This window comes from Periplaneta americana, chromosome 12 (assembly GCF_040183065.1).
Source record: "Periplaneta americana isolate PAMFEO1 chromosome 12, P.americana_PAMFEO1_priV1, whole genome shotgun sequence".
Taxonomy (NCBI): Eukaryota; Metazoa; Arthropoda; class Insecta; order Blattodea; family Blattidae; genus Periplaneta; species Periplaneta americana.
Window position 1 is genome coordinate 137345366 of NC_091128.1, and position 288358 is coordinate 137633723.

At 35.2% G+C, this 288358-nt stretch overlaps 1 protein-coding gene and 2 non-coding genes across 3 annotated transcripts; 1 reads left to right on the forward strand and 2 right to left on the reverse strand.

Annotated features, from left to right (window-relative positions):
• Positions 1 to 46922: 46922 nt before the first annotated feature.
• LOC138710928 (progestin and adipoQ receptor family member 3) lies at positions 46923 to 238706 on the reverse strand. The gene is made up of 8 exons (XM_069842129.1): positions 238356 to 238706; positions 204452 to 204565; positions 87660 to 87844; positions 83238 to 83394; positions 78356 to 78508; positions 70949 to 71137; positions 68115 to 68205; positions 46923 to 62375 (listed from the first exon to the last, which is right to left on the reverse strand). Exons 2-8 carry the CDS (start codon positions 204554 to 204556, stop codon positions 62236 to 62238), a joined length of 1020 nt encoding a protein of 339 aa, XP_069698230.1. The 5' UTR covers positions 204557 to 204565; positions 238356 to 238706; the 3' UTR covers positions 46923 to 62235.
• Positions 238707 to 264382: 25676 nt separating this feature from the next.
• Positions 264383 to 264454, forward strand: TRNAT-CGU (transfer RNA threonine (anticodon CGU)). The gene has a single exon. It is a non-coding gene; the product is annotated as a tRNA-Thr (tRNA).
• Positions 264455 to 285729: 21275 nt separating this feature from the next.
• Positions 285730 to 285801, reverse strand: TRNAT-CGU (transfer RNA threonine (anticodon CGU)). The gene has a single exon. It is a non-coding gene; the product is annotated as a tRNA-Thr (tRNA).
• Between the last annotated feature and the right edge of the window lie 2557 nt (positions 285802 to 288358).

Here is a 288358-nt window from a genome sequence, read left to right on the forward strand (position 1 = left end):
ATTTTTTTCTAATTGCAATATTTAACTAATTATTAAAGTTTACAATATTACACGTTTTACAACGTTGCTGGATGGGGAGGAGGAGATTTACAAGTACACAGTACAGCTCAAGCGGGTACAGACATACCGGTACAAAACAGATGCTCCGTTCTAATGTATGGACGGACTAGGACAATACAGTTATTTACATAAAACGAGCAGTAAATACAAACTTTAATCTCATTAATAGAACATTATGGTAAATTTCCATTTTATTTTAAAATGTTGCTCCATTTTTTATTATACGTCTAAAAAAAAGAAACAATAATGGTTTACTGCACAAAATCACACGAATTTTTTTCTAATGAAAAATTTTAATTTCTCCCTCTTTCGTAAAGCAGTACCATTTTTGAAGAAATTTCTGGTTGTGTGATTTTCGGAACGAGGTAAAAGACTCCCAATTTCTAATAATCGTTGACAAACTGCTACAAAAGTTCGCCGATTAGGTAACCTTCTTTGCGGAAAACGATGACGGTACCTACATCTTCTTGCCGCACTTGAATTACGACGACTTTCTCCATAAATTAATAACATATGATATTCCTGAACTGTGATTGGCATTGTAAGTTGTTTATCGAATACCCTGTATTGGAAGACCTATGGACAGGGGGCTTGAACTCAATTGAGCTGTACGTCAGCTGCATGAATCCTACTGAACATGTTGCCACGTCTCTCACGCCAGAATGTTAACAAATTTAAGCATGCATTATTATTTAATTTCACGAAAACATAATAGAACACGAAAATATTTATTTAAACTAATATTAACTCTTTGCTAGATATACCTACTGATGTAACTGTTTTCGTAATTTTACTAACGATTTCAGCAGTATAACGCAAATGAAATAAGGAAAGAAATTTTTTTCTGGAAAAACTATTAAATTTTTACCCTATGTTGTATGATCATTTATTGATTCTGTAGACCGTCCTCGATGACTGTGAAAAGGACGGCATTTATACCTCTTACACTCTGTATACAAAGCAAAGCTTCCTGTTCCACTCGTCGGATTGGATCTTATTCTGCAATTGAGGACCGTTTTTGCAAAACTTGCTAACTGAAAAAAACTAAATTTTATAGGAGAAACAAAAAACTGAATGGAGACAAGTAGATTATAGGTGCAACCATCACACTTTGACATACTATAATGAAGAGAAATAATTCAATTTTATTAAGAAAAATTTAACATCGTGTAGAGGCCTGTTTTATGTTAACGAATCGACCAAAATCTCAATTTTGCAAATTTTGCAGTTAGCAAGTTTTGCAAAAACGGTCCTCAATTGGTCTTGCTGTTCGATGTGATTATTTTCCATAGGCATTCGTAACGTTTTATCCATTTGACAAGCTAGCACAAACGAATCGGTCGGAAGTAAAACGTATTATATCAAACAATTGCATTGTTATATTTTTATATAATTGGAGGTTTAAAATTAAGCTGCATCAAACGGTTGAGAAAAGAATTTTGTCAGAATTCTTTTTGTACAGGGAATTACTATTCATACAAGAGCATAAGGAGGAGGAAAGCATTATGTCACCGACAACATACCATTCAGCGCATGATTATATTGCTGGTATTAACTTATGACATCGACCATTTGCTTTCGTTGTGTTTAACTTATTTTAACCCCTTCAGGCCTGGTGTACATTATAGTGTACATTGTTTCTTTTTTTTTCTTTTTTGGAATGTCTTCGATACTTTTAAATATTTTGAAAAATTCAGTGCGATAGAAATGGAGAATATTATTTTTGAAACATTTCTATATCTGAATTAAAAATAAAATTTAAAATTTTGGGGCCCAGGGGTCAAAATTGTCCCCAAATTTTGATTTTCTGTGAAGACTTGATTTGGGAATTTTGGATCCCCAGAATGATTATGTGACCAGTTTTTTTTTTCAATTTTTTTAAATATAAATTCAGGTCTGAAGGGATTAAGGGAATATTACAAATACTCGTACTTTTAAGATTTTCCTTAAGTTCCGTGTGAAATGCAGTGTTTTAAAATTATTGTAACACATTCATATGAATATTATTAAGTATTATTGGACACTTAACATGTTACACGTCATTTGATAGTCAAACTCTCAAAGTTTAAAGTTGTAAGTTACAGGAAACAATTTCATTTTTCTGTTGCCATAGGAAACAAACATTATTGAAAATTGAAACTCCACAACATAAAACATTTTGCGTTCTGCAGTTTGCGAAAATAAATTCAGTAACAATGGACCGTTGGATTGGACATGCTACCGCTGATCTGACCTATCACCAGACTTGACACCATGACTTCTTTCTTTGGGGATATGTGAAGGATGTAGTTTATGTGTCATCTCTACCCCAAGACCGTGAACAAGTGACACATCGTATCATTGCTGCGATTGCATCCATAAACAGAGATATGTTGGAGAAATTTTGGCAAGAATTTGAATATCATGTTGATATATACTGTGTAACAATGGGTTCTCATATTGAGTGTTTATAACGTCGCAAATAAAACTTCGAGAGTTTCTCAAACAAGTTACATGTGCGAAGTTATTCAGTTCACTCATTATATCACTAACATCGACAATATATGAAAGTGTTAGCATAATCTGTGAAGACGGTGTATAGGCATGGCGCGATGGAAAATTGCAAAAATTTCGTACTAATCAACATGCCGAACATCGACTAATGGATAATGAAAATCCACAGCAAGCTAAATTCGGATGTTTCTTACCCATTTATCAACAGTAATATCACTAGAGGTTTTGATTTATCTAGAGAAAATCAAAACTCGAGTGGGATTTAACTGACTGTTACACAATTAGGAGAAAGTATATAAAGATTAGAAGTAACAAAGTACTCCAATACAATAAAATATTAATTGACTTACGAAAATACAACTGTCTTCATATGTATTATTGTACCATCTCAACATTACGCTAGACGGCAGTAGTGTTTTATGATTATGTTTTCTTGTTATCAGTTGTGCCAACTATGGAATCATCATTGAACTCTGTGGACGGTTACTAGTCAAGAAGGTTTTGTTGATTCAGTTTCATTTTTATTAAAACATTTGCATTCCACTTCAATCATCCGGATCCCAGTAATCAACGTCACTTGACAGATGATTTTCAATAAATCTTAGTATTAAACAATCTCTGATACGTGACTATCCATAATATCATATAGCAGAAGCTATAACAGACATAACCTAAATAATATAAACAAGTGTTAGAAAAGTTTTAATTAGGGATGATGAAATAAACAAGAAACGTTTTAATTAACGATGATGAAATAAAAAATAAACATGAATAATTTTAAAAGAAACAATTATTGAAAGGACAATTTTCAGATTTGAATGTTTTAGTGGTTGGTGGTTTAGTTGATATTATATTGGACGTGTGCGTAAAAGAAGTGAACTCGTTGATGTACATGATGTATCCCTCAACTTATTCAGGATTTCCGAATGGTGCTCTTCATATATGACCAGTGATCTTTATTAGTTCTTCTTCTTGAATGCCAATGCAAGTCATATTTGAAAGTACTGTGCATCGACTGGAGTGGTTTGTAATTTTCTGTTTTTGACGTCCAGACCAGTGCAGTTTGAAATGTTGGCAAAAGAAAGAAACAAATGCTAGGGTAGTGATAAAAATAAACAAATGCTAGGGACGCGATAAAATTAAACAAATGCTAGGGACGCGATAAAATTGTGAGATAAGCAGCCATGATTGGTTGAAAGACGACCTTTCGTACTGTTTTATTGGTCAAAAGTAGTGTGACGTAGTAAAAGTGTAATAGTCATGATAATGAAGACAGAATGAAGTGATCTGAACCAGGGTTTAAGTTGGAAACATACGTTCTAGCTTTTAACTAACGTTTTACATTAGTAACCAGGTGTAACAATCTCTATATCGGCCTTTTCAACCGAAAACTGACATTCTGCATTAAATCTTCTGTAGGCCCTAATATAAATTATGCCAATGATAGGCTAGTACTTCCTCGATTCAGCCGCTTTCATAAGCGAAACGTACAGCAGATAAACAGAAAAGGCTACAGTTTGGTGGGAGTTCAGTGTAGTATATGTGGTATTGCTGTTCGATGTGGCTATATTCCATACGCGTCGAGTATCATTTATAGGTCTGTTACAATGAAAAGGTAAACGGAATTTTTTATTACCCGGTATTATGTTCTGGTTTTTTACGGAGGGAAATATTATCTGTCACTTGACTAACATTTATGGACACGGCATTCAAATCTACAACAATTTTTTTCAATAATCGACACTTCTCTGAACGGTGAATAAAAACGGTTATTCTCTCGCTCTAGCTTCCTGACCAATGTAGGGGTATAAAACTCTAAATCATTCATTATTGTGGTCTACGTTCATTTCCATTAAAACCTTGCAGCTTTTGAAGACACATTGTGTTCCATTTTTCTGCTTTTTTCCCTTCGGTGGTTTTTTTTTCCTTTAGAAGTCTTTGTAGTGTCTCGGGTCGCAGTTGAACAGAAATGTCTGTTTTTCAATTAATCGAGAAGTTAGCCAGTAAAGATGTGTGTCTGCAAAGAAAGGGAACATTCATTCATCCATAGTGTTCTGCCCCAGGGCAGGTCCATCACTGCAAGCCCAGCATTCTCCAAATCTTTCCTATTTTCTGCCTTCCTCTTACTCTCCGCATATGATCCATATATCTTAATGTCGCCTATCATCTGTTATCTTCTTCTGCCCGAACCCTTCTCTCGTTCACCATTCCTTCCGGTGTATCCTTCAGTAGGCAATTTCTTCTCATCCAATGACCCAACCATTTCCTTTTCCTCTTTCTGATCAGTTTCAGCATCATTCTTTCTTCATATGATTGGTAACTCTTATTTAAGTTCTCTCTTATGCTGCATCTACGATATGGCCCGTCTTCTTTACTAGCAGTGTTCTTTAATATCTAGAGATCCTGATCACATAGTATATATCAGATTGGCCATTCCCATGTTATAAAATGGTAAGATACAAATAAGAACAACCACTACGATCTCCACTGTCGAAAATGAATGTTTTGGTAACGACCTGGTCCTGGTTGCGTTGTAGATTGCGGAGCTGTGTCATATTTGTTTTTAGTATTTAAAGTTACCTGACCCAGAGTATTGCATTCCTTTTCCTAATCTTGTCTTCAACAAGTCTCAAGATGTCATCAAAGATAGTTACACCTGATCTAAAGTAGTTTTAAAACCTATCGGTGTCATTTCAAAGTTCTGTGACGAAACTAGCAATGTATCTCTCTCTCTCTTTATTGGCTGAGTAAACGCAATAACCTCTTAATGATCTCTCATTCAATAATTGAGTAAAATTTCCTCAAAAGAACAGCTACATCTACTTCTTTACTGTCCATAATCTCCACAAATTCATTAACTGCACCAAAATACAACTTCGCACAATAACCAATAAAATTGTAGGCCTACTCAACTCTTTGAAATCTCAATAGAAGGAAATCTAAGAACCAAATTGGCCTTGCGAGTGAAATTGTCTCGCAAAATGTTGTCTCTCTACACCAAAATGCATTGAAACTCAATGTTCTGTCTGGCAAGAAATCGTTGCGAGACAAAATGCTGCATTTAGTATGCGACCGGCCAGAAGTCTCTGAGAGCCAATGTCTCGATTGAAATTCAAAATTCACTTGAGGAAGAATAATAGAGGACTAACTACAAATTTTTAAGTAGGCCTACGTCATCAAAGTCTGTCATTGTTTAGAAATTAATATGAAGGCAAAAATTAATTAGATCTGTAGTACCTGGTTATTTCTAAAAAGATACTCCAAGAGTCCCTCGTCGTATTCTAAAGACAGGCATTTCCAATTGCTGTCTCTGTGACGTCACACGTCTCTGCTCTCGAGCTCCTTGAGAGGGGAAGCATAAGCAATTTAGGGGGAGTGGCAGTGGAAGGGATGGAGATGTTTAAATAGTGGAGACACAACACTACCCTCCCTCACGTGCTCTTCCAGCTTTGCTCCGAGAGGAGAAACGCGATTCCACGTCACAGGTTGGCCAGTAGGAAATAACTACTCTAAGGCATCATGCCTGAACTCGCGTTACGGAATGCGCGCTGGTTCGAGTCCTCACGGAGAAGGAATTTTCTGATGAAACTTCAGTCAGTTATGGGACTGATGCCCAACCAGCATCGTGATGAACTTGGGGAGCTACAATAGATAGCGAAATCCGGTTTCAAAAACCAGCTACAACGGCTGGGGGGATCGTCGTGCTGGTCGTACGTTATCACCCTTGTGGTTGTAAATAGTTCACCTCTGCTGGGGCATGTGGACATGAGGCCAGTAGTTGGCTGATCGGTCTTGGCCCTTCATGTGTTGTCCGGCTACGGATTAAGGATTTACTCCTAGAACTCTCAGAAATATGTAATTTTGGTTAGTTCGTTGTTCCGTCAAAAGCTAGAGCAAATCCCAGTTTAGTTTTGTTGTCATGGAATAACTCCCATTAGGTCTACCCTAGTGCTAAATGAAGCGAGTGCGCCCTCCTTGGAAATTAGACTGACAATAAATCATTCAATAAAACAAACCCAAAGGAAAATGAATGTCGGACATCACCGCAGATTTTCAATAGTCTAATATACATTAGGATCCTCTTAGACATTACGCCAGATAATAGCGATTCTAATGTATAGGAATGTTTGTTGAGAGAGCATAGAATAATTATTTCATCTCGCAATATAGGGAATTATGCGAATTCGCTTCAAAGCAGCTGAAGATGTCTCCTCGCCACCCTCCTTCGCCTCCATCGTTTCCCGGTTTTCTCACTCCCTCTCTTTTGTAGCTTCACCAGCACTGATCCTCTTTTCCCTATCCTTTAATTGTTCCCTTTTTAGCCGAAGCCTCTTCACATAATTAACTTGTTTTATGCTTCTAACAAAAGACTTATATAAAGGCCGGGCTGGCAGCGTTCTCTATCTAGTGCGCGGAGATTCCGTAGCGGCGCCACCACCGCCGCCACCACCATGAATCCACGCGGACTACATTAAGGGAATCAAGTTTAAAGTATGGTGTGTATATATACCAGGGAGGGAGAAGGCACACACGTACAGCCTTGCCAGGGGTGACCAGTTCATGTTTTATTTTCTATCATGACAGAATATGAACCTATCATAGCGTGCGAAACGGTAAGGCACAGCTTAGGCTGGTATCACACTATCAAAGTTTTCTGACAAAGATTTTTATAAAATACATGACAGTGTAATGGGTTTCCTTTTATAAAAGTTTCTTTGGTAAAAGATCTTTTATAAAATGTAAGTGCATCTTGTTGTAAAGCGATAGGTTTGGAAGTAAATCTCGAAAAAACAAAGTATATGATTATGTCTCGTGACCAGAATATTGTACAGTATTGCCTACAGTGTAAGTCCTCGGGTTCTTCCTCCGATCAAAAAAAAAAAAAAAAAAGGATTCTGTAGGCTGCAGTGAAGTTGGGTAGGGGAATCTGTAATGGTCTCTGTAAAGCAGATTTGAATTTCAAGGGAAAAATTGTTACTAGGTTTGCGTAATATATACGTTACTGTAGTACTGTAGGCACGTTAACAGAAAACCACAATTCTAAGTCACACAGAGTTTGTGTGCACTCGATGTGGGTCTCTGGCGTCTCGTCAGCCCACGCGAGTTGTGTGGATATAAAGGGAAAAATTGAGACGGTGTCGGGTGGAGTTCCTGGGTAGCTCAGTTGGTAGAGAGCTGGCACGTTCAACCAGAGGTCCCGGGGTCGATAGCCGGCCCCAAAACAATTTTTCCCTTGAAATTATTCAAATTTTCTTTACAGGGAGCATTACCTGAAAAACTAGATTTGTATAAAAAGGCTGTTTATAGTTTTAATCCTCGAAGACAGAGTTTCACCAGAATGTCTCTTTAAAAAAAACTCCTTGTACCGTCCATTAGAACTTAGTACTGTATTGTAATCGTTATTAATGGGCAGGGATTTACCTAACTTCCTACCTGTGGCATTTACACTACCATTTCTACTCTTATGACTTATGTTACATAGTTAATTTCAATTTATTCGCTCAACAAGCAGTGTTTGTGCTGTGCTAATTGTGGAGTGTGTATCTACACTGCTTACATCACGCAAGACATCATGGAGAAATAAAGAAATGATTCCTTTTTTAAATTCTGTATGTTGAATAAATGAATTGTTTTTTTTTTTGTTGTTGTTAAAACTGAATAAATCAGCTTTCTGGCGATATTCGTTTTTTTTTTTTTACCGATTCGTGTACTTGAAGTCAAGGCCTGTCGATTGGCATTAACACCGAAAATGTCATGGTATCTGTTATGCTGTACCTGATCTCTTCTTATATCCTGATTTGTGTTAAAAGAGAATAAGTCAATTGCCTTTTTCGTTTTTAACACAAAACGGGCCGGCGCACAGTGGGACGGATTGCGATTCTAGCCGGAATAAAATCAATTTTCACATGTTCTCATTTTTATGCGTGTCCTATCTCAAGCTGTTGCTAATGAATCACAGAATGCTTATCTATGAGAAAGAAGCTTTGACACTAAACATACGGACGTCACACAATGATGTTGACGAGGATTCCCCTCCGTAACCAGTTTTATTGCTCAGCCACGCTGAAATAGTGTAAGAAGCAAGCTTGTTTTCTGTGATCTGGGAGTGAAACATTTTGTGATTCTGAAATGGAAAATGAAGAACAAGGTTGGTAGATAATTATTATATAAATTTTATGTTCATAATAACTTTCAATTTTTAGAAACGGCATGCTAACTTAACGGCGGGAAATGCGATTTTTTAAAACTATTTCTCAAAGTAAACGTTGACTTATAATAGGAGAGTCACGCAGAGTCACATTTATTTTTATGTCATAATGTAGGTTTAAGTGTGCACTTTAAGACTAACCTAGTTTCATTTGCTCCTACTGACCGCTCTGCATGTGGTTAATTTTTTCAGACTCGGAACCGCTACCGGTGATTTCGTGACGTGATCTATTTCCGATACTTGCCAATAAAAGTGGCGACTTGGATTAACTATATAGATATGTTTTGAACAAATTATGTATTGAAACATGTGATTCTTATAGTGAGAAGTGCATTCATAATATTTTGAAAAATATTCTAAGTAATTTTAACAGACGTTGGATGCAGTGTCACCGTAAAAAAGATTATTTTCTAAAAACATTGTTCTTGGCAGGTCAGAGGCAACAACAAAGATATTTTTGAATCTATAAAACAGGGGCTTATTTCTAGATTTCGCTCACAATTAGGTCTTCTTATTGACAAATCGAAATCTGGTGGCCCTGGGACATCAAATGATAGCAATATAGCACGTTGGTTTTTTTGAAAACCCACAAATTATAGCCAATATTACGGGCATTAGTAAGACCTCATTCACAGATTTTCTGTAATTTTATGCACCATTTCATGTGGATATTCAATATACAGTATATTGAGGCGTTTGAGAAGTACACCAATGATACAGCCCATTTATATGTACAATAGATATATCCATGCCATCCAGCGTGCATAAAATACTTATACATGTAGGAAAAATTACAGAAACTGCGATACTTCCTATAGGGATGTTATCTGAAGATGTTCAAGAGGCAAGACACAAACATTTACAAAAGTACAGGTTAGATCACGCTAGGAAGTGTCCTCGTGAGAGAAACTTAGATGTCCTACACATGTTGTTAGTATCTTCTAGTCTCATCATATCCCAGATCAATCGACATCCAAATACAAGAAAATCAAAAATGTAATTTGAGGCAATTAAACTACTACAAGTACCAGCTGTGAGTGCCAACAACAGCACTGCTCAACAGCAACCTCAAGATGAGGACGACAGTAGCGCTAGCGGATCCGACACTTCTGGAGATACAACAGACGCTTCAGATTTCTAAACATGAGTCAAAATTGACTACATATATTACTTTTCTCTTCATAGTAATCTGTAAAATAATTTCTGTTTACTTTAATTTTTTATTTGCATTAGTTATATGCAATTTCTATTATTGTACGATTCTTTTTTAATAAGTAGGCATTCTATACTAAAATAATAATTCTCATACAAATATTTCATCAAATGTCATAATAATTTACCTTCATTTTGCTATTTCCAACGATTCGAAAGGAATTTATCGATATTAGATTTTGTTCCGGCTAGAATCGCAATCCGTCCCACTGTGCGGCGAATGCGTTCTGTCTTTCAATGTTGGTAAATTTGTAATGTCATTCCACAAGCGCAATTATGAATATTAGATTTCTCTTCATCATTGTGCTGAAATTGGTTGCGCTTCCCTTCATTGGTTATGTTATAGAACATTCATTTCACGTGAGAAAAACATCAAGGAGCGAAAACATAGATATATTTAGTACATTAGAACCAGCATATCCAACAGGTAAAGTAGCTATTGGAAATAAAAAGGTGGTAGATGTGAAAAAGTAGTGAAATGTGACGTCCTCAGAATCCAAAGACATCTTACTTACTTACTTAATTACTTACTTACTTACTTACTTACTTACTTACTTACTTACTTACTTACTTACTTACTTACTTACTTACTTACTTACTTACTTACTTACTTACTTACTGGCTTTTAAGGAACCCGGAGGTTCATTGCCGCCCTCACATAAACCCGCCATTGGTCCCTATCCTGAGCAAGATTAATCCATTCTCTATCATCATATCCCACCTCCCTCAAATCCATTTTAATATTATCTTCCCATCTACGTCTCGGCCTCCCTAAAGGTCTCTTTCCCTCCGGCCTCCAAACTAACACTCTATATGCATTTCTGGATTCGCCCATACGTGCTACATGTCCTGCATATTTCAAACGTCTGGATTTAATGTTTCTAATTATGTCAGGTGAAGAATACAATGCGTGCAGTTCTGTGTTGTGTAACTTTCTCCATTCTCCTGTAACTTCATCCCTTTTAGCCCCAAATATTTTCCTAAGCACCTTATTCTCAAACACCCTTAACCTATGTTCCTCTCTCAAAGTGAGAGTTCAAGTTTCACAACCATAAAGAACAACCGGTAATATAAATGTTTTATAAATTATAACTTTCAGATTTTTTGACAGCAGACAGGATGATAAAAGCTTCTCAACCGAATAATAACCGGCATTTCCCATATTTATTCTGCGTTTAATTTCCTCCCGAGTATCATTTATATTTGTTACTGTTGCTCCAAGATATTTTAACTTCTCCACCTCTTCAAAAGATAAATTTCCAATTTTTATACTTCCATTTCGTACAATATTCTCGTCATGAGACATAATCATATACTTTGTCTTTTCGGGATTTACTTCCAAACCTATCTCTTTACTTGCTTCCAGTAAAATTCCCGTGTTTTCCCTAATCGTTTGTGAATTTTCTCCTAACATATTCACGTCATCCGCATAGACAAGCAGCTGATGTAACCCGTTCAATACCAAACCCTCTCTGTCATCCTGGACTTCCCTAATGGCATACTCTAGAGCAAAGTTAAAAAGTAAAGGTGATAGTGCATCTCCTTGCTTTAGCCCACAGTGAATTGGAAACGCATCTGACAGAAACTGACCTATACGAACTCTGCTATACCTTTCACTGAGACACATTTTAATTAATCTAACTAGTTTCTTGGGAATACCAAATTCAATAAGAATATCATACAAAACTTCTCTCTTAACCGAGTCATATGCCTTTTTGAAATCTATGAATAACTGATGCACTGTACCCTTATACTCCCATTCCAAAGACATCTATGATGAAATAATCTCATGGCCCGTCACTGAAGGCAGAGGTTAGTAAATTTTTATTATAGGCCTACTTGTTACACAGGAATGTTTATATGACTTCTGTAAACTTGTCTATAATATTGTTGTATGTAATTATTTTAAGAGAAGTGTGTTACATTTAAGCTGTTTTATCATACATAAAATGTATACTGAATTTAATAATATTACGAGTGCTATTCTGTTATTTTAATCTAATACATATTCACTTTTCCTTGTAATAATTCAATGTATTGGTTTTGTTTAAGTGACAATATAAATGTTCTAGTTTCTGCAGATTACCAGAAATCTACGTAATTAGTATAATTTTGAAAGAAAGTGTTAAAACCTTCAGTAAAATAAATAAGTTACTTTAAACGAATGTACGAGTATTTTTTTATTAAAACAGAATAAGTCAATGTCCGAAAATATTTTTAAAATCAAAATCTAGAGTTAAAAACCAATTTATATGCTGTGGTTATTGAAATAGGAATGCTTTAATGTATGTGTAAGCATAATCATTTTCATGCAGTTAATATCTACTGAAATAAACAGTTTTTTCTTTCTACTACAAACCTTGAAATTTTGACTTATTTGGTTTTCACAAAAACCGATTCAAATATCTATTTACAAAGTATTAAATTAAAGCTTAGCTACTAAATTAAATTCATTCCAGATTACACAATTTAACACTTGTATATCGCCAATTACATGGTTAAACTTGTTCAATCAGCAACTTTACAGTTTTACTGTGTTAAAATGGAACTATTATGGTACTTTAACTAATGATTAGTTTCGACGGGAAGGAAATACAGGTCCATCCCTAAATTATATATAATATTAAGATTATTAATTATGACCCAAATTGCGTTATTAATTCTAGAGTCAGCAGTGGCCATTATTCAATCATATGTATTTGCAAACTTTAAGGGTCGTATTCATAGACATTTTTAACGCGGGTTTCCGGTGGATAATCAGCGTTTTTCGTATTCATAAACCAGTGTTAGCGATAGGATATGATTTGAATTCTGTACTAGTAACCAGTGGATAGCCGGGGCTAGCTTAGTACGCTCGTAGCGCGTGCTGCGAAATGTCTATGAATAGCACCCTAAGTCACTATCAAACTTAGAGTGAGATCTTGCTCTTTCTTATAATTGAGGGGATCAGCGCAACAGTGGTCTAACTCTCCTCAATGCGAAAAATTAAATATTAAGCCTTCTGTTGATTTTGACGACAATTATCTTCCTACGAAGTGGAATAGACTAATCCACCATTATATAGCTTGTTAGGAAGCATGTAATTTTTCCCCTAACAAAATATATATATATATATATATATATATATATATATATATATATATATATATATATATATATACAGTAGACCCAATATCCAACCATAAGTACAGAGGTGTACTCATTACGAGTGACACTAAGTGGCCGAGATCCAAACCAGTAGGTAGAACTTAAAAATAAGAGAGATTCAATCCGGCATCGAGACTTGAACCCGATGTGGCTTAGTGGATAAAGCGCCAGAATGTAAAGCTGACACCCGGATTCGAGTCCCGGTGCCAGAGAGAATTTTTCTCTGTTCTACCGATTCTTCGCCATATTTAAGAAGCTGTCAATTTTTTTTTTTTTCCTCAAATAATTATTTTTTACAAATTTCTGATTCCAAATCTACTCGTAATAACTTTTTGTTCTAAAGTTGTCTCCCTGAAGTTACGAGATAAATAGCGGAGAAGAATTTTAATATTCACTTTACTTTCAAATCCATTTTTCCATAAGTTTATTTTTCTTGATTCAACACCAACTTTTTTACGCCAAATATTAATCAATCTGGATGAAATTTTTACTGCAAGTATTTATGATGTAGGTGCATGTTTCTAAACATTTATTTTATGAGAAATGCTGCTAGTTTATTTTGTTAATTCTTTATGAATTATAGAAAAAATAACATTTTCAAAATTTCGAAAAAAAAAAATATTTGAAAGTGAATAAATGAGATACTTCATAAAATGAATGCATAGAAATGTTTCTCTGTGTCTTGTAGATGTAACCAAAAAAGAGGAAACTTAAAAATTGAGATCTTCTAATAATAATAATAATAATAATAATAATAATAATAATAATAATAATAATAATTCTTTATTTATACTGGCAGAGTTAAGGCCATAGGGCCTTCTCTTACACTCTACCAGGTCACAAAGTATACAAGCAGTTAAAATTTAACAAAAAGTTAAAGAACAGAATACTAACATATTACAAAAGAAAAAAATAATAATAGCATAATAAAATCGACACTAAACAACTTGAAAATAATACCATAATAGAACAAAAAAGAAAGTAAAACACAATTGGAATATTGTGAAAGCAACTCATTTAGTACAAATGGTTAATAAAACTAAAACTTGGGTTTGAAAATATTTCTAAAAAATAGAAAAGAAAAATAAAAAATCAAAAGCCAAAAACACTTGGGAGTTCAAAATTTGTTAGTCCCTTACATAGTAAATGTGCTCTCAAAATTTGGTTGTCATTTTTAGTGGAGTGTCCCCTGAAAAATCTCCAGGTACAAAATAGATGGGCGTGGGGAGACGGAGAGCAGCACGGAGTCCATCTACCAAGATAGCTTGCGCGAACAACAGCTGTACAAATCCTACACATTACATTAAATAAGTGTCCCATTCTCGTTTCGAGGCTGCTGTTCAATTTGGATGAACAGTATAGATACTGCAATATTTATTTTATGAGTATTCCTATTTCAATACAATATCATCATTGTCGAGGTGAAAGCCTTAGTGACCCAAATGTAGTGCGAGAGAAAAACTTCACATGATCATTTCCTACATTTTAAATTACGCTGAACGTGTATTGCCACATATGAGCAAAATTTCAACTACGAAGTGTACCATGAAATGTTAGCAAACGGTCATAGGTAATACAATTCAAACACTCCATTCTGATGAAACGATGAAAGTGCACGATGTGGTGCATATCTTCAGTAGGCCTATAACATTTTCGTACTCATAATCGAACTTACTTAATTCCTTATTCGCGTTTTAACTTGAGATTTGCATGATATTTTGGATATAAGCATAAGGAGAAAGAAGTTTATTCTGGAATCTTAGAAGAAAATTTTCAGAGGCCAGTGTTAATGACATAATTTTTTACTAACTAAAGTAACTTAACTACCACTTCGTAATTTCATTTAAGATTCAATCTCTTTACAATATTTCTGAAGATTCTCTTGCGAATACTGAATTCGTAATTTCATTTAAGATTCAATCTCTTTACAATATTTCTGAAGATTCTCTTGCGAATACTGAATCGACGTTTATATTCTAAGACGGAAGGACAGTTGGAAGAAGTGCAGTTTGGCTTCATGAAGAGAAAAGGTACGACATATGCAATTGGATTACTACGAACAATCTGTGAAAGGTACTCGAGAAGAATAAAGAAGTGTACGCCTATATAGGCCCTAGTATTTTTGGACTTAGAAAAAGCGTTTGACAAAATGAATTGGAACAAACTAATGGGCATTCTAAAGAAAAGGTGTTGATTGGAAAGAGAGGAAGCTATTCAGTAATCTTTATATGAAACAAAGAGTCAAAGTCAGGATAGGAGAAGAAATGTCAGAAGGAAATGAAATAGGGAGCGGAGTACGACAAACATGCCCTTTTATCACCTAACCTGTCAACATCTACTTTTTTTTTTTTTTTTTTATGAATCCCCTTTTTATTCAGTATGCTCCATTGCAGTAATGCAATACTACACACATTTGTTGCTACACTGTTTTTACATTCTGTCTGAACTTAAACAAAAACTAATAGTAAACTATTTACAATATTTACAAGGATGTAAAGTCAGCTGACTGAATACAGTTTATGAATTATTTAAAATTATTAATACTAATACTATTTTAACTGGAGTAGTGCTTTCACTATTTACAATATAATACACTGCCGTGAAGTCTATTGACTTAATAAAGGTGGTGAATTGCTTATCATTATTTTAACATGATATCTAACTACTACTACTACTGAATACTAATACTAATACTAATTTTAAGTAGAGTAGTTTTTTTTCACTATTTACAATATTTACAGTGATGTGAAATCTATTGATTGAACAAAGTTTCTGAATTCCTTATAGTGTTTTAACAATAGTTTCTCATGTGACACTGGCCATCTATCTTGATTTCTATATATTCCCTGCTTCAGAATATCCCTTTGTTTATTCAACTTGACACACGAGTATATTAGGTGATCTACTGTTTGTGCATCTTGAAGGCATGAACACGTTGAGTCGTCTTTGATCCCGAAACGGTGCAGGTATGCCTTGGTTTTTCCATGGCCTGAGATCATGGCGGTTACTTCTGCTGTCAGCGTAATATTTTGTTTCATCCTCTGACGTACAGACGGGAAAAACTTCTTACATATAGCTCCTTTAAGTGAGTTTTTCCAGTCGTTCTGCCATTCGTTGAACCCTTCTTCTTCTATTTCCGTTACAATTGTGGTCTTAGGTTTCCTGTTGTATGCCACTTCAAGACCATCTTCTGTTGCTGCCTCTTTTGCTGTTTTATCCGCGAGTTCATTGCCCTCTATTCCTACATGAGCCTTGACCCATCCGAAGTGGATAATGAAGTTCTGTTCTTTTAGGCTTTTGATGTTTTCACGTATTATCTCGATTATATTATTATGGTTTGAGGAGTTTTTTAGAAGAGCCAGTGTAACTTGGCTGTCCGTGAATATAGCTATCTTCCTCTGCTCAAGTTCAATCTGCTCACTATTTATGAGCTGTAATGCACTTAATATCGCTAACTGCTCAGCTTGATTGTTGGAGCATGCTTCATGTAATCTTCTCTTTACTTTATGTATTACTGAGCCCTGTTTGTATATCACTGCTTGGAGAATTTGATGAAGAACTGTTTTCAGAACATGGAAGAGGTGATAATAGGAGGAAGAGAAATAAAGTGCATAAGATTTGCTGAAATGGCGTTGTTATCAAAACAGGAGACGATACTAAAGGATATGTTACAGGAGCTAAATGACAGCTGTGAGTAATATGGGATGAAGAATACTATGTTTGTCGGAAGAAAAATAAAGAAGGTAAACTTGCGGATACTAAATGAGGCAGTACAGTAATAGAACAGCTTCAGATACTTGGAGTGTACTATAAGCAGCAACATGAGCTGCTGCCAGCCAGAAAGTAAAAATGAGGATAGCAATGGTCAAGGATGCTTTTAATACAAAAAGGAGCATCTTCTGCTGACCTCTGGAAAAAGAACTAAGGAACAGACTAGTAAAGTTCTTTGTGTGGGGTGTTGCATTGTATATGGCAGAAACATGGACATTACGATGAAGTGAAGAGAAGCGAATAGAAACATTTCAAATGTGAATATGGAGAAGAATGGAGCGTGTGAAATGGACAGACAGAATAAGAAATGAAGCTGTATTAGAAAGAGTGGGTAAAGAAAAAATGATGCTGAAATTGATCAGAAAGAGAAAATGAAATTGGTTGGGTCATTGGCTGAGAAGAAACTGCCTACTAAAGGACGCACTGGAAGGAATGGTGAACGGGAGGAGAGTTCGAGGCAGAAGAAGATATCAGATGATAGACGACATTAAGATATATGGATCATATGCGGAGACTAAGAGGAAGGCAGAAAATAGAAAATATTGAAGAATGCTGGGTTTGTAGTGAAAGACCTGCCCTGGGGAAGAACACTTAGGTTATATATGTATTGTAAAGTCCAAATTTCTTTACAGAAAGATTGTAAACCAGACAGAATACTAGTCACTTGAAACCAAAGTAGGTGGTGGTACAAGTCATTCTGTTAATTAAACTTATCTGAACTTATTTAAGTAAAATAATTCTTACGAGAGCCAAGGAAAAAAAAAAAGACAAATTTAGTGTGAAATATCATTGTAAAATTTTATACACTCGCATCAAAAGGTTGAATTCATATACAAAACATAAATAAAAATACACATTTGTTAACATATATAAATTGGTTTAATATCGCAATTGTGATTTGGTCAACGATTAAACATGTGTTCGATAATTGATATATATTATTTCGATGTATCATAATCAATATTTTCTACCTAAAAACAATGTCGCTATTCTCAGCAGCAAATCTCCTGCATATGACAAGAACCAATAAAAGATCGCTACGGCGTTGTAACGTCTCTGGCTTGCGCGACAGTGACCCCATAGTCATGAAGCTTGAGTTGTGAGGATGCTAGGAACAATAGACTGTACCGGTACTATTTGGCATTGTCTGTAATGAGGCGATATTAGCGATCCTAGTGGTTAGCAACTATCTATGGATGCAGATTTACTACGTATTGAGCTTCGTGACTGTATATACTAGACTGTGGTGACATCTCGTGCCAGAGAAAGACGGCGATACCGGACCGAGAGGGAAGAGATAACCATTTTCCGACTTCTCTAACATTTATCATGTCGTAGCTCCTATGATAATCAACCGCGCTGTAATTTTTATGATAGATCAATGTCTAAGGAAAGCTTAGAAAAAAATTCGAAATCGAAATCTTTTTTGAAAAAAGAGAGACAAAATATACGGTAATAACTTCGAAGTGATCTATACAAAATAGACATTTACATCTTCAAAAGTTGGTAAACGTGTAATTTTTTATTTTTCACATTAGATAATGGTCAAAGCGAGAGAAATGTTGAGAAAGAATGGAAATTGCTTTTAAAAGTTGACGCTATTCAAAACCTTCACAGGTTTCCGAGTTAAGGCGAGATAAAGGAGCGTTTTCGCTTAGTGAAAGACTCGAGACTCAATAATAATAATAATAATAATAATAATAATAATAATAATAATAATAATAATAATAATAATTTATTTAATCTGACAGGATTAAGGCCATAAGACCTTCTCTTCCATCCTACCAGATAGCACATATAAATATAATAAAGAAATACAAACACTGTTGAAACTGATACAAATTAAGTTAAACCCCTTTAGAGGGTCAGCAGAGTAAAAAGAACACTATAGAGCTCTCATCGAGCTAATACAACAAAAAGAAAGAAAACAGAGATAGAAATGATGATATTGATAACTGACAATAATAATAATAATAATAATAATAATAATAATAATAATAATAATAATAATAATAATAATAGTAATAATAATAATAAATACATATTAATTTTCATCTTTACAACAGCATAGTTACAATATTTACTATATGTCATGGGTTAAGATGAAGTTGCGCAACCTGACATGTGTTTAACAAGCAATTCCACGAACTAGAATGTGATTTTTTAATTTAAATTTGAATTTTGATATTGTCCGACAGTCTCTGACGTGGTCAGGGAGAGAATTCCAGAGGCGTGGAATAGATATGCTGAAAGATGATGAATAGAAGGATGTTCTGTGCAGAGGAATAGAGAGAAGGTACATGTTCCGGGTTCGAGGTAGTGAAAGGTAAACACAACGAGATGCTAGGTAAGAGGGTGTGGAGGCGTGGATGATTTTAAATAGTAATAAGAGAGAGTTGAAGAATCTTCTTTCTTTAAGTGGACTCCAAGACAACAATTCTAGTGACGGTGTTACATGATCGAATTTTCTAATGTTACAAACGAAACGAACGCAGATATTGTGAACACGCTGTAGTCTATGGGCAAGATCAGTATTTAGATTCGTGAATAGAGAATCGCAATAATCGAAGTGGGGCATCACTAAAGTTTGGATCGGGTTCTTTTTAAGGCTGAGAGTTAAAACATTGGTTAAGTGTTTGAGGGAATGAATTATGGAAAAAGTTTTCTTACATATGTAGGTCACTTGACTTTGAAAATTTAAATTTGAATCTAAATATACCCCTAAATTTTTTACTGTCTTACTATATGTAATTGTAGTATTATTTATTTTGTCTCTTAAAGAAAAAGAATGCTAGAACATTAATAAAAACTCGTAAACTATAAATATCAACATAGTCATGGGTGGCTGTTTGTTACCGTAAAACAAAACTTTTTGTCTCTCTTTTGCCACTACTACTTGATTTACTCAACGGCATGGTGCAACAGAAATATTCCTTCGTAAGAACGATGGATATTGGACAACAAAATTTAACTTTTTTTTCTGTTACGGAAATGAAACACTGGAATTCAATGTATTTTTCATGCTGAATATGAATATGGGGTCCACACCTGTGAAGTAACGGTTAACGCGTCTGGCTGCGAAACAAGGTGGCCCGGGTTCGATTCCCGGTCGGGGCAAGTTACCTAGTTGAGGTTTTTCCGGGGTTTTCCCTCAACTCTTTACGAGCAAATGCTGGGTAACTATCGCTGCTGGACCCCGGACTCATTTCACCGGCATTATCACCTTCATCTCAATCCGACGCTAAATAATCTAAGATGTTGATAAAGCGTCGTAAAATAACCTACTAAAATAAAAAAAAATATGAATATGGCAACAAAATTGTAAGATGTGGTCTAGTTTTCTTGTAATTTGAGAAAGAAATCAATAGAAAAAAATTGTATTTCCCTAAACATATTCGGCTGGGTTTACCTCAATTACTATTACAGACGTCTCCTTTTAGCTTGTCTGCTATACTGGACCTCGGGAGCATCCCTCACCACCGACCAGCAATAATCAGCTAACATGGATGTACTCCATTTATCCTGCTATCGTCTTTCGGATGTTGAAATTGTCTCGTGAAAGCGGTCTCCATGTTCATCAGAAACTGCACCACAATTTTCAGGGAAAAGTCCAAATCAGAGTGGAGAAAGTGTATCTTCAATGACATATTGCACCCCATTTGATGATAAGCCAGCAACATACAGTATTATCCACTATTACCCTATAGTTTGGCTCACGACGGTTCCTAGGAAATTTGAGGCGACCGTTCTGAAATATTCTCAAGCAGCATGTACTTTTCTTGTCAGAATTCAATCGAAATGTTGATCTGAAAAGAGTTCTCTGACTTGGGGTCCTATGAAAATTCCTTCTTTAATTTTAGCTGTAGGCCTACTTATCCTTGGAAATTTTAGGTGTAAATATCTGAACGCTGACCTATCACGATCCAATGCATTTACGACATTTTTAATCAGTCTCAGTTTGATGCGTAACGGAGGGAGAAAAATCTTTCTAGATACAATCAACGGCTGCTGCTTTAGGTTCTTCTTTCCTGGTTCCAAAGTCTGTCGAAGAGGCCAGCATTTCCTTTTGTAATACAAAGTCTTATATAAGGGTACAGTACATCAGTTATTCATAGATTTCAAAAGGCATATGACTCGGTTAAGAGAGAAGTTTTATATGATATTCTTATTGAATTTGGTATTCCCAAGAAACTAGTTCCATTAATTAAAATGTGTCTCAGTGAAACGTACAGCGTATAGGTCAGTTTCTGTCAGATGCTTTTACAATTCACTGTGGGCTAAAGCAAGGAGATGCACTATCACCTTTACTTTTTAACTTTGCTCTAGAGTATGCCATTAGGAAAGTTCAGGATAACAGAGAAGGTTTGGAATTGAATGGGTTCAATCAGCTGCTTGTCTATGTAGATGACGTGAATATGTTAGGAGAAAATCCACAAACTATTAGGGAAAACACGGGAATTTTACTGGAAGCAAGTAAAGAGATAGGTTTGGAAGTAAATCCCGAAAAGACAAAGTATATGATTATGTCTCGTGACCAGAATATTGTACGAAATGGAAATATAAGACTTGGAAATTTATCTTATGAAGAGGTGGAAAAATTCTAGTATCTTGGAGCAACAGTAACAAATATAAATGATACAAGGGAGGAAATTAAACACAGAATAAATATGGGAAATGCCTGTTATTATTCGGTTGAAAAGCTTTTATCATCCAGTCTGCTGTCAAAAAATCTTAAAGTTAGAATTTATAAAACAGTTATATTACCGGTTGTTCTTTATGGTTGTGAAACTTGGACTCACACTTTGAGAGAGGAACAGAGGTTAAGGGTGTTTGAGAATAAGGTGCTTAGGAAAATATTTGGGGCTAAGAGGGATGACGTTACAGGAGAATGGAGAAAGTTACACAACGCAGAACTGCACGCATTGTATTCTTCACCTGACGTAATTAGGAACATTAAATCCAGACGTTTGAGATGGGCAGGGTATGTAGCACGTATGGGCGAATCCAGGAATGCATATAGAGTGTTAGTTGGGAGGCCGGAGGGAAAAAGATCTTTAGGGAGGCCGAGACGTAGATGGGAAGATAATATTAAAATGGATTTGAGGGAGGTGGGATATGATGATAGAGAATGGATTAATCTTGCTCAGGATAGGAACCAATGGCGGGCTTATGTGAGGGCGGCAATGAACCTCAGGGTTCCTTAAAAGCCAGTAAGTAAGTGCAAAGTCATAACCAGGCTGTCCCATTCACATAGTAAACAGCAATATTTTGTAAACCCTTTTTGTAAGCCAAGAAGAATCGCAACCAATCGTCACCACATATTTGCCACTTAAATCTGTCATAATTTACGAGTATGTAACTTAAAATATCTCTCATATTTTGATATGTCTCAATATGGACTGCGTAGCCAATTGGAACTGAAAAGAAAGTGTTTCCATTGTGCAACAATACAGCTTTAAGGCTCAGCGTAGAAGCATCTAAAAATAGGCTCTATTGTTCTGGTGTGTGTTGGATATTTGTGGCTTATCACTATGCACTACGAACAGAATCAAAGCAACGGAAATGACATTTTTGAGGAGGACAGCAGGATATACTCTTTTAGACCGAAAAAGGAATGAAGAAATTTTAGAACAATTAGAAGTAGAGTCAGTAGAAGAAAAAATCAACAGATACAAATTAAATTGGCTAGATCATGTAAGAAGAATGGAAAATTCAAGAATCCCAAAAATTATGATGCAGTATAAACCTAGAGGACATCGTCGACCAGGAAGACCTTTTAGAAGACTGTTAGATGGGGCCGAAACAGGTCTACAGAGGCCTAATTCGTGAAGGATGATGATGTTGATGATGATAATTAAAAATGAGTCTGCTGGCAAAAGAGACGTATAGAGTACTACAAAAATTTTATGCATTTATTTCAAAAGAAAGACGAAAACCGGTCTCCACTCAGCAACGTCTTGTACCTAATTAAACCAACATTCTTTTACAAGCAAACACAACCCCTCAGGATCATAAATCTATCTCCACATCTCCTGTGTAACATATTTGTTGTAACCTTGACCGAGAAACCGCTGACACTATTTCTGAAATGAATAATCCGAGACATACGGTATAAGGCAAACTCGGCTAATTTCGCAGTACGTCCAATTTCGCAGTATTTCATATATTAATTAATTGTGGAGTTGTCCGTGTTCGTTTGAGGTTACAAAAAATAAGGATAAATGCCAGAACCTGTCGGGGATGTTTCATGCAGGAAGATACTATTGCAACGCATTCTGGCAAAAGTTACACAACTATCTGCTTTAGTAGGTGTGTGTTTGCTGAGATAGAGTGAGTAAATTCTGGACAGTTTATCGTAGAGATATTCAGAACTGTAATTATCACACTATGATTAATGAATTCTCCACATTCTTGTGATTAATTTTGAACCTTTGCTTGTTGTTTTATCTAATATAGTTTGTTCGTAATACGCTTTTGCCGGTACTCAATTTCTTAACTAATTTCCGCTAGTTGCCGGCAGATCAGTTCGAGTGGCACGCAGATTCGAACTTCCTTTAAGAAGTGCTATGGGCTAAGTATGCGCCAGCCAGAAAATCTGTCCTACCATAGAGCAGCAGCCTCAATCGCTCGAATTTGAACGATTTTTATGATGTGCTAGGAAGTGTATGAGAAAGCAGAACTGAGTACCAAGCCTAATTTTATTTGGAATTTAGATGAAACAGGGTTTTCATTGGTTACCAAACCTAACAAAATTGTGTCCCTGAAAGGAGAAAAGTCTGCCCATTTTCAAACAATGGCAGAGAAAGGAGATACAAGAATTGTCTTGCCAGCGGAAGCGGATTCGGATTACGCCTAAATAGTTGTCATAATGTTTTTCTTTTCTGTCTTTAGCATAATTTTAATGCAGATATGTGTTAGATAAATTTATTAATTTACAATTAATATGCAAGCCTTTTCCTGTTATTAATATTAATAATTGAAGCCCAGTTCGTCTATAGGCTATATATATATATATATATATATATATATATATATATATCGCCTACTTCGTTAATGTGTGTTCAGTTCATGTGTGTAAACATGTACTGATGTTTATATTACATTAAAACATGTTTTGAGGTAAAAAGAGTATTCTCGAAAATTGCACAAGTATTACTGCGAAATTGCCCGAGCAGTACTGCGAAGTTACACGAGTTCCTGAAATGCACACACATGATCTCATGTCTTTTTTTTTAGTAGGTTATTTTACGACGCTTTATCAACATCTTTGGTTATTTAGCGTCTGAATAAGATGAAGGTGATAATGCCGGTGAAATGAGTCCGGGGTCCAGCACCGAAAGTTACCCAGCATTTGATTTGCTCATATTGAGTTGAGGGAAAACCCCGGAAAAAACCTCAACCAGGTAACTTGCCCCGACCGGGAATCGAACCCGGGCCACCTGGTTTCGCTGCCAGACGCGCTGACCGTTACTCCACAGGTGTGGACTATCTCATGTTTTAGATGGAGCTATTTTCCCAGTTGAGATACACTTAAAAATAAAAATTTTATACCAACTAATATAATTTTGTCTAGTGATTAACTGCTCCATGAAGGAAATTTTTTTCAAGCATTTTTGGGTGTAATTATAGACAGAAAACCTTAATACTGCGAAATTAGCCGAGTTTGCCTTACATTGAAAACCAGACCACTGCGTCCATTTTTACTGTCATATTCGTCATTAGCGGTACAAAATTAGTCAGAAATCGCTTATTTTGTTCCCGTAACTCTTTGGCTGTTGTCCAGTGTTATTATAGTAAAAGGTAAAGGTAAAGGTATCCCCGTAACATGCCATGAAGGCACTTGGGGGACATGGAGGTAGAGCACCATGCTTTCCATGACCTTGGCACTAGAATGAGGTGATGTGGTCGGCACCACGCTCTGACCGCCTTTTACCCCCGGGAAGGACCCGGTACTCAATTTTATAGGAGGCTGAGTGGACCTCGGGGCCGTTCTGAAAGTTTGGCAACGAGAAAAAATCCTGTTACTACTTGGGATCGAACCCCGGACCTTCCAGTCCGTAGCCAGCTGCTCGTAGCCAGCTGCTCTACCAACTGAGCTACCCGTCTATATAATTAAAAAAATATGCTAACTTTGCCCACAGAATCTCCCATTCCTTCAAGAATGGGAGAGAAGTGAGAGCGTCTTGCCGGGTCAGTGGCGCAATCTACACACCCCTGAGTGCATAAGAGAGGAGGGCGATTGCGGAATTTCCTGAAGTGCTCGTGTTGCCGCTGGGACCGTATAAAAGATGGGATGGAACGGTTTAACTAGTTCGGTTTGATTGCCGTGAATATAGTCACGTACAAAATAGTTAGAGACGTCCCGAGCTACTTCCAATGCATGCCAATGTTTTGCTTCCACCACTTGCTTAGAGATAAGATGTTCGCAGATTTCTTGATAACTTTCCTTACAAAGCTGCGTGGTTCAACGAAGACAAATATTTTGAGGTGCATCAGAGTAACGAGGATAATATAAGATGGAGAGGTAACAACTTCATACTGTAGACGGAAATTGGCCTACAGAAAATCTCATTTTAGTCATCTAGACTGCTAAAAAAATATATCATAAAAATCTAAACCTATATTTCACATAACAAAAATACTCTGTGCTTTTTTATGTTGAAAGAGTAAAATATACTTCTTCATAATTCATTTTGGAATGTTGAAAAATTTTTATTTTCTTATTCTTTTTATTCTTATTTTCTAATGCAGTGGTATTCAATCTGATTTGCTTGCATACCCCAAAATACATTTTATTTCCCTTCCTACTCCCAAACTGCATTGCAATAGAAGGGCTCAGAGCCAAAGGCGACCAACCCACAATTTTGTATTGTTCATTATTAAGCCTTTTTTCAAAACTATACATTGTTGTTATATATTCATGCTAAATTTTTGTACTTATTCAATGTAGATCAATTAAAATAAATTGTGAAACCAATCATTTTTTGTCAGGATCCTCTTAATTTCAACTCTTATTTACTCATTTTGTAATTGTGGGTTAGTCGCCTTTGGCTCTGAGCCCTTCAATTATAGCCTATAAGAACAACAAAAGACCATGATTGATGTGTAGAAAATAAATTATTATTATTTTTATTATTAACAGAGAGTTATTTCAAATTTTTCACTTTGCCCTCCCTTTCACTTTGCCCCTCTGTCCCCTAAAAAAATGTAAATCCATGGCGCTACAGCCCAGGAAGAGCCAAGACCGACCAGCAGCTTGCTGTCCTCACGCCCACATGCCGAAGCAGAGGTGGACGATCATCCAACCAGAATGGAGGTATCGTGTGGTTAGCACGATGATCCCCCCAGCCGTTATAGCTCGCTTGCGAAACCGGATTTTCACTACCTATCGTAGCTCCCCAAGTGCATCACGATGCTGGGTGGGCACCGGTCCCATATACTGGCCGAAATTTCATGAGAAAATTTATTCCGCCATGAGGACTCGAGCCAGCGCGCGTTCCGTAACGCGAGTTCTAGGCAGGATGCCTTAGACCACGATGCCACGGCACGGGACGCCCCTCTGTCCCCTACATAAATTCTGTGGCCCGGAGGAAAAAGGTCTTAAGTCAGTTTTTTGTGAAAATGAGATTTTTATATATTCTGAAAGCGGAAACAATTCTCTACATTCTGGTAAAACGGTTAAAGTCAAATAAGACTATTGACTGGATTTATAGAGCGTTACCAAATGTCCTAAGTACTTTTTGAATCGAGCACACTCAGAATAAAGGACTTAAGAATATTTAATACTTTATTCCTTACAAACCATCATATGTTTACTTTCCATGTTTCCCTATTAAAAAGGTCTAACTTGTATTTTAGCCATTTTATCACATATTGATGCCATTTCCTTTTAAAACTTTAAGTACCAGGGTAAACAGCCCTATATTTGTTTAAGACCTATTTTGCATTCCTAATAATTTACATTTCTCATTGATTTTGACATGAAAAAGGACTTATGTTGAAATAGTCCCTTCTACTCAGTTTGAATTCTAGTCTTAAAAGGGCTTAAGTGCGGCTATTTTTGGAAATAATCAAGAAAATTGTCAAATAAACAACATTACCTATTTTAGAAGAAATATAAACAAATAGTATCCAAGAAAAACCTCTTAATTAAAAAACTCCATAATTGACACCAATTTCAATCTTTCTACTGGTCTCCTAAAAAGTATAAAATTTTATTTAAGACCTTTTTCCTCCCGGCCACAGAATTAAACCATTTACTAAGTATGCAAGAAAACAGACTTTCGTTTTGTGGATTACACACAAAAACCACTTTTATAATCCTTACTTACTTACTTACTTACAAATGGCTTTTAAGGAACCCGAAGGTTCATTGCCGCCCTCACATAAGCCCGCCAGCGGTCCCTATCCTGTGCAAGATTAATCCAGTCTCTATCATCATAGCCCACTTTACTCAAATCCATTTTAATATTATCCTCCCATCTACGTCTCGGCCTCCCTAAAGGTCTTTTTCCCTCCGGTCTCCCAACTAACACTCTATATGCATTTCTGGATTCGCCCATACGTACTACATGCCCTGCCCATCTCAAACGTCTGGATTTTAAGTTCCTAATTATGTCAGGTGAAGAATACAATGCGTGCAGTTCTGTGTTGCGTAACTTTCTCCATTCTCTTGTAACTTTATCCCGCTTAGCCCCAAATATTTTCCTAAGCACCTTATTCTCAAACACCCTTAACCTATGTTCCTCTCTCAGAGTGAGAGTCCAAGTTTCACAACCATATAGAAGAACCGGTAATATAACTGTTTTATAAAGTCTAACTTTCAGATTTTTGGACAGCAGACTGGATGATAAGAGCTTCTCAAACGAATAATAACAGGCATTTCCCATATTTATTCTGCGTTTAATTTCCTCCCGAGTGTCATTTATATTTGTTACTGTTGCTCCAAGATATACTTTTATAATCCTAAATGATAAATTATTAACACGTTTGCTGTGTGTGATATCTTACTAAATTTATGTATAGAACAGCACCTGTTTGAATACAAATCTCAACCAGGAGGTAAGCCATTTTTGTTTTCTTTTATAAATTCTGTCGTTTAAATATAGGTATTCGATTACACTTTGAGTAATTAATATAAAATAGAAATTAAAGAATAACGTGAAGACAAAACAGATATTTTGCTTAATACTTGAAATGAATAAGAATACGTCATAATGAAGGCAATGTCTCTGATAGTAAATTGAATGCAAAGCTGCCATGATAAATCAGGAACTACTCGATACGTGGCTGGATCTAGTTACCAGATTGCAGGCGCAGAATACACAAGAAGGCACAACCTTTGTTGACAGAAGGGAAAGAAATCAGAATTTTGTAGGAAGGAAAATTAGGTTTTGGTTTCATTTCTCTGTTGTTTCATTTACGACAACATCAGCAGAGGGAGGTTGTTCTTGGTGTGGCGTTATGTTTTCTATGATTCAATAAAATCCGAGAGCAGAATGGAGTACAACACGCAGAATTCCTTCCTTCCCTTGAAAATGTACTGATAGGCCTCATACAATTTCAGTCCAGAATGAAGGGAAGAAAACACAGATGTAAAATTTTCCAAGGGGACGTGGACATTCCATCTCCCCTGTGAGCACGACTCCCTAAAAAAATATAGACTGACGTTCCTCCCCATAAGAACAAAATGGCGCATTAGAGGGTGGAAAAGAAGAAATAACACAAGAAGGTGAGAGCGCAAGCTAGGGGAAAGTTGCTATGGCAACAGGATAGGGATGTGGTGAAGCAGTGGTGGTTACCATACCAAGATGATACAATTTTACGTGGATGCAGCCAAGTCCGAAGCCGGGAAATTGCCCGAGACATCCATGCATAATTAGAAGCAACGGTCCGAATCTTTGCGGAACAATGGAGTTCTCAGGGGAGGGCGCTCAGTAGCAGCTCCCCAACTGAGTGTTCGGCCCAATACTTAACGGCAGTTCTTTTCACTTGTAGTTTCGCAAAACACACGAATTAATGTTTTTAAATTAAGCTTACAGCTGATATGTGGTCGTAGCATGTCTTTCAAAAGCCATACTGTTTTACATTATTACTAGTGGCTTGTGCAGCAAATGCTGCAAACTAAGTCGATAAGAAGTTAAAATAAAAATTGTTCAGATTTATTTTCAATGAAGAATACCAGACATTTTGAAAGTTGTTTGCTTCCATAATAGTGAAACACACTCCGTCTGAATATTTTTATATTGTTACTTTATGCAAGTTTTATAGTTTTGAGTAACATATAGCCATTACTCAATAAATTATAGAAATGAAGATCTAATTTAAATAAAATATTCTTTCTCTGCGTCTACTTATATAAAACTCCAAGGGTGCTAATCATAGACATTTCGCAGCACGCGCTACGAGCGTACTAAGCTAGCCCCGGCTATCCACTGGTTACTAGTATAGAATTCAAATCATATCATATCGCTAACACTGGTTTATGAATACGAAAAACGCTGATCATCCACCGGAAGCCAGCGCTAAAAAGTCTATGAATACGGCCCCAAAAGGTTTCACTTTCATATCATCAATATAGCATTAATTTGCATAATCAGTGACACTCACATAATTGCATTAACTATAACAATATTTCATTTTTTATGGTAATGTCATCAAACATTCTTAAGATTTGTAGTCCTTAATATCCAATACACAGCTGTACTCGGGAAACTACAGACCAGAGAATCAGAACTGTAAATTATTTTTTATACGTTATGTATCAAAAAATTACACAAATGAAGCTCGACATATTGGCATTATAATGTCAGAGACTCTGAGTCATCTGAACTCTAAAATAAATATGTCCAGCAATCCTGCAGGTCACGGCCTTTGTGTAATAGCCTACTGTTTATTGTAGTGTGTGTTTTGTTTTATTCTCCAATGCAACTAGTTCTCAAAACTGACGAAAGATGGATTTTGGAAAATAGGAAAATTATGTAGGAAAAGTAACGCTTCACTGAAAGTTACTATTTTTCTGAAAATCCTTGGACGCCAAGCTTCAAAATGAGGGTCATTCATTACAATTCGTTCAGCCATTTTCCCGTAATTTCCATTACCAATTCAAATTATATGTATAGAATTCTATTACTTTCAGATAAGTGTTTAACGATGCTGATCATCTACGAGGTTATCAAGCGTTTGTAAGTTTGTTGATAGGGATCTAATATTTGGTGGGATAAGGCCAAGGACTCGTAGTACGATTGCCTGACAGTCAGCAGACACAGTTTAGCCTATACTTCTGAAAAACATCGGATCAAAAAAGCAAATCTGGTAATCGTCCCAAGTGGGACTTTATTATTATTATTATTATTATTATTATTATTATTATTATTATTATTATTATTATTATTATTATTATTATTATTATATTTAGCCCACACTGAATTGGAAACGTTTCTGTCAGATGCGTTTCCAATTCACTGTGGGCTAAAGCAAGGAGATGCACTATCACCTTTACTTTTTAACTTCGCACTAGAATATGCCATTAGGAAAGTCCAGGATAACAGAGAGGGTTTGGAATTGAACGGGTTACATCACTTCTTGTCTATGCGGATGACGTGAATATGTTAGGAGAAAATCCACAAACGATTGGGGAAAACACGGGAATTTTACTTGAAGCAAGTAAAGAGGTAGGTTTGGAAGTAAATCCCGAAAAGACTAAGTATATGATTATGTCTCGTGACGAGAATATTGCAAATATAAAAATTGGAAATTTATCAAGCTTCGTCACTGTATATACTAGACTGTGGTGTAACGAGAAAAAGGGACTACAAGGAGAAGAGGGGGTACACAAAGAGGACAAGGGGAATATAAGGAGAATACAAATAAACAAGATGAATGCAAGGATAACAAGAGTGATAGAAGAACGAGAATAGAAGCAGAAGACAGGGTATACAGATAGAAAAGGAGAAGACAAGGAAATACAAGAAGAACAAGGGGAATACAGTGAAAACAAGGGAGACAAGGAGAACACGGCTAGTACAACGATAACAATGTGTAAACAAATAGAACAAGGGTAATACAATTCCAACAAACGTATCCTATACAGAGTCATTATGTGACTTTGTTGAACTTTCAGGAGGTAAATCATTTTGTTTTCTATAATGCAAGCTTCTATGCTGTTATGGTAATATTTGTAACATTACAAAGTTTATGCGAAAACTGCACAAAACTTTATTTACAGCGTACATAAATACAGCCAACTGGCATCGAACTCATGGTCAATGCACTGGAACCTCACCTTCTATTAAATGTAATTGTTCTCCATATAGCCTATGATATTAGGATTATCTGAGTTAAGCATTACATAGAGGCAGTGACAGTAACTTTGGTTTTTTTAGTTCAAGGTTACCTAAGCGCCTGCACTGAGTTCGATTCCCGGTCGGGGCAAGTTACCTGGTTGAGGTTTTTTCCGGGGTTTTCCCTCAACCCAATATATGAGCAAATGCTGGGTAACTTTCGGTGCTGGACGCCGGACTCATTTCACCGGCAATATCACCTTCATCTCATTCAGACGCTAAATAACCTGAGATATTGATAAAGCGTCGTAAAATAACCTACCAAAATAAAAAAAATTAGTATCACGGAATTAGGATATCACTCACGGAATTAGGAAACCACTATCACGGAATATGGATCCCTATCACGGATTTAGGAGTCACTGTATAACAATGAAGAATCATATATTATATACCAAACTTGTGAAACTGTTGACACAATATTGTAAAAACTGTAGTTAAAGGTTCAAATAACGTCATTTACTGTAGGTGTTATTTGAAAATGTTTATTACAATTTTGGCATAAATATAGACTTTATTAAACATGTCACGGAATTAGGCAACGTTACCCTACGTCTGATCGCCAAACGAGCAGGCCGGGATTCAAATCCTGGTTGAGACGAGTTACCTGGTTGGGGTTTTCTCCGGGGTAACTTTCGGCGTTGGACCTCGGACTCATTTCACCATCATTAATTCAAATATATCGTCATGCGTAACATAAAGTTCACGGCCCGGCCTTTCGGCAACAAGTATCATTCACAGACCAGGAATGGTAAGCACAATAAGCCTCAGGCTGCAGTGTAATCCTTCGGTTTCCTCCTCAGTAACACGCGAAAAAACGTCCCCACTAAAAGCCCTTGTTTAAAACCAGTGTGAAACCATGAAACTTTAAAGTGTGATATTGGCTGACGCCTTTCGTTTTAGTAATAAAAATGATAAATATTCACTTTTAATTTAAATAAGAGAATACACCAGATAGGACGAGGTAACATTTTAAAAAGTAAGCAATTGTCGCATTTGCATTTCATGAAAACGAGCTCCCGGCACGGCGATTTACATATCGGGATGAAGGTTCGCCTACTATTAGGAAGAACTGCTAGACATTAGAACTCTTGATAAATGATGAGCAACTTTTCAGGCCATTATTTTTATGTTTTTGTCACCGTCTGTCTTTAAGGAGGGAAAGAAATAAGAAAGAGCATGCGAAGGAGCAGGGGGATTGTCGGGATTAGACGGAACAGGCGATCATTCCGAAGCTGCGCCGGAAAAATAATTATGGCCATGACAGTGCTAAATATCGCGCGATGCAACTACCGGCCCGCGAGCCACGTCGCAGAACCTATTACGTGCTCTGAATACACCTTAATGCAGCGGTGGCGAAAATGTAATCGTGCACCGAGCCACTGTCTAACCTACAACGTGCATAGCACCTATGGAGGGAGGCTGACACCCGAAGGGGAAGCGAAGCAACTGCCTAACTTATTAACGGATTTTCATTTTCCTTACGTCAAGCACTTAAATATAATTTTTTATGCTCGACCATGCCGAAATGTAGTAATTATACACCTGGTAGCAGTCCTTTAATGCATGTCATTAAAGTACACCTACTCATTAAAGTACAGGTGTTCAGCCAATGACAAGTCAGCTTTGTACCGTTATAAAACCTCAGCCAATGACAAGTCAGCTTTGTACCGTTATAAAACCGTAAGTATCGATTATTCTCGGGTATGCAATCGAAAGAGAATTAGCGAAAAGTCACGGAGGCTGGAAATCCAATACTGTCGCAGAAGGTTATGTTCTGTTACTATAATAATTAGAGTTAATTGTAAATAATATTCAAATAAATTCAATTTGTCATCTCGTTTTTCAATTCTAAATCAATTTTCAGGTTATACCAGAGTAATGTTCATCTTATTCTGTGCCAAGGTCAATGAAATTCGGCCTCGGAAAAAATCAATACTTTCGCGTCTGCGCACATCTCACAATTCAGAAAAGTTCGCACATAACCATAATTTTGAATACTTTCAAGTTAGAAATATGGTCGAGCATAAAAAGTCATATGAAACTTGCCTGTAATGGTAATTAAGACGCTCGTATGAAAATTATGAAACTCGCTTGCGCTCGTTTTATAAACAATCATACTTGCGTCTTAATTACTACCATTATAGGCTCGTTGCATAATGTACTAATATAGTACAAGGCTACAAACTAATTTTTAGTACGTGTAACGAAGAAAGAAATGAACAACATCACAACCTAAAATTAACTGTCTTCAGAATGTCTCTGCGACAAAGTTTCAAAATCAGGAATTATGTCACTTACTGCCAGTCGTAGTTGATCACGAAGGTATCTGTCTGTCAGTCGTGATCTAAATTTGGTTTTTACTATTTTAATTGTTGAAAATAATTTTTCACAAACGTAAGTTGTAGCGAACATGGCTTCAACAGAGCAAGCGAAAGAACGAAGCTTCGGATATTTATTTTTTGGAAAAGATTTGAAAGTTCAACATTTGTCAAGTCCTTACATCTAGCTTTCATTTGACATCACATAGTAAATCGGTGAGTTCAAATTGAAGAGCTAACCGCATTATTCGTACATCTGCTGAAAAAGGGTTGACGTACAGAGATGATGATGATGATGATGATGATGATGATGATGATGATGATGATGATGATGATAATGATAACAATAACACTTAACCTTTTAATGTTTCATCAGGAACAAGTAGTATAATGCCGTTTTATGTTATACAACCGTTTTCCTCGTAATACTTGTGAACAAATCATACATTTAATATTCTCATCATATTGACAGCAAACAAAACAGTGGCGGCTCCTGCATATTTCTTAAGAGGAGGAAAGAAGTTAACAGCGCAAAATGACACCTTCTTGAGAGAAACATGCTACAAATTAGCCTACATGCATACAAGTAAGACCAGGTAGTGCTAGGGTTGGCGTTCCCTTTTGTATAGCAGTAATCTGTTTTTGTAAACTGAGTTTCCTAAATTGTCCAAAATATAATATGTTTTCACTTCCATGCATTGTTGAATAATTGCACAAATTAACAATTACAAGGAAATTCACAACCTCACAGCATTTTTCACGCACACTACAGCATCACAAGTGTTGGAAGAGACCAGCTGCTAACACGTAACAGGAACCGTTTTACGGAAATGAGAATGAGAAATAATCTGTTAGGAAAGCGAGAACACTGCACTCATCCACGTGGTCTGTGTTGTCACATGTACATTTTACAAGTTCAGTATCACATGCTTTTGAAGAATGTCAGTTCTTGTAAAGTCATACTACCATTATTGTTCAAAGCTGCCGGTGGCTGATTAATTTTTTATGTTAGAAATAATGTAGTTTGCAGTACTTTCAATTTCAAAGATATATGTGCAAAACTGACAACTTGGCTGTTGTCCTGTCTAGTAGACAATGAATGGAAGTGAATTTCAGGGGCCAAAAAGATCTGCGATACTAATGTAGAACTACTTTCTCTTTGTTTTATATAAATACAACTTCAACTTTCAGATATCCTCGAAAGTTTCAAACTATGAATAGTAGGTTTTATAAAGTGCAATGAATAATATATTTTGATATATAATTAAACAAAAAAATATATGGTGTCTTTCATAGCTTTGCGTTAAAACTGTTTTTATTGTGCCTCCTCCTAGATTTGTTATAGTCTGGTTGAATGCAGCATCGTTAGATGGCAGCGGTAGCGAGCTTGCTGCACGACCAGTCTGTTTCTATTTCCCGCCCATGCGCTGATTCAGAGGAGGATCTCCTCCCTCTCCGTTCATTTACTTGCTTTAAAACTCTGCTTCTTTCTTTGGCCGCTAGCCCGCTGTTGTCTATGTGTATTAACTGCAGTAAAGGAGGAATGGATTGTCTTTCCTCCACACAAACAATCTCGCATCCTTCTCACAGTTTTCTAGTAGCACATGAGTGCGCGTCGTTAAAAACTCGATCAACCAAGGTTTTCTTATAGCTGTGAACTTAAAAATTATCGGATCTTCCTCGAATTTCAAAGCATATATTTCATTTAGTATTTACATTCAAAAGAAGAAAAATGTGAGGAGGACGTTCCTCCCTTCCCTCCCCCGAGGAACCGCCACTGAAACAAATGCGTCCTCCCATCCTACTTGAAACTTTCGTACATGGTTTCGAGAGAGACATATGCCACTCGCAGCTCAGAGACAAATACAAATGGAACGGAGTGAGTGAGAGGGTGGGGGTTGGCGGGGTTAGAAGCAAGCGAAATGCCCAGCTATCACTGCGAGCCACAATGTCTCGCGAGTCACGTTCTCGCCACGGCTGCCTTAATGCATTCCAATTCAGATATAGTCGTCGCTTGTCCTACGATGTGGCTCAATTTGTACCGATGTATAGTTAACAACCCACGTTCGATTTCTGGCAGAGAAGCGGAGATATGGTTCCCGTGCTTGAACTTGGATCAGAGATTTGCTGTTTAAAACCCGCTAAAACCGATGGATTTTTTAAGGACGACAAAAATTCCCACCATGGCTTCCTTCGGAAGAAAAATAAGGCTAAGATGGCCGCCTTGGTAACTCGCTTGTCTTTACAGCGTTCGTGGACAAGAGTTCAAATCTATGCAACGGTGGACTTTTATTCATGATGGAAAATACTAAGCTTGTGTGAAATTTTCTCGAGAGTTCTCCCATTTTTATTCGTGGTGGGAAATGCTAAGGTTGTTTGGAATTTTCTCAGAGTTCTCCTATTTTTATTTAAGGGGAGAGGATGGTATTTTTTAAAACTTTTTTCCTATTTAATGTAAAATATTAATTTTTTGTTTGTAGAGAGCTCATAGCTGTGGCAACTCAACCAAATAAAAATATTTTGAAAAAAAAAAATTATTTGGGAGTCCAAATTTGAAAAAAAAAAATATATACCCAATGCAGGATTGTACTAAAACCGATATATCTAAACCGTTTTTAAAGATAGATTCAAAAAGTTTTTTGCAATGTATTTGCAAAAGCATGTTCTACAAACTGTCTGTAACAGAATTTTCATATTAGTCCCTACGTTTGTAAAATAAACAATTAAAATTTAATAACAATTTTCTGATTTCCTTTCTTGCAAACAAACGGACGTATTTTTAAAATGAAATCAATTAACAAAATTCTGTTACAGAGAAAAGTTTCCTAATAATCTAAAGAATGTGTGTTCTAAATTTCATGCATGTATCTTTAATAGTTCAGAAATTATATCCATTTTTGTCTGGCAATGTAGCAAAAAAAATATGAAGTTACTGGAAACCGATAAAAGCGGGCGTGTGATTTAAAAATCCATAGCGCAGGAAGTTTAAAATTACGTCTCAACATCTGATAAGGGCACAAATACCCACCAAATGTTATGCAATGCATTCCACACATATCAAAGGGTATTTTAAAGAAAAAAATTTTGTTTTTTAATTTAATTTACCGGAAACAACAATAAAAGTGGGCGAATGATTTAAAAATCCATAACGCAGGAAGTTTAAAAATGGCGACTCAACATTCGATAAGGGCACAAATACCCATAAAATGTTATGCTATGCATTCCACACATATCACAGAGTATTTTAAAGAATTTATTTTTGAAAATTTACTCATTTTTCAACAAGAAAAAAAATACCATCCTCTCCCCTTAAGATGGAAAATGTTAAGGTTGTGTGAAATTTTCTCAGAGTTCTCCCATTTTTATTCAAGATGGAAACTGCTAAGGTTGTGTAAAATTTTCTCAGAGTTTTCTCATTTTTATTCATGATAGAAAATGCTAAGGTTGTGTGCAATTTTCTCAGAGTTTTCCTAGTTCCTTCAATCTTCTTCTGTTTACTGTTCTATATCATTTACTATGCCAGTATGCTATTTAGTACTGGCTCATCAATAAATATTTTCCTAGTTCTCTCATTTTCCAGGCAAGATAGTAGGCCTACAATGTGTACCGTGTCTTCTTTTTGATTACTTAAAGGGCATATATCTTTTCCGATGTTTCCTCTTATATTTTTTAACCTCCAAATTCTCATTCTCCACCACACTAGGCTCATCCGTTACTCTCTGGTATTAACTTTTGTGTATTCCTCCTGTCCTCACATGATTTTCATTTCTTTATAATCTTTCAATGATTTTAGACTGTTTAAACTGCTAAACATTTCTTGCTCACTATCTCTCTACTCCTCTCCATTATAATATTACCTATTACATTTATATTAATTGCACCAATTTCCTGCCATATCCAATTTAGTCCTAATCTCCTTATGATATTTTCTAATTCTTTCTAATTAGACTTAGTTTTCCTCCATACCTCTGCATCAAACAATATTGGTTAATCACCGGACAACAGGAGAAAACATGACAACAAGCTCAACAAAGTAAGTGCTATATACAATATATAATAATAACAGCCTCCCATTGGAGGTAGCCCAGAAGGACTCAGTATGCTCTCCTACATGAATTTTACAATATTAAAGTTTACATAAATTTTGTAGAAAGAAAATTAAAATAAACATATATGAATTATAAAGGAAGAAAAAAAAATTAAACAGAGTGCATATGATGACTCAGAATTTGGCAAAACTGAAGTTATGATGTCAGCAGTAAGTGTCTGTGGTAGTTCAAAAATCTTCCTGAAGCTTTCAAAGATCTTGGGAATCACAACACGAGCTCCAATAAGAAGGCCAATCACCTCAATGTCTTCAAGCTTCTATTTTGCTTTGAAGTAATCAACTGTTGGCAGATAAATGTTGATCTTTTCTTTATTGACATCCTCCAGCTGGCTACTCAACGTTTCAATCCTTATGGTAGGATCAATTATATATCCTTTCTTGGTAGTCTGGGAATACGCTATGATGTCAATACGTCTAGAGGAGCCATTAGTAGCAAGGCAAAAAACTTCCTCTTCTACTATCCAAGACTTTTTTCTTAAAGCAGTTGCAATTAAGGATCGAACATGATGATGTCTGGCATTTCGGAGGAGTAAACCTTGGACGTGGGCAAGAGTTTCAATCTCCGGGCATCCATGTCTGCACCAGGATCCGTCCAAAGAGCGACCAGGTACTCCTCTAACTGCTGCTAAATTGCCATTCATTTTGAGGCAGGTTACCCATTCAGATGTAGATAGTCCAGACTTATTAAAAATCCAGGCGTTGCCTTTAGGTACCTGGCTGTACAATTCTACACCTCTGCCTCTTCCAGGCATTACTTTCCAAGATTCGAATTCTGCATTTCTTAATTCCTCTCTTAATTTCCTAGTCACAGATTTACGAAGTTCAACTGGACAAGGGAGACTTAGATGTTGACAGGAAGAATTAAGTTCAGACATCAAAGGTCGCATACTATTTACATAAGGATTTTCATTTAATATTAAAGTGATGCAGATGTTGCAGTGTTGCAAGAACGCTTCCCATGATGCTCTGACTAGTCCCAAACCTCTGTATTTTTTGCTTGCATATAACATACTGAAAATATGACACATTAAAAACAACAGTTACTTCCACAGTAGGCAAAACACCATCAAAAAAGTTTGTCTGTCATCTTAACTGAATGTGAAAAAAATGTTCGAGTTATAGCCTACTTAGAACAATGTGACCCTGAGATATCTTGGGATTTTAAAGCAGGCGAAAAATTAAAACACTGAAGTCATTGCATATGACTACTAATGTTTTAATAGTAATTTTAACATTTCGTTTTGAAGTAAAAAAGTGACACTTATGAAAAATGTGACTCCTTGAAGAAAAGAAACAGAAATGAAAGTATGTACGCTTGTATAAAAGTGAAGTATTCTATGAATGGCTGAGAAGAAGCTACAAGGGCAAAGATAAATACAAATGAAGAGTTCGCGGGAAAAACGATGAATGTCACAGTTTTCTTAAGGTTGATGTCATTATCTAATTCAATGGATCACTGCGAAATTTAATGTTGTTCTTATGAAAAATGGTAAAAAGGAGAATTATCACCACGAATACAGTAATCCTTTCCTTTATTTTCTATAGAAACAGCACTACATCTTGCAGTTAAAGACGCAATTAGATCATTATCTAATCCTTAACAGAAATGTCCCGCGAACTCTTCAAATGTTATAAGATTAGTAATCGATTTTCAGAAAAATATGCCACTTCAGACTTTCAATATTTCCTTCAACAGATGTGCTCTATTTTAGGCAAATGTGAATGTATAAGTATTTATATTTATGAAAGGAACTTTAATTTTATCAAAAATAATTTGTATAGCTTTCCTACAAATTCAGGCACAATATAAGAAATAAAAATAATATTTTTATTGAAAGTTTTAACACAACTATACATGTTGTTGTTGTTGTTTTCTAATGCCAGGTGTTTGACAATAAAGTCATTTGACTCTTGCACTCCAATATTTTTCAAAGAGATATCATGGCCAGCCACTGAACCACAGATTTTGAGGTGTTCCGAACCCATTTCTTGGTTTGAGTTGCACAATGGGCAGTTAGGGGACTGATATATTCCAATTCTATGCAGGTGTTTGGCCAAAGAATCATGGCCTGTTGCCAATCTAAAAACACAACTATACATAAAAATAGTTTCATTCATGCTGTCTTCATATGTATAACAGCCTACCAAATTATCTTAAAGAAATATCTGCATGTCAAAAGTTTAAGCAAGTTCTTTACAAAATTTTAGTTAAACTGATTTTACAGTGTGAACGAATTTATTGAAAATTGTCATAACTGAATACAAAAGAACGTCTTACTTCCTCTTTTCCAGATCCTGACTTCGAAAAGGAATGTCTTCTCATGAAGGATGCATTGGTGAAAATTGACCCCAAACTGTTAAATGAAGTGTGATTTGTCTTGTCAAGTGTTACATCTGTAAGTTACTAGTAAGTTACTAGGTTTAGGACAATGAGAGACACCACCTCGCAACTAGTCAGCCAGGTATTTTTGAAATATAGTATTAACATAGTGAAGAAGTTATTGTTACATAATTTCAGTGGTATTTATATATTTATGTTGAAATTTTGAAAGTTGTATTATAGTTAATGTACTATGTTGTATTTTAGTTTCTGTCTTGAATCTCAGTAATTATGTGATATTTTTGACATGTCCCATATCATGTAATGAATATGAATATACCTAGGTAGTATACAACAGTGGTAAGGCATACATGTTCATATAGACAGAATGTGATGGCAAAAAAGGTTCTGCTTGAATTGGCATCTAAAAAATTTATTTTCTCCTGATACTACTGAACCCTGTACTTTTTTCAGACAACTATGTTTCACAAAACAAAAATAAAATACTGGTATAATGTCTGTTCAGTCCTACATGTTCAAATCGATTTTAGAGAATTACACATAATTTTCCTGAACGAAGACATTCATTTTTGCCCTGTCACAGGGAATTTAGCAATAATGAAAAGATAAAAAGGCTTGCTTATAACCAGGCTTCGAGACTTTGGACCCGATACAATAAGTTTACTGTGCTTGTACTATAGGTTGTTGACTCGCTGCAGGTAGTGAAAGGTAGAGATGTGTTGCTATTTAGAGTAGAGTACGATAGTATGGGGAAACGCACACATATGGACATTCTGAAAGTAAATATATTGTGACAGCCGCATGAGATTCGATCTCACGACCGACGGAGGAAGTGCAAGGTCGGCCGGAGATTGCGCGCGCATCTGCTTCCTGTGGCATGTGCTACTACAAGATACATTCTCAGTGTCTCAAACGTAAATCTTTTTCAGTTGTCTACCAAACACAGTTTGTACTGTGAAAAGATGCGCTCTACGTCGCATGACTTTATAGGAGCAAAACGAAAAAACCTAACATCATTGCAGTCTCTAAGAGACAGTCCTTCATTCTCGGGTGACTCTATGTCCACTAACTTGCTGTTTATAGTACACAATACTCCATATACGTTATTCTTACATAAAATTAATTTCTACTTCTGTTTTACACGTTCAGTAACCGGCGTACTTAGTGCCTCATTAATTCTGTGTGTCATTTCCTCAACTAATTTGAGGGCTTCCGGCATCTCTTGCTCTGACTTTTCTAACCGTGTAATAGTTTCAGACACAGTTCGAAAACAGGTTTGTATGAAAACCAAATAATTCATCAGAACCTTCAAATCCAGAGCGTTTTCCTTTGCATATTTGTTGGCATTCATTCTACAGTACCCCCACCCACTGTACGCTTTACCACTATACTCAGTACGCCGTTATGCAGATTTCCCACTGAACTGCTCTATTGGGTCCGAAGTTTGGAAACCTACTTATAACTAGATTGCATAGTCCTGAAGAAATAGCTTTCACTTGTCAGAAAATCATCAAAATTATTCACAGTTGTTCCTGTCACTCAAACCACTTTCAAAAACTACAAAGATCACTTCAAACTTTGTTTAAAACAAATATGAAAACAAGACAGAATGAGTCTTTCAAAATCTATCAGTATAAAGTATTTCAATAAGTTCCAAGTAGAAATACATAAATAATAATAATCAAAGACAAGCAACATCAACAGGCAATTGTTATTTCTGAGTTTAGTCCTCTGAAGAAAATAATGGAGAAATCATTGTACAATGGACCCCTGTCTATTAAAAAGGCTAAACATAATGATGTGATGAAACTGGCAACGAAATATCATATTTTCTCGAATATCACGCGCCCTCGAATAAGCCGCGCACCCCACTTTTGAAAGGGGAAAAGAAAAAAAATACAAAAATAAAACGTTCAATAAATATATTCACTATAAGTTAAAACAATTCAATACAAATACCCTTCAGGGTAGAATACAAAGAACAGTCGCTTTTTCCCCATATATAAGCTGGATGACGTAATAGGCCTATATGACGTCACATATGTCCGCACATTAAACTGCAAGTACGAAAAACTGTTTTAGTAAAAATATGGCAATTTAACTTACCTCAATAATATTAATAGAATATTAATAGAAGGGACTAGTGTAGTGAATCGACTTAATATAGGTACGTATAGTAAGGCAATTGATAGTGGCTAAATGTAGTAACGCCATCATTTGGATATTTATCATGGTAGTTCCTTGTACAACATAAGTTAATTAATTCGTGATATATTTACTATTCACTGTAATATAATCTATTATATAATAATAAAGTCACATGTTTAAATACCTTTGGAAGTATTTCGTGTTAATTGTGCGTAAGTATAATTTTTAAGGACTTGTTCATCAATGAATTCGTAGTGTAATGGCTATGATAGTGGTTCACTAAACGAAAGGTCGTAGGAACAAATCCCGGTGTATTGAAAGGTAAGTCATGTAGCCTATTCCAATTTAATATAACGTACTTGGTAAAATAAAGCAGGTAAAAATAAAAAGGGAGAAGTAGAGGAAAATATGTGGGGAAGGGAGTGCAATGGAGTGATGTAGGGTGGAAGAAAGAAAAATGGGGGTATTTTGAAGTATTGTCATCGTACGTGATGTCATATATTGCGTCATCCATCTCCTATTGGTCTAAAAAATAGCGACTGATTCTTGGATTTTACCCAGTTCAGTTAACAATAAATTTAAAAAATATATTCTGGAACAGGGCGTATTTCAAACCCATCCTACTTACGCAGTGCACACGCCTGACCCACTCAAGAGTGAATTTATGTCAATTGACTTGCTTAATCGGCCGTTTATAGGCCTACAATATCCTGCAATACCGGAATTAATAGCACGCGTCACTAAATTAACTACCTTAATTTTTTTATGATAATAGGTGGTTTGTTATGATAAATACCTTCTATCACTATTAATTTCTTCATTCTGCACTGTTTTCGTGACCACCATCATCGAGGTCGCCCGAGCATTCGTCTACAATCGTCCTCCATTCCGTCCAGCTGATTGGAGATGCTACAGGCCTAGATCATATATACCACAGTCTAGTATATACAGTCACGAAGCTTGAGTTGTAAGGGTGATAGAAAAAATACACTGTGCCGGTACTATTTCGCATTGTCTGTAATGAGGCGATATTAGCGATTCTAGTGGTTAGCAACAATGTATGGATGCATATTTACTACGTATTGACCTTCGTGACTGTATATACTAGACTGTGATAGGTTATATACTATGATCTAGGCTACAGGTTACACTCCTTGAAGCTCTTTTCAACAAGAGGGAACGATATGCGTGCACATGCATCACGGATCCATTGAAAATATGACACACAAACTATACCGGGACACTTATCACACTTCAACTTGTTCTTGACACCACCGCCGTCCTTGACACGCACCTACTACCGTACTAATCCAAACGCGCGTTAAGAATTGAAATACCCTCGCGGGAAGATGATGACATGTGCTACCACCTTAGGAATTGCGCGGGAGGAAAATCGGGCAAAGTTGCCAACTTCTTTTCGAATCAACAGCGCATCCGTATATTTTACTTTTATATTTCGGAAAAAAGTGAGCTGGGTATTCAATAAAATACGGTAGATTGCTTCAACGGCGGCTGGGTAGCTCAGCTGGCTACGGACTGGAAGGTCCGGTGTTCGACCCCAGGTGGCAACATGATTTTTTCTCGTTGCCAAACTTTCAGAATGGCCCCGAGGTTCACTCAGCCTCCTATAAAATTGAGTACCGGGTTTTTCCCGTGGGTAAAAGGCGGTCAGAGCGTGGTGCCGACCACACCACCTCATTCCAGTGCCAAGGTCGTGGAAAGCATGGGGCTCCACCTCCATGCCCCGCAAGTGCCTTCATGGCGTGTTACGGGGATACCTTTACCTTTTATTTTTTTACATTGCTTCAACAGACATGGGGTTCTATGACTTTACGAGAAACTGCTTCATTCTTAAGGAAGTGCCAATGAAGCTAGTGAACAAAGCTCAAATCAATCTGAATGAGAACGCTAATCACTTAAAGCAGTAGTTCTCAACCTATGGTACGTATACCACTGATGGTACGCGAGCCATTGCTGGGTGGTACTTACAGTTTGAAATAAAAATATGGTCTGATTAGTGCAATATGTAGATAGTGGGCGATGTATGCAATAGAGAGGGAAAGGAACTGGGCCACCCTACCCCATTATCTCCTAGCCCAGTTGCCTCATAAGTGGTACCTTCTTGGTATCATTTGTGAGGTCCAGACCTGTCTTCGGACAGTTCACTAAACAACAACAAGATACATAACTTATAGCTGTTTTCTATATATTTTATGGAACACGCCAATGAATACATTCAAAGAGTAACGGTTTCTTAATTAAACACTTCTAAATGAAGCATTAATTATATTCGTACTGGAGCACAAAAACGTTTATTATGATCCTGGGAGCGACACATGACGTTTTCCCATAATAAATTTGGTTAGTGGTACAGCAATATTCCTAAGTTAAAAATAATGGTGCACCATAAAGAAAGGTTGAGAACTAATGATTTAAAGTGATACTTTATTTCAGTTAATTTTTTTTTCCTGTTTCCTCTATTTTATTGTCAAGTTAACATACAAATGTTTTATCTTGACTTCTTAGTAATATTGAATATAGTTTATTAAACACAATAATGAGTTATTTTCCATTTTAAAATATATTATTATTTTTCTATCTTCCCACTAAATTATTAAGCTACTCTTTCCTTTCATGTTGGAATATATCCATGTACAATATTAAAAAAAAATTGTATATTCTAATATTCTGATTATAAATTATTATTATTATTATTATTATTATTATTATTTAAATGTGTCATGAAACCATATATCAAAATATAAATGAAGATTGTGATTCCAAAGTTCGCTCAGTCCATTTTTAATATTTATACATAACCTATATATGATTATGTTTGAGACCTCTATCATTGGATTTTAAGCTTGTTTTCTTCCAAAACAACGTCAGCCCTTGCTTAAAAGTTTGTGCCATTGTGCATGTCATTTGAGAACTCGCTCAGTCCATAGATCAGTGGATAAAAAACTAGCCCAGTCATTTCATAAAAATGGACTCAATGCGTTTTGGGATCACACTCTTCAAATTACAGAAATCGTTCAGTACAATTACTTTTTTACAATTTCTGAAAATAACCTACACCCCTTTATGGATGTAAAACTTTGTTTTCCCAACTACACTGATGTTACTGTAATGATGCCGTAGGTATTAAAAAAAATATGCCACAGTGATACATCAACTGATTTGAAACCTAGACACGATGAAACATTTAATTTAAGTGGAGTCCATTCCGTGGCGTCACAGTCTAAGGCATCCTGCCTATAACTCGTGTTATGGAATGCATACGGTGTCTAGGTTTCAAATCAGTTGATGTATCACTGTGGCATATTTTTTTTTTAGTACAGAATCACCTTAAAGTTCGCAGAACTGTGGTATATGTCATTATCAATCTGCCATTTTGGATTTTCAACAAGCTGAAAACCAGACTCGTGTTCTAATGCATGAAAAAAGTCATAAAGAAAGTCATACAATGCTCGCTCTTTAAGTATTGGTTTGGCAGACTGGTGCAAAGTTTCCTCAACATGTAAGTAACTTCGCTCCACTTTTCAAAATTGTAATAGGAGACACGTACTTAAGTATTTTTTGTTAAACCTTCTATTTAACCCATATTAGTTAATAAGATTATCAAAAAAAATAATAATAATGTCATTTTCTAATCCATTATTAAAATATCAGAAAAACAGAGCAAGTTATGGTATCCATTTCATTTCCCTCTCCCCACCCCCATTACGAGCATGTCTAACTGTAAGGATAAACATAAAATGGAACAACTGGATGATACGCACAGTAGACCAACGTCAGTAGTCGACATTGCTTGCTGGCCACTAGTCACCGGACCGTATCGAACCGTGTCAAACAAAAGACAATCGAAATGGTGGTAGTAAAATTCGCGACTATATTCTTAAATAATTCACTCCATTAGTCAAGAGCAAGGTTTATTCAGTACAATGGCGGTGTTTTGAATGTACCAAAAGAAAATGCAGATGTAGTAAGATCTTAAAGTAGGTTACCACAAGAGAAATAAAGGAGAGGGGGAAGTGTGTTTCAGGGAATATCATTCAAATGTAGGAAAATAAATTTCTAGTTAATGTTCGCCAAAGCATGAAGTATTATAACCGCGTTGCTGTTTTATTTGTGGTCTAGAGAAAATACCTCGTCTTTTACAAAGAAAACTTTTAGTGGCCATGAAATTATTCTCCACTTTCATCATATTATTGTTTATCAATATTACGAAACAAAAACTGTCATAAGGGCATGACCGACAGGATCATCTTGGCTGTCTGTACATGCGCGAACTATGTTAAAAACCTAAACTAACCAAACCTAACCTTCGTATATGCAAGATATGTAACCAGAGCAAGAAGGAATCTTCTTAATTTGATCTGGAATGTACACACAAAAATAAATTCAAGTAAGGATCACGCTCTCACTGCATGAGAGGTCCGCACATGTACCACAGCAAAACTGTTCCTGTCGCGAGCTCATCTAAGACGCATAATCTACTTGCAATATTTACGCAAATACATCTTGTCGTTAACAGTGGTGCTATCTCTCAGTAATGTTCAGAACGAAAGAGGTAGAGAGAGAAAAAAAAAACTTTTTTTTTCTTCTAATGATGCCACAGACCAACATCATGTCCTTATGTTGCCGACATATTATGTTAGTTCAATTTGGTAGTAACCGTAATGGCATGGTTCAAAGCTACCATAGCAAATTCTCCAGTTTAGCACATAAAATAATTTAAGGAAGTATAGGAGTTTAAATAAAACAGAGATAAAACAATATACTTTATTGTGATTGAGCTTCCACTCAGTAAAGACTATCACAGCACCCATTTACAGTGGTTTCCTTGAAGGAAAATATACACAAATTAGGTTATGTCAAAATGTAGTGGGTATCACACCATCTTGGCAGAAAAAAAAATGTACTTCTTTATACAGAGTGTTCCAATTCAAGTCCCCAATAAGAATGTGAATAATATCAATAAAGTTGAAGGTACATCACAGATAATCGTAGTTATAGTCTCAATGCATATTACAGAAAAAACAAAATTACATTACATATACAGAAACCACTCTTAGTTCGCATCTTCACACCATTTTCCTTGCTATGATTTAAAGCAATTGAGACTTTGTTTCAAGTCACTATAAAAGATGTGAAATCAGGGCTACTTTTCAGCTATAATAAACTACAATATTATTCCAAATCCCTTTATATTCAATTTTCTTCTCAGAAGAAACGGTTATTCTGTACATAACCTCGTAAATGATATACCTACATATCACATAACATCACCAAACTGAAATGTACAAACAATAAATTGATACGGTACCTAAGAAAGAAGTTAGTACCGGTACCGATACATTGGAAAAATAGCTCTGAATATAATATTCCACGTAGATTGCTAAAGTACACTGTATGATGATAATTTACAGGTATAACACTTCAATGCACTGTGAATTCAAATTTTAGATCCCCTTAAGATATAATATAGAATTTTAAATCTTGGCACTAACAATTAAATCCCATGACGTGGGAAAAAAAATATACTGTCATATGCTATATTAACAACAATCTTCAATACAACTGAGTCTCAATTCAGCGGCAGTTTACAGTATGTCAGTTAAAGCTTCTCAGTGTTCAGAATTTTCGAACCATTTACTATAAAAAAATGAATGCATTAAATTAAAAATTAATTAGTTCAATTGCAGATTTATTATTTGATACAACACTGGTGACAAATGGCATCACTATTGAGTCAGTTATAATCACAGTGACATCCAATTGATACAATACCAGTAGTATTCTGACACTACAGTCTCTGTGATTTTATAATATCAAATATCTATTTACATATTACAGTAAAAATCTTTATTTGAACTTTGCTTTACGTTTATTTATGTTCTTCCTATTTTCATGTTCATTTGACATAAAATGATTTCTATTCAATAAAATGAAAAATCTAACATAACATAGGACCAATCATTTTTTTTTTTTTGCAATGCCAAGTCCCTGCTTCTACTAGCATGGCTCATAGATGTCCCTAGTGCCGAGATGTACAGACAACTTAATTTGTCAAAGACTATCTAGAGTGCACCACAGGTGATGGATATATATTGCACTCGTAATGGGTGATGGTGATAATTAGGGCTAGGATTTTGATGAAATAGCATCTTTTTTCTAGTAACCCAGAAACATAGCCGCTTTAGTATTTATATGTTATGTGATAAACTCAGTGTTTTAAGACATATTTGTTAGTGCATTTTTTTTTGTATTTTTTGCCTGTTTCAACTCATAAGAGCATCTTTTATGTTATTCGGATATTTTTTAGGCATTTTCATTTAATTTTGGTCACAAATCCCCATTATTAATATCAAATAATGTTTATATTTCCTCTGATATTTTGTCTACATATTTTGTCCATTACTACCATTTATTTTTTTACTTGGTTATTTAACGATGCTGTACCAACTACGATGTTATTTAGCATCGAAGGAGTTGATGACAATGATATGATACTTGGCGAGATGAGGCCGAGAATTCGCCATAGATTACCTGACATTTGCCTTATGGTTGAAAAACCTCGGAAAAAACCCAACCAGATAATCGGCCCAAGTGGGAATCGAACCCATGCCCGAGCAAAACTCCGGATCGGAAGACAAGCGCCTTAACTGACTGAGCTACGCTGGTGACTAATACCCACTATTTTGTATCATATTTTAATCGTTTTTCTACACAAATATTGCCCTTTTAACGTAGTACACCCCTTGTAATGGATCAATCCAACCACCCCTTCAATATAGACTCCTCTATACCTGCTAATTCCTTATAAGAGTGGCCTTGTGATGGGCTACATGGAACTACATCACGTAAAATAATTAATTAAAGTGTACCACTTAGAAAAAATTATGTAAAATTAAGTAAACTTAAATGTTGGTACCGGTACTATAATTTAATTTAATTACTAGTCTAAATATTAAGTAGCACAAAACTCCTTTTCCTACTAAGCCAATTTTAGGATGTAAGATCAATTTTTAGGGCATTTTTGAAAGATTTTTAGGTCATAAATGCATTGTTTTAGGACATTTTTTTATGATTTATAGGTCATCAAAATCCTAGCCCTAGTGATAATGATGATGATGATGATGATAATGATGAATTATTGGAATGTCGCAGAGAAGCCGGAGAACCTGGAGAAAACCCATGTATTGCCTGGACCATAGGCTTGTCCAACACAAGTTATAAATTCAGGGTGGATTGACTGGGATTTGAACACTTGCCCCCTGACTTATAAGCCCGTTAGCTAGCATTGAGCCACTGTAGCAGTTCCATTCTAAATGGTGACATAAATATATTAAACACCTGTCACCCAATTCAATTCAAGATTCTGCTGACGTCTAAAAACTTAACATGTATAGAGAAAAATATTTTTAACAAATTACATTAATGCCGATTAATTGATTTTTTTTTTTTTTTTTTCAAGTTTTAGCTGCACAACTGTAAAATAAATTAATTTCAACAATTTGTTTGTAAGGAAATAATTAAACATTTTAAAATATTCAACATGATAAACATATCAATTAAGAAAATAATCAATATCATGAAAATCTGAACAATAGTATTCAACCAAAGACAAAAATATTAATACATTTTATTCTGACAGAATATTTGAAGTAGTTCAGTGATTCAACATAAAATCACTTCAAAGTGAACTTCTCCTATTCGAACTTATACTGCATGTATTTCAAGACATCATCATAGCAAATGAATATGTTGTCTTGTATGTTCTTATTGTATGTCCTGGTAACATAAAGCTCTTCTCACAGAACGGAATTAAGTGAAAAAATACAACTTCTGTTACAATCAGCAGTAATTCTGTACACATTATTGCTTCAAAAATTACCTCTCAGAATATAACTTTTAAAATATGCCCTTAGAAGGCACACTCCTTCATTAGGCCTACATTTTCCTAATGAACCAGGCAGATCATGAAGTACTATAAAAGCTATTTTTTTCTACTTTATACATAAAACTATTATATTTTTTTTCTTTATATATTTGTAGAATAGCTATTGAATAGCAGTGTAAGATAAGTATCTGTTTAGAAATTGATTTTAACATTTAAAAGTTAATCAAATAGAACAAAAAACATTAAAGGTATAAAAACAAAAACCACGTCATATGAAGAGAACTGTATCAATATTTAAAGAGGGTACCAGTATGTTATTCAAAATACCCTACGTACACTATATTAAGCTTAAATATAATATTTAAGCTAAGATTTACCCTGTATGTTACTGGAAACACTGTGCAGATCCATGAAGTAGCTACTGAAAAATTTAGGACATTAACAGAATGAACCATAAGTAAGTCATTAATTTCAGCGGGTTATTCTTTGAGATATTTCAAATAAAAAGGTATAATACAATTTTGCTCGTTTTTGCTTCCTTTTCGAGATAAAAACCGTTTTATATGAAACATTTGAGGGGCTTAGAACAAAAAGCAGGTAAGAGACAGAAACATAGTTTTGAGGAAATTGCAGTTAAAGTTCTACATGCAATGGAATATTATACACTAGCTTGGTGAAATGATGCCCATATAGCAGCACTGCACAGTGTGATCACTTCCCTATTTTATCCCAAAGAAACATCCTTTTAGGCTATCACAACACGCACTTACCTCATTTTTTTTAATAATGTCACTTACCTGCTTTTTGTTCTAAGCCCCTCATTTCATAGCGTGTTTTGGGAAAGCCATTGATATAATTCCAATGTGGATATGGAGAAGGATGGAGCGTGTGAAATGAACAGACAGAATAAGAAACGAAGCTGTGTTGGAAAGAATGGGTGAAGAAAGAATGATGCTGAAACTGATCAGGAAGAGAAAAAGGAATTGGCTGGGTCACTAGTTGAGAAGAAACTGCCTTCTGAAGGATGCACTGGAAGGAATGGTAATTAGGAGAAGAGTTCGGGGCAGAAGAAGATATCAGATGATAGACGACATTAAGATATATGGATCATATGCAGAGACTAAGAGGAAGACAGAAAATATGAGACTAGAGAATGCTGGGTTTGCAGTGGAAGACCTGCCCTTGGGTAGAACATTATGAATGGATGCTCAGTCAATTTAAGAGAGCAGTGTATTATAATAATAAATGATTGAAAGAATTTTAGTTTTGTGCTTTAAATGTGCAGAAATTTGATCCTAACAAATGTAACTTTTCGTACTGCAAAGGAATTTTACAATGTCACATTTGTTAGGATCAAATTTCTGCACTTTTAAAGAACAAAACTAAAATTCTTTCAATCATCTATTATCATAAAACACTACTGTCTTAAATTGACTAAGCATATTGGAAATTAAATCTGTAGCTTTCCCAAAATGCGCTATGAAATGTTTCATATAAAACAATTTTTATTTCGAAATGAAAGCAAAAACGAGAAAAATTGTATTGAACTTTTTTGTTTGAAATATCTCAAAGAATACCCCCTGAAATTAATACCATTACTTACGGTTCACTCTGTTACTGTATTATGTATTTATAATATAACATAAAATTGAGTGATAATTTACAGAATATAACATAGTTTTATATGACTTACAAGAAAATTATTATACAAATGTCTACATACAGTATAGTTTGTTGAAACTAAATTTACAGACGAAGTGTACTGTTTAAAATTAGACACAACATTTTTCATTTATTGTAATAATAATAATAATAATAATATTAATAATAATAATAATAATAATAATAATAATAATAATAATAATAATAATAAAATTATTAGTTTCATTCCCTCTCACGAAAGATACTTTTAAATGTTTGTACTAACTCCCACTCTGTATCCAGTTAGACACTAATAAAACATAAAAATAAAAACAAAAGCATTATTATTTATTACAAATAAAAACTACATTCTTTACACCATTAATATATTTTATAAAGAATTTTACGTATACAGTATGTTCATGTGTGTTTATTTAAAGTACAGCAGATTCTTTTATTCACGTTCACTTTCAATCTGCAATTCTCATTATTAATTGATGGACCTCCCACAAAATCCAAGAGCCTAATGATAAAAATTCTTACTCCCTTATATCAATAATATTATACAACTTTCTATATAAACTCTATTGCAGGCTTGCCAATCTGAATTCCTGCAAATGCCTAAGATTTATTATTATTATTATTATTATTATTATTATTATTATTATTATTATTATTATTATTATTATTATTATTATTATTATTATTATTATTATTATTATTTATTTTTACCATAATTTGGTTTATAAACTTTTTATGTAATTCATTTCGATATTATTTCAAACATTTAATACAAATTTTACCACATTACAGTATTAATCTGTACAGTAACTTAATCTTAACAAATTACATTTATTCGAGAGTTATAAGTACTAAGAGATTAAAGAAATTTCACAAAAAAATACAAAGAATGTGTAATTTCACTCTTTCCTTAACCTGTCATTAGGTAAAAATCTTGTAAGCAGCATTGATTGTTTTTAAGAACAGAATTTACTTGGCAGCATGTATCAGTAAAAAATCAATTTCTTCTGTTCTTATGGTGAGTTCTATAAATCTGTAAAGTACGGTATTGACTCATATGCAACTGCTATAATGGTTAAGCAAGGAAGTAGTTTTATAACTACATAAAGCATAAATTTACTGCCGAGAAAAATAAAGATTTGAGAATCTCTTGTATGTAGTGTTGCTTTCCATGCTTTTGGAGCTATGACTGCATGTATTTTGAGAAGATCCATACTTCGATGCAAGACTATTTAACTCCAGATTCTGCCAAGATATTGTAATCGTAATATGCAAAGAATGTTACCAGTAAGTGTTAAGTGAAACTCTAAGAGCAATATTGAAAGAGTATAGAATTAAATGTCTACCTCACTTGTTCTATAATCATCTTTCTTTTTATGAAGAATAGAAAAGTGGACATTAGCAGTTCCTGCGTTCCCTTTTCTTTACCAATATTTTCTGCATTTTCTCAAATGTATCCAGCAAATTGATCGGCTTTTCCCTATGGAAAAAGAGGATGTAAATGGAGTGTTATTTCCAAATTGGTAGGCCTACTAATATTTACTCAGTTTGATATTTTGAGTATGCACAAATACAAACACAAAACGAAAAGAGTGTCATTTATAAGGGCCTAGCACAAAACAATATATTAAAAAGTTATTGAATAATTGAGCAGCTTCAAATACTTCTTATGTAAAATAGCTAATCAGAAAAATATGTGTATGGAAGAAAAATTGCATAAACGTCAATGGAGGTAAGAAATCATAGACAGAACTGTATGTAACGATTATTAATTTTCCGGTCCTACAGAATTATCTGTTATGGTTATTTGTTATTATTGGTTAAAAACGGAGAAAAATTCGCTCCGGTGCCAGGGATCGAACCCAGGATCCCCAGTTCTATGCACTGGGTGCTCTACCACAGCACCAGATCGAATGTTTCTCCTGTAGAACCAGAAAATAATATTTACATAGATTATTTATTATTTATTCTGTAGCCCAGAAGTATTGGAGATCACAAATGCTAATGGCTTCATTGCTAGATGCATGGCATTGAAACAACAACAGCATAGATTATTCGCCAAACAGTGCATATAAACTGTAGAGTCCCAACTGTACAAATCACTCATATGAGTATGCTCCTTGTATGATGGCATAATATAATGTCGAACATGGAGTAAGACCACAAAATAAAAAAAAAACCAAAGGAAAAAGATTCGATTCGGTGTTATGGATTGAGCCTCGGCGTAGCTCAGTGGTAGAGCACCTAGTGCTTAGAATTGGGGGTCCTAGGTTCGATTCTCGGTGCTGGAGCGAAATTTTCTCCGTTTTTAACCAATAACAATCACAGACAGAAGTTAAAACAAACTCAATTAAAGTTTTAAAAATCAATTAGGAATATAAATTTATTAACCACTTACGTGTTTTAAAAATTTAAAAAAGTTTTAAATTACCTAGGTGACTAGTTTTAGCTTTCTATCAGCTTCGTATTCTAATTATGGCCGACACAAAACTGAAACTAGTCAACTAGATAATTTACAACTTACTTTTTATTTTAACACATGAAAGTGGTTATTATAACTACATTCCTAAGTGATAAAAAGTATTAAAAGTGTGTAATAAATCTGTATATATTTTAGAAATAAGTGATGCTATCAGTACTGCTTTATGAAGCAGACACATCGACGTTGCCAGAAAGAGGCAAAAGGTATACATAAGCTTCGGAGATGATGTTTCTCAATTGGTAGCAGGAATATCATTAACTGAACACAAAAGAAGTGATATTATAAAAGAATTTCATATGTAAGGGATAAAACATTGTATCGTAACTATCGTAACAGATTGATGGTACACTTGGACAGAATGAAGGAAAGCTGAATTTCAAAAAAAAAAAAAAAGAAAGAAAAAAAAATACATATCATAATGTTTCACGAGGAAGAAGAAATAATGACGACGACTAGTCTCACAAGAATGAAAGATGCGAAGATGACCTGAAGTAAAATTTAGCAGATTTCTTATTTTAATGCAATGTTCATTCCTTTTTATGTTATTTAAAATAAATGTTTCAAACTTTTGGAAGGATAAGGCTATCAACTTATTGGATACATTTCATTACTACTACACAAAGCTCTTTATTTTATCTAGGCTTATGTCAGGTAAACCTTTCATATCTCTCAATCAAGGAATCCATAAAATTACACTGGACAACAGCCAAAAAGTTACGGAAACAAAATAAGTGATTTCTGACTAATTTTTGTACCGTTAATGACAAATATGACAGTAAAAATGGACGCAGTGGTCTGATTTTCAATGTATAGCATTTCAGAAATAGCATCAGCGATTTCTCAGTCAAGGTTACAGCAAACCCCTTACAAAGGAGACAGATTTATGATCCTGAGAGGTTGTGTTTGCTTGTAAAAGTTCGTTGGTTTAGTTAGATACAAGAAGTTGCCCAGTATAGACCGGTTTTCGTGAAAATATTGCTGTTTCTTATGTGAATGGGACAGATGGGCTAAGACTTTCCACTACAAAAGGAAAGATTGGCCTCTTCGACAAAATTTGGAACCAGGAACGAAGAACATAAAGCAGCAGCCATTGAGTGTATCTAGAACAATTTTTCTCCCTCCATTACACATCAAATTGGGACTGATTAAAAATTTCGTAAAAGCACTGGATCATGATGGACCAGCAGTGAGATATTTACACTCAAAATTTCCAAGGATAAGTAGGCCTACAGCTAAAATTAAAGAAGGGATTTTCATAGGACTTCAAATCAGAGAACTCTTTTCAGATCAACATTTCGATGGACTTCTGACAAGAAAAGAACATGCTGCTTGGGAATCTTTTAGAACACCTCAAATTTCCTAGGGAAGTGTCGTGCACCAAACTATAGGGAAATAGTGGATAACATGTTACTGGCTTATCATCAAATGGGGTACAATATTTCATTGAAGATACACTTTCTCCACACACATTTGGAGGTTTTCCCTGAAAATTGTGGTGCCGTTTCTGATGAAAATGGAGAGTGCTTTCACCAGACAATTTCAACAGTCGAAAGATTTAATAATAATTGAGGTAAGCCCAGCCGAACATGTTTAGGAAAATACAATTTTTTTTTTCTATTGATTTCTCTCTCAAACTACAAGATAACTAGACCACATCTGACAATTTTATTGCCATATTCATATTCAGCATGAAAAAATACACTGAATTCCAGTGCCTTTGTTTCCGTAACAGAAAAAAAGTTAAATTTTGTTGTCCAGTGTTATCAAAGACACTTTATTACAATATATCATTTTACCGTAATTTATTTTATCCATTAGGTAAACACTATAGCTGAAATTCTTAATTTGTGCCCTAAAACAGGAACACGATGTAAAAAGAGTGTAATATTCTGCACAGCCTTACTGGTATAGATGGCAGAAAAACTACCTGTTTTACAAATCTCCTAGCTAAGACTGAAGTAACTGTCAATATCAGTAGTGAAAGACTATGTCGTTTTACATGACTGGAAGACGTGTAGGCAGCTAGCGTACTTTAGTGCTTGTAACTGATACTCGCCTACGCTATCATAAGCTTAGAGAATAATTTCTGTATTTATACATTAAGTTGTTTATCTTTGGTTGTTAAATCTTCATTTATAGTTAATCAATGCTTATGATCCTGCAACAAATGTATAGAGTTTTGTTTATCCATTAACCAAACAGACAATGGGACACTTCTGTAGTTTAAAATGATTATAATTAGTGGCATAACTATAAATTAAAAGAAAAGAAATCTGTAACACATACTTACAACAACAAATAAAACACTGTGAATATACAGAGTTGTCATTATGTGGCACATTCATGTCCAGTTTGATCAATTATTTTATTAAGCCTTGCAAGAAGTGGTGGGTGGACAGAGGGGAAATACCGTATTTTCTCGAATAAGGCATGGACTCTACTTTTGGAAGGGAGAAAATAAAGAAATACAAAAATAAAACTTTCAATAAATGTATTCACAATAATTGAAGTGTCGGCTGGAACAATGTTGTAAGTTACAAAATTTTCATTCGGCATGTTTCCGTGTAATATTGTTGTATGCCATGTTATCTTGCTATACTCTTTGGCTTGCAACTGTCCATCAATGCAGTACGTGAAATTTGTCCACTCAAAAGTTTGCTACCCCATAAGAACAACGTTGTACGTGTATTCATTTTTGCAGCTCCTGTAAATTTTACCAAATGTAACTTATAACGTTGTTCCAGCTGATGCTTCAATTAATCAAAAACGATTGAACGCAAATAGAGTTCAGTTAACAATAAATTTTTTCTAATGTATTTCTTTATTTACAGACCCTAGAATATACAATGCACATTAAATTCTTATTTTTATGTTATTAGCACATGGCTCTAACACTGAAAAAATCATTACTGTGGTTATGCATCTGTGTACATACTGGGTGTTCATTTCAAAGTGTGTCATGACATCACTGTTGTTGGGTCACTGATTTGAAGCGAGTTTCAGCTTATATGTTAGAGAAGTTGCCTATTATTTAAGGCGTTCTTCAATCTGAACTTGAGAACGTGTACGGTATAACTTGAACGTCGTAGCAACAGATGGCGGTCTGTAGGTCTGTGTGCTACCATAACCTCTTTCGAACTGCGTTTTGCGCCAGCAAGTCGTACGCAGGGTATTTGTTATCATGGGTTGCGTACAGTAACATTCCACAACACAAATCAAATGCTCCGTGTCCATGTTGACCGTCGAAGTTAATGTCAACAAATACGTAAGTAATCGTCTTAACCCTCTCCCCATATCCCGACAGTACGTATTTCCAAACAGTTCACATTCCTGCCACTACAGGCGTTACCTACGTATCGGTACGTACTCTTCAGAATGAACACCGAACTTCTACCTCATAGGTTATACACCTCTGCGGAAGTGTAGGAAGATTGAATTCTCTAGGCTCATCGGCTAGCCGCATGACGGCATACAGCGAGCCATGACACATTTTGAACTGAACACCCAGTATTTCAACACTTGTTTTTTTAGTTAATTGATAAACTAGTGGACTTACTCGTGTTAATTATGTAAGATTTGTCCAGCTTACAGCTGTTTCAGTGCTTCACGCACCATCCTCAGAGCACTGAAACAGCTGTAAGCCGGACAAATCTTACATAATTAACACGAGTAAGTCCACTAGTTTATCAATTAATTATATTCAAGTGTTAAAAGTAGTGTACGCAAGTTTCGAAATGTTTTTTTAGGTTTCATAGGATATTATATTTTTACTTTTTAGAGCTAATTATATTCTCAGTAAAGCACTTACAATGGCAGGTAACAGCCTATTTGTGATACAGTTGGGAAAACAGTGTTTTTTTTTTTTACTAATGGCAGGTACTCGAGTACTCGTCATTCACTCATATGAAGCCAGTTGTGTGGACCAATTTACCGACAGAGTCATTGCCCAGGATGTGACATAGGAGGCTGGTCTACGCTACACTCGATGATGGAAATTTGTTGGGATGCCACAGGGGAACCGGAGCTCCCAGAGAAAACCTCTGTATTACCTGGACCATAGGCTTACACGGAACGAAAATCGGGCAATGCTGCCAAATTTATTTGAATTAAGGGCAGTGGGTAGTCATTGCTGTGCGATTAAAAAATTTCAGTGCAAAAGTTTAATTCAATATTTCTAGGCTCTTAGTGCTCAGAATGGGATAAAATTGTCCATGCTTATACAATCAATCATTCTGAATTCAGTGGTATAAACGACAACTAATTTAGTTTCTTATCCAAGTGCAAAAGGACGACCGTAACTGGTAACCTGTTTTCCCACTTTGCTAAATGTACCTCATTCTTCAGGTGTACATTACTTGCTACAGTCTCCACTCATATAGTTTGTATTTTTTTAAGTTATCTAATAATATATATATATTGTAAATTCCAAAGCAAATTTCAGTTAAATATTTTTACCCCTAGTGAAACAGAAAAAATATTGAGCTTTAACATTTTTACAATTTTTTCAATGCATATATATATTTTTTTTCTTGCTCATGTTATGAGTGTGATATTCTTAAACCCGTAGGTATATTATGTAGAACACAGGCTGCAGAAAACACTGCAAAAATTTCAAGTAAATTGATTCAGTAGTTTCAGGTAAAAGTGCACTTAAGTTTGAAAAATGTCAACTTATGGGAAACTGCATAAAAAAAATGTATGAATTACATGCACTGCCAAATTTAAAGAAGCTATTTAAAGGACTTATCTGCAGAAATACCCCCCCACAATATTTGTAGTGTTTTAAAGAGCAAGTTGTGTACTTTTTTAAAAACACAAAATAAAAAATCGGATTTTTAACCCATAATCACTACCTGGTTCCCTTAAGCTGCGCACTCTTATCTTTTACTTGTATATTTCGGGAAAAAAGTGCGCGGGGTATTCGAGAAAATACGATAGTTCTCTTTCCATGTTTATGCATTTGCTCTCTCTTTCTTTGCTAGTCGCTAAAAAAAAGATATTTCTCCTGCAACTATTTACTTCTCTGTGCGCTGTTGTCTTTATGTTATTTCTCGCACAAAAGTGCCATCAGAAGGATAGTTTACAAAAACCTGATACAGGAACATGCTACACAGTGCAGTCTAGCATAGTAATACCTGAGGAGAAGGCGCCTGGAATGTGAGTCACAAGGGAACCATCCTAGGACATGGTGCTTGAATTTAATGAAAATGTATGTTTAATCTACCGTAATTATTTTCGTTCGTTCAGAAACGTTGTGATAGTCGTTTGTTTCGGTTTTCCTCGTTTACGAAATATACTGAATTGAAAATCGATGCTACTTATGCCGCTTCTTCTGTGCACTCAGATCCTCATAGCTCCGCGACAACGTATCACAGCTCTCGCATTAATGCTCTAGTCAAATTTTTTTCTCTTAACTCACATTAATACAGTAGTAGTGCAATCCATGTTATCTGTCACTTAGTTGTATACTGTCCAAATCCATAGATATGCAACTGGAAGCCTAGGAACACGACTGAACAAATGCTTTCAAGAACCAAAAGGGGAATTTGGACCTAAAGTAAAACAAAGTGTAGACGAAGATAAGCCATTTAATGTCGTCGTCGATGCAAGTAGCTCTGGTAAACTGGTAAACTCACGTGAGAAGATGGTAAAAAGATGTATTTCTCCCGGATGTTAAGAAAGACACACTACTACTTCTGGATTCCTGGAATGGTCAGATAGATGACACTATATTTACTGATGAAGAAGTAAACAATAGGCTACTTTACATGGTAAGACAATTAAGACACAACTTATCCCTCCAAAAACTAGAAGATTTGTCCAACCCTTGGATGTGTATTTTTTAGGCAATATAAAATTGTAATTTCAAGGCTAGAAGAGTACGATATTTCAGACATAAAATTATATGTGAAAACATTCCAGATACATTCCACGACAGGGGCTTTATAATGACATTACATTTCGATGTGTATCACCAGTTTCATTCACTCGTTCTCAAAGACATGCTAATATACACATGGCAGAGGTATGGATATATGTGACGGAGAAACGTAAGAGAAAATTTGATAACGTTCTTGCAACAATGTTGCATGTTGGAAACAGTGCGTATTACAAAAGAATGTGAAAAACCAGCCTATAAAAAATGTCACAAAGTTAATATATATTTTAAATTCAAATTGAATCTGTATTTCAGCAAAGAACGGTATTAATGTGAGTTAAAAAAAAACGAAAATAGAATAGAGCATTGCTGCTAGACCTGTGATACAGTGTCACGGAGCTATGAGGATCCGAGTGCGCGCAAGAAGTGGCATAAGTAACAACGATTTTTAAAGCTTTATATTTCATAAACGAGGAAAAAAGAGAAACGAACGACTACCACTACGTTTCTTAACAAACGAAAATTAGCTTAAATATCCATCACATATTCATTTTGTATGAGGTCTCGCCCACCTCATTGCGCTCCTGCATACATGACTTGTATCGTCTCAAATGCAGGTAGTAAGGCCGTAAAAAAGCATTACGAGGGGGGTTCGGCCGGCGCCGTGGATCGTGTCCCAGCATAGCTCAGTTGGAAAGAGCGCTCAGCGCGCAGAGCTGAGAGGTCCTGGGTTCGATTCCCGGTGCCGGTACGGATTTTTCTCATATTAAATAGTAATCTTAAATATCCATTTTCATTAAATTAAAGCACCATTACCTAGGACGGTTCTCTTGTCTACTTGTGCAGAAACATAGGAACAACAACAGTAGCTTGTGTGCAGAGCTGATGAAAGAAGGCGAAACAAAGACGAAAGATAGGGCGAGGGGAAAAGTAATCCTCTGTCCACATACCACTTCTGACTAACTATATTGTAATAAGTGGGCCTATTGCTTCTTTCAACAGCCTTTCATATACAAGCAAACTTAGATCATAATATTATATTATAAACTAAGTTTGATTACCTTTTAATACTGGAAAATTGAATCTTTGGCAAGACATACCTACTTTAATTTTGTGTCAGATTTCCTTAACGACATCTTTACAAAACAGAAGAAACATACCACTGAATTTTTTACAAACTACCTTTTATACAGTAAGACAAGTGATAAATTATATTGTATTATATTCACCACTAACATTTTAGCATGTGCCTTGTAACGAAGACGGAATGAGGAGGAAAACAACACGAATTAAGTTAAAATAAAGTAAATCAGGACATCCATTTAATGAACTCTTAGGACTTTGTACCGATACCTTAAAACTGAAGGCAAACTTGGATTTTTACGTTGTAAAATTTCGTAATTCATATTGTCATCTTAGAAAACCTGTCACCTAGAATCACAATCAGAAAATAGGATGTTATTTATTTTGACATATAATCTAAAAGCTTGTTTAACTACCTATCTTAAAAAATGTAAATTTCTTTCAATCTATTTGTTTAGACTACTGGTAGGTACTATGTAAATTCAAGTGAACTGCAACATAGAAGCAAAAAGAACAACCTGTGATTAATCAGATTCTTTGATAAAAGTTCTTCATATAAACATTGAAAACTTCTGTTACAGATATCCATCCATTTAAAACATGAGGCTCTAACAAAACCAATTCCAACTCTTTCATCACACCTTTCCCTCAAAATCTGATGTTACTATAGTGGTACCTAGTAAAAAAAAAACCCGATTTGTGCATAGCCACTGAATGTAACAGTAATACTAAAATTATTATAGGTAGAATTAAAAAATACTTTTTCTTGTGACATAACAGAGCATCTGTTTGTATAAATAATGCGTTTGTGTTCGTTAAAGTTTCAATCTTTCATGAGATTCTTCAATCGATCACAATAATGATGAGGCAAAAATAAATAATGAAATTCTTATCAGCACTGATAAGAAATTCATCAAATTTTTACCAATTACAACTGTTACACGTTACAACAGACGTAACACAGCTTATAACTGCCAGCTCTGCTCTCTGGTCCTTTCCTTTCCATAAAAAATGGAAAAAAAAACATATTTTCAAGAGATGCATTTACATAAACGCCTATGTAGTCTGTACTGTCATAGCCTCATATCATTGGCACATCCATGGTTCATTCTGAATTCCACGTATTTAATACCTGTGTTGTGCCAGTAGTATAGTGCCAGTACTACAAACAGATGCCACCACTGATGGGATGATCCAATGTAGTCAACTTTACCTGTAAATCAGAAGCAATTGTTATGCTACAAAGTTTAAATTGAGAAAGAACTTCTATATTATCTTGGGAAGGAATACATGAGTTCAAGTAAAACTTAGTCTAAAAATAATTAAAGTAGTACAATTTAACTTGCAGTGCTTATATTTAGCTATCTTTAAGAAGGGAGAAAAGACTAACTGTAGTAACTTTCGAGAAATATCACTTTTATTGACGTCATATAACATTTTGTCCAATATTCTTTTGAGAAAAGTAACTCCATATGCAGTTGAAATTGTTGAGAAGCATCAGTGTGGTTTTAGGCGTAATACAGCGACTATTGATAAGATTTTTTGTATATTAGACAGATACTGGAGAAAAAATGGGAGTATATGGGCACAATAGATCAGTTATTCATAGATTTCAAAAAAGCATACGGCTCGGTTAAGAGAGAAGTTTTATATAATATTTTTATTGAATTTGGAATTATCAAGAAACTATTTCGATTAATTAAAATGTGATTCAGGAAAACATATGAAGAATGCAAGAATGATGGATGTCACTTTCTTGTCGAAAATGAACCAAGACTGTCAATGCATAGCTTAAGACATATAGAATGTACATAGAGAGTTATATGGCATTAACACTGATAGGTCCACACCTGTAGAGTAACGGTCAGCGCGTCTGGCTGCGAAACTAGGTGGCCCGGGTTCGAATCCCGGTCGGGGCAAGTTACCTGGTTGAGGTTTTTTCGGGGGTTTTCCCTCAGCCCAATATGAGCAAATGCTGGGTTACTTTCGGTGCTGGACCCCGGACTCATTTCGCCGGCATTATCACCTTAATTTCATTCAGAAGCTAAATAACCTAGATGTTGATACAGCGTCGTAAAATAACCCAATAAAATAAAAATAAAATAAACACTGATAGTTATTGTCCAGTAATGATCGGAAAATCACAGTTAAGCTTTGAGCGCTAAGCATTTCAAACTTTCAATTGCTTCTCCTGAAAAATGTATTCCAAATGACATCCATCATTCTTGCAGTGGACTCTTCATATAACAGAGTCCATATAGGCCAGTTGCTGTCTGACGCTTTTCCAATTCATTGTGGGCTAAAGCGAGATGCATTATCAGCTTCACTTTTTAACTCTGCTCTAGAATATGCCATTAGGAAAGTCCAGGAAAACAGAGAGGGTTTGGAATTGAATGGGTTACATCAGCTCCTTATTTATGCAGATGACGTGAATATGTTAGAAGAAAATTCACAAACTATTATGGAAAACACGGGAATTTTGCTTGAAGGAAGTAATGAGACAGATCTGGAAGTAAATCCCGAAAATATGATTATATCTCGTGACTAAAACGTAGTACGAAATTAAATTATAAAAATTGGATATTTAACCTTTGAAAAGGTGAAAAATTCAAATATCTTGGACCATCAGCATCATATTGGTGAATCCAGAAATGAATATAGAGTGTTAGTTGGAAGACATGAAGGAAAAGACCTTTGGGAAGGCCGAGATGTAAATGGGAGATTAATATTGAAATGGATTTGAGGGAGATGGGAGATGATGCTAGGGATTGGATTAATCTTGCTCAGCATACATACACTTGTGAGGAAACTTGCTACTCAAAAAAAATGCTGTGGTCTAAATTCTAAAAACTTGGATTTACCCACAAGTGTGTCTGAATTTGCTTGTTTGAAGAGTTTGTGAGTCTATTGAACAGAATAAATCATATGTCGAACTTGTTCTTTCTTCTTTTCACATCTTCGGTTCTATATGTACCGGCACATCTTTTTGTAAAGAAGGTTGCCTGCTCATGTCGTTCCTAGTAATAGGCTTTCACTCTTTCCAATATGGCTTTATTTATTTGCTTACTCTGTGATGTCCCTTTAGCACCTATAATAGGAGAAACTGTTGAAGAAACTATATTTCTAACTACTACAGCCCTCTTACGATGTGGAAGAATTTGGTAGAGCATGTTTGACTTTCGCAACTACTTTTGCCAGAGCCCTTGATTTTTCATAAACTACATCAGGACCTGATTTAGGCAGGAGCCTATGGCGTCTCTGCTCACGACCTCATAATTCTGGAGCCTCAAAATCCATGGACAAGCCTTTTTTTATGCAAATCAAATAGACAACAAATCTGCCACTGAAATTCAGAATTGAGTAAATAAGTAATTACCAGTACGTAATAAATTATTATGTTAGAAAACACATAAAAATCACTCCACTGTTTTACGTTTAGAGTAATAAGTTGATTGCAGAGTTGAATGTGTTCAACTTGTAAAAGTTGGCTATCATGTACAACTGTACAATTTATTCAAATTATAACAGTACCGGTATGTATATTTAAATAATTTCTACATAAATAATTGATTAAATGGCGATCTTACTCGTGTTAATTGTGTAAGCACGTGCGGCTTACAGCTGTTTCGGTGCTTCTTCACACCATCCTCAGAGCCTACTAGATCTCGGGGTCATCTCGAACTTCGCTGCCTGTTGTTGAAATGTGGTGTCAAATAGTGTGTGTGTTCTGCAATTGATCTGTGTGCTGAGAATTTGATCAGGGTGTGTTTTAGTGTGTCTGTATATCTCATATTGTTCTAGTGTGTTGAGTTTTTGGTTTTTGGGTTGTATGTGTAGGATTTCCATGTCTGTATTTATGTTATTGTATGTGTGGTTAGCATTAGTTATGTGTTCGGCATATGTAGATGTATTGTGTCCTCTGGTTATTGCTTCAATGTGTTCTTTGTATCGAGTTTGGAATGATCTGCCTGTCTGTCCTATGTAGAAACTGTCGCAACTATTGCATGTGAGTTTGTATACGCCTGTGTGGTTGTATTTATTTGTTTGTGTTGTTTGTGTGTTAAGATGTCTTTGTAGTGTGTTTTCTGTTCTGTATGCTATGTTGTATTTCTGTTTTCTGAATGAGGATGCGATCTTGTGTGTGTTTTTGTTTTCGTATGTTAGTGTGATGTATTTCTTGTGTTCTTCTGTTTGTGTTGTGTTTTGTGTGTTTTTGTGTTTGTTGAGTTTTTGTTTTGTCTTCCTTATGATGTTGTCTATTATGTTTGGGTTGTAACCATTTTCTTGTGCTATGTATTTGATTGTGTTCACTTCTTCATTGTTGTATTGTTGGCTCATGGATTTGTTGAGTAATCTGTGTACCATTGTCCTGAATGCAGCATGTTTGTGTTGTGTGGGGTGATTAGATGTGTTGTGTATGTGTGTGGTGATGGTGGTTGGTTTTCTGTATATTTTGAAGGTGTGTTTGTTGTCAACTTTTGTTATGGTGATGTCTAGGAGATCTAGTATCTAGTAGGCTCTGAGTAGGCTCTGAGGATGGTGTGAAGAAGCACCGAAACAGCTGTAAGCTGCACATGCTTACACAATTAACACGAGTAAGATCGTCATTTAATAAATTATTTATATTCAAGTGTTAAAAGTAGTGTACGAAAGATTCAACATGAATTTCTACATACTTAGACTTCAACAAACAAAATTTGATAACACAATCTCAAGGGAAAAAAATGGAACTCTCTGCGACATAATCCACAGTTAATTCCCGATTTACCACGATAATCGTCTGTAGCTGCATTTAGATTGGCAACAGGCCATGGCTGTTTGCCCAAACACCTGCATAGAATTGGAATATATCAGTCCCCTAACTGCCCATTGTGCAACTCAAACCAAGAAATGGATTCGGAACACCTCAAAATCTGTGCTTCAGTGGCTGACCATGATAATATCTTTGAAAAATATTGGAGTGCAAGAGGTCAAATGACTTTATTGTCAAACGTCTCGCATTAGAAAACAACAACAACAATATATTTAAATAATTAATAATGAATTCAGCAGCCAAACTCAACAACATTATCAGTTCTCATTGCATTGAGTGTTAAACCAAGTCCCTATGCTTGTGTTCCTCGAAGTTTATCTAGTTTTTTTTGGTATAGGACCATTATCGGTGAGTAGTGGTAGTGTTAAAGTGTTTTTTTATAGGAATGTCCACAATTAAAAATGGAATTCCAAGCAAGCTTGAGTTAATAGCCAATAAAAGAAAACGGAAAGCTATTGAAACTCAACAACAGGAAGAACAACGCTGATCATTGAGCAAGTACGTATGTTCGTTCATATGTTACTAGCAGTACTGGTAACTCCTTTACCAACAGAAATCTCCAGTTTTAAAAAGTTAAGAACGTTTTAACACAGACTGATAAAGATTTTGACATACAGAGAGAACAATCCGCCATAGCTATTAAATTGTGGAGAGCCAAGAGTTTTTTTTGTGTAAGCCTAAGCCAGAATTGAGGAAAAATCAACATTGCTTTCGAACTCCTGAATAACTGCACTAGAGGAAACGAGGGATAGTCCCAGTACTACAACCAATGCAATCAGCTCTGATCTGTCTTGTGGCCACACATAATCATTGATGACTTACGAATCCACTCTATTTTTAATCCTTCTTCTCAAAGTAGAGAATTAATTAAAACCTCTGTGAAATAAATACATGGTAAAAGGAGATAGGTGACAGAATTAAAATAAAATAAGATATGCCTAGTTATCATGGTCCTATATGAAAAGAAGGGGGTTCATAAACAAAATTAAGCTCCGGCCCTCTGAAATTGTAAATCAGGCCCTGAACTTCATGAAGAAGCAGTATTCTTTATTGCTTCAACAAGACACTTCTTCTTCAGAGCCCTACATTTTGCCACATGATTTCTGGTATTTTTCTTTTTTTCACACTATTTTTCTTTGTACTTATTTTGGTAGATTTTTTTTTAACCTTTCCGCTGTCCTATTCCTACTAGCTTTTGCATGCATTCTGTGATTTCTCTAGAATTCTTCATAGTGTCCTTCTCTCTTAACTTTTTCTCTTCTCTTCTTTCGCCTTTCTACAGCAGTAAGTTCCGTTATAGTTTAGAAATAACTATGGATAATCGCAATTTCAATGTGACACACGTCACCTATGACTCAAGTTACAAATACAACTTTTGAAATAACTTCTAATATCCAAGATATAACATAAAATATTTGTAATATACCGGTACATAAGAATTTAAAGATATTATGTTAAAACAAAATTTAAATAGACTTATCCTCAATCCATAAACACCATCAGGAAGTTTAATATTTAGTTGTCAACATGGCATGATTTTATTTGTAACTCAGTGACAATTTAATTAACCTGAAACAAGCATATTATTTACCTGATTGAGTACTAAGTACAACAGAGACAAAATTTAGCTCACTCAGTGTAATGCTAGGATTTTGTCTCCAAATCTATCACCACAGTCTAGTATATACAGTCACGAAGCTTGAGTTGTGAGGGTGCTAGGAACAATAGATTGTGCAGGTAGTACTATTTCGCATTGTCTGTAATGAAGCGATATTTGCGATCCTAGTGGTTAGCAACTATCTATGGATGCATATTACTACGTATTGAGCTTCGTGACTGTATATACTAGACTGTGCTATCACTTATCACTGTAACCAATATGAACCAGGATCTCTTAAAAATATAATTATCGCAACATACTACCTACCATTGAAAAAACTTTAAAATAAAAATTTCTTACACTGTAGAGTTACATGAATTGACCCAAATAAGTTTCCAACCATTGCCTGCAGATGAACAGATTATGAACCCACCAGAGAAACTAGCAGAGCTGAGAAAAGATCATTGCCACCTCCACTAGCAGCAGCAGCAGCAGCAGTAATAAACCTATTATGGTATTACAGTTAAAATTTTACTTACCTGCAAATAGTCTCTCTGGAAATTTAGAGATATAAATTAGGAATGCCAAGCCACTGATAGCATACATTCCCAGTACTCGAGGTAAGAGAAGCTGAAAAAGAAATTAAATCTCTATAAGTTAACAGAAATTGACAAATTCCATAAAGTGTCATGCTGAGCTTGAACTTGGCATGAAAAAAAGTAGCCGCCAATCCCCAGCACTGGAGCGAATTTTTCTCCTCTAATAATAAATAAAATGACATTCTAATAAGCTTAAATTATCACTTATTTTCAAAATAATAAAATAAAAACCATCTGCCCTTCAGTATGGGTGACCACAAGGTCCAAAAAACAAATACATACAGAAGTTTACAATGAAACAATGAAAATACAGACAGAAAATTAAAGTGAAGGTGAAACTAAACACAGAATCCATTATCACAATAATTCCTCTATTGTTTCTACACTGCCAAGCTTCACTCTCTTGCAATTTTTCTATTTAATATTATATTATTGTTACCGGTATTATGGTAGGCCTACTTTAAAAATATTAATATGATGAAACACAAAAGTGTTCATTAGTAAATCAAAATGTAGTATCTTCCTTTCATCTTCCATGAAGAAATTGCCTCTGGTATCAGGGTAGGACCTATTGGTTGTTACTCTGAAAAATGTACCCACTACTTACAAAAAAAAAAGCCAAGCACTAACGTAATTTATAACCGAACCTAATCTAATCCAGTGTAAATTAAATTAATATGATGTAATCGAGCCCAGTTCATTACGATTCATTCTATAGGCAACAAACCAGAAATATCTGCTACCCGGATTCTTGGTTCTAATTTTATTACTGTTTTCTAGATTATAATATGCTATTTTTAACTAATGATAAGTTCTTGGCAATAAAACCATTAACATTCTTGTTTTACAATATTTCTCGCTTACAGTGGTTTAGAGGAAAGTGCTGGATATTGCTGAAGGTAATTATTATCCATTTCTTCCTGAAGATTGCACAATGGACAAAGTCATGAAAAAGTAATTCCAATTTTGTTCAAGTGTTTTGACAAACAGTCATGCCCTGTGAGTAATAGATAGGATACAATTGCACTTTTCTCTGAATATTCAGGAATTACATTTTGTTGCACACTGGACACTCCCATTTTTTATTACTTAAAATTTCGTGGAAATGGTAATATATTTTTAGTTGATTAATATTTTAACATTGTTGATTGAACCTTACTTGTTTGGTGAGATCATAATTGTGAAAAAAATGTTCTGAATTCCAAAGAAGACAGTATATTAAAGGAAATTCTTAAATATAAACATTTGCACGAAGTCTGGGTAGATATGTTCAGTAGTGTTGATGGAAATCTCTCAAATTAAAAGACAGTGATAAAAATTCACTGTGTATCCCTGATACAAATGCAAATGTTGAAAGATTGTTCCTTGTTCCCCCGCATGATCTCACTGCAGTCTGATGAGATAAACAAGTTGTATATAAAGACAGTAAAATCAATGCTTATTGTGAAATCCTTTTATTCTCCAGGAAAATATTGTAATAGGTAACTCTGATTTATAATGGTGTATTTTCAGTTAAACCTGTTTTGTAAGGAGTACATTTTCAATTCATCTTGTTCAATTCATTCTTTAAGTACTTCATTTTCAGTAATGGTATTTTATATAATTTAATTATAGTGTTTTAATATGTTCAAAGATGAAAAATGTACATCAAAGCTTGATTTTTAAAATCAGTGCTGAGCATGCAGTTTTTTTTCTCCTAGTCTATTTGCTGTAGAGGTCTAACAATATGCGCAATTTGAGGAAAGGTTTCGACATGAGTTTATTAACAGTTCGCGACTAAATATGCTTCCCCCCCCCCCAAATCTGACATGTCTAATATACGAAAATATACTTCAGATGCCAAAAACTTAGTACAACTCTGCAATGAACAAAATATTTTCTGTGGTGAAATATTAAAAATTATTCATCTTGATTACACAATTATTATTTTTTCTATAGATTTTTATAAATTTTCACCAAAGAAAAAAAAATAAAAGAAGAAAACAGCTTCCTGTCAGTCAGCATAGTTTTTCAAAACTGCTATCTGAACAATATAATTAAAAACCTGCTATCTGGCAAAAAATTTTATCATGCACACAGCAGCTTTTGAAAAGAGGCAATTCATTTGGCAACCTGTTAGCAAAAAACCAGGAAATGAATAATTCATTGGTTCAGACTCTAAAGCAGCTATTCTATCAATAGTCTCTAGACACACACCTTCATCTCAAATAGCAGAAATAAATAAAATGCTCTCTCAACTAATAACACTCAATAAAAGAATTGTATTCCAATGGATACCATCCCATTGTGGAATCCTGGGAAACGAGAATGCGGATGCTTTAGCAAAGAAGGGCAGCACTGCTACTTACAGACTTGTTACTAAATCTACGTATTATTCTGTCAAAAGATTTATTAAATCTACATACTTAGACTTCAACAAACAAAATTTGATAACACAATCTCAAGGGAAAAAATGGAAATCTCTGCATCATAAACCACAGTTGATTCCCGATTTACCACGCAAATCGTCTGTAGCTGCATTTAGATTGGCAACAGGCCATGACTGTTTGGTCAAACACCTGCATTGAATTGGAATGTATCAGTCTCCTAACTGTCCATTGTGCAACTCAAATCAAGAAATGGATTCAGAACATTTCAAAATCTGTGCGTCAGTGGCTAACCATGACAATATCCTTGAAAAATATTGGAGTGCAAGAGGTTAAATGACTTTATTGTCAAATACCTGGCATTAGAAAACAACAACAACATAATTCATTGGTAAATCTATTTCTTACCTGTACTACAGGATTCTCCAAGCCACCCATGATTACCGTCCAGTGGAAGGTAGGAACAACACCATAAGCAGCCCATGCAATGAATACGATAAGTTTCGTATTCGAATCAACATCAAATTTTGGAATTTGCAATGCCATTGCAAACAAAAAGATGAGGCAAACTGTAATCAGGTAAAACATCTGCCAATCCTGCAAAAAAAAAGGTTATTTCTATTAGATTGTACATATTATTTAAATGAATTACAGTGTACTTAATACTTTATAGCAGGTAGTGATTATTCGCAGTTTTGTATGTTACTGTCAGGTCATTTTGATACACAGTTAATTATTTACTATTTTACCTCTGGAGAATTTTACACTGAGGGACTCCATGAATATAAACACTTAAAAATATAGTGGGACTGCGTTGGTGGTAATGCAGCTTATGTGGGTACCTCTTTGTTACTTGTTAACTTAAACAACCATGTTCATCTTCCTCCTGTCTTGACACTGAATTGCTAGCTATTGATGCTGCTCTTCAGTGTGTTACTCAAATTTCTGAAAAATCTATTTGCATACTTACCGACTCCAAGGGGGCTATATTTAATATAATTAAATATGTACCATACCTATATGTACATAGAATTATTCCAATTCAGAAACAACTAAGTAAACTAAATAACACCAAAAGGAAATAACATTTCAATGGATACCTAGTCATTGTGGTATACCTGGAAACGAGAAGGTCGATAATATTGCAAAACAGGCAACATATTTGCAACCAAGACCTCTTCAAGTGATATCTCTATCCAATGCTTTTGCTTCAGTAAAGTCTCATTTTACAAACCTATGGATCAACAATTGGCTCTCTTCTGACAAAGAAAAAATTTTACAGTCTGTACAAAAGAAACCAAATGACCTGGAAATGTACAAAAACTTGCCCAGACATGTTCAAACATTTTTAACAAGAGCCAGAACAGGTCACATTGTCACTCAATTGTACCTACACCGATTTCACATTTCTGATAATCCTAATTGTCTGTGGTGTAAAATCATGATGAAGATCTGGAACACGTTCTTGTATACTGTCCCTCCATAAACCACAAAAGAAGTAAATTAAAATCATCAGTACTAGTTGCAGAAGACACAGCCCTGCAGTATATATTGACTACACCCCAACTCTGGCTACTAGCAACAGGCATCTATAATGAACACCGATCAAAATACCCCTCATTTCTCGTGAAAAACAACAACTGAATAGACTACAGTGGACTATAGTGGACTTTATGTTGTCAGCAAACAGCTGGATACATTAAGAAGATTGATGAATTATTTACTAGCTTACCTCTTATAACATATCCTGATTTTGCAATATTTTATTATTTTTAAAGGAAAGTTATTGCACCTAAGGACTTATTTTTCATTTTGACTTCATTTTTTTACTGGTGTCTCAAAATTTTTGGAATTTCCCATTAATTATAGAACTCTTCACTATTTGTATAAAAAATGATCACCATTCTTGGTTTATTCTTCACTCATTTTTTATTTTTTATATCTGCAAAATGTCCCCAGGAAAAGAAAGTTAAACATAAATTTCAACACAAAGTATGCTATATTCTGAAAAATAAAGCGAAGTATTATATCTGAAGTTATAAACTGAAGCAGGCAGGTAAGGTGGAATATTCATAGAAAATAAAAATCAATTAAATATCCTGCTTTAGCAAGTAGGCCAGCAAAAGAAATGGAGAATGCGTTTTTTGGCGTTAATGTATTTTTTTTTAAGTTCGGTCCAGTACTGCTGCCATCCCAGAAAGTTGAACAAAACAAAATCACGTAAGATTTGTCGCAGCTATAATTCACAGACTACATCATCATCCTACGGTGCTTCGGCCCATTTTCGGACCATGACCTCTCGTATCATACCATTCTTTTCCATTTCTCCCGGTTGTGTTCCAGTTTCTTATATGGATCAAGTCGGCTGCATCTTTCTGTATCATTTCTTCCTATCAGTTATGAGGTCTTCCAATTGGTCTTTTCCCATCAATGTGTCCATGAAGTACTTTCTTTGGGAATTCGTTGATTTTCCATTCTTATAATGTGACCAGCCCACTGGAGTCTCTTAATAATTCACAGACTATAGAAGCTAGCAAAGCGTAACCAGTAGCAATCAGTAGACAAAGGACCAATTAGAATTATTAAAAATCTAAAGTGAAAAACTCTTCAGGATATGATGAAATAACAAGTAAAATATTAAAAGTGAGTTCACATATTATAGCTGGGCCATTAAGTTATTTATATAACTATTCAATGTTCAATGTTATATTTACCGAGAGATTAAAATATTCAGTGGTTATTCCTATCTTCAAAAAGGAAGAAACAACGTCTCCAGAAAATTACAGACCCATATCACTTCTACCAGTCTTCTCCAAAATCTTTCAAAAAGTAATGTATAAAAGATTATATCATCATCTAGAAAGATACAACATTTTAGTCCCACAACAATTTGGATTTAGGAAAAATAAAGGCACAGAAAATGCAACATTTAGTTTAACAAATTCTGGAGGTAGTTAATAAAAAATTACAAGTTGGAGAGATTTTCTGTGATTTATCCAAAGCATTCGACTGTATAAATCATACAATGCTGCTAGATAAATTAGATTATTATGGAATTAAAGGTATTACACACTAATGGTTTCACTTAAGGTTATTTAGGGCCAAATTAAAGAAGTACCTAATTTCTCACGCCTTCTATTCTGTAGGTGAATTCATGACATTCAATAACACTTCATGAAATTGATACTAAAAGTTTGTGTTGTATAGTAGACTATATTGTAAATCTCGTCTGTATATATCACGCCTTCTATTCTGTAGGTGAATTCATGACATTCAATAACACTTCATGAAATTGATACTAAAAGTTTGTGTTGTATAGTAGACTATATTGTAAATCTCGTCTGTATATATCACGCCTTCTATTCTGTAGGTGAATTCATGACATTCAATAACACTTCACGAAATTGATACTAAAAGTTTGTGTTGTATAGTAGACTATATTGTAAATCTCGTCTGTACATATATTTAATCTGGACTGTGACTATGAATTAAGACATTATAATAGTATTAAGTGTTTTGACTTGTTCCATATTCTAGCTGTAAAGCAATGTATGAATACCTTGGAATGTTAATAAATACAGTACAATACAATACAACGTTCATTTATGGTGACCTTCAGGAAGACATGTGGTGGCATGAGGAGCGAGGAAGTGAGGGCACGAATTGAGGTGTTGAACGCCATTGAAGGCAGTATAATTCGTGACAGCACTGAGCTAGAATGACGGTTCTGATGTCAAATCGTTCGTAAAGGATCAGACTACAAGGATCATTAACAATTAGTGATCAGAAGTCACCACAAGTTAATGAATATCGGCAGTGAAATTGTGTGATGGAGAAAAAATCAGTGATATCAGCAAATATGTTAAAATTTTTAGGAAACCTGTCTCAGGTGATATATCTTGTCGAGACGAATCCAATGAGCCCCTTCTCACCAATGCTGAACTATGCAACAGGTACACAGAGCAAAAAGAAGAAGAGGCTGTGTAGCACACTGAAGCTAGCTTGACCACAGCCAGTGCGTCATCCCAGTACTAACAGGGGATGTAAGAAGTGATTATTAAGATCGAAGTTTTGATGGCCATGATTAGATAGGGTAAGATAAAAGATCACTGAACTAAGGTAATTTACTTACTGTTGTTGTCAACTATTGATTCCAGACCAAAGTTATTCTTAAGTAGTAAGTATAGTATAGCATATTAATTTATTATGCTGTCATTATAGCAAAAACTGTTGACATTGTTAAAATACAAGTGTAAAATTATCGTACTAAAATATTATATCGCCTGCTTAGAACCAAGTTGTTCTAACTCCATTTTTATAAATTTTTCAGGGGAACACAATGAAGTTTTGGAGACTACCCGAATCATAATAATACCACTATTGTGAGGAAAGGGGTTTGCAAAGAAATAAACAGAGCATGGGAAAGCTTATTTTATTCTTCATCTTGCGATGTTTGGATGACGTATATACGTCCGTTGATGTGACATATTAATGAATTAAATATTATTATAGTCACAATCATGCCATGGTATGAAAGAAAAATTTCACAACCTCGAGCGGGAATCGAACCTGCGACTTCCTGTGACTATAATAGTATTTAATTCATTCACTTATTTTATTCTTCAGTTGCCTTATTTATAAATTTATTTTACAAAAAACAGAAAAAACGTTTGGAGTTAGAACAAACATGTTAACAGATTTTGACAATTCAATGTTCTAACTCCTTTCAGGTTAAATTTTGAAGAGATCAGTGCATACATTGTTATCTTTTTAACACTGAATCCCAAAAAACTTTGTCCACGCCTGGAAAATATTTGTATAGGGACTTTATATCTTGAACTTTACTTGCTTCTATAACTGGTTTGACTGTTATTTGCTTTGGTGCAGGCAATATGTTGTCAACTCGACACTTTTCTTGCCTTGCTCTTGTTGTAATAGGTTTCAGAAACTCTGTAGTCTTAAACATCTTATCAGAGAATGAAAATTTGTACACAATATCTTCAAAAAATTTGTACACAATATCTACAAAGCCTTTTGTGTATACAATATGCTTCAATTTACTATATGGAATGCTATTCAAGTTACTTAGTTTAGCTACAGTCTTGAAGTCATAAAAACTATTAAATCTCATTTGATGTACTTTGTATTGCTTGTTAGTTCTGCAAGAAATCAGGCCCTTATTATTGCTGAAGGAGAATGAAGTTCAAGTCGTTTGATATGACGATCAATTACACTGTGCATTGTGTCTACTTCCTGCACTGCACTATGCTCTGGTTCTTGATATGATACTTGTGTTATATTGTTTGTACTTCATGGTCATCCTCTTCCAAAAAATTTATCAATGCAAGAGGCATTAAGCCGTTTATTAATAAACGCACGCAGTATCACATTAACTTTCTCATGCAAGTTCAGGAAAAGCCTTCTGCCCTAGCTTGCTTCTCATTGGCTGTCTTAGCTCATACCATTCCATCATTGGTTGGTAATTGAATGGTGGAGTTATAATCATGTGGAACTAAACAGAGCTTGGAAAATGGAGTTGGAACAATATGGAACAGTTATTTTGAACACTTTCTGACAACAAAATGTACAATTTTATGTGTGCAACTGATACAGAAGAGGAGTTAGAACATAACGGATACAAAAAACGAGTTTCTTTTTTAAGTGGAGTTAGAACAACATGGTTCTAAGCAGGCGATATTACATACACCACTAAAGATAAAACAAACTGATTCCAAATACTTCATAGAGTTTACAATCGAGAGTCAAGATAATCAAAAGTAGGCCTATATCATTTAAATGAAAATTAGAACACATTGATCCCAAATAATGATTGATCTATTTACACACAGTAAAAAATAATTAACTTAGTAACAATTTATGAGAAACTCCTCATATATTACAAAAATAATAATAAAAATGAGAGAAAGAAACCTAAAAAATCTATAGAGTTTGATTTTCTAATTCAAAATATTCTTGCGCAGAATAGAACGAGTTTTTAAGAAGCCACGTCTTCACTTTTACTTTGAATCTGTCTAGTGACACTGGCTGTGCTTCTTGTGGTAACATGTTAAACATCTTGCAGCCCTAGATACAAGGAGCATTTTTAACTTTAGATAGGCTGCAATATGATGTCTGATTTTTCTTTATTACGAGTATTATACTCATGTTTATCCATCCTACTGGTGAAGTCATAAAGATTTTTCTTTATGTATAGAAGAAGTTCAAGAATATATTCATTAACAACTGTTACGATGGACTCCTATATAAACAGTACCGATAGTTTACAATGTAATGTGCCTGGTACTTCTGTGATAATTCTTACTGCTTTTTTCTGAATCAGTAGGACTTCATTCAGTTTATTACTGTTTCCCACACCAGGATTCCATACTTTAATATGCTATGAAAAAAAGAAAAAAAAAAACACTTCTCAGGTACTGCCCGTGTATTTTGTCTCCAATTACTCTTAAGAGGTACAGAACTCTGGATAGTCTTTGAGAGATATATTCGATGTGGAAGTCTCATGTTAGCTTTGCATCAAGATGGATACCAAGTAATTTTACTGTCTTTTCTTCAGACTCTTCTTCTCTTCTCAATGTCAATATTAATTTTTTAGTCTTCTCCTCGTTTAAAATTAACTTATTTGCTTTGAACCATTCTGCTGCTTCCACAACTGCTTTGAGGTGAGAGGACGCAGTTCTACTGCACTACTGGAATATGTTATGAAAGAAGTATCATCTGCATATAATGTTCATTTAGCCATAAGTATTTCCAGGTGTTAAAGTTGCTAATCGTCCAACAATGCATAATTTAGTTGGAATACTTAGAAAGATTGAAACTATATAAAATAAAAGGTATGGAAGGCGACGCCTCATTTTTATCTAGGAAACTCTACACGATATAACACTTCGTTTGTAATGTTCACCCAACAAATCTAACTGTAAACTGAGAGATGACAGATTAATAAGCAAGACATTTGTTACAAATAATTGATTAAATGGCAAAATTACTCGTGTTAATTATGTAAGCATGTGCGGCTTACAGCTGTTTCGGTGCTACTTGATACCATCCTCAGAGCCTTCTGTGTCTCAGCGTCATCTCAACTTCGCTGCCTGTTGTGTGGGTGCGTTCGTGTGATGAAGAGTTGTGTCAAATAGTGTGTGTGTTCTGAAATTGATCTGTGTGTTGAGTATTTGGTTAGGGTGTGCTTTAGTGTGTCTGCATATTTCATATTGTTCTAGTGTGTTGAGTTTTTGGTTTTTGGGTTGTATGTGTAGGATTTCCATGTCCATATTTATGTTATTGTATGTGTGGTTGGCATTAGTTATGTGTTCGGCATATGTAGATGTATTGTGTCCTCTGATTATTGCTTTAATGTGTTCTTTGTATCGAGTTTGGAATGATCTGTCTGTCTGTCCAATGTAGAAACTGTCGCAACTATTGCATGTGAGCTTGTATACGCCTGTGTGGTTGTATTTATTTGTATACATTTGTTACCACTGCGATTCTCGAGCCTATTTCTTTGTGATTGTTACCGTTGGAAAAGTACATATTAAAAACGAAGAATACGGTACCGGTACAGGACAAATCCATATACTTTGAAACAATTGCAGAAAACACGCAATAGGAATTGCACCTAATAATAGGAATTGTCTTTGCAGATGTAAAATATGTGTGGATGTATGGATTAACATTTTCAATACAGTACATATATATTTTTTTTAATACCATAGTATTAAATGAACATTCTATTTTAGAAAATGTGTGTAGCTATAACACTTGCATCCTTCAGTTTCTTCAAGAATCTGACGTACTTACTCTGTGGCACCAGAAGGCATAGTAGACTCCTGACATGTAAATTGCTAGTAGACTCAGTGCAATTCCAAACAGGTCGAATGACAGGAAACATGTAAACGCTCTCTCAGAGCGACATGAGAACGTGTGATACATGGAGGACAAAATCATGCATATCTGCAACATAAGTAAATATATTCTGTAACATCAAATCAGTTTACAGAATTCACAAATCTAATAAGTACAGTCACTGTTATGAAAATATTAACCTCTTATATATGCTAACAGAAGAATGTATTATGTGCCAGTCATAAATACTAATGTAACATCATTAATTCAGAAAAATATAATACAAACTAACAAGCTATTCATACCGGTACATGAAAACATAAAAATAATTGCATACGGTGGTTAAGTGAGATATGGTCCACTTTGCAATAGGTCCTATCTACAAAAATTTCCAACGTTTACAAATATCCACATAGAAAATTCGTCCATGCCATAAAAATGTCCTTACCTGAAAAGTCCACTGTCAGCAAGTCCTCTTCTTAAAAATGTCCTATGTTTAAAAATGTCCACAAATAAATTCGTCCATTTCCCCAAAATGCCCGACAAGGAAAAGTGTAAGGGAAGTGCCGAGAAATTTATTGTCATTTCAATTATGGTATACATATTACATATGTAATACAAAAGATACAGCTATTGTTCATCTTAATTTCATGTGGTATGATATCGCTCTAAGGTAAGATACAGAAAAATTTCCATCACTGAAAATCGTGTCACTGGCAGCCAAAAGTTCTAAATTTCTATCGGTGGCAAACATTAACACTCGTCCTTCATCATTAACACCTGATTCAAAGAACATAACATTTTCTCCCCTCAATGTTTTGTCGTAGGGTTCAACAATGTCAATTTCTCTTATTGATTGAGGAAGTGGAGGACGATTTAGCTTCTACCGATAAGAAACCATTCCGATTATTGCATTTCTTTGTGGAAGACTTGCGATAATTTCTTCGTTATGAACTCCTGCAAGTTCCTATCTGACAACAGAGCCGGGAGGTTAGTTAGTAACTCATCTCTGTTGAACAACTTTGTATGGACCTTTCGTATGATGGGCTTTATAATACGGTGAGCCACATAGATGTTAGGCTTTTTCACTCCATGGACAAATTGTATGTAGGACTTGAAATGTTGGACTATTTAGTTTGTGGACATATTTTTGTGGACCTTTTGTACTTGTGAACATTTTGTTATGGACCTTATAACCTGGAAGCCATACGGTAAGTGTAAAATAGCTAGTTACACTGGCTCACTCCTCATTAATGTTTATAATATAGACTACCTAGTGTTAAAGCTAATAAATGATTGGTTTAATGTATATAAACAAGCACTTAATGTTGATAAAATCACTGTAGTTAAATTTAGTGCACAGTCATAATAGTGTTCTGTCTTTCTACAATATTAGATTAAGTTAAATGGAATTGATATCAAAGTATTTATAGTATAAGCATAAGATTCTTGGTTTACAATTGGATACTCACTATACACATATAGATTATATTAGTCCCAAGTTATGATATCCTCATTTGACGATATAAACACCATTAAAAATTTAATGAAATTTTATTCATTTCTTTTATATCTCAGTTAACAAAACTTTTCATGCTTGATATACATACATTACACTTTATAAAACACTACCGGTACCCGGTATTCAGAATATTAAATAGCTAATAATTACCTGTAAAAAAATATCAAATTTGCATAATTCTTTTTACAGCCGTAAAGAATTTACATAATAAAATATACAATTAACTAAATATCTGCATGATTCCTTTACTGGAATGTTTTAAAGACCTACATCAACAACACAGTCTAGGATCTTTTACCTATTTCTTCACAGACATAATTTTTTTCTTAATCATTACCTTCAATATTAAATTTTCTAAACTTTTGATTAAGAAAAAAATATTTCCTGAAGAAATAGGTAAATGATCCTAGACTATGCTGTTGATGTAGATCTTTAAAATATTTCTGTAAAAGAATCATGTAAATATTTAATTAATTGTAAATTTTATTATTTAAATGCTTTATAGTTGTAAAACAAAATTACGCAAATTTTGTACTATTTTTACAGGTAATTATTAGCTATTTCAATATCCTGAACAGTGTTTTATAAAGTGTAATGTATATATATTAAGCATAAAAAGTTTTGTTCATTTAGCTTTTATAGTAGCTGAGATATAAAAAAAAATGAATTTCACTAAATTTTTGCAGGCCAATGGTGTACCTTCCCCTCTTATATGGCATACTTTGCATCTTTCCATTCCATAATGAAAGAATTAATATTCATTCCTACAAGAACTCAGAATGGAATCAGTACTGCACACCAATACCAAGATAACTGGCACTGTCATGTCAAGTGTATATCTAGAACAAGGATCCTTCGAGCAGTCTTAAATTACGAACCAGCAGAAGAAAGATCACTAGCTGTGAAGAGATAGCAGGAAAATTTTGTAGACTGTAACAGTTCTTTTTAGGACTATTACCTGTTAGGATGATGATGATGATGATGATGAATATTCATCTCAAGCTAAGTATATCTTTGTTTTACAAAAGAAATCCCTAAGAATAATGGCAGGTGTGCATAAAAGCACATCCTATAAAAAGATTTTCCAAAATTTAGAAATCTTTACCTTAATTTACCAGTACATTCTTTCCTTGATGACATTTAATGTTGAAAATTGAGATACTTGTAGCACTAATCAGAATATTTATAATTTTAATACAAGACACAAATCAGATCGCCAACATTGAAGAGGCAAGAAAAAAAGTTTAGAACAGAATTAATAAAATGTCTCCATATCCATACATTCTTCTTAATTTATGACCAATTTATGTTTGTAAATTAAATTAATCTACTTAAGGGGTTAGGCACAGCTTACAGCAGTAAAATTTTGGAAATATTCAACATTTTTTTCCTCCAGTATTGTATCTTGTACAATAATGAAAATTGGTATGTGTAAAATACTGTCCTTCTGCTATATGATAAAAATGTTTTTACGATTTAAAAAAAATTATATATATATATATATATATATATATATATATATATATATATATATATTTATTTTCAAAATTCAGTTGACTGTACAGTGATGAAGCATGTCTCACATAACTAAAAAACTACCCAATGTTCTGTGATGAAATTTTTTGTGTGTATTTATGCATATCCCATCTAAAATATGATGCAAGATCACTTCTCTACCTTTGATAGATTGTCTGATAAAAATAAATTCATTTAAAAAAATGATCAAACATCAGTATTTTTTTCTAACACAAAATAAAAAAAAATATTATTTATTAAGGAATGTAGTTGAAAGAGCATGATATTATAAAAATGAGTTTCAGCAATAAAATAAATGAGAGAGAACATGAAAAAGTTAACAAGTTTATGAGTTATGAGAGAAATGCTTCATCACTGCACAGTAAACTCTCACCATTTTGAATTTTGAAAAAAAAAAAATCATTTTTTTAAATCGTAAAAATATTTTTTTCATATAGCAGAAGGACAGTGTTTTACACATACCAATTTTCATTATTGTACAAGATACAGTACTGGAGGAAAAAATGTTGAATATTTCCAAAAATTTTACTGCTGTAAGCTGTACCTAACCCCTTAATACGTATTATTAATTATGTAGTATATATTTTGCATATTTTTTACTTGTTCCACTTGTGGAACAGATAATTAAATCAGCTGTGGTTTTGAACTTAACCCTTGAAAACTAAATCGAAGTGTTTTTCCTCACAATCATGTCCCCTGCACATCTATTATTCAAGGTGAAAAGTTTTGAAATGAACACACGCTATGTAAATTAAAGAGTAAATTAAAGCTATCTATTGGTAATTTATTTTATTCCATATTGAATATTTTATACATTTTTACATAATAATTAAGTAGGCCTACTGAAAACATGCAACAATATTCGCTCACTTTAATCGCTTGTCATGCTCAAAGAACAAGAGTTGGGCCGATACATATTGTGAGTGAAATACATAATAAATAAACATGACCTTTTCAAATATGTATCCAAGACTGTAGCTAGCTTCTATAGTTTGAGAGTTCTGGTTGTTGTACTGAAGATTATGTAGACCACTGTGAAATTATCTATAGTGATATCATATAGGCACGAAGCAAGCTTGCCGAGTACACATGAGAAAACACTGTAATATTTAATAAAATGCAAAACATATTATGTAAGTTATACAAATACATTACATACCGCTGCATCAACTACTGAGTTATCTAGCGTCGATGGAGTTGGTGATAGAAAAATGGTATTTGGCGAGATGAGACCGAGGATTCACCATATATTACCTGACATTCGCCTTATAGTTGGGTAAATCCATTTTAAAAAACTCAACCAGATAATCAGCTCAAGCGGGAATCAAAATCACACCCAAGCACAACTCTGGATCAGCAAGCAAGTGCCTCAATCAACTGAGCTACTCCAATGACAACTGGTAGTGTTAATAAACGTTAACTTGGGAACTGAAATTTCTCCTATTATTATTATTATTATTATTATTATTATTATTATTATTATTATTATTATTATTACTACTACTACTACTACTACTACTACCGGTACTACTACTACTACTACTACTACTACTACTACTACTACTACTACTACTACTACTACTACTACTACTACTATTATTATTATTATTATTATTATTATTATTATTATTATTATTATTATTATTTAATATTGGGAAGAAATAAGAATCACGACTTCATTGATAGTTTCTGAAAATGAAATACCGTACATAAAATATATATCAGAAGGTTCACGTATGAAGTACTGACCACAATTCTTGATTGAAAGATAGTACTTACCTGGAAGCACACCAATAGGAGAGCAACAATGAATTTATCTGCAAATGATGCATGGATATTGAGCAGGACAAGGTCGTAGAGTGTCAGCCCCAAGAAAAGCATCCAGCCAAAGATGTGACTCCATATGTTGACTGTTTCATTAGTCCACCAAAATATGCTGTACAGAACAAATGACATTTCAGAGTAAAGATTATATCACTATAAACAGTGTATAAAAACTTTTCTGAATAAGAAAGGCTTACTTCTAAAGAGGTGAGTTCCTGCAAAATCCTGAAAATTTACTGGAGTGGGTACAACATAACTATTATGACTAATTTTCTTTATGACATGTCAGAACAGGCACGAATTTTAATGGAATATAAAAAATATAATAATTCTTAATTGAAGTTTGTTTTATACTACCGTCGACAGGGGTTACTTTACACAAGGGGGTAACTTTACACATTTCAAGAATTTCTGCTTACAGGATCCCCTTAATAAGGACACACAATTCAGACTACTACATACATGTGCTGTTGTCACACAGAATTAGTTCCATGGAGTTGCTACACATTGTCTGTAATGTGCTCCCATCTAAACATTTTTTCTAGAAATGTGTAAAGTTACTCCCTTATGTAAAGTAACCCCGGTCGATGGTACTGTAGTGTGGAAAAATATGTCTTTGAAGTAGAAAACCGATCAGCGATAAACTTTTTTTCTTAAAGAGATACGTGAGTAGTTGCAGTGTATGAAATCGTCCAAATAGATTCTACTTTATGCTGAAAAAAAATCCATTGTAGAATGAGTCAACAAGATATCACTTATTAAGTTTAATGTCTGACTGCTCGCGGTCTGTCAAGTAGCGCATACATAAACATTATTTATCTTCAAAACCCGACCATGCTTTAAAAATAAACATTTATTGTTTTGATTGGTTTCATTTACTTAAAGGACCAGACTAAAATATTTAGTCAGTTGTCTCCAGTCTTTTCAATTGGATTTTTGTAACAGAAATTGGGTCCCCGCTTAACGTAAAGGAACAAATGTGTCACCGCCTTTTCGCAGAATATGGAAAAGACAAGTGGAAGAAATGTGTTGGGCAAGTTAAAAATAACAAAGAATAATATTTTTCTAATGCTGATTAATAGAGAGTGAAACTGACAGAATAATTTCGTTAGGAGAATGTTTAACTGATAGCAGTGATGCATCGTATGACTTGTCAATCAGTAGCAACAACGGAACAATGGTTCAGATTAATGGAGGGAAACTCTTACTCCGCCTCCAGCGTAGTGGTAAGGTTTAGTAACCTCTCATAACGGAGTTTCGCCAGTTGTTAACCTATATATAGCTTCGAGTTCAGTTATTAAGTGACTGCTAAAGTGTGAGGTGTTGGTCCAGAGCTCCTGTAATGTAAGTAAGATCAGAGAAAAAGCCCTTTGGAGTCATTCTGACCACACTAAGTTGTTTCGGTAAGGTTTTTTCTGCTCACACTTTTTTCTATTTTCGGTTTCTTTTAGTGGTTGTCGTGTAGGTCTACAATATGGACAAACTAGGTCCATCAGGCTCAGTAAGGATGATACTAATTCTGTTTCAAAGCTAAGGCGGATTGTGACTGTTCAAGATGAGGATTGTGAAATAGCTGTAACGGACTGGTTAGTTGAATCAGATTTCAGCGATTGTGAATATGGTCCTGAAAATGACACATCTTCGGAACAGGCTTTATCAGAAAATGAGAATGACCTTGAACATTCAACTGGCGTACGTTTCGACAACAATGAAGAAGCAAATGACGATCTGCCTGGAAGTAATAATTATTATGGCAGAAAATCTACAACTTTGAAGACTTTCATTTTTCAAGTGCTTTTGTTTTTGGTTAGAATGTTGTTGTTGTTTCCCCCCCTCCCCCAGTTTTTGGGTTCATTGGAAACAGATACGTATGTTCACTTTTTCTTGTTTCATTATTTCATGGTGCTATATATCTATATATGTTTGTATAAGAATTTAACATCAAAGTTTTTGTAGGCTGATTTTTAAATACTGTATTGTTAGTCATTGAAGAATAAATGTTACATCCTGCCGATTTACATTTTCAACACTCCATATAGACTCCTCTAATGAATCCAATACTAAACCTTCTTTAAAAATGAAAAATATTAATATTATTACAACTTAATCATCAGCGGAGAGGACGGCCGAGAAACACATGGGAGGATAGAATAGAAAAAGTTGGAATGAAGCATGGAAAAACTAAGATGGAGATAAAGAGAATGAGTCAAGATCGAGAGAAGTGGATGAAATGGACAAAACGAGGTGTCCCAATGCTTAGTGGCGTAAGGGGCTAATGAACAAGAAGAATCATCAGCGGTCTTTTGGAACTCATCACGTTACTGATGTCTCAATTATGGGACCACGTTAGTTAAAGGTTAACAATATAGATATGGTCTGTGATTCAAAGAAAGCTATTTGAAATTATCATTCAAGGCGGATAACATCCCTTCCTCGCACTTCATGTTTCTTAAGATAGAGAGAAAATATAATTGCTGCTGTCTTTTATGACTGTTTTAGTAGGCCTAATTAACATCAGGTTCATGAATGCATTATGCCATGATTTTATCATTATTTATTATGACATTATGGCTGCAAATGGAAAGAAAGAAAGAAAAATTTTATACTCAACAAAGCAAGCATACTGGCGTCTGCCTTAGAAAATTAAAACAATTAAAAGTTAAAAAACCAAACCAAAAGCTACGATTCAATATTCAGTCCATCTTCCTCCAATCTCGATCACATTTTGCAGTCGAGTGGACATGTCCTGGATGAGCTTCCACAAATCATCAGGAGGGGGATTAGACCAATTTTTCCACATATTATTATGCTTCTTTACTTGTGTCCCCGTGGCTCTGTTGGAAGAATGTCTGAATTGAGATGTCAACGTCTCAGGCTCAAATCCTCGTTGTTCCTTTTCATTTTATTATGTTGCAGGATAGTGTAATGTAATAACATAAGAAGAAAAAACTAACACTAGTATTATGCAACTGTACTTTTCCAAATCTAACATTAAATTTATATTATTTATATCGCTAAAGAACATAACAGAATATAAATGACAGCTTGAATGTTATTCATATTGCTAAAGAACGATAACAGAATATAAAATAATGGTAACCTGAATATTAAAAATTTAAATTATGGTTTATTTAACGACGCTCGCAACAGCAGAGGTTATATCAGCGTCGCCAGTGTGCCAGAATTTTGCCCTGCAGGAGTTCTTTTACATGCCAGTAAATCTACTGACATAAGCCTCTCGCATTTTAAACACACTTAAATGCATCGACCTGGGCCGGGATCAAACCCGCAACCTCGAGCACAGGAGGCCAGCGCTATACGAACTACGCTACCGAGGCCGCCACTTGAATATTATTTATAACACTAAAAAACTACCGGTCCCGCGCCGTGGCGTCGTGGTCTAAGGCATCCTGATTCGAGTCCTCATGGGGGAAGAAATTTTCTCATGAAATTTCGGCCAGTGTATGGGACCGGTGACCACCCAGCATCGTGATACACTTGGGGAGCTACGATAAGTAGCGAAATCCGGTTGCGAATGCCAGCTATAATGGCTGGGGGGATCATCGTGCTAACCACACGATACCTCCATTCTGGTTGGATGATCGTTCACCTCTGCTTCGGAAGAGGCCAGCAGCCGGCTGGTCGGTCTAGGTCCTTCACGGGCTGTAGCGCCACGGATTATTATTATTATTATTATTATTATTATTATTATTATTATTATTATTATTATTATTCTTTAAAGAACTACCTATAACAGAATATAAATGATAACTTGAATATTATTTATAACGCTAAAGAACTGTAAGAAAATATAAATGATAACTTGAATATTATTTATATCGCTAAAGAACGATAGTAGAATACAAATGGTAACTTGAATATTATTTATAACTCTGAAGAACTGTAACAATATAAATAACTTGAATATTATTTATATCGCTAAAGAACGATAAGAGAATACAAATGATAACTTGAAAATTATTTATATCGCTAAAGAATGATAACAAAATAAAATGATAACTTAAACAAGACTCGAACTCACAACCTTCGAGTCATTAAGCGGTCACTCTACCGCTACAATACGAGACGCAGATATCGAATGACTCCATAGTTCCGAAACTACTTCTACAAGCGCGAGAATCGTGTAACATCACCGTGATCCGAAGTGAACTTAGAAAATATTCGCTTTTCACGAGTGCGGCCACTTTTTTTTTTTTTTTTTTTTTGACAGCTATACCTGTGAGTGAAAAATTATGGACAAAATGTTTTTGGACACAAAAAGTGAGTGAAATGTCCAATTGTCTTTTGAAAATGATTAGAACTGGCTTACTACTGCTAATTTGTTTTGAACAAGGATATAAAGACATGTTTATTTACCTCTCCAGACACATCTTGGTGGTGAGGAAGCCCCTGTATCCAGTTCGGATATAAGGATTAAACTTAAGGTAGCTGGGAGCATCATTGTAGGTGAGTAATGGAGGAGAGATGTCATCCTTGCCCTTATGAGTGCAGTCATCATCTGGCTCCTCATCTCCTTTATCACCTTTTGCGTCATTTTCATCCTGTAAGAGAAATTAATAAATTAATTTAAATGATAATTCAGATAACAAACATGTTATTAACAGTTGTACAGCAAGTGGCTACATTTTTTGACTCAAGATATAATACAATTTAAAAGAGCCCTGTACTTTCTGTCGAGGTTCAAAGAGCCAGGGAGGTAGAACTCCAATGGTTTGACTTAGATACTAAAAGATGACGTAATTTGCATCACGCTTCGATCGTCCCTCTGGCTTGAGGGGAAAAAAATGAATTGTATAATTATTATACTATAATACAGCGTTGTCAGACAGAGACTAAACGGAGTGGAGCGCTCCACTAGACTCTAGACTCGTTGCGTGCTCCGGTGTTTCCACGGACATAAGCAAGTTCACGCTCCGACTCTAGCTCCACAACCGGTTTTGGAGCTTACAACTTTGACACTACTGCTATAATAGGACAGCATGAAATTGTAGCTCATGGCCTTGAAGTCGGTAAATTAGATATGATGATGATGATGATGATTATTATTACTATTATTATTTTTTTTTGTTTTTATTTTTATTATTATTTTTCCAATCGCAGAGCCCTTAAGTAGCTATTACTCGCCCCAACTCTATGAGTGTCCTCATAAATAGGGATCGTATTTTGTCCCAGGGCGTACGGAGATTTAGCTGTTAGCTGCCATCAATTTATAACATTTAATTTCAAGTCTTTTTCCAGGTCTTTCCCTCTAGTGTATGTTTTATTGTTCCGCATATTCTGTAACCCTTGGTTACTTTATAGTTTATAACTTATACAGACTGATCCGTTTGGGTATGGATAAAATTAATTTATTATTATAAAGCTATTATGATAGTAGGAAAAATTTCTTGCTAGTTATAGTATGAATATAAGATGGGAGTTTCCATATATGACAATCAACAATGCATAATCTGAAAGAACAAATGAAAATCGTAGATTAAAATGGCTACTATAAATCAACAGTGGGCACAAAGTGTTCTTTGGCATGCTGAATTTGAGTGTGTTAAAAGAATTCAAAGGGAATTTCGACGTGAGTATGGTGTGCGTAATATACCTAAATACGATTCCATAATGTGTGGTATCGAACATTTGTAGAAATGGGTTCTGTGTTTAAAAAAACATGCAGGAGGTCGCAGGCGAAACCAGAACGAGAAGCAGCTATCTCTTGGCTTGGTCTCCAAACTCCCCAGATCTAACCCCTCCTGACTTATTCGTGCAGGGTTTTGTTAAAGACATTGTCTATTCACAGAAACCCAGGAACATTGATGATCTGAGAGTAAAAATTACTCAAGCTTTTCAACAAATCACCCCTCTTATGTTACAACGGACATGGGCTGAATTGCATCACCGTTATGAGTTGTGCAGGGTGCGCAATAGGGGTTATGTTGAGCTCTGAGGAATCTCCCATCTTTCAGTGTTGTATGCACAAAGTTTCAATAAATAAAGTTCAGTAGTAAATGTGTTACGGTATTTTTATTTTATCCATACCCAAACGGATCACCTCGTATTCCTTTCGTTAGCAGGCCTACGATACGTTTGTCCTAAGTAACTGAAATTGTTTACCCGTTCTATTATCTGGCTATTTATCATTATTTTGAATTTTATATTTATCTAATTATTTAAAAGATGTCTCGTCTTATACTACAGACGTTTCTGAAAAATAACGTCTCGTAATCCGCTGGACGAAATAAGGAACAAAGTAGGAAAATAAAACAAAACAAAGTAAAACAACAGAACAAAGCAGACAAAGTAGGAAAACAGAAAAAAAAAAGACATTCAAAAGCTGCATCATTTAAAGAGCCTGAAGAGGAGACCACTTTAGATTTGGACAATGGCTGTTCTAGGACATGTGTTTTCATATGGAAATAACTTACAACACTTATTTTTATTTCCGTCTATTTGCTTAAATTAAATCAAGTAAAGTAAGCTCATATCCTCATTACGTTTTCTTTTTACCATTCTAAAATAGCAAAGATTTTATTTGGCATTTTCTTTTCATAACTAAGCTCGTCCACTACTAAACTTCAGAACCTGGGATAGGAGTTAGAAAATGTTCCTATGATATAATCTATTGTCTGGGATTCTTATCGTGAATTATCCATGGAGAAAGTAACCTGTAAAAATATCGGGAGTTGGTACTAATGCTTGTGTCTTTTATGTATGACTATTACACTTTTACTACGTCATACTACTTTTGACCAACAAAATGGTACGAAAGGACGTCTTTCAATCAATCATGGCTGCTTATCGCACAATTTTATTGCTTCCCTAGTATTTGTTTAATTTTATCGCTTCCCTAGCATTTGTTTGTTTTTATCACTACCCTAGCATTTGTTTCTTTGTTTGCCAATATTTCAAACTGCAAATTCTTTACGGTAGGTACTATAAAACATTCTTTCCGATCGTAATTTGTTTCCCGCAAAGATAGTCGACTGAAAATGGCGGTTCTGTTCAAACATTTTGGTGAAGGTAGCATTAGTGAAATAGAATTTTAGTAAGTAAATTAATATCTATTTTATTGTATCAGAATACTTTATTACTCCTAATGTTTATATACTTTCTCCTGTTTTTATCACCTTCCTACCATTTGTTTCTTTGTTTGCCAACATTTCAAACTGTAAATTCTTTACGGTACTATAAAACATGCTTTGCGATCGTCATTTGTTTACAGAATAGACAACTGAAAATGGCGGCTCCGTTCAAACCTAACATTAGTGAAATAGAATTCGGTAAATCAATTAATATTTTATTGTATTAGAGTACTTTATTTCTTCTAATCTTTATATACTTTCTTCTAATTGTGTAATAGTCAATTAAATCCCACTCGAGTTTTGATTTTCTCTAGATAGATCAAAACCTCTAGTGAGATTACTGTTGATAAAATGGTAATGTCTTTCAATCGTAAGAAAATCCTGGACCACCGGCGTAGGTCAGACGGCTGAGGGGTTTTGCTTAGAATTACTGTGTTGGGTTTGGTTTGATGAGTGGTTGGATCGAAGTGTCACAGACAGCGTGTCAGTTTTAAGGTCAAGGCGAGTGAAATATTCATGAAGCAATTTATAAGCCGCACCGAGCAGCTCACACTCTCTTTCATGACGGAAGATGCACTCAAATTTTATAGCGGCAAGCTGTTTGCTCTTGTAGAGGGAGGCTTGTGCATAAAAAGTCTGAATTATAAATGGGTTTAGAATTGTACAGGGTGTTTCAGAACCTTGGCGACAAACTCTGGTGATCAATAGATCTCGCAACGAGGATCATTTTCCGTGAAACAACCCATGTTTCTCGATCCCTCGTTAGGAGCTACGCGACATCGAAAAAAAGACAGATTTTATACTGTTTTTTTTTTAAAGGTGGGACATGACAGTTTAGCGGCCGAGCTTGGAACTACAGTGCCATGTTGCCAATATGGATTACCACGCTGCCAGCTGATGGAAGCTAGCAATTGTCGTTAAGATGGCTGACGTTAAAATATTCATTGACAATTGACGTGAAGGTAAGAAAACAATACAAAAATCGACAGAGAATCAAAGACGAAACGTACCAATGCTAACAATATGTGCACAATAAATGTCGCCAAAAGAGCTATTAAGCACTCGCCATGTGGGAACGGTAAGTTTGGCAACTCAACCGTTGTTACCATAGCAACAGGCCTACCACGCTATGTGACATTCAGTTGTTTTTCCGATCGCAACGCTTCTGTCATGTCCCATCTTTAAAAAAAAACAAGTATAGTGACATTAACAATTATGACATGAATTATTTTTCAAGTATGCTTGCTGACAAGTTACAGGTGTTCAAAGTGTCTACTCTGAACCTGATTACAGTACGATTATTTAGTCCTGGCAGTCGCCGACAATGTGCGCTTGAGTCAGGCGAGTTCATTAAGTTACGCCGAGGGGTGTTCGGATTAGTTAGTCGCTTGCATTCAGAGCGATCGCATGTCAAGCGTGCGGTAGAGCGGTGTGTTTCCAGTACAGTTACGCTGTACTGCATTTGTTTACTGACCGCTCGCCCTTATCTCTATTCCGGAGCCGAGCTGTCAGGACTAAATAATCGGTCTGTGCTAGGGACCGTATTTTGTCCCAGGGCGAACGGATACAAAGTTAGATGTTCAAAGACTATATTGACGTCATATTTGACGCGTGCCACATCAACTTCTTTGTGTTGAAGTTCATGATTCATAACGAGACCTTATAGACTGTTTATAATGCATTATAGTGATAAAGACTGATATTACGATGATGTTTCCTACAATTTAAATTATTTCTTCACTTATTTAATTCATTTATTTTCACTGGCAGAATTAAGACCATAATAAGGCCTTCTCTTTCACTGAACCAGTATAGAAATGCACAGCAAAAATAAATAACAGCGACACAAAAAACAATGGCATAATAATAATAATAATAATAATAATAATAATAATAATAATAATAATAATAATAATAATGATGATGATGATGATGATGATGATGATGATGTATGTACATATTCACACTGCAAATGGGTATATACACGGTGGCAGTGTTAACTAATTACATTCAATAATGACAATAATGAACACAATTAATAAAAAATACAATTAATAATAAATTAATAATACTAATAATAATTAATACTACTAATAATTAATAATAATAATAATAATAATAATAATAATAATAATAATAATAACAGGGAGCATCCTAAATTAAATGAACCACGATCACTTAAAATAACATTTAAAGTAAATCTAATTAGTATCAATAATAATAATAATAATAATAATAATAATAATAATAATAATAATAATTGAAATTGTAGATGTGTTTAGTTACATTAATTCGAAGAGTTAAACAAATACAATTTAGTGAAAAGACTCTTCAGACAATTGCATCAACCATTTTAAAATCTTCATTGAACATCATCAATCACCATCTCTATTCATCTTTATAATATTCAGTGTACATTATTTACTTTCAATAATTTTTTATCGTTTTGATAGCTACCACATCTTGTCGCAGAATATACATTTTTTTAATTTCATTATGTATTTTTCTAACATTAATTTACATTTTCTTTTTTGTTCATTTGAATTGATTAGAATGTCGATATTTTAAATCCAAGATTTGGACGGCTATCATTTCGATATACTACTACAAGGCAATTTATATCAAAGAAATTATATTTCTTAATGAAGGAGAATTTATATATAAAAAATAAGAATCATATTATGCAATTATTCAAATTATTAAAAATCACATTCCACAAAAGTTATATTTGAAGAAAGATCATATTCTACAGACGAAAAGCAGTCTTTTTGACAATCGGCTTTTGAAAATAGTCAATGTCTTAAGCCCTTTTATACACTATTTACAAAATAAGTAGGCTATAGTATTATGGAATAAAAATATTTCATTACAATACACAACACAGTACATAATAGTGTACATAATGTTTTATCAATGTAGACCTACATTCTTTATCACAGTGTAAATAGTAAAATTAGCATAATCTGGTGTACATAACGTAAATAATACGAATTATAAAATATATCAGTGTAATTGTTAAAGTAGTCTATGTTTTGTTCTGCCCAACTTGGCAAAACAGGATTCGCTTGCTACATGTACGCACTCATCCGTTACAGTAAAAACTCCAGTAATACTTAACCTTGTAGCTTCCTGGGACAAAGTACGTTCCCTACTGATTACATTCATTACACCGTCGTAGCAGTGGTTATCGGACTCTGTCGAACATTACTGGTCTCTGACGAATTTTATCAAAAGCAGCGAATATTCGCAGAGTCAGTTACTCTCTGGTGTCAATTCGAGTGGTGTACACTTCACACGTCCCCAAAGAAAATAAATTAGGTACGTGAAGTCGGGCGATCACGCTGGCCACACAACAGATCCTGTTCTCCATATCCATTGATCCCCGTAGACGTTGTGCAGATGTGCTCATACAACCAGGCTGAAGTGCGTTGGGACGTTATGTTGAATCACATGTCCCCGCACATCGTGAAGGGTACATCCTCCACGAGTAACAGAAGCATGTTCCGAAGAGTGCTCCATTCAAAAGGGACAGCAAAATGAAGGACACTTGTAACCTGTCCGCAAGGATACTTGAAGAAATGAATGAATAATCCATTTCACAATTAACTGTGAATGTCGCTAAAAACCTGTCTTTTTTTTTCAATGTCGCGTAGCCCCTAAACGAAGCATCGCAGAACATAGATTGTTTCACGAAAAATGATCCTCATTGCGAGATCTATCGATCGCCAGAGTTTGTCACAGAGGTCCTGAAACACTCTGTATATGAACAATGTATATTTTCTCATCAAGTTAGATGAGATTTCAAATATTACTTTTGTGTTAAAATTAATCTATCTTTTAACTTAAGAGATTATTTAGTGTCAGTAGATAGTAGGAAGACTAGTAAGCTTAACTGACAGTTATTAAAAATTTTGTAGGAAAAATTTAAGTTCTATTTGGAAATATTATTTCAAAATTTGTCCGGCCATGCAGGGGAAAACCACAAAAACCTTACTCTGGACAGCAAACGTTACAGATCTGTCTGCCTTCCAATCATCTAGAGCAGCATCTAGGGGAAGTGTGGGCAAGCAGGGCATGTGCTCCTGCAGCTGCGCTGGGGGTGAGATTGCCAATATGACAAAATAGTATTTGTGTAGGCCTACCGAATGTTTCCTGGCACTTACAATAATTCCTGTAACTGGTAATAAATAATTTAACATGAATATAATGTATTTTTATAACGTGGAATCTAATATATTTAGCGTAATGTGACGAATCTGCCAGTTTCTGCCATCTAGTGGCAGTGTTGAATAGAATGGGTCGGGTTGACAGCACTTTTATTACCGATGATAAATTATAAAAAAAAAAATGTCGTTTAATGTATTTAATGTAATTACTACTAGTGTTGCAAAATATTGTGTTTTATTTTGTCAATCGTTTTCCAAAGCTAAAAGTCTGTCGTATACAAAATTAAATTTTAATTAATTTTAATTTTAGATTGCAAATTTTAAAGACAATCACGTCTGTAATATATTTCTGTACCTTAAGTTCTTAAATTTTAGAAAATCACAAACTGATTTAAAATCAGTTTTATTAATTTAGTGTATAATAGAAAAATGAAACTTGTTAACACCTCCGTTCCGAGAAGCGTCGTGGTGTAAGGCATCCTTCCAAAGACTCGCGTTACGGAATGCGCGCTGGTTCGAGTCCTTATGGGGGGAGAAATTTTCTCATGAAGTTTCGGCCAATGTATGGGACCGGTGTCCACCCAGTATCGTGGTGAATTTTGGCAGCTACGATAGGTAGCGAAAACTGGTTAAGAAAGTCAGCTATAACGGCTGGGAGGATCATCGTGAAAACCACATGAAAACTCCGTTCTGGTTAGATGATCGTTCACCTCTGCTGAGGCATGTGGAAGTGTGGCCAGCAGCCGGTTGGTGGGTCCTGGCTCTTAATGGGCTGTCGCGCTGTAGATTAATTTTTTAACACTTTCACCAATCCATGCGGGGAGGCGGAATCTATATTTGCCCCCGAATGACACAATATATTTTCTTTCAATTATTCTTCTGCCAGTATGTTCACCCATCCATCCATCCATCCATCCATCCATCCATCCATCCATCCATATATTTTACATATCGCAATATACCTTGAGTTCCACACCTGTGGAGTAACGATTAGCGCGTTTGGCAGCGAAACCAGGTTCGATTCCCGATCGGGGCAAGTTACCCGGTTGAGGTTTATTCCGGAGTTTTCCCTCAATCCAATATGAGAAAATGCTGGGTAACTTTCGGTGCTGGACCCCGGACTCATTTCACCGGCATTATCACGTTCATCTCATTAAGGGGACACTCAACTTAAAAATTGGAGAAAAAGTGTCCTAGAAATGAAAAATTAAATTTCTACACCAATTTACGTGACAGGACTAAATAAATATGCAGAATTCTTCCCCTATTCATTGAGAAGTCACAGTCAAATGCACAAAGCCAAAAAGTAAAAAATGATAATTAAAAGTGATATTTCAATTAATGATTGATTAAAAATTAAAATATTTTTTTATTTTGAAAAGTATTGGATCTAATGAGCTGAGATTTTGCATGTTACTTTCCATGTGTATATTAAACTTTTTCTCCAAATTTGAAAAAGATTGGTCAAATAGGAAAAAAGTTCCAAAATATAGTTGAGTGTCCCCTAAGACGCTAAATAACCTAAGATGTTGATAAAGCGTCGTAAAAAACCTACTAGGCTATAAGTTGAGCGCTGAGTGACGTCAGTGAATTTTGGAATAAAAGTGAGAACAGGCGCTCGTACAGGGCAAATTGCAAAGATTGATCACATACCTCATCTGATACAATTCATGTGTTGTAGCTGGAGTGTATAAATAAGTGTAAAGCATACATAGTAGGTATCACTCACTTTCAGTCTGTCTAAGAGTCGCTATCTTTCAAGATATCCCGTGTTCAGGGTAGATTCTTTAATATAGAAGCATTCATTTTGATTAATAAAGTTTGATATTTACATTTCTTTAAAATAGTTTAAGATAATGTTAAAACGCTATCAGTACTCCGCTATGGTTTAAGTTGTAGCTTTCCGGCTACATAGGCCTATTCAACCTGCGCGGATTCAAAATTCTGATTTTTGAAGATGAAACAGACAAAAGAGATCCAATTAATAAAGTAAATGTTATTAAAGTATCAAATTGAAACATCACTAACTGAACTAGAATTTAAACAACTTATCAGAAAGCGTGTAAACACAGTGGAGCGAGCTTTTTGGTTATGTGAACTGCGTCATCTATCTTAAAGAATTGGATCCTTAGGCCCTTTCCGTCATTGTTTTCGTAAGGGTTGTGAAATAACATTGTCATTTACAAGTACGTGGGCGGTTCAATGAGTAATGCGGTTGTCTTTCATTGGAAAATAACAAAATTTTATACACATCATCTTCAAAGCTTCCTTCGTTTACTTCTATTTCGAAAGAAACCAGCTCAGGATTTTTATCTCATTGTAACCACTAAGGACAACTTATCTCTGTAATTGTTATATATTATTTTAATGTACCGAAGTACATATGATATTTCCATGCAGATATTCTGCGTCATCATACGATGAAAGAGTAATGGAACGGAGAAAAATTCTCTCCGTCACTCATATCGAGTGCACCTCAGCACATGTGTGGACTTCGGTCCTGCGTTCATAGACATCTATGACGTAGTGCAGAGGGCGGTCACTAGAGGGAACCCAAGAGTTGGAGCTTAATCTGAGACGATTCTAACCGGCGTCGGAGTTGTATCCGGTGTGGCTTAGTGGATAAAGCATCAGCACGTAGAGCTGAAAACCCGGGTTCAAATTCCGGCGCCGGAGAGAGTTTTTCTCCGTTCCATTACTCTTTCATCGTCTGTAATTGTTACCAGAACTGTTTTGTGTAAGAGAAATAAAACTGACAAGGGAACCAACCATTCTTGAAAAGTTGTAAACATACAGGTTCTAAAAAGAGAGACTAAATAAAAAAAACGCTGTCAATGCCAACTGTAAGACTAAAGAAACAGTTTTAACGTACATTAGAATATGAGACTAAAGCGTAATTGAGTGAACTAGGTAGCCCTATTAGAGCTGTGCAATGAGCGAGTACGGGGCACTGATTTAACTCATTCTCTGCTTTGGACACGGATGGGTTAGGATTTTAAAAGGACTGCGCTCGATCAAATAAAACATTGGTATTCAACCCGAACGCAGCTCATACAGCGGCGTTAAAATGGGCTGGACAGTTCCGAATCAAACTCACCCGCTCGCGCAAACACCCAGTGAGACTTTGAGTGGGCTCTGTGTCCAGAAAGCAGAGACCACCATCCAGCGCATCAACTTTTGTGTAGCTTTTTATGTTATTTCGTAAAATGTTATGAATGAAAGTTGTGAGAGTGTATAAAATAAAATCAGAGCACAAATTTCTTTTTAATACTCGTATTTCCGTCTTTACTTATCATTAGGTGAATACACTGATGTTACACCTTATTATACCTATAATTTCTAATCGATAACACCTAGGGTGATCAGACGTTCTCTTTTGTCCGGACATGTCCTCCTTTGTCCGGGGTTCGGGCGGATTTTTTTTAAATTAAGAAATGTCCTCCTTTTCGTAAATTGTCTGTCTGACAGTGGCGGTTCCTCCATGGAACAGAGGGAACATGCTGTTCCCTTCCTCCCTGCCCCCTTAACTGAGATTGTGAGATATACTTCATTCTAAATGATAGGCTACTTGCAGTTTTCGAAAAGCGAAAACAGCTATCGTCAGCAGGTTTATTGCAGTGAAGCGAAAACGACTCGAGCCCTTCTCGTCTGCTGTGCGTGATGATGTGAGTGGGAGTCTCAAGCAATGTTTTCTTCGAAGCAGGCTCGAGCGGACACGAACTTACCCGAGTATCGCTGGAAGCTGTAGAGTTACCTCTTCCCTCGCAGAGTATTGAGAAGTGTAGAATATACTATTTCATCGAGATAGTTTATTTATATAGTGATAATTCGGAAAACAATTAAGTTCGAAGAGTTTTTCGTGTGACATAATATTGTGTGTGAAATTATACAATAGTTCTTAAAAAATCCGTACGATTTACGCATACACGCCTGAGTTAAATCTGACGAAATAATGGCAATGGAACAGGTGACTGCTGCCTGTTCCAACTTCAACGAGGCCGAGCGCCAGCGCCCTGATGCGAACCAAGACAGCGAGTGCAGGACCACCTATATTATATAGGTAATATAGAAGGTCCTGGCGAGTGTTGTGTTATCGATCAGCTGAAGTCGAGACCGTTTAGTTCGATCAATGTTGCTGAGAAAAGCGCGGTTATTTTGAATGGCAAACCTACTCCTCTCCTTACATAACTTAAAACTAAAACAAAATCTTATACAAGACATTTTCAAAGTAGTTACTATAATTCTGTGAAATGGTTAACTGGGTGCTCGTCAAGCGGTAAATTGTAGCTTTAATTGAGGTTTATTTATTTTTAGTTAACTGTATTATATATTTAGGCCTAATAATAATAATAATAATAATAATAATAATAATATTATTATTATTATTATTATTATTATTATTATTATTATTATTATTATACTTACAAGTGGCTTTTAAGGAACCCGCAGGTTCATTGCCGCCCTCACATAAGCCCGCCATCGGTCCCCATTCTGTGCAAGATTAATCCAGTCTCTATCATCATATCCCACCTCCCTCAAATCCATTTTAATAGTATCCTTCCTATACGTCTCGGCCTCCCCAAAGGCCTTTTTCCCTCCGGTCTCCCAACTAACACTCTATATGCATTATCAGATTATTATTATTATTATTATTATTATTATTATTATTATTATTATTATTATTATTATTATTAGTGTTGTTTCTGACCTGTTCCCCATCGAGAAGTAGCACCGCACGCCACTGCTGTCTGATAGTTTGAAATTAACTGATTTCACGTCTTTTTCAAGTAATTTGCATGCAGGTGGCAGCAGCAACTTTTTGCCTACAATCGTAACTCTCGTTGCTCCTACTTGTTATGATCATATGTAACTAACTGTAAAATAATTTTATATTATGAAGTTTCATCACAAGTATGCTGTAATAAAATAGATATTGACATCATTTTAAGTATAATATAGGCCTAAGCCTAAATCTAAATAGATATTTTCTGTCCTCTTTAATATTATAGTGTCCACACCTGTGGAGTAACGGTCAACGCGTCTGGCCGCGAAACCAGGTGGCCCGGGTTCGATTCTCGGTCGGGCCAAGTTACCTGGTTGAGGTTTTTCCGGGGTTTTCCCTCAACCCAATATGAGCAAATGCTGGGTAGCTTTCGGTGCTGGACCCCTTCATCTCATTCAGACGCTAAATAACCGAAGATGTTGATAAAGCGTCGTAAAATAACCTACTTAAAAAAAAATATATATATATATAATAGTTCCCTTGACTTTTATATGTAACTAACTGTGAAATTATTATTATTATTATTATTATTATTATTATTATTATTATTATTATTATTATTATTATTATTATTATTATTATTAAGTTTTATCATAATTATTTTGTAATAAAATATATATTAACATAATTTTAAGTATGATATAAGCCTAAATCTGTACTGTAAATATTTTGTAATGAAATAGATATTGACGTAATTTAAAGTATAATATTGGGCCTAAGTCTAAATCTAAGTATAATATTTTCTGTCCTCTTTTTTCGAACAACAACGTCCTCCTTTTTAAGCTTTGTGTCCTCTTCTTTATCGATGTGAATCTGGTCGGTCACCCTACTAACACCTGACCCTGAATAGCACAAATGAAGCCTTCTATTTCAGGAAACAGTCCACTGTTGGTTAATCATGCTTTCCGTTAATTTTTTTTACAATAAGCGACTGTTAAATCGTGAATGTGTTTGTCATGGAAGATTATTGTTGTTATTATTATTATTATTATTATTATTATTATTATTATTATTATTATTATTATTATTATTATAGCAGCACTATCAATCACTAAATCATTACCACTACTACCACTACTTGTTAAAATTCTCAGTCAACACTAGAAAATCACTAGCAGTCGGACATAAACCCAGTCGCTTTGAAAGTTACAGCGGTCAACCTGGAGATATTAACAAAAAAAGAAAAGTATATACTAGACCACCATTCCATATTATTTAGAAAAATATAAACTTAGAGAAATCAAAGTAATAGGCCTTATGATAGAAGTCAGAGGAACTATTCCTCATTTTGTAAAATTATTTTGGCAAAAATATAATCTAAAAGTTCATGAATTAAAATTTATTGTGTTATTAGCTCTTAAAGTATCCATAGCTTTTTAAAGAAATCATTTTTATAACTTACGGCTGTAAATTTCAATCTTTCTGTATTTGTATACATCTTTGTCACGCTATTTATTTATTTATTTATTTACTCATTTATTCATTTACTCATTCACTCATTTATTCATTTACTCATTCACTCATTCATTCATTTATTTATTTACTTATTTACGTAATTACTTATTTATTTATTTATTTATTTATTTATTTATTTATTTATTTATTTATTTATTTATTTATTCATTCATTCTGCTAAAATTATAACATAAAATACAATATCAACAGAAAAACTTTAGCTCGCCCCTGAAAGAGTAGGGGAGAATTCCTGAATTGAAATTAAGAAGTATCTAATACAGTAATTGTCTTAAGTCTACTACGCAATAAGAATAAATTTAAATTTACAATTTTTCAATTTTTATAAAATCCATACAAAACTTTTTTAAATTTAATACTAGACCTATTAGCATTGACAAGATTAGGATATTTAAATATAAATTTGTTATATATTCTTGGGCCTAAATTACTAGACTACTATGATTAAATACTGTATCAGTGTTGCATTTGGTTCAAGCAACGGTTCAAATAATCTTAAAGAATTCATACCTTTTGTTTCATAACTATGAGAATACAATTCAAAATTATTTCGATTTTTATGTATGAATTTTATTAATATAATATAATAAATTTGTCTGATTTTAAGAACATTAAAGTCTAAAAACAATTTTTGAGATGGAAAATCAATAGACATATTTTAATTATTTTCTTCTGTAATAAATAAAGTGGATTAAAATTGGATTTAAATAAGCTACCCTATCCTATAATCCCATACATAATTACCGATTGAAATAAAGTTATTATATTATGCGTAATAAACTTATTGACAAGTAATTCCTCAATAAAATAAAACAATATATTATTTTACGTAATTTATTACAAAGGTAATTAATGTGTTGGTTCTATTTTAAATGATTGTCGAAAATTATGTCTAAATAATTAACTTCAGAGGACTCCTTAATAATCGGACATTTACACTGTATAAGGCAACAATTTAAGTTATGTAATTTAATGTGTAACATTAATTTTCTTTTATACAATCACATAGACTGTTAGAATATACTTTGTCATAATGGTAATCCTCTAATGTGGAAAGTTTCTAATAAAAGAAAATGAAGGGGAGATATATTTTTATTTCTTTACAGAAATCGAACTCGGGTCCACAGAATTCGTGGCCTAACCTGTAACATTTGAGCTACAGCGTATGATTATTTTGTTCTGTGAGCGTATGACTTCTTTCGTTCATGCAATACCAAGTATTGTATTGCCTGTTGTAATATTGTTTCATAACCCTCACTTCGACTTCAACTCTTTGTCTATTAATAAAACACACAAATAATTCTGACACGCTAAAAGGTGCAACAACAGACATGACTACTGCAAACAAAGTACAATCACAACAATTAGGCATGCAATTACACTGAAGCAATACAAACACATTTATTCCCACTCCAGCCTTTAATGATATTTTGTATAATTAAGATTAATGAACGACTTTGTTTTTGTGAACATTAAATTCAGCCAGACCCTGCCAAACCTGATGCGAAGGGCTGATGAACTTTTGTCCATTGTTGGTATATGTTCATTACACTCACAATTTTGTGTCACATGTTTGCATTCACAAAAGTAAACAGTCAAGATTTCCTTGTACACCGAGAGCAGTATAGGTTAGTTGCGCACCCATTGCTGCAGTCCACAGCGTCTGACGGCCATGTGACTGGCCCTGACCGACGCGTGGCGATGCGCAGAACGACTAACTCATATTGACAATAATCAATGATTCCGAATTGTTGTCTCACTGCGTCACAGGGCTACCAACTCTACATGCAAAAGTATAAACTAAAACATTTTAAGATATTGATTTTGAACTATTATTTTACGCACGAAGGTGTGAAATTATTCGTATTTCACGATTAACTTTTTTTTCTTGGTTATTTAACCCTTTAAAGCATATGGTTACTCTGAAGAACCACCGTTTTCTTTCTTTCTAAATTTTATGGCACAGATATTCCACCAAGGAACCACCTCTTTGAGTATACATAGAGGTGCCATCTGTGTTTTGAAATTGTGTGCAGAGTTAAAATGTTGAAAAAAATTGATTCAAACTTTGGTATGATCCATGATACGAAAAACATAAAAAATTAATTTGTCCATCAAAGGGCTAACTACGCTGTACCAACTACTAGGTTATTTAGCGTCGATGGAATTGGTGATAGCGGAATGGTATTTGACGAGATGAGGCCGAGGATTCGCCATAGGTTACCTGACATTCGCCTACGGTTGGGAAATCCTCAGAAAAAATCTAAACACATAATCATCCCAAGCAGGATCGAACTCACACCCGAACGCAACTCCGGGTCGGCAGGCAAGCGCCTCAGCCGACTGTGCTATGTCGGTGGCAAAGATTAACTTATAACCAGGCTTCGAGACTTTGGACCCGATACAATAAGTTTACTGTGCATGCACTATACGTTGTTGACTCGCTGCAGGTAGATAGAGATGTGTAGAGGTAACAACGTTGCTATGTAGAGTATAGTACGGTAGTATGGGGAAACACAGGTATGTACATTTTGAAAGTAAAAATACATTATACAATGATAATGTCAAAAGAATATGAAAATCATTTATTCTCCTGTCTTTTATAAGCATTTGTGTTTAATTACACACAGTGTTAATGGTGGAAATAAGCATGTAGCAATTTTAATTTTTTCATTTATCCTGTTGATCGTCTATAAGAAGTGCAGTTACAGTACCGAATTGCAATGTACCTACTGCAAGATACATTATCAGTGTCTTAAACGTAAATTTTTTTCGGTTATCTGACAAAGTTTGTACTGTAGAAAGCTGCGCTCTACGTCGCATGACGTGATAGGTGCAAAACGAAAAAACCTAACATCATTGCAGTCTCTAAGAGACAGTCCTTTATTCTCGGCTGACTCTATGTCCACTAATTTGCTGTTTACATTACACAATGTTCCATATCCGTTATTTTTACATAAAATTGATTTCCACTTCTGTAGGTATTACACGTTCAGTAACCGGTGTACTTGATGTCTCATTAATTCTCTGCATCATTGAGGGCTTCCGGCATCTCTTGCTCTGACTTTTCTAACAGTGTAATAGTTTCAGACACAGTTTTAAAATAGGTTGGTATGAAAACCAAATTATTCGTCAGAACCTTCAAATCCAGAGCGTTTCCCTTTGCGTATTTGTTGGCATTCATTCTACAGTACCGCCACCCATTCTGCGCGTTACCACTATACTCAATACGCCGTTATGCGGATTTCTCACTGAACGGCTCTATTGGGTCCGAAGTCTCGAAGCCTGCTTATAACATAGATTGATAAATTAAAATAATATTAACACAAAAGTCCGAGTAAAAATGCAACTTACTTAGCATTAGAATCAGATGGCAATGTGGTGTAACTTGGTGTTTTACATAAACAACACTGACGATGGAGCGCCTGCATTGTACTCTGACTCATAATCTATGCATACCTGCTTTTAATTCTACCTTGATTTTGCATTCACGTGACATAATAGATGTACGAGAAGAAACTACTCGACCCGCTGTACGTTTGGAAACAAAAATGCGTTGCCTGGTGATCACCAAGAATCACGCTGTCATGGTAGGGATTAAAGGAGTTCAGGAAGTTTTCACAAAGATCCATATATATATATATATATATATATATATACATACATATAATATATTACGTCGTTGTCAACTTTGTAAAGACGTCGGTGGCTGTCACTTTGAACAGTTAATGTAGAAAATGTAATACCAAATGTAAAATGAAATGTAAAAAAACAACTGTCGTGAAAGATGTGTAAAATAAATGAAGGTTTAATACCAGAAAAATCATAACAAATCTACACCAAAATTAAAAAAAAAAAAAACAAACAAACAAACATAAAACATGAGAACATCAAGCGACATGCAAATCATCTTCCACGTGTTGCATGTACGATGCATGGCCAATCTATCAGTAGTAATCTTTCGCGTGATCTAACGGCGAAAGGAGGAATTTTCGACCACCAGTTTATTAGCAAAATATGTTCCTTATAACATCTAATTCCTACCCTGAAATGTTGTAACATCAGTTCGTTAACACTCTGTATAACATGAAGCACCTACTTTGATACGAGAAAATGGAAAATATATTTGAATGTTACATATTTCTTTTTGTATTATTCCAGACATTTCGCTGTAAGTAACTGTAAAACAATACTGTTTGCTTTATCCGCAGTTTATTTAACAACTTTAATCATTTTCCACAAAATTAAAGATAAAACCAGTTCTTGATAAACAAACTGGTTACCATACAACGTCATGGCATAGTAACGGTAACTGGCAGTAAAAAAGAACTTTATTTTATAGCCTAGTTTTATTCTTTACTGTTTGCAACAGTTCTTAAATTATTGTTGTAATTTGGACAGCTTTCACAAAGTGATATTAGTAGTGGTAGTGGTCGTATTGGTGGTGATAGTACGTAGCAGTAGTAGCAACAGTAATAGCAGCAGTAGTAGCAGTAGCAGCAGCAGTAACAGGAGCAGTAACACAGCAGTAGCAGTAGTAGAATAACCTTGCTTCCGAGGTTTCCGTTGAATAACATTACAATATATCGATGGTGTTCAGATAAAAGGGCTTATCCGACAAAAGAATTTTTTTTTTCAGAAACATCTATAATTAAATTTTAACACATTATTATTAGTTACTTTATTTAAACGAATGTAAACATAATAGGCCTAGTCAAAAAACATGTCTTCATGTTTTGTAATTAAATTCGAACTAATTACACAAATCGACCCTCCCAAGTACTAATATTGTAACTCAGTTTTTTATGGTTTTGAGTTATGCTAGTTAATATGGTCTTAAATTGTTTCTTTTTCTTCCAGTACTATCATTGTAGCTCTAAACCTTCCCAATCGTACGTAAAATCTTATTGTTACTATATGTATACACTGATTTACACGCACATTTTAAAACTTCATTTACTTCTCCTGAAAAATGGAAGAAAGTGAGTTACATTGTTAATACTTGTGAGGGTCGAAATTACAGCAAGAAAAAGTCACATTTAAAAAGCGAGAGTTAAACCTTTTTACCTAAACACTATCGATGTGGAAACTGATGTATTTATTTGTAAATCTATAAGTTCTTATATGTTTTGAATTTTATTAAATATTGCAGTTCTGGACTGTAACACAAGCTACAGCGTGTTCAGAATATTTTCATTTATTTTTATTTTGTATTTTTCATTTATATCTATATCTGTGTCTTTTATTTAGGTAGTACTATCTATCTGTCTACTTTTTTTATATTTTTCATTTTTAATTTCTATTTACACTTGTATCTTGCATATGTATCTGTTTTATCTCTTTTTTCATATTTATCTCCAATTTTATGTTCTAAGCAAATATTTGTACTGTCTATTGTAACTGGGGCTTTGCCCTGTTAAATAAATAAATGAATGAATGAATGAATGAATGAATGAATGGATGAATGAATATATAAATACATAAGTAAATAAGTAAATAAATAAATAAATAAATAAATAAATAAATAAATAAATAAATAAATAAATAAGTAAATAAATAAGTAAATAAATAAATCAATCAATGAATAAAGAAATAAATAAGTAAATAAGTAAGTAAATAAATAAATAAATAAAATATAAAATATATATCACAGTTCTTCTGGAGTCTTTCGTGATGACTCCGACTCTAGGAACGTAGAACTTTACACTCTTTTCTTCACTGTTTTTAATTCTGTACACCTCGTCGTCACTAAGTTACATTTCATCTCGTTTTTCTTATCTCTACTCTAACCACGATTTCAATACCAGATCACTTGTCTGTGGCACGCTAAGTATACCTCTTCATAGAACTCCGTTACTCCTCATCTTTTACGGTTTCCAACGTCAATGGAATTCCTTGCCACAAAGTATTGAGGCTGCAAGACAATAAACACTATTAAGAATAGATTAAAGGATGGCCCTATTAGCAATGCAATCTAATTATCTCATGCTTAATGGTCGTTGATTATATACAGGGTGGGAATTGAATATTTTTCGAGGGAGGGGAACATTACAATTACTTTAATTGTCAATTAAAGATACTCTCTATCATAATTAGCAGTGTTGACGACTCATACTGTTGTCGCTCTCAATAATTTATATTAAAGGAGAAAGAATCGTGGTTATGTACTGCATTAGGAAAGAAATAAAATACGGAAACTATAAATTAGGCACGTGAAGGGATTAAAAGTTGTTCCTGGTAGGGGAAAATTAATACCTTTCCAGCAGGGGACAGTTACTTCTTCAAGGGAGACGACCCTCTGCAACCCCCGTCAGTTCGCACTCTGAGTACAAGGCAATTTTTTTCTTATATATCAATTTTGTTATTTATCCTCATAATTTCTTCTATAGTGATTTCTTTCTATTATCTAGTAATATGTCATTTTTGTGTTTTTGAGCTATTTTATTCATGTACTAGCCGTACCCGTGAGCTCCGCTGCACCTGTTAGAAATAAATATAAAGTAATTACGTAATTAAAATAGGACGTTTGATCCAGGGAACATTCGTGTTTGTTAGAAGGATAAATCGTTTAATATGTTACTTAATTGAAATTGTATTTAAATAATTAAATTGCGATCATTTTGGTCCAGAGACCACTCATTTGGTGCAATGACAATTCCTTTAACATGTTTCTTATTTGTTATTACACGCAACTATAGTTTAATGAAGATTGACATATCATTTAGTTTTATTGTGTATACCTTATATTACTTGCTATATGGTTCCATTGAATTATGATAATAACTTAATTTTGACCCTTGTTTTCTACATCTTCAGTAAATGGCGCTTGGCCCACTATGGTTCTGAAACCTTCAAATAACTTAAATAGTGATACAGCATAAACAGTGATATGTAATTATATTTCTTTCTTTCGAAAATGTAAGAATTCACGATCTCCTATGTACCATTGCCATGGAATGAATAAATGTGTTTTTTCTTCCTACTCAAAAATTTTATATTTTGCACATGGGAATTACTGCAGGAACAACAACGCTACAATCTGAGGCGGCGGTGAAAACGTATTGTATTATTATTTTAAAAGTCTATCAGACCTACCAAATTTTGCATAGAATAAAACTTATCGGAAATCATTTTTAAAGAAACTTTTGTTATGTAACATTTTTCACAAAAAACAATAATAAGCGAGATATTTCGATTTAATTCAGGCCCCGTTAAATGAAGTATTTTGAATGCCATATAGCCTAAAATCTAAATTACAACGAACTTAACTTATATTTCAATTTTCATCGAAATCCGTTCAGCCATTATCACGTGAAAAGGTAACAAACAGACAGACAGCCAGACAGACAGACAAACAAAATTTTCAAAAAAGCGATTTTCGGTCTCAGGATGAATAATTATACATGTTAACACCAATTATTTTTGGAAAAGGGAAAATTACCAGAAAATTTTCGGCTACATATTATATTATATTATATTATATTATATTATATTATATTATATTATATTATATTATATTATGTTATATAAAAAGTGCGTTGATAACGGATGTACTCTGATAAGAAAGTTTTTAATTTGTTGTGGGGGCTCTTGAATCTCAGAAGCAACAACCTTTACAACAACGCAACACTCTCGTTGTTCATTAATTCTCTGAGATTAAAATGAGTGTGTACATAAATATTATTTTAAGAAATACAGAAAACGAATGTACAAAAAAGCCTATCAAATTTTCTGTGCATAGGAATAGTTTAATAGCTTTCGATTGTTGCTGTCCAAGGCCCCTTTTTCGATTGTTGTTGCCCAAGGCCCCTTATAGACGAAATCATTTGTTATTTCATTGCACCGTTTTAGGAAAAATTACCAGAAAAATTTCGGCTACAAATTTATTATTAGTATAGATTGCAATGTGTTCTTTTTACCGCGACTTTGTTTTTTCATTAGGTGATGTCACGGTATGTTTGGATCTTTAATATTGTAATCCGACAGAATGAAAATTCGGCTATCTTTCCTGTGTACGTATCTTTATAAAAGTCCACACCTGTGGAGTAACGGTCAGCGCGTCTGGCCGCGAAACCAGGTGGCCCGGGTTCGAATCCCGGTCGGGGCAAGTTACCTAGTTGAGGTTTTTTCCGAGGTTTTCCCTCAACCCAATACGAGCAAATGTTGGGTAACTTTCGGTGCTGGACCCCGGACTCATTTCACGGGCATTATCACCTTCATTTCATTCAGACGCTAAATAACCTAGATATTTATACAGCGTCGTAAAATAACCCAATAAAATAAAAATAAAAAATCTTTATAAAACGGTTTCCGGTGTATACTTATCACATAGCAAAGGTCAAGTTTCGGTTGGTTGATCTGTCCAACTGAGTTGATTCTACCTTCTTAATGACCGGTATCAGGCCAAGTCTCAACTGACATCGCGTTCCTGAATAGAATAAACAGCAAACTTTCAGAAAAATAAATAATGTAGGGAGATATTCTTGTTACTTATTGTTGGAAGTTTCTCGTTAATTCTATTTAAGAGAAAGATTATAATTAAAGGGAATATTCTTGTTATTAATTGTTTGAAAGTTTGCTGCTAATTCTATTTAAGAGATAATTATAATAAAGAGAGGTATTGTAAATTTTGGATTTTTCCTTTTTCTGAATTTATTTTTGGTTTTCAAAGTTTCCTTACTTAAACACTGGTGTAGTGAGGCAACGTTATAGTATTTATATTTCTCACGTAAATTTATATAAAAAATTCACAATTCATTTACTGTCACATTTTGCAAGGTATCCCGATTTGGGAATTGAAAATCTAGTCACCTTAAATTTCCACTATGATGTACCGAGCTCAATACCGAAGCTCTCACTATAGAACAGAGTGGAATGTAGCGCCTACATGTGGTTTTCATTCATAAGGCTATCTTTGGTATTTAACACGATAAAGACGACGCGGTACTATGAGTTTGTAATGACGTCAATGGAATTTTAAGCACGGCCGGGTTGCAGACTCGTGGTCACAATACACGCGAGACACGTGACAGACGCTAGTATGAAACTTCGAAGGGTCACTTTCTTACCGCTTCCTGCCAGCACAAAGCTCTTGTTAACACAATCATTCCCTCAGTGACCTAGAGGAGGACTAATATTATGCACAAGTATCTGCTGTCGACGACAGGGATGACCATCACACGCTCAACAGAACTCGATTCGTTTTACATTTCAATTTTCAGCAAAATGACATTTCTGTTATTACATAAGGCCTTACACATACCAACTGTTGCGTTTTTAATACACAATTATGAGTTTGGTACTTACTATGGTATTCAAGAAGTATTAAGCACTTGAAAAAAATAAATTGCTAACGGTCTTACTAATAAAAACTCTATATACAGACGTTTAACTGTCTTATACTTATACAATGAGTAGCTCGTTTATAAGTCGTGTGTAAATTCCTTACTAATAATCACTACATACGTCGTGTATAACAGTATAACTGTTACACAGCTACGTCATAGTTTCATCATTACTTCGTTACGAAAGGTAATAGAATATCTGAGGTTATCTACTGCATCCGGTAGAGCGTTCTAGTGTGGTGTGTTAAATATCGATAGTACAACTGGCTCTAATCGATTGCCACACTACATTTTGGTCAAAGAGTACAAGCTACAGCAATATTATTCTAATAATTCTATGATCTTTGGTTTGTTCTTCTGTAGTTACAAGGTAACCATCATCATAAAATGACAGTCGATACGAACAGCTGTTAGAGGGGCGGCCATTTTTTCCCTATATACAACGCTTAAACAAGGGGTTTCGTGTATATAACTACTGCAAAGCAATTCCCATTGCATAGTTACAGCCTGTTTATACGTCCATAGCTTATTCACGGTTTAGTAGTAACGTTTTCTGTCTCGACTCTGCATAAGTCTCGTATAAAAACTATTCACGGCTTATTAGTAAGACTGTAATACTACTACTACTACTACTACTACTACTACTACTACTACTACTAATAATAATAATAATAATAATAATTTATTGATAGAAAAAAGATACATACATATTGATATCAGTGGGTATTCCACAAAAGTTGAAAATATGCATTTGATTAATCAGCAGAATAAAAAGTCAAAGAAAATAGATATGATAACAATTGAAATTTATATTTTCTCCCTAATCAATAATTTTTTATTACTTTAAGATAAATATCGTTAGCAAATAATTGAATGTTTGGTAATTTAGCTGTTATCTTGTTATAAATCATTGGATCGAACTTGCTCTGTGATTATAAGCTACAGTTGTGGTAGGCCTACATTTAGATTCTGTCAAGCATATGTTTCTTCTGATCTTTTAGTTTTATAATTATGTGAATACAAATTAAATATATTTCGGTTTTTGTGTACGAAAAATCAATAAACAAATACTTCAAATATATAATACACCAATCAAGAGACTTATTAAGACATATCTTCATTATACTTTTCTGTAGCAGTGTTATTGGTGTGAGGGAAGTATTATGATACAAGGAAAAGGTCAAAACACCTAAAAACGGTATTATAACTTCTGCAAAATAAGAAGAAGAACGGTCAGCGCGTCTGGCCGCGAAACCAGGTGCCCGGGTTCGAATCCCGGTCGGAACAAGTTATCTGGTTCAGGTTTTTTTCCGGGGTTTTCCCTTAACCTAATAAGAGCAAATGCTGGGTAACTTTCGGTGTTGGACCCCGGACTCATTTCACCGACATTATCACCTTCATATCATTCAGACGCTAAATAACCTAGATGTTGATACAGCGTCGTAAAATAACCCAATAAAAAAGAAGAAGAAGAAGAAGAAGAAGAAGAAGGAAATATAATTTACTGTGATTTTCTCATTAGTTCACATTCTCACAAACATTAACACAATTATTAATTTTACTAAATTATTTTCTTAAATCTTGTACGTTTTTCGTAGTAATTTTAATTATGGTTTAGCATTGTGTCTTTTTATAAAATGTCACATGTTGAGAATATACATAGATTTGGACTTTCGGGAAAAATTGAACTTACGGGGTTTTAAATTAAACTTATAATATGCATGAACACTTTCAGTATCTTTTGTGAGAAAGGTGAGTACCGATTTATTTATTTATTTATTTATTTATTTATTTATTTATTTATTTATTTATTTATTTAATATGTAATATGCCTCGACTTTGCAGAGAGGACTGTAGGGGAATGCCGATGATTGTTGTGATGTCGGCGGGGAGTTCTCGGAAAGAGATGTCTGCAGATGCGAGGGGGTCGCGCCGGTAAGCGGTTGACATACGAACCGACAGTTTTAAAACCTCACACTGTAGTAATAGTGGCAAAGGCAGTGATAGTAGTAGTAGTAGTTAGTAGTAGTAGTAGTAGTAGTAGTAGTAGTAGTAGTAGTAGTAGTAGTAGTAGTAGTAGTAGTAGTGATGGTAATAGTAGCATAGCAATGGTAGTATTAATAATAGTATCAGAAGTAGTAATAATGGTAACAGAAAAAGCAATAATGGTAATATTAGTAATGGTTGATAGCAGTACTAGATAAATCTTGTGGTACGTGTGCAAATTTTAATGAATACTCTCGCCACTTGCGTTACTACTTGAACTTGTCTGTTAGTTATTTATGACTAGATTTACATCCATTTATACCTTAAAGTGTTTGTTCGACTTCACGCCGCTAGTCCATCAGCTGTAGAGTTGGCTTTCTACAACAGAAATCTGGTTTTACATCCTAGGAAGTCAAAGTAGTCAGTGAAACGTACAACAGAGTCCGTATAGGCCAGTCTCTGTTTGACGATTTTCCAATTCACTGCGTGCTAAAGCAAGGAGATGCACTATCACCTCTACTTTTTAACTTTACTCTAGAATATGCCATTAGGAAAGTCCAGGAAAACAGAGAGGGTTTGGAATTGAGCTGCTTGTTTATGCGGACGTGTGAATATGTTAGGAGGAAATCCACAAACTATTAGGGAAAACACGGGGACTTCACTTGAAGCAAGTAAGGAGATGGGTTTGGAAGTAAATCTCGAGAAAACAAAGTATATGATTATGTTTCGTGACCAGAACATAGTACGAAATAAAATATAAAAATTGTAAATTTATTCTTCGAAAAGAGGAGAAAATCCAAGTACCTACCTTGGAACAACAGTAACAAATATAAATGATACTCGAGAAGAAATTAAACGCGGAATACATTTGGAAAATGCATGTTATTATTCGGTTGAGAAGTTTTTCTCAACCAGTCCGCTCTAAAAAAAAACTGAAAGTTAGAATTTATAAAACAATTGAAGGGTTTTTCTTACAAAACAACCATAGTCCAAAAACATAAATTTTCAGGATACAAAAAAATTTGACAGGGTGTTGTTGACACTTCAAGTATGAAATTCATCATGCCATTTCTTAAGATGTTGTAGAAACTTAGGAAAACTGAAGTACATTTATAACTTATGTAAATTTCCTCATAGAAATACATGTCTAAATATAGGCAACTGTGGACAATGGTTGTTTTAAGAAAAAATAGGCCTACTCTGTTGGGACTGAAGTGTGCCTGTCCTTTAATCTTCTTTTTCTTTATTATATCCTTTTTCTTCTTCTTTCGTTGCTTACGTTTCTTCCATGGGGTTACTCCTGCACCTAAAGATGACTCCATAACTAGTATAACAATTCACGTGTCAAAATATTTTTCTCTGAGGTGGCTTTTAACGCGTACGTAAGAAGCAATACTGCCAATCTACTACAGTTTAAAATTGTATGGCTAAATATTTCAAGATTATTTGAATGAGATATTTGTAAATGCTACCATCATCCTGGCTGGACAATGACTGTTTTCACAAAAAAAAAGTCTTTGGATTATGGTTGTTTTATGAAAACCACTGAAAATTTCCATTCCTATAATATAGACATAGGCGTTTTTCCCCAAAAAACTAATTCAGGTCGGCCTCGGTAGCGTAGTTGGTATAGTGCTGGCCTTCTACGCCCGAGGTTGCGAGTTCGATTCCAGCCCAGGTCGATGGCATTTAAGTGTGTGTAAATGCGACAGGCTCATGTCAGTAGATTTACTGGCATGTAAAAGAACTCCTGCGGGACAAAATTTCGGCATACCGGCGACGCTGATATAACCTCTGCAGTTGCGAGCGTCGTTAAATAAACCATAATTTAAACATTAGAATTTTAAACTAATTCAATATATGGCCGCTACAATACGCTCACCATATGCTCAATATGTCAAATTTGCATTTTTTTTACTATGATTCCTTTTTCAAAAAACTCTTCAATTTTATATTACCGGTTTTCTTTATAGTTGTGAAACTTGGACTCTCACTTTGAGAGAGGAGCAGAGGTTAAGGGTGTTTGAGAATAGGATGCTTAGGAAAGTATTTGGGACTAAGAGGGATGAAGTTACAGAAAATGGAGAAAGTTACACAACACAGAACTGTACTCATTGTATTCTTCACCTTACATAATTAGGAACAGTAAATCCAGACGTTTGAGATAGGCAGGGCATGTAGCACATACGGGTGAATCCAGAAATGCATTGTAGAGTGTTAGTTTAGTTGAAAGACCTGAGGAAAAAAAGACCTTTGGGAAGGCCGAGACGTAGAAGGGAGGATAATACTAAAATGGATTTGAGGGAGGTGGAATATGATAGTCGGAACTGGACTAATTTTGCTCAGGATAGGGACCGATAACGGGCTTATGTGAGGGCGGCAATGAAATTCCGAATTCTTTAAAAGCCATTTGTAAGTAAGGAAAGAAGTCAAACTAGAATTTGCGTTGGACGACAATGGTGAAGAAATTAGTTCTCTGGAGGTATCCCCGTTTCCTCTGCCATTTTTCGATCAATTCGGTCCACACCTGTGGAGTAACGGTCAGCGCCTCTGGCCGGGAAACCAGGTGGCCCGGGTTCGAATCCCGGTCGGGACAAGTTACCTGGTTGAGGTTTTTTCCGGGGTTTTCCCTCAACCCAATACGAGCAAATGCTGGGTAACTTGCGGTGCTGGACCCTGGACTCATTTCACCGGCATCATCACCTTCATTTCATTCAGGCGTTAAATAACCTCAGATGTTGATACAGAGTCGTAAAATAACCAAAGAAAATAAATAAAAATCGATCAATTCTCAGCCTTCACGTTATTAACAGTTTTCCAGTTAGCATTACAATACATATAATATGGTCTTCATATCTGGCAAGTCACTTAAGCTGGGAACAGATTAACTTCAAAAACTCTCTTAATCTCTATACGTGCCGCAATACATTTGTGTTTCAGGCCCTGCACATTCACCGGACGTCCCTGTTCGCCAGTGTGCAGATGTTCTACTCTGAATGACTATAACTGTGCTGGAGTGCCAAGTACCAATTTGCACACATACAGTAACAGTTCACAATAACATAAAGGGTAATCTGTGATGGATGACCAGTCCAAGTCTGGAGTACGCGGATGGCATTAACTTGGTTACGAACAAGTGTCGGGATTTACTGGATATAAAATAAAAGCGCAGTGTAAATGCATGCTGGAGCAGATTTGTAAGTGAAAATGAAGATGAGAATGGATTATTTTCTCATTAAGACGCTCTGTAGGGATACTTACTTACTTATTGGCTTTTAAGGAACCCGGAGGTTTATTGCCGCCCTCACATAAACCCGCCATAGGTCCCTATCCTGAGCAAAATCAATCCAGTCTCTATCATCATATCCCACCTCCCTCAAATCCATTTTAATATTTTCTTCCCATCTACGTCTCGGCCTCCCTAAAGGTCTTTTTCCCTCCGACCTCCCAACTAACACTCTATATGCATTTCTGGATTCGCCCATATGTGCTACATGCCCTGCCCATCTCAAACGCTTCGATTTAATGTTCCTAATTATGTCAGGTGAAGAATAAAATGCGTGCAGTTCTGTGTTGTGTAACTTTCTCCATTCTCCTGTAACTTCATCCCTCTTAGCCCCAAATATTTTTCTAAGCACCTTATTCTCAAACACCCTTAACCTATGTTCCTCTCTCAAAGTGAGGGTCCAAGTTTCACAACCATAAAGAACAAACGGTAATATAACCGTTTTATAAATTCTAACTTTCAGATTTTTTGACAGCAGACTGGATGATAAAAGCTTCTCAACGGAATAATAACACACATTTCCAATATTTATTCTGTGTTTAATTTCCTCCCGAGTATCATTTATATTTGTTACTGTTGCTCCAAATAATAATAATAATAATAATAATAATAATAATAATAATAATAATAATAATAATAATAATAATAATAATAATAATTCTGTTATAAGGTTTTTTCAACTGAGGAAGACTCGAAATCTTACACCGCAGCCTGAGGGTTATTGTGCCGATCTCATTATGGAGATGATTGTAGAATTCCTCGGGACCGCATTTCTATAAGGATTGTGATTCACTGTTTGGCGCCATCTATCGATTCAGCTGCAACACTAGCTTCGAAGAGTTCCTTAAATTTTATTTTAGGTGCCTAAAAGAGTATTTTTAGTGCCTAACTGACAATTTTAGAGCCTATTTTAGGTGCCTAAAAGTACATTTTTAACGGCCTAAAAATCCGAGGTCTAGTGATGACACGGTGATACTTTGGTAACGATGATAGGAGAAAGAAAGGCATAATTGAAGTATTTCGAGATAGCCTGTCTGGAACGAATTTGTCCACCAAAAACTCTACAGTTATGATGAGGATCTTCTTCCTTTGGCGTAATGGCTGAACTGACAAAGGTACGATTCAACAAACTACAGTCCACACCTGTGAAGTAACGGTCAGCGCGTCTGGCCGCGAAACCAGATGGCCCGGGTTCGAATCTCGGTCGGGGCAAGTTACCTGGTTGAGATTTTTTCCGGGGTTTTCTCTCAACCTAATATGAGCAAATGCTGGGTAACTTTCGGTGCTGGATCCCGGACTCATTTCACCGTCATTATCACCTTCATTTCATTCAGACGCTAAATAACCTAGATGTTGATACAGCGTCGTAAAATAACCCAACAATAATAAAAAAAACTACATGAATCCACAACGTAAGAGCAAAATGAAACTCTCACCTAGCACCTGTTTTTCAGATGCACAGAAACATTGCTTATTATACTAAGTTCTAAGTGTTCACTAACGATTTGTTGAAGGACAACAAAAGTGAACTAGTCGACAACAGAACTTCCCGACTAAAGGCTGGTTCACAATAAACCGGGAACGAGAACCAGAATGAAAACGGGAAGCATAGGACGTGAATATGAAAATGTTTGATTCACAATAAACCGAGAACGTAGACGACTATGAATGTCAATAACGATATGTAAAGTCGATATTACGCATTCTGATGTTATTTGTGTATAATTGACCAATGGCGTTGTCTCATGAGTACAAGGCAGCCAACATAAACACAGGTTAACCAACTTCGAAATTTCAACTGAAACATTTCATTAGGTACGGTACTATAAATATGTCCATGTATCTTTATTATCATAACCTATTTTAAGTCTACTATAACGTAAAATAATTAGAGAAGAAACATTTGTAATAGAACAAAAATGAACACAACAGTAGTTATTGAATTGAAGCATGAATATGTAGTGTGTAATACAACCAATACAGTAATAAAATATGATTCGCTTCCGATCGGTGTTCAAAGATGCAGCTATTGAAAGCCACGTATTCTCTTTCATTTTCTCATATTTATACGAGGCGCGCCGCTTATCGTAAACGCGATGATTTTCCTCAACACTCAATATTAGAATTTCATCAAATAAAACTTGCTCCATGATGCACAGCACAGAACAAAATAATGCATAGGTTATGTCACGGTCTTCTTGCTACAAAATATACGACGACAAAATAGCTTTTAGAGGGCAATAGAATGAATCTAGTGGGCTGTGATCGGAAACGTGAACGCCAAAGTTGAAACTTTGGCCAACTCTCTGTTCCCGATCCCGGGCTCCGGCAAGCTTTTCGTCAATTGTGAATGCTCACATTTAAATGTACACATTTTAACAATTTTACCGTTTTCGTTTTCGTTCCGATTCTCGTTTCCGGTTTATTGTGAACCAGCATTAACTCTGTAACTATTTCTAGTCAAACACAAACACAGAAGTTGAGGAGCAGAGAAGACAATTTATTATCGGAATAGTACGAAGCGTTAATAAAAGAGAAAACGAAGAAGTATCAGCAAGCCTAAACCCGTCTACCAAGGATGATAAAAAAAGAATGCATCAAAGAAGGCCATGCTGTAGTGGAGACGGCACCATTGTATCGGTTATGTAGGTCTTCTTCAATACTGTTGCAGCCTCCAAGTTCAGCGCGCCACTAACCTCTATTTCCACGTATCAATTATCCCCGGTCGCCTTCAATCTCCGCTTCTAGATCAACTCTCAGTTATGAAAGTGACGACGAATCTACTTGCACCGTCTTGTATTATTTTTCTATCCACATTCTATTGTTTTGTCGTCTTCCATAGTCGAGTGGCTGTTGTGCTTGTTATTAGATGCGAGGTTCGCGGATTCAACTCGACCGATGACGATAGAGGTAATGGCATGTTAAGACTCATCTAAACATGTGGGAAAATAAATGTAAGGAAGAGAGACAAACACAAATTAACTTTTCTACAAAATAATTGCAATCTCTCGAATAATAGTACATTATGCAACGAGCCTATAATGGTAGTAATTAAGACGCGAGTATGTTTATAAAACGAGCGCAAGCGAGTTTCATAATTTTCATACGAGCGTCTTAATTACCATTATAGGCAAGTTTCATACGAATTTTTATGTTCGACCATATTTCTAACTTGAAATTATTCATAAGTATTCATGTTATTCTTATCTGACTGGGGAGCGGAACTGACCTTGTGCAATATCTCGTAAATTGTGAGATGTGCGCAGAAGCGAAAGTATTGATTTTTTTCCGAGAAACAAAAGTCATTGACCTTGATATAATCTAGAGAGGAAAATAAACATTAATCTTGATATAACCTTGAAATTTATTTAGACATTGAAAAACGAGATGACAAATTGAATTTATTTGAATATTATTTACAATTAACGCTAATTATTGTAGTAACGGAACATAACCTTCTGCGATAGTATTGGATTTCCAGCCTCCGTGACGTTTCGTTAGTTGTCGTTCGATTGCATATCCGAGAATAATCGATACTTGCCCTTTCATATTGCTACAATGATGTTTTCTGGTTGGTGGAACACCTGAACTTTAATGAATAGGTGTACTTTAATGAGGTCCATTAAAGGGCTGCTACCAGGTGTATAATTACTACATTTCGGCATGGTCGAGCATAATAATTTAAGTACTTGAAACATGGCTCTCTAAAGAGGAGAAGAGTCGAAAAACACTTGCTTCCGGTCTGGGTGAGATAAAACAAGAAACAGAACGACAAAAAGCAAATTAAGAGTTAAAATTTAAAATAAAAAAATATTTAAGAAATTCTCAAGAAGTGACAACATTTAGACAGGATTCCAGATTTTACAATACAAATTTAGAGGGAAGTTCCCGCTGAAAAACGTTATGTTATAACCAGGCCTCGGTCTAGGGTCACCGAGTCACCAGACTGAAGTTTGGAACGTACAGGGTATAAGTGATGTCATGACCCTGGGGTGGGGTGACACTGAGACAGTACAGTTGGTTTCGTAACTGAGAGCATTACCGTCTTTCTTATCGCTGCTTGGAGTGGGTCAGTGCGATCACCATACGTACTTGAGATCTCGTGATTAAACATTTATATATTTTTTCTTATTTCATTTATTTAATTATTTATATATCCAGAGTTGTGTTAGTGTTAATTTCGCTTTAATTTAAGGGGTTAGGTACAGCTTATAGCAGTATAATTCTGGAAATATTCAACATTTTTTTCCTCAATTACTGTATCTTGTACAATAATGAAAATTAGTATGTGTAAAACACTGTCCTTCTGCTATATAATAAAAATATTTATACGATTTAAAAAAATTATTCATATTTTTTTTTTTCCAAAATTCAATGTGGTGGCAGTTCACTGTGCAGTGATGAAGCGTTTCCCTCATAACTCAAAAACTATCCAACATTCTGTGATGAAATGTTTTATGTGTATTTATGCATGTCATATCTACAATATGATGCAAAATCACTTCTCTACCTTTGATAGATTGTCTGATAAAAATAAATTCATTTTAAAAATTGTCAAGTATCACTATTTTCTTCTAACGCAAAATAAAAACAATAGAGTTGGTCATGGAATTACTTTACGTCTCCTTTGCATTCGTGTCTCGGATTTTGGCTCCTTGAGCAATATATTATTTTTAATACTCCTCTCTGACATCATCAAGACCTTTATTAGTTGCTTAATTATTCGTGTGAGTGTTAGTGCGTCAACATCTTCTGTATTTACAGTATGTCTTAAAACTTCTTCCGAGAATCCACATATTTCGTGAAGACATTGTTGCTATGGAAAGTAAACACTCTCATAAGCGATCTCTCTTGGCTATCAATTTAGCGGCTATTCTACGCAGAGTTGCTTTAAATGCAAATTTATCTTTCGTTTTGTGTATTTACTATCTCTATGTCTATTTAAATTGTAAATTTTTCGATTCTTGCTATATTTTTATTATGTCCGACATTGATGTCTCCACATCAGCGCCGATTTACATTTTATTAAGTGACTAGCCGTACCCATGCGCTCCACTGCACCCGTTAGAAATACAGTGAAACCTCTCCTTACGGACACCCCCAAGATACGGACACTCCTCGTATATGGACAGATTTTTATGTCCCAACTGAAATAATACAGAAATAATGATAAATTTAACTCTCATTTACGGACACTCTCAGATACGGACACGGACAGCTGTTTCACAGTCCTGAAGCTTGCTTTACATCCTGATTACGGACAGCACTTGGATTTCAAGAGCTTATGTGTTACAAAAATGGAAAATTTAGTTTTGAGAACTGCACAGAAATTCCTTAACATGAAAGAAGACAATAAGGGTGTCATAGGCCACCACTAGCCCAGCCGGCTACCCCTTGTTATAGCTGGAAGCGGGAGGATAAACAAAGTCATATAATTTAACCTGTCTGATGGGTCCTAGGTTTCCACGATCGTGAAATTGTATTCGACACATGATAGGGTTAGTAGGATTATTCTCTTCACTTCAATCAAATGTACTGTTTCGAGAGACATGGCACCTGAACGTAAAGGTTAAGTTGAAAACTGTAAATTACAGTACTGCATAACTGCAGACCTAGAATAAAATTGCATGGCACAGTACTGTATTTTCCTTTTTCGGTCTTATCTACTGTAGTTCAAAGTTGCAAAGAATTTACTGTAGTGCAGTAGACTGTATTTAGAATTAAACTACAGTAATACATTTCATTTATAGCGTGAAGGAATACATAATGCATATTATAAATTTACTGTTAGATTGGGGAGTCTCCCTCCCAATAACGGACACCTCCCAGATGCGGACAGATTGTTACGTCCCTTCGATGTCCGTAAATGAGAGGTTTCACTGTAAATATAAAGTAATTACATAATTAAAATAGGACATTTGATCCAGGGAACATTCGTGTTTGATAGAAGGATAAATCGTTTAATATATTACTTAATTTAAATTGCATCCAAGTAATTAAAATGCGATCATTTTGGTCCAGAGACCACTCATTGGTGCAATGACAATTCCTTTAATATGTTTCTAATTTTTATCACATGCAACCATAGTTTAATGAACATTGACATCATTTAGATTTAATGTGTATGCTTTATTTTACTTGTTATAGGTTTCCATTGAATTATGGTAATAACTTAATTTTAACCCTTGTTTTCTAAGTATTCAGTAAATGGCGTTTGGCCCACTATGGTTCTGAACCCTTCATATAACTTAAATTATATTACATAATATTACATTACATATATTATATTATATTATATTATATTATATCATATTATATCATATTATATCATATTATATTATATTATATTATATTATATTATATTACATTATATTATATTATATTATATTATAACAGAAGTTATTGTAATAACATTATAGCATTATGTCCATCTAGAGAAACTACACTTTCCAATGGTGAAATAATAATTAATTATACAAATCGTTTAATTTAGCTTCCGATATTACTTCGTACAAACACAAAAACATTCTCTGTAGGCTATCTTTCATAGCTTTCGATTGTTGCTGTCCAAGGCCCCTTATAGACGAAGTCATTTGTTTTTTATTTCATTATACGGCCTTAGATGGCAGTTATTTTAATTTTTAAACTCATTTATCTCATTAAATATCAGTCCTATCAAAATTTTTCAAGGAATAAGACTTATCGAAAATTATTTTTAAAGAAACTTTTGTTATGTAACATTTTTCACAAAAATCAATAATCGAGATATTTCGATTTATTTAATTCAGGCCCCCTTATAACCCCCCTTTTAAATAATATATTTTGAATGCCATATAGCCTAAAATCTAAGTTACAACGAACATAATTTATATTCCAATTTTCATCGAAATCCGTTCATCCATTATCGCGTGAAAAGGTAACAAACATACATACATACAGACAGACAGACAGACAGACATACAAACAAAAATTTCAAAAAAGCGATTTTCGGTTTCAGGGTGGTTAATTATATATGTCAGGACCAATTATTTTTGGAAAATCAAAAATTACCAGAACATTTTCGGCTACAGATTTATTATTAGTATAGATATAGTTGAAAGAGCATGATATTCTAAACATGAGTTTCAGCAGTAAAATAAAAGCGAGAGAACATGAAAAAGTTAACATGTTTATATATATATATATATATATATATATATATATATATATATATATATATATATACTCACTTGGTTTCTAAATTTCTACGAGTGAAAATATTAAACAGTGCCGTTAAGGACAAACTTCCCTGCTCAGGACGAGAATCAAAATCGGAATCTCATGATTTATAAACACGAATGTTAACCGCTAGACCATGAAGCTGTGTGTTATAGAATCTGGTTACATCGCCATTTTAACAGCATTGATAGATAACGTTGCCTGTTGTTTATGCAACTAGCAGAGCCTTGGTGTGTCTAAGGTTGCACTAGTGTACCTATTCTACGAATGCTACTAATAGGAAAACACTGTATTCTACGCTGACATTTCGTAAATGATAGGCTTCGTATTCCAGCTACCCACAGACTGAAGTGAACCACTTCCCTGATTAACCCGCGTTAACTCGGGTTGCTAACATGTGTAAAAATTTATTAACCCGAGTTAACTCGTTTGAGTCCCATTGTCTATTTCATAGTGATTTTTTAAGTATGTAAGAAAATTAGTGATGTACAGTGATTCTGCGATATTAAATGACCTCTTTACGAAAATAAAAACAATATGACATTTTTTTCACAAAACTGGTAAAATATATAGTAAGGGAAGAGGTTAAAGACACATTGGGTATACAGTACGCCTAACACAGGCAATGCAACGTAGGCCTATAAAGATATAAACAAACAGGTCGTCGCTCCGTGGGCGTGGAGTACAGCCAACTCCCAATATAGTGGAGCACTGTTATGACCAACTACTGAAAAGAAGTGTGACCAATATGGAGTTATATAATAAGTATATACTACATATAAACGCATGCTACAGCAGTGATCTCCATTTCCGTTGTGATCGTTGCAATGAATAATAATGTGCATTCATAAGTTACGGAACTTGAACTTTCTGCAGATATCACTGAAAATTATTTTATATCGCGAGAAACTTTTTTTAGTATAACATCACGTTACTGGTGCATGGGACTAATCCAAGATATTTCTGCTGTCTAACATTTGTTCGTGTTTCATCATCATGCTATAGTGTGTATCACTCGCCACTGAAACCCCATTATTTTTCTGTGTAGGCCTACCCTTCTAGAAAATCCCTAAATTGTCTATTATTATTTAGTAATTGGGATCATGACACTGACCATCATGGTATACAAATCCTTGCTAAACGTTGAGATAATACGTGTATCTTGGTAATTTTCAGATTTGATGGCACTGGTTCTTTTTGATCACGTTCAACACTTTTTTGTGTCTTTTGGTATCGCAATGCCTTTCACGAGTCACTTTTATCTTTATTTTGCACAATTTATATGTAATGTTGTCTATATTAACAGTGAAAATATCAGTTCAATACTCAACTATGTCTTTCAACATTACATGCTTCAGTGACTTGCCTAAGGCAGTTTAGCAATGAACCTACAATCAGCCACAAAGATCTAGGGTGCTATTCATAGACATTTCGCAGCACGCGCTACGAGCGTGCTAAGCTAGCCCCGGCTATCCACTGGTTACTAGTACAGAATTCAAATCATATCCTATCGCTAACACTGGTTTATGAATCCACCGGAAGCCCGCGCTAAAAATGTCTATGAATACGGCTCCTAGTTATTTAAATACAAGTAATAAGTCTAGTAACAGAAAAGAGCTGATTGATAACACTATTGACTATGACCACAGTCTAGTATATACAGTCACGAAGCTCAATACATAGTAAATATGCATCCACAGTTAGTTGCTAACCACTAGGATCGCTACTATCGCCTCGTTACAAACAATGCGAAATAACACCTGCACAGTCTATTGTTTCTAGTACCCTCATAAACTCAAGCTTCGTGACTGTATATGCTAGACTGTGCTATGACTATGTCCCAGCTGCGACTTGCTAGAGCAGGGCTGGGCACTGAGAGCGGATTCTACTCTCTCACGGGGAGTCATATGACTTCTCTTCAACCACTTTCTTTCCCGCTGAACACGGCGCAGCTATGATGTGGTGACGGATGAATATTATGTGTCCCTGTTTAGAGTTTGGATTCGCTCCCGGTGCCCAGCTCTGTGCTAGAGCGAGAAGGTAGGGGATGCGTAACAATTTTGTATACCCTGTGCTATGACGACACATATTATACTTCTAATCAGGTAAGTCCATTCCAGCTTTTAGGTAGCTAAATTACGAACCCTAACGATAGTCTAACGCAGCTTTACAACTAATTATACCTTCCAAGCAAAGCTACACGTGTCACATCGCGGCCGATGTGTCAATCGTTTGGTTTTAATTTTAGCTATTGGATGCGAATTTATACTTCGTACTTCTTTATCTAACCTTGGTTACATAACTGACTTTTAAACCCATCGATATATGAAGCAATTTTACTTGACATGACGTCACTTCGAATGCACTTGACTTGCGTGACGTTGTACGACTATTAACTATAGAACATTTTATCAACTGTCCTTGAAAAATGACTTCTAAATGTATAGTTCAATAAACCATGAGATAAATACAATTTTTCTGAAGCTAATACTTTCTGGGGGAAGTTTTATAGAGTATTTTTTTTTTATAGAAGTTGATATTCCGAAGAAACAAGTTCGATTAATTAAAATGTGTCTCAGTGAAACGTACAGCAAAGTCCGTATAGGCCAGTTTCTGTCCGATGCTTTTCCAATTCACTGCGGGCTAAAGCAATGAGATGCACTATCACCTTTACTTTTAACTTCGCTCTAGAATATGACATTAGGAAAGTCCAGGATAACAGAAAGGTTTTAGAATTGAACGGGTCACATCACCTTCTTATCTATGCGGATGACGTGAATATGTTAGGAGAAAATCCACAAACGATTAGGGAAAACATGGAAATTTTACTTGAAGTAAGTAAAGCGATAGGTTTGGAAGTAAATCCCGAAAAGACAAAGTATATGATTATGTCTCATGACTAGAATATTGTACGAAATGGAAATATAAAAATTGGAGATTTATCCTTAGAAGAGGTAGAAAAATTGAAATAGCTTGGAGCAACAGTAACAAATATAAATGATACTCGGGAGGAAATTAAACGCAGAATAAATATGGGAAATGCGTGTTATTTTTCGTTTGGGAAGTTTTTGCCATCTAGTTTGCTGTCAAAAAATGTGAAAGTCAGAATTTATAAAACAGTTATATTGCCGGTTGTTCTGTATGGTCATGAAACTTGGACTCTCACTTTGAGAAAGGTACAGAGGTTCTGAATGTTTGAGAATAAGATTCTTAGGAAAATATTTGGGGCTAAGAGGGATGAAGTTACAGGAGAATGGAGAAAGTTACACAACGCAGAACTGCACGCATTGTATTCTTCACCTGACATAATTTGGAACATTAAATCCAGACGTTTGAGATGGGCAGGGCATGTAGCACGTAAGGGCGAGTGCAGTAATGCATATAGAGTGTTAGTTGGGAGACCGGAGGGAAAAAGACCTTTGGGGAGGCCGAGACGTAGATGGGAGGATAATATTAAAATGAATTTGAGGAGGTGGGATATGATGATAGAGACTGGGTTAATCTTGCTCAGGATAGGGACCGATGACGGGCTTATGTAAGGACGGCAATGAACCTCCGGGTTCCTTAAAAGCCATAAGTAAGTTTGTACAATATGGGCTAGTACGCTCTTTTATAGAAGAGAAGCCTACACGAAATGACGAGTCGTAACAACATTTTATTGGTAAAGTTTTCGAAGTCTGTATCTTTTACCTTGAATATAGTATTTTCTATATGAAATAAAAACAAGAAATCCGTTGCCATTAAGATAAGTTCTGGCTTATGTAACAGTTTAAAGCATTATGCGAATGTACTTAGTATATTCCACATATTGGTAGAAAGATACAAGCATGTTCTGAGTTCGGAAGCATGGATAGGTGTTTTGTTTGTGTAATAGATAACGTTTACAACTTCACAATCATTCGCCATGATGCACATGTGAACAATGTCTCAAAACAAAAAGCAGAAACATTAAACAAAAAGAAAAATAGGTTAAACTATTGAGTAAAGCAGCTCTGGGCATAAGAGAGGAAGTGAAAGGGATGGAGAAACTCCCGCCCATATCCTTTTTGCTTACACCGCCTTATAAACAAACGCAGACTAAGGCTTTGTGCATCAGTGATGGATTTTAGGTGGCCAGCGAGAGCTGTAAGTTCGTAAAAGCTATGATGCCCGCATGACACAATTCGTCACTGCCTGTTCTGTCTGCTCATACCGCACCAAAATATGACTGTCTCTGTCAGGGAAGGTGGAGTGGGAGTTAGGAAGTAGCCTGCATGACTCAATCGAGTTAATAATGTCCAGGTCTGGAATAAAGACTCACTAGGACAAAGTGATGCTCATTGGTTAAGATTGTCTATTGTTGTGTTCCAGATAGTTTGGCCGGTCATAATATTCTGCGCAGTAAACAGCCAAGTCCATTTCATATTTATACGGAAAAAAGGGATGTATGGAGTTTCTGTGGAGTTCACTTCTTTTCCTTTTGCAATTGCGTAGTTCTGCCTCCGTGGTCTGTTGGTCAGCATGCTGGCTTCCAGATCAAGAGGTCCCGGGTTCGATTCCGGGGCTCGGCTCTCGGTGAATTTTTCTTGAAGAAGAATAATTCCCTGGGTGTCTAGAATCTGGAAATTTGTATGAATGTGAGTGTGATTGTGATTGTGATTGTGAGTGTGCCGAGTTAATATTAATTAACCAATCATCACAAATATAAAAATACATCAGGACTGTCGCTGGGCAGTAACCTGAACACACGTTTCAGCGTCACATTGTTGACTAGTAACTCCATCTGTTAGCACAACCATAAAGCATCTAATAGATGCTATAGAGTTACCAACAACGGAAAAAAAAAGTGCGTAGTACACTAACTATTGCAAAAATAGTAGTACCGGTACCGTAATGGAACTACTAAAGACATTGTAGTTTATTGTCAGTGGAAGAGTGAAAAGAGAAGATGCATTGTATTAAGTACAAGTGTTTAGATAGCAGTGAGTGGAAAAACTGTGATCGCTCATCGAGTGCAGGTACATCACCAACGTTTTTCAACGCAGCTATAACTTACGTCAGCATGCAGCTCTTCTCCTTCCCTCTCCTGCCCCACTGAATATGCTGAGAAACTGACTCCTACTCCACATCACATCTACTCAAATGTTCACGCGTAACACCGCACAAGCTATCTAAACACAACAGTACTGCACTTCTTTTTTGCTACGGCGCATCTACTAAATCTCAAGAGTCTCTTTTACTGTGAGTGTACAAAGACTAATTCCCAGATCCTCCTACGTATCTCTAGGAATGTATAAAATATGCTTTTGTGGCAATTCTGTAAAATCATCTGCGCCATATGGTTGTCGGAAGAAGTAGGTGAGCGAGGTCAGCAGAGCATGTTGAGATGGCAGAAACATTAAACTTTTTAGATGACTCGTCAGTACAACACACACGGAAGTTAAATGCGGACAGGGTAAAAGGGATAGACCTGCAATAACACGAAGGCAAATGCTAAGAAATCTGAACAAATTGACCGACTCACAACTGAACCTGAAAAAGTGGCTCATTCCGGTCAGTGTGATGCTGTAACACAGGTTTGCGAAAAGATACTTGAAGAAAAAGAGGTTTGGATGTTAATTTCTTGTAACTCTTGTAATGACGACGCTATAAACACATGCCAAAATGTTCTTCAAACAAATTCATATGAAACTGGTAACTTATTCTTCTTACCTTCATAACCGAGTAGCAAAAACACATTATAAAGATAAATTAAAAGTAACGTAACTGCACACACCAAGGTAATTAATTACTGGACATCAAATCACCCAATCTAAAACGAAAGTATTGAAATTTTAATCAAACATCGGGATCGAAGAAAAATTATTTTATATAACACGCCAATTACATTGACGGCTTCTCATCAAAAGAAACGACATCCGAATTCTGATGCGCACAGAGTGCTATCGGAGAGGGATTATTTTAGTCTCTCGTTTTTTCCATTCCATCACGGTTCTATTACCGTCAAATCATTAGCCCTTATCATTGTACTAGAATATTTTATTGATCGAAAATTTCATTCTACGAAGTAATTACAGTACTTCTTTCCAACCTTCCAATTTTCTTCACTTTTCCTTCTTCCTCATGCTATCTTCCATTCCTGCCTTTCTTCTTCCTTTCATCTTCACTAATTTCATTTTTTTCATTTCATTCCTTCATCCTTCCTCACTCTTTCATATTTCTTCTTTCCTTCATTTAATCTTTTTCCTAGTCCTCACCTTCCTCCCCTTCAACCTTCCTTCCTCTCTAACTTGCCTCCCACACTTTCACCTTCCCTCCCTCTCTTTAACCTTTCGTCCACACTTCTATCTTCCCTCCTTCTTTTTAACTTTTCGCCCACACTTTCACCTTCCTTCCTCTTTTCCACTTTCCTCTCGAACATTTTCTTCTAAACTTCTCTTTCTTGTAACTTCCTCCATCTTTTCGAAATTTCTCTCATTTTTCTTTATCTCTAATATCTTCCGATTTCATTACCCCCCTCTCTTCCAACCTCTTTCTGCCTTTTCCACAGCCCTGTCTTTTTTCTTATTTATTTTTCTCCTTCAATTCCCTTTGTCTTTTACCCCTTCTTCATTCTTTCTTTTCCTTTCGTCAATGTCTCTTTTATTCCCTATGATAGCGTTTCTTTTTTATATATACTGTGAGAGTCTAATGGCGTGAGTTCAACAAGATGCAGGCTTCCATCCAAAACAATACAGGACATCACAATGACAAGAATCCACGAACTCGAACTTACTTATGGTCGACACGCAGTACAAAATAAAATTACGCTGTCAACCTGAAACGAAAATTCACATGACACAACACGAATTTTAAAGTAGCTGTTGATGATATTGAGTAGCAAGGAAAAACAAACCAGAATTCTAAATTACTTAACAATCTTCGATGTTACTCGTAGTGTACAATGTGATGAGAATCTATATTACATCTGAATGATAATAATTGAAGACTGGACAAAAAAACGCTTAAATGTCAATATAGTTGAAAATTAGTTTTTTTTTTTCAATAAAAAAGAGTCTATATCCCTGGCTCAATCCACTAAGAAAAAATGAAAAGTCCCACTGTAACTTTATTATTTTAAGCCCTAGCTTCTCCCATCAATGTGCAAAACATATGTTATTACTTTGCTAGTCACACAATAAAGCTCTGTTTTCTACGGTTTCTCTCTCTTTGACACCTACAGCCTTTTAATGTCCAGTCTTCAATCATCGATAGAGAAATGGTGAAATGTCGATAATAAGCAGGAGTATTTCAAGAAAATCTATCCTTAACACTGTATTTTTTTTACCCCACATATTTCCATTTGGACTCTTCGAGACTTAAGCCAGGGTCTCCGGCGTGGAAAGCAGAAGCTCTAGTCCACTTATCAGAAAGTATATGTAATCAGTAATCACTTTTGCGCAAAGAATGACGTAAGTAGAGCGTGTCTGTAAATGCTCAGACTTATCAGTCAACAACGAAATACATCACCGGCGAATCGACACGATAGTTCGAAACTGTTGAAGGTTTCATAAAAACGTGCCATCTAAAACGAATGAGAAGAACATATTTTTAGCATTTATTATGCATTAGAACACTTAATCATATGAATCGCCTTCAAGTACACAAATAGCAAACTGCATATGATATATCTTTCCGCTCTAAAGTTATGTTTGAGAGACTATTACACCTTTACTGCGTCACATTATTTTTGACCAATAAAACGGTACGAAAGGACGTCTTTCAACCAATCATGGCTGCTTATCGCACAATTTTATCGCGTCCCTAGCATTTGTTTAATTTTATCGCGTCCCTAGCATTTGTTTATTTTTATCACTACCATAGCATTTGTTTCTTTGTTTGCCAACATTTCAAACTGCACTGGTCTGGACGTCAAAAAACATAAAATTACAAACCACTCCAGTCGATGCATAGCACTTTCAAATATGACTCGCATTGGCATTCAAGAAGAAGAATTAATAAAGATCACTGGTCATAGGCCTATATGAACAGCACCATTCGGAAATCCTGAATAAGTTGAGGGATACACCATGTACATCAACGAGTTCACTTCTTTTACGCACACGTACAATATAACATCAACTGAACCACCAACCACTAAAACATTCAAATTTGAAAGTTGTACCTACTTGCAATAATTGTTTCTTTTAAAATTATTCATGTTTATTTTTTATTTCATCATCGTTAATTAAAACGTTTCTTGTTTATTTCATCATCCCTAATTGAAACTTTATTAACACTTGTTTATATTATTTAGGTTATGTTTGTTATAGCTTCTGCTATATGATATTATGGATAGTCACGTATCAGAGATTGTTTAATACTAAGATTTATTGAAAATCCTCTGTCAAGTGACGTTGATTACTGGGATCCGGATTATTGAAGTGGAATGCAAATGTTTTAATAAAAATGAAACTGAATCAACAAAGCCTTCTTGACTAGTAACCGTCCACAGGGTTCAATGATGATTACATAGTTGGCACAACTGATAACAGGAAAAAATAATCATAAAACACTACTGCTATCAAGCTTAATGTTGAGATGATACAATAATACATTTGAAGACAGTTGTATTTTCGTAAGTCAATTAATATTTTATTGTATTGTAGTACTTCGTTACTTCTAATCTTTATACATTTTCTTCTAATCGTGTAATAGTCAGTTAAATCCCATTCGAGTTTTGATTTTCTCTAGATAAATCAAAACCTCTAGTGAGATTACTGTTGATAAAATGTTATAGAGAGAGTTTCATAATTTTCTTTGTAAGCAGTAACTTGGTCATATTTGTTGTATAATTTGAAAATTTGTTTTATATATTGCAATAGTCGAATTTAGAATTAAAAACGACAATTTAATGATTTAAAAAGAAACAAAAAATCCACCCGACTGTACAATGTGAAGATTACGAGAAAAATTAGATTTCCTCAAGCGAAGCTGCCAGCACTATGTAGGTTTAATGAGTGGAGGGGTTGCTTCCTAAAACCTCCAGAAATATTCGCCTGCAGGGTTGCCTCTTCCGTTTTATCGAAGTCGTAGTTTATCGATGATCTTATAAAAATTGGAAGATAAGAGCTGAATCCAAAAATAAAAGTAAGTAACGACAATTTTAATCATATCTATTTGTTGATGTAGCAATAATAGAGAACAATGAAGAAAACCTGTAATAACGCGTCCACGAACTAGCTACATCCATTAGCAAAGAACATAAAAAATATCAATAAAAAAAGACTACAGAAATGATATAAAGTAGCAAATGTTCTATTCGTATAAAAATAATAGTTCAAGATAAACCCATACAACAAGTAGGCCTAGTCCACACCTGTAGGGTAACAGTTAGCGTGTCTGACCGCGAAACCAGATGATCCGGATTCGAATCCCGGTCGGAGCAAGTTACCTGGTGGAGGGTTTTCCGGAGTTTTCCCTCAACCCAATAAGAGCAAACGCTGGGTAACCATTGGTGCTGGATCCCGAACTCATTTCACCGGCATTATCACCTTCATTTCATTCAGACCTGAGATGTTGATACAGCGTCGTAAAATAACCCAAAAAATAGGCCTACCACGTTTTCATTATTTAGGCTGTAATACGATTTTAGAAATATCTAGATAAAATAAATTCAAAGTTGAAGTAAACAAATGTCAATTAATTTGTGAAACGATGAACAGAACACTACAAAACGAAATAACAAAGCACACAAAAATAAAGTTCTAAAAACCTGTGACACTTCAATGGCTAACATACGGAAGTTAGTCTTGAATAATAATTATTAAAAGCAAACTAGAAGTATTTTAGAAGTAGCGGTGGAGAGACGTTTTTGTAGAGTAAAAAGGAAGTACAGCTGTCAAAAAAAAAAAAAAAAAAAGTGGCCGCACTCGTGAACAGCGAATATTTTCTAAGTCCACTTCGGATCACGGTGATGTTACACGACGCAATGCACTTGTAGAAGCAGTTTCGGAACTATGGAGTCATGCGATACCTGCGTCTATTAGAGTAGCAGTAGAATGCTAGCTTAATCATTTGAAGACTGTGACTTCGAGTCTTGTTCAAGTTATCATTTTATTTTGTTATCGTTCTTTAGCGATATAAGAAACATTCAAGTTATTATTTATATTCTGTTATAGTTTTTTAGCGTTATAAATAATATTCAAGTTACCATTTATATTCTGTTATCGTTCTTTAGCGATATAAATAATATTCAAGTCATTATTTATTTGTCTGTCTATCTGTCCATTTGTCTGTTTATCTATTTATCTATTTATTTATTTATTTGATATTGAACATAACAGGCAAAACCCAATTACAATGTTCAAGACTGACAAAGTAATTTATAAAACATAAACAAGGAAAAGAAAACATAGGTTCTCTTATTAAAAATTGAAACAAAATAGAAAAAAGAGAAAGGAAGAAAAAGAGAAATTGAAAATAACTAGCAACAATATTCTGTAAAATATGATAACAAATAATTCTGTATTTAAAGAAATTCATATTGAAAATATCAACTTTCGAATGAGGATGTAATTTATTGTATAATTGTAATATTTGGAAAACTGGGGAATTTTCGTGCGATTCAGTTTTTGCCTCGGTATGTATGAAATGAATGAAAATTTTATGAACATTAATAATAATAATAATAATAATAATAATAATAATGTAACTTCTTAATTGATTATTTAACGACATTGTACCAACTACTGAGTTATTCAGCGACGATGGAATTGGTAATAATGAGATACCATTCTTCACTATTCATGGTCTCTTACATCATAACCTACCTAGTATGCGTATCGATTCTAAAATCCATTACATGATATTTTTGTTTAAACTTACTTGGTAACTGTCCAAAGAAAATCGATCTGCTTATAATTTCGATAATAACTTGTAGAAGGAATTGCTTAGTTTATAACTGTATAAAAATGTTCATTTCATACTCCTACATCTGTGTTAGTTTATTTTAAGATAATTGTTTGTTTATTGCTTTACTATGACAGATTTATCAAAAGATAAATGTTTGTTACAATTTTATTATGTTAAAACTGAAGTAAATGTGTATATTTTGTTAAATTTTTGTAATAATTTGTCAGAGTAAATGTTATTATGTCACTTTGCTGCCAAATACTTAGATCTAACAGATTACATGACCTTGAATGAGAATTCTACACGGGGTAACGTCAGGTGAGGAATGTAATTTTAATGAGGTTCCTGTAATATCATTCCAGTGAACATAATGATTCAAACTTTGAGAGCTCGTTAAGTCCACGTGTTTCTTAAATATATTAGTTATGTACAGTACACCCAACCGTTCTTGAGCTCTGTTACTTTAACGGACCTTCAATGCTACTCGAATTTCTTTCGCTCTACCACTTTCACAACACTCGCTTGGCCCTTTCAAATCACCGAAAATATTCAACGGGTATCTTCATTTGCTAGGCCAACAATAATGGATCATACTGCCTATAAGTTCTCCTGGTATAAAGAAGTGAAAGAAATTGAACGAAGTGCCTTGAATGAGGGAGAGAACGATGAAAGGGGAGAGGAAACTTGTGGTTCTACCTCTCAGCGGGTAACTCTATTTCTTGGACGAACTGTACTGTGTCACAGCCTTCTCCATTCCACTTATTATTTATGTTTTATTTAAATTATTCACTCATATTGTAAACTTACATAAGAAACAAAGGACTTGCAAAGTTATCAATACAGCCAGCTTTTCACTTCATAGAAGTTCCCACGGTAATCACTAGAGACAGAATAACTATTCATAAAATTGCACGTTTTTACAGAATAATACTGCTTTACTCAAAAGTACACACCTAATTATTTTCCTATCATTTCAAGACTTCCTAATTCCAAATATGTATATACAGAGTGAACTGTATTATTATTATTATTATTATTATTATTATTATTATTATTATTATTATTGACTCGGCTAAATTGGAGAATATTCAAAGAAAATTTATTTCCTTGTGTTCTTATAGATTTTTACCAAATTCCGATTATAAATATGAGATTAATTGCAAATATTTCAATTGCGGTAGTTTGTTTACCAGACGTCAGGATCTTGATTATTTATTTTTTTGTAAAGTCATTAAGGGTGATATTGATTGTGACTCATTCATAAGCAATATTAGTCTTCGTATTCCTGCTAAGGGTTTAAGATTTCATAAAATGTTTTATAATAGGAATTCTAAATCTCTCTCTCTCCTGTCTGCAGATGTGTTAAATACGCTAATTTTCGTGGATTGAACTTGGATCCATTTAATGTGTAGTATATACTTTTTGAGTTTTTATGTCAGTTTTATTAATTTATGCCATTTGTTGAGATATGTATCATACTATTCTCGTCATTTGCATATCTTTACAACAATACTTACATGATTCCAGTCTTCATTTATATGATTTCATTAATTCATTTGTAATTCATTTTATTTAATTGTCATCATTTTAATTATCTCAAAGTACTAATTTTAATAATTATTTGTATGTATTATTTGTATTTTTGTATCTATTCATTTTGTCATTACTGTTTATTTGTATCTGTAATCTTAATAATTATTTCTATGCACTGTTTTGTTATTCCTTGTACACTGTAAATCTTGTGCTAACTTTTATCTTGTGCTGAACTGTTATTGGCCCTAGGCTGTTGTACAGCACAATAAGTATTAGTAAATAAATAAATAAAATAAATAGATTATTATTATTATTATTATTATTATTATTATTATTATTATTATTATTATTATTATTATTAAACATTCGCTCAAAAGAACCCTAATTTACAAAGCGGTATGCTAGGGTTTTAGTTTGGTTATACGGTATACTACGCATATATACTTTATCTTCAGAAGACTGTAGAGCTATCTTCCACCATTATCTGTCTACATATTACATATAGTGAAAGATAGCTCTACAGTCTTCTAAAGATAAAGTTTAACAAATCTATGAATTCTCCATAGCAATACGGTTTTTTTAATCACTTCACATAGTGGAGTCCTGTACTCGGTGTTACAGTCCAGGAGATGTGTCTTTAGTTCAAATCTCTTTACCTCAATAATGGGGCAGTCAAACAGAAGGTGTTTCACACTGTGAAGGTCGTCGCGGCAGGAACATGAGTGAACTGTAACTAATGTCATTAATTTCAGGGGGTTATTCTTTGACATATTTCAAACAAGAAAGTATAATATAATTTTGCTTCCTTTTCGAAAATTGTTTTATATTGTGTTTTGGGAAAGCCATTGATTTAATTCCCAATATGCCAGTCAATTTAAGAGATAAATGTATTAACATAATAAATTTACTTACTTACTTACTTACTGGCTTTTAAGAAACTCGGAGGTTCATTGCCGCCCTCACATAAGCCCGCCATCGGTCCCTATCCTGAGCAAGATTAATCCATTCTCTATCATCATATCCCACCTTCCTCAAATTCATTTTAATATTATCTTCCCATCTACGTCTCGGCCTCCCTAAAGGTTTTTTTTCCCTCCGGCCTCCCAACTAACATTCTATATGCATTTCTGGATTCGCCCATACGTGCTACATGCCCTGTCCATCTCAAACATCTGGATTTAATGTTCCTAATTATGTCAGGTGAAGAATACAATGCGTGCAGTTCTGTGTTGTGTAACTTTCTCTATTCTCCTGTAACTTCATCCCTCTTAGCCCCAAATATTTTCCTAAGCACCTTATTCTCAAACACCCTTAACCTGTGTTCCTCTCTCAAAGCGAGAGTGAAAGTTTCACAACCATAAAGAACAACCGGCAATGTAACTGTTTTATAAATTCTAAATTTCAGATTTTTTGACAGCAGACTGGATGATGAAAGCTTCTCAACCGAATAATAACAGGCATTTCCCATATTTATTCTGTGTTTAATTTCCTCCTGGGTATCATTTATATTTGTTACTGTGCCCCAAGATATTTGAACTTCTCCACCTCTTCAAAAGATAAATTTCCAATTTTGATATTTCCATTTCGTAAAATATTCTCGTCACGAATTATCATAATAAATTATTGAAAGAAATTTAGTGTTGTCCTATAAATGTGCAGAAATTTGATCCGAACAAGTGTAACTTTTCGTTCTGCAAAGAAATGTTAAACTGTTAAATTGCGGAGCGAGCCAATTAGAAGATATAATCATTGTGGAATAGCAATGAAATGAAAATATAATAAGAATTCTAAGTATTCAAAGAAAATCTGCTACAAAGACAATTTTATATGATCTGCTAAGAATTTAAATCAGGCTGATAGAGCTACTGGTGGATCCTTATGTGGACTCCCTCACGGACTACAAAAAAGGAGGGGCTATAGAGGTTGACAATGAAAAAGATTGATGTTAAAAATACAATTTTTATCTCTGACAGCACAAATAAAGGTACCTACACAAAATTACAGACACATTTGTGTAAAGTGTCAAGCAGTTCCTGCTGAGTGCTGCAGGCAGAACGCCGGATCTCCACAAGCAGTGATTTTGTAACTGGACAATTTGAGTTCAATTTTTTTGTAGGCATGTACAGTATAAATGTCGAACGAAAGGATATCCTGTAACAATTCATTAACCGAACAGCTGCAACGTCATCTTTCCGCGTCGGAGAACAGGATGTGGACCTAATTCTCCAAAGCCAAAGTGAATTTGTAACGAAGACGGTGTCGGGAAAAATTTTCTAGGGTTACTCCACTTTTCTTCTTGAGCAAATAACACCATTATCCACATTTCATATTCATATGTAATCGTAAAACAAGTACTGTATCATGTAATTTTCTCACAAAAGAAATCCCATAAAATAGGACAGTTGAGCTGTTCTTCATGTCCTTTACCTCCTTCCTGTTCTTCGTTGGCGTCCAACAACGAAATCCTGCCGATTTGAAATGAAATATTGAGTGTGTTTAATTATTTTCTTTCATATGCGTTGATAATGTTTTATTTCCGAGTGTGTTTTCGGAAACATATATGAGGAGTTGCATTTCTGCGATTATCACCATTCTTTTATTTATTTTAATCAATGTTCAATTCTCAGATCAGTACATTATGATAGGAATAGCAATTTATTTTATATAATTCAGCAGTTTTATCTTTCCTTACCTTATTTCTTAAGACTTTTGACCAATTAATCAATAAGTATATCAGTGTCAATCCTATTTTAATTAAGTTACTGGGTCAACCAGTCAGTCGATCGCTCAATCGGCCAATAAAATAATAAATAAAACATTGGTTTTTACGTCCTTCCGGAGTTACATCAATTTTCGAGTGTCTTCAACCTGATACCAGATGGATGTATTGTCATCGAGACTAAGACCTCGACGTACGGTAGATATTGATACATTATATTGGATTCAAAACCATGACCGTGGAGGGATAAATCTTTGTTTGGTATTCTGTGTGCTATATTTAAATTGGAGTGGAACAGATCAATGGTGTCAATATTCGACTTATGGAGTCCACACCTGTGGAGTAACGGTCAGCACGTCTGCCCGCGAAACCAGGTGGCCCGGGTTCGAATCCCGGTTGGGGCAAGTTACCTAGTTGAGGTTTTTCCCGGGGTTTTCCCTCAACCCAATACGAGTAAATGCTGGGTAACTTTCGGTGCTGGAACCCGGACTCATTTCACCGGCATTATCACCTTCATTTCATTCAGACGCTAAATAAGCTGAGATGTTGATACAGCGTCGTAAAATAACCCAATAATATATTGACTTATGGATGAAACTGAAACCAAAGTGAGTCAAAGTAGAATTTATAGTAAGAGACTAGTCTTCTTTACGTATTATTATTATTATTATTATTATTATTATTATTATTATTATTATTATTATTATTATTATTATTATTATTATTTACTTACTTATGGCTTTTAAGGAACGCAGAGATTCATTGTCGCCCTCACATAAGCCCGCCATCGGTCCCTATCCTGTGCAAGATTCATCCAGTCTCCATCATCATATCCCACCTCCCTCAAATCCATTGTAATATTATCCTCCCATCTATGTCTCGATCTCCCCAAAGATCTTTTTTCCTCCGGCCTCCCAACTATATGCATTTCTGGATTTGCCCATACGTACTACATGCCCTGTCCATCTCACGTCTCCTAATTATATCAGGTGAAGAATAAAATGCGTGCAGTTCTGCGTTGTGTAACGTCCTCCATTCTCCTGTAACTTCTTCTCTCTTAGCCTCAAATATTTTCCTAAGAACCTTAGTCTCAGACATCCTTAATCTCTGCTCCTCTCTCAAAGTCAGAGTCCAAGTTTCACAACCTTACAGAATAGCCGGTAATCTGAAAGTTAGAATTTATAAAACAGTTATATTACCGGTTGTTCTTTATGGTTGTGAAACTTGGACTCTCACTTTGAGAGAGGAACATAGGTTAAGAGTGTTTGAGAATAAGGTGCTTAGGAAAATATATGGGGCTAAATGAGATGAAGTTACAGGAGAATGGAGAAAGTTACACAACACAGAACTGCACCCATTGTATTCTTCACCTGACTAATTAGGAGCATTAAATCCAGACGTTTGAGATGGGCAGTGCATGTAGCACGTATGGGCGAATCCAGAAATGCATATAGAGTGTTAGCTGGAAGGCCGGAGGGAAAAAGACCTTTAGGGAGGCCGACACGTAGATGGGAAGATAATATTAAAATGGATTCGAGGGAGGTGGGATAAGATGATAGAGAATGGATTAATCTTGCTCAGGATAGGGACCAAAGGCGGGCTTATGTGAGGGCGGCAATGAACCTCCGGGTTCCTTAAAAGCCAGTAAGTAAGTAAGTATTATTATTAATCATAAACACCGAAGATACGTGAAAAATAATCTGTGATCTACGTTTACGTTAAGGTGGTGAGATTACGATGTCCTCCCCAGAAAAATGGCCAGACTCTCCTTTCAAATAGGCCACTTTTTTCAGTCTTCCCCATAACACTACCGGGGGTGCAATGATTGCTACTTCTACACTTCGTTGTGCATTCCGGAAACTCACAAGTCAGTGGATCCGTCGAGAAGCGCTTGCTTTGTGAACTCCGTGGTGCTGCGTCATTAAAGAATGCAGCCATCCTCGACGAAATCCCAAAAACTTTCTCTGTTTTCTTGTCGAGTAGACACTTTTCTGATACGTTCCTTTGCGTCTTCAGACTTTCTTATATGTACTCCCAGATGATTGCTGTCATGCACAGACTTAGTGAGGACTTTCAAATATTCATCTATTGTTCATTACTGTCATTTGCGTACTTTCTCTTTCCACTATGTACTTGTAATTTGTTATTTGTTTTCTTCTTGGCGAATAGATCAATATTAGGTACATATTTCGATACGCTTGAATTTTCTTCTATAACACATTAGACTATTTGTTTACATCATTCACCAGATTCTGTATCCCTAGGTGTAGGAAATGAGTGAAATGGCTCTTATGAAATAACTCATGGACGTAATTGTAATTATTTATTTTTTAATATCTTCTTTAAATTATAAAATATTCAGAGTCATGTAAAGAAAATATAGTCTAATTGGGCACTTCACATAGTAATTGCTACTTTAAACAAAGTTCTGTGAAATGAATTGAGGGAGTCAGAAGCAAAGGGGATACTGAAAATAAATTACTTATCACCAGGGAACGGATTTATATGGACTAAAAATATATGAAATATGTAAATATATATGTAGTTATTTTTACCAAAATATGGAATTAAATATGGATTTTTACCAAAATATGGAATTAAATATGGACTTAAAATGATAAAAAAATGACTATGTACGTTAAATATTGGTACATTTTAATCAAACTAAACAAAAAATATAATGGACGTACCTTATCTTCCAATGTAGTTTCAACAAAACACAATTTTTATTGTCTGTTACCATAACAATAGGTTACAAACATTTCTTTCAAGTGCTGAAAAGTGAATCTTCTTCTATTGTCTCTGAGGATAGATTTATACTGACTAAAAGAGCGTTCGACGTCACAAGAAGTAACTGGTACATAATTCAATTTCACAATGTCTGCTGGGGATAAGTCCAAGTTAATCTTCACTGTTGATTCACCACTCATCACAGCAACAACCTTTTGTAGTTCTTCATATCCAGGGTTTTTTGAAAGTACAGTGTCCACCTTAGCTCTTACTGCATCTGCAACTTTACCTCTACCACGATTCAGTTGTTCCACAGTACTATTTATAATTTCAAAACTTTCAGATAGTGAAAGGTGCCTATTTTGGAGACTTTTGAGCGTTTTTATGATGCATGAAAATGTATGCTGAATGTGAGCTAAGTCATTCTTCACACTTATGTCACAGGTAACTGTTTTCGCAGTATCAATTGAGACTGCATCTTCAGAGTCCAATGCAAGGAGAACATTGTTAATAGAGTCTATATGTTCGGCATAATATTCAACTGCTTCTAGCCATGTACCCCATCTAGTTAAAATTGGCTTTGGTGGCAATGGAATTTCAGGGTACATTTCTTTCAACACGTTAACTCTACTGGGAGCTTTGAGAAATACTTTTTTCACTGATGAAATCAACAAATCTACTTTAGGGAAATTGTCTCTGACCACTTCTGCCACACGATGAAATGCATGCGCCACACAAGTAAAATGAGTCAATTTAGGATATACAACAGATAATGCTTGTCCAGCTTTGACCATATAAGGGGCAGCATCGCTAATAAAGAATAACACATTATCGTACATAATACCCTTTGGCCACAGGATACCCATAGCTTCGTTGAACAGTTTAACTATAGTTTTGTTATTGCACTTTTCTAGAACATCACAATGTAAAAGAATTCGTTCAGAATATTGTTCACTTAACAAACCGATAACTACATTACCAACAAGTCTACCTTCTTTGTCGGGAGTCTCATCAATGGAAACCCAAATTGAACTATCTTTAATTTCATCTCTTATCTTCTGTATTGTCTCATCGTAGATGGATGGAGCATACGTCTTCCTAAGTGTTGACTCATCCGGGATTGTATGTTGAGTATATTTTTCAAGGAATTCCCTGAAGACCTTATTCTTTAGTTTGTAGAGAGGAATATCAGCAGAGATGAGAGAACGGCACAGGTCGATGTTAAACTCAGATCTTACATTCGATGTTGTTGGTTGTGTTAAAAACAATTGTCTCTGCTTGGAATTTAGTTGTTTGTTGGCCTGATGTTTACTAGTTGTAATGTGTTGTTGCACCAGGAACTTTTGTGTAGATGATACTGCACACTGACACAAATTACAAAATATTATTTTATTGTCAGTTGATAAACCATCTTCTTTAAATTCTGAAATGTAACTTGTTAGTTTTGATTTTAAATTGACTGAATGACGTACTTTTGGCATATTTACCGTCTTTATAGTATGATTTACAAAACTGAACCTATGTGTACTCTGACTGGCATTTAACTGTTGAGCTGCACAACTGAAGTCTGTTAAAAATTTTAAATTAAATTAATACAGTTTTGTAACTTACTTTCCCATTGTTGATAGGACTGCTAATTTTCAAATAACTCTGATGTTAAAGGGATTACTGAACATGTGTTTAAATCTCTATTGTTGAAATGTATTTTTAAAAGTTAATGGAATTTTGTTTTGTTTTATTGTTAAACCTAATATAATATGGACTGTTTTATATGAAATATGGAAAATATATGGAAATTAACGAAAATATGTACTAAACTCTAAAATATGGAAAAATATGGAAAATAAAAGTAGGATTTTTCAACCCTACACATTGTGAAACATAAAGATAATGCAAAATATAAATTATATTAGCTTTATAAGTAAATATGTATTTACATATAAATCCTTTCCCTGCTTATGACTTTCAATTTATAATTTTTATACTAATTATTTTTTTCTGTTAATAAATTAGTTGGAATATATGAAAAATAATTTACAGAATTAAATAATATAAATATAAAATTCAGTTAATTCCATTTGTTGAAATACTTTCAATTACGATAGGTATGAATCTATGATTTTGCATGAGTGCATTTTAGTTACTTTTGAGAAAATGTGATTGAAAATGTTTAAACTTTCGTAAATTCCGTGAAATGTTCATTTTAAATCTTAATGTATGATGTCATTAGAAGATATATCTCTTTGCCACTCTCTGGTCATGCTTTAGCTTATCCTGGATGCACTTAACTCATTTTTTTAGAAATGTCACTTGTATCCTTTTGCTTCTGACACTCTCAATTGCCAACGCCCATTTTTATACCCAATTTGTTTTAGCCAAGAATGTAGCTCTTTGCATGCTGGAATTTGTGTAATTCGTTTTATTTCAACTTCCCTGCTGATGAAGCCCATCCTGGAGAGCAGCTATTAGTAATAAATCCAACTGATAGATTCTCCTTATCATATCTTCTCTGATGATGAACCCAATCCTGAAGAACAGCTCTTGGTAACTGATCCAGCAGCTAGGTTCCCGTTTTCTTATCTTCTCCGATGATGATGGTGATGGTGATGATGATGATGATGAACAGTTCTTGTTAACGAATCTAACAGTTAAATTCCCGTTTTATTATCTTCTCTGATGATGAAGCCAATCCTGGAGAATAGCTCTCGGAAACATCCAACAATTAGGTTCCCGTGTTCATCTCTTCTCTTATGATGGAACTAATCCTGGAGAACAGTTCTTGCTTATCGATCCAACAACCGTTTTTTTTTTTACTTTCTTTGATGATGAATCCAATCCTGAAGAACAGCTCTTGGTAACGGATGCAACAGCTAGGTTCCCGTTTTCTTATCTTCTCCGATGATGATGATGATGATGATGATAATGATGATGAAGCCAAACATGAAGAACAGTTCTTGTTAACGAATCTAACAGTTAAATTCCCGTTTTATTATCTTCTCTGATGATGAACCCAATCCTGAAGAACAGCTCTTGGTAATGGATCCAACAGCTAGGTTCCCGTTTTCTTATCTTCTCCGATGATGATGATGACGACGATGATGATGATGGTGATGGTGATGTTGATGATTATGATGATGATGATGATGATGAATCCAAACTTGAAGAACAGTTCTTGTTAACGAATATCATAGTTAAATTCCCGTTTTATTATCTTCTCTGATGATGAGGCCAATCCCGGAGAATAGCTCTCTGAAACATCCAACAATTAGGTTCCCGTGTTCATCTCTTATGATGGAACTAATCCTGGAGAACAGTTCTTGATTATCGATCCAACAACCGTTTTTTACCTTCTTTGATGGTGGAGTCAATCCTGAAGAACAGCTCTTGGTAACGAATCCAATAGTTAGGTTCCCCTTTTCTTATCTTCTCTGATGATGACGCCAATCCTGGAGAATAGCTCTCGGAAACATCCAACAATTAGGTTCCCGTGTTCATCTCTTCGCCTACGATGGAACTAATCCTGGAGAACAGTTCTTGCTTATCGATTCAACAACCGTTTTTTATCTTCTTTGATGATTGAGCCAATCCTGAAGAACAGCTCTTAGTAACGAATCCAATAGTTAGGTTCCCCTTTTCTTATCTTCTCTGATGATGAAGCCAATTATGGAGAATAGCTCTCGGCAAAGGATCCAAATGATAGACTCCCGTTTTATTCCATTCTCTGTCGTTGAAGCCCATCATGGAGATTAACTCTTAGTCCTGAAGCTAACAGATTTCACTTTCCTTGTCTTTCCTGGCACGTAGCTTCGAAACGATTGAGAGGTCCACATCTATAATGCAGCGCAAACAAAAAAGTCTCTCATCATTACATCATAACACTTAAGCCTCAGTATTAAGTACTGTACGACGATTTAAATGAATAGGCTACATTTGAAACATCTTCCCCTGGGCATGAGATCTCATTCAGGAGAGTGCTAATATTTTGTATAGTCACAATTTAATTTACAGTAGGCCTATTATATTTTTCTGACAATATAACATTATTATTATTATTATTATTATTATTATTATTATTATTATTATTATTATTATTATTATTTTCTATATTGAATGCAGGCTCCATCCTAACGCAATTTTGTTAAACATTTTACAACTAAATTACGGTAATTCAACTGGTAGAGTCTGGTAGGTCCCGGGGTCAATTTCGTGTGGTGGCGGCATTTTTCTTAATATTAGAGGAGAAAAATTCGCTCCGGCGCCGGGGATCGAACCCGGGTCCTTGGTTCTACGTATCAAGCGCTCTGACCACTGAGCTACGCCGACCCGGGTTCGATCCCCGGCGCCGGAGCGAATTTTTCTCCTCTAATATTAATTGTCAATATTACAGATATTATTCTGTAGGACAAATTAATAAATCCATAATATTCTCATAGCTAGCAGTGCATATAACAGCGGAATCCCGGCCAAACAAGTCACTCAGCTGAGTGCGCCCCTCGTATAATGGCAGTTGACATTGGACATTAACGTCAACATATATGCCTAACTTGGAGTCAAGCCACAAAGGGAAACATTGAAGGAGAAGAATTCGATCCGGTGCTGTGGATTGAATTCGGCGTAGCTCAGTGGTCAGAGCGCTTGGTACGTAGAACCAAGGACCCGGGTTCGATCCCCGCGCCGGAGCGAATTTTTCTCCTCTAATATTAATTGTCAATATTACAGATATTATTCTGTAGGACAAATTAATAAATCCATAATATAGGCATTTTTCTTGTTTCCAAAGTCCAGAATTGTCCCAGAACTCAGCCTTCTGTTAAATTGAATACCGGATCTTTCTCGGGGTAAAAGGTGTTCGGAGCGTGGTGTCGACTACACCGTCTCAGTCAAATATAGGCCTATTGGTCACGGAAGCAGAGGTTTATTTACATTCGATCCCTATGCGCTTTCATGGCGTTTAAGGGGATGCCTTTACATTTACATTTACAACTAAAATAAGCGATGGCAATTGACATAGAAGACAAAATAAAATAAACTCCGTTTCTCGCATGCTACTCGCAACGCAGAATAGTTTAGTGCCAATGCCAGTTCTTGCTACGTTAAAACAAATGAAACATGACATGGAAAATTACGAATTCAAAATAAATCCAGGATAGTCCTTGTAACATTCTGAACTACTGTTTATGACATTAATGGATATACTCTAATGAATTTTGTAATCTCTATGGCGTTAGAATCAGGGAGAAAACAACTTTGACGTCATCTTCACCGTTGTAATCTGCAACTGCAAAATAAGCTAAATGATTCCAGATAACTTGTATTCCTTAATTTCTATCGAGGTATTAAACTGTAAAAGAACATATATTTATACGAAACTTCTCAATTGTAAACATAGCCCTTGAGACGTGTCAGAATTCACATCTTTCAAAGTCCTAAACTAATACAGATAGAATTGAGACTGCAATTATTTAATAGTACATTATGCAACGAGCCTATAATGGTAGTAATTAAGACGCAAGTATGATTTTCATACGAGCGTCTTAATTACCATTATAGGCAAGTTTCATACGACTTTTTATGCTCAACCATATTTCTAACTTGAAATTATTTAAAATTATGTCTTCTTACGGTTATGTACGAACTGACCTGAATTGTGAGATGTGCGCAGACGCGAAAGTATTGATTTTTTCCGAGGCCGAATGTCATTGACCTTGGCAGAGAATAAGATGAAGATTACTCTGATATAACCTGGAAACTGATTTAGAATTGAAAAACGAGATGACAAATTGAATTTATTTGAATATTATTTACAATTAACGCTAATTATTATGGTAACAGAACATAACCTTCTGCGTCAGTATTGGATTTCCAGTCTCCGTGACTTTCCGCTAATTGTCTTTCGATTGCATATCCGAGAATAATCGATATAACGGTATAAAGCTGACTTGTCATTGGCTGAACACCTGAACTTAAATGAGTAGGTGTACTTTAATGACATGCATTAAAGGACTGCTACCAAGTGTATAATTACTACATTTCGGCATGGTCGAGCATAAAAAATTATAAAGTTTCCATTTTAAAGCTCTTATAGTATTATTCAAAGCTAGTTTTTGTTGTTGTTTAGTCAACTGTCCGAAGTGAACCTCACAAGTGATATGTTATGTTCTACGATTACAAATTAAATATCACTTTTTCTCAGTACAAAAAAATCTGTATTTTGCTACATCACACTCAAATAAAAATCAACATAGACAATGACAACAGAAGAGATCTCTCAACAAGCATAGGCCTATAAATAGCGGAAACAGAGCAGCTTCTGTCGTAGATTCGTAGTTGGCTTAAGTCAATTATCTAATGATCAATGTCGTTTTATTGTTACAAATATTAATCCTTTTCAGTCGTTCGATATCTTTTTCATTTTGATTATGTTCTCGTATGTGTAAGGCTGTGTATATATATATGTATATATATATATATATATATATATATATATATATATACATATATATATACATATATATACATACATACATATATATATATACATACTCACAGGGTGTTAGGGATTTTTGTGCAAAAATTTTAACAGGAGGTTTTTTGTATGAAATAGAACCAATACTTCTAATGAAATATTTTTCTACAACGCATAGTTGAACCAATAAAAAATAAATTGCGTGGAAAGTTTCGTTGCCGGTGTTTTCATATCCCTTTAAAATTTTAAGGTTTACTATGAATGTCGCGAAAGATATTAAAGAGATGAACAATTTATGTCTTTGTATTTTTTTGCATAAAGTACAAATTAGTGTCACTAATGGTTTAGCTACATGGAACGTACAGATAATAAAATCTGAGCATCCGAAAATGAATGTATTACTATATTAACAACAAGAACGACAACATCAAATAATAGTAGACTACTAATACTAATAGTGATGATGATGATTATGATGATGATGATGATATTTTTAATTGGTTATTTTCCAACGCTCTATCAACTGCTAAGGCTATCTAGCGTCTGAATGAGATTAAGGTGACTGTTACACTTTTACTAAGTCACACTACTTTTGGCCAATAAAACGGTACGAACCTATCATGGCTGCTTATCGCACAATTTTATCGCGTCCCTAGCATTTGTTTAATTTTACCGTGTCCCTAACATTTGTTTATTTTTATCACTACCCTAGCATTTGTTTCTTTGTTTGCCAACATTTCAAACAGCACTGGTCTGGACGTCAAAAAACAGTCGATGCACAGCACTTTCAAATATGACTCGCATTGGCATTCGAGAACAAGAATTAATAAATATCACTGGTCATATATGAATAGCACCATTCGAAAATTCTGAATAAGTTGAGGGATACACCATTTACATCAACGAGTTCACTTCTTTTACGCACACGTCCAATGTAACATCAACTGAATCACCAACCACTAAAACATTCAAATTTGAAAATTGTGCTTTGAATAAATTGTTTCTTTTAAAATTATTCATGTTTATTTTTTATTTCATCATCGTTAATTAAAACGTTTCTTGTTTATTTCATCATCCCCAATTAAAACTTTTCTAACACTTCTTTATATTATTTAGGTTATGTTTGTTATAACTTCTGCTATATGATATTATGAATAGTCACGTATCAGAGATTGTTTAATACTAAGATTTATTGAAAATCATCTGTCATTTATTGATTACTGGGATCCGGATGATTGAAGTGGAATGCAAATGTTTTAATAAAAATGAAACTGAATCAACAAAACCTTCTTGACTAGTAACCGTCCACAGAGTTCAATGATGATTCCATTGTTGGCACAACTGATAACAAGAAAACATAATCATAAAACACTACTGCCATCTAGCGTAATGTTGAGATGGCACAATAATACATTTGAAGACAGTTGTATTTTCGTAAGCCAATTAATATTTTATTGTATTGGAGTACTTTGTTACTTCTAATCTTTATATACTTTCTTCTAATCGTGTAATAGTCAATTAAATCCCACTCCAGTTTTGATTTTCTCTAGATAAATCAAAACCTCTAGTGAGATTACTGTTGATAATACCAGCAAAATGAGTCCAGAGTCCAGTGCCGAAAATTACCCAGCATTTGCTCTTAATGGGTTGAGGGAAAATCTTGAACGAAGTAACTTGTCCCAACAAGGATTTCAACCATTCTTTTCACGGTTAGGTACGCTAAACGTTACTCCACAGCGGTGGAATAATAATAATAATAATAATAATAATAATAATAATAATAATAATAATAATAATCATAACTGTAACGAAATGGGAGAAATAGTAGTTGACTCTACTTGCATTATCCAAATGCTGTCAAGACATGAAACATAATTTTACTGTGGGTGTTGATAAAATAAACTGACGGAAAGATACTCGTAAAAGTAAATAACATTTTTAAGTCAGGTATTCAACATAAGACAATGACGCCAGAACTTTCCTAATTGATGATGTAGCTACTCCGGCGTACAGACATACGGAGTGTTCGGAAAGTAATTGTGCACTTCCACTTTAAACTTGTAATATACGTTGAAAGTGATGTCCACCGACATCATACAGGCCTGGATCTGTTTATTTTTTTTTTCTCAAACACATTAGCCACTTGTTATGAAGTGTTGCCTGTATACGCGGTTTTTACAGCTTGTAGATCATCAAGTGATCAAGTGTGCGTGAGAGATCATGACATACTGCACATTTTACTGCTTCCCATAGATAAAATCTGGTGGTATCAGGTCTGGGGAGCGTGGGGGCCATATAATTTTAGGGTGATGTGTTCTTCAAATATTTCAGTCAAAGGTTGTAGAGATCTGTCAGCTCTGTAATACAGTGGCGTTGTCTTGTTGGGACCATGGGTACTTGATTTCATTTTCAAGTTAGTCAATAAAAATTACCGTTTCATTAAAGAAATATGACCAACAATGTGCAACAAAGTCAAAGTTTCTGTTCACAAATGGTGTGGCATGTAAATTATGAGGCCCGACGACCATAATCGTGTGCTCTGTGAATTAATTTAGCCCGAAAAGTGAAGCCAGGACTCGTCCGTGTAAAAAGTAACATCAACGCTTCTCTACCGGATAAAATTTTCAAATCATTTGTAATAGTTTAATTGTCTTTCGTGGTCAGCCACTTTCAGTTTTTGTACTGCCATTAGTTTATATGGGAAGAGTTTTCATTCTTTTCGAAAGACGTATGAGCTATTGTAAGATGGATATTACGTCCTTTGTGCTAACTTACTAATGATTTAACGGGCTCCGCATCAATAGAGTCAGAAATATCCAGTAAGGTACACGTACCAAATAACGCCACCTTAACACTTCAGTCACTTTTGCTCTAGAAATAAGTTATGTACAAACACGAAAATTATGAAATAGAAACTGTAATCTTATCTTTACAAAATAGCACAATGAAAATGGATATATTATATACCGAACAAGAATTAGAACTCAAATAGGAAAACTTTGTAAACTGGCGTTATTAGGAACAGGTTGTCCAATTAACGCCACCTATTTTCTAGTAACCTATACACTTATAATTATTAATGAATTATTTTTCCTAAGCAATACAAATTGAACTAAGCAACTAAATTTGAGTTTCTGTTAATAAAAGATACAAAATCACTCAATACTAATGAAAGATTCTTGATCTGAAACTGAAACACCAGATGGATTAGGAAAATATGTGTTCCAGTGACTCCTTACTTTAAAAAAAAGAGACAATGTGACACAGTAGAAAGTTATTAAACACAAAAGCATTTACCTTAGTTCAATATGAATGTTTTCCAATAAGTAAAACAAAAAAATTAAGTTATGTAAAAAAAAAAATAATAGTTCGATAAGCAATTGAACCAATATCATCACTGCACATTCTGAACATTTGTAAGTTGAAAGCTTAATGCTTTTCCTGATGTTTTCACACTTATCATGTAAATATCACGCACAATATGAACATAATGACATGTTCTCAACGCGATCTTCTTCACATATAAAACACATCCAACTAGTGCTTGCCCTTTATCCATGGGTTGCAGCTCATGTGTTGCATTACTGGAAAGGCAATACAGTGTCATTCCGTAATTATCAGTGGCACTTGTAATGTTTGCGTCCAGATGAGATGATGCTCCATCAAATATCAACACCATCTCTCCTGCCACCTTATATCGGGCGAATTGATCAAGCCAATGGGCGAATACAGCAGTTGTCATAGAGCCCTTGACACTCATGACAGTCTCTGTTCCTAGAGGCATATCTGTCTCCCACTCCGGCTACAAATGGTGGCTTTTGAAGATAACCATACTTGTACAAAGAGCATTAGCGCATGTAACAATAAATTTATTGTGATATTTTCTGCTTGCTCAGATGCAACCAGATGCTCTTTCTTGGACCTCTCCTAGCCAGAACTGTCTGCTGATGCTGTACTGTCAGCCTTAGTACTAACATATCCTAAAATTTTGTCTGTAGACCTTTAACGCCACATGGCGTTAAAGCGCTACTGAGTACTTGATAACATGACATGCCTGTTTCTCTAACGTTTTCAAATTTGATAGACAGCAAATACTTTCTATACATAGAAGAATGTTTAAGGATCACGAAAATATATAGTTTAATATAGTTATTATCTGCTCAACACACAAAATAAAATATTGCCTCTTACCTTGATATAAGAACAGCTATTCACTATCAACTTCGCGCTAGAATATGCCATTAGGAAAGTTCAGGATAACAGGCAGGGTTTGGAATTGAACGGGTTACATCAGCTTCTTGTATATGCAGATGACGTGAATATGTTAGGAGAAAATACACAAACGATTAGGGAAAACACGGAAATTTTACTTGAAGCAAGTAGAGCGATCGGTTTGGAAGTAAATCCCGAAAAGACTAAGTATATGATTATGTCTCGTGACCAGAATATTGTACGAAATGGAAATATAAAAATTGGAGATTTATCCTTCGAAGAGGTGGAAAAATTCAAATATCTTGGAGCAACAGTAACAAATATAAATGATACTCGGAAGGAAATTAAACGCAGAATAAATATGGGAAATGCGTGTTGAGAAGCTGTTGAGAAGTTGTTCGGTTGAGAAGCTCTTATCATCCAGTCTGCTGTCCAAAAATCTGAAAGTTAGAATTTATAAAACAGTTATATTACCGGTTCTTCTGTATGGTTGTGAAACTTGGACTCTCACCCTGAGAGAGGAACATAGGTTCAGGGTGTTCGAGAATAAGGTGCTTAGGAAAATATTTGGGGCTAAGCGGAATGAAGTTACAGGAGAATGGAGAAAGTTACACAACACAGAACTGCACGCATTGTATTCTTCACCTGACATAATTAGGAACATTAAATCCAGACGTTTGAGATGGGCAGGGCATGTAGCACGTATGGGCGAATCAAGAAATGCATATAGAGTGTTAGTTGGGAGACCGGAGGGAAAAAGACCTTTAGGGAGGCCGAGGCGTAGATGGGAGGATAATATTAAAATGGATTTGAGGGAGGTGGGGTATGATGATAGAGACTGGATTAATCTTGCACAGGATAGGGACCGCTGGCGGGCTTATGTGAGGGCGGCAATGAACCTTCGGGTTCCTTAAAAGCTATTTGTAAGTAAGTAAGTATTCACTATCAACACACAACAGGAAAATGATGGAATATCATGTCACTCGTAAATGTCAGCGGACAGCTAGTAACTCATTTCATCACTAGATTGCAAGCGAATGCAGGCTACAGTAGTGCACTACCGAAAACTTGTGCCGTTAACAAAAATTAATAGGGTGGCGTTAAAGATATACATGGCGTTATTTGGCTCAGGGACCTTCTATTGTCTTAGGTCAGTTTAAGTGGTCTCCCATTTCGTTCGGCATCTTCCACTGAGTCATTTTCATGAAATTTATAGCTAACTGCAGGGGAACTGCTTTATGATATGGAACTGGTGTTTCTGAACATTTTCAGAAAATTTCTGTAAAGCGACTCCAAACAAAAGTAGTTTCTCTGGTCGAGTCATACAAGTCCACTGTGACTCTCCGAACGTTCTGTATAATACAGCAAGACTGCTGAAGAAATATTAAAGTATTACTTGTGAAACATGCACATAGGAAACAAGCAGTATAGATTACTTGTGAAACATGCACATAGGAAACAAGCAGTATAGATTACTTGTGAAACATGCACATAGGAAACAAGCAGTATAGATTACTTGTGAAACATGCACATAGGAAACAAGCAGTATAGATTACTTGTGAAACATGCACATAGGAAACAAGCAGTATAGATTACTTATGAAACATGCACATAGGAAACAAGCAGTATAGATTACTTGTGAAACATGCACATAGGAAACAAGCAGTATAGATTACTTGTGAAACATGCACATAGGAAACAAGCAGTATAGATTACTTGTGAAACATGCACATAGGAAACAAGCAGTATAGATTACTTATGAAACATGCACATAGGAAACAAGCAGTATAGATTACTTATGAAACATGCACATAGGAAACAAGCAGTATAGATTACTTGTGAAACATGCACATAGGAAACAAGCAGTATAGATTACTTGTGAAACATGCACATAGGAAACAAGCAGTATAGATTACTTGTGAAACATGCACATAGGAAACAAGCAGTATAGATTACTTATGAAACATGCACATAGGAAACAAGCAGTATAGATTACTTGTGAAACATGCACATAGGAAACAAGCAGTATAGATTACTTGTGAAACATGCACATAGGAAACAAGCAGTATAGACTACTTGTGAAACATGCACATAGGAAACAAGCAGTATAGATTACTTATGAAACATGCACATAGGAAACAAGCAGTATAGATTACTTGTGAAACATGCACATAGGAAACAAGCAGTATAGATTACTTGTGAAACATGCACATAGGAAACAAGCAGTATAGATTACTTGTGAAACATGCACATAGGAAACAAGCAGTATAGATTACTTGTGAAACATGCACATAGGAAACAAGCAGTATAGATTACTTGTGAAACATGCACATAGGAAACAAGCAGTATAGATTACTTGTGAAACATGCACATAGGAAACAAGCAGTATAGATTACTTGTGAAACATGCACATAGGAAACAAGCAGTATAGATTACTTGTGAAACATGCACATAGGAAACAAGCAGTATAGATTACTTATGAAACATGCACATAGGAAACAAGCAGTATAGATTACTTGTGAAACATGCACATAGGAAACAAGCAGTATAGATTACTTGTGAAACATGCACATAGGAAACAAGCAGTATAGATTACTTGTGAAACATGCACATAGGAAACAAGCAGTATAGATTACTTGTGAAACATGCACATAGGAAACAAGCAGTATAGATTACTTATGAAACATGCACATAGGAAACAAGCAGTATAGATTACTTGTGAAACATGCACATAGGAAACAAGCAGTATAGATTACTTGTGAAACATGCACATAGGAAACAAGCAGTATAGATTACTTGTGAAACATGCACATAGGAAACAAGCAGTATAGATTACTTGTGAAACATGCACATAGGAAACAAGCAGTATAGATTACTTATGAAACATGCACATAGGAAACAAGCAGTATAGATTACTTGTGAAACATGCACATAGGAAACAAGCAGTATAGATTACTTGTGAAACATGCACATAGGAAACAAGCAGTATAGATTACTTGTGAAACATGCACATAGGAAACAAGCAGTATAGATTACTTGTGAAACATGCACATAGGAAACAAGCAGTATAGATTACTTGTGAAACATGCACATAGGAAACAAGCAGTATAGATTACTTGTGAAACATGCACATAGGAAACAAGCAGTATAGATTACTTGTGAAACATGCACATAGGAAACAAGCAGTATAGATTACTTGTGAAACATGCACATAGGAAACAAGCAGTATAGATTACTTATGAAACATGCACATAGGAAACAAGCAGTATAGATTAATTGTGAAACATGCACATAGGAAACAAGCAGTATAGATTACTTGTGAAACATGCACATAGGAAACAAGCAGTATAGATTACTTGTGAAACATGCACATAGGAAACAAGCAGTATAGATTACTTATGAAACATGCACATAGGAAACAAGCAGTATAGATTACTTATGAAACATGCACATAGGAAACAAGCAGTATAGATTACTTGTGAAACATGCACATAGGAAACAAGCAGTATAGATTACTTGTGAAACATGCACATAGGAAACAAGCAGTATAGATTACTTGTGAAACATGCACATAGGAAACAAGCAGTATAGATTACTTATGAAACATGCACATAGGAAACAAGCAGTATAGATTACTTGTGAAACATGCACATAGGAAACAAGCAGTATAGATTACTTGTGAAACATGCACATAGGAAACAAGCAGTATAGATTACTTGTGAAACATGCACATAGGAAACAAGCAGTATAGATTACTTATGAAACATGCACATAGGAAACAAGCAGTATAGATTACTTGTGAAACATGCACATAGGAAACAAGCAGTATAGATTACTTGTGAAACATGCACATAGGAAACAAGCAGTATAGATTACTTGTGAAACATGCACATAGGAAACAAGCAGTATAGATTACTTGTGAAACATGCACATAGGAAACAAGCGCAAGTTACTGAACTCAAACTGAAAACTGAAATTGCACATATCAAGTAGCATAGCAGCTGTTGCTGACAAATAATGAAAGTCAATTTGTCGACGAGCGGAAGTTCTCTTCTAGTTCAATGATTCTTATTGTCCCACTACGTTTTGTACATGTGAGAATCACGCTCGTGTCTGCTTTCATGTATTGCGTAACAACTTCCCGTAAGCATATTATACTGAACGACGTAATTTTGTGCTTCGAGATGATATTATTGTGTTTCTGTCTCACGTTCCAGTAAGGTGGAGCCGTTTTATATGTTACTGAGGTAAACAAACATGACGGGCTTCCTTGACCTAAACTACATCTTTACTTTCTCCATAATAAGTGTAGGGAGAGTATAGAACCAGGAAAAATAAATGTGTTCTACACTTCAGCAGTTTTCTAAACTTATGTTGTTACTAGCTGTACCCGTGCGCTCCGCTGCATTTATTAGAAATAAATATAAAGTAATTACATAATTAAAATAGAACATTGGATCCAGGGAACATTCGTGTTTGACAGAAGAATAAATCGTTTAATATGCTACTTAATTTAATTGTATTTAAATAATTAAAATTCTATCAGTTTGGTCCAGAGATTGGTGCAAAGATAATTCGTTTAACTTTTTTTCTAAATTAGTCTTCAATGCATCCTTTAATAATCACTCCAAATTAATAGAGTTGATTGTGTACGAAGATCATTTTTATGTTAACCTTACTGTGCATCTTTTTTTTAAGTTTATTTTATTCACGCCTTAACATCAGTGGTCATGTCGCGTGTTTAGAATGTGTGGGTATATCAGCAGGCCGTCTTTACTCTTGTTGAGTTCCTGTTTCTATTGTGTGTTGTAGATTGCTTGTGTTCATGTAACTGATTATGGACTTTGATTAATGTTTTTGGTATTGGTAATTAAGGCGGTGATGAATAATGGCATGTATCTTTCCAATCCGGCATTTGCCTTTATGACTAAGGGAAATCATGAAAAACCCCAGTCAGATTGGTCGGCCACGGGGTTTGAACCCGGGACCCCCGAATGCGTGTCTCAAATGCTACCGCCTGAGCCAACTCGCACTTGTTTATGCAAATAAAAAAAATGAGGTACCCTACATAAATATTATTTTAAGAAACACAGGAAACGAATATGGGTAAATTATGAGCGCAGGAACGCCATTTCATGACACCTTTTAAAATAAATCAGCTCCAGTGATCTCTATGGTAAAATTAGCGTACATATAAAATTAGAGTATTTTATGTGAACCAAATAAAGTTGCAATAATCAAGTTATACAATATTTCGATAGAATATCAAGTTTTCTGTAAGTAGGCTACAGATTTCTTTTCATCTTACCTCAGTCCTCATATGTAGCATTACATCCATCTAGAGAAACTACAAATTTCAAATAGTGAAGGTTAATTAACTTCTGAGATTACTTCATACAAACACACAAAATATTCTCTGTATATTAATATTGATAAACGTCAAGGCCGCCTTAAATTGACGGAGTCTTTTGTTTTGATTTCATTGTAGCCATCGTCGTCAGTCCTATCAAAATTTTGCCTGGAATAAAACTTATCGGAAATCATTTTTAAAAAAACTTTTGTTATGTAACATTTTTCACAAAAATCAATAATAAGCGAGATATTTCGGTTTATTTAATTCAGGCCCCCTTATAACCCCCTTTTAAATAAAGTATTTTGAATGCCATATAGCCTAAAATCTAAGTTACAACGAACTTAATTTATGTTCCAATTTTCATCGAAATCCGTTCAGCCATTATCGCGTGAAAAGGTAAACATCCAGACAGACAGACAGACAGACTTAAATATCAGCCCTATCAAAATTTTGCCTGGAACAAAACTTATCGGAAATCATTTTTAAATAAACTTTTGTTATGTAGTATTTTTCACAAAAATCAATAATAAGCGAGATATTTCGGTTTATTTAATTCAGGCTCCCTTATAAAGTATTTTGAATGTCATATAACCTAAAATCTAAGTTACAACGAACTTAATTTGTGTTCCAATTTTCATCGAAATCCGTTCAGCCATTATCGCGTGAAAAGGGAACAAACATCCAGACAGACAGACAAACAGACATACAAACAAAAATTTCAAAAAAGCGATTTTCGGTTTCAGGATGATTAATTATACATGTTAACACCAATTATTTTTGGAAAAGCGAAAATTACTAGAAAAATTTCGCTTACAGAAGTATAGATTATTACTAATTCCGCTTCTCTCCCTATTTTTCATGCGATTGGAGTTGAATTAAGGTTTAAAATAATTTTCGCTCGACCATACTATAATACGCGGTAGCGTTGCGGTTAAGGCGTTACGCTTCAAGAAGACCGCGGTTCGATTCCTGACGGAATCATGGACTTTTCCCAGCCATTTAATTTTTCTGGCCGCACTATGTTTCTGAAGTGTGCACCTGCGAATTTCATTGGGAGCCAAGTCGTCCAGCACGTAGGATTGACATGCCTGCATATTTCCGGCTCAGAGAACAATAGAACGATTAACTACAACGATCCCGTTACTGTAATTTCTGAAGATGAGTGATTCTCTATATAGAAATTACAGTAACAGGATCGTTGTACTTATTTTAGAATAATTGGATAACCAGAGGCATTTTCTGAATATAAGACATTATAGAACCATCCCTTTTCTCCAAAAGATCGTATTGTTACAATCCTTTTATTAATGTTAAGAGAATAAGACAGGCGCAGTTCGTAACCAAATTTGATCATTAAAAATGAGTGTCATTATATTTATGGTAAAGGTAAAGTACAAACTATTAAGGCGTACAAGAGGCACGGAAGTTCTTGAACTTTTCTATGTGTGTGTATGTACGTATGTGCATACTGTTAATAACCATTTAACAATGCAATAATTTAAAATTGTTACTTACATCAGCAGGCTTAGGGTCCAGGACACTTTAGCAACCAATATACGCACAACTTGACTATAGAGTTCCTTGAACATAGTAGACAGACATACTGTGAATGTAAACAACGACGTCAATATGCTGCGTTATATTCTACTGTTAATAGTACAATCTAGTGACGGTGGAAAATGAAGCAGGATACATACCTCACAAGTTTTCATTTCCTTCGGCGACGTTGAAGGTGTCAGCGTTATAATGAACAACCATGTACATACAACTAGTTCGAAAAAACTGTTCACTATAAATTGAAAATGCACTGTGATGGCCTGAGTTTGTTTCGTAGGGAGAGACGAAAGAATACTGTACCTTTGATCACGACCCGAATCGTACACCAACGCACAGGTAAACAAAACTCAACGCTCCACCTCACTCCATCTGTACTCCGTTGCACTGTAACTTCACTTCATTCTTAAGTTGTCTCGGATTCTAAGTCTGTACATCAGGTTTATATACCTAGTGATTTTTCCAATATTGACATAACAAGTGTAAATTGCACTTCTAAATAGTCATGCTCAAGCAGGCCTATGTGTTTTTCTTAAAATAAACTTCACATTTAATTCTGTACAGTATACACTATGTAAGTCTTAGTACATATTTCAGCTGAGACAAAGTTGCCTTGACCTTACAATAGAATTCTCTGTTTGTATAGTTCATATCTAGTAAAAAATCAAGTCCTTGTTAATGTTTGATCGTAGATATAAGCCAGTGTTTCTCAACCTTCTTATTGGCGCCTCTCGCTTTTCCTCACATTAGTTAAAATAATAATTTCTTTATTTAATCTCGCAGAGCTAAGGCCAGTAGGCCTTCTCTTCCGCCCAGCCAGACTCTAATTCTAATTGAATACAATTGGCTTTTATTACATTAATATCTAGACCGTAAAACAACCTGAAAGTGAATAATGAAAGTAAAAGTAAATAATGAAAGTTATATAAGTAATGTTAGTGAGACAATAATCAACATTAGTAAAAATAATAGTAATAGTAATAATAATAATAATAATAATAATAATAATAATAATAATAATAATAATAATAATAATAATGATGATGATGATAAGAGCGGCCCTTGGCTTAAGATGTAGAGGAAAATGTACATAGACCTTACTTACTTACTTACTTATTTACTTACTTACTGGCTTTTAAAGAACCCGGAGGTTCATTGCCGCCCGCACATAAGCCCGCCATTGGTCCCTATCCTGAGCAAGATTAATCTATTCTCTATCATCATATCCCACCTCCCTCAAATCCATTTTAATATTATCTTCCCACTTACGTCTCGGCCTCCCTAAAGGTCTTTTTCCCTCCGGCCTCCCAACTAACACACTCTATGCATTTCTGGATTCGCCCATACGTGCTACATGCCCTGCCCATCTCAAACGTCTGGATTTAATGTTCCTAATTATGTCAGGTGAAGAATATAATGCGTGCAGTTCTGTGTTGTGTAACTTTCTCCATTTTCCTGTAACTTCATCCCTCCTAGTCCCAAATATTTTCCTAAGCACCTTATTCTCAAACACCCTTAACCTATGTTCCTCTCTCAAAGTGAGAGTCCAAGTTTCACAACCATAAAGAACAACCGGTAATATCAATGTTTTATATATTTTAACTTTCAAATTTTTTGACAGCAGACTGGATGATAAAAGCTTCTCAACTGAATAATAACAAGCATTTCCCATATTTATTCTGTGTTTAATTTCCTCCCGAGTATCATTTATATTTCTTACTGTTGCTCCAAGATATTTGAACTTACCCACCGCTTCAAAAGATAAATTTCCAATTTTTATATTTCCATTTCGTACAATATTCTCGTCAGAGACATAATCATATATTTTGTCTTTTCGGGATTTACTTCCAAACCTATCTCTTTACTTGCTTCAAGTAAAATTCCCATGTTTTCCCTAATCTTTTGTGGATTTTCTCCTAACATATTCACGTCATCCGCATAGACAAGCAGCTGATGTAATCCGTTCAATTCCAAACCCTCTCTGTTATCCTGGACTTTCGTAATGGCATACTCTAGAGCAAAGTTAAAAAGTAAAGGTAATAGTGCATCTCCCAGCTTTAGCCCACAGTGAATTGGAATAGCAATGGAACATTTTTTATCAATTAAAAAAAACAATTTAATCACATTTTATTTAAAAAAATAGATAAATGAAGGGGTGAGAATGATTTAATTTTAAGCCACACATAAAATTTTACAGGATAGCATGTTAAAAGTTTGAGTCCAAATGCTATTAGATGCGGTATCATAATTTCTTCGGCGTATCTTACGTCATTTGTTGAGTAATTTTTATAATCATATAATGTTGCTTCTCCATATGTGCACAAAAAACCATTTTTATTATAACTTCAAATAAATTTTCATGGATCAACTTTTAAAATTATCATTATTTGTTATCTGATTGTTTAGTGGTTTATTTCTTTCTTTATTTATTTATTTACTTATTCACTGATTAGTTTTATTATTATTATTATTATTATTATTATTATTATTATTATTATTATTATTATTATTATTATTACTAGGACCTACTATTATTATTTTGATTGCGGCTCACATTAGCTGCTATTCGGACCCTCAGGGGACCGCGGCCTCCAAGTTGAGAATCACTAGTATAAGTATTTCACAGGAAAAAAGAATGACATTTAAGTACATCTTTTATATAATAAGATATGTATGTAATGAAATATAGTTGGAGTTTTGTTGTTGTTTAGTCAACTGTTCGAAGACAGGTCTGAACCTCACAAGTGATACCGCGAAGGCACCACTTATAAAGCAACTAAGCCAGGAGATAATAGAGTAGGATGACCAGATCCTTTTCCCCTAGATTGCATAAGTACATCGCCGATTAGCTAATTTTGCACTAGTCAGACTACATATGTATGCAAACAATTGGTCTTCCTCTGACACATAATATCAAGTGAGATGTATTGCCTGCTATTAGATGTACTGTACATATCAGCCAGAACCTTAATCAGAGGCATATATAGCTGGAGTTAGACGAAACCATTCACTCGAGCCCATTGCGCTACTTCACAATTTAAACGTCGGACTGAAATTACCGATAAATTTAGTCTGAAAGGTCAAGAACAATGCCGAACTGAACTAGGCTACTACTAATAATTCTTGTAGTAGACCTATGTCAAGTGATTTCATTGAAGCGTTGTATTTATGGATAAAGAGAACTTCATTTAGAATCTTAATTTTAAGATCTTAAGCTTTCTTTTCCCCTAACACTTTGCAATATACTGCCACACACAGATTGTGTAGTGGCCTCAATAATCCGTAGGCGTCATATTAAATTCACTGTGTTCAGCTAAGTAATGAAGCGTGTAAGAGAAAGTATTCCCATCGCCTTTTCGTCCTCACATTAAAACACTGCAGTCAATTACTCAGTTAACAAATTTTTAAGAATTACAAAATTGGATTACTACTATTCTATATCTCGGTTACATGTGATTCGTTTCATAAAGTCAAGAAATAAATCTCTTTCGGCATGGAATGTGTTACAATATTACCTATATTAGTCAGCAAAATGAAAACAGTCTTAATTTCAGTATGAAAGTAGGATCACTGAGTTTCTTGAAACTTTCTCAGTGTCTGCAGGCTCTTTCGGATGACCCTCGCTCACTTTCTAAGCTGGAATCATCACTCAAAGTTCAAGGACCGAAACACTGCTACCCTCAAGCAATGTTATTGAAAGAGAAACAATGAAACAGACATACAAAATAGTGGTATAAAAAAGTTGATTCAACTTCACGTGATAGTAATGCCATGTGCAACAGTTATAAGATTCCAACTGATTTTATATAGACTATTTCAAGTATATCGCCTACTTATAACTTTCTGTACAATATGTAGGGGAGAAGTGGGTACAGTAAGACAGGCAGAACAGTGAGACATTTTTTATTAGATGGTAAATTTTGATGTTGAGATGTTGGTAACGGTGGAGTTGTATGTTGCATGAGTAAAGTAACAGTATTTTCATACTCGATTTGATTCTAGTTATAAAGGTGAGTGATGAAAAAATAATTCGTAATTTTTCACTCTAGAAGTAAAATTTTGGTTTGTGTTTAATGAAGGTTATATTGGATATACAAATGAGATATAAATATGAATGTTTTGTTACCTGGTATTTGAGATTATGTTTGCCAAAGTTTCGTCTTTCTTGTTTTAATTTTGAAGTGATGGCGTCATTTTTAAATTAACTATGCGTAAAGGGAACAGTGAGACATGCCATTGAAGGGTACACTGAGACGTCTCACTGTCCCCATGTACCAATGATTTGCAAAAACAAACTGTAATTATATTACATTTACCAGTAACTAACATTAAAAATGAACATAATAGTAACCAATTAAGGAACTGTAGCTTAAAATAATGGATACATTACATTTTAATGGTTTCATAAATAAAAAAAATTATTCACAAAATTTAAGAATATGTTAAAAAATAATAAAGACTTACATTAAATTCTTATAATTATAAGCTTTGTTGTTACCAAAAATTCATTTCATTTTTTTGCAAAAGTTTGAAATGTTATGGAAAATTCACTTTTCCAAATGTTCCAGATGTTACAATGGTTTCGAAGTCAGACATCAAAATGATTCTAAATAAGCCTACAGAACACGTCAAGATAAAGAGACAGCAAGCTTTCCTTTCTTTTGAAATAAATGTAAATCATTTCAATGTCCGTTAATAGACACTGTGATGTCTCACTTTACCCTCCTGAATGGGAACAGTGAGACATTTGCACTTTTTTGACAAACACGTATTGTATATTATGTCCTTTATCTATTAACATTTTTGTTTATGTATTATTATACTCCTATTTCTATTGCACTTGATTTTAAAAATACTTGAATTATCACTTGCATACATATGACTTAATATTTTGTGTCTCACTGTACACACTACTCCCCTATGGAAAATGTGACCTCAAGTATCATGACAATCAACGCCAAGGATCAAACCCGAGCTCTTGGAATGAAAGCCCATACCGAGCTATCGAATGGACACAAACAGCTTCGCTTTTAGAGGCATTTCTCATTCGAACTATAATCTGAATCTTAATTAAATCTTCTACCTTTGTTTATGAAAATTTACCTTTAAATTCATGTTACGCTTCGTAATTTTGCAGTGTAGAGATTGTCTAAAGTTGAATTACTTTCTTTCTTTCTCATTTCTGTTTTCTTCATTTCCTCTGAGCGAATTGCCTGAAATACGATACGGCAGTGATGAAGAAGCCAAGTGAACTTCCACGTCATTACTTCATTCTCGGAATTGATTAACGTCTTGGAACACGTCTATATGCCATCATTTATACAATTACGTCTTGACAGTCCAAAATGTGCAAATTTAGTAGCCGCGAGTGAGAATTCTGATACTGTTAGATCATTCATGAGTTTCTGTCCGATGTCAATGTAGTGTCCTGTGTTGTGCTACTGAGTAGGGATGTCAAAGCACCTGCATACCACAAGCAATACAAATCCAACAAGATTCAATTTTCAGCAAGATAGTCTGATTTGTTTCGGTATGGATAATATCAATTTATTATTATAAAGCTATTATGATAGCAGGAAAAATTTCTTGTATGTATGTATTTATTTACACTGCAAGTGGGCAAGCATCCGGTGGCAGTGGTATACACAATATAAACAATACACAATAAAATTGCAATACAATACACACTACAATAAGCATACACAATATAATTTAACACAATAATAATAAAACATAAATGAAATACCTAATTTTACATTACAACCTACATAATTATGTATAGGCCCTACATAAGTTTCAATAGTCTTTCACTTTACTCTCATCTCACTCACTGTAGTGGCACTATGACGCATTTCACTGACACTTTAGCATACATTTCACTGACACTAACACATTTCACTGACACTATAGAACACATTTCATTGACGCTATAAATTATCACTGATCGGAATTATTCACTGCACTGTAAAACCATAACTTCACTGACTCACCTCGCTTCACTGATACAACAGTTCAAATAAGTCAAATAATTACACCCTTATGCATACTTATAAACAGAACTACATTTAAACTAAACATTTCTAATCTAAGGCCCTCTTACACGCTATTTTTAAATAATTTACAATTCAAACCAAGGAAGTAACTCGTCAGGCTAAATAAATACATATCACCTTAAAAAATTAAATGTTAAATGTCACCTTAATTTTAATTTGCACTTTATACACAACTTTTTAAATTATTCTTGAATCTCCTTAAGGAAGGAAAGCCCTCAAAGACCGCTGCAGGTAGGACATTCCAATCATTTATAGTTCTATTTAAATATGAGAATTTACCTACATCCGTTTTCTGTTTCCTACATTTGATTTTAAATTCATGATCGTTCCTACCATAGTACGTTGGCTTTTCTAACCGAGCCGTTATGTCTACCCATGCTTTCTGACCTAGATGTGCTCTATATACATTATATTATGATTAAAAGATAGGAGTTTCCATATATGACAATCAACAATGCATAATCTGAAAGGACAAATGAAAATCGTAGGTGATTAAAATCAAATCAACAGCGGGCACAATGTGTTCTTTGGTATGCTAAATTTGAGAGTGTTAAAAGAGTTCAAAGGGAATTTCGACGTGAGTATGGTGTGCATAATGTACCTAACACGATTCCATAATGTTGTGGTATCGAACATTTGTAAAAACAGGTTCTGTGTAAAAAAAAAAAAAAAAAACATGCAGGAGGTCGCAGGGGAAACTCAGTACGAGAAACAGCTGTCTCTTGGCTTGGTCCCTAAACTCCCCAGATCTAACTCCTCCTGACTTCTTCTTTTTCATTTCATTTATTATATTCCATAGATCTTACATGAGCAATGAAGCTTTAAGATGTGGAACAAGTAAAAAATTTTACAAAATTAAAATTACAATTTTTACCAATTTTTACAATATTTTACAATTGTTTAGTTTTACAATTTTGTAATTTTCTACAATTTTTTACAATTTTTAACAATATTTTGGCGAGCTATAGTGAGATGATGTGAGGCCGGAAGATTCGCCAAAATATTACCCGGCATTTGCCTTATGATTGGGGAAATCTCGGTAAAAACCCAACCAGGTAATCAGACCAAATGGGGTGAAATGAAGTGAGGCTGAGAACTCGCCATTAGACCGTCCGGCTTCAGTCCCACGGCTGGGGAAGACTTCGGAAGAAACCATTCATGTGGGGTTTTGTTAAAGACATTGTCTATTCACAGAAACCCAGTAACATTGATGATCTGAGAGTAAAAATTACTCAAGCTTTTCAACAAATCACCCCTCTTATGTTGCAACGGACATGGGCTGAATTGCATCACCGTTATGAGTTGTGCAGGGTGCGCAATGGGGGTCATGTTGAGCTCTGAGGAATCTTCCAGCTTTCAGTGTTGTATGCACAAAGTTTTAACAAATAAAGTTCAGTAGTAAATGTTTTACGGTGTTTTTATTTTATGCATGCCCCAAACGGATCACCCTGTACAATAATCGCTCTTCAGAAAACGTTGTGAGGGTTCTTGAGAGTACGCAGTGCAGGCGCTACTCAGTGCTACTGTAGTAGAAGGAACAGCGTCGATCTCATGCCACGGGAATTCTTCCGAATGCTATTATAATTTGTAATTAGTGTATGTAATGCCTACGCACTTCACTTTACGTGATTCGAGTTCCACATATTGCGGACAGATGACAGGACTGTGACTCAATTTCAAGTTGTACACCACTTCGGCGGGCCACACTATGCATGATTTGAATCTGTGGAGAGTTATGTCATTTTGACACCAAAGAAAGCCCAATTCCCATCCCAGACTGTAATTTGAGAAAGATAGAACGCATTGTGACGTGTAATTAATTTCATTAATTTCTTCATTATTTCCGTGGACCTGATTTCGAAGAAACAGAGTGCATATTCCACAGATTTTTTCGAAGACTTCAAATTCCACAAACATTTATATTTAACTATTATAATTTAAAAAATATTTGGAGTAGCAGACAGTCTTCTATGTATATCAGTAACCACCTGGATACTCAGAATTGTTAGATTTCGATTATTTCTGGAGGAAGCAAGTTTCTATGCGTGCAACGCTGCTGGATTTTCTATCCGCTGATAGATTATTATTAGACGACAAGTAATAATATCAAATACACAACAAGATAACTTACAGAAAACTGCATTTAGATTCAAAATTATAACAGAATACATGGGATTATTGTTAAATACAGTGAAACCGTTAAAAATCTTGGCATTTTTATGGATAGCGATCTAAATTGGAATACTCAAGTAACACACATTTGCAAAAAAATATTTTCTCAACTTCACTCCTTGTTTCATATGAAAGAATTTCTACCACTTAGTCTAAAAAAGAATCTTATTCAGACGCTTGTAATGCCCCATTTTGATTATTGCGATTCCTTGCTAACTAATGTAAGTTCACGCTTAGCTGAGAGACTACAACGTGTTCATAATGTGTGCATACGATTCATCTGAAATACTCGTAAATTTGACCATATAACACCTTCCCTCCAGTTACTTTCATGGGTGCGTCTGAAGGAACGAAGAACAATACATTCACTGTCTCTTCTGTTTAGAATCATGCATACTTCTACTCCGAAATATCTGTTATCGCGCTTTCAATTTCTTACAACTCTTCGAAATCGACATCAAGCACTTCTTTCTATCCCTCATCATAGAACGTCTTTATACTCATCTTCCTATACTGTAGAAATACCTCGCCTCTGGAATTCGTTACCTAATGATGTCAGGGACTGCCGGACTTTATCACAATTCAAAATTAAATTGGAAAATTTTGTCTTAGTTAATGTTTTTTAGGTATTGCTAGAAGTATTGATTTGTGTTTTTTTTTTCTTTTTCTTTTTAACCTAGATTAAAATTGCAAGTTTCTTGTTTATGTTAGTTAATTAGTTAGGATGGAATTAATTATGATACTTAATCACTCATTTAAAGTTTGTGTGACTGCAACCTGTATATTTTTGTGTGGCTTTACTTTGTTTATAGTGTTTTTTTTTTCTCTCTCTTTATTTCTTGAGTAGCTTTACTTTGTATATTATAGTGTATTTTTTCTATTTATTTTTATTATTGTATTTGTATTCCTGGTGTTGTGGAAGAGAAGGCCTGATGGCCTTAACTACACCAGAATAAATAAATAAATAAATAAATAAATAAATAAATAAATAAATAAATAAATAAATAAATAAATAAATAAATAAATAAATAAATAAATAAATAAATAAATAAATGTTCTTCAGCACTTCTTTTACTGAAAAAGTCTGAAGATCCAGTTTCAGGTTATAGGAATTCCATCATGTTTACGTATAATGTGTAATTAGCAAGTTAACTCAACATATGAGCTTAAGCTATGCCGGCAGAGCCATCTCAATTTGAAGCTGCATAAGTCTGTTTGAGCTATATAAAGATCATTGTATTGTAAAGGTCAAACACACCCGGTACATTTTGGAGGATGGATAGTTAGAGACTAAAATCACCCCGCAAAAATGTGAAACACATCTGTTTATTTAAAGCGATTTATCCTATTAGGCAGATTTTGTTCATACATTACATTATAATGGCTCTTCCAATAAGAGTGTCCTACTTTTAACATATAACAGCTGCAGTGTTTACGAAGCTATAGCAGCCATATTTTCCCCATGGTTACAGTTGTTGACAAATAATCATAAAACGTTACACCACTCCACAACGCGTAGAAATCGTTAAACTTTATTATCAAAATGGGTCATTCGTTCGCCAAGCATTCCGTGCATTATGCTAAGACGGTGGCGAAAATATAATCGTGCGCCTAGCCACTGTATAACCTGCAACGTGCATACCACCTATGGAGGGAGGCGGACATTCGAAGGGGAAGTGAAGCAACTGTCTGACTTATTAACGGATTTTCATTTTCCTTACGTCAAGCACTTAAATATAATTTTATACAGTACAAGGCTACAACTAATGTTTAGTACGTGTAACGAAGAAAGAAATTAACATTATCACAACCTAAAATTAACTGTCTTCAGAATGTCTCTGCGACAAAGTTTTAAAATCAGGAATTATGTCACTTACTGCCAGTCGTAGTTGATTACGAAGGTATTTGTCCGTCAGTCGTGATCTAAATTTGGTTTTTACTATTTTAATTGTTGAACATAATTTTTCACAAACGTAAGTTGCAGCGAACATGGCTTCAACAGAGCAAGCGAAAGAACGAAGCTTTGGATATTTATTTTTTTGGCAAAGATTTGAAAGTTCAACATTTGTCAAGTCCTTACATCTGGCTTTCATTTGACATCACATAGTAAATCAGTGAGTTCAAATTGAAGAGCTAACCGCATTATTCATACATTTGCTGAAAAAAGGTCGACGTATAGAGATGATGATAATGATAATGATGATGATGATAACAACCTAACTTTTTAATGTTTCATCAGTGACATATAGTATAATGCCGTTTTATGTTATACAACCGTTTTCCTCGTAATACTTGTGAACAAATCATACATTTAATATTCTCATCATACTGACAGCAAAATAATGCGTCCTCCCACCTACTTGGAACTTTCGTACATGGTTTCGAGAGAGACATATGCCACTCGCAGGTCAGAGACAAATACAAATGGAACGGAGTTTGACTCCAGTGAGTGAGAGGGTGGGGGTTGGCGGAGGTTAGAAGCAAGCGAAATGCACAGCTATCACTGCGAGCCACAATGTCTCGCGAGTCACGTTCTCGCCACGGCTGTAAGTATACGATGTGCGTAATAGTACCTGCGAGACGTTTGATCGAACATTATTAGGGAACTGGTTCTGTTGCAAATCAAACAAAGCTTGTACGTGAACGACGCAAAAGCTTATGTTTCTAAATACAAAAAATATGTGTTAATAAAATATTGTTTATTTTATTTTGTTAAACATTTAGTGACCCTCTCTCAACTCTTCGTCGCGACCCACACTTTGGGAACCACTGCTCTACATTATCGTCCAAGTGATGGTGCGTTAATTCCATATTATTATATAGTGAACTATGATTAGCCTTTAATTAAAAGGGGTATTTAACAAAGAATTAATTGCTTATTGACCACTGATATTGTTTAGGGTAGCAAGTGAGACTCACACTGTGAGTGGGCGTGGGTTCGAATCCCGTCTCGATGATTACCTTGCACGGTTTCTCCGAGATTTTCTCCAACTGTAAAATGAATGTGAAGTAACCCCATGGAAATTTCTCGTACTCTTGTATAAATAGCCTATCATCTAGTTATCACCAATTCCGTTAAAAAAATTTACTACACTAAAATGATAACAGACAAACATGTGAGCCTGAGAGAGAATTCAACATATTCCAACCATTACTTCCTTTGATTAGAATTTTTTTTTTCAGGCATGTCAATTTGGACTAAATCGTATATAGTATTACCACAGTCTAGTATATAGTCTACAGTCACGAAGCTTGAGTTGCGAGGGTGTTAGGATCAATAGACTGTGCCGGTACTATTTCGAATTGTCTGTAATGAGGCGATACTAGCGATCTGGTGGTTAGCAACTATCTATGGATGCATATTTACTACGTACTGAGCTTCGTGACTGTATATACTAGACTGTGGTATTATACCACGCAACTTAAAACACAACAGGTCCAGAAAAAAGAAACTGACAAAATATCCTTTCGCCATGATAAGCAAAATAAACACAATATTTACATTCACACTTTCACGTTGAGTCTCGCGCCCTCGAGCGGTAAAAGTCCGGTTCGTTGGGTTCAGCCATGTGAAACAACTCGAATGTTGAAGCAATACAAACGATCCATCCGACGCGACAGTCCAGTTCCCGTGTCTGTTGTCGTTATAATAATTGTATTATAGAGGGAACAAAAAATGCTCCAAAAATGGAATGTGCACGTTTTTCCATCATAATCATCATTATCATCACCATCATCATCTTCAGCTTCATCTTCATGTACTGGTGCGTTCCATCACTTCTCAGAATTTTAAGCCATACTAAACATTTACAAGTTAGGACACACGCTGGTCATGTGGTTAGCATTGTGCAGTCACAGTGCTTAATACTACACATAACAAAGGTTACAAGACAATGCATACGCGCCTAGTTCCAATTTCAGTAATAAATCACTATTTCCTTGCTGGGAATCGAAGCCGAAGTCCACACCTGTGGAGTAACGGTCAGCGCGTCTGGCCGCGAAACCAGGTGGCCCGGGTTCGAATCCCGGTCGGGGCAAGTTACCTGGTTGAGGTTTTTTTCTGGGGTTTTCCGTCAACCCAAGACGAGCAAATGCTGGGTAACTTTCGGTGCTGGACCCCGGACTCATTTCACCGGAATTATCACCTTCATATCATTCAGACGCCAAATAACCTAGATGTTGATACAGCATCGTAAAATATAAAAAATAAAATCGAAGCCGAATCCGCCTGATTTGTGGTTGGAAACTCTTCATCCATCCATATTAATTATAATATTAGTTAAACTATGTTCAATATAAAATAAGGCCCACCGACCGCTGTAGAGTAATAGTTAGCCTGCTTAACCGCGAAATGAGCGGGCCCGGTTCACATCCTGGTTAGGACAAGTTACCTGATTGATTTTTTATACGGGATTTAACCTCAAACCCAGTAAGAGCAAATTCTGGGTAAGTTTCGGTGCTGGACCGTCGACTCATCTCGCTAGCATTATCACCTACATCTCACTCAGACGCTAGAAACCATAGCAGTTGATAAAGCGTCGTAAAACAACCAACTAAAATTGTATGTATGTATGTATGTATGTATGTATGTATGTATGTATGTATGTATATTATATGCCTCTATGTTGATATGGATTGAATCAGTGCACTTATTACAACCACGTACCCGGTTGTTGAGAAATCACAATTTATTTTGTTCCCTATTTTTTTACTTTCTTAATGGTGGAAGTGAAATAACCCTGCAGATTTTCAGAGCATAGCTCATGTTGTATGTAACAAAAAAGTGTAATACCATATTGATGGAAAGTTCATAATTTTCCCAGAATTTTTTTTTATCCCAAATGTTTAACACCCTCTTAATCCGTAACTATTGCGAGTAGGATCATGATTTTTGTCCATATCGATAGAAAATGAAATAAAGAATCATTTATCCCTCTAGCGTATTTCAATAACGTGGACGATTTTCGTGTAAATTTAATTTAAAAACCACTAATTTCAAGCCACTGAACAGGTAGGATAAGTTCACCTAGGGAGACACACCCGAGTTCGTTCGCCTCTTACATCTGTATTACGAGAAGAATTGTTAGCGGCGATGTTGCCAGACTGCTGAAATCTGCAATTTAATTTTTTAATTAACCCTGAATTTAATCACAAAACGTAATACAGGTTTTGCATTCATTTAAATATACCCTGTCGTTCCTTTCAATCTGCAGAATTATTTTACTTCCACCACATATATATATATATATATATATATACAGTAATAATAATAATAATAATAATAATAATAATAATAATAATAATATTAATATTAATAATAATCCGAGGCACGACAACCCATGAAGGACCATGACCGATCAGCCGCCTGCTGGCCTCACGTCCACATGCCGAAGCAGAGGTGGACGATCATCCAACCAGAATAGTGGTATCGTATGGTTAGCACGATTATCCCCCAGCCGTTATAGCTGGCTTTCGTAACCGGATTTCGCTACCTATCGTAGCTCTCCAAGTGCATCACGATCCTGGGTGGGCACCGGTCCCATACACTGGCCGAAATTTTATGAGACAATTTCTTCTTCCATGAGGATTCGAACCAGTGCGCATTCCATAATGCGAGTCCTAGGCAGGATGCCTTAGACCACGACGCCACGACGCGGGACACCCTGCATATATTATATTATATTATATTATATTATATTATATTATATTATATTATATTATATTATATTATATTATATTATATTATATTATGAAAATAATTAAAAAATAGGGAACCTAAATAAACTATAAGATCACAAAAGCTGGGTACGTTGTTGTAATAAGTGCACTGATTCATTCCATATTAACATAGAGGCATGAGTTAATCTCCGTCTGCCATAAAAACTCATTCTGGTTTCATCCCTAGTTCGTTAGTTACTTTGTTTTGGAGGAAAATTGCCGTTCTGAAATTCCATCAGAAGAATTAAAATAAGCAAGGCCACACATGTTTATATAATTAATAATAGATACAAGTAGCGCCTTTTAGTAACCCCCCCCCATCCTTCACATTATGTAGGTACATTACAGTTGGGTCAGGAATGGAGAACTCAGAACCGAACTGTAGATATTGCAAATAGCTAAAGTCACTTGACTAACTATTCATAATCTGAACTGTAAGACATGAAAATGTTCGAAGCGGCATATCTACCTTATTTAACATGTGCATTTTGTGTCATCCAGTCCAACTTATGTGAAAGATGATCATACCCTGCTAGCAGGCAGTGTGCTTTCTTTGTGAACGCACCCGATCATCCGACTGAGTAGTCAACGCTGGTTCCTCCACGGCTGAGAGAGAAAGTGAGTACAAGAACCAGAAGCAGAATGCTTGCTTCCTCGTTACCCGATAGCTTTGAGGATTTTGTGGCTAACGTAACGACACGCATGTTGAGTCAGGTTGGTGTCGCACATTGCATTGTGACATTGCAGACTCACCTCTAGCAGCACTTGCACCACCATCACCCAAGCTCCACTGAACGCAGCGTACAGGCAGCTGACATCCATGTATTCACCAGCACTCGATCACCACCACACAGATGTCGAAACTCAGTCTCATAACATCTCACTTTCACCGTTGTGTAGCGACTGTCTTTCACAAGCCCTGCACCACCAGAATCTGTACTCGGGACCCCACCACGCCGCACAGTTCTCGAGTTCAGTTACATAACACTTTTCAACCATTTCTTCTCCTTCCTTCTATTTTCCGTCTTCCTTCATTTTCTTACTATTTAATTTAGCTTCAGTCTCCTCCTCTAAAAATATTATCTACATTGCCTTCGTCTTTCTTTACTTCCTTCTTACGCTCGCTCCCTTTTATTTCATATTCAATTATTTTTATATCAACTATCTTTTCTTTGTTTTTACTTCTCCACTTACATTTCGTTCTCAATCTCATTTTTACTCCTTCCAAACGACCTTTCTTTTTCTTAATTCATTAATTCATTCATTCTTTCTTCCTTTCTTTCTTCCTTCCTTTCTTTCTTTTCTTCCTTTCTTCCTTCCTTCCTTTCTTTCATCTTTAACTCTATTTAAGTCTTTCTTTCCTTCTTCATTCATTCAATTTTATCATTCCATGCCACTTTTTCTTTCATTCTTTCTTTTTAACATTCCATTCGAACCTATCTTAATTTTTCTATTCCATCTCATCTCATCTCATCTCATCTCATCTCATCTCATCTCATCTCATCTCATCTCATCTCATCTCATCTCATTCAATTCTACCGTAACATGCCACTTTTACTTTCTTTTTCTTTCTTTCTTTCTTTCTTTCTTTGTACCATTTTATCAGCAGCTATCTTACTTTCTCCATTCCATCCGACTTCCTATCCTCATTCATTCATTCAATTCTACCACAACATACCAATTTTCCTTTCTTTCTACCATTTTATCAGCATCTATCTTACTTTCTCCATTTCATCCGACTTCCTATCCTCATTCATTCAATCAATTCTACCACAACATACCAATTTTCCTTTCTTTCTACCATTCTATCAGCATCTATCTTACTTTCTCCATTCCATCCGACTTCCTATCCTCATTCATTCAATCAATTCTACCAAACATACCAATTTTCCTTTCTTTCTACCATTCTATCAGCATCTATCTTACTTTCTCCATTCTATCCGACTTTCTATTCTCATCTCATTCAATCAATTCTACCAAAACATACCAATTTTCCTTTCTTTCTACCATTCTATCAGCATCTATCTTACTTTCTCTATTCCATCCGACTTTCTATCCTCATTCATTCAATCAATTCTACCATTCTATCAGAATCCATCTTACTTTCTCCATTCCATCCGACTTCCTATCCTCATTCATTCAATCAATTCTACCAAACATACTAATTTTCCTTTCTTTCTACCATTCTATCAGCATCTATCTTACTTTCTCCATTCCATCCGACTTTCTATTCTCATCTCATTCAATCAATTCTACCATAACATGCCACTTTTCCTTTCTTTCTGTCTACCATTTTATCCGTATTTATCTTACTTTCTTTATTCTATCCGGCTTTCTTTCCTCTTCTATTTCATCTTTCATTCATTCAATTTTACCGTTCTAGGTCACTTTTCCTTTCTTATTATTATATTTCCTTCTTTCTTTCTTTCTTCCTTTCTTTCTACCTTTTATCCGCATTGATGTTACTTTTCCATTCCATCTTACTTTCTTTTCTCCTTTATTCCACCTTTCATCTCTTTCAATCACTCATTCATTCTTTCATTATTTCTTTCCTTCTACCTAATTCTTCGTTTTTTCCAGAACATTGTTGTGTTCTTATCTATCCACAGATTCGACAATTTCATTGTAACAGTGAATACTCTCTCTCTAGCTTTTAGCACGACTTGAGTATAAAGCCACCTGAAACAGTAATCGTGAAATTAATTTTAAATCTTCTTGTCTTCACTTAAACTGTCAAGAGAGTGAAAAGTATGTAATGCGGCTTTCTGTTAAAATAACTCTTTCTTAGTTTTCTAGGTTCGTGGTGTCCTCATTGACTGGAAAGAAAGACGGTCAATTCCCTATCAAGTGAAAGTTCTATGGTCTGGTTCTTTCAACCAAAAATTCACCTTCTCCTACTTCTACCTCTTTTTTGCTCCATGGTTTGATAGCAGATGCGCACCGACTTCACAAGCCTTGCAAGATCTGTAGCGATAGCTAGTTCGTATTGGCTTATATTCTAGGACTTCATCCTTAATGATGTAGTGATTGTCACGCTTGTCCTCAATTCGACGGTCCTTCGGTTCAAACCGTCTGGGAGAAATGCATTTTTAGGTTGTTTGAAATGTTAATATGGTTTCATTCGAAAGGGACGTGAATTCGAGATACTGGTGTTATTATTAACGGCACAAAAACTCCTGTCCACATGAAAGTCAAATTCTGTTATTCATCGTTGCCTAACATCGCATAATTGAGGGTTGCACACAGTTTTACAGTTATCACCTGCATGGAAATGGAATAGCAGAGTTGGAATCCCACCCCCAACGACGGATGCTTAACTGTACGTCATCCACGCAGGCAGGATGAGTGAGTGAGTGAGTGAGTGACTGACTGAGTGAGTGACTGAGTGAGTGAAAAAATGAAAATAAAGAAAAGGAAAGAAACAAACAAACAAATAATCAAAGAATGTATACTTATTAGTCAATAATGTTTTCACATGGTGGCAATTACAGATAACAAAAAAGATAAATAAATATAAGGATAAAAATACTCTACTAATATAACACTTATAAACATATACCTAAATACTTATGTGTACAAATCTAAATAGACTACTTAGCAAGTCTGGATACTTAGGCCTATGAGTTGTGGAATTTCAGCCAATGTCCATATCAATGCCAGGATGCGACGCAATAGAAAACTAGAAAACTTTGCTGTCGTGTCCTATATTTTAAGGAACAATTCAGGCGTTTGCCTAGTGTAACTGTAGGAGATCAGAAAAACTTCAATCAGGATTGCCAGCTTCAGAGAACCGAACCCCGGACCTCCTGATTTCAAAGCATTCTTTCTTTAAAGCTTTCACGCTCTTTGGAGATATATATATATATATATATATATATATTAATCGTCGGCCTGGGTACGTTGTCGTATAGCGCTGGCATGTGCTCGAATTGCGGGTTCGATTCCGGTCCAGGTCGATGGCATTTAAGTGTGTTTAAATGCGACAGGATCATGTCAGTAGATTTACTGACATGTAAAAAGAACTCCTGCGGGACAAAATTCAGGCACACCGACGACGCTGATATAACCTCTGCAGTTGCGAGCGTCGTCAAATAAACCATAATTTAATTTAAATTTATATATTAATCAGATGTGCATTATCCATACATGCACACGTAGAGCACAGATATTAATTAATCGAACTATTTTTTTTGGGAATACTAAATTCAAGTAAGGATATTATATAAAACTTCTCTGTTAACCGAGTCATATGTCTTTGTGAAATCTACGAATAACTGATATGGACGATAGGCTTATAAGATCAATAATTCTTCCAAGTTGTAAATGTATAGGCCCTAATGTTGATGCATAACTCCGTTCATCCGCCTTAGAAGTGAAGGTACAGGTGACCAGACTCCAGCCCAAGAAGATAGAGATCTTAAAAGTATGTTGTGGGCTAGTAAGAAAGTTGTTTCATTAATGTGAAGTGACCTTGATAAGGCCAGTACACGTTGACTTTCCCCGGAGATGTCCGTTTGTCAACGAATACCCTTATTATGTTAGCTAGTAGCGGTAAGCAAGTATATGAAATAGTAACCAAATCTGTCCGACAAGTTGTCTTTGATGCTTTAAATGTTGCCATTCTAGTCGTTGGATCCTAGGTTCGCGAGTTCAAACCCGGCCGAAAGCGGTAGATTTTCAAGAGAGATAAAATCTTTAGAATGGCCTCCTCCGGGAAGGAATTAAATCATTTGGATAGCTACCTGAAAAACACCCCAAAATGTGCCAACCTAACAGTTACGAAATGACTAACTATCGCGATATCTGTAACATGCGTGTATCCGAGGAAGCGTTGCCAGTAGTGAAGTGAACTTAACAGATAGAAAATCACTAAATTTAGCAGGTGGTGAAGTAATGGGAGAAAAATGTTGAAGTTGTAACTTAGCCTAGGACTTCACGTTACAAGGAACCGAGTATAGCTGGTTCTCGGAGCCAGATTTCGCTACCTAACGCAGTCCCCAAATTCATCACGATGCTGGCTGGGCACCGATCCCATACACTGGCCTAAAATCGTGAGAAAATGTCTTCCCTCACAAAGTCCTGAACTAGCGCACATTTCGTAACGTGAGTCCAGGCATGTCACCTTAGGCTCTTAACACACTTGCAGAGTTTTCGCCAGCGAGAAATGTATTGCGAGAAAATTAAAAAGTTAATAATATGGATTCAAATAGATGTCCACACACTGGAAGAGATTCTTGCTCGGGGCAAAAACCTCGCGCGAGTTTCTCGCTGGAATCGGTAGCTCAGCGAATTTTCTTGACACATTTATCAAAGATGTTTGACATTTATACTCTTTATGACGATTGAATGTAGAAAAATATATCACAGGTGGCGATGAATTGTATTGTTTTTATTTGAAAATGAGGAAAGATGGCTGATAATTGCAGTCAGAAACTTATCGAACTTGTACGATGTCACCCGTAGGCCTATTTATATGATACACGGGATGAAAACTATAAAAACACGAAACTTAAAGAAGACATCTGAACCTGAAAATAAATAGGGCTATATTTTATTTTGATGAGATTTAATAGTATTGATTAAACATTTGAAATAATGTATCTATATGTCTTAACAGTTTACGTAATTTTAATCAGAATATAGCAAAGAATTCTCTATCATATCATGAATGGCAAAAAAAAAAAAAACTGTGGTCCATTGAACCTGAAATAACGCCTAAACGTATCATCATTCAAATCGAAATCAGTGTCCAAAATTCGCCCTTATTTTCGTAAGATACAATGTGATTTTCAGATATTTCTGGCTTTAATTTTAGGCCTACTTCTTCCTTTCATGAACAAAATATGTTCATGTAACTCCATTTCCTCATCATCTGAATACTAAGAATTCAACATAGCGTTCGTACGTAATTGTAAAGTATGACAATATACTTACAGGTTATATATTTAAGTACGACAATATACGTAAATACATAACCTATAATATTTCCCCCAACAAGTCATTACTATAATCAGATAAATGCTTTCTGCATGAAGGCAATGCATAGATGATCATAGCGAGGTGTGATCTGTGATAGTGAGAACTCGCCAAGTGTGTGGAGGAAGGCTCTTCGCCTCTTTCTCGCAACACATTTCTCGCTAGCGAAAGTCTTCAAGTGTGTTACGGGCCGGGACGCTAGGATGAGGGACTTACCCTAACCTTACATTTGGATTTCGTCGGCCTAATAGACGGACTTACGATAGGACTTTCGTGACATAGATTCGCGTAAGACAACACAGAACTCTAATAAGGGATTACAATCCATATACTAGGCGGGACTCCAATCCACGAGCATAACTTTCACACACTTTGAAGTGGCGGTTTAACTAAAGCGTGCATCACTCTACCTTTAACTGTCAAGGATAAGAACTGGACATTAACCCGCTGTGAAGGTCTTCAGGTATTGGTAAATTGATGTATACGTTGCCATCACTATAACAAACGACATGGATTTCACAAAAACTGTGTTCCGGTTACGAAAAAGTATACAGTATTATTTACTGTGTCGTTGCAGAATTTCTTGGCGTGAAGGCCGATTTAATAGGTTGTTATTCGATAACCTGTCTGTAGGCTATGTATGGACATCCCTTTCACGTGTTCGTATTTTCACCTATTCGTCAATATCAGGGCTGGGCACCAAGAGCGGATTCTACTCTCCCACGGGGAGCCATATGACTTCGTTTCAACCCCTTTCTTCCCCGCCGAACACCGCGCAGCGTTGATTCCGTAACGGATGAACATTAAGCGTCCCCATTTAGAGTCTGGATTCGCTCCCGGTGCCCAGCCCTGATCAATATATTATGTATAGATTTAGGCCTATTTTCGTATTTCGTTATTTTTACATTCTCATTATTCGAAATAGCTATAAGTCCAGGGTTCTGCGCCGAAAGTTACCCGCATTTGCTCTTGATAGGTTGAGGGAAAACCCCGGAAAAACCCCTCAACTAGATAACCTGTCCATACCAGGACTTGAACCCGTGCCCGCTCGTTTTCACGGTGAGGTATACTAACCATTACTCCATAGCGGTGAACCCATTGTTACTGATTTTCCATGGAAGCGGTTTATACAAAACACACTCTGGTTTCTACTGGGTGTTCAGTTCAAAGTGTGTCATTACTCGCTGTATGCCGTCATATGGCTAGTCGATGAGCATAGAGAATTCAATCTTCCTACACTTCCGCAGAGGTATATTACCTATGTGCCAGAGAAGTTGCCTAGCAAGTACGGCGTTCATTCTGAAGAGTACTTACCGATATATATGGTAACGCCGGTGGTGGCAGGAATATGAACTGTTTGGAAACATGTACTGAGGTGGGTTTTTTTTCTTACTGTCGGGATATGGGGAGAGGGTTAAGACTATTACTTACGTATTTGTTGACATTAACTTCGACGGTGAACATGGATACGGAGCATTTGATTTGTGTTGTGGAATGTTGCCGTACGCAACCGATGATAACAAATACCCTGCGTACGACTTGCCCGCGCAAAACACAATTCGAAAGAGGTTATGGTAGCACACAGACTTTACAGACCGCCATCTGTTGCTACGACGTTCAAGTTATACCGAACACGTTCTCAAGTTCAGACTGAACGCCTTGATTAATAGGCAACTTCTCTGACATAAAAGCTGAAACTCGCTTCAAATCGCTGACTCACAACAGTGACGTCATGACACACTATGAAATGAACACCCAGTAGAAACCCGAAAAATAACATTACTGTTGTAGCATAATTCATCGACCGGCTTAAATACTTCTGAAACCTCTTTAAATTCAATTTTTCCCGGATGTTTGAAATCTGTTTATATTTTCAAAATGCCCCTGCTGATAGCACCTCGTAGGTCTATAAATGTATTTATATTTTATAAATCACAAATGCATAACACTTGTTAGCTGGGGTATGAAAAGAATAAGTAGTTAATTTGTTCTACAATAGGCCTACTATTTCCTCAAAGGCTGTAACGAGGTTTCAGGCCTAGAAGTAGGCCTAAGCCAACGACAAATGATTTCTTGAAAGCTTTATTGAAATGTTATACACCACAGTCATCTAATAAAGAAAAAGAAAACAACATGACAATTATTTCCGAGGTGATACCCACGGTTGTTCCGATTACATTGTAGGCTATAATAAATATTTGAGGAGAAAAATTAGCTCCGGCGCCGGGGATCGAACCCGGGTCCTCGGTTCTACGTACCGGCGCCGGAGCGAATTTTTCTCCTCAAATATTAATTGAAGATATTACAGATATTATTCTGTATGACAAATTAATAAGTCTATAATATTCTCATAGCTAGCAGTGCATATGTCTGTACAGATTACTGTGCACTTAACTGCGGAATCCCGGCCAAATAAGTCACTCAGCTGAGTGCGCTCTTAGTATAATGGCAGTTGACATTGGACATATACGTCAACATATATGCCTAACATCGAGTCAGGCCATAAAGGGAAACATTGAAGGAGGGGAATTCGATCCGGTGCTGTGGATTGAATTCGGCGTAGCTCAGTGGTCAGAGCGCTTAGTACGTAGAACCAAGGACCCGGGTTCGATCCCCGGCGCCGGAGCGAATTTTTCTCCTCAAATATTAATTGTCGATATTACAGATATCATTCTGTATGACAAATTAATAAATCTATAATACATTGTATAAGTTCATAATCTCAGATCAGTGTCTTTTTCTTTTGGGTCTTCTGTGTGGAATGACCATCGATATTACCTAACATGTGCAATAAGGAACAGAAATTAAAAACAAGCTAAGAAATACAATAAAAACTTATAAACTGTCGTAATATAGCAATCGTAAAAATTAAAAATAGCATTTTAAATATGGGATTAGGATGGTTATGGGATAACGTGGCTACTACAAACAGCGCAGCAAGCCTAAATTTAATTAAATCAAGATGTAAAAATATTACTAGACAAAATGATTTTAGTAGTTCAATGAAATGCGCTCCCTAATATTTTTTAATGAATATAAAAAGATATGGGGGCGGAGTACATATATTGATAATATCAAAATGAAAGAAAGATTTGGACTAGCCTGGTTCAGACTGGGGATTTGGAGATTAAGAAATAATAGAGGTAATATACCTCAAGGCACGTGCCCATTATGTGGACATAGAGAAGATGACATTCATATTGCTCTTGAATGTCAATATACAAAATAAATACGGATGAAATTTATAAATTAAAAGTTCCTACAAATGAATAAAGAAATAGCTAAAAGAAAACTTATGAATAATGATAAAAAAGTTACAAAGGCAAATAGGTCTATATATTTTTTGGCCAAAAAAATTAGAATGGAAATAATAAATTAAATAGCTAGAACTGAATGAGAAAAAATTGGATAAGAAAAAAGGTTTCGTTTTTGAATAGTACTATCAATAACTAATATAAAACATACAGGCCTATATTCAAAAGTTTTAAATATACTAGAATAATGGAAGATTTATATATGCTAGCTGCACATTGCACGAGTAAAGAGATAGGTTTGGAAGTAAATCCCGAAAAGACAAAGTATATGATCATGTCTCGTGACGAGAATATTGTACGAAATGGAAATATAAAAATTGGAAATTTATCTTTTGAAGAGGTGGAGAAGTTCAAATATCTGGGAGCAATAGTAACAAATATAAATGATACTCGGGAGGAAATTAAACATAGAATAAATATGGGAAATGCCTGTTATTATTCGGTTGAGAAAATTTTATCATCCAGTCTGCTGTCGAAAAATCTGAAAGTTAGAATTTATCAAACAATTATATAACCGGTTGTTCTTTATGGTTGTGAAACTTGGACTCTCACTTTGAGAGAGGAACAGAGATTAAGGGTGTATGAGAATAAGGTGCTTAGGAAAATATTTGGGGCTAAGAGGGATGAAGTTACAGGAGAATGAAGAAAGTTACACAACACAGAACTGCACGCATTGTATTCTTCACCTGACATAATTAGGAACATTAAATTCAGACGTTTGAGATGGGCAGGGCATGTAGCACGTATGGGCGAATCCAGAAATGCATATAGAGTGTTAGTTGGGAGGCCGGAGGGAAAAAGACCTTTAGGGAAGCCGAGACGTAGATGGGAAGATAATATTAAAATTTATTTGAGGGAGATGGGATATGATGATAGAGACTGGATTAATCTTGCACAGGATAGGGACCGATGGCGGGCTTATGTGAGGGCGGCAATGAGCCTCCGGGTTCCTTAAAAGCCAGTAAGTAAGCTGCACATTGCAGATTGAAACGTGAAGTACATCTTAGCCAAGTGAACAAAGACTAATTGTATCAACATACTAAACTGAGTTGAGTCTTGCACAAAACTAGTCGCAAGTGCAAGATGAAACATCTTATATTAAATAAAATTGTATATCTATATGTAAAATATAAAGTATGCACTGTAAGGTTTCAATGATTATATGTATTAATATTTTTTTGTCTGTGAACTATAATAAATGAGCCATTCAGATCAGAAGTGGTGTAAGTCAAGAATGGGTAATGAGGGTTAAAGTAAACATTCTGTAAAATACAGCGCAAAGTAGCAAATAATATTCACTTTGTTTAAACTATTAGTAGTCAGTGGATAGCACGAACGATATATTAAATTACCGGTAATATTATTAATTGCTACTTCGCGCTGTATTTTACAGAATTTTTACTTTAAACCTCATTATCCAATTTTGACTTACACCACTTTTGCTCTGAACGGCTTAAATATCATACAGACTGTCGTAACAGCAATGTGCAAGGCCCTCTTAAAACCTTAAGAAACAAATTATCGATTTTCCTCATGGTGGATAATCAACAGAGTGTATCTATAGTGAGCCGAGTGTGTCTTAACTTGGCCTTCAGTGACCGCAAAAAAGTGCAGCATAAATTCATCCATTTAGTAAATACACATTATACTCGTATTTAATTAAAGTTCTGATGATACAGTCCACGAAGCAGCACGAGTTTCTAACATAGGCCTAAGTAACGCTAGACTTACTTCGTTAACCACACTGCACATCCACTGTTACAACATAAAGATATAGTCAGAAATTATGACAACATGCAGCATTGCGTCGGAAACTTGCAATCACCTATTTCCACTAGAAAACTAACATCAGCGTACTGTTGTAAAAGTGCTGCCTATAAGTTTTGTAATCAATAGGAGTAGGTTGTCCGGACTAGGTCTTTCTAAAGTAGCCCTGAAAGCGCCATCCGCCTCGGATGGGTCGGTACAGATTTCAAATCCTCTTCAGGAAAGCATGTCAGACGCACTTTCAATCAGTATGTTTATCTTAGTCACTCTCACTTTCTGTTACATGTAAATATGATTGTTAAGTCGAGATGAAAGTGGAAGAGATTATAAAAAATTAACTCACACATAGGATTAAGTGGAATTCCGATATAAATCTAAGCTTACTTACTTACTTACTTACAAATGGCTTTTAAGGAACCCGAAGGTTCATTGCCGCCCTCACATAAGCCCGCCAGCGGTCCCTATCCTGAGCAAGATTAATCCAGTCTCTATCATCATACCCCACCTCCCTCAAATCCATTTTAATATTATCCTCCCATCTACGTCTCGGCCTCCCTAAAGGTCTTTTTCCCTCCGGTCTCCCAACTAACACTCTATATGCATTTCTGGATTCGCCCATACGTGCTACATGCCCTGCCCATCTCAAGCGTCTGGATTTAATGTTCCTAATTATGTCAGGTGAAGAATACAATGCGTGCAGTTCTGTGTTGTGTAACTTTCTCCATTCTCCTGTAACTTCATCCCGCTTAGCCCCAAATATTTTCCTAAGCACCTTATTCTCAAACACCCTGAACCTATGTTCCTCTCTCAGAGTGAGAGTCCAAGTTTCACAACCATACAGAAGAACCGGTAATATAACTGTTTTATAAATTCTAACTTTCAGATTTTTGGACAGCAGACTGGATGATAAGAGCTTCTCAACCGAATAATAACACGCATTTCCCATATTTATTCTGCGTTTAATTTTCTCCCGAGTGTCATTTATATTTGTTACTGTTGCTCCAAGATATTTTAATTTTTCCACCTCTTCGAAGGATAAATCTCCAATTTTTATATTTCCATTTCGTACAATATTCTGGTCACGAGACATAATCATATACTTTGTCTTTTCGGGATTTACTTCCAAACCGATCGCTCTACTTGCTTCAAATAAAATTTCCGTGTTTTCCCTAATCGTTTGTGTATTTTCTCCTAATATATTCACGTCATCCGCATAGACAAGAAGCTGATGTAACCCGTTCAATTCCAAACCCTGCCTGTTATCCTGAACTTTCCTAATGGCATATTCTAGCGCGAAGTTAAAAAGTAAAGGTGATAGTGCATCTCCCTGCTTTAGCCCGCAGTGAATTGGAAAAGCATCAGATAGAAACTGACCTATACGGACTCTGCTGTATGTTTCACTGAGACACATTTTAATTAATCGAACTAGTTTCTTGGGAATACCAAATTCAATAAGAATATCATATAATAGGGCCTACTTCCCTCTTAACCGAGTCATATGCCTTTTTGAAATCTATGAATAACTGATGTACTGTACCCTTATACTCCCATTTTTTCTCCATTATCTGTCGAATACAAAAAATCTGATCAATAGTCGATCTATTACGCCGAAAACCGCACTGATGATCCCCAATAATTTCATCTACGTACGGAGTTAATCTTCTCAAAAGAATATTGGACAAAATTTTGTACGACGTCAACAAAAGTGATATTCCTCGAAAGTTACCACAGTTGGTTTTGTCCCCCTTTTTAAAAATAGGTACAATTATGGACTCCTTCCATTGTTCTGGTACAATTTCCTTTTCCCAAATAGCAAGTACAAGTTTATAAATTTCGCTATATAATGCGCTTCCGCCCTCTTGTATTAATTCTGCTGGAATTTGATCGATACCTGGAGACTTGTACTTTTTCAGATTTTCTATCGCAATTTCGACTTCTGAAAGCGTGGGTTCGGGTATAAATGGCTCAGCAGTTTGTATTTCAATTTCGTCCCGATCATTTCTATTTGGCCTATGTACATTTAGTAGTTGCGCAAAATAGTTTTTCCATCTGTTTAGGATTGATGGAGAGTCTGCAAGCAAGTCACCATTCTCATCCTTGATCACGTTTACCCTTGGCTGATATCCGTTCTTAAATTCCTTTATACCCTTATATAAATCTCGAATGTTTTTATTCTTACTATTTGTTTCTACCTCATTCAGTTTTTCCTTCAAGTAACCTCTCTTTTTATTCCTAATTGTACGACTTGCTTCCCGTCTTTCATTGAAATAATTATCTCTCTTCTCCTCGACTGGATCCTGTAAGAATTTCAATTTTGCCTGTTTCCTTCTTTCTACTACCATGCAACAATCTTCATCAAACCACGGTTTCTTTTTCTTAGTTTCATAATAACCTATGCTCTGCTCAGCTGCAATTTTGATACTATCTCTGATATTTTCCCACACGCTATTAACATCTAATTCTTTCTCAACTTCGTCGGAACTTTCTAAAGTGGCAAACCTATTCGAAATTTCGACCTGATAATTTTGCTTAGCTTCCTCGTCCTTTAATTTCAAAATATTGAATTTAGTAATATTAACTTGTTGCTCTACTCGCTTGGATAAATCTAAGCTTATTTCTAATATTCTCCTTTTTCTCGATTCTCAAGTTCTAAACTCTTTTTCTTCAACTTAAGTGACTGGCCAGATATCGTCGTCATCATCATCATCATCATCATCATCACCACCACCACCATCATCATCATCATCGTCATCGTCGTCATCGTCATCATCATCATCATCAGCATCATCATCATCATCATCAATAATTTCATGACATAGGCACCATGTACAATCTATTCCGTCTCCAAGTTTTCTTTGCGAGAAATAACTGAACTCTCAACTGTCAAAGTCCATATTTCGGACCCGTACAGTAATTTTAGAAATGCCATTGTTTTATGGATGTTAAGATTCTTTTCCTCCTTAGCTTCTTCATCAGTAAACTTCGTTTCATTGTTCCTATTAACTGTTTATATATATATATATATATATATAAACCAGATGGTCCGAGTTCGATTCTCGGTCGGGGCAAGTTACCTGGTTGAGGTTTTTCCGGGGTTTTCCCTCAACCCAATATGAGCAAATGCTGGGTAACTATCGGTGCTGAACCACGGACTCATTTCACCGGCATTATCACCTTCATCTCATTCAGACGCTAAATAACCTAAGATGTTGATAAAGCGTCGTAAAATAACCTACTAATATATATGGTATTTAAGTGTGTTTAAATGCGACAGGCTCATGTCAGTAGATTTACTGGCTTGTAAAAGAACTGCGGGACAAACATCCGGCACACCGGTGACGCTGATATAACCTGCAGTTGCGAGCGTCGTTAAATGAACTATAATTTAATAATTTTATATATTATTATTTCCGAAGACATTCTGAGCAAAAACTGTCACATAAACATGACCCTATTCTCAATATTTTCCGAGTTACACTAATTTGAAGTTGTTAAAAAAACTTTTTTCTTTAATTTTAAGGGTAAAAGAATGTTACAATTAGAGACTGAAGTATTCAGAAGTATCCTTTCTTTAATTGGCTAGTATTCTGAAGGTAAAAATGTGTTCTTAATTCCTTAGTTGCTTTGTACGGAATTTTCTTTCCAATTTTAACTATAAGTTACATTATTCTCATATATTTATCGCAACATTATTGTTACAGACCACACGTCTTCTATCAACTTGATTCTTAACAGTTCAATTTTGCATCCTAATGTACAGTCTTAAAGAGTTTATAAGAATAACGTGACTTGTAACAATTCTTGTGATAAGTGCGTAAGAAAATGTAATTTTGTATTTAAAAATTGAAAGAAATTTCTGCACGAAGCTACTATGGAATTAACAACATATTTTTAGCTTCAGAATACCTCTTCTTTTTCTTTTGGCATACAGCTCTTATAGCTTATATAAGCCTCCTTTAAAACAATAGCCCAATCACTTCTGTCCTCTGCCCTCTTCCTCCATCTCCTTATTCCCTCTTTCCTCAAATCTTCCTCAATGCAGTCTAACCATCTCAATCTGGGACGACCCCTATCTCTCTTTCCCTCCAGTGTTCCGTGAAGATCATCTTTGCCATTCTTTCGTCTTCCATTCTAATTAAGTGACCTACCCATTCAAGCCTTCTACTTTTTATCGAAGTTACTATATTAGGTTCTTTGTATACTTGTTCTAATTCCAAGTTACTACGGATTCTTTCAGAATACTAGCTAAATAAAGAAATTATACACATGAATAGTTCATTTTCTAATTGCAGTATTCTTTTACCCTTAAAACTAAAGAAGAAAGGTAGTCTATTTTTTTAACAACTTCAAATTAGTGTAACTCTGAAAATATTGAGAACAGAACCCATGTTTATATGACTCCAGTGTTCCAGTGAAGATCATCTCTGCCATTCTTTCGTCTTCCATTCTAATTAAGTGACCTCCCATTCAAGCCTTCTAATTTTTATCGAAGTTACTATATTAGGTTCCTTATATACTTGTTCTAATTCCAAGTTACTACGGATTCTTTCATAATACTAGCTAAATAAAGAAATTATACACATGAATAGTTCATTTTCTAATTGCAGTATTCTTTTACCCTTAAAACTAAAGAGGAAAGGTAGTCTATTTTTTAACAACTTCAAATTAGTGTAACTCTGAAAATATTGAGAACAGAATCCATGTTTATATGACTTTTTTCTCTCAAAAAGTCTTTGGGAATATGCTCCGTAAGTGGCGGTAACTCCTCGTGAATCACCCTGTATATAATAATAACAGTGTGAACCGTAAGTAATGTCATTAATTTCGGAAGGCTATTCTTTGAGATAATTCAAACAAAAAAGTTTAATACAAGTTTACTCGTTTTTGCTTTCTTTTCGGAATAAAAATAATTGTTTTATATGAAACATTTCATAGCGTGTCTTGGGAAAGCCATTGATTGAATTTCCAATATTCTCAGTTAATTTAAGAGAGCAGTATGTATATTATATCGAAAGAATTTTAGTTTTGTCCTTTAAATGTGCAAAAATTTGATCCAAACAAATATAAATTTTCGTTCAGCAAAGGAATTTTATACAGTGCCAGCGAAATGAGACCAAGGTCCAGAGCCGAAACTTACCCAGCATTTGCTCTTAATGGGTTGGGAGAAAACCCCGGAAAAAACTCAACTCTTGTTTCAACCAGGATTTGAACCCGGGCCCGCTCGTGTCATTGTCAGCTTGCTAACCGTTACTGCACAGCAGTAGACGACAAAGCTTTTAACGTGTGTTATTATATTTCGTGTGCCTCGTATAAATTGTGTTCTGAACCCGCGACCATTGAATTCAATGGCCAGCACGGAAACCGCAAGACACCGCCGATGACCAACATAAATTTGGACAAAAGACTAGCGACAGAAAAAGAAGACTGCTGGGATACTAGTCAGACAAGGATTGGCATAACGGTTAACAACTGTTGTAAAAAATAGTAATCCGCGAATAATTGAGACCTTGTTGTTTCCTCTAGTGGAACATGGCAGGTAAGTAACTGTACCACAGAAATATGTCAAATATGATGTAAACCGAATCTTTAGAGCGCATGGCTATGAGTGAACAGACTTCAATGTCAGCCAAGAATAAAATGTGCAGCAAAGAATGCATGTACCTTGTTATGCACTGAATCAAACTTAATTAATATTAAAATTCGAGATTCCATGTCATTTGTATATGCATACTGCGGTGTATAAATGAAGGCTTAAAAAAACAACCATAGTCCAAAATCATAAATTTTCAGGAGAAAGAAAAACTAGATAGATGGATGGATGGACGGACGGACGGACGGACGGACGGACGGACGGACAGACAGACAGACAGACAGACAGACAGACAGACAGACAGACAGACAGACAGACAGACAGACAGACAGATAGATAGATAGATAGATAGATAGATAGATAGATAGATAGATAGATAGATAGATAGATAGATAGATAGATAGATAGATAGATAGATAGATAGATAGATAGATTTATTGAGTAATATTATATATACAGATTTTATATTATCATAATTTTCTCTAAAATCCAATGCACGGGTCTTCTGTCCGTACGTGCTTTGTACCCAAAACAAGTCCTCCTTTGTAGGTTCCCCCCAGCTATGATTACATCCAACTACTCTCTAAAAGAACACACATATTAAAATGGAAATGGCACAATAAAACACATTATATAATATATCCTAACCTAAAAGACATAAAAGTGTACAGTTGGGTGGATACTATTATCCCTTCCTCAGTTCGCGTCACAAACTATCTGGCATGGGTGTTGTTGACGCTTCAATTATGAAATTCATCATATCATTTCTTACGGAGTTGTAGAAACTTCGAAAAACTGAAATATAGGCTACATTTATAACTTAAATTGCCTCACAGAAATACATGTGTAAATGCAGGTAACTGTGGACAATGATTGTTTTAAGAAAAAATATTCTGTTGTGGCAGAAGTGAGCACCTCCTTTAATCTTTTTTTTTTATTGTATCCTGTTTCTTCTGTCGTTGTTAACGTTTCTTCGTAGGGGTTACTTCTGCACCTAAAGATGACTCCATAACTAATAGGCTACAACAATTTACATGCCAAAGTATTTTTCTCTGAGATGGCTTTTGCCGCGTACGTAAGAAGCAGTATTGCCAGTCTACTACAGTTTAAAATTGTATGGATAAATGTTTCAAGATGATATGAATGGGATATTTGTAAATACTACCATCGTTCTGGTTGAACAATGACTGTTTTCATAAAAAAAAGCCTTTGGTCTATGGTGTTCTATGAAAACTACTAAAAATTTCCACTCCCATAACATAGGCTTATGGTGCTTTTTTCTCCCTAACAAGTAATTCAGTAGATGGCCGCTACAATACGCTCACCATGTGCTTAATATATCAAATTTGCATTTTTTGGACTATGGTTTTTTTTTAACTTTCAAATAATAATCATACCAGTACTGAAATAGTTTTAAGTAAACAATTCAAGTTATGTACAAAATCACATTGTTTTATTGGAAATACATTATTATCTAGCTTCGATACGAGCGACACAAACAACTAAGGACTGGAAATACGTGTAGTGGTCCTGTTTTCAAAAATCAGTCTCATAAATACATCTATTTACCCGATTGTGTATGTGCACATTTATAGTGTACGACATAACTATTAAAACAACGCCTCAAAATAACTATTTCAAATAATGTATTGCTGGCTACAGTTTCATTTTGGGAGAGGGCAAAGAAAAATTGTAACAAAAATATATGCAACCTCGACAGCAAGCTATGTTAGCTTAAGGCTGGTTCACAATAATCCGGGACCGGAAACTACAACGAGAACGAGAGCGAAAATATTGTTAAAATAAATATATTTAAATGTGAGCATTCACAATTAGCGAGAAGCTTGTCGTAGCCCGGGGAAGGGAATGGGAACATGAAAGTTAATTGTGAATGCTCACATTTAAATACATTTATTTTAACAATATTTCCGTTCTCGTTTCCGTTCCCGGTTTATTGTGGACCAGCCTTTAGATTGTATTCAGTAAGTTTCCGAAGTTTACCCCTGCATTTCACAATAATATGGTGCTAGGCCTACAGGAATAATCTCAATTAACTGGAATGTTGATTATCCGGGACGATTCGTGGTGGAAAAACAATATATAGGCTAAGGTCTATACATAATATAGTCTATATATGAAATAAAGTAGGGGAACTTTGATTCCAAAAATCCATTTCGTGAATAATACTTTTAATGTAGACTAATTATTAAAACTATGTTTCAACTTAAAATTTTCAAAATCATCCTACATATTCAAACCTTCATGTACTTAACCTACAAAATGCTCGAATAATCGTGAAACTACTGCGATCATATTATTTCATCCTGTTAAAAACTGCATTTGATCTCTCTGCACCTAGAAAAATACTAGGAACTCAAACCTCCCCTTTAAAAGAAAAACATCATTGGTGGTTGCATAACCTGATTTTCGCGTGCGGTACATACATTACGAATGATTAAAGAAGCCTTCGACAAACTTCCTAATTTTTTTATTCGTGCACCTCGTTTTCAAAGTTCTCGTTTAGTTAATCCATCTCTTAAGGGGAATTGCTCAGTATTATACACGTTTACGCTATTATTTATTGTAAATTAAATTAATTTATGATTTAAGAAAATACTGAATTATATTAAATTACACTAGGTTATACAAAATAATAAAATTATAAATATAATTTTGACACGCACAGAAAACTAACAAGCGAGAGAACGTAAGCAATTGTAGCATATGACAATGTAGCCATACAACATGTTGTTTCGCATGGAACGCTCCTACCATCTAACGATAAAACTTCGCATAAGTTATCCCTATTGTTTAGCTATTTTACAACATATTCCCCCATCGTAATTGAGATAGGCCTATTTGTCTTACAGTGGGATCAACTTTTGTATCCTTGTGTCATGGAAGCCTGCTGCCTGAGATCGGAACCAGTGTGTGACAGTCGTCTGCACTTCTCTGTCACTGTCAAAATGCTGACTGGACAGGAATTCCTTGAGGTGTAAGAAACTATAGTAATCGCTCGGCACATACGGCTCGGCGCGCAACAGATCTTCTGCAGAAGTTCCGCTGGGAGGTGTTTCAACACCCACCCTACAGCCCGGACCTCACTTCCAGCGATTACCATCCAAGAACACCAGGCAAAGGAAAGGAGGGACAGACAGAAAAGGAAAATGAGAATAAAGGAACGGAAAAAAGAGAGTAAGAAAGGAAAATAGGACAAATAAAGAAGAAGAAATACTGGAAAACAAGAGAAAAAAGAATTAAATGGAACAGAAAGGGAAAGAAGCAAGAAATAGGGTGCGGGAAGAGAAAACTATTGACTTTACTGGAGAGGAAATGAAAGGAAAGAAAATAAAAGGAAATAAAAGGTAAAGGTATCGAATGATAGAGGAAGAAGAATGGTAAGAAACTGAAGAGAAAGGAAAGCGAAGAAGAAAAAAAGAAAAAAAAAAGGAAACCAGGGAAAGAAAGAAAGAAAAATGCAATGAGGCTATATTTATTATATAGTAGTCTTTTAACACTTCGGTCATAGAATCAAGCAACGAACTCCAGTAACGGTAAAAGCCACGGGAAAGCCCAGTAATAGTCTACACATGCTGAGTTGTGAGTATCGTCCAAGGTGAGTAAGTTTCTTAACCTTGCACTCGCTTCACGCTGTAGTTGGGCTTCCTGATTGGAGTTTCAGAATTACTTTACAATCAGTCACAAACCAAACTGATAGTGCGTAAGCTTCGAGCAATCATCTGGTTACAGAAATATTCGACAGTAAATTTTTAGACAAACGCGATTGCCTCTAGAACGAGGTGAAATGTTATTGGATTCTTGATCTTCATCAATGGATTCTACGTATCGCACTGCGAAATAAAACTTCAGGTTACTCAAATCAGATCGGTTACAAAGTCTGTGTAATGCCGCAGACCATTAGTGGCTTTATTATGTCAGAAGAGCAAGTCCTTGCAATTGAATAAAAAGCAGACAAAATTCTGAAACAGCAATAAATTGCGTCACTCTTAAATAATGACCGTATCCTGGGCCAGGGCGTAAGGAAATAAAGTTAGTTCTTCATAGACTATATTGACATGTCCTCGTGTTTGGCGCGTGGCATAAGTACTATCGGGAAACACTTGCATCTTGTTTGTACTGTAAGTTGATGTTCTATTCACGATTCAAAACGAGACCTCGCAAACTATTCACAATGCATTCTACTGATAAAGACTGATACCACGATGACTTTCCTACGATTTAAATTTTTATTCGTTTATTTAATTTTGTTTTATTTCTACTGGCAGAGTTAAGGAGTTAAGGCCTTCTTTTACAATCAACCAGTATAAAAATACGTAGCAAATGTGAGCAACAGAAATACAGAAAATAATAATAATAATAATAATAATAATAATAATAATAATAATAATTATTATTATTATTATTATTATTATTATTATTATTATTATTATTATTATTATTATTATTATTATTATTATTATAGTAAGAGGAAAATGTAGACGTGTTTAGTTACATGTAATTCTAAGAGTTAAACAAACGAAGTTTGTAAGAAAAACACCCATACAATAGGCTGTATTATTCTATGTGTATTCAAACCACACTACACACTAATCTTTTTATTGTGTAGTGGAACTTCATGGAAAAGTATCTAGTATCGGCTGTTTTGTGAAATAACGCTACCGTGTTATTCGAATTATGGTTCATCCGAAAATGTGATTCATTATTCAAGACCTACTCTTCTATCAGCAATACTCTCCAGCATCCAGGTACAAAATCAGACTATATTCGTATGATCGCGCGGTAGCAATTCGTGGACCACTGAGATTTTATAGGGGTTTAATTTAAGCAGTTTAGTGGCGATTCTTGCACAGTATTCGAACGAAGGATTTTGAACGTCTGTTTCCTGAGCAAGTCGACGCACGGAGCGATTTTTTGGGGTATGTTGCATTTGTTCACCTATTTCATATAATTTTTCCTTCGTAAGTTTTATTCAACTGTAAAATGATTAATATTTTATTGTCTCTACTAGATATAAAAACTTTATATTAGTGTAATAAATTATCTGCAATACTGTAAGTTCTTTGATACGTCATTGATGTAGATAGAGAAGAGTAGTGGTCCTAATACGGAGCCCTGCGGCACTCCCGCCTTTGTGCATCGCCATTGGAAGAACTGATTATCAAGTGAAACACACTGTTGGCGGTCCCGCAGGTAGGAGTCCATCCAGCTCAAGGTATTGTCTGACAGGTGCAAAGTCTTCATCTTAGCAAGAAGCAAGTCGATATCAACAGAACTAAAGGCATTACTGAAATCGAGAAGAGTTAGTGCCGTTAATTAGAACGAGAAGAAAACAGTACTGTATGTTAGCGTCAACATTCATTATAATCAAACGAGTCTACGAAAGGTGTCTGCAATCGAAGTTACAGATCACTAAGACTAGGATTTTTATGCTCTAAAAATTGACAAAATATGTAGTGTAAAATATGCACTTATAAGCTAAAAGTTCCAGAAATATGCACTATAATATAAAAAATATCACATATAAAATTTAAATATTTTATTATAGTTTACTTTGAAGATGTAAACTATACCTAGAATTACAAGTAGGAGAGAAAAAAGTGAAATTTAAAGAATTTCAAGGCATTCAAATCAGAAAATGCTAACTTATTTTCATAAACTTTCATTCTATTTATATTTTGAGACCTTAGTTGCAATGTACAATAAATATCTTGTGCAAATTTTCAAATGTAAATTATTGTCTGTTGTCAGCTACCAAAGATTTGTATAAAGAAACGCTTTTTCTATTTCTACTGATAAAGTGGGACCAAATTTAAAATGAACAATATCACTTGAATCTAATTCTCTCGCTGTCTCTCACACACACCCTCCCCCCTTTCTAAAATTGGCAACAAAGTGTTCTTCCTACTTCCACATCCCAGTTGCTTCAAGTGAATACCTAGTCACCCCTTTCACTACCTGCGTGAAAACAAGAGACACATATCTATTTTTCGTGACTCGTGATCATTTAGGGTAAAGTCCATTTTTGCACATTTCACAGAATAGAGGAGGAAGAAATATTACAATTTTATCAACAGTAATCTCACTAGAGGTTTTGATTTATCTAGAGAAAATCAAAACTCAAGTGGGATTTAATTGACTATTACACGATTAGAAGAAAGTATATAAAGATCAGAAGAAATAAAGTACTCTGATACAATAAATTATTAATTGACTTACTAAATTCTATTTCACTAAGTTAGCTTCACCAAAACATTTGAACGGAGCAGCCATTTTCAGTTGACTATCTATGCGGTAAACAAATGACGATCGCAAAGCATGCTTTATAGTACGGTAAAGAATTTGCAGTTTGAAATGTTAGCAAACAAAAAAACAAATGCTAGGGAAGTGATGAAAACAAATAAATACTAGGGAAGTAATGGAAACATACAAATGCTAGGCAAGTGATAAAATTGTAGCGATAAACAGCCACGATTGGTTGAAACACGTCCTTTCGTACCGTTTTATTGGTCAAAAGTAGTATGACGTTGTAAAAGTGTAATAATCAGAGAAAAATGAAAGAACATAATTATACGAAATTCAAAGAACGAAAACCAACATTGGATATAGACAAGTGTACAAAAAGCTTCAAAATGTAAAAATATGCTGCATATGACCAATAGATCATTATGCTCTATCATGATAAAATTGTCAAATATGCACAAATATGCTCTATCAAAGTAACTTAGTTCAGGTAGTCTTTCGTAAAATGGATTTCTTTATACTGTACTTTAGCAACTCATTTACCTTATAAAAATATGCTAAATCATGAAAATTCTAGCCCTACAGATCACTAAAGAACTAGGGTTCACAGCGAATTATTTCATTTTGCGACTTTCATAAAATAATTAGGCAATTTTTTCTGACTCGTCCCTGTTTCATATTTTTGAAGACTTCATTTCATAATATTTTTAATCTTTTTGTCAGTTAATTTTTATCATCGTGCGATGGAAACCAGAAGGAAGACGTAATGAAAACTGGATGGATGGAATAAGAAGAAATATGCAACTGAAAGGACTGCAAGATTGAAATACAATGGAGGAAGAAAATGAAATGATAATTTTATATATTATACTTTTTTGGCTGAGGAAAAGCTACAGCACTGTAGAAAGTCCTATAATAGAGAAAGAGAATTTTTTGTGGTTACAGGAAAGTAACAAGAGCTTTTAAAAAAATTCGTAATTTCTAAGTCTTTTTAATTTAGATATTTCTGTCACGTGAGGTGATTTTGGAAATATTTTAGTTCAAAATACGATTTACCTAAGAAAAGAAAATTATAACAGAAAAATCATTTCCCTCCATAAGAAATAAGATCTTAGGAAAGAAATGAGCTCGACGGAGGAGGTTATGATTCAGACATTTGAAATTGGGAACAGTTGTTACAAACATATATACGCGTGTGCATTAATTAAAATCGAGGTTAATGTATCTTCCCTTTCAAATAACGTTCAATTTTAAACACATCCATTACCACGAGTACTAATCCGTATAAAATAATGATTCCCATCCGATAGCAGAGCTGCCCATGTTTAACGACCGATGTTGTTATTTTAATAGTTTCAATTCGATTGATAATTAACGCCCATCTTATAGATACATTTTCGTTCAAATAAAGCTTTAAGTTACACACTATACATCAGTACAACAACAACAACATCATCATCATCATCATCATCATCATCATCATCCTCCTCCTCCTCCAATTCAAGCTCTAGAACTAGTGGTCTGTTGCAGTCTCAATGGTCTCATGTCATCTTCTTATTGGTATTCCAACAGATCGTTGTCCAGAAGGGCGGTAATGTAGCATTGCCTTTGGTCATCTTTCTGTTGGCATTCTCTCGACATGCTGTTTTCAATTAACTATATGGGCTATTCCATATGAAATCGATCAGTAAAAAACCTTGCATTTTTTAATACTCTAATTTTTTCCCTATTTATACAAGGTGCTGAGGAGAGTGCATTTTTTAAAATATACTATCGAAAGTCAAACGGTTTTCGTACTATTGAGCGACAAATTTAGCGTATTTTATAAAAACAAGCCTCTTTCAACGCTCAGAACTCTGGAACCATTTACTGCAGAACATTGAACGGGAGCTCATTTTCAAGCTGACATTTAGTAGGTTATGATAAGTAATCCTTATTTTTATTGTATACAGAGAGACAGATAATCTGATTTTACTTACTTTTAGGCTTTTTGCCTATTTGTAAAAATGTAAAAAATATTGAGAAAAAACCTTGCATTATTAAGAGGGATTCGGCATTGTTTGCTTAATGGCTCGGCAATACGTTTCGAAGGTATTAAATCAATTATTTTCACACGCCTAGACTTCAACGGCGCAGTATCCCACACACTGGCCGAGAGCTGAAGATAAGCGAGCATTGGGCGTCATTTTACTCCTGTGTTTATGAAAACTTGTTATAAAGCTAGCCCAGCCATGACTGCTAGACGACACATCACGTGTTTGTCTCCTGGCCTTGCTTGTCTGCTTGCCTACCTACAGTCAGCTGGTTAGTTCACACGCGTACTATTTATTTTCTTTATTTGATATTTTCAATACTTTCTTATCAACGGTGCACCAGTAAAACATATGTGTTTATTTGTACCTTCAATGCGGAATCTAACCATATATTTTAAAAATATTTTTTTCGTGGGAAAAGGCGTCTTAATGAAGAAAAATCTAAATTTCTCCATCTTGATGTAAAAATCAAGAAAAACTATTTACATGTCAATATAAACTTTAATTTCTCAGCATCAAAATAAACCATGATTTTAATCATTGGGTGAAAGGGTTTCGGAGCCACAACAGTTTAAAGTTGCTAATTTTATGAAAATACGATAAATTTAAATATTTTAATTTAAACACTATGAAGTTCTTATGCCTCAAACTTTGCACAAAGCATTGTATCACAGTTGTCAACGGACAGAAAAAGTTTCATTGTATTTAAAAATTGCAAGGTCAATTTTCTCTATATTTCGGTCGATTTGAGATGGAATAGCCCATATAGATTTGAAGAAAATTTAATATAGGTTGGACGTTCAATTCTTTCAAAATTTCTGTATTTCGTTTTCTATCCCAAAGAGTGTATTGCGCCGTTTTTCTCATGAATGTCATTCCGTTGGCAGTTATACGAAGAACAGGCTTCTGATTCATAGACTAAATTGGTCGTGCTAAAATGTTGTACATCTTTAATCTTGTATGTTTCTGTACTAAATTAGGTTCGAAAACTGAATTGAAAAAGCCGATAACTTTTACAAAATTAGTTATTCTAGAATCGATATCCTTTTCTTTTTCAGATGAAAGACGGTACCCTAAATAGTTAAATGTGTTCAGTTGTTCTAGAATTCTGTTTTCAGTACAGATTTTACTTCTTATTGGATATTTACCATTAAACGCCATAACTTTTGACTTTTCTACAGAAATGGTCATATTATAGTCTTTTGAAACTGTGTTTAATGTCTACAAAAACATCTCAACACACAAACAACACAAACAAACAAATACAACCACACAGGCGTATACAAACTCAAATGTAACACCTGCAACAACTTCTACATAGGAAAGACAGGCAGATCGTTTCAAACACGTTACAAAGAACACATCACAGCCATAACAAAATTACAAAACACATCCACATATGCAGAACACATCACAAATGCTAACCACACCCACAGAGACATCAACACAGACATGGAAATACTACACATCCAACCAAAAAGCCAGAAACTAAACACACTAGAACAATATGAAATATACAGACACACAAAAACACACCCCAACGAAATTCTCAACACACAACTCAACTTCAAAACACACATACTCTTTGACTCTACACTATACCACAGAAACACACCCTCACAGGGAACAGAACAAGTGGCGCCAAGACCAACAACGACTAGTTCTGAAGATGATCCATAAATAGATCGAAACATGTAAACGAGGTACGTTGAAATTTAACACAGGGAAGTCTTACCATACACATTCCGAATATATTGACTTTTGGAGATCATCTTCTGAAGTGCTCAACAGAATCTGGTCATCTGCGAAGAGGATTGTATCTATTTTGGTCTGTCTGTTTATAGGAACATAGCCTCTATTTGGGTTTTAGAAACGCTATTTATATCAGTACAATGAATTAATAAGCATTAAAAGTGTAACTCTCAAAGTATTCACGTTTCCGTTTGCTAACGTGCTGCATTGGTAACAAATACATGTGCATAAAATTATAAGAAGCTCCTTCAGTGGAATGGCGAAACTCGGAGTGAGAATATTTATCGTTCAGAAAATATCCATAGAAAAACCATTCGACGTCTTTCGTAGCAAACAGGAATTTTTATGGCTCTGCACAAACAGCTAAGAAATTATTAAAGGTAATTGTACCTAACTACCTCTGTGAAAAGTTATTACCAGGCGATTCTCTAGGCAGGCTTCTATTTTCTGAGCACGTTGTGACTATGATGCATGACGGAGAAGTTATGAACAACGGTGAGAATTTGAGCTTTGTGACTAGGATATATTTCTCGAAACAGTCTTTAACTTCCATGTGCCGACTGTGTTAGGACATATGGATTGTGTAAAAATAAACTTTGTGAAACGAAAACTTTAACTGATCTATTTTATCCTTTCTGGCTACTAGAGTTTTGCATTCCAATACAAACGACCGACCGAGAGTCATGATTAAAGACCGTATATTTATGTAATATCAAGGTGTGAAATATGTACATATTTCTTCTTCTTCTTCTTCTTCTTCTTCTTCTTCTTCTTCTTCTTCTATGGTACAACAGCCTTCATAGGCCAAGACCGCCTCAATGATTCTCCTCCATCTGGTTCTGTCCCGCGCTTCATTTTTCCAGCGGCTTACTCCGGTTGACTTCAAATCTTTTTCAACATCGTCGAGCCATCTTGTTGCTGGTCGTCCCACTTTTCTTACTGTATAGAATGGGTCGGTAAGAGTGACTTTTTTACATGGGCTATCATCATCCATCCTATATAGATGGCCTAGCCATCTCAGTCTGTTGGCCTTGATCACTTTAATTATATTCGCATCATTATACAAATTGTATAATTCAGTGTTATATCCGATACGCCAGGTACCCTCTTCATTTACTGGGCCATAAACTTTTCTTAACACTTTCTTTTCGAATACCATTAACCTTTCCATATTTTCTTTACTCAAGGTCCAACTCTCTGATCCATATAATAGGACTAGTCTAATCAATGTTTTATATAGCCTACATTTTGTTTTTATACTAAGAAAGCGGGACTGGAGTTGCTTCTTTAATCCATAATAACATTTGTTTGCCATGCACATATTTATGTAAGAAAAATAAGCTGAATATGTGCCAAAATATGTAAAATCATGAAAATATTTAATATCAGTATCTGGCAGGTATAGGATAGGTAAGACTCTCTAGTTGTGATTTCATAGAGCACCCGACTTTTTTACCGCGCACTTGATACATTACTATTTTTCCATCTGTAGTGAAAGCTTTGTCCATTGCAATCCATGATTTTATTTTTGTCGTTAGGGTTGAAGATACAGGGGTCATAATTGTCAGTGAGGAATCCGTATACTGAAATTCCCCCCCCCTCCTCAAACTATAGGCATTTACAAACTGTGGTTTGAAAAGTGACATTCCTGTCTCATTCAGAAGGGTAGGATTATTCCAGCCGAGAACCATAACTTACTTTCTAATTGCTCGGAAAATCCCATTTCCGTATAGGTCTACGAAATTTAAAATAAAGAGGTCAAGCAATAACCTGAAAGTCTCATTTCAGACTTGACACGGGTTTTCCCTGGAAGAATTAGGAAGAGGGTGGGTAAGGTTGCAAATTTCATGGGAACGGCTTGTTAAGACGTGTGCAAAACAATTATAGTTCCATACAAATCATGTCGTCCTCGTCCCACTCCACCGCATGAAGGCAACGCTACTTTCTGAGTGATTTTTACAATACAAGGTAGTTGTATGAGAAAGGTTGCCTTTTGTTCACTCATATTTAAAGTGGGCGGTTTGGGGTGAGTGCTTCTATTACTTCCTGGAACTAAGGACGTTATGTTTCGTCCAGAAAAGTATCTTTTCTTGGGTAGGGAAAAATACTTTTTAAATCTGTGTATTTCAAACTGTAAACTTCCCCAGCATAAAATATATATATATATATATATATATATATTTTTTTTTTTTTTTTTTTTTCCTTTTAGAGAAGTAAAAATAAATAAAACCTCCAAATATGTAGATTTATGTAATACCAAGCCATAATATGTAATGTGGGGTAAATATGTAAAAATATATAGTATCAAATTTGAATATATTAATGGTAATTACAAGATTCGCAAAGATTTATTATTTATATATGGTTAGGTTGAAAGGAATACAATATGTAATTACACAAAAATCCGATCCTTAGTCATGCATGATACACGGCCGCTCCGTACTATACGCAGCAGGCCGACTGCCACGTGTCCAGACTCCGCAGAAAGCAAAACACCCGATGAAGCATCACGGTCGACCGGTCGTCTCGATTGTTTGAAAGGTGTCAGAGACTGAAAACTGTTTTTGATCGATGTGTTTATGGAAATTATTAAACTGTGTGATGTCCTATCATCTGATTAGTGAACGTAGAAGGTGTACAGGCTATTAGATTGAATAAAAATGTACTATAAAATATTTAAATAATAAATTAATTAATCAATAAAATAAAATATACATCTTGATTACACAACTTTTAACACTGTATCACTTCGGAATATGTATGGTAAGACTTTCCTGTGTTAAATTTCATGTTTCGACTATTTATGGGTCATCTTCAGAACTGGTCGTTGATGGTCTTGGCGCCACTTGTTCTGTTTCCTGTGAGGATGTGTTCCTGTGGTATAGTGTAGAGTCAAAGAGTGTGTGTGTTTTGAAGTTGAGTTGTGTGTTGAGAATTTCGTTGGGGTGTGTTTTTGTGTGTCTGTATATTTCATATTGTTCTAGTGTGTTTAGTTTCTGGCTTTTTGGTTGGATGTGTAGTATTTCCATGTCTGTGTTGATGTCTCTGTGGGTGTGGTTAGCATTTGTGATGTGTTCTGCATATGTGGAGGTATTTTGTAATTTTGTTATGGCTGTGATGTGTTCTTTGTAACGTGTTTGAAACGATCTGCCTGACTGTCCTATGTAGAAGTTGTTGCAGGTGTTACATTTGAGTTTGTATACGCCTGAGTCGTTGTATTTGTTTGTTTGTGTTGTTTGTGTGTTGAGATGTTTTTGTAGAGTGTTATTTGTTCTGTATGCGATATTATAATTTAATTTCTTGAATGAGGTTGCAATTTTGTGTGTGTTTTTGTTTTCCTATGTTAGTGTGATGTATTTTTGTGTTCTTGTGTTTGTGTTGTATTCTTATGTTTTTTGTGATTATGTTTTGTCTTACGTATTATGTTGTCTATTATGTTAGGGTTGTATCCGTTTTCTTGTGCTATGTATTTGATTGTGTTTAGCTCTTCGTTGTAAATAAAATAAAAACTTATCAAACTATGTTGTCTATAAGAATACAAATATAGAGTATAAGCAGCACTAAAAAAAAATAAAAAATATACACATTCGTGTTCATCCTCTACAGTATTGTCTTGTTGAACGTAACAGTTGTATTCGTAATGTCACAGGACATAAGTAAATGCATTAATGAAACCAAGAAGGAAATTCTAGACAAGAATGAACAAAAATTATTAACTTTAAAATCATATAACCATTTTTCCATTGATTTTTTTAATTCTGGAATAACTTCAGCACGAATTTTGTTTGCTCCATCCTTGATATTTTTTAATATGGTCGTTGAATATGGAATTATAGAATCTGCATCCACCTTACCATAAGTAACTCCAACGTCAATCATTGTTTGCGATTAAGCATCTCTTGGTATACGCTATTGTAAAAATTTTAAGCAAAGTGAACATGTACATTTGCTTTATTTTTATTAAATACTGTGACTTATATAGATTATGTATTTGAGATGAATCACAAAATCTCTGTTCTTTTTATGCAATCACATATTTACTAAGCTATGTACATTAAACATTTTCGTTACTGATATGAGTTTCACAAAAAGGATGCTGAATAACATTATTGTTAATATACTCGCTCAGTCCATTTGGCTATATTTCAGATTTACAATATATATAATTATGTTTGAGACCTCTATCATTAAATTTTAAGCTTGTTTTCCTTAAAAAGAACGCCAATCCTTGTCTAAAAGTTTGTTTTATTGTGAACATCACTTGAAAACTAGCTCAATTCATAGACCAATGGATAAAAAAAACACTAGTCCAGTCCTTTCATAAACATGGACTGAACGCGTTTTGGGATTGCACTCTTCAGTTCAGGAGGGCCATTTTTTACTGGAACTGTAGGCTACTTTTACTTTAATGAGTACAGTAGATATAAACAAGACGATGTTTTAAAGGTTTAATCTATCTTCATAACCCGGTGATGATTGTTGAAAATAAACAGCCTGATATTATTAACTTAACGAGTATGTTGTAAGTTTACGAGAAGAAATATAGTGCTTCCTGAAATATTCTAATCTACAGTTTTCTTTCATGAAGTATGAGACAATGACTGTACAAAAGTTTCCAATTTAATAAAAAATGACAGTCAGACCGGTGTTATCAAGCTCCGCAAATATATATTCAAACTCCACAAATATGCTTCGCGGTCACAACAACAAGAACTATCTCCACTGTTTTCCCCTCCCCTACTGTGATGGCTCTGGTACTATTTTCCGAGTGCGCGCAGCACTGATTAATCTGCGCAAAGCTACGACACAGTCACTCCTCCACAGCTGGAGCACTGTTCATTTTGTACGTACCTCGGCTTGCAGCAACTACAAGCAACATGATTAAAATGTACAATCAAAGGGAAATTAAGGAATTAACTGTAGTGGATGGATATAAATACATGAAGTACTGCAAGAACAAAGAAGAACAGAAATTGAGGTACATGGTGAAAATGTATAATGCCAAAATAGTGACAACTGTTGAAGGTGACATTCTTTTAAATACAGGAAGAAATCACAACCATGAAAAAGATGCAACTGTACACTGTCATATGATTTCAAATGCCGCGAAACGCAAAGGCAGTGAAGAAGACTTGTTCGACAGACCTTCAAAATTAATCAGGAGAGAAATCTGCTCAGCCCCACAAGAAATAAGCGAGAAAATAACGACCAGGGATATAAATCTAACAAGAAGGAACTTACACACGCAAAGAAGAAAACTTCATCAAACACTACTTAAAACTAGCAAGAGGTTCATGAAGCTCTACAAGTAGTCCTAAGCCTAGACCGGAGTACACAATATTGACATTACTAATTTATTTACTCTGAAGTGTGAAGAGAATTTGCTTAGTATTGATGTGAAAGAGTGGGGGTAACCAATGAGGGGAGATAGTTGCGCACTTTGATACAAGGTTGACGAGGGTTTTCTTTTCTGTTGCGGAGCTTGATATTGTCCAGTCAGACACGTCGGTAACAGAAATGATCCAAAGAACATTTCTAAGTGAAGTTATAATAAATATACAGGTCTAAAAGAAGTCCTAAATTAATAAGAAAATGGAAAAATAAAGACTTTCGTCAGTGCAAATACTAGCACCCGCACAATCCAAAACTGTAGGCCTACAAAAAATGAAGACAGCTTTGTCGTCAATCACAGTGCCAAAGGTCAGGGAACGGATTCAAGTCAATCATGCAAGAAGTCTGGCACTCACCTCATCTTGCATCAGCCTGTTCTTGCAGCAGTCGTCGAGCTCCTCGAGCCGCTGGTTGTCGTCTCGAATCTCGCACTTGGGGTCCGCGGCCAACTTCAGCTTCATGCTGGCGTCCTGCACAGAGAAGCACTTCACTCACACCGGCACCCACAGAAACCAACTGGCAGGATGAGCCTGGCGTGCGGCTGCAGCGTTTCTATGCCCTACATACGTTCATCTTGCAGTTGTTCGGCAATGCCCCGAGGCTGTACGTTGGTCTACTCTTTCGCAATTTCAGCTCTCCACTATTTCGTGTGAGAGCTAGCTGTAATTTCACTAGTTTATTATTAATGAAACTTTATTGTTCTACTGACTGGCTTTTAAGGTGGTATTGCAAGTACGAACATTATTTTTACAAACGCTCTTAAGACTTTTTATAGCAATTAAAAGTCAAGCGTGGCAAGACGAGGTTATAACAATATGTTCAAGCCACTAGGAGTTAAAATCTTTTGTGAAGATTCCCAAAAACTTTCACTAAAACATCAATATATTAAACAAATTTAAATTCTAGTTTATTGATCTATACGAGATCCTTAACTTTTAAATAACATCTGATTTAACACATTTTGTAATAATAATAATAATAATAATAATAATAATAATAATAATAATAATAATAATAATAGTAATAATAATAATAATAATAATTCTTTATTTATATTAGCAGAGTTAAGGCCATAGGGCCTTCTCTTACACTCTACCAGTCACAAAGTATACAAGCAGTTAAAATTTAACAAAAAGTTAAAGAACAGAATACTAACATATTAAAAAAATAATAATAATAGCATAATAAAATCGACACTAAACAACATGAAAATAATACCATAATAGAAAAAAGAAAGTAAAATACATTGGAATATAGCAAAACCAACTCATTTAGTACAAATGGTTAATATGGAAAACGTAAGGAAGAATATAACAAAATAGAATGTAATAAAATAATAAGAAAAAAGAAAAAAAAAAGAAAATTAAATAAAATTCACAATAAAAGGCTATGATAATAAATTCATCAGCTGATAAAGAGAACAAAAAGGGGAAAGGAAGTAAAAGAACTATATAGCCTATATTTTTAGAAAACTATCGCAGAGAAAAGGGCTTATAACTGAAAGGAATCTGAATTGAAAAAGTGCAATTTTAATTTTTAATTTTAATTAATTTGTCACGGTAAACAAAAGAATTGATGCAGAGTGCGAATTAACGAAATGACGGAAAGAGGGAAAATTCCCCGGCTTGCAAAATTGTTTCCATGGCTGACAATAGCAATTTTTTCCCTACCAGGGAAAGTGATTTTCCCCACCACCTATAGATAATATTTGATATTGATTATTGACAAACTCTGGTCTGTGAATGTTTCAGACCAGTTTATAGACTCGTTCTCAGTCAATCCAAAAAATCAAAGGACTGTTGCTTCAATATATTTGAATTTTTCCACATCTTAAAAACATGAATTTTCAATTTTTATATTTCCATTTCGTACAATATTCTGGTCACGAGACATAATCATATACTTTGTCTTTTCGGGATTCAATTCCAAACCTATCTCTTTACTTGCTTCAAATAAAATTTCCGTATTTTCACCAATAGTTTGTGGATTTTCTTCTAACATATTCACGCCATCTGCACAGACAAGCAGCTGATGTAACCCGTTTCATTCCGTTATCCTGGCCTTTCACTATTCTAGAGCCAAGTTAAAAAGTAAAGGTGATAGTGCATATCCTTGCTTTAGCCCGCAGTGAATTGGAAACGCATCTGACAGAAACTGACCTATACGGACTCTGCTGTACGTTTCACTGAGACGTACTGAGACACTGAGACACAATTAATCGAACTAGTTTCTTGGGAATACCAAATTCAATAAGAATATCATATAAAACTTCTCTCTTAACCGAGTCATATGCCTTTTTGAAAACTATGAATAACTGATGCACTGTACCCTTATACTCCCATTTTTTCTCCAATATCTGCCGAAAACAAAAAATCTCATCAATAGTCGATCTATTACGCCTAAAACCACACTGATGATCCCCAATAATTTCGTCTATATATGAAGTAAATCTTATCAAAAGAAAATTGGACACCATTTTGTACGACGTTAACAAAAGTGATATCGAATAATTTCAAGGAAAAATTGTTTCGGGACCGGGTATCGATCCCGGAACCCTTCGCTTAGCGCGCGAACGCTCTTCCGACTGAGCTACCCCAGGAACTATACACGACACCGTCACAATTTTTCCTTTGTATCCACACGACTCAAATGAGCTGACAAGACGACAGAACTCAACTATGAGTGCACACAAATTGTGGCTTTCTGTTAACGTACCTCCTGTAACGAATGTATTATACAAATCTGGCTTTCAGTAGCTCAGTCGGAAGAGCGTTCGCGCGCTAATCGAAGGGTCCCGGGATCGATACCCGGCCCCGGAACAATTTTTCCTTGAAATTATTCAAACCTGCTTTACAGGGAGCTACTACCTGAAAGCCAGATTTGTATACAGTAAAAGTGATATTCCTCGAAAGTTACTACAATTAATCGTGTCCCCCTCCTTAAAAATAGGTACAATTATGGACTCCTTCCATTGTTCTGGTACAATTTCATTTTCCCAAATAGCAAATACAAGTTTATAAATTTCGCTAGATAATGCGCTTCCACCCTCTTGTATTAATTCTGCTGGAATTTGATCGATACCTGGAGACTTGTACTTTTTCAGCTTTTCTTTCGCAATTTCGACTTCAGAAAATTTGGGTTCGAGTATAAATGGCTCGGAAGTTTGTATTTTAATTTCGTCCCGATCATTTCTATTTGGCCTGTGTACATTTAGTAGTTGCCCAAAATAATTTTTCCATCTGTTCAGGATTGAATGAGAGTCCGCAAGCAAGTCACCATTCTCATCCTTGATCATGTTTACCTTTGCCTGATATCCGTTCTTAAATTCCTTTTTTACCTTTATATAAATCTCTAATGTTTTTATTCTTACCATTTGTTTCTAACTCATTCAGTTTTTCCTTGAAGTAATCTCTCTTTTTATTCCTAAGAGTAGCCAACGACTTGCTTCTTGTTTTTCATTGAAATAATTATCTCCATTCGCCTTAAAAAGATAAATTATTTGTATCATTAAGTTACTGAGTTTAGCATGATCGTTTACTTATGTAACCAAGAAAATGATTAATTTTGAAATTTCAGTGCTTAAAGTAGGTTATATTGATAGAGAAAAGAAAAAATTGATTAGATGTTTTCGCTCCCTCAAGAAGAAGCTTAATTCGTACTTTGCATTAGTGTTGCTCAACTAGCATAAACATAATGTAGGTCTACACAATAAAGACTATACTCTGCTATTTAAAAAATGGTGTCATTCCTCGTATCTCCTTAATGAACGAGGCTAAAATAAAGATATACTCATACTATTAACAATGCAGGGAATGATTTTCCATTGTACTTAACAAATTTCATTTGACGTCGAAGAAAAATTTATTTTGGGTGAGCAAGATAAAAGGGACGACCTGTATATTAAAAAGTCGATAAGTTTAGGCATACGTAGGTCTATATGTGGCACCAGAGAACTTTGAAAGACAAGACGGAAAAGAAACTCATATGAAGTTCTGAAGAGTGATGGCCATGTGTTGGTGAAACTTGGAGAGTAACGTTAATAAAAACAACACAACTCGTTAAAAACAGCAGAAATACAGTTTCTAATATCAGGAAAACGCGAATCTTCGAAAGATAAATTTCGTAACGACAATATAAGAAACAAGCTAAAAGTTACTACGCTAACATAACAAAAAAATTGCAGACACAGACTGAGTAATTATTTACGGGCAATATAAAGTAATACATTCCAGTGCTAACATATGAATAGGCCTAAACACACAATTGTCATCATCATCATCATCATCATCATCATCATCATCATCATCATCAATAACTTCAAGGCTTAGGCCGATGGCCTGTTCCGCCTCCAGAATTTTATCGGTCAAACTGGTCTCTCCAACGTCTCTTTGGTAAAAGAGGAATATTATTATTAACCTAATGCTCCAGACTATTGGAACTCAGCCATCAGTCTTCTAGCCTCCCAATATAGTTGTCCATTCGTCCCGTTCCAGAATTTGTGAAGTGCAGTACACAGTTCATGATGGCATTTCTTCTGCACAGCATACCGTTTGGTGAATCCAGAATGTTGAAGCGATGGAGGTGTTCTGCCAAGCAGTCGTGTCCTGTAGTTAGCCGGAATGCTGCTGCAGATTCACTTCGGGAAGTTCCCGGAATGATGTTTTTTTTTTCCGTTGCCAATTTCGCCCACATCTTCCCTTGGCTAATTTCTTTCAGTTGGTTTGATCTTTCCTTTCTAAAAGTGGAAATGATTATTGATGTTGCTGAACAAAAAGATAGAGTTGTTTCCTGTGGAGAGTAAACTATTTTTGTGCCCTTTTTCGCCAGAAGATCAGCTGTCTCGTTTCCTTAGATACCAACATGAGAAGGAATCCATTGGAGTGTGATTTCTTTGCCTGCTTGTTGTAATCTCTTGATTAATGTTTTGATTTCCGAAACTTTGGATGTCGGTATATATCTTGGACTTCATATGGTTTGGATAGCAGAGGTGGAGTCAAAAAAATATAGACACTTTGTGGAATGAATTTAATCTAACACAAAGATGGAACAGGGCAATGCGTATTGCTTCTAGTTTTCCGTCAAAAGAGAGGAATATAAGCAGCCTAGAAAGCGATAGACTGAGTAAAGCCAGAGCAACAGACCATTGGTCTATTCCTTGTAGTGTATACGGTTATGAATAGCATGCATAATAAAATTAAGGGAAAAGGTTGAAAATGTCAAACCTGTCCAGAAGTTCTTTTCCTAGTTTCAAACACTCTGAGTGCCGATATCTATCCTTACTGCAGACTAGAAATCACAAACCAAAACACACATTGGAGTTTTTGTACTTTGAAATCACAGTGAACTAAATAATAATATTATCTGGAATTGGTACAAGAGTATGAAATCATTTTCTTACTATAACGATAAATTCTATTACTTACATTAGTAAATTTAAATTCTTTGCACTTAATTTTCTAAGTCATAACTCATAACCATGCATAGTTTTCATTTATAGTCGTAAGTTTATTGCATTTATTTATACTCGTAGTTAGAATTAATTTTACGTTTAATTTATCAATATTATTTTATTGCTGTAATTATTATAATTTTATTGCTGAAATTATTGGAATTTATTGCTACAATTCTAACGTTATTGTATATTATATATCACTGCCACCGGGTGTATACCCAACTGCAGTGTAAATAAAGAAATAAATAAACAAATAAATAAATAAATAAACAAATAAATAAATAAATACAGTAGTCGACCTCGGTCCACACCTGTGGAGTAACGGTCAGCGCGTCTGGCTGCGAAACCAGGTGGCCCGGGTTCGAATCCCGATCGGGGCAAGTTACCTGGTTGAGGTTTTTTCCGGGATTTTCCCCTCAACCCAATACGAGCAAATGCTGGGTAACTTTCGGTGCTGGACCCCGGACTCATTTCACCGGCATTATCACTTTCATATCATTCAGACGCTAAATAACCTAGATGTTGATACAGCGTCGTAAAATAACCCAATAAAATAAATCGACCTCGGTAGCGCAGTGGATATAGCGCTGGCCTTCTGCGCTCGAGGTTGCGGGTTCGATCCCGGCCCAGGTCGATGGCATTTAAGTGTGCTTAAATGCGACAGGCTCATGTCAGTAGATTTACTGGCATGTACAAGAACTCCTGCGGGACATAGGCCTAATTCCGGCACACCGGCGACGCTGATATAACCTCTGCAATTGCGAGCGTCGTTAAATAAACCATAATTTAATTTCTTTACATATAGTCGGCCTCGGTAGCGTAGTTGGTATAGCGCTGGCCTTCTGTGCTCGAGGTTGCGTGTTCGACCCCGGCCCAGGTAGATGGCATTTAAGTGTGTTTAAATGCGACAGGCTCTTGTCAGTAGATTTACTGGCATGTAAAAGAACTCCTGCGGGGCAAAATTCCGGCACACCGACGACGCTGATATAACCTCTGCAATTGCGAGCGTCGTTAAATAAACCATAATTTAATTTTTACACACACACACACTTTGACTATAATTTTAAGCAATTGTAACTATCTTTACTGCAGACTATAAATCGCAAACAAAAATAGACATTGGAGTTTTTGTACTTTGTAATCACAGAGAACTAAAAAATAATACTAATTGGAATTGATATAACAGTATGAAATCTCATTTTCGAACAATTACGATAAATTCTACTGCTCAAATTTGTTAATTTGAACTCTTTCCACCAATTTTTCCAAGTGATAACTATACTTTGACAACAATTAAGTAATCAACATAATTTTAATTGTAGTAAACTACAGGCATCTGAAATGAAAGAAATCAAGACACGATAAATTGATTACACACGTACCGTACAGTATAAATTGAAAATAAAAGACTGCAGAGAACGACGGCACTAACATTTAGCGACTAGCAAAAAACGTATGGAAGCATAAGCCAATAGGAAAACCTATAAGTTACTACTTTACCTTATAGGTTTATCTCAATTTAAATAAATATGTAGTCTACCAGTCGTTAAAACTTATATATTCGTAATTTAAATATGTATTGTATTGATTAAGGCTGCTTGAGTGGAAGAGAAGGCCTTTATGGCCTTAACTCTGCCAGCGAAAATAAAACATTATTATTATTATTATTATTATTATTATTATTATTATTATTATTATTATTATTATTATTATTATTATTATTATAAGCATTATTATAAGCAGACTGCTTTCCTAAAGAATGCGAGATAGCTCCATGTTGCAGGCAACTAAATTTGGCTACGTCCCGATGAATCACATTGAAGCATACGAAGATAGGTAACGCAAAAGCGTGCGACCTCTGCCAGAGCAATGTACTTCCTGCGTCACAAGGACCTTCTCCTTAAAATAAGTTAAAATGTTCCTGTTTCTTCTCAGAACATTGCCACCTCGCTCCTGCAGGTCTCAGACTTTGCACACCTGCGTTCTTTGCTAAAAATACTCCCTTCGCAACCAGAAGTAACGTCTCCTAACAGATGTATTAATCTCAGGTTTCGAATGATAGGTTATGTTCACTTTCTTCCTCTGAACGACACACTGAACATCCGTATGTTTCACAACAAAATGATATAATGAACTCGTTACCTGACGCAAAATATATTTTAGACAGCAATTCCTTAAAAAGAAAAGGGGGGGGGGTCTTTTAACGCTAGACAAGCGTGTTAAAACGTCTATTATAAGATAGCGTCCGAAAAGTACAGTAAAGAGGATCAAACAACGTCCGCCTATTTAAAAAAATTAACGCTTTTAATTAAGAAACGTACAGAAATTAAATTGTTTCAACAACGAAGTATTGAGAATTAGGCATATATAAAACAATTAAGAATCATATGTAATTATAAAAAATTAAGGGACACCCAGGTTCGAACTAGGGACCGCTCGATCTAAGTCGAATGCTCTACCACTGAGCTATACTAACGCTTGTTATCAATGTGAAAAAGTTTCATAATTACAATTAGGGATAGATATACAGCTGTGGAGAACTCGGGGGAATTATCTGATACCAGCACGGACGATAGATGTATAAAAATTTGTATATCTATCCCATGTTAAAAGATCTTATTTTGTTTGTAGATTTGCTACACTTGGTCTGAGGCCACGTTTTGCAAACATCCCTACTCACCAAATGAAATTTTCATTTTTAACACTTGCATAGTAAATAAACCTATTATTTATTTAGTCGTCGCCACTACCACCACCACCACCACCAACGGCAATAATAACGAAACATTTAAACTGAAGCAGACCATTTCCACTCCAATTAGCTAAATGCGGTTCTATTATCTTCGGTCACAAAAACTCCTTCTTCTGACCGCTCTCTTCACCCGAGTTAATTCGGTGATCGAATGTTATTTCTACAAAGTAAAATGTCCATAGAGTAGCAAAAATAAAACAATGTATCCGATTGTTATGCACTTCGATTTTGTTAGACCGCTCTGCTTGATTAGTTTGTTTATAACACTATAGAAAGATGAAATTAATATGGAGAACAATAAGATAACCTCGAAATTTTCAGACCATGAAAAAGGGATTTTATAGTTGGTTGACTCTTACGCCAATATCATTGAAAACAATGACACTGACGGATGTTCTCTGACAGAAAACAAGTTACGTGGTTGAAGTTAGGCACAGAATTTAATATCACGCCAGATGATCTATATTTACCATATTTGAAAATTCACATATGCTACAGCATTTTTATTACATGAAATATAATAATAATAATAATAATAATAATAATAATAATAATAATAATAATAATAATAATAATAATAATAATAATAATTGGCAAAAATATATTTTACTGTTAACCAGTAAGTTTGAGATTTAAGTAGTATTTTAAATTTAATAGTGTTTCTCTACATTTTAGGTGCCACCAGGAGGTCACCTACTCAATTTTAAAGACATGTTATGATAACATGAAATGAAATCCACATATTTGATAGAATCTATCCTTTACAGATCGTTCTCCTCTTGAAGGAAACGAAATACCACAAAGACAAAATAATGTTTGACACATATTTAAAAATTAGTAGTGCCGTGATACGAAGAAATATCATCAATCACAATATTAATTGTCTTTGTAGCGTACGATCTTAACGTTGTTAAAACCCCACTCATAAATGAGAAAGGATTATTCCGATCAGGAGATTCCATTCTTTCATTCATTTATTCACTAACCACCACACGGTTTCTTTGGACAGACACTGCCAAGTGTTTAATTGAGGTCGGACAGAGAAGCAATATCGGTACCTGATATGAATTTACAATTCACGGAATCCATATGAAGGACAACCTCAGTAATTTTTCTTGTGTAGTTATTTTATTTCCTTACTGACTCTGTACTTAATTATGAAATAAACATATTGGAACAACATATGATACAGAATTTTTAATAATGTACCGTATCGCAGTGTTCCAAACGTAGAAATACGTCTATAACTTCTCTCTCCATTTAAAAGTTCGCCCATCAGTAACTTCCCAACCGTTAACTTTCGGACATAGCTATATCATGTTAAATTGATGTACATTAACCCAAACTACATTATGCTGAAGTATTTTACATTACTCCTGAGACACCTTCTAGAGTAAAGTTTGTAATATTGTGATACTAATAAATATTATGATAGTTCTTTTGAGAATTTTTTACAATTTTACTGAACGAGAGGAAGATCGGTTTTTTGCGTCAACGTATTAAGGGAATATTCGTGGACAAGTTTCTGCACAAAACCGGTCCTCCACTCGCTCAGTAAAATTGTAAAAAAATTCTCAAAAAGTACTATCATAATATTATTAGTATCACAATTTTACCAACCTTTACCCTACATCTATTACAGCCTTCTTTTAGTGATTTCTTTCCTGTCTATAGTTTTTCCTTGTAGTTGTGAGCAGAAGCTGGTAATAATAATAATCATAATAAATTAATTTTTCTCAACGAATTTTTTTTCCGTCTATAACTTCTCCGTGTCATATTTTATCAGTTTATTATGTAAATGCAAATTATAATAATTAGTATTATTATATTATTATTATTTTTCTCCTCAAATATTAATTATAATAATTACGACAATCGTTTTATGAATCTTCAAGTGTAGGGTCTACCGCCATTTACGATTTTCATTTTAAATAAAGATCTATAAATACATTATTCATTTCTGTTAGTGTGGAAGAGGAGGCCTCATGACCTTAACTATAAATAAGTAAATAAATAAATCAATCAATCAATCAATAACTGAATGAATGAATGAATGAATGAATGAATGAATGAATGAATGAATGAATGAATGAATGAATGAATGAATGAATGAATGAATGAATGAATGAATGAATAAACAAATAAACAAGTAAACAAATAAACAGACCAACAAACAAACAAACAAATAAATAAATGGATAAGTAAATAAATAAGTAAATAATGAATAAATGAATAAATAGATAAATAGATAAATAAATTAATTAATTAATTAATTAATTAAATTACTTAAATAAAATAAAATAAATAAATAAAATAAAATAAATTAAATTAAATTAATAAAATAAAATAAATCAATCAAATTAATTAAATAAAAATAAATAAATAAATAAATAAAATAAATTAAATTAATTAAATAAATTAAATTAAATACATAAATAATAAGTAAATAAATATAATATTAAAAATTATTACATTTATTGTGCACCATTCCCGGATAATTTGGTTCGCATATACTGAATACGAACAAAATCAGAACAGTAGTTCAGGAGAAATCTCTGCACACAGACATCGAGACAGATGGCACGTCCGAAACAAATATTCTTGATACCAAGGTTGATGAAAATGTGTATTTCCCCGAAAAAATCTCGAAACAGACTTTTCTTTATACAGTACTTCGGATACTGTAACAAGAAAGTAAATACGAGTGTAATTAATGTCTACATATTGTGAAGTAAGAGGTTACAAGAAGATTCAAGAGAAATGTCAGTATTGACTTTTACTGTAAGTTTATTTCTTCGCACTTACACTTTCTGTATACTGCAGTGGGTTTTCTGTAGTGTAACGTTACATTGAGGTCACCATTGCAGTTTAACAGCAGTTGTAAACTTGCAAAGTAATTTATTTTTTCAACAAAGCAGCGTAAAATCCAATGACAGTGCTATTTTGAACCCAACGGTGTGCAAAAACATTTTTCACCAATTCTGCTTGACGTAGAAATACATACACTCTCTTGGTAGATTTATCTCTTTTCGTATCACAAAATTTATAACGTTAAATCGTATTAACATTTCATAATGACGGCCGAGGTGTATACAACACATTAGTATCGTAAGTTTTGGCTTTACAATTGTTGTCCATTCCCGCTTAAGGTCCTGATGTGTCATTCTATTAGATGGATATCCACAGTCGTGTCCACAAAATGATATGCTTGTCCAATAAATAATACATGTACGAGAAAGAAAATATTCTATCTCTTAAGAGGATAACTCCGTATCAAGAAAGTCTCAAAATATCCAAAGAGTGTAGATGATGATGATGATGATTACAATAATAATAATAATAATAATAATAATAATAATAATAATAATTCATTCATAGTTTTCTACCCAAGGACAGGTCTTTCACTGTAAACTCAGCATTCGTTCACTAAAACTTTAATTTGCGTACTTGACACATAAATAGCCATTAATTCACTGCTGTGAATTAAAAACTTTCTCCATGACAACCAACATATTAGCAACCATAAAATCCACACATTCACTCATTTATAACTTTTTCACAAACAACACATTACAAAGAAACGACGCACAATTTAAAATGAAACTTAGATACCAGTAATGAAATTTAGATATCAGTAATGGATAAAATATTGTATAACACACGAGAATAAACAGAATGTTATGATCTCGTGAAAATTATCACCCTCGGCTTCGCCTCCGGTGTTAAACTTTCTACTCGAGCATAAAATCTAATTTTACTCTCTCATATTACAAACTACTATTATCCATAACTAATATCTATGTAAACTGGCCTTTCTTTCACCGTCCTTAGCAAACTAAACAATGGCTTTATTCACAGTAGTGAACTAAATATTTCCATGACAACCAATACCTACATCAGCAACAATAAAATCCATACATTCATTCATTCATTTATAACTTCTTCACAAACATTACATAGAAAAGGCGTACAGTACAATTTAAAATTACATTAATAAAATGTGTGTGTCCAATACCTATTCACTTCACATATATGTGATTCGGGTTCCACACATTGCGGATAAATGGCAGGACTGTGACCTATTTTCAAGTTGCACACCACTACGGCGAGCCACGCTGTGCATGATGAGTATCTGTGGAAAGTTATGTCGTGAACTAGGGTAAGTTTATGTGTAAGTGTTCGTGTAAGTGTAGTGTAGGGAATGAGTGAGGATGATAATGATGATGATGATGCTGATGATGATGAAGATGAAGGGAAAAGGGGAAACCCGGTGCCAGCACGTAGCCTGTCGATCAGTATAGTGAGGATCACATAAGAATAGTTCCTAACAGGAAATATTGTCATCTTGTCAGTGTTGCCAACTGTTACCAGATATCACACGATTCTACGTACTAAATGACTTATTTACTTACCGTACTTTATGTTGGTAGGTTATTCTAAATAATTCAATAATTTGTAACATATTTTCGTAGGAAAACTATACGGGAAAGGGATCAACATACAAGTATTTTGTCTGGCAATATGAAATTCATTAGTTTGAATAAACAATTGACTCACGAGACCTAACCTAAAAATGTATTTTGTTTGACTACATGAAATTATTAGTACTAACTCCGAAAACTTACCTGACTATAGTCTTGAATTATAACCACAACGCAACACATAAAATAACTATTATGTATTAATATTAATACTGATACCCTGCTGATACTAATTAATTAGTACATTCAGATTTCACTAGCTTCCAGTAACCGACTCAGAAATCTAGTACAATTTTAATTTTATGGAACTCCAGTACCGACAAATATTGTCAATATTTGTCTCAACTGCCATCATACCAGTTACAAAATTACTACCATTTGTAATATTTGCCAGTATCGAAATTCGAAACGAAGTTGACAAAAGAAAATTCAACCTGCAAACTAAAAAATCATCACAATCCACTAGCATATGTAGTAATGGGGGAAAAAAGGTTAGGTTTCACCCTTGGGGTATGAAGTAAGCTGACCCGGACTATACCAATGGGACCGCAAGGCTTAACGTCCTCGTCCGACGGACGAATTAGCCTACTATCAACAGTGATGTATGCCTTCTTCTTTATATGCACTGCGGAGGGAGTTGGAATTCAACCCAGGCATATTGGTGCACAGTCTAGTGATTAGAAGTTGTGCACCACCATCTCTCCCAGTCTTGAGGTAGAAATTTTACAAGAAAATCTCATTTAAATATGCACTCCTGTATATATGACATGTATGTCTAAAATGCAGGTAGTAGGCCATTGATGACACGGAGGAAGAGAGTTCTGCCGTGGATAGGATCTCGGCATAGTTCAGTTGGTTAAGAGCACTCAGCGCGTCAAGCTGAGGTCCTGGATTCGATTCCCAGTGCCGGAACGAATTTTTCTCCATTAATAGCATATACAGGGACATCATTTTTTTTTACTTCAATTTTTATTGTACCTGAGTTTTTTAATGTACTTCACTCCCACCCCTTCTACTAAGGAAGTTCCAACTCCACACAGAACCAAGACCGCAGATAGTAAGCAGTACTGAGTTACTGAGTATAGTACGTTCCAGAAATATGTTCGCGTTTTCCAGTGACGAAAGAGCTTTCAATATTGAATCATATTTTCGCACAGGTACTGTCCGTTTGCCTACGTCGCATCCCGATTTCCCCCACCTGCTTCTGCTCGCCCCTCTGTAATAGCTGGGCTGTCTTAGCTCTTTTCTGAAAACATTAATTTCTCTTAGGAATTGGAAGTTTACATAATATTATACAGCTGTTTAATTTAACTTAAATAAAAGGACCTCGTTAAGTAATTAACTGTCACGTGATTTCCTCCCTTTCTACAATCCTGCGGCATAAGCACTTGGACGGACAGTAGATAGCATGTCTGAGTAATTTTATATTTTCGGGTCGGGCAGAAGTGAAGATTGAATTTACAGTACGTAGAGTAGGTACAGAATTATTTCAACATGAGTTACTAGTACGAAGGACGAAACTGGCAATTGGAATTAGATGCAATAGTCTATAGTGCGATAATATGCACAAAAGAAATGAAGCCTGTATCGAAATGAACGGCCACCATTTTCAAAATTGTGTTTAAATATTCATATTATGATTATTTTTCAATTTAACTTCTTTCTCTATATTGTACGCTAATGTGCTGTAGACAGTATAATATACACTGCATAATGAATACGTTCGCATGGATGACTCACTTCGTGAGTAAAAACACTTATTGTTAATACAGTACTGTACTTTGATTAAAGAAAAACCTAATGAAAATTATCAAACTCAAAATCGCGATATTTCCTAGTTTACGTAAATGGAGAGAACTTCTTTTCTTCCTTCCTATACCTAGTAGAGTGATTTGTGTTTTACGCCAGTATCATCGAACTCCAGTCTTGGAGGGGGGAGCAAGCGGTGTTTCCGGTTCTCTAAAGGTATAGACAGGTTAATATTAAAAATGTTAGTAAAAATAAAATGATGTCCCTGTACATGATGACTACATAAAGTCATGGAAAACACAATATTCAATATAGGACGGCGAGATGTTCAAATAAGAATATATGACTAAAATAAATTAACAAAATTCGCGCGTCAAGATACGTGGGCCATAAGCTGCTTTAACTGTTATTTCTTATGATCGAAAGTCGCTGACTGGGAAGAGAAATGCTTGCGGTAAAGCATATTGTGCAACAAAGGATTTTAATTGAGAAGCGCGGTAGAAATGCGTTCACCTTGGGCGCGCTGTGTTCACAGTGTGTCCACGGGTTAACGCTAATTTCCTGTATTTCCTCACTTATCCGCACGGTTTAAAACAAACAAGTGTAACGTTACACGGTACGGAACAACTGAGAAGAATGAGGACTCGGTTATTATGTAACCAGATACCATCCGCTTAAGACCAATGCATTTTGCACCGTTAACTTCTACGTGTATGCATGGTAAAGGTCTGCACGAGCCGAAATTCTTAGGCACGGCCTGGCCCGACCCGTTCTGAACCAGACCCGAAGCCGACCAGAAACCCGATATTAGCTTAATTATCACCCGAGCCCGACCCGAAACCCAAGATTAGCTTAGAAAGACGCGGAGAAGTATAGAGTCAAAACAGTGGACGTAGAAACTATATAATCCACGTCCAATTAATACCCAACCAGTGTGAAAGAGGGTGCTTTCTTTTGGATAGATAAGAGTTTGTTTATTGAGTAGACATACTCAGATGCCGCTCCTATCACAAGAAGCAGATGAATTGTGGCTATGTCAGGGTAGAATGGCTCATCTGTCAGCATCGAATTCACGAATGTCATCCAAGCCACCTGCCGGACTAGAACAATTGTCGCAGGACGCACGATCGGCCAACCTTATGCAGACATGACAGTGTCTTTATTTTTATTTAACAACGCTGTATCAACAACTATTTTATTTAGCGTCGATGAAATTGGTGATAGCGAGATGGTATTTGGCGAGGTAAGGCCGAGGATTCGCCATGGAATTGCCTTAGAGCTGGAGAAAACCTCGAAGAAGAAGAAGAAGAAGAAGAAGAAGAAGAAGAAGAAGAAGGAGGAGGAGGAGGAGGAGGAGGAGGAGGAGAAGGAGAAGAAGTAAGATCCAATGAAGTAATCAGCCCAAGCGGTAATCAAACCTACACCCGAGTGCAGCTCTAGGTTATCAGATAAATTCGCTATCACCCAAGTTACGCCCGTACCTAGAACAATGGTTATTATAAAACTATGATGTGAATGAAATATATCATTCCAAAAATAGACTAGATTTACAAAGTTCCAATGAAATATAAAGAAGTCGTAGTATTTAGATATAAACAATGATGTCAAAAAAAAACTTCATTCAAAATAAACCAGCAATCTCTCTTAAAGTTATGGATCTGTGAAAATTTTAACTTCTACATTTTTACACTAATTAACCTGAAACTTTTACCACATATTTCTTACAATGTGGACATGCAATACACAAATTTTCACTTTGATATTCCAATCGATTTACTTATAATTAATTTTTGTTGTTGAATTATAACTGTCCCAATTTTCAAAGTTCATAAGTCTTCTTTAAATTTATATTTAATTTATTAATGATAGATGTATGCAAAATATGACACATGTTTTTCATATTTTTTCAATTTCTTTTGAGAAAAAAATAGTTACCCTTTTATTTGTTAATTTTTCAATTTTTTAAAACATCACATTCTCAATACATAGTGATTTCAGTACTTTCAATAGCATAAGGAAACATAAACACTTGGCCACGTACTGGGATTCTGTAAGAAGGGAGAGCTACTGCGTAACAACAGACACCATCGTGCCCGTACAGCAATTGCCAACCTGCTAAGAAACAGAGAATGGGAAGTACGTGAGGAGATTCATTGTGTCTGAAGATGATTATCATAGAAGAGTCTATATAATTGCCATCAATAGAAGAACCCAGAAAGCGATGGTCTTAGACCCTATGATTTGCTTTGAACGAGACACGAATCAAGCACTGCAGATAAATGATGACAAGCGAGCTAAATATGTACCTTGTCTTCCATACCTCAGCGAAAAATATGGCATTTCGCTTTACAACTGGGATGTTGCAGGCTTACTATTTGGAGCGAGACCAAAATTTACATTAAATAACCATAAATCCTTTCAAATTCCCTTTTATGCGGTTCAGAAGAATGTGATGGGAATTCTGAAGGCCTCTCTTCAAATTCTACACTATCATCTATAAATGTTAACACGTAAATTTTTGTTTTAATGTAGAAATCGGATCATTATTTTGCTCATTTCATTTCCCTTTATCTTTTATATTTGTTAATTCCGGATCCCAGTGGTCAACCTCACTTGAGGACGGATGATTTGAAATAAATCTTAGTAGCACATGCTTTTGTGGACTTCTGTGCAAAATTTCACTGTGAGATTGGAGAAAAACTACATTCATTAGAACATTTTGAATGTTACAAAATGTTGAAAACTGGAAAATCGAGAAAACGAATATCAAAGTACAGCATGTATATAATATATACTATCGATATCCTTCCTTCTTATACAGGTCTACCACACACATTTTTCTCCTGCATAACAGCGCGAAATATGAACTGAATTAAAAGTAAAATGAGTTAGAATGAAGAACGAAGTCTGTCAGAATGACAGCTGAGTGTCAGTATGAAGGACTGCAGCTCCACGTACGCGCTGGTCCCTTTAAATTCGACGTGACGGACTTCAAATGGTCAGAGGACCAAAGTAAGCACAGATTTATAAAACTGAAACATTATTTCATTTTTTAAAGTTAAAAAAAAATTTTCCATTTTTTTTTTTTTCGTTATTTTCGTCGATCCATAGCCTTAAAGTTAAACAGGTTCAACTGTCGATAAAACAATGATAGTCATTGTAATTAGTTTTGTGTATAGCAAAGACCACACAGGGAAACATCATTTTCTTCCGTGGCAAAGATTTTCTAGTGATGCCTAATTTTCTTAAAGTCTGCATAGATGCTCCAGATTTAATGTTCTGATTAAATTAATATGTACGTTTTATGCGATAGCTATGCATAATATTTCTATCTTTCTTACAAAAATATTGTATCAGAACCATGACCATTTCATTGTCGTAGATATGAACATACTTTATTTATTTCGTTAGGAAATCTGAAAAAAGAAAAAAAAAAACAAAGGCTGTGCTCCACACAGGTAGGCCTATGTCCCTACTTTCATTCATTATTGTTGTATAGGAACCCTACAGTAATAATAATAATAATAGTTTTAGTTTTATTTTCCCTGGCAGAGTTAAGGCTATCAGGCCTTCTCTTCCACTCAACTAGGATCAAATGACATACAGAAAAATACATATCGGTATACAAATATTAACTTAAAAAAAATAATAAACATAATAAAGTAAAAAAGAGAGGCTGATACATATACACAATCAGTATTAACTTTAAAATAATAATAATAAAAAATATATATAATAAAAAAGAGACTGAATACATAATCACAAACAGGAAAATACGTTCTAGTATACAAGTATTAACTTAACATATGAATATAATCTCACAACTACAGGAATAGTAGAATTAGTATGATCAGCACAGCACGTGTTACATTGAGACAATGACAATTACCTAGATATAAGTGTTAATGGAAAAGTAAAGTAATGACTGTGTAAAATAATAATAATAATAATAATAATAATAATAATAATAATAATAATAACAATAATAATAAATAAAAATTATACCTAAAAACTAATTCTGTGCATTTAAAATATTTCTAAACAACCTAATTTTAAACAACTGAGGACTAAGACTACCCCTGATTTCCAGCGGCAGCGAATTCCATGAGCGGGCCATGGCTATTGAGAAAGAACTTGAGTACAGAGATGTCTGCTGACGTGGTATTGATAGCAACAGATTGTGCTGTGAACGTGTATTACGATTATGATGTGAAGCTAGGAGAGTAAACCGAGAGGCAAGGTAGTTGGGTGTGGAATCATGTATAATTCGATATAGCAGGCAAAGAGAATGTACTAAACTAAACATCTATTTTGCAAGCGGAGCCAGGAGAGTCGTAGAAAATATTCCGATATATGATCACGTCGGCGGATATTGAAAATAAATCGGACGCAGACATTATGTACACGTTGAAGTTTTTGAGAAAGTTCAGCACAGTATGCTGTCCTACACAGAAATCTGCAGTCTCAATCGAGACGTTGGTCCTCAGGGACATCTGTTCGCAGAGTAGGGAACTTGATGGGTTTGGAAATAGCTGTACAACAGTTTCGCCTCTGTCAGCGTACATTTACGTACCGTAAATCTACCATACAGGATCTCTGTCCGTACTTTTACTTCGAAGAAAGTCTTGCAAAGGAATTTTATGAGCTCTTAAAAATTGTATCATTTTCGGCAGAACGTGAATCTGCGAAACTCCGGTCCAATTACAGCCAAGGTAAGAATTGAACACCGATGACCACTATAAACTGAATTCGGATATTTCATACATAAATCACTTTCGAAGTTTAAGATTGAGAATCACATTAGACATTAGTATGAAATACGATAACTGAAATGACAAGTCACTGCAATAAAGAAGAGATTTAGAATTTATCACTTTGTGTTGAAGAAACCAAGGATTGATTGATTCATTATTTATTTATTTATTTATTCTGGTGTAGTTAAGGCCATCAGGCCTTCTCTTCCACAACACCAGGAATACAAATACAATAATAGAAATAGACAGAAAAAAATACACTATATACAAAGTAAAGCTACACAAGAAATAAAGAGAGAGAGAAAAAACACTATGAACAAAGTAAAGCCACACAAAAATATACACAGGTTGCAGTCACACAAACTTTAAATGATTAATTAATTATATCCTAACTAATTAAATAACATAAACAAGAAACTTGCAATTTTAATCCAGATTAAAAAAGAAAAAGAAAAAAATACAAATCAATACTTCTAGCAATACCTAAAAACATTAACTAAGACAAAATTTTCCAATTTAATTTTGAATTATGATGAAGTCCGGCAGTCCCTGACATCATTTGGTAACGAATTCCAGAGGCGAGGTATTTATACAGTATAGGAAGATGAGTATAAAGACGTTCTATGATGAGGGATAGAAAGAAGTGCTTGATGTCGGTTTCGAAGAGTTGTAAGAAATTGAAAGCGCGATAACAGATAAGGATAGGCCTACGTTTAAATTTTCTGCCAGGAGAATATCAGTAATGTTGTTTAAATTATTGAATTGATCTAAATTAATCGCCTTTAGTAATATGGACTATAACATTAGTACTATATTTAATCAAAACATTTCAATGTTTCCCAACACGAGCCTAGATATGTTTGTGTTTATCGTTCTTCTGCAAACTGAATTGATATACCACTGCCATGTCTTAATATCAACAATGGTGATTAGCGCGGCGAGTATATTAAAAACAAAACACACTCTGACCTGCGTTACTATGATGTGTCCCAAGAATGTTTACGAAGGTGAGTAATTATAGCTACAGTATTAAAGAGTTGCTCTCGTTAACCTCTAGTGTGGGACGATAGTTAATTAGATCCCAGATATGTCCTTCTTCTGACTCAAACTTGCTGTCATATACGTACATTAGTCGTCAGTGTTGCCAACTGGATGGAAATTCCGTCAAAACTGACGAAATTTCTACGTAGCGGATGGGAAAAGAATGGCTTTGACGGGTGACGGATTTTCTGGCGGAAATTACGATTTACATCACCTTTTGACTTTTTTTGCTTCTGTCATTCATTTGGGGGAATTTTACTTTTTCTTTGAACAACCCTACCCGTGCCGTACCATATTATTTTTATTTGAATCAAGATTATTAAGTCAGCTGTATTAAAATTTGCTTTTTATTTGTATATAGATAGACCAATGGGGTCTCATTAATTTTATTTAAGTTTGACGGATTCTGACGGATTTCTAGGTGTTAGACTGACGGGAATACAATTTATGTGTTGGCAACACTGTCAGTCGCTATGGCTATGAATCACATATCGGTAGGAGATGGCGATTTCTCGGAGCTGTGATTTTGGAACTATAGTAACAAACCTATAACAGCAACAAAATCACGGGTCTTCAAATCAGACCCCATGACTACAGCAGAGGTTGTTAACGGTATCGATAATTTTGTCGGTAGCGGGAAGTGATTGTAGTGGGGAATAGTGACAGTAGCGAAGATGTTGAGGGTAGTGAGAATGGCGACGATAGGAGAGGATGTTGACGGTAACGGGAATGGTGACTATAGGAAGATGTTGACGCTATGTAGAATGGCGACTTTAGCGGGAATGGAAACAATAAGGAAGATGTTGACGGCATAGGAAATGTTGACGATAGCAGGAATAGTAACGGTAGCAAGATGATAACGATATCGAGAATGGTAATGTTGACGATATCGCTTATGGTGACGGTAATTGTGATGGTGACGTCGGTATTGGTAACAGCAGTGTAGATGGTAACGATAGCGATGATGATTTGGTGATGGTACCAGTGATGGTGTTGGTGCCGGTGTTGATGATGACGGTGACGGTATTGTTACGGTACCGGTTATGGTGACGACACGGGTGATGGATATCAGTGATGCTGATAGTATCGGCAGTATTGATGGTGACGAGCGATGACGACTGTATCGGTATGGTGACGGTAATGACTAATGTAAATAGCATTACGACTGTGTTGATTGTGGTGATGGCAGTTGTGGTGACAGTAATTCTGACGATTGGGATAGTTATGACAATAGTGAAGATGGAAGTTGGTGGTGATGGTGATGGTCTTAATAGTGACACGTACGAGGTGCTAGTGACGATGGTAAGAACGATGACTATACAGGGTTTTTCACGATTTACCGTCCCTTACGGAACTTAATTCTGAAGACATTCTGAGCAAAAAATGTCATATAAACATTTGCCCTATTCTCAATACTTTTAGAGTTACGCTAATTTGAAGTTGTTTGTAAAATACCATAAGGGAAAAAGAATATTACAGATAAAGAATGAACTATTCAGGAATATAATTTCTTTTTATTAGTTAATATTCTGAAGTTAAAAATGTGTTGTGAATCCAATAGTTGTTTCGTACAGATTTTTTTTTCGATTTTTAACTAGAAAATTACATTTCCTTACGCATTTTATCACAGAAATTGTTACAAATAATGCCACTCTTGTAAATTCTTTAAGACTGTACATTAGGATGCATAATTAAACCGTAAAGAATCAAGTTCCAAAAATCGTATGATTTGTAACAATTTTTGTGATAAGTGCGTAAGAATTAAGTAATTTTAGTTAAAAATTGAAAAACAAAATCTGTACAAAGCAATTAACAACACATTTTTAGCTTCAGAAGACTAGCCAATTAAATAAATGACACTTCTGAATAGTTCATTCTCTATTTATAATATTTTTTTGCCCTTAAAACTAAAGAAAAGGGGTATTTTACTAACAGCTTCAAATTATTGTAACTCTGAAAATACTGAGATTAGGACAAATGTTTATATGACATCTTTTGCTCAGAATGTCTTCGGAAATAAGCTCCGTAAGTGACGGTAAATCCTCGTGAATCACCCTGTATATTTCATAAGTAAATGCACGTATCCGTTAGTCCGACTACTTACTTACTCCCTGGCGCTACAGCTCAATGTGACACTTGGGTTTTTTGATAAGATCTTTCCACCTCTCAAGATCCATAGCTTCTATCTTATAATTTTCTTTTCCTACTTTTCTTAAATCTTTTTCTATCTCATCAATCCATCTACTTCTAGGCCTTCCTCTTTTTCTTGTTCCATACAGCTCTGATTTCAATATTTTCTTTTGTACGCGATCTATCAATATTCTTTCTACATGGACAATCGATCTCAATCTTCCTGCTTTAATAACTATAATAATATTCTCATTATCAAAAATTCTCTCAATTTCTTCGTTACTTCTGATTCTCTATTTATTATTCCGACTGCATTACACTCTAAAATTTTGTTCTCACTTCACAGAATGCAAGTTGCGAAGAATTTATTAGTTGCTTTCGACATCGCAAAATAACACCGAATTGCGGAATAAGCAACAAAGAGGCCATAATGAAATATTCATGTCATGATTACGTTCGTCCCAATGGTAAACAGTACATTGCAAAAGCCAAGTGTTTGTATTCAGCCGTGTTAAAATGTGGAAATTGACACTGTCATCTTGGCGGGTGTCCAAGGATTGTTTAATCACCATAATTGTAGCTGAGTCGTGAAAATCTTTTCCTAATGATTAATACAATTCGTTTGAAGTTTGACGATTCCTTCACCATAAACCTTATATTATAAGCCTAGGTGTCAAAATTTAGGATTTTAACCTTATAATATATGATATTCTATCTGAAAGGAATTTTGTTGCATTGGAAGTTGCCACAGGTCGTTGTTGTCGCCATCGTCATCATCATCATCACCATTATCTTCTTCTTCTTCTTCTTCTTCTTCTTCTTCTTCTTCTTCATAACTCCAAACACACTGATACCATTTCTTTCAACCCAAATCCACGCTCTCCTGTTGAACCAGTCACCCTACAGAGCCCTCTAGCAACAATGGACTCATTATGTCTTACGTACCAATTCTGTTTGGTTTTTTCCTTCGTGTTGGTAACATTCATTGCCACACTGTATTTGCTTATCCTTTATACATGAATATAACGTATAGGCGTTTACCTTCAATTTTGACCACTCTGGTTCTCTTCGATTTCATGATTCCTCAATTTTCCCATTTTATTCGATCCCTTTTGAATTTACTGCTTATTCTTTATCCAGAAATTCATCTGAAGATAAGGTGCCTATTTTCTTACCATGCTCATATAATTGCTATGTTTGCTACCCACATATGCCAATACTCCCTACCAGCACTTTACAAATTGTGCACTATAGCATCGAAAGTTATTATACAGGAGCTACCTTAGAAATTTCTTAATTTATTTGTTTATTGTTAACTGATTTAGTAATAAGAATATATTGAGTTTCCTTTTAGATGTCATACGAAACATATCTCTACAACAGAAACAGAAATAATGTTAAAGGGAAAATTTTTTCCGGGACCGGGTATCGAACACGGGACCTTTAGCTAAGCTATCCAGGAACGATACACAATCTCGGTTCAATTCTTCCCTTTTGTGTCCACATACCTCAAGTGGGTTTGACAACCGCCAATGGCCTAGCATAGTGTGCATATTATACTGTATGACTAATTTTGGTTTCGTGTTTAACGCACATGAGCATTGTTTTGCTGATCTAGACTTCCAGGTTTAGCTTCCTGTGAAGCAGGTCTGAATAATCATGTTTAACGCACATGCGCCTTGTTTTGCTGATATTGTATTCCAGGTTTAGTTTCCTGTAAAGCAGGTTTCAAAAAAAGTTACCGTCATACACTATAGAATGCACTCTATGTTGGACCATTGGCGGTAGTCAAGCCCACTTGTGTGTGGACATAAAAAGGGAAGAACTGGGCCAAGATTGTGTAACGTTCCTGGATAGCTCAGTGGTAGAGCGTTGGCGCGCTTAGCCAAAGTCTCGGGTTCGATATCCGGTCCCGGAACAATTTTTCCCTTTAACATTAGCTATTCAAAATTGCTTTACAGGAAGCTAAACCTGGAAGCCTAGATCAGAGAAACAGAAATTAATTAATTAATTAATTAATTTATTTATTTATTTATTTATTCATTCATTCATTTATTCATTCATCCATCCATCCATCCATTCATCCATTTATTTATTTATTTTATTTTGCTAATAATTGTAACATAAAATATAATAATGTATATACAGAAAAACTTTAGCTCGCCCCTGAAAGAGTAGATCTCGTGCTCAGGGGCGGATTCCTGAATTGAAATTAATAAGTATACAATACAATTTGTCTCCTGTCTACTATGCAATTATAATATGTAAATTTAAATTTACAATTTTTCCATTTTTATAAAATCCATACATAACTTTTTAAATTTAATACTAGAACTATTAGACTTGACAAGATTATGATATTTAAATATAAATTTGTCATATATTCTTGGGCCTAAATTACTACTATGATTAAATACTGTAACAGTGTTGCATTTTGGTTTAAACAATCTTAAAGAATTCATACCTTTTGTTTCATAACTATGAGAATACAATTCAAAATTATTTCGATTTTTATGTATGAATTTTATTAATACAATATAATAAATTTGTCCTATATTAAACAATTTTTGAGATGGAAAATCAATAGGTTTATGAAGACATATTTTAATTATTTTCTTCTGTAATAAATAAAGTGGATTAAAACTGGATTTAAATGAGCTACCCCATCCTATAATTCCATACATAATTATCGATTGAAATAAAGTTAAATATATTGTGCGTAATAAACTTATTGACAAGTAATTCCTCAATAAAACAAACTAATATATTATTTCACGTAATTTGGTTCCATTTTAAATTATTATCGAAAATTATGCCTAAATACTTAACTTCAGAGGACTCTTTAATAATCGGACATTTACACTGTATAAGACAACAATCAGATGTAATTTAATACTTAATACAGATGTAGGAGGTTTGTTACATTTTTCAGATAATGAGAATGGAATAATATTATGGTTTTATTTTCGTTGATAGAAAGATAATTTATGTCAAACCATTTTTTTTTTATTAATTTAAGTCCATTATTTGAATGTTTATGAACTGTCAGTAACACCGAAACCTCAAATTTCTTTAGTTTACAAGTAGTCCAGTTCTCACACCGATACCTCAAGTCTTAACTTACAAGTAGTCCAATTCCAAATTCAAGTTATATGAACTTATTTGACATATTTCATCTTGTAAGGATGCTTTAAATTGCACCAGTCACTAATAAAAGCTATTCTTAAGTTTATGATAATGAATTAGCAAATAGGAATGAAGAAAGATCGTCTCGGGATTTGAACTCCGTAATCTCTTACTACGAAGTTCATATGATAACTCTATCGTTATTTGGCACAACATTTTATTTCTTCCTTCATACTTCTCGTTCACAAATAAAGTAATAAATTTGCAAGTAGAGTTGTAAAACACACAGTAGTCATGCCATTGATTATATTATATAATAGCATTTCCACGGACACGAGTCAAATCGAAGGGAGGTTACAGTCAATTACATCTACAATATTAATAAATAGAAACACACAGTCTAACGACACATGCCTGGCATCCACTCTGAATGATTACGAATTCAGAGTGGAATATGTCGGAAGAAGATGGTGTCCGGAACTTAAACGTAGCATGTTCCTTCTCCTTCATTAAGCAATATTGGCTTACATCTTTGCAGATTTCCTCGTTAACCCTCCTGCTACCAAAGGTGGTAATACTATTACCCCAGTGATGATTTTCTAGTATTGTTTCCATTTTTGTCCATATTTATTTTATAAATTCCTTGTATTTGTCTCTTATATTATTGTCTACTAACATTTTGAAATAAGAATAACATAAATAATTCATCTACTTTAAGAAGTAATTCGCTTTATTCATGTGGGGTGATCTTGTTACCCGCCATGGTTGTCTGTGTCATGAAAATTCCAGCATATTAAGTGGACACTTATGTTAGTTTTAAATCTTTTACAATTTTCATCCAAAATTTATTAATTTTAAACTATATAAACATGCCTACAATATTATCATCTGTACAAAATTTGGTGCCATTAGGGTTAATAGTTTTGAAGTGATATGTTTAAAATATATTTTATATTAACGTCACTAAAAAGGCTCCTTGTGCCACAATTTTTAGTTTATATTAGCTCAAAAGCTTCAAAATAGTGTCCACACCTATGGAATAACGGTTAGCCCGTCTGGTCGCGAAACCAGGTGGCCCTGGTTCGATTCCCGGTCGGGGCAAGTTACGTGGTTGAGGTTTTTTTCCGGGGTTTTCTCTCAACCCAATATGAGCAAATGCTAGGTAACTTTCGGTGTTGGACCCCGGACTCATTTCACCGACATTATCACCTTCATCTCATTCAGACGCTAAATAACCTAAGATGTTGATAAAGCGTCGTAAAATAACCTACTAAATAATAATAATAATAATAATAATAATAATAATAATAATAATAATAATAATAAATAATAAAACAATTCGAAATAGTCATGGGAGCATAAATTAATTAGGTTTTTGAGCTCGGCCTAAATAGAGAGTCACAATAAATTTTTAAGTGGATTTTCTTAATTTTTCACCATTATTTTTCACCATAGTGTCCCCCTAAATTCAATCTGTAGCTTAATTTCCTTCATTAACGACTTCGTCTGGTTCCAAATTATTTTCTTTCGTGTTATTTATTCATTATTCATACTGCTATTTATATTATCATGACCTTCAGTTTCCAGTTTTTTTTATCCCTGCGTGTTGTGTAATTCTGAAAGCGATTTTGCTAGAAATAATTATTTTCGAGATGACCATTGTGATATAGATGGTGTTTGAATATTTTAATTTAAACAAAAAAACAAAATTTTGTTATTGGATTTATATCTTTATTTATTTATTTTTAGAAGTTTTTATAGAATTTTTATAATTTTATTTTATTATAACCAATTTTTTTAAGATGTTCATGATTGTATAGATTGTATTCCAATACTTAAATTTAAACAAATCGCTGAAATGATTTCCAATTTGTGTTATAGTACTGTGACATTCATAGCTTATAGCTGTGTTGTCTAATATGTCAAATCTATTCGACCTGAAGATGCCAATATAATTGGCGAAAACGTTTATCGTTAAAATATATGTAATGTTACTTTTTGGTTTAACATAAATTTTAATGTACTTTTCACTGTTAAGTATTGACTGAAATAAATTCCTCTATTAATTGATATTGTACTTAACGGACCAATATGTCATTGAAATTGCCATTGAAATCAAATCTATTTAGCTTTGAGGAGTTTGTCTGAAATGGAAGTGAGGAAAGTTTAAGTTTACTCTATACCGGTATGTTATCTTATAGAGTCACCAGTAACATATTTATAGTTTTTAAATTTTGGTATAAGTTACTACGTTTTCAGCAATATGGAAACGAACTTTTGAATCACTCTGTATTTTTTAAAATAGAACGTTTATTTTACATTTTTACATTATCTGGAGGTTTACAATCAATAATACATAAATTGTTAAATATTTCAAATTCAAAACAAAGATTGGTATATGATTTTTATTGGAATAATTTTATTACCCTAAGTTGTAATGAACCTTGGTAGCAGGAGGTTTAAAAAAATTGTATTTTTATTCCCATTACAATTGTATCATTCAAACTATAGTACATGGGGAATTTAACAATGCCATAAGAAATACATAATTATTATATATGAGAACAAGTCTGGATCTGTATCTGGTGTCAATTGAGGGCTATCGGTTAACTTCTCGTTAAACAAAAAAATTATGACTCGGAAAGAGAACGTAGATAATGGACGTATTTGAAGAAATATCACTTGACGATTCATTCATAGTGTTCTGCCCAAGGGCAGGTCTTTCACTGCAAACTCAGCATTCTCCAGTCTTCCCTGTTTTCTGCATCCCTCTTAGTCTCCGCATATGATCCATATATCTTAATGTCGTCTATTATTTGATTTCTTCTTCTGCCCCGAACTCTTGTTCCGTTCACCATTCCTTTCAGTGCAACCGTCAGTAGGCAGTTTCTTCTAAGCCAGTAACCCAACCAATTCCTTTCTCTTCCTGATCAGTTTCAGCATCATTCTTTCTTCACTCACTCTTTCCAACACTGCTTTGTTTCTTATTCTGTCCATTTCACACGCTCCATTCTTCTTCATATCCACATTTCAAGTGCTTCTAGTTGCTCCTCTGCACTTCGTCGTAATGTCCATGTTTCTGCCCCCATAAAATGCTATATTCCACATAAAGCACTTCACTAGTCTTTTCCTTAGTTATTTTTCCAGAGGTACGCATAAGATGCTCCTTTTTCAATTAAAAGCTTTCTTGTCCGTTGCTATCCGCCTTTTGATTTCCTGGCAGCAGCTCATGTATTTGAAGCAGTCTACTTGCTCTACTGTCTCATTTAAAATTTTCCATTTAGCGCCTTTTCTTCCTATGACCATGGTCTTGGTCTTGTTTGCATTTATCTTCATTCCATACTGCTCACAGCTGTCATTTAGCTCCAGTAGCATCTCTCTTAGTATCATCTCCTCTTCTGCTAACAACGCCATATCATCAGAAAATCGTAAGAACTTTATTTTTCTTCTTCCTACTATTATTCCTCCCATGTTCTGAAAACAGTTCTTCACTAAACCTTCCAAGTAAATGCTGAACAGGGTAAGTGATAAAAGGCATCCTTGACGTAGGCCTACTCCTCTCCCTATTTCGCTTTCTTCTGACATTTCTTTTCCTATCCCGATTTTGACTCGTTCTTTCCTATAAAGGTTATAGAACAGTCACCTCTCTTACCAATCCACATCAAATTTCTTTCGGATTCCCATCAGTTTATTCCAAACCACTTTGCCAAATGCCTTTTTTAGGTTTACAAATACTATATACACTTCTTTATTCTTCTCTTGGTATCTTTCGCCGATTGTTCGTAACAGTCCAATTGCATCTCTCGTACCTTTTCCCATTCCTGAAGCCAAACTGCTCTTTTCCCAACTGTTCTTCCATCTTAGAATTTTAGGGCCGTATTCATAGACATTCTTAGCGCGGGCTTCCGGTGGATGATCAGCGTTATTTTGTATTCATAAACCAGTGTTAGCGATATGATATGATTTTAATTCTGTACAAGTAACCAGTGGATAGCCGGGACTAGTTTAGCACGCTCGTAGCGTGTGCTGCGAAATGACTATGAATAGCACCCTAAACGTCTATTTAGTATTCGCAGGAGAATCTTCGTCGAGAAACTGACGATTATGAGGTACATAAAGACCAGCAGTAAATCATATCAACTTCTTGGATTAAACTATGATATGTGACAAAAATAATGTGCGTTATATAGGTAATATTTGGACAGATTCATTTTTCGTATCCGAAATATAAGGCTTGGTTTATTTGTAATTTAAATAATTCATCACGAAATTAATTTAATTATATAAATTAATCGTTAGATTTACTGTATATCGTCCTGAGTCCTGAGAGTGGAGTATACTATACTATACTTCATACATGATTATGATATAAGATGTATGTGCAAAGTCCCAAAGTATAGTATAATATACCTGCATTTGTGCCCTAACTGTAACCTGCAGAATTTTATTTTTTCAGCATTTTTCCTCATGACAGTAACTTTTAAGTGTAGAATTATATTGAACTTTCAAAATAAAACAAGAAATGTCTCAGGACTCAGGAGGATAGAATAAATTAACTTTTGTTAACGGCGTATTGTCTACAAACAACAAAAAATTTCATTATTAAAAATTTAAAAATCAAAATAAAAATATTCCCAGTTAGACTATAATTATTATATAGATATGTGCTGAAGTTATTGTAGAACTGAATATTTATTTCATATTGTGAAATCAAATAGGTCTACATACAGACTTAAGAGAAATGTACGAGTCTACCTTTTCTGGTAATATTGTCGTATTATTGCCACTTGTGGAATTATCTAATCTTATTAGTGAATTGACTTTAAAAGAATGTATAATTCCAACAGTGGACCTTTAATGATTTGGTGTTATCTTATCGAGAATTTAATTTTTATTTCATTTTATTCTGTTAATAATATACAACTGAATATTTTAATATTACAGATTAGCATTAATAAAATGATACACTATATTTTCAGATTCGAAATTATATTGCATTATTAACGTCTACTGCTTCGAAGCTCGTTCACCTTAGGCCGTGTGTCAAAGCTCAAGTCTATACTAGACACTAGTGACCAGCAACTTGCAGACTAGTAAATTACATACTAGGTAGTTTTGAACATGTATACTGGACTCAAGGATTTCATACACTACTTTTCTTAAAACTATGAAATCACGATGCAACACTGAATTAAGAAGCTAGTGTCCTAATGCAGTTTCATTACGAGTTATGTGGAAAAAATAAGGGCTTAAAATATTACAATATTTAAAAAATGTAAAGAAGATACTGGAGTACCAATGTCAGTGTTGAAGGTTAATGTATTATTCCAAATTTTACTTCCAAAGCATTTTCAGATTTCATAGCTCCATTTGCTGATGAGGCATCCATGTTTAGTGCACAAGTCTTCAATCAAGCAAGTATTTTCGTTTACTAGTTACTACATACGGACTTGATTGTTATACACTATGTAGCTTTGGATCATGATTTCTGACGTCACATCCGGCTATTTAAGTCAACTATCTAGTTCACTTCAGCCGTAAATGCAGCTTTGGGACACGGCCTTACTGTGACCATTTCTTACCAAAGAATCTACGTATGTTACGTTGATAACTTAGCAACACCACTATCTGTTTTCTATGTCTCAGTTTTCTCTAAAGCTAACTTTTTCTTCGCATACGTCTTGAAGTTATCAATACTTACATTAGGATTTTTTGTTGATCGCTGAATACAACCGGTTCTACCTTCGAATTCGTCACATAGTACGGGTATTCCATGTCTCCTCTTTTTGTTTCCATGTGGATGCATCGGTCTTTTTTGCACTCTGCACTCTATTACAGCTGAGAAATAACGCTTCCCTTTGTTTCTGACATTTTATTAACAAAACACGATCTGTTCGTATTGCCAACTAAATCAATGTTCAGTTTAACTTAACCAAATTTATATACTATACACGGAAAAGCTAAACTCTCGGTAATAGTTAAATTTACAAACGGTTAACTTTTCTTTACAATACCGGCCCTTAATCTGCTATGTTTTAGAGACAGCGTGGTGATATAAAATCACGAGAATCCTCCCACCATTGTTATTATTTGTAATTGCCAGAAAAAAAAACAAGAAGGTCAAATTCTGACAAGGGTAAACTGTATTAAAAAGGAAAGGACAAAAGAAGTCAATATTGCGGTTACGTATTGGAAACAAAAATAATAGTAATTAATATTAAACACAGTCAAGGTATACATTTTCTCTATTTTTCTATAAAATTATAAGTGTATACATTTTAGAAGCCTCACTGCGCACAAAACTATGACAACTTGAAGCTCTCTATTCTTTAGAACAGAAATTCCAAACCTGTGGTCCGCAGCAACAAGATGTGTTTATAAACGATACTTCAATTTAAGCTTAACTTTTTCATGTTCTCTGATTTTTCTCAGCTTGTTGGAATATTTTGTTTTTTGTTTGTCTCATACTCTTGACACGCAGAGTTTAACAGGAATGCGATCGGCCTAACTGCTGTTGGATTGCGTATCCTACTGACTTATCGATATTGTTAGCATTTCAAATTTTGTAAATTCCAGTACATTTTCTGCTCTAGTCTTCCTGAAGAAAAAATATAATAAACTTAAAATTGAGTCAGACTTGAAAATATATTTCGCATAACTAGCAGCTGCAAGGCTAACTTGTACAAAATATTTCAGGGATGTCAACTAAAATAAAATATGAGCTTTAAGTGGTTCGTAAAAGTCTCAAGCTGGTAAACCTCTACTCTAGAACACAGTTTAAGTTATTATCGTATATTTTCTTCATTCTTTTAGCAGTAACTGCAACCTTGGTGTACACAACAGGTTTTGGAACTCTTTTTGACGTCATATTAAACTCTTTTCTTTAATTTTCTTATCGCCGCTATAGAAATAATAGTAATAATTCCCTCCGTAATATGAGTAACAGGGATTCAGCCTTCTATTATACGAAAGCTTTAATAATTTTGATAATGTCTGAAGAATAAAATACGTGTAACATACTCAGTTTGTCACTCAACTGTCATTACAAAATCATGCTTGCTCAGATAACACAACATGGAACGAATTTTGCAGTCCGTCAACACTGGAAAGATAGTTTACACAGGTCCACGTGAGGTTTCAGCATAATAATTTTCAGCGATTCAATTATCTGAACACTTTTCCTAATTTATTGTCTAACTAAACAACATGCAAGTCTCAATTCTCTGAATAGCCTACTTATCCTAATTTATTGTGCAACAAAACAACACGCAATCTTACGAATAGCGTTCTTAATATTACAGTTCTGTAAATGGCGTTAATAAACACTCTTAACAACGGCCATCTTCTAATTTATTATTATTATTATTATTATTATTATTATTATTATTATTATTATTATTCGATAGTCAACTTACTAATAAGGCAACAATGTTTTCAAATACCAAAAGACGCAAATAACGGTATTAGTATATCGAGATTTAGGCGTTCCATCTTCATAAACGCAGACAAGACAATAAATAATGAACTATATGGACAAGACAGCCAACAGTACTGACCGGCCACTCAAGGAATATTGCACATTTTTATCTTTGCCAATGTAACGCTATAAACCAATTTTCAACACTTTTATGATAGCCACAACACATTTCAATTCTTATTGTACTATATTAGGCCTATCAATACTACATTAACACATTTAATATATTAAAAACGAACTTGCTAAAATACGTTGAAAATGTCTTAGATTTAATAATATTGATTATTAGAAATTGATGTGATCACTGGGAGAGCTGTATGCACACCCTGCCCGCTCTAAATACGCACCTTACTTATATACGAAAATCATCGTACGTAAATGAAGAATACGGCCATATTTCCTTAATGTGACAGTGAGTTTCAGTGTCGCCAACATAGTAATAATACTACACACCTAATCAAGCCTAACCTAACCTCTCACATAATACTACACACCTAATCAAACCTAACCTAACCTCTCACATAATACTACACACCTAATCAAACCTAACCTAACCTGTCACATAATACACACCTAGTCTAGTCTAACCTAACTTATTGCAACTTGGCACATAATACTACACACCTGTAGTAACACGTTTAGTATCATTTCGTTTGCATATATCATCAACTCTCCTCTCGTGTCGTGGGCCATCTAATGGAAATTTCATCGTAATTCCAGGAAGAAAATATGGCGACTTTCATAATAATTACATTTAGTTCGTCCAGTGTATGTTTTATGAATGATACTATACTGTATACTAATTTCAATTAATGTCTTTGGAAATTTGACCTACAATCAAAATATTTTCAATAAATTTATCAACTTACTTAAATTATTATTATTATTATTATTATTATTATTATTATTATTATTATTATTATTATTATTACCCGTGTTTGTTATTCTTTATTTTCCATTTTTGCACTTTATATCTTGTATTTATACCTTATTTATCTCTCATTTTATTCTTTTCGTTTTTTCATTTGTATTTATATCTGTATTTCATATTTATCTTTTTCCATATCCTTTTTTTTTTTTTTTCATTTTTTATGGCAAAAGTAAATATAATTTTGTACTGTCTATTGTGCCATGGTGCTTTGTCCTGTTATAGACAAATAAGTGATTTCGCACATGTTGCTGCTCCGCAGAAATACTGAAATTTAATATTGGACATAATTATTAATATTACTAACACAAAAGTAAGCTAATTTTGTTTTAGTGAACTTGTAGATTGGAAGTTACTGTGATGCCCTTACCTTGTATAAAAGCAAGTGATGTCTTGATTAATCGATGTAAGCAATGTTGTAGGTTATGGATACACACTACTCGATTCTGTAATTTTTTCGCACATAAATTAATGGTACTAATAATTATTTTTCTTTCCGCAAAACTACGTTTCAAGTTGATAACAGAATACGTGAAAAATTTAACGTTTTACTCGCTTGTCACAAGAACAAACGGAGGCAAACGCTGAAGAGTTAACTCAAAACTCGAAATTACAAGCATGTAACTTCAGTTCGAAGTTCCTCTTCGCTCGCGCGCCCCGTGGCTCGAGAACGAACTGCGCTCGACTGCGGTCGACTAGCAACTGACGGCTGACCACAACGGTCTGCAGATGACCTCGTGCAGTAGTAGTCGCGGCCTCTAGAGAGAGACACACAACTACCTGTGTGTCAAAACAAAGACGGCGATAAACATCGTCCAATCCAATCGCACGCTTCGATAAAAAAAAATCATAGTCAAGTTCAGTGCCGTAAGTAACATGTTACAAACTTTTTCTCCGAGAGAATTACATTCTTGCTTCATGACTCTGCTGGGGCTATCCCGGAAGACTAGAACAACCCCTTTGGTACTAAATAAACGGTGTCACTGCAAATTGTATGTATTATAAATTTCTGTATATCACAACTGGTTGAATTGTTTATGCCTTAAATTTAATTAACTTACTTGTTTTGTATTATACATATAGCTCAACTGATGAATGATCGTTTGCGTTTGTAAATTTAATAATCTGATTGGCTATGTATTGTATACTTTTAGTAGAGCCATCGATGTAGCTCAGTCGGCAGACTCGCTATGCTGCTGATCCGGAGCTGCGTTCGGGCTTGGATTGGATCCCCCTTTGGTCTTTGGTTTCTTCCGAGGTTTTCCACAGCCGTGGGACTGAAGCCGGATGGTCTATGGCGAGTCCTTGGCATCAACCCCTTTGATTTGATTACTCCCCTTTGATTTGATTACCTGGTTGGGTTTTTCCGAGGTTTTCCCCAACCAAAAGGCAAATGCCGGGTAATATTTTGGCGAATCCTCGGACCTCACCTCATCTCACTACATCTCGCCAAAATATTGTAAAAAATTGCACAAAATTGTAAAAATTGTAGAAAATTACTAAATTGTAAAACTATAAAATTTTGTAAAAATTGTAATTGTAATATTGTAAGATTTTGACTTGTTCCGCATCTTAAAGCTTCATTTATCATGTAAGATCTATGGAATAAAATGAATGAATGAATGAATGAATGAATGAATGAATGAATGAATGAATGAATGAATGAAAGTTCATTTCCAAAGTGCCAGTGGAGATCTATTGTACAAACATTTTTTTTTTTTTTTTTTAGGGTTGTGAAGTCTGGAAACGACTTTTGAAAGACGTCATGTGCGTCAGAAGTCACACGACAGCTGAACTGTGGTGAGAGGTGACAGACCAGTAGTGAGTAGCGAGTGATTTCATAGTCAGAATGCACGGTGTCTCACAACAGCAATGCTCAAGAAAATCGAGCCCTTTTGGGAAGGGTACATTACGATCCTTTCCGATGCCAAGTAGAGTTACGTGAAAATAATAGAAGCCTGCAAAAAACGTGGTTTCGTTATTTCCAAGAAAGGCATCTTTTGTGTATTTAATAAGACTGGTGAAGTGCGGATGGGATTGATTTGTATCATCCCGAGGAATGCGGCTTGTGGCGGGGAGTGGATTTGCTTGCTTTTACCCCTCTGGAATTAATTCCATCCGAACTTTGCCACTCTTAATAAGTACACAGAAGATTTTTTCTTGGAAATAACGAAACCACGTTTTTTGCAGGCTCCTATGATTTTCACATAACTGTACTTGTCATCGGAACGGTCGTTATGTACCCCTTCCAAAAAGGCTCGATTTTCTTGGGCATTGCTGCTGTGAGACAACGTGCACTCTGACTATGAAATCACTCACCACTGGTCTGTCACCTCTCGCCACAGTTCAGCTGTCTTGTGAGTCCTGACGCACATGACGTCATTCAAAAATCGTTTCCAGAGGTGCAACATATATTTTATTTATATATTTATTGATGCTGAGAAGATTAAATTTTGGAGGGTCATGTACTTGTTCTTTAAGCTCTTCTGACTATAGTCTAAAGCCACCGGCGTGGCTCAGTCGGTTAAGGCGCTTGCCTGCCGGTCTGAAGTTGCGTGCGGGCGCGGGTTCGATCCCCGCTTGGGCTGATTACCTGGTTGGGTTTTTTCCGAGGTTTTCCCCAACCGTAATGTGAATGCAAGGTAATCTATGGCGAATCCTCGGCCTCATCTCGCCAAATATCATCTCGCTATCACCAATCTCATCGACGCTAAATAACCTAGTAGTTGATACAGCGTCGTTAAATAACCAAATAAAATAAAATAAATAAAAACTATAGTCTATGTATAATATCTAGCAATTTGTTTTTCACATAGGTTTATATATTTTGTTAAATGATTTGAAATAAAACATACTTTACAAGGGAACCGTTCCAGGTCATGGTGTTTGAATTTAATGAAAATGCATATTTAAACTAATTTTCGTTCGTTAAGAAACGTGATGATAGTCTTTCGTTTCACTTTTTCCTCGTTTACGAAATAAATTGATTTGAAAATCATTGCTACTTATACCACTTCTTGCGCGCACTCGAATCCTCCACAGTTCTTGAAAATAAAGCATTTCTTCAAAGAATATTTCTTCGTCGACTTTAATTGTGAAGTGATATAGGGCCTAGGCATTCAATGTTGTGTTATTCTTTTTATACCACGAGTGAAGACACCTGTAAAAATTAATTTCATGTAACCTTAGCACCGACAACTGGTGTGGTGAGATTTCGTCTAGGCGGAGGCTAGCGTAATAGTTCACTATAATGGACATAGCGCCAGGGGTTCTTCCTCCCCCTGAGATAATGATGATGATGAAGATGATGATGGGTGAACATTAGTGTAGTCAGCCAATGTGGACTGAGAATGCACCTTACTGCGAAGATAAGCGTAATACGTAGATATACTAAGTCCTACATACATACATACATACATACATACATACAGTCCACACCTGTGGAGTAACGGTCAGCGCGTCTGGCCGCGAAACCAGGTGGCCCGGGTTCGAATCCCGGTCGGGGCAAGTTACCTGGTTGAGGTTTTTTCCGGGGTTTTCCCTCAACCCAATACGAGCAAATGCTAGGTAACTTTCGGTGCTGGACCCCGGACTCATTTCACAGGCATTATCACCTTCATATCATTCAGACGCTAAATAACCTAGATGTTGATACAGCGTCGTAAAATAACCCAATAAAGTAAAAAAATAAATAAATACATTCATACATGTATATACGTGCATACGTACATGGTACATACCTACATATATTTACAATTCTTTCGGTGAGAAGCTAAGAACAATATAAGATTGGGGCGTTTTGACAGAGATCCTGAAGCATTAGATCTCTCTGTTATTGAAGATGCCATACTAGAAAGCGATACAATATGTCAATGAACGAATTTGTATGCTTGCGCTTGGCCGCTTAACACTGTGGACATTAAGCTTATAGTTTTCAAGGCTACTTCCTTCTTCCTCTACATCGCGACCTTTGACAAAGTTCCAAATTACTTCATATACAACAGCAACAGTTCTCTACGATTCGTGCACAAGTGAAGTAAGATGATGTTCGGAATACCAAACAGGAAGTTAAATGTAACTTAAAACTATTCCTGTACGTATAAATGAGAACATTCTTGGCGATGAGTGACAAAGCATACTTCGAATTCAGTTAAGAGAATGAACCTAATTTTATTCTTGGAAACCAGCGTACAGTGTGATTAACTTTTCTTAAGCAAAGACGGTAGAAGGAAATGAGAATCTAAGATATATTTTTTCTACATCTTGATTGCGCAACTTTTAACACTAAATCACTTCGGAATATGTAGTTTATTGCTTTCGCGTGTCTTTTTTTTTATTTTTTTATTGGTTTATTTTACGACGCTGTATCAACATCTAGGTTATTTAGCGTCTGAATGATATGAAGGTGATAATGCCGGTGAAATGAGTCCGGGGTCCAGCACCGAAAGTTACCCAGCATTTGCTCGTATTGGGTTGAGGGAAAACCCCGGAAAAAAACCTCAACCAGGTAACTTGCCCCGACCCGGATTCGAACCCGGGCCACCTGGTTTCGCGGCCAGACGCGCTGACCGTTACTCCACAGGTGTGGACGCTTTCGCGTGTTAAATATTAGGTACAGTACCTTGTTGACTAGTTTCAGCCTGTTATGGACTATCTTCAGAACTGGTTGGTCCTGGTCTTCGCGCCTTTTGTTTCGTTTCCTGTGGGAGGTGTGTTTGTGTAGTATAATGTGGAGTCAAAAAGTGTGTGTGTTCTGAAATTGAGTTGTGTTGAGAATTGCTTGTGGATGTGTTTTTGTGTGTCTATATATTTCGTATTGTTCTAGTATGTTTAGTTTCTGGTTTTTCGGTTGAATATGTAGAATTTCCATGCCTGTGTTTATGTTGCTGTAGATGTGGTTGGCATTTGTGATGTGTTCTGCGTATGTGGAAGTGTTTTGTAATTTTGTTATGGCTGTGATGTGTTCTTTGTAACGTGTTTGAAGTGATCTACCTGTCTGTCCTATGTAGGAATTGTTGCAGGTGTTGCATTTGAGTTTGTATACGCCTGTGTGATTGTATTTGTTTGTTTGTGTGTTGAGATGTTTTTGTAGAGTGTTTTTTTGTTCTGTATGCAATGTAGTAATTTAATTTCTTAAATAAGGTTGCAATCTTGTGTGTGTGTTTTTATTTTCGTATGTTAGTGTGAGGTATTTTTGGTGTTCTTGTGTTTGTGTTGTAAGTTCCTATGTTTTTTGTAATTATATTTTGTCTTTTTTATTATGTTGTCTGCTATGTTAGGGTTGTATCCGTTTTCTTGTGCTATACAGGGTGTTTCAAAAATACGGGGCATAATTTCAGGTATGTATTTCCCACATGTAGACAATCAAAATAGTTCATTACAACATGTGTCCGGAAATGCATTATTTCCGAGTTATGGCCTTCACAACATTGAAATTCACCGGAACGTTTTTCTTTCCGCAGGTCGTTGCCGTCAAAGGAGACATTAAGATGGCACTCTGACAGTTCATTCCGAGGCGAAGGTTACATTCAGTGTTGTGTAGGCGTTAGACTATGCGACATGTATTCAAATCAAGAGCTGGCAGAGATACACTTCATGTACGATAAGGCGGACGGCAATGCTGCGCTGGCTCGTCGTTTGTACCAGGAGAGGTACTCACAGCGACAATGTCCACATCGGAAGACATTTGTACGTCTCCATTACCGTCTGTGCGAGTATGGAAAATTTAACTCTCCTGGTTTGGGAAGGGGACGACCAAGATCTACAACTCCAGAAGTACAGGAGGAGATTCTGGAAGCTGTGAACATGACTCCTTCTATCAGCACACGAAGGGTAGCGTTGCAAGTCAATGTTCCTCATACGACTGTCTGGAGACTGTTGAAAGAGTATCAATTGTATCCTTATCATTTGCAACGTGTACAGGCCCTGTCACCAGCAGATTACCCTGCAAGAGTTAGGTTCTGTCAGTGGTTTGGGATCGCAGGTCAATGAGACATCGATGTGAGGTCTGTATTCAAGCAGGAGGTGGACATTTTTAACATCTTCTGTAATGACAACTACCTGCGGAAAGAAAAACATTCCGGTGAATTTCAATGTTGTGAAGGCCATAACTCGGAAATGAAGCATTTCCGGACACATGTTGTAATGAACTATTTTGATTGTCTACATGTGGGAAATACATACCTGAAATTATGCCCCGTATTTTTTAAACACTCTGTATATTTAATTGTGTTTAGCTCTTCTTTGTAGTCTGACACTACACAAACACACCCCCAGTGGAAAAGTAAATAAAAGGCGTGAAGACCAGGACCAACCAGTTCTGAAGATAGCCCATAACAAACTGAAAATAGTCAACAGGGTACTGTACCTAATATTTAACACGCGAAAGCAATAAACTACATATCCCGATATTTTTAATTGGTTGTTTATCAACAGCTATGGTTATCTAGCGTCTGAATGAGATGAAGGTGATAACGTCAGCGAAATGAGTCCAGGCTCCAGCGCAGAAAGTTATACAGAGTTTACTCTTAATAAGTTGAGGGAAAGCACCGGAAAAAAATCTCAATCAGGTAACTTGTCCCAACCAGGATTTGAACCCGGGCCCGATCGTTACTTCACAGCGGTGGACTGGTAAGATACTTAATGGAAGTTAAGTTAGAGAGGCAATGTTGCAACCTTAACGGGTATAATACTGAATGACATTCTAGGAAAATACAGCGGCAATATTTTATAATACCCTTTAATGAGGAACGAGTCTCGATTTATTATAAAAGAAATGACTGACTCTTGTTAAGTTCCGTAACTTTAAAAATAAAAATAAAAAGTTTCACATTGTGGAACAAGTAGTGACACCGTACAAGAATTTATTCCCTCGTAGTTACAGTACGAGATCATTAATTCTGAGAAAACACAAAAATTGTTACAGCTAGCAGCTAGTTCATTTTACTTATAACTAGGGCCAGGTTCTTTTTACTTGGTTATTTAACGACGCTTTATCAACTACGAGGTTATTTAGCGTCGATCGGATTTGTGATAGCAAGATGATATTTGGCGAGGCCGAGGATTCGTCATAGATTACCTGACATTTGCCTTACGGTTGAGGAAAACCTCGGAAAAACTCAACCAGGTAATCAGCCCAAGCGGGAATCGAACCCGCGCCCGAACGCAACTCCGGATCGTCAGGCAAGCGTATTAGTCGACAGAGCTACGCCGGTGGCTCACCAGGTTTTCATGTACTAAAAATTTAATAAACATGCATGCAAATATGCATACCCTTAAAAAGTACAAAATATACAAATAAATATGCACTAATAAATGGAGAGAAATTACGTTTCCTGTAACAGTACCAAGGCTAACTAATGAGTATGAACTTATATTATCCTTTACAGATTGAAGCAAAAGTGGTTCCGTTGTCTAAAGTCAGCGAAGAGTTGCAGTTCACAACCAACGTGTGGATAGGGTTTTCAATCGAGAAACTGTGTCTATTGTGCCTAAAGATGATTTGTATCGCAAAAACTTTTTTGCACGGCATAAGAAGTTATTACGGTGTATTTAGACGAAGTTAATTTTTCTGCAGAGATAAGTATTTTGGTGCGATGGAGGATTTTCCTTCGAGAATGTCTCGAATTTCGCACAATTGTTGGTATCCAGGATTTTTTAAAAAATAATCTTAATCTTTCCTTTACTTTTTTGCCCTACACTGCCAGGAACAAAACTCACATTAGATTTCGTTTCTTAGAAAACGACTAGACACATAGAGCCAACAATTTCCAGTGACTATTGCTTTTGGTAAACTGGAAAAATGAGGAAATCTAAATAGGGTCAAGTAGGGGTAATATGAAACAGTATAAAAAAAGTAGGGGCTAATTTGATACAGACTTCAAAATGTATCAAAAGCTCAGTTTGAAAATGTTTAAAACTGCGATTATGGAAGTACATTTTATACTCTTTAAGAACAATATTTTTTAAAATCATTAAAGGCCTCATATATATTGACACAAAAGACAGTTTTGTTGTTTGAAAAAACTTTGATGTGTTACTCGCTTACTTTTGTTATGGTTCTTGAATTATTAAATATAGAATAATTTTTTAATTTTCCTTTTACTCAGAATTGTGTCAGTTCAATTTTTCTCTAAAGAAAAGCTGTGAATGTTGATCAGTCTACCAGTAATCAGTGTATGAATGGGAAGGGCTATTACGGTTCGCTACAAGGGCTATTATGATACAGTTCTTAGGGATATTACTTTATCCATTATTACAAATAGAAAATAATTTTAACTCCAAATTCTTCATGTATGTCTAAAGTACCACAATACTTTTTTTTTTTCAAATTTGTATATGCTTTGATAGAAAAATTACGGCAATAGATTGATTTTTGTATCATAATAGCTCTACTTTACCCTACAATATTCCCTTCCAACTCATTGTTTAACAGCATATTTTCAGCTGTCTCTATAGATGCAGCATTACTCGAGTTCAACGAATTAATCCTTTCTTTAACTGCTTATAGATGCAGACAAGCAAACATTCTGATGGGGACAGATAAACAAGTTAAATTTTTTCTTCCACCTGTTAACAATACCAAAACAAGTGCTTATACAGGGACATCATTTTATTTTTACTTCAATTTTTATTGTACCTGAGTTTTTTAATGTACTTCACTCCCACCCCTTCTACTAAGGAAGTTCCAACTCCACACAGAACCAAGACCGCAGATAGTAAGCAGTACTGAGTTACTGGGTATAGTACGTTCCAGAAATATGTTCGCGTTTTCCAGTGACGAAAGAACTTTCAATATTGAATCATATTTTCGCACAGGTACTGTCCGTTTGCCTACGTCGCATCCCGATTTCCCCCACCTGCTTCTGCTCGCCCCTCTGTAAAAGCAGGGCTGTCTTAGCTCTTTTCTGAAAACATTAATTTCTCTCAGGAATTGGAAGTTTACATAATATTATACAGCTGTTTAATTTAACTTAAATAAAAGGGCCTCGTTAAGTAATTAACTGTCACGTGATTTCCTCCCTTTCTACAATCCTGCGGCATAACCACTTGGACGGACAGTAGATAGCATGTCTGAGTAATTTTATATTTTCGGGTCGGGCAGAAGTGAAGATTTAATTCACAGTACGTAGAGTAGGTACAGAATTATTTCAACATGAGTTACTAGTACGAAGGACGAAAGTGGCAATTGGAATTAGATGCAATAGTCTATAGTGCGATAATATGCACAAAAGAACTGAAGCCTGTATCGAAATGAACGGCCACCATTTTCAAAATTGTGTTTAAATATTCATATTATGATTATTTTTCAATTTAACTTCTTTCTCTATATTGTACACTAATGTGCTGTAGACAGTATAATATACACTGCATAATGAATACGTTCGCATGGATAACTCACTTCGTGAGTAAAAACACTTATTCTTAATACAGTACTGTATTTTGATTAAAGAAAAACCTAATGAAAATTATCAAACTCAAAATCGCGATATGTCCTAGTTTACGTAAATGGATGAACTACTTTTCTTCCATCCTATACCTAATAGAGTGATTTGTGTTTTACGCCAGTATCATCGAACTCCAGTCTTGGAGGGGGGAGCAAGCGGTGTTTCCGGTTCTCTAAAGATATAGACAGGTTAATATTAAAAATGTTAGTAAAAATAAAATGATGTCCCTGTACAAGTTTTGGCCACTTGACCGCAATTTCGAGAATTGTAAAAAATAATTTCACCAGGGGCCGTTAATAGAAATAAAACACAATTTCTTTAGAAACATTTATTGGAACTGATACAGAAATTGTTGAGCTATTTTTCAACATATTCCCCACCAGAATTGAGACATTTGTCATATCAATGGATCGACAGAGAGGTGCAGACGGCTGTCAAACGTTGGTTCCGATCCCAGGCGGCTAATTTCTACGACACAGGGATACAAAAATTGACAAATATCTTAATTCCAGTGGGGGGATATGATGACAAATAGCGCAACAATTGCTGTATCTGTTTCAATAAACATTTCCATACAATTGTGTTTTTTTTCTGTAAACGGCCCCAGTGAAAATCACTTTCTGTACGGCCTCGTAATTTCAGGCGAGTGGCCAAAATTTGAATTTGGTATTCCCAAGAAACTAGTTCGATTACTTTATTATTATTATTATTATTATTATTATTATTATTATTATTATTATTATTATTATTATTTCACTTGTACTGTATCTTAGAATAATATAGTGTACTCCTCTTATCAATTTCTACTCTCTGTCTTATTATTAATGATGATTAATATAATTTGAAAGTTTTACTGCTCTTACTACATTCGCACACTACTATATACAGGGACATCATTTTATTTTTACTGCAATTTTTATTGTACCTGAGTTTTTGAATGTACTTCACTCCCACCCCTTCTACTAATGAAGTTTCAACTGTTTTCCAGACAGAATCAAGGCCGCTTATAGTAAACAGCACTGAGTTACTGAGTATAGTACGTTCCAGAAATATGTTCGCGTTTTCCAGTGACGAAAGAACTTTTAATATTGAATCATATTTTCGCACAGGTACCGTCCGTTTGCCTACGTCGCATCCCGATTTCCCCCACCTGCTTCTGCACGGCCCTCTGTAAAAGCAGGGCTGTCTTAGCTCTTTTCTGAAAACATTAATTTCTGTTAGGAATTGGACGTTTACGTAATATTATACAACTGTTTAAAATAACTTAAATAAAAGGGCCTCGTTAAGTAATTAACTGTGACGTGATTTCCCTCCTTTCTACGATCCTGCGACATAACCACTTGGACGGAGAGTAGATAGCATGTCCGAGTAATTTTATCTATGCGGGTTCGGGTAGAAGTGAAGATTGAATTTACATTACATAAGGTACTCTTTTATAGATTAGGTACAGAATTATTTCAACATGAGTTACTAGTACGAAGGATGAAACTGGTAATTGGAATTAGATGCAATAGTCTATAGTGCGATAATATGCACAAAGGAACTGAAGCCTGTAGGCTGTCGAAATGAATGGCTACCATCTTCAAAAATGTGTTTAAATATCCATTTTATGATTATTTTTCAATTGAACTTCATTATTCTCTATATTGTACGCTAATGTGCTGTAGACAGTATAATATACACTACATAATGAACACGTTCGCATGGATAGCTCAGTTCGTGAGTAAAAACACTCATTCTTAATACAGTACTGTATTTTGATTAAATAAAAATCCTAATGAAAATTATCGAACTGAAAATCGCGATATTTCCTAGTTTACGTAAATGGATGAAGTACTTTTCTTCCCTCCTATACCTAGTAAAGTGATTTGTTTGTATTTTACGCCAGTATCATCGAACTCCAGTCGTGGAAGGAGGTAGCAAACGGTGTTTCCGGGTCTCAATCATTAATCCAAAGGTATAGCCAGGTTAATATAAAAAATGTTAGTAAAAATAAAATGATGTCCCTGTATATATATATATATATATATATATATATATATATATATATATATATATATATATGAACGGTCACAGAACACTAAATGATGCCGCCCTATTAGTGACGATTGAATTATAATCTGCATTACTTCGTCATCTGCACCGAGTCTGGTATCGTGCCCTCTGTAGGTGTTTGGTGACACTGAGTTTGACATGACTGCCCTAGGCCCCCTGCGCACCGCCTCCGAACTCCCTTACAGCCTACAAGATCCCTTTTTATTTTCCTCTTATGAAGTTCGCCAATATCAGACAAACGACCTATCTCTCTTGTAAATATCTTGAAGCAAGATTAAAGACTCAATGTTAGTGAATCAAGCGCAGGCCGGGAAGTCTGCCAAGTGACCATTACCTCTAGACTTAAATGTTGCGTTTTACTATAGTGATTTGTTAATTTGTAAGACAGTGTTGTTCAGATTGAGGGAGTCCTTAAATTTAGCAATCTCAAAATAATTCAAGGCTCCGGGTTGAATACTCCGAAGTCGCGTTCGTTCACTTCCGTCATCAATGGGGAGGTCACAGACGGCAGTGTGGCCAATTTGACAGATAACTTCACTTCATATTGAAGTAATGACGAAACTATGACGTAGCTGTGTAACAGTTGTGCTGTTATACACAATGTATGTAGTGATTACACTGATCAACAGTCATTTTGCGCCAGATATAAAATTAACAAATTCTTACTAATTTCGACCTCCTGATTTAAAAAATAACAAGCAAAATGTTCCATCAGTTCGGGTTTTCGAGATGCACAATATAATGTATTTTATATGCATTTTATTTTTAAAAAATCACCGTATTTCGTGTGTAACTATTTTGTTTTACAAATGTGACGACCCATTATGTGAAAACAATATTAGTATAAGTAAACCACCATGTTAGGGGCACTTGTAGAAACAGAAATTATTGTATTGCTCTTTTACGAGTCTATTTGGAAGGGGTGAAACAGGTTCGCAGTATGAATTTGCTTCAGTTTATCTGATTTTACTTGAGATGTGTATTTCTTTCACTGTGAGCTTTAATGACATTACTGTAGTTTATATTTTGCAATACACCACCCTGTCAAAACCACTTCTAGAAGTGGAAATTGTTTTATTGCCCTTTTCGGTTCCATTTGGATGGGGAGAAATAGGTTTGCCGTAAGAAATGGCTTCAGTTTACCAGGAGATTTCTGTGGTGTTAGTATTCTGTGTAAGACGTATATTTCTTTAAAGTGTGCTTTATAATATATAATATAATATAGGTTTATATGTGCGGATTTGAAGGTTGTAGCATTGCTTCTTGGAATGTAATTAGCCTATAAAAAATTTTGCTACTTTCTGTGCAAATGGGACAGTCGCGCTCGAGAAAGCATTATAAAATAAAAATATGGCCAACACGACAATCACTAGAGCCGAGGAAGAAATAGTAATATACGTTACAAGAGCGGTATGTTGACGTTTTCATGTTCGAGGAAAAGATTGAAAAAGCGAAACGTAGTTGAGGTTTTTTAATTTCCGAGAACATGAAAACAAACATACCGCTCGTGTATCGTACATTATTTTGTGCGAAGATCGTATATTACATACCTGAAAGACGAATTTCTAATTAGTTGCAATGAAATCTCCATGTTGGTTTCTGTTTAATGACGGCAACTTCGGAAAACCAAAATATCTATCTTCAACATTGTTGCTATAAAATGTTTTCTGTGTTTACTATACTCCAGCAGGCCGTGATATACGTCTGTCTTTTTTTTCCCCCCAGTCTATAAATGCGAACTTAAAACAAACGGTAAGGTTATGTAATGATTTATTTTTCATTTTAATATTTTAACAATATTATTTATATAACATATTGCAGTAATAACATCCGCACCTGGAATCTTGTTGATTTTTTCACGGCTTCCTTAATGTTACTTGTATCAGGAATGCAATAAGTTTCGTGGAGTAGTAGACTTTACTTAATTTTTGCAAATATTTAAAAACAATAATTAACATTGCAATTTAGGTGAAATTGCAGTGGTAAGTTTCCAATTTATAATTATTACTATGTTAAACGTCTCTAAAAATAATATGTTAAAAGCCTAAAGCAGTAAAATGAATGTCGCGCTTAAGCGGTAAGAAGAGGGAAGTTGTTATGTGTGTTACGTTGGGAATACTGAATGTGGTATTTCACACTTACAGCGTATTGGTTCTGTGCGGAAAACAAGCAAATACGCACGATCTCGCACAAAATATTATGCTTCAACCTCTTGTACCTCAGAGTAATTTGAACCCCTTTACACATTAAGTTAGGGTTAATGAAGAATTTTGTTAAAGGGATGAATCATGACACTGAAGCATTTAAACATATCCAAGAAAAATTTCCTGCTATTAGTGACTCAAAAATAAAAGAAGGAGTTTTCAATGGACCACAAATTAGAGAAATAATGAAGGACAATCTCTTCGAATCTTTGTTGGAAGAAAAAGAGAGAGTCGCTTCGATTGCACTCAAGGAGGTTGCATTACATTTTCTGGGAACCGCAGAAATGAGAACTACGAAGAACTAGTGCAAAATTTACTGTCAGTGTATGAAACTGTGGGTTATAAAATGTCTCCGAAAATTCACTTCCTTCACTCCCATCTTGACTTTTTCCCTGACAATTGTGGCGATTTCAGTGATGAGCATGGTGAGCGCTTTCATAAGAAATTTCAACTATGGAAAAAAGATACCAAGAGCAGTGGAGTACCAATATGCTAGCAGACTATTGTTGGACTTTAGCTCGTGATGTACCTGATGTCCAGTATAAAAGAAAATGCAAAAAAGGAAAGCTGTAATCTTAAAAAAAAAAAATAAGTGATTTCAAATGTATCCCAAGTCCACAAGCTTCAAATTTCTTTTAACAAGGCCTTCATGGACAAACTGATATAAAAACGTATTGAGAAATTGACATTATATCAATCTAAAATATGAAAATTAAGTTTGTTTTAAAAATACAGATTTATACAGTTTTCCTTCATCTCCGGAAAATTTTATTTCTCTGGAATTGGGGAGTTCTTGAACTCACCGTTTCAATTGTGTTTGAAATTCTGCATCACAAACTTTTTTTATGGCTACTTACCAAATAAATTGAATTAATATTTACATAATATATTTGAGTTGTTAATTGTTTTTATTTTTTATTTTATTTAACGACGCTGTATTAACTACTAGGTAATTTAGCGTCGATGAGATTGGTGATAGCGAGATGGTATTTGGCGAGATGAGGCCGATGATTCGCCATAGATTACCTGGCATTCACCTTACGGTTGGAGAAAACCTCGGAAAAAACCCAATCAGGTAATCAGTCCAAGCGGGGATCGAACCCGCGCCCGAGAGCAACTTCACACCGGCAGGCAAGCGCCTTAACCGACTGAGCCATACCGGTGGCTGAGTTGTTAAGTCAAGAGATGGCTTGGCTTGGCTTGGCTTTTCAAAGGCTGGATCCGTAAAGCGTCCTTACATTTAGACATACTTTGGCCCATTGTGCTCCCTATATAAGCGATAATTGAAGGGTTCAGAGCCATAGTGGGCCAAGCGCCATTTACTAAAAACAGAGAAAGCAAGGGTTAAAGTTAAATGAATACCATAGTTTAATTAAGATTGACATATCCTTTAGTTTTAATGTGTATAATTTATATTACTTGCTATATGTTTAAGTGAATTATGGTTTTCACGTAATTTTAACCCTTGGCCCACCATGGCTCTGAACCCTTCAATTGTCCAAGTTCTACAGGTGGCCTAAGTGGCATTCGTGAATCCTACGCTGACAGGAAGGTCATCGTGCCTCATACCCTGATACAACTAGGTCCCGTCCGTAGACGGATAAGTCCCAGAGGTCCGGACCAAAGACCTTCCTGAATCAGCATCGTAAAACTGACGCTGACAGGTGAGCCATCCTGCTGAATAGTCTGATAAGTCCAAGGAGCCTTTACTGTATCAGTATCGGAAACTCTTGGTATCTCTAAGACTTCATTCTAGTCTATTCTTACTATTGCAAATGATTACTGAAATGAGGGGGAGGTGAAGAATGACAAAGGAAAATTGGAGTATCACGAGGAAAATCCTCTGTAATGTCTGCTTTGCCCACCAAAAGTTTCATCACAACATGGCCAGGGATCGAACTCAGACCAACTGGATGGAAGACTAGTGAAACTAAATAAAGAGGTGATTTATAAAATCACTCTGATACTACGAGTAGAAAGTGTTAAGGCTCATTCACAATGAAAATTAAACATAACGTAAGCGTTAACTTAAGAATATGAACGTTACGGTAAAATCAAGAAGTCTATACCATCATTCACGATGGGAACGTAAACATAACAGCAAACATACTTGGTAACCATGGAAACATAACAACGACGCCATTTCCTCATATTCTGTCGTATACTTCAGCGCTCCACGATTGTGTTCTGTTTGCAAATCACGTAAGCATAAGCATGAAAGTTTGGAGTTTGCAAACTTTCATGTTAACGTCTTACGGTAATGTTTATGTCAATGCTTATGTGAATCATTGTGAATGATCCCATTTGGTAGCCTGGGCGCAAACTTCTGTGTTTATGTTACGGTTATGTTTAATTTTCATTGTGAATGAGCCTTTATTCTTGTGTCATTAACGTTGGACATTATTCACTGCGCAGACAATTGCTGGCAAGCTGTCTTTCATAAACGACAGTGAAATAATTTGTTATGAACTTAAAAGCAGGCCAAAAACAACTTATTCTGTTGCTACAGCAGAGTTAAATCGTTTCTGGCACTCTTGGTTAACATAAATTTCAAAGCCACTCGTCGTATCTGACAAGTTGTTCCATCTGGAGAGTGAATGCTGAACTACTAGAAGCAGTTTCCTAACCTGAAGTTCCTTCACTTCATGAAAGCGGGCCAAGATCATCAGTGAAATATTTGCTAGCAAGGTGATTGAAAAGTAAAAATACTATTATACATACGCCACGAAGGAAACGTAACAGAAACAAAGCTGGACCGTGACAATGAAAGTTTTTCTGGACTGCTCTTCAAGATGCACTACAGAGAAACTGCTGTTGTTGAAACGTAGGGGAGACTGTTGTACCTTTAAACACTTTTCATATTTTATTATTTTGAATTTTAAGAAATTAAAAGTTTTTAAATGAAAAAATACGTACATGAAATAATTATTGAAGATTCCTTTACAACTTCCTGTATGTATTTTCCTGTTCTACACATCTGTTAAGGATGGAAAAAATAAAATGAAGGGATATGTAACGTGTTCAAAGGTACAACAGGTTCATGTACTTTGGGGCATACCCTGTTGTAAGTTAGAACACATGGAATACTGTATAGGTGGGAATATAGCTGTAAAAACTGACGATCGTATTTAAAATGTATTTGCCATCATAAACCACAGCAGGCTTCTCTGATTGAGATTTTATTTCCTGGAGGAGCAATAACTGCTTCAACGGCTTTCTTCAAGGCATCCGGATCAATTGGGGGCCTCTTAACTCCAGACTCACTTCGTGACATGATCTTAAAATAAAAGAAAAACAAAAACCGATAGTACTGTGTATCTTGGAACATGTTCCATGGTACAAGATGTTTTGTGTTCAAAAGTACAAGAGGGTGCACGTTTAAACAAATATCGTTCCCAAAACTAGAGATTCGAATAAATCATGGAAATTAAAATATGTTATTACTCACCAGAAGATAGGGAGCACACTGTACTTGATGGATAGTAACAAATACAATCTGGTTTTGTGTTAGAAAACATATATCAATGAACGAAATGTTTACTTTTGGTACTAAAAAAGGTTCTTTTGTTTACAGAACTCACACTTTGTAATAAGTCAAACCGAAACTACGACCAGAGCTACTTACCGGCTTTCTCTATAGTCTACTTCAGTTTGAGTCCTCTAGGTAGTAGCAAAAAATAAAAAAACAAAAAATGTTCAAAGGTACACTATGCTGAGGGTACAACAGTCTCCCCTATATTCAAATAATTCACTATAATGAGTACTGCAGTCCAGAATTACAGTATATCTACTGTACAGTACGTAAGGGCATCCTTGTATTCCTCTCCCTATTTCACGTTCTTCTGACATTTCTTCTCCTATCCTGACTTTGACTCGTTGTTTCATAAATAAAGGTTACTGAACAGCCTCCTCTCTTTCCAATTCACATCAATTTTCTTTAGGATCCCAATCAGTTTATTCCAGTCCACTCTGTCAAATACCTTTTCTAGATCCACAAATACTACATACACTTCCTTATTTTTCTCTAGGTATCTTTCGCCGATTGTTCCTAAAAGTCCAATTGCATCTCTCGTACCTTTTCCATTCCTGAAACCAAACTGCTCTTCTTCCAACTGTTCTTCCATCTTAGAATATAAACATCGAATCAGTATTCGCAGAAGAATCTTCGCCGAGTGTGATATCAAGAGGATAGTCTTGAAATCATTACATTTCTTGGCATTATTTTTTTCGGTATTGTCTCCGTAAAATCTTCAGGCCAGTCGCCTTTCTCATATATTTCGGTGCATAGTGATAGAATTTCCTTCTTTTCTTCACCCAAGCATTTCACTAATTCAATGGGGATTTCATCAACTCCTGTTGCTTTCTCATTCTTCATTTTCCTAAGCGCTAGTTCAACTTCTACCCTTGAAATAGAAAATTCTCTTTCGTCTTCTGATACGGCTGCTTCGTCTTCTATAGCCAAATCATCCGGGCGATTTTCTGTCTCATATAACTCTTCTACATATTTCGTCCATCTGTTCAGTATTAGGGGCATGAAAATCTGTGCACAGACCATAATTTAATAATTTTCCTATCATCCACTTCAACATTCAAATCTCGCTCTAATTCTGTAGAAGGAGAAAAATTACGACTAATAACGAAGAACTGACATGTTCGCAAGAGAAATGCTGCTGTTTTATTGCTTGCAACGTTATGGAAGCAGAGTATTGTAACGGATTCATGAGAGGCAATTAACGACTGGGGACAACATTCATTGCTGACAGTGTGGAGTTGCATTATCAGAAGCAGAGCCTCTGCTGTTTGTGTTCCAAGAATTCTATTTGTGTAGTGAAGTGTTAGAGGAAGTGTAAGAAAGTGACGTGAGTAAAATGAAACTGTAGACTTATATCACGTGTTTGTGAAATTCGTAAATAATCCTTTGAGCAGAAATGAAGCGCAGTGTCTTGAGTGAAACGCAGAAGTGAATACAAGGCAAGGTATAGAAATATTGAGCGAGAAAATGAAGAACCTGGAAACGACCTTCCTCACAATTCTTTGAAATGACATTCTTGAAAGAGTGGACAAAACAAGTAAGGCCCTGGAGTCAGAGTATGTAAAAATAATTGTCGCTCTGAATCTTTCTGAATCTCTAAATTCCTATCTTCGGGAAATTAGAGACAAATTTAGTGAATACGAATTGAAAGCCAGCAGTAGATGTCCAGATTCATATTATAGAGATGTGAAAAAATAGAAACAAAAAGGAAGTATAGTCTTACTGATATGACGGGTCAGAAATAATTAACTGCCAAGAAATTTTGTAAATGTTTGTGTTTAGCACTTGATCAGTGGAGAAAGTGGAACATTTCCGATATATTCTTCTTTTTGAGTTCAACAGAGGGGCGAAAGCAGCGGAGGCTGCCAGAAACACTTGCGCCATGTATGGAAACAATGCTATCGGAGAGAGCACGGCAAGAACATGATTTTCTCCTTTTAAGGAGGGTCGTTTTGACATTAGTGACACTTCACGTTTAGGAAGACCTTCGGGGTTTGATGAAGACCGTTTAAACACATTAATCCACAATGATCCATGTCAGTGTACCCGAGAACTAGCAAATGTGATGAACTGTGACCATTCCACCATCACTACCGACATTTATTGGCAGAAACTGAGAAGTCTTGCACACGCAATCCAAGGAAAAAGACCAACAAAACTGCGTGAAGTGATGCTACTCCACGATATCGCCCGTCCACACTCTGCTAACCTGACAGAAAACACTATCCAGGAGTTGGGTTGAGAAGTCATTCCGCACTCACCTTATCCACCTGATCTTGCGCCCTCAGATTTTCACCTTTTCCGCTCTTTATCGAACAACCTTCAAGGAACTTCCTTTGCAGATGAAAATGCGCTCCGAACATGGCTTGACGACTTCTTTAACTCAAAATCACGAGATTTATACAGGCGTGGAATCGAAAAACTACTCCAACGTTGGCAGACTGTTGTAAATAGTGAAGGAGAATATATTGTTGATGATTAACTTCTCTCTTATGTGTTTAATAAACTTATTGAAAATCGCTAAGGAAATATGCACGAACCTAATACTAGTAGGTGTGCAGTAGGCCTATGCTTCACGTTCACGAGCCAGAAAGCACCAGCCCTAATAATGAGATACGTAAAAGAGAAACGTATCGTAATCATCCCCATGCAGTTGAACGATTTCAGTTTCTCCAGAGTACTGCATTTATCTCTACGCTGCAGTTACACTGTTGTCAGCAACCTTCAATCATTTTGGCCTCGCTATTTGTTCCAGAGAGTTGGCTTCACGACAGTTTCACCAAACAAACTTCCTATAAATTTGTGCATACATTTGTAAAAGAAGTTCACTTCCGGAAAAATTATTTTTGACATAAAATGTACCCTAGGAAGTCGGATTTCCGTAATTTCACTTCATCGTTCAGTATTATGAACTAGGTCTATTGAATTTCGAGATCGACTTGGAAAGTTCAATTGAATTTTCCGCAGAAGAGAGATAGTAGTGAAAGTTCATTACTTTAACCAAAACCACGGAAGCTATAGAAGAATAGACCGACTTGGCAATTGTGGATCGAGTTCAAATCCCGCCGATGGCAGAGTTTTATTTGTGGTGAGCAAAGCCAAGATTGTGAGGTTTTCTCCTCAGACTTCTCTCGGTTTTCTCTTGTCACAATTCTTCCGCTTTCTTTATCATCTTCGTCTCAAAAAGGTAGGGCACCATTTGCGTTAGCGTGACGCCGAATCAATTGCCCGCTTTGATGTGTGGTGACACATATAAATATGTGAGGTACGGCAGAGCAGCACAAGAAGTACACTACTGCGTGTTCAGTTCAAAGTGTGTCATGGCTCGCTGTATGCCGTCATGTGGCTAGTCGATGAGCCTAGAGAATTCAATCTTGCTACACTTCCGCAAAGGCGTATTACCTATGTGCCAGAAAAGTTGCGTGGCAACTACGACGTTCATTGTGAAGAGTACTTACCGATACGTACGGTATTGCCAGTAGTGGCAGGAATGTGAACTGTTTGGAAACACGTACTGTGGTGAGTTTTTTTTTTCTTTATGGGGAGAGGGCTAAGACGATTACTTACGTATCTGTTGACATTAACTTCGACGATCAACATGGACACGGAGCATTTGATTTGTGTTGTGGAATGTTGCCGTTACCGATGATAACAAATACCCAGCGTACGATTTGCCCGCGGAAAATACAGTTCGAAAGAGGTTATGATAGCACACAGACCGTATAGACCGTCATCTGTTGCTACGAACTTAAAGTTATACCGTACACGTTCTCAAGTTCAGATTGAACGCCTTAAATAATAGGCAACTTCTCTGACATAAAAGTTGAAACTTGTTTCAAATCGCTGACTCACAACAGTGACGTCATGACACATTTTGAAATGAACATCCAGTATAAGGATTTAATAGCCAAATGCGTGGTGTGGCGGATGGTAGAACCCACCTAGCTGGGTACCATAATTAGCACGTAACACATTTCATCATGGGTGCACAAAACGCCTATTTGGGCTGAAATGCTTACGGTTGCTCCATGTCTCGCCTGACAAGCTGCATTATACATCTAAGGTTAAAGAGTAAGTGTCCCGCCTGATAAGCTGCATTATACATCTAAGGTTAAATAGTAAGTGTCCCGCCTGATAAGCTGCATTATACATCTAAGGTTAAAGAGTAAGTGTCCCGCCTGATAAGCTGCATTATACATCTAAGGTTAAAGAGTAAGTGTCCCGCCTGATAAGCTGCATTATACATCTAAGGTTAAATAGTAAGTGTCCCGCCTGATAAGCTGCATTATACATCTAAGGTTAAAGAGTAAGTGTCCCGCCTGATAAGCTGCATTATACATCTAAGGTTAAAGAGTAAGTGTCCCGCCTGATAAGCTGCATTATACATCTAAGGTTAAAGAGTAAGTGTCCCGCCTGATAAGCTGCATTATACATCTAAGGTTAAATAGTAAGTGTCCCGCCTGATAAGCTGCATTATACATCTAAGGTTAAAGAGTAAGTGTCCCGCCTGATAAGCTGCATTATACATCTAAGGTTAAAGAGTAAGTGTCCCGCCTGATAAGCTGCATTATACATCTAAGGTTAAATAGTAAGTGTCCCGCCTGATAAGCTGCATTATACATCTAAGGTTAAAGAGTAAGTGTCCCGCCTGATAAGCTGCATTATACATCTAAGGTTAAAGAGTAAGTGTCCCGCCTGATAAGCTGCATTATACATCTAAGGTTAAAGAGTAAGTGTCCCTAAAAGCTTCATCATGGGAGGGTCACTCTGTAGACAGTGTCTTAAATTGCATTGTAAGTACTCGTATATGGTACAGGGAATTAGAAAAATGTGTAGCTATTTCGAAAGATGACAGATAAAATTAACACCACGTGAAAACTTTTCTGCAACTTTTTCTACGTTTTAACGGTTTGTCCAGCAGTTCGCACTACAGTACAGAATGATCAATAAGTAATGTCATTAACTTCAGGGGGTTATTCTTTAAGATATTTTTAATAAAGTGGATCGCTCATACAAAAATTTGGATACCACTGTTGTAGACCATAATATACGAAATAAATTCACAAGATATTAGAGAATTTTTTGTTTTCTGCCAAAATGTACGTAACTAAAAATCATAATTAATATTGACGACTTCTTATAACACAAAATAAGTACATTTAAAAAATGCAATTTTGATTTCTGTGTATCACTAATAAGTTATGTAACTAGGTATAGATAAATCTATTCGTATGTACGAGTATTAATTTGAGTAGTAAAGACATGACGTTCACTATGAAAGATCAATAAACAACTAAAATATTCTTGTTACGCGATTTATAACAACAAAGATTTACAGTTAACCCCTTACCGCATTCTGGGACAGATATGGCACATACCGGTTTCATATTAATACAGTTTATAATATAAGCATATAATATTTCAAATTGCATACTGGGACAGATATGGCACACGATCAAGAATTGGATATTACCATATGTGACATCAGTTGAGAGAGAAAGAACTATTTAAGTTATTTGACTATTAAACCAGTGTGTGCAAGATTGTCCCATGCGGTAAGGGGTTAAAACTGACGAAATTGATCTATATTACATATATATATTTACAGCTTGATGTAAAATATTGTTCGCCCTATACCTAAATGCAAGATTTTCCAAGTCCCACAGATAGCCCGGATGGCATTTCGTCAATCCGATGCTGACAGGCAGGCCATAGTGCCTCATCCCTAAGAGAGTCAGGTCCCATCCCGAGACGAGTACCTGCTAAGTCCTAGTAGCCGGAGTTTCAATCACTTCTTATGTAAAGACTGGAAACCTGCACCATTGCCAAAACTTCACTCCAATCTATTTTTTACTATTGCAGATGACATGAAATGAAAAGGAGATGGAGAGTGTTGGTGAAATTATGGAGGAAACGGAAGTATCCCGAAAAAACCTTTTCCACCTCTTCGAAGGATAAATCTCCAATGTTTATGTTTCCATTTCGTACAATATTCTGAGACACGAGACATAATCATATACTTTGTATTTTCGGGATTTACTTCCAAATCTATCTCTTTACTTGCTTCAAGTAAAATTTTTGTCTTTTCCCTAATCGTTTGTGGATTTTCTTCTAACATATTCACGTCATGCGCATAGACAAGAAGCTGATGTAACCCGTTCAATTCCAAACCCTGTCTGTTATCCTGAACTTTCCTAATGGCATATTCTAGAGCGAAGTTAAAAAGTAAAGGTGATAGTGCATCTCCCTGCTTTAGCCCGCAGTGAATTGGAAAAGCATCAGATAGAAACTGGCCTATACAGACTCTGCTATAATTTTCACTGAGACACATTTTAATTAATCGAACTAGTTTCTTGAGAATACCAAATTCAATAAGAATATTATATAAAACTTCTCTCTTAACATAGTCATATGCCTTTTTGAAATCTATGAATAACGTATGCACTGTACCCTTATACTCCCATTTTTTATGTAATATCTGTCCAATGGGTTATAATTTATAATTATATCCCTAGTATGCGTTATTACTTCTCAAGGGCCAAACTTATCTTGAAAGTGAAGTGTCCTAAGCCATGTTTATTTTATAAAGACATTTAAAAGTACATACACGGTATTTCCTGTGTTTACAGCTCAATGACGGCGGGCGAAAGGAAATTATTCCTCCCACAATAATCAATCCCGGAAATTCGTGTCAAATTATCAGCGATGTTGGAAAAGTGGATTTGCATGAAAACTTCCAACTGCCGCTAAAACACCATTTTGTTTATCCGTCGCACTCCATCGTTCTAATAGTAATCTTTGCCGACCACCGCTCTACGCCTTGGCTTTATCCTCGACATACAGTCACAGTCTACTACATACAGTCGCGAAGCTTGAGGTGATTTTTTGCAAATCTCGCGATAAAGCGCTCCAAGCGGTTAGCAACTAGAAACAATAGACTGTCCACTGTCGACTTTGGATTTAGAGTCGACTGTGTCGTAATTCCATCGAGTGATAGGTAGTTGCGTATTTCGCATTGATGCTTGTGAAGAAAAATCCTAACATCTATTTCTTATTTTACTTCTAGATGCAAAAAGTGGTTAATAAACAGCAGGAGGGAAGATCTAATCACAAAGAATGAAGCATATCTTTATAATAATATAAAGTTTTGCTCTCTTCATTTCGAAAACACACAATTTATGAATGAAAACAAAAATAAATTAATCTGGAATGCAGTTCGAACTTTATTTGATGTTTCAAATAAACCTGTTCTGTTATTACCTGCAGCTGAGAAACAAAAGCTTTGCATTAATTCTACGTCTGAATCAGCTGATTCCTTGAATAATTGTACATTTTCAGACAACTTAGGCCTACTTTTTTTTTCAAAGGATATGTTTTTAATTATAGCTGCTAATTTTGTTGTTATTTTTATTTGTTACTTTACTAGAGACGTAGAAAAAGTAAGTCTGTTTCAATCAAATTTATTGATCACGTTTTATTTCCAATTCTGGTGTGATTATTATTGCTTAACCTCATCCCACTTTGTTAACTACGTAAGTCTACACTACAAGTACCGGTACACGTAAGTTACTCCATTAATTCATATTTCCATTATTATTGTTATTATATTATTGTTGTAAAGGGAAATGCAAATTAATATTTATTGGTTTCATAGTTCATTATCGCTATAATCTTGAATGAGTGAAGCGATTATAGTAAATTTCAGTTCCGTTTTGCATAAACAAAAATAATATTAACCTATTTCTTGCAGGTATCTTCGAGTTTATGGCGGAATTTAATATACTTCATTAAAATAATAAATGAACTTTATCCATTTAATATTTCAATAATGGAAGGAAGGTGTTAATTTTTCCAAAAGAACCCGACAACGAAAGTGTAACATATTTTGTGCGAGATCGTGCGTATTTGCTTGATTTCCGCACACAACCAATATGCGGTAAGTGTGAAATACCACATTCAGTATTCCCAACGTAACATACATAACAATTTCCCTATTCTTACCGCTTAAGCGTCATATTCATTTTACTGCTTTAGCTTTTAACATATTATTTTTAAAGACGTTCAATATAATAATAATTATAAATTGGAAACTTACCACTGCAATTTCACCTAAATTGCACTGTTAATTATTGTTTTTAAATATTTGCAAAAATTAAGTAAACTCTACAACACCACAAAAGTTACTGTATTTGTAATGCAAGTAACATTAAGGAAGCTGTGAAAAAATCAGCAAGATTCCAGACTCAATATAGACTGGGGGGAAAAAAAAGACAGACGTATATCACAGCCTGCTGCAGTATAGTAAACACAGAAAACATTTTATAGGAACAATGTTGAAGATAGATATATTTGTTTTCCAAAGTTGCCGTCATTGAACAGAAACCAAGATGGAGATTTCATTGCAACTAATTAGAAATTCCTCTTTCAGTTATGTAATAAACGATCTTCGCACAAAATAATGTACGATACACGAGCGGTATGTTTGTTTTCATGTTCTCGGAAATTAAAAAAGCTCAACTACGTTTCGCTTTTTCAATCTTTTCCTCGAACATGAAAACGTCAACATACCGCTCTTGTAACGCATATTACTATTGTCGTCTGCTAGGAGAGATCTGTGATGATGAGGCGATAGTAACGATCCTCGTGGTGGGCAACTACCCATGTTTGCATTTTTACTACATATTGAGCTTCGCGACTGTATATAGTAGGCTGTGATACAGTCTCCCTCTGTGACGACACGAAACATTTCCAGGACTTCTACATAACGACGGCTTCGATATTACCCATCTTCTGAGAAGACCAAATCCATAGGCCCTAACGTTCCAAGTAGCGAGTTACCATGGAAATACGAAGAGTTGGCGCCGGCGACCAAGTCAACGTTTACGGCACAATGATATATATTCCGCAAAAGTAGAAAAGTCGCTGTAATGCTGTAGAGTTTCCCTGCACTGGAACATTGTAACCCAGTACTTTTTGGTCTACACAGTCGGCTACAGCGAAGCTGGAAATCGCCATCAAGGTTCCGAGAAAATACATAATTATTATTAGCATTCTCTATAAATTGCACCTGTGTGTAACATTATACTGTCTCCATTTACTTATTTTATAATTAACCTTTCTTCTTAAGACGTCTTTCAGCAAGAAGAATAAAGGAGTGTCTGCCTCTTTAGCTCAGTGGTAGAGCACTGGTCTCGTAAACCAGGGGTCGTGAGTTCGAACCTCACAGGAGGCATAGTTAATTTTTAATTATCTATTTACATTAGAATTGTTAGAATTGACAATGCACAAGACTAAAATATGTGTTGAAACGATGAGAAGATCGAAATCAATTTATAATTACATATATCTGATAAATCATGTTCTGTACTCTACAGCATGTGTGAAAATACAACGACTCAGTTTTTAATTATTCTTCCTTACACTGCAATTTCAGAGGATGAAGACAATGAATAAATTTTATAGCCTTCAGTGAGCATTTCTCTTTTCTCTCGATTGGCCATGCCATGTGCCCAAGGATATTCTAGGACAAACTTATCAGCACTCGGAATCCCCTGTCCATAGATCAGTATTTTCATGGACCCCTCCAAACTCGTCAATGGAATGATGGGTAGATTATATTTTGAGGTTAATATTGAGTGAATATGAATTGTGATAGTTCCATCCTATTTTCTAAAATTGAATTAATACTCGTATTAACGGTAGGCCTAAATTTTAATTAAATAAAACGTAAATAATTAAATACTGTTCTCAAAAAAATAAATGGTCTTCTTTAATATGTTACAGCAGAATTGATATTAAAAAAGAAAAAAATATGTGACAAAAGTTTCTTCACATATTAGTGCCAAGCTACATGCGATTATACATAAATAAAAGCATGCTGCTGAAGAAAAAACAAGATGAATAATTACGGTATATATAGGTGGGCTATCATGATAGAGCCAGGTTCCGTCCGCATACGAGTAGCTGATAAGTCCCAGGGGCCCGAAGCCCCACGCCTTTCTTATATCAGCATCGGAAAGCAGTACTATATCCAAGACTTCACCCCGGGCTATGTTTGCTATTTCAGATGATAGATGAATGAGGAAGAGGTGTAGAGTGTTGAAGTAATGATAAAGGGAAACGGGAGTACCCTGAGAAAAATTTTCTGCAACGTCTGCGTTGTCCATCACAAATCCCATCATGACTTGGCCGGAGATCGAACCCGGGCCGCCTGAATGAAATACCAGCGGGCTAGCACTTAAACCATAGATGCGACTCGAATATAAAGCACTACATTTTATGAATTATACCACAGTAAGTAACCTAGAAAGGAAACGTAATGCTATTTGTTACAGGCACTCCAACGCCTCCAACGTATATGCACTGTACAAAAGCAGCAAAATATTTGAAAAAACAATGTTCCCAAAAAATGATACATATAACATGTCTCGCAAGCAGCAAAATATTTTAAAGCGATGTTCCCAAAAATCATACACATAACATGTCTCGCAAGAAGCAAAATATTTGAAAGCAAAGCCCCAAAAATGATAAATATACATGTCTCGCAAGCAGCAAAATATTTGTAAAACAACGGTAAAAAAAATGATACATATAACATGTCTCGCAAGCAGGAAAATATTTGAAAGCAACGTTCACAATAATGATACATAAACATGTCTCGCAAGCAGCAAAATATTTGGAAAGCAAAGTCCCCAAAAATGATACATATAACATATCTCGCAAGCAGCAAAATATTTAAAAGCAATGTTCACAAAAATGATACATATAACATGTCTCGCAAGCAGCAAAATATTTTAAAGCGATGTTCCCAAAAATCATACACATAACATGTCTCGCAAGAAGCAAAATATTTGAAAGCAAAGCCCCAAAAATGATACATATACATGTCTCGCAAGCAGCAAAATATTTGTAAAACAACGGTCACAAAAATGATACATATAACATGTCTCGCAAGCAGGAAAATATTTGAAAGCAACGTTCACAATAATGATACATAAACATGTCTCGCAAGCAGCAAAATATTTGGAAAGCAAAGTCCCCAAAAATGATACATATAACATATCTCGCAAGCAGCAAAATATTTAAAAGCAATGTTCACAAAAATGATACATATAACATGTCTCGCAAGCAGCAAAATATTTGAAAGCAACATTCACAAAAATGATAGATGCGACTCGAATATAAAGCACTACATTTTATGAATTATACCACAGTAAGTAGCAGTAAGTAGCATGTCTCTCAAGAAGCAAAATATTTAAAAGCAAAGCCCCCAAAAGTGATACATATAACATATCTTGCAAGCAGCAAAATATATGAAAGCAAAGTCCCCCAAAATGATACATATAACATGTCTCGCAAGCAGGAAAATATTTGAAAGCAACGTTCACAAAAATGATGCATAAACATGTCTCGCAAGCAGCAAAATATTTGAAAGCAATGTTCACAAAAATGATACATATAACATGTCTCGCAAGCAGGAAAATATTTGAAAGCAACGTTCACAAAAATGATACATAAACATGTCTCGCAAGCAGCAAAATATTTGGAAAGCAAAGTCCCCAAAAATGATACATATAACATATCTCGCAAGCAGCAAAATATTTAAAAGCAATGTTCACAAAAATGATACATATAACATGTCTCGCAAGCAGCAAAATATTTGAAAGCAACATTCACAAAAATGATACATATAGCATGTCTCTCAAGAAGCAAAATATTTAAAAGCAAAGCCCCCAAAAGTGATACATATAACATATCTTGCAAGCAGCAAAATATATGAAAGCAAAGTCCCCCAAAATGATACATATAACATGTCTCGCAAGCAGGAAAATATTTGAAAGCAACGTTCACAAAAATGATGCATAAACATGTCTCGCAAGCAGCAAAATATTTGAAAGAATTGTTCACAAAAATGATACATATAACATGTCTCGCAAGCAGGAAAATATTTGAAAGCAACGTTCACAAAAATGATACATAAACATGTCTCGCAAGCAGCAAAATATTTGGAAAGCAAAGTCCCCAAAAATGATACATATAACATATCTCGCAAGCAGCAAAATATTTAAAAGCAATGTTCACAAAAATGATACATATAACATGTCTCGCAAGCAGCAAAATATTTGAAAGCAACATTCACAAAAATGATACATATAGCATGTCTCTCAAGAAGCAAAATATTTAAAAGCAAAGCCCCCAAAAGTGATACATATAACATATCTTGCAAGCAGCAAAATATATGAAAGCAAAGTCCCCATAAAATGATACATATAACATGTCTCGCAAGCAGGAAAATATTTGAAAGCAACGTTCACAAAAATGATGCATAAACATGTCTCGCAGGCAGCAAAATATTTGAAAGCAATGTTCACAAAAATGATACATATAACATGTCTCGCAAGCAGGAAAATATTTGAAAGCAATGTTCACAAAAATGATACATATAACATATCTCGCAAGCAGCAAAATGTTTAAAAGCAATGTTCACAAAAATGATACATATAACATGTCTCGCAAGCAGCAAAATATTTGAAAGCAACATTCACAAAAATGATACATATAGCATGTCTCTCAAGAAGCAAAATATTTAAAAGCAAAGCCCCCAAAAGTGATACATATAACATATCTTGCAAGCAGCAAAATATATGAAAGCAAAGTCCCCCAAAATGATACATATAACATGTCTCGCAAGCAGGAAAATATTTGAAAGCAACGTTCACAAAAATGATGCATAAACATGTCTCGCAAGCAGCAAAATATTTGAAAGCAATGTTCACAAAAATGATACATATAACATGTCTCGCAAGCAGGAAAATATTTGAAAGCAATGTTCACAAAAATGATACATATAACATGTCTCGCAAGCAGGAAAATATTTGAAAGCAATGTTCACAAAAATGATACATAAACATGTCTCGCAAGTAGGAAAATATTTGAAAGCAACGTTCACAAAAATGATGCATAAACATGTCTCGCAAGCAGCAAAATATTTGAAAGCAACATTCACAAAAATGATACATATAGCATGTCTCTCAAGAAGCAAAATATTTAAAAGCAAAGCCCCCAAAAGTGATACATATAACATATCTTGCAAGCAGCAAAATATATGAAAGCAAAGTCCCCCAAAATGTTACATATAACATGTCTCGCAAGCAGGAAAATATTTGAAAGCAACGTTCACAAAAATGATGCATAAACATGTCTCGCAAGCAGCAAAATATTTGAAAGCAATGTTCACAAAAATGATACATATAACATGTCTCGCAAGCAGGAAAATATTTGAAAGCAACGTTCACAAAAATGATACATAAACATGTCTCGCAAGCAGCAAAATATTTGGAAAGCAAAGTCCCCAAAAATGATACATATAACATATCTCGCAAGCAGCAAAATATTTAAAAGCAATGTTCACAAAAATGATACATATAACATGTCTCGCAAGCAGCAAAATATTTGAAAGCAACATTCACAAAAATGATACATATAGCATGTCTCTCAAGAAGCAAAATATTTAAAAGCAAAGGCCCCAAAAGTGATACATATAACATATCTTGCAAGCAGCAAAATATATGAAAGCAAAGTCCCCCAAAATGATACATATAACATGTCTCGCAAGCAGGAAAATATTTGAAAGCAACGTTCACAAAAATGATGGATAAACATGTCTCGCAAGCAGCAAAATATTTGAAAGCAATGTTCACAAAAATGATACATATAACATGTCTCGCAAGCAGGAAAATATTTGAAAGCAACGTTCACAAAAATGATACATAAACATGTCTCGCAAGCAGCAAAATATTTGGAAAGCAAAGTCCCCAAAAATGATACATATAACATATCTCGCAAGCAGCAAAATATTTGAAAGCAATGTTCACAAAAATGATACATATAACATGTCTCGCAAGCAGGAAAATATTTGAAAGCAATGTTCACAAAAATGATACATATAGCATGTCTCTCAAGAAGCAAAATATTTAAAAGCAAAGCCCCAAAAAGTGATACATATAACATATCTTGCAAGCAGCAAAATATATGAAAGCAAAGTCCCCCAAAATGATACATATAACATGTCTCGCAAGCAGGAAAATATTTGAAAGCAACGTTCACAAAAATGATGCATAAACATGTCTCGCAAGCAGCAAAATATTTGAAAGCAATGTTCACAAAAATGATACATATATTATGTCTCGCAAGCAGGAAAATATTTGAAAGCAATGTTCACAAAAATGATACATAAACATGTCTCGCAAGTAGGAAAATATTTGAAAGCAACGTTCACAAAAATGATGCATAAACATGTCTCGCAAGCAGCAAAATATTTGAAAGCAATGTTCACAAAAATGATACATATAACATGTCTCGCAAGCAGGAAAATATTTGAAAGCAACGTTCACAAAAATGATGCATAAACATGTCTCGCAAGCAGCAAAATATTTGAAAGCAATGTTCACAAAAATGATACATATAACATATCTCGCAAGCAGCAAAATATTTGAAAGCAACATTCACAAAAATGATACATATAGCATGTCTCTCAAGAAGCAAAATATTTAAAAGCAAAGCCCCCAAAAGTGATACATATAACATATCTTGCAAGCAGCAAAATATATGAAAGCAAAGTCCCCCAAAATGATACATATAACATGTCTCGCAAGCAGGAAAATATTTGAAAGCAAAGTCTCAAAAAGCGATGCATATAACTTGTCTCGCAAGCAGCAAAAATTTGAGAGCAATGTTCCCAAAAATGATACATATAACATGTCTCGCAAGCAGCAAAATATTTGAAAGCAATGTTCCCAAAAATGATACATAGCATTTAGCAAAATATTTGAAAGCAATGATCTCAAAAATGACACATACAGCATGTCTCGTAAGCAGCAAAATATTTTAAAGCAATATTCCCAAAAAAAAAATAATAATAATTATATAACACGTCTCCCAAGCAGCAAAATATTTGAAAACAATGTTCTCAAAAATGACACATATAAACTATGTCGCACATACATGTCATACGGTTTCTGAGGAAATGAGGGCACAGATATCGAGCTCGTGTGTCGAAATTGTGGAACTATGTCCCGGAGTACTCTAGAAACATGTGGTGTTAAACTAATAATAGCCTAAGAACACTATGTTATTCGAATCGAAGATCTAACTTTCTAAAGGGACTAAGTGCCAAGAACAAGTTTCTGGGATATCGATTAAAACATACTGCCGACACCATCTTTCGGCGCACGAATGAGTCACAACTGAACTACGACGCTTCATGAATATTTCTGTGTTGTATTAAGTATTGATACTAAAATTTTGTCTTATACTAGTAGAATATATTGTAAAACTTTCTGTATATATTCAACTAGACTGTCACTATAATTATGACTTTTTAGTAAGTACTATTAGTATATTATTTTTCGTTTGACATGTTCCATATTCTAGATATGAAGCGATGCATGAATACCATGGAATGTAAATAAATACAATACAATACGACAGTGCCCATTTTACTATGATATGCTTATATGGAAGTACCTCCCTTAGATTGAAACAATGAAATTTGAAAAATTGGCACTTACTTCTTTAAAAAAGTTAGGTTTTAAAGTTATTAAAACTACTTGAAAAACCTATCATCGTTTGTTAAAAGGGGACTGAAAATATTCCATGTTGTCGAGGTAACTGCAACTGCTTTCAATCTTCATAGTCGAGTTTTGAAGGCAATTCAAAATCCACAGAACGGGGTCCAAGTTTGACAAGTTAAATATAGATTCATTCATGTATAAATGCTTCGTAAGTCGCTGTTATTTTTGTTCGAGCTGTAAATCAATCAATTATAGTGTTCTGTTCAAGGGCAGATCTTTCACTGCAAACCCAGAATTCTTCAGTCTTTCCTATTTTCTGCCTTCTTCTTTGTCTCCACATATGATCCATATATCTTAATGTCGTCTATCACCTGATATATTCTTCTGCTCTGAACTCTTCTCCTGTTCACCATTCCTTCCAGTGCATCCTTCAGTAAGCAGTTTCTTCTCAACCAGTGGCTCAACTAATTCCTTTTCCTCTTCCTGATCAGTTTCAGCATTATTCTTCCTTCACCCACTCTTTCCAACACAGCTTCGTTTCTTATCCGGAGCTTCCACAGACATAAGCAAGTTCACGCTCCGACTGGACGTCTCTAGCTCCACAACCGGTTTCGGAGCTTACAACTCTGACACTACTGTTTAGTCGCTGTGTCCCTAAAATTTATTATTACTACTGATTATTATCTATTCAGATTACTTTTCTGTCGGCAGGAAACTCAGTTTCATTTGGCATGATAAACTGAAGGGTTGAACAGCAGTTTTATGTTTGTCTTTGTACTGAAATTAAATAATTAAATTTTATCTTTAAATTTCACCTACAAAGTTTATACCTAACCATAGTACAGTCCTTAGTCGCTTCTAAAAGCCAGTCTTTTAAACTAACATTTTTCAGTGACACTTTTCTAAATTTCTAAACGAACGGCATTAAAAGACAGATGACTATAATGTTACTACAATTGCTGACTAACTGCAACTGTTCAGAGGCCACCCGCTATCAATTAAAAAAACCTTCAGTTTATTTTTCCTTCCTTGATATTGGATAATTCAAGAGAAGCGCAGAAAGGAGTAACGAATTGTTGTCAATTGTTGAGATTTATTTACTGGCATTCTCTCCAGCATTGACATCACAAACGGAGGTACAAAATAAAACAAATCTGCATAAACCTTAAAAAAAAAAACTCTGAAAATACCTCTCACCACCAGCGGCAGTTTTTTTGTCTTTTGAACACTACCAACTTCGGTAGTTTTCCAGAGAACCTGGTGGTAGGTTCTCTGGAAAACTACCGAAGTTGGTAACACTGCACACGAGTTACGAAATAAATGAATTCTAAATTTAAATATATATTATCAATATACCTCTCTAAAGCTGATTTTAACCTTCTAAATGAGTTTTCCAAAGTCAATATCTACCTAAATTGCTTTTTCGCAAACGAAAACGGTATATTTATTCCTTTTAATCAAACTTCTTAGGCCCATTTGCAAGATAAACTTTACAAATATACAAGTAATATAGTTGAATAGTTCAGCATGGACAACCTTCCAATACTCGAAGTTTCTATCAAGGATTTTGCATACTCCACCATAGTTCATCGCAAGATTGTACTCGGTTTCTTTCGATTTACAGAATATGGCCATACAGTAGAACTCTCGTGACATGGGGTCAATGAAACGCCTTCACCTGAGACAATACAGGACATCGCACTGACAATGGGAAAATATATACGCGCTAGGCGACATTCAAACTCACGATCAATACCCTCATACAACGTTAAAGCTGAAAATGCCGTACGCCACGTAATGAAAACCAAACTCCGGTTTCTGGTAAATAAAAAAAAGTAAGTTCTTTTTTGAGTATGAAGAATGTAAAGCCAGAATCACAATAGAAAACCAGTATTAGAGACTGCATTAATACTTATATAGAACACTATACAGCCTACAGCAGCGTTTCTCAAACTTTTTGAAATGGAGACCACTTTTTTAAGCCAGAACAGTTCCGCGGACCACCTTACTCTTATTCCCTTCGAAAGTAAATTTATCATTTTTGTAGAATATTTTAATACCAGTATACTTATATTTTAAATTATAATTAATCAATTAAAATTAATTTAATTCAATTAATTTTATATTATTATTAGCTCATTAGGTTAATGTTAATAGAAGAAAATTCATTTTCGTTTTTTTTTAATAATTCAAGGCTATTAGAGTTCGGATAATTTTTAACTTACTAACTAAAAAAATAAATAAATGTTGGTACTCACATTAATGAGATGAATGAGCCTGTCGATTCTTACACAGTTGCTCTAGGCCTATATTTGAATGACTAGATATTTTTCTAATGGCACTAGAATCATTGATATTAATATCTTCAAACACAGGTTCTGAACTATTAGCAGAGCCTAAATGAAGCGTATCATCACGCTCCTTTCTTTTCAAAGATCCGGATCGAAGCCTTTTTTTTTCATTATGTATAATGGACACTATTTAACAGAGACATAGACAACTACTAGCGTGTACCACATAAGAAAGACTTAAAGTCATAAATACATAGAAAAGGTTCAGTACTTTGGTCCTCTGTAATGAATTCGGGTGGTCCCTGGCTGGGTTACAGGTGCAGCACCAGAAGTGCAGGGAAAAGATGGCGAGAAACACCACGTTCATAGTGCTTTAAATCCCTCTTTTGTTGCTGAGGTAGAGTGGGAAGTCGATAGACGGGTAGGGTAATAAATTTCATAAAATGTCAGTACTGGGAGAAAAAGTGAAACCGATTGCCATGTGTAATTTCCAATCTCTGAGATTTTCAGCTATAATGTAATATGCAATTCGTTTGAATTTTATTTTTTCTTCTGTCTTTTTTGAAGGACCACAAGGGCAGACCTCGAGGACCACAGGTGGTCCGCGGACCATAGTTTGAGAAACGCTGACTACAGTATATATACAGTGGCGTAAGCAGAATTTTGTTAAGGGAGAGTCATTATTAAAATTGTTTATAATTTACAGTATCGGTATTTTAAATTTTATGTATTATTATTATTATTATTATTATTATTATTATTATTATGTTACGGTATATTTATTAATATATCTCTGAAACGTAATTCTTTCACAGCCATCCAATTATTATAAAAACAAGTTAAGTTTCATATTGTGTCGGCTTCATTTTATTACAAGGTCGGTACTAGGCGGTAGGTCTTTCTAGAATAAAGATAGCATTGTTATAATTCGAATGTACCACAGCACCAAGCACAGGGACAGGTAGGAATACTATGTCTTATGTCGATGTAGATTTTGTTACTCTGACAGTGAAAAATTAGAGAAGGGAAAACGATTATGGATTTAAAAATACTCAAATCTAAATACGTTTTTTTTTTAGTTCAAGAGGGTTCAAACCCGGTAACCCACCTTTGCATACAGCCCGTATAAATATATACAGAGGGAGACAGACAGACAGTCAGAGGTAAAGAGAGTTTCCCGCCTGTAGAGAGTGTAACGAACTATTTTCCTCGCTGTTTGATACATAACGAGCTGACTTGTGCACACATATATGTATTTACCGAATCTGAAATATTCGTGAATACTACCTGGAAACTTATGAATATTTGCTTTCTCAGGCAAGACGCTAAAATGGACGATTATCTGTCACAGCTTTTGTAGTAATGAGTTGTGCTCAGGCCTACCTAGGTACAGTATATGTTAATTATGAAGAGAATGAAACATAGAAAAAAAAAAGATGGTTGATGGTGTCACTCAACCAGAATAGAAACAGGTAAAGAAGATAACTGATTAGACTAATAATAATAATAATAATAATAATAATAATAATAATAATAATAATAATAATAATAATAATAATAATAATGCACTGGTATAATACCTACCTACATCATGACTTTAGTACATTATGCAACGAGCCTATAATGGTAGTAATTAAGACGCAAGTATGTTCGTTTATGAAACGAGCGCAAGCGAGTTTCATAATTTTCATACGGGCGTCTTAATTACCATTATAGGCAAGTTTCATACGACTTTTTTTCTCGACCATATTTCTAACTTGAAATTATTCAAAAGTAGGTCATGTTATGGTTATGTGAGTAGCGAACTGACCTGAATTGTGAGATGTGCGCAGACGCGAAAGTATTGATTTTTTCCGAGGCCGAATGTCATTGACCTTGATATAACGTAGAGAATAAGATGAACATTAGTCTTAATATAACCTGGAAATTGATTTAGAATTGAAAAACGAGATGACAAATTGAATTTATTTGAATATTATTTACAATTAACGCTAATTATTATAGTAACAGAACATAACCTTCTGCGACAGTATTGGATTTCCAGCCTCCGTGACTTTTCGCTAATTGTCTTTCGATTGCAAATCCGAGAATAATCGATACTTGCGGTTTTATAATGGTACAAAGGTGATTTGTCATTGGCTGAACACCTGAACTTTAATGAATAGATGTACTTTAATGAGGTGCATTAAAGAGCTACTACCAGGTGTATAATTAGCTACTACATTTCGGCATGGTCGAGCATAAAAAGTACTATAGTACAACACCTCGTATATCATTTAATTACAAAATATGTTTTATATATATATATATATATATATATATATATATATATATAGAGAGAGAGAGAGAGAGAGAGAGAGAGCCTATATTTCCGCCCAGATATAGCGGCATACACTTCATGGCAGATTTGTTAAAAGAACCATCAGGCTTAACGCTGATCTACAATAAACCGGGAACGAAAACACAACGAGAACGAAAAAATTGTTAGAATAAAAGTATTTAAATGTGAGCATTCACAATTAACGAGAAGCTTGCTGGAGCCTGAGAACGAGAAAGTGAGAGTTGGCCAAGTTTTAACTTTGCTGTTCTCGTTTCCGATCACAGCCTATAGATTCATAGTGTTATCATCAAAAAGCTATTTAGTCGTGGTATATTTTTGTAGCAAGGAGGCCATGGCATAATATCTTGTCCATTCATTGCTTGTAACTAACGCAGAAATTCAGTAGAATCACTTCTTATGCTACGTGTAGCCTATATGTGACCAGACTACCACGTGAATTGAATTCTTAAATCTGCAGTGCTTGGGAAAAGTGACATAGGCTAAGTCAGTTTCCACAAACCTTTTTTGATAATTTATTGACAACTTACACTGGTTTATGTCGATTTGATTTTTTTTTTTCTGTATGAATTATTGTAATGCGAGGAATACTTATGTATTTTTTTCCAAGCGAGCAGATGTTCCATAAGTTGTCAATAAATTATCAAAAAAGGCTTGTGGAAACTGACTTGTGTTACTTTTCCCAAGCACTACAGAAATATTCCGTGCCTTAAATTTCGAAGTTGGTTAACCTATGTTCATGTTGGCCGGCTTGTATTCATGAGAGAACGCCATTGATCAATTATACACAAATAACATCAAAATGCGTAATATCGGCTTTACTTATCGTTACTGACATAGGCTACATATCGATATGCATAGTCGTTTCCGTTCTCGATTTTTATTGCGAATCAAAAATCTTCACGTTCATGTCCTTCGCTTCCCGTTCTCCTTCTGTTTCTCGTTCCCGGTTTATTGTGTCATTTGAAGATTCTGAGCGCTTGCTCCATGCAATAGAAAATTATATTTCGGAAAAAGAGATCAAATGAAGAAATGCCGCGTTAAGTAAAATTGTGTGGATTATTATGCGAAGTAAAACCGTGCGGTAAGTAATATTGTGTGGATTTTGTCAACATTCATACAGCAACAAAAAACAGTTGTGCTTTACAGCATATTTTGTAGTTGAACGTCCATTATTATTTTTAAAAATTATGTTTTTGAATATTACGTCTCATTGTTGTGTTTGCGTTATTAGTATTGGAAGGGAAAAGGATAGACGACAGTAATCACCAGGGCGCGGATTTTGATGACATGTCATCTTTGTTTCTTTACATTCTTTGCAACGCCCGTAAATATATAAATTCTCGATACGAGCTGTTGGTTACAGATATGTAGAGTTGTTACGTCATTTTTTTGTCATTTTCGCAGTTTTAATCTGTTAGGTTGGTTTCTTTTAAATTCGAGGGCATTTTTGGTCATTTTTTATTTCAAGGGCATTTTTGGTCATTTTTAAATTTTACGGTAATGTTTTAGTAAGTGATGTGAAAACGAAGAAAAGAAATAGAATAGGAGATGAAGCTCTCGACTGAGTTGTTGTACACTCTACCTTCCAAACAAAGGAATTTAACTGCAGCTCCTTTGAAGTCACTAACGTCCATTTTAGTCTCCGCCATTGGGTTACACTATCTTAATTTAAATGGGATTTTAATACTAGTGTATAGGATTGTTCATTTTTAAGTAATTTTTTCAGGTTTTTTAGATCATCAAAATCCACCCCTGATAATGATAGATACATTCATTCATTCATTCATTCATTCATTCATTCATTTTATTCATAGATCTTACATGAGCAATGAAGCTTTAAGATGTGGAACAAGTCAAAATTTTACAATATTACAATTACAAACAGTTTTACAATTAGTAATTTTCTACAATTTTTACAATTTTGTACAATTTTTACAATATTTTGGTGAGATGTAGTGAGATGAGGTGAGGTCCGAGGGATTCGCCAAAAGATTACCCGGCATTTGCCTTTTGGTTGGGTAAAACCTCGGAAAACCCCAACCAGGTAATCAAATCAAGGGGTTGATGCCGAGAACTCGCCATAGACCATCCGGCTTCAGTTTCACGGCTTGAAATATAGGTTTCAAGGTTTGCAGGCGTATCATATTCTGTCCTAACAGCCTGCTCCTTGGAGGGAAAACTATAACCTAGGCCTAATAGTAATGATTTTGATGTGCTTCGAGCTATATTCTCTATTATTTTCGCAATACCGTTTATTTACTTCAATATTAAAAGCTATAGAATTTAATATTAAATCATTGTTCTTCCTTTCTGTAAACAGTCTAATTTTTAACCTTAATATTTAACAAGAGGTTCTACGAACTGCGAAAAATTTGATAAGCGGTTCAGACGAACCGGCTGAACGACACTACTGATTGTACATACACGAAACATAATAGAGCTAGAATTTGTACAGAAATCGTTGTAAAGAGGAATGACAGCTTTTAGTAGAATGATAACTTGATAACAAGCAGGAACCCAAATATGATAGTCGCATAATTCTAAACTGACGTGCATAGTTAAGTTATGAACTTTATCGCTTCCCTCCTTGCAGGCGGACAGCACACCGAAAGCTTTCGTAACATGACAAACTATAATATTGTCAAAGGCTGCTAAAAGCAAACACTAGCAAACCTGGTGCAATAACGGGTAATCGGCAACAGCGGTATGGAACGTGTAGCTCCTGTTTGCATAGCTGAGACTTACACTAGTGTCGTGATAATATTTACTGCAAACACATGCTTACATGCATGAATACTACATACTCTTCTCTCTTTTATAATGTTAGACGTTGGACGTCATTTTCATCATTGAGGAACGGCGAGACTTAATTTTCTATAAGCATATAAAGTAGTATGATTCACGGGATAAGCCTCAAGGCCCGAAGCCCAATATGTTCGCATATCAGCATCGGAAATCCGCAGCTACAGTACGCGTCACCGTTTTTGGCGTGTGAAATAAGTAATTGGAACGTTAAGTGCTAGTGTCTTACCTTTACCGTAGTCAGTCTGATAACTGTGTTTGGCAAATGGCTGATGTGACGTGTATAGGAAGTGGTACCATTCTCAGATCCACTAGTAACATGCTCACAAACTGGGCACTATACTCTAGGACACACGCCAAAAATGCTGGCGCCAGCTGTACTATCCTCAAGACTTTACCCCAATCTATTTGACTGTTACATATGATATGAAATGTGTGGGAGGTGGAGATTGTTGGTGGAATGAAAAATAGGAACAGAAGTACTTGGAGGAAAATCCTCTAAAACTGCTGCTTTGTTCACTACAAATTTCATCACGACCAGGCCGGGGAACGAACCTGGACCTCCTGAATGTATGACGATTGTACTAGCGCTGAGCCATATACGGAGCTGCAACAGAGATCAGTAGTGAGCGTTTCACAGGGAAGCAGTAAATTGGCTGATCATGTCCACTCGGAATCGCCGAAGCTCGTACACCTTACCCTGGAACCGTATTTTGATTATATGATATGAAGAAGAGAATATTATGAAATGGAGAGTGCTGTTGAATTTAAATTTATAATTTTGAGGGACAACCCTCAACCTGCTACATTGTTTACCATCATAAGTAACGTTCCATTCAGTGCCAGGGATTGAACTCAAGTTCACGGAATAATAAACTCCCGACATAACATTGAGCTTTGATCAACATTATCACGTTCCTCTCCAGGCTAGAAAGAAAATCCTGCTCCTATGTATAAGTCTGCGTTTCACCCAAGACCAACCGGAATTGGACACTTGCCATGTGAATACGACCGTTGCGGCTATATTCAGCGAGATATCAGAATATTGTTGCTCTGCTTTTGTTTCATTCCACTTCACAACATAAGCTACTTTGTATGCTATTTTTCAAACTGAACACGTTAGCCGAAGCATAGCAAGCTGACTAATCGGAATATCTGATGGTAAATTCCTCAGGGGTGAGACTATTGAAACATCATGTTTATCTCCCTAGTTGCATAAAAGAAATCTATTTCATACTAAATAATATCGCTTCAAAAATACTGATAAATTCTGTCACTGAAAGAGTCATTATACATAATAGTATATTATGCAACGAGCCTATAATGGTAGTAATTAAGACGCGAGTATGTTTATGAAACGTGCGCAAGCGAGTTTCATAATTTTCATACATAACCTTCTGCGACAGTATTGGATTTCCAGCCTCCGTGACGTTTCGCTAGTTGTCTTTCGATTGCATATCCGAGAATAATCGATACTTGCGCTTTCATATTGCTTTCTCATTGGTGGGAAACCTGAACTTTAATGAATAGGTGTACTTTAATGAGGTCCATTAAAGGGCTGCTACCAGGTTTATAATTACTACATTTCGGCATGGTCGACATAAATATACATACATATTTGAGATTTCAGATCTACAGTATTCACCTAACGGACTACAGAGTATATACCCTAAGTGGTCATTCCATGTTGTGATTAAAATGACAATGAGGGCTACGCGAACGGACTCTACAGAGTTAAGGCTGATTCACAACAAACCGGGAACGGAAACGACAACGAGAACGGAAATAATGTTAAAATAATTATGTTTAAATGTGAACATTCACAATTAACTATTACGAATGCTCACATTTAAATACACTTATTTTAACATTTCCGTTCTCGTTCTCGTTCATTTCCGTTCCCGGTTTATTGTGAACCAGTTTTAAGCGGGTCGCTTACTTCCACGTTTCGTTCGACATGACTCTCATCGGACAAGCGTAAGTGCTAACCACAACGGACTATACGTAGAAAGAGATCCTTTTACAATTTGGTCGGTACGGGACTGATTGGCCAAGCATAAATGTCTGATCACATTATCATGCGTGGATCGTTTCCGGCACGTAGCATTTTATGCACGACAAAATATATTGTTCAGCATGTCATTTATGAGAGTATTCAAACGTTGCGTATTCGGTCATGCGCGATTCGGCATGGTCAGCCATCGTACTGGATTCTCAGCAAGAATATTTTTGTCTGATCCTCTTCTACCCGTAGGAAAGCTAGGAGGATACAAAGACAAGAAGGAGCAACCCAAGGAAATTGTTAAGACGGCTATAGGTTCGTCCCAATAAGCGGTTCATGGATCAGTTCATGTACAGTTACTGTATCATCTTATGCGCATGCGGTAGTTGAGCATCTGCTATGAGATTGAAACTGGACTGGACGCTGTTGGAACGCTTTCGCGGATCGTTATGTACTAAATCCAGAGATGCTATAACTGTGATCATCTTTGCTAGGAACGGGATGCTCGTTTCGCAGCTAATTCTAATTGCAGAAAATAGAATTTCGATCATCTTCTATAAAAAGATGACAAAAAATATGGAAGGCAAGAATTCCGCTAATTCAATGTCGTGTACTGGGGGACTCTCATCTAAAAATAGTTTTTTTTTTTTTAAATTATTAATGTATGTACGGCTGTACGTTATTTATTATACTTACAATCAAAACTGTATGTAGAAATTGTAATTAACTATTTCAATACCTAAATAATTTCCATTCCCTTTCTTTTTGGCGAAAATTTAAATTAAATCTCTAGTACACATAATACTTTCTGGGCAGTCTTATGAAATTTTGGATACGTGTTTCCATTTCTTTTCCAACATGTAGCCACGTCTTCCATCCTGCAGTTCTGTTTCAAATATGTGCCCAATTCGTCTTCCTGAATACTGAACGGACTACCAATACCAACCTATGCGGAAAACTTCGTAGTTTCTGTGTGACTTACAGGTACGTCGTATGGCGGCTCAGGGGAATTTCGATCTTCGTTGTTTTGCGTTCGTGCAGCAAGTTGTTTTACTTGTCCAGACAAAAAAAAATAGTTAGGTTAATATATTTGTCTTTCATTTCCAAATTTCAATACAAAGGTCTGTACTGTCACTGTCACTTTTCATCTTAACCTCATTGATGTGAACAGTCGATCATGTTTTTCTTCAGTATCCAGACGCTGGTGAGCTTATGAGCATGCGCGTCTCGCGTACTCTTCCGTACATGTCTCAATCCGCGGACTACTGGGTGTTCAGTTCAAAATGTGTCTTGGCTCGCTGTATGCCGTCATGTGGCTAGCTGATGAGCCTAGAGAATTCAATCTTCCTACACTTCCGCAGCTCAGGTGTATAATCTAAGAGGCAGAGAAGTTGGCTAACAAGTACGGCGTTCATTCTGAAGAGTACGTGCCGATACGTACGGTAACGCCGGTAGTGGCAGGAATGTGAACTGTTTGGAAATACGTACTGTCGGGATATGGGGAGAGGGTTAACACGATTACTTACATATTTGTTGACATTAACTTCGACGGTCAACATGGACACGGAGCATTTGATTTGTGTTGTGGAATATTACCGTACGCAACCGATGATAACAAATACCCTGCGTACGACTTGCCGGCGCAAAACACAGTTCGAAAGAGGTTATGGTAGCACACAGACCGTACAGACCGCCATCTGTTGCTACGACGTTCAAGTTATACCGTACACGTTCTCAAGTTCAGATTGAAGAACGCCTTAAATAATAGGCAACTTCTCTAACATATAAGCTGAAACTCGCTTCAAATCGGTGACCCAACAACAGTGACGTCATGACACACTTTGAAATGAACACCCAGTATTTCTGACCGTTCCGAACCCGTGTCAAAAGCTTGTTGGAACGCCCGACTGCAGTACATGTTTCCGGTTCGGGACTGGTTCGGATTGCGTTGGAACGCTTTTTCTGTACTGCGCATGCTCACGATGGTTACGGACGGTTCTTGACTGTTGTTGGAACGAACCTGACATCTACGCCGCATAATAATCCGCGAAATACAGACATCACCGACTTCGTGAGTCCACTATCAGTCATCCTGTTACAGCCGTTTCAGAGCCAGGACCCATCCTCAGATGCTTACCAGATATGCTTCAGGATCCAGACTCCAAGCCCTTTCTATATCAGGATTGGAAATCCGTACTATTTAAAAGACCATCCCAGCCTGTTTTTAACTACTGTAGAGTCCACACCTGTGGAATACGGTCAGCGCGTCTGGCAGCGAAATCAGGTGGCCTGGGTTTGATTCCCGATCGGGACAAGTTACCTGGTTGAGGTTTTTTCCGGGATTTCCCCTCAACCCAATATGAGCAAATTCTGAGTAACTTTCGGTGCTGGATCCCGGACTCATTTCACCGGCATAATCACCTTCATCTCATTCAGACGCTAAATAACCTGAGCTGTTGATAAAGCGTCGTAAAATAACCTACTAAAAGAAACTACTGTAGATGATAAATAAAGTAAGTGTGTTAATGGAATGAAAGAGAGAAATGGGAGCATCTCGAGAAAACCCTCCGCAACGAATTGCTTTGTTTAATACAAATTTTATCATTACCTGACAGGGCATTGAACCGAGTCGTCTGGATGGAAAACCAGCGCGCTAGTTCTTGAGCCACAGAGCCGGTAAAGTTTATGTTACTACGATGAATTAACAAGACCCAACAAATATTTGCCCTTTTCAAAAGAACACAGGATTTTTTTTAAGGAAATTCTGGCGTTATAAAAGAAATCCATTGAAAGAAAGAGGATATTTTTCCAGAAGGAATTGCCAATATCATAAAGCCTCAAACTGTTTGTCTGGAATCGAATTCCGGTTCCCTTATGAAGAAAGTCTCAGATATTACAGCAAACATTCATGTAATATTGTTTGGTGGATGGATTTTATCCTGAGGTCTAGGAATTCCACGGAATATTTCGACATTCTGTGTCGCATTTCTCTGCTCACTCTAAATCTCTGCCCATGTCAGGATATACAGCACTGCACAGCGTCACTGCATGGTCAGCATGAATGCACATCTTTTGATATAAAAGCCCTATATCTAGCACGACTGTAACACGTAAAAAATTGGACGATAAATATGCATTTATTGTAAAACCCCACAACTAGCATCACATATGGTGTTTTTCAAATAAATTGGTCAAAGGTGAATGAGTTTTTTCACTGCAATGAATAAAAAGGTGAAGTTCTTTGACAGCATTGTACCGGCAGAAGTATTCACTATTCGAATTCCTGAGAAAAATGTTTGTGCTGAAAATTTACCGTTTGAACTGCCAACAGACCTAGCTTATAACAGCTCGAGGCTACCAATCAATGTTAAAAAATGGAGGATCTAAAGAACATTTTGCAGTACATACCAGATGAAGTGAAAGGATTATACACTGAACTGTACACATGACCTACCAACAACATAGATAATAATGACAGTGGAAGCGAAGACTAAAAAAATAATGAGTCCTGATATGAAAAATGTCTGTTGCAGCAGAAAAAAACTTTCATTTTTCGTGATTTTATATGTACTTTTTTCATAGATTACAAAGTTTGTTCACACTTACTTTCATTCACTCTAATACTTGGAAAAAGGCAATGCTTTGCTTAGTTTCAGTTTGTTTGTTGGAAAAAGCCCAATAACATCCTAATTAATTTAATTTGGGGGGGGGGGACTTTATATGTATTATAAAACACAACTAATGGTGAATAAATGTCATATTTGGCAACTAATACCACTTGTTAAATACAATTTGACAATAAAATAAAATTAATGAAACTAAACAGTTATTATTGGCTTTCCAAAAGTTTTGTTTTTGTCACTTGTGGGGTTTTAGAAATAAACGATTCGCCTAATATCGCAATCGCAGTATTTAAAATGTGTAATTTGTAAAATATACTCAAACATAAACATTTTTACTGAGAGAATAGTTTCCATTCAAAGCCATAATTTAATATTTACATTCTAGTACTTAATATTTTGCTCATAACCACAATTACTTACTGAGAAGTAAAGTAAGAGTGTAATGTTTCCTTGTTAAACCAAGACACAGGGGAACATGTACTAAAATATGACTTGTACTGAGAAGGATGACTTGTAAAAATCACTACGTGAAACAATAGACCAGTCATGTCAATTGATGCCCATAGGAGCAAGCGCGCGCTTTAGAGCCCAGGAGAGCCTGAGCGCTTTACAGCGGAAAGGAAAGAGACAGACGAAGGAGGTGGTATATGCCGCTTGGTCGAGCTATATACAGGGATGGCCAGCACTGATTCAATGGATAAAGGGAAGAGAACTTATTAAAACTGTATCCATGTTAATTTTTAGATTTATCTGAGAAGTATAAGTGCATTATAAGAATGTAAGTTTTAATTTTAATGCTCATTTTTCACAAGTTTGCTTTTTTATTCAAAAAGAATATTTTCTCAACTTTTTTTACAGAAAAGTGAAATTTTCATATATGTTTGTTTAGTAGCCTTACAGGTACTAAAACAATGTTGTCATAAATCTAATATATCGTAAGTAGGCCTTAGTACTGAAGATAGTGTATTGAAATTTTTTTAAATATTCGCATGGAAAATGTTTGTAAGGAATTGAATTAACAAAGCAAATACTGTTACATTACAAACAAAAGATATGTGCCTATGTGTTCGTAAAACGTCAGCTCTATAGCTTCAGCAGATTTCGAGATAATTTAATATTCTGATAACAGAAAGTTGCGCACCAATATCACCTAAAAGCATAATGCGATAAGAGTTTTATTATGTAATATTAGTTACAGTTAAAACATATACCTAGACAACTTTGCTTTGTACTATAATATTGTTTTGATTACTTTTATAAGGCTAAAGATACCATCAATATCAATTTCAACTTATCATGTCATATTCAGTATCTTTCTTTGGGATAACACTTTCTTTATGAATGATGTGTTTAATTCACTTAGTACAGTATAGTTGTAGTTATTATGGAATTTGTGTGAATATTCCTTCTTTACTCTTTATTATGTTATTAACGTTTAAAACACAACTGCAATATTAGGCTAAGAAATAGATGTTAGTACTTTTGTTTTACAGACAATATATAAAATAACAAACAGAAAGAAGCCATATAAAAATAACGACATAAAATTTCACGTTCCGTTTGAAGTTTGTGCACCACTGTTTTCTTAATCCAACAGGCTGCTTATTCCTCCTAGCATACCTAGCGCTTAATGCCCGCGCATGACGTCAAGGACAGAAAAATGTGCTTGCTTTGACATCACTGCAATAGACGAAAAGTTATGTATTTTGAAAGAAAAATGCATAATAAACAATACAGAGGTTCACTTAAACTCAGGCGAAACGCAACTAACGACCTAGCATTACATTCATAGTGTCGGTACCTAACCAAACATGACTGACTTATAAATGCGTAAATCAGGGAATCTTGTGTCGTGTTAAAAGTTAAAAATTTACCATGCCTCCTATGAGGTTCGAACTCACGACCCCTGGTTTACGAGACCAGTGCTCTACCACTGAGCTAAGGAGGCAGATATGAGTAACATCTGATTTATGGAAAGGAATCTAGAGAAGGATCGTTGACTTATGTGACGTGAAATTGACTCGGTAATTGCGTATTAACTACATGCAATAGTTAAAAATTAGCTTTGAAGCTATATGAAAGCTTTGTTCATGATTTCGAACTCGGTCTAGGATCGGAATATATGTAGGCGTACATTAAAATGTTATATCTCTGTTGACTCATTTGGAAAACAGCCATGTTATTGACTTTACGTCATGAAAATCTCTTAGGCCTACTATGTCCGCCTGTATTTAGGAATAAGAATAATAAGATGAGAAATCAACTTGATATTAGAAAGACACCGCAAGTTATATCTTATTTGCATGTATAATATTACGAGCATGCCATGTTAATAACGTCACATAGGCTACATTTCGTTATAACACCAGGTTTTATACTGTACGACACATTTCGGTTATACCGTGGGGTTTCAGGTGGTGAGTTGCGCCTCGTGTTATAAGTAAGGAGCGGATTCCTACGTAATTAAATATTATTTTTGCGTGTGATAAAACACAATGAACAAAGTTAAAAATTCCGAACCTGAAGTTTCAAGTTTAAAACCCGAATATTATTTCACATAAAAACACATATTTTCACAAAAAAATTATATAAATAAATATTTTCAGGAAATCTATTATAAACACATAAATCTAGGAGTTTTTTTACTTACATAATTTTTTACAAGAACTTTTAAATATTTTAAAACTAAATCAATTATGTAACTCAGAAGTACGTTATCTTTTTAAGAATTCTTGGTTGCTTCCTGTTTCTAAGCGCTGTGTGGTGTATCCGTGATCCATTTTTGTAGTAGCATCGCCTCAAGTTCTGAGAACTGCTAGACAGCATATCAGTGTTATTATCAGATAATAAATTAACATGGACAAGGAGGAGAGATCTTGTAACACATAATTAGGAATGTTTATTGTTGCTGAAGATGATTTCATTCAACGCTTTGTGAAACACAACAGATAAGAGCTCGGGTATGAACATTATTTAATTTAAACAAATCTCTCGCCTCTCGCTCATGTCCATCAAGAAAGGTAATACGTCTTTTTGTGATTCCCTGTTATCGGCTTCGTCAATCGGTATCCTTCAAGATATACTGAAAGATGGTTGTTTAAAAAATGATTTGGCTTTCCTATTAGCAAATCTAAGCTTTTTGTGTGACACCATAAAAGAAAACTCGAAACATCCAAAAACCTGTTGTCTGAAATAGAGAGGTGCGTACCGTGAAAATTAAAGTAGACTCGCTACCAGGTTCAGAAGTACAAGTACTAAGGGACAAATTCCAGAATGTGTTTGGGAAAAACAGTGGATATAAAAAAATGTGTAAAGTTGCTCAAGTATTGGAGGGTGCGCCTGTAGGTGAAATTGACGGTATATGTGTTTGTGACATTCCTCTCTTTAAATATGCACGTCTGACGTCCTGTGATGTGGAAAGACCGTTTTCACAGTATAAGTCGTTGTTCAGAGATAATCGGCATGCATTTGTGATGGAGAATTTGGAGATGACCTTTGTTGTTCACTGCAATTCTCGGCCAACTACTAGCACTCAAGTGTGGTTGGTGAGTACCTAGTAACTTTCTTTTTCCAAGCTAAGTAAGATATTTTTGTCATATTTAAAAAAATATATATTTTTTTTTTTATTTTTAGCAAATATTTTCGTAGTTTTCAGCACATAAAAAATAAATATATTTAAATTTTTAGCACATAAAATTCCGCACCCTGGTTATAAGGCAATCGCGATGTACAGTAAATGATGACTACAGATTTTCTCCATTTCACTTATTCGAGCTCCGTACTGATTCCGAATAAAGCCTACGTGAGTAAAATCCGACCATATTTGCGATATTTAGCGCTCTATCTCGTAATTCCGTGCATTTATGCTCTTCAATCTTTACAGGGTGGAAGTGAAATAACCTTGCAGAGACAAACCTATATTACCTTTTGTGATTAAATACACGGTTAATTATAAAATTAAGTTTGAAGTTTCAGCAGTCCGGCAACATCGTCAATCTACACGTATACAGATGTAAGAGGTCAACGAACTCGGTGAGTCTCTGTACGTAAGCTGCCAAGCTTCCAAAGCGTTGATTATTAGAGGAGAAAAATTCACTCCGGCGCCGGGATCGAACCTGAGTCCTTGGTTCTAAGTACCAAGTACTCTAACCACTGAGCTACGCCGAAGTTCAATCCACAGCACCGAATCAAATCCCTCTCCTCTAGTGTTTTTCCCTTTGTAGCCTGACTCCAAGTTCGACATACTGCGTGTTCAGTTCAAAGTGTGTCATGGCTCGCTATATGCCGTCATATGGCTAGTCGTTGAGCCTAGACAATTCAGTCTTCCTACACTTCCACAGAGGCGTATTACTTATGTGCCAGAGAAGTTGCCTAACAAGTACGGCGTTCATTCTGAAGAGTACTTACCGATACGTACGGTACCACCTGTAATGGCAGGAATGTGAACTGTTTGGAAACACGTACTGAGGTGAGTTTTTTTCTTACTGTCGGGATATGTGGAGAGG

Coding starts and splice junctions, on each gene's coding strand:
- LOC138710928 (XM_069842129.1), bottom strand. CDS start 204,556: ATGAAGCTGAAGTTGGCCGCGGACCCCAAGTGCGAGATTCGAGACGAC. Junction 83,395..87,659: donor ACCAAGATGTGTCTGGAGAG/GTAAATAAACAT, acceptor TGTTCTGTACAG/CATATTTTGGTGGACTAATG. Junction 71,138..78,355: donor ATGCCTTCTGGTGCCACAGA/GTAAGTACGTCA, acceptor TTTTTTTTGCAG/GATTGGCAGATGTTTTACCT.